Here is a 288,358-nt window from a genome sequence, read left to right as displayed (position 1 = left end):
TTATTTTTTAATTATTTTTGTGTGTTGAACCAACGTGAGATACACAGTTACAAAGTTTTTCATGATTAGGTTTCAGTCATCTGATGTTCCAACACCCATCCCTTCAACAGTGTACATTTCTCACCATCAATGTCCCAAATTTCCCTCCTCTCTCTCTCTCTCTCTCTCTCTCTCTCTCTCTCTCTCTCTCTCTTAGGTACTACCACTTTCAATTTTAATCTCTTACCCCTCTGTACCCAGACTTAGTCATTTACGTGTTTTCAGTTTTGCTTAATTTAAATTTCCTTTCATCTAGAAACACAGTCTATTCTTCATTGTTTGCTTGTTTTTACATTTTTTTAATTGAATCACTGTGAGATAGACCCTTACAAAGCTGTTCATGACTAGGTTTTAGTCATACAGTGTTCCAACACCCATCCCTCCATCAGTGTACATTTCCAAGCACCAGTGTCCCCAGTTTCCTCCCGGCACCCCTTCCCCTCACTCTCCAGCCTGCCTCTATGGTTATCAGGAATATCCCTTTACCTATTTCAGAACTCAGTTCTTGGTCCAACGTGATCATTTCCAGCTATTATTATCATACTTCTCCCTTCTGTATCTTTCCTACCCTTTCCCTCACACACACACTTGTGGTTGATTCCAACCATTGACCAATCCTCCTAGCCCATTTTCCCTGGCCATGGATATTAGTTTTCTAATATATATATATATATCACAAATGAATGCAATAATTTTATATCTGTCTCTCTCTTTCTGACTAATTTCACTCAGCATGATACTCTCCATGTTCATCCGTTTATAGGCAAATTTCATGACTTCACTTTTCCTAACAGGTGCATAGTAGTCCATTGTGTAGATGTGCCATAGTTTATTTATCCATTCATCTGTTCTTGGGCACTCAGGTTGTTTCCAGATTCTGGCTATTGTGAATAGTGCTGCAGTGAACATAGGAATGCAGATGGTGTTTCTGCTGTGTGCTTTTGGGCCACCAGGGTATATTCCCAGAGGTTGTATTGCTGGGTTAAATGGGTATTCTCCATTTCTGGATCACCTTATTTCTTTTATTTAAATGGAAATGCTCAAAATGATTTTTTTTTTGTAATTTCAGCTCTGTGTTTATAACAAGCAATCTATTTTTAATTTTGATTTTTTGTGAGGGATATAAAAGTCTTACTCTTCGTTCTGCAATCAGGAATTACTCCTGGAAGTGCTCAGAGAACAAAAGATGAAATCTAGGTCTGCTGCATGCAAGGCAAACATCCTCCCTGGTTTACTATAGCTCCCTTCCCTAATTTTGAAGTGTTTTGAAATTTGGGGGAACATTTTTTTTTGTTTTTGGGTCACACCTGGCGATGCACAGTGCTTACTCCTGGCTTTGCACTCAGCAATTACTCCTGGCGGTGCTGGGGGGTGGTGGCATATGGGATGCTGGGAATCGAACCCGGGTTGGCGGCATTCAAGGCAAACGCCCTACACACTATATCATTCTATTACCACTCCAGCCCCGGGTACATTTTAAGAATTAAAAAATACCCTGGAAGTCGGATTTTTGTATCTTAACCATAACTCATCTTATTTGAGTATAACTGCTTCGATGGAGATTAGAACTGATTGATATGTGTGCATGTATATTATATTATCAATATATGCAGAAATATCCACAAATAGAGGGGATATATTTATCTTTATTTTGGTAAAGCTGACGAAACTATCCGTTCAAATTATGCACCTGGATTTTCTAAATAATTTTTCTGCTAAAATCAGGATATGGAGAAAATACTGAAAGGGAAAAAAAAATTAACCGGTTTAAAGTCTTCTCCTATGGATACTGGGGACTTTGGTGGTGGAAAATGTACACTGGTGGAGGGATGGTGCTCTATCATTGTATGGCTGAAACTCAAACAGGAAAACTTTATAACTACATCTCATGGAGATTCCATTGAAAAAGGAAAAAAAATAATAAAGTCTTCTCCCATGATAGAAAGTGGTATGGGAAGGGCTAACCTCTTAATGGGAAACAGACGCATTGATGGCTACAGCCAGTAGGTGGCAGCAGGGGGCCATATCAGGGGAATTTTCTGACCTGGAAAGACCTTAGGAGCTTTACCCATGGGTCTTTGCATCCAGAAACCAGCATCTGCCTGGAGTTGGTAGAAGGTAGGACATGTTCCGTTGCAGAAAAACATACAAAGAGAGGGTTTTTGAAAGCCCAGGGTTAGAGTCTGATATCTAACACGAATTGCCTACATAACATGCTGCTTTATTTATTTATTTATTTTTGGTTTGAGTATTTGTTTAATGTTATATACTTTATTTTTTCTTTATTTTTAAAATTTATTTATTTTTTAATTAGTGAATCACCGTGAGGGTACAAGTACAGATTTATACATTTTTCTGCTCATGTTTCCCTCATACAAAGTTCGAGAACCCATCCCTTCACCAGTGCTCATTCTCCACCGCAAATAAACCCAGCATCCTTCCCACTCGCCCCAATCCCATCTCCCCCAACCCCACCCTGCCACTGTGGCAGGGTATTCCCTTTTGTTCTCTCTCTCTAATTAGGTGTTGTGGTTTGCAATAAAGGTGTTGAGTGGTCATTGTGTTCATTCTCTAGTCTACATTCAGCCCGCATCACCCTTCCCCCGCATGGCCTCCAACCACATTTTACATGATGTTCCCTTCTCTATCTGAGTTGCCCTCTCCCCAGAATGTGAGGCCAGCTTCCAACCCATGGAGTCAACCTCCTGGTACTAATTTCTACTATTCTTGGGTGTTTGTCTCCTACACTGTTATTCTATATTCCACAGATGAGTGCAATCTTTCTATGTCTGCCTTTCTCTTTCTGACTCATTTCACTTAGCATGATACTTTCCATGCTGATCCACTTATATTCAAAGTTCATGACCTCATTTTTTCTAACAGCTGCATAGTATTCCATTGTATAGATGTACCAAAGTTTCTTCAACCAGTCATCTGTTCTAGGGCACTCGGGTTTTTTCTAGATTCTGGCTATTGTAAACAGTGCTGCAATGAACATATAAGTGCAGATGTCATTTCGACTATACTTTTTGGCTTTTCTGGGATATATTCCCAGCAGTGGTATTGCTGGGTCAAATGGGAGCTCAATTTCTAATTTTTTGAGAATCGTCCATATTGTTTTCCAAAAGGGCTGAACCAGTTGGCATTCCCACCAGCAGTGTAGAGGGTCACTTTCTCCCCACATCCTCTCCAACAGTGGTTGCTTTTGTTCTTTTGGATGTGAGCCAGTCTCTGTGGTGTGAGGTGGTATTTCATGGTTGTTTTGATCTGCATCTCCCTGATGATTAGTGATATAGAGCACTTTTTCATGTGCCTTTTGGCCATTCGTATTTCTTCCTTGGGAAAATTTCTGTTCATTTCATTGCCCCATTTTCTGATAGGGTTGGATGTTTTCTTCTTGTAGAGTTCAACGAGTGCTTTATATACCCTTGATATCAACCCTTTATCTGATGAGTATTGGGTGAATATCCTTTCCCATTCTGTAGACTGTCTTTGTATTCTGGTCACTGTATCTTTTGCGGTGCAGAAGATTTTTAGTTTAATGTAGTCCCATTTGTTTATTTCTGTTTTCACTTGGTTGGCCAATTGCATGTCATCTTTGAAGATACCTTTATCGTCTATATCGTGGAGGGTTTTGCCGGCCTTGTCTTCAATGTACCTTATAGCATTCTGCTTTATAATCAACAATACCATATTACAAATTTCATAGTTGCTAAGGGACTAGATCTTGTTTCATCACAAAAAATTAAGTGATAATGACAGAGGTGTTGGTTAATCCTATGGTGATAATCATATTACAGTAGATACATGTATCCAGTCAACATGTTAAAGAACTAAAAGGTATGAAATGTTATATGCCCATTATGTCTCCATAAAATAAAACAGAACCACAACAACAAGGATGTGCCTTGAGCGGGGGTTAGTTGACAGGGAGCAGAGTTATCCGTGATACTAAGAGGGGAAAAGAGGCACAAGAATGAAACTTTACCCTTGTAAGCTGGAGAGCAAAGGAGAATAAGCCTTTGACAAACAGATGACAGTTTATAGAGCAGATGAAAAAGGGTGAGGGTCCTATCCTTGTGTGTGAGCTGATGTTGGCACTGATTTTCCAAGTGCCCTTTAATAGTTGAATGGATACAAGTAACAGAATGTTTTTCAGCCTTTAAAAGGAAGGTCATTTTGATGCATGACACAACAGAATGAATCTTAAGGAAAATAGACTAGTCACAAAAGACAAATACTGTATGAGTCCATTTACATAAGATACGTAGACCTGACAAGTTCATAGCAGCATGAATGTGAATGTTAGCAACCAGGGACTGAGGAAATAGGGAGCTTTTTAAAAGGTATAGGGTTACAGTTTTGCAAACTGAAAAAGGTCTTCAGGCTGGTTGCACAACAATGTGAGTATATTTAGCACTACTGAACTTCAGATGGTTAGGATGGTGAATAAGGTCTCATGTCTTCGTATGATTAAGTAGTTGCAGACCATTGCAAATGGAGTGGTAGGTCATCTTGTTATAAAAAGTAACAAAGCTGCACACTCAAATGGCACTTTTTGGGGCAGGGCGGGGGGGGTGGTGGTAGTGATACAGTCAGCAGTGTTCAGGGCTTACTCCTGTTTTTTTGCTCAGGGATAACTCCTGACAGGCCACTAGGGATTGGGGTTGATTTTGGGGATTGATTCCAGGTTGGCTGTGTGCAACCCTACCCTCTGTATTTAAAAAAATTATTTTATAAGGTAGTTCACAGTATTTGATTACATTTAATATTCAAACACCAATCACAACACCATTACACCTTTCCACCACCATAGTTTGGATGTTTCCATCCCAAGCCCCAATTCCTGTCCCAAAGAACAACTGAAATAATATATTTTGTATTGTTTGTTATGTAAATCACTGAAAATGCTACAAAAAAGTATCCCTAGAGGAAATAGTGTGAAGATTGTTCGATTTTGGTAGGGGCCATTAAGACATTCATTAGGATATCACTAACATGTTGTTAAAGGTTGAGTGATGTGAATTTTCGTATATATATTTGAATATATATATGCACATATATTTCCTTCTATGATTGATTGCTTACTATTTTAACCCCATCAAATGTGGTATGGTACACTTGGAGAATGGGTAGGGAGTGTCTTATGATGTGTCCAGGAATACATTCATTCGTGTGTGAGGCTTGGCCGAGCGTGTGGGGAACAGCCATGAGTGTGGCAGCGGTTGGGTTCTGGAGGATTCTGGCTGTGGGGGTTGAGTCCCTTGGGGCGGGGTGGACTCTCACCCGCCCTCTTCTGCGGTGCCCTGAGTGAAACAGCCTGGTGCAGAGTCCAGTGGCATGGCTATGGTGGGCATCATGTTGCTCCCTTCTGGGAAAAAATGCCATGCGACCTGGATGGTGGCTGGTGACGAGATTATCCCGCCCGCATGGCAGAGCCTGACAAACTACCCGTGTCATATTCGATATGCCAAAAACAGTAACAACAAGTCTCACAATGGAGACATTACTGGTGCCCACTCGAGAAAATTGATGAAAAATGGGATGACAGTGCTACAGTGCAGTGCTACCTCAGGAACAAATGCTGCTCAGTAAATGAAGGGATCAATAATACCTCTTTGGGGCCTTTCTTTGATCAACTTGTCTTGCAGTAGTATTGCTAAATGATTTCCAATGTCCTCAAGTAGAAAATAAATTATTTGCAACAAGATCCATATACAAACACATGACCTGAGTATAATTTTGCCTTTTCCTTAAAAATATTTTCAGGCTTTTCCTTAAATCTTGAGATATGTTTCTGTGATCTCAATGGTTTTCTTAGAGAATAGAGATGTCCTTGTTGGGATGTCATTTTGGGTAACAAGGTAGATATATTCATTAGTTTAGTTCATATTTTATTCAGACTATATATGGCAGTGCTTGGAGGCTACTCCTGGGTATCTCTTAGGGGTCACTCCTAGAAGTGTTCAAAGAACCAGATGGGGCCAGGAATAAGACCTGGAGCTCCCGCATGCAAAGAGTGCACTCCATCCCTTTGGGCCTTCTCCTTGGCTCAAGAGCATAGAATTTAAACCAGATTGAATACCAGGAAAATTCACCATAAATGCTAAGAGGAATTACTTGTTGTGTTGGGTGCAATCTGTTTGGAATGGTAATTTTCATGTCGTTACATTCAATGAGTCCTGATATTCTCAGTGAAACCTAAAGTTGAATTAAAAAAATTTTATTAGAGAATCACTGTGATGTACAGTTACAAACTTATGAACTTTTGTGTTTGCATTTCACTCATACAGTGATCGTTTACCCATCCCTCCACCAGTGCCCATTCACCTTCACCAATGATCCCAGCATCTCTCTTGACACCACCACCCCATCCCCCACCATCCCACCCTGCCTCTGCGGCAGGGCATTCCCTTTTGTTCTCTCTCCTTTTGGGTGTTGTAGTTTGCAATAGAGGTATTGAGTGGCCTTCATGTTCGGTCTATAGTCTACTCTCAGTTCGCATCTTCCAACCTGAATGGGTCCTCTCAAAATCCGCTGCTTGGTGTTCCCTTCTCTATCTGAGCTGCCTTTCCCCCCAGCATGTAAGGCCAGTTTCCAAGCTGTGGGGCAGACCTCCTGGTCCTTATCTCTACTACTCTTGAGTGTTAATCTCCCACTCTGTTATTTTATATTCCACAGATGAGTGTGATCTTTCTATGTCTGTCTCTCTCTTTCTGACTCATTTGACTTAACATGATACTTTCCATGTTGATCCACTTATATGCAAATTTCATGACTTCATCTTCTAACAGCTGCATAGTATTCCATTGTGTAAATGTATCAAAGTTTCTTTAACCAGTCATCTGTTTTGGGGCACTACATTTTTTCCCAGATTTTGGCTATTGTAAGCAGTGCTGCAATGAACATACAAATGCAGATGCCATTTCTACTATACCTTTTTGCCTCTCCGGGATATATTCCCAGGAGTGGTATTGCTGGGTCAAATGGGAGCTCAATTTCTAATTTTTTGAGAATCGTCCATATTATTTTCAAAAAAGGGCTGAACAAGTCGGCATTCCCACCAGCCGTGAATGAGAGTCCCTTTTTCCCCATATCCACGCTAACACCAACCTACTAGCACCAACTCTACTACAAAGTGGTAACAATTAAAACAGCATGGTACTGGAACAAAAGCAGAGCCACAGACCAATGGAACAGTGTTGAATATCCTGACATACATCCTCAAATATATGATCATCTAATATTTGATAAGGGAGCAAAAAAAAGTGAATTGGAGCAAGGAAAGCCTCTTCAACAAATGGTACTGGCAAAACTGGACAGCTACATGCAAAAAATGGGCTCAGATCTCTACCTAACACCATGTACAAAAGTCAGGTCAAAGTGGATTAAAGATCTCAACATCAGACCAGAATTCATAAGGTACATGGAAGACAAGGTTGGCAAAACCCCTCCATGACATTGAAGCTAAAGGTATTTTCAAAGATGACACACCACTGGCCAAGCAAGTGCAAACAGAGATAAACAAATAGGACTACGTTAAACTAAGAAGCTTTTGCACCTCAAAAGAAACAGTGACCAAAATACAAAGACAGTCTACAGAATGGGAAAGGATATTCACCCAATACTCATCTGATAAGGGGTTGATATCAAGGATATACAAGGCACTGGTTAAACTCTACAAGAAGGAAACTTTCAACCCCATCAAAAAATGGGGGATGAAAGTTAACAGAAGTTTTCTTAAAGAAGAAATCCGAATGGCTCAGAGGCACATGAGAAAATGCTCTACATCACTAATCATGAGAGAGATGCAGATCAAAACAACAATGAGATATCATTTCACACCAGAGACTAGCCCACATCCAAAAGATCAAAATAGAATTTTTTACTGCTTATGTCTTAACAACATAAAGGATCCTAGCTGCTATGAAAATAAAATAACCTAATTTATATTTCTCAATCACTGATACTATTCGGTTAAGGATATCTGAGAATCATTACATAGCGATTATATTATTATAGAGATAACATTTTCATATTTAGAAGCTATGTAAGTGCCCTAGAGATAGCTCAATGGACTGGAGTTCTTTGAGGACTGGAGTTCTACATGCTTTGCATGTAGGAGGCCTGAGTTTTTTTTAATTTATTTATTTTAATTAATGAATCACCGTGGAGGGTACAGTTACAGATTTATACATTTTTGTGCTCATGTTTCCCTCATACAAAGTTCGAGAACCCATCCCTTCACCAGTGCCCATTCTTCACCACCAGTAAACCCAGCATCCCTCCTACCCTCCCCAATCCCATCTTCCCCAACCCCACCCTGCCACTGTGGCAGGGTATTCCCTTTTGTTCTCTCTCTCTAATTAGGTGTTGTGGTTTGCAATAAAGGTGTTGAGTGGCCATTGTGTTCATTCTCTAGTCTACATTCAGCCCGCATCACCCTTCCCCCGCATGGCAGGAGGCCTGGGTTTAATAGCACTGCATGATACCATGAGCGTGGCCAGGAGATTCCTGAGCACTGAGAGTTTCTGAGCATCTTAGGTGTGGACTTGGAAAAATTATGCTTTCAGCCCAGAAATTCGCTTTTGTAATTCTTCAGAAGATAATTGATTCTCTAGTCATGTTCAGGTTCCTGCAAAGTCAAAAGATATGTGAGCACATATTCTATGGGCACAGTCTTGAGAATTTAGCACAATAATGCATGTGTTCTGATTGTCATTACCCCAAAGCTTATGATAACTCTTTTGTATGCCCACCAATTTTGGAGTCCGGAACTTAGAAAAGCACAGGGGGAGTTATTTGTATCTGTTTCACCATGTCTGGGGCATCAACTGAGAAGACTAGATGGTTGAGATAATTCAAAGGTTGGGGGCTAGAAAAATATAGGGAGATGTCTCTGGTCACATGTCTTCTATTGAGGCCAGTTATTGACTCTCATCTCTAGTGGGACTGTTGACCAAAATGTCACTATGTCCTTTCCATGTGGCCTGGGTTGCCTCACAGCATAGTATCCTCAGGGTAGTTTGGCTTTGTCCAGTATGAGTCAGGATCTTAAGGTTAGTTTTCAATGGCATAAGACAGAAACTCTATCACCTTTTCTGACTTAGCTTCAGAAAAATGACAGCATCCGTTTTGCCTCATCTGTTGGTTACAAGTCAAACACAAACCTATCTCAGGGCAATGAATGGGTCTATAAGCCATACTTCTCAATGGAAAGAGAATCTATGAATTTGTGGCTACATGTGATAGCTAGTTTTATATGTCAACTTACTGGACAATATCTTTGGCTGGACAAATATCTTTGGCTGGGGTGCTTCTGAAAAGGGGTTTCCTTATGGAATCAACATTTGAATTTGTGGACTCAGCAAAGTTGTTTGTCCTCTCCATTCTAGAAGGGCATCATCGAATTCATTGAGGACTGCAAAGAACAAAAGGGTGAAGAAGGAAAGAATTAGCATTTTTCCACTTGCTGATTGCTTGAACTGGGGCATTGATCTTTTCCACCCCTAGTGTTCTTGGTTTTAAGGTCTTTGGAGTTAGACTGAATCATACCACCTACTTCCCTGGGTCTCTAGCTGGTAGGCTGATTGTGGTATTTCGCAGCATTCACAATTGTGAGTCAATACCTTATAATACCCTTAAAGGAACACGGGTTCTGTGAGTCACTATGGTTTATTCTGTCATGTGCCTCCCAGATCTTCCCCCACCAGAGAAGGACTAATTGGCTCAATTGCCAGGTATGCTTTGGGCAGTCAACTTTCAACTGCCACTCCTCTCAATGATTGCTTCAATTGCAGGGTGCTCTTCCCAAGACCACGCCACTCCTTGTGGCTAACACTCAGTGACTGATGGATAAAAGCACATGTGGCCTGACAATTTGGTCTAGCCCAAGACAACTCTGTGGAGGCATTTTATTCTCATCTCCACCCATGGGGTAGGTTGAAGTTGTTCAGCCCGTTTCACAGCTTGACCTCGGTGTTTTAAAAAAAGTTTTTCCCCTTCTGTTTCAGATTTGCAAGGACAATCTTTAATAAATAATCTGCATGCTAAACTTTTTTAGAACTTAGGAAACTTACCATGTGACATAATCTGGACTCCTGAGCTTTAACTCCATGTTATCGCCAATCAATTTTGCCATAGTCTGGGTCCAAAGTCTGTTTTCTTGTGCTTTTCTTGCTAAGTCCTGTGTCTCTCTCTGTTTATCTAATTTCTTTTTTTATCCCTGCAAAATATCCCTGTTTATCTAATTTATGACACAACATTAATTTGTACTCAGCTTTTACTTCTTGGATTGAACTTGGAGTCCTGTTTCACCATCAAAATCTTTTTTAAAATTCATTTTACTTTAATTTAAAAAATTTATTCACTGTGGTTTATATTGCCAATGATAGGGTTTCACGCAAACAACATTCCACCACAACCCTCACCAGAGTGCTTATTTCCCTCCACCAGTGTCTTAGAATCACCTCTCATTGCCCACTCCTTCAATGACCTTCTTTCCCCATGTCTTCCTGCCATGATAAGCTGTTCTATAGACAAGTTCTTAGATTCTTTTGCTTTGGGCTATTTGATGTTTCCTTACTATGCTTCTTCATATCCTACATATGAGAGATAATTCTGTATTTGTCTTTCTTCTTCTGGCTGACTTCACTGTATCACTGTCATCCCATTGCTCATCAATTTGTTCGAGCGGGCACTAGTAACGTCTCCATTGTGAGACTTGTTACTGTTTTTGGCGCATCGAATATGCCACGGGTAGCTTGCCAGGCTTTGCCGTGCAGGCGAGATACACTCGGTAGCTTGCCGGGCTCTCTGAGAGGGGCAGAGGAATCGAACCCGGGTTGGCTGTGTGCAAGGCAAACGCCCTAACCTCTGTGCTATTGCTCCAGCCCCTGGCTGACTTCACTCAACATTATACCTTCCAATTCCATCCACACAGTTGTAAACTGAATTATTTGATATTTTCTATAGCTGAGTAGTATTCCATTGTGTACATGTATGATGGTTTCTTTATCCAGTCATTTGTTCTTGGGCAATTGGATTGTCTCCAAATTTTGGCAATTGTGAATGTTGTGCTGAAATAAATATAGGAATGCAAATGCCTTTTTTAGGATGGAATTTTTGAGTCCTTGGGGACTAAAATAATCTCAAAAAAAGGATCTCTAGGTCATATGTTGTTGGATTATAGTTCTAAGCATTTTAGGTTTAACTTCAGTTTGTCTTTGCTTCTCCAACTGGGAGCTTAGGTTTATTGAGTTACTCCCATCGCAATGCTCCCATGCACACCCAATTCCATCAGGCACTCCTAATCTTCTTTGTGTTTTTCTTGCCCTGTAAACCACTTATATCACAAAATCAGACCCTGTGACTTGTAAAGTCAAATTCTTCTGAGGGCTCTGGATTTTGCATATGTAAGTGAAATATTGATTTTCTCTTTCCTCTATACCCTTTGCATAGTTTATTTTTAGAGCATTGTCCTTTTGTTTTCTTTTTGGGTCACATCCAGCAATGCACAGGGGTTACTCCTGGCTCATGCGCTCAGGAATTCCTCCTGGTGATGCTCAGGGGACCATATGGGATGCTGGGAATCGAACCCGGGCCGGCCGCATGCAAGGCAAAAGCCCTACCCGTTGTACTATCACTCCAGCCCCGACCAATGTCCTTTTTGTATAGGCACAGGAAGACAGTTAATGCTATGCTTTTGTAACTTGGAAGTTAATGGACTCCAAATAATATTTACTTCTAGGCATCCATCATATTTACTTGACTTAAGCCTCAGTTGTCCTTACGTCCTAACACCCCAAAAGGATGGCTCCAGAGAGGGACTTGGATGGACCCAGTGCAAGCCTCAAGCTACCCTGGCATCAAAAAGGGACAGGCTAAGAGCCATAAGAAGTATAATAATTTAAGAGCAAAGTCATGAAAACAAACTCTGTCATGACCCAAAAAGAACTGACTGAATAAGGACCCTGTTGGGATTAGGAAAGACTAACCTGGCTGAGGACTGTAGTCTAGGATATGTAGTGAGATGTACCCAAGGAGAGCTACCTTTTAAGCTTAATATATCTTTTACTGTGTACATACAAAATTACTAGAAACATTATTATAAAGTAAATGTAATATTATTTTTTAAATGGATTTTCTAGCTAAGGAAAGGAGAAAGCAATATGTCCTATGCCTTTAGATGAAATCCTGCCCTTAGGCAGATCTCCTAGAAGGAATCTAGAGTGTTGAGCATCCAGATGAGATTTTTGTCCTTGAGCTAATCTCCTAGGAGAACTTCCCCTGAAGGAAGGGCTTTACATCTATTCATTATTATGACAATATTCAATCATACCTATATGTAATTACTACCTTCACCCTTAATATGTAAGCTCAATTCTCGGTATTTAGAGAAGTGCCCACATTTTTTCTCAAAAGTTGAATCAGTCAACATTCCTACCAACAGAGGAAGAGGGTTCCTTTTCTCCACATCTATGATAACACTTATTATTACTAACTCATGATATGAGTTTAGTATATACATTAGGTACTCAGATTGGAACATAATACACACAAATATTAAGTACTTAGTGAAGACTGAGCCACTGGCCTAGTGTAAATTGGCATGGAAGAAGACAACTATAGTGCCTTAGACCACTTTAGAAAATGAATAGCCATATAATTGAGTAAAGTCAATAATTTGATTTAGAGTGAAACCAAGAAAATACAGTTGACCCATATAAAGAATAAAAAAATCAGATACACAATTTATCATGATCATATACACAACTTGAAATCAGTATATTTATGACAGAAAGAAGTGTTTGGTTCTAAATCCCCAAAATGACATCAGCACACGACATACAACTGTAAATACTGTCTGGGATAATCAAGCTTATACGAGAGCTTCTGGAAGAAGCTCGGCAATATTGTGACAGAATAAGGTTGGATCAGAATACTCGGGCATATGCCTAGCTCTCAAACAAGACCAATCAAATCTGGGCCAATAGCTCCTCAGAACATAGGGATATGAGAGTGGAATGAAAGTCAGTTTCACAAACATCTCTGAGAGTCTTAGGTTATCTCTAGAGTCAATCCTGAAGGAATATGTTGGGGAGAACAGTTACATAAAATATTTATAAGGATTATGACAGAGGTAACAAATGGATTTTAGGCTAGGGTGAGTGCCAAAGATGAAAGTTTGACACTGTGGTTTTAGTAGATTGATTGTAATAATGGCCCTAATTATTCACTCCCCCTACATTTTGACATGCAATTTAGAGGTTGCTCTGTATTTGTGGGCACAAAGTGAATTTGTGTCTCTTGATTCTGAATTTAGCTATGTGACTTTTTAAAAAGCTAATAGCATGTCAGCAGATATGATGCATAAAGAGGCATTAAAAAGCCTTTCCGCATCTACTCTGACTCTTCTGTTTTTAGTATGAAAACATGCCCAGGGTGGCCTGCTAGGAGATGAAATATAAAGCAGAGTCAAATCACCCAGATACCAGCTAAGGCTCTCTGAGACAAACTGACATCTCTTCTCTCCTTAGACATAAAAGTGATGCTAGTGAGGCACAGAGTAACTCCCTCCATTCCCATCTGAGTCCAGTCTAAATTACTGAACCACACATCTGGGAAGCAAAGATATATACTATTTTAAAAACCACTAATTTTTGTTACTTTGTTATGCAGCAGTGATGTGGAAGTAGAAAACTTAAATAGCAGTCAATAGTGAAGATGTTCTGAGGGTGTGTGCAGAAACAAAGACGATGTTACAAAAGCAGAGGCAAATTTCAGAGCAATACCTATGATATACACAAGGGGGAGTGTGTTTCCTTTTGTGGAGCAGATGGCTAGGGAGAGGCAATTCTTCACTCACACCTTCTTCACTCACACATTGCTATCTTCCTTCTCCATTTTTGCTTTTCACTTGCTAGATCTCACTTTTTAGTTATCTCATTGTGTTAACTTTTTGGAATTTTCAATAGTTAACTATCATGATGCTACAAATAGGAAGGGTTGTATTTCGGTCCAATCTCTATCCATTTATATATATTTATCTTGCTTGTTATGTTGGTTGGACTTTAAGAACTGTCCCCATTTATAGAGTCTATGACCATGCACAATTTGCCCTGTAAATCCAAGTGCGATTCAATATTAAAAAAAATACCTAAATAGGGGGCTGGAGCGATAGCACAGTGGGTAGGGCGTTTGCTTTGCACGCGGCCGACCCAGGTTCTATTCCCAGCATCCCATATGGTCCCCCAGCACCGCCAGGAGTAATTCCTGAGTGCAGAGCCAGGAGTAACCCCTTACACAGCTGGGTGTGACCTAAAAAGCCAAAAAAATACCTAAACTATGTCATAATAATATAAGGAAAAAAATGGCAACATAGTTATCTCAGCTGATGTAGAACAGTATTTGACAAAATTTATCATCTGTTCATGAATAAAAATCCTCTTTGCAAACTGGGAATATAAGCAACTTTCACAATGCCAGCAAGAGTATGCTTGCATGTGTATGCCATTATTTCACTCACTCTACTACACACATACAAATTTCTGACTAACTTGACTGGTATAACACCTAATGGTGAAAAGCCTGAAAGCTTTCCTCTAGGTTTGGGAACAGAGTAAGAGCATTCACTCTTCTCACACTGTTAAGAATTTTATTTATTTATTTTTTTGCTTTTTGGGTCACACCTGACGATGCACAGGGGCCACTCCTGGCTCATGCACTCAGGAGCGGTGCTCAGGGGACCATATGGGATGCTGGGATTCGAACCCGGGTTGACCGCGTGCAAGGCAAATGCCCTACCCGCTGTGCTATCACTCCAGCCCCTCACACTGTTAAGAATATTTTTACTTAAATTTTTAAAAATTTATATTTGCGGGCTAGGCACATTAGAGAATGCTCAATGGTTACTCCTGGCTCTCTGCTCAGGAATCATTCCTGGCACTGCTTGGGGGGACAATATGGGATGTGGAGAATCAAACCTGGGCGTGTGAAAGGCAAGCAACCTATCCTCTGTACTATCTCTCCAGCCACCTGAAGTTGAGTGGATTGTCTAAAACTGGAACCTTGCATTATTTTTTTAAATAAATTTATTTATTTTTAATTAATGAATCACCATGAGGGTACAGTTACGGATTTATACACATCTGTGCTTATGCTTCCCCCATACAAAGTTCGGAACCCATCCCTTCACCAGTGCCCATATTCCACCACCAGTAAACTCAGCATCCCTCCCATCCTCCCCAATCCCATCTCCCCCCCACCCCACCCTGTCACTGTGGCAGGGCATTCCCTTCTTGGAACCTTGCATTATTTAAGGAATTTGAAATAAAACATGGTAACATAGCAGTCCCACTCCTATGTATATTTCCAAAAGAAGAGCATGCGTATGTGCACTATAATAGATGTACAAAAGCTTTTATGATGGCACTGATATCTATTAACAGTAAATGTATAAAATTGTAGCAGAGTCATATAGAATTATATTATCTAGCAATAAAAGTGGATAAAAATAAAACAATATAATGATATGATGTATAACATGTATCATTGGGCACTAAGTAAGCAAATAATAGAAAAAGACATACTATAGCATTCCATTTCTGCAATTTTTTTAACCTGCAAGGAAAAACACAGCATGTTTTCAGGTATCTATTCTTTTTTTAATGAATCACTGTGGGGTACAGTTACAGACTTACAAACTTTTGTGCTTACGTTTCAGTCATACAATGATAGAGTACCCATCCCTCCACCAGTGCCCATTCTCCACCACCAATGATCCCAGTGTCCCTCCCACCACCCCACCCCCACTCTGCCTCTGTGGCAGGGCATTCTATTTTGCTCTCTCTCTCTCTCTCTCTCTCTCTCTCTCTTCTTATGGGTGTTGTGGTTTGCAGTAGAGGTATTGAATGACCATCATTCAGTTTGTAGTCTACTCTCATCATGCATCGCCCATCCTGAGAGGGCCCTCCAAGCACCCCATACTTGGTGTTCCCTTCTCTATCTGAGCTGCCCTCTTCCCCAGCATGTGAGGCCAGCTTCCAAGCCATGGAGCAATTCTCCTGGTATTCATCTCTACTATTCTTGGGTGTAAGTCGCCCATTCTGTTACTTTATATTCCACAAATGAGTGCAATTTTTCTATGTCTGCCCCTCTTTTTCTGACTCATTTCACTAACATGGTACTCTCCATGTTGATCCACTTATATGAAAATTTCATGACTTCATCATTTCTAACAGCTGCATAGTATTCCACTGTGTAGATGTACCAACGTTTCTTTAACCAGTCATCTGTTCTAGGGCACACGAGTTTTTCCTAGATTCTGGCTATTGTAAATAGTGCTGCAAAGAACATACAAGTGCATATGTAATTTCTACTATACTTTTTAAAAAATTATTGAATCACTGTGAGATAGTTACAAGCTTTCATGTTTGGGTTACAATCTCACAATGATCAAACACCCATCCCTCCACCAGTGCACATTCCCCACCACCAATATCCCGGGTATACCCCCCATTTCCCACCCTCCCCCTGCCGCTATGGCAGACAATATTCCCCATACTCTCTCTCTACTTTTGGGCATTATAGCTTGCAACACAGACACTGAGAGGTCATCATGTTTTGTCCATTATCTACTTTCAGCATGCATCTTCCATTCCAACTGGTTCCTCCAGCCATCATTTTCTTAGTGATCCCTTCTCTATTCCACCTGCCTTCTCTTCTCCGCTAATCAAGCAGTCTTCCAGCTATGGGGCAATCCCTCAGGCCCTTGTATCTACTGTCCTTGGGTGTCAGCATCATGTGATGCTACCCTACACTCCACAAATGAGTGCATTCCCTCTATGTCTGCCCCTCTCTTTCTGACTCATTTCACTTAGCGTGATACTCTCCATGTTTATCCATTTATAAGCAAATTTCATGACTTCATTTCTCCTAACAGCTGCATAGTATTCCATTGTGTAGATGTACCAAAGTTTCTTTAACCAGTCATCAGTTTTAGGGCACTCGGGTTGTTTCCATATTTTGGCTATTGTGAACAGTGCTGCAGTGAATATATAGGTACAGATGTCATTTCTACTGTGCTCTTTTGCATCCTCCCGATATATTCCCAGAAGTGGTATTGCGGGGTCATATGGAAGCTCAATTTCTAGTTTTTGAAGGACTGTCCATATTGTTTTCCAGAAAGGCTGGACCAGTTGGAATTCCCACCAACAGTGAAGGAGCATCCCTTTTTCCCCACATCCACGCCAGCGCTGGGTGCTTTTGTTCTTTTGAATGTTCTACTATACTTTTTTGCATCTCTGGGATATATTATCAGAAGTGGTATTGCTGGGTCAAATGGGAGCTCAATTTCTAATTTTTTGAGAAGCGTCCATACTGTTTTCCAAAAGGATTAAACCAGTCGGCTTTCCCACCAGCAGTGAAGGAGAGTCCCTTTCTCCCCACATTCCTGCTAAAACCAATTGCTTTTGTTCTTTTCGATGTGGGCCAGTCTCTGTGGTGTGAGATGACATCTCATTGTTGCTTTGATCTCCCTGATGATTAATGATGATGAGCATTTTTTCATGTACCTTTTGGCCATTCGGATTTCTTCTTTGAGAAAGTCTGTTCATTTCATCGCCACATTTTCTTATGGCGTTGAGTTTTTTCTTTTTGTAGAGTTCAACCAGTACCGTGTATATTCTTGATATGAATCCCTTATTAGATGGGTATTGGGTGAATATCCTTTCCCACTCTGTAGATTGTCTTTGTATTCTGGTTGCTGTATCTTTTGAGGTGCAGAAGCTTCTTAGTTTAAGAATGTCCCATTTGTTTGTTTATTTTTGTTTCCACTTGCTTGGTCAGTGGGGTGTCATCTTTGAAGATACCTTTAGCTTCAATGTCGTGGAGGGTTTTGCCTACCTTGTCTTCAATGTACCTGATGGATTCTGGTCTGATATTGAGGTCTTTAATGCATTTTGATCTGAATCTTGTACATGATGTTAGGTATAGTTCTGAGCCCACTTTTTTGCATATAACTGTCCAGTTTTGCCAGCACCATTTGCTAAAGAGGCTTTCTTTGATCCACTTCACATTTCTTGCTCCTTTATCAAAGATTAGATGATCATATATTTGAGGGTGTGTGTCAGGATATTCAACCCTGTTCCATTGGTCTGCGGCTCTGCCTTTGTTCCAGTATCAGGTATCTATTCTTTAGTGAAGAATGAAGAAACCATGAATAACATGGTTTCTAGTGATTGACCATGAAATGCGCATCAAAAAGTCAACATAGATATTACTTCTGCGGGGGGTAAAGGGGTGTATAGGAAAAGAGTAGGGATATATGGGAATGATGACTTTTGGGGTCTAACATTGTATAGGAATTACACATTTACCTTGAATATTTAAAAATAAGATTTATTTATTAGAGCATTTTAAAGATCATAGCAAAATTGAGTGGAAGTAGAGTCCCCATATATTTCCTAACCCTACTCATGCACAGCCTCCTCCACATTCAACATTTCTAGCAGTGGTGGTATATTAATCACAATAATTCATCTCACATTTACACATCATAATCACCCAAAGTGCACAGTTTACATTAAGGATAGGTCTTGACATTTTATACTTTATATGCTTAGATAAATGCATAATGATACAAAGATATCCACCATTGCTATAAAATATAAATAATTTCATTGCACTAGAATTCTTCTCTCCTCCACTAATTCTCCCCTCCATTTCTAACTTTTGGTAACCCATGATTATTTTTTACTGCCTCTGTAATTTTACCTTTGACAGAATGTCATATAATTGGAATAATAGAATATGTAGATTTTGCACATCAGTTCTTTCCACTTAGCTACAAACACTGAGATGTTCTCTATACCTGTTCATAGCTTAGTAGCTCATTTCCTTCTAGCATCAAATAATGGTGCATTGTGTGAATGCACCATGGTTTATTTATCCATTTACCTACTAAAGGACATTTTGGTTGTCTCCAAGCTTTTATGACTGTACATGAATCTTATCTAAACATTTGTGTGAAGCTATAGCATTTACTTTTTAACAATTGAATAAAATTATCCTGTAATATATTTATGTATTTCATAGCCAACATATTTTATGTGAAATCATACATATAAAGTATAATGCTTTGTACATAGTGCTCAGTAACACTCTGTGATGATTAAATGACTTACATATATCTCTCTAAAAAGTATTTGGAAACCATTTAAAGCCAGAAACTTACCAAAGCCAACTTAGCAAATTCGGGCTTTTCTACACAACACTTTTTTTGGGGAGAAGGGGGCACACTCCATGATGCTTAGGGCTTACTTCTGGATCCTGAAGAAAATTAGGAGAACTTATATGGTACTGGAGATTGAAACTAGGTCAGCTGTGTGCAAAGCAAATGCCCTACCCACTGTGCTATAGCTCCATCCCCAACACACAAAAATTTTGTGGATAATTTGTTGGAAAAATAGAATATATTATGGCACAAAGACCTATTGTGCCTCACCAAGTATTTCCTTAAATGTCCTTCCCTTTGCATGTGCTTCTAGTCCTCTCTTCTCCTACATTGTTGACAGTGCAAACATTTTACTATAATCAAGTTTGTTGACTAACCTCTTTAGATCACTGATAAAACTTTAATACTGCTACTCTAATCAACTCTTACATTCCAGGTCTGGACTAACCTTTCTCTATCAAACATGTGCCCTCACCAAATGTGCCCTTCCTGAGTTAGAGATTGTAAGACTAAATGTGTTGGGGGTGCAGAGCAACAACTTAGAAATGAAGGTCGTCTTCTCTTGAGTAAGGTCACAGCCATTGTGGGCAGACATCTCCAACCCTGCCCTGCTACAACTTCATGATGTTCTGGTCTTGCCTGAATCCTCAATCTGCTTGTGGCATCCAGAAATCCCACCTGTATGCTGTATGCTGATGTCTACTCTTAAAACCAGTAATGGTACAGGTCTACTGAGAGTAAGTTGCTCCTTCACTTGGTCCTCCTATATTCCACTATTCTCTCATTAACCCAAGTAAATGAGTTTTCTGAGAGAAGGAGATATTTTGCATAAGAGGCCTTCCCATATAACTTAAAAGAATTATCTGCCTTCCTTTAAAGTGTGTATTGAATGTAACTTAACCTTCCTTAAGTGTCTCATAATTTCCTGGTTACCAAGATGTAAATAACAGTTTGCCCTGTGGCTTACAATAGTGTGGTTTTATATTTTTAACCAGATGCCCTTTTCCCTTATAGAAAAGTAGCACTGCACTGTAGCACTGTCCTCCCATTGTTCATCAATTTGCTCGAGCGGGCACTAGTCATGTTTCCATTGTGAGACTTGTTACTGTTTTGGGCATATCAAATACACCACGGGTAGCTTGCCAGGCTCTTTTGTATGGGCGGGATACTTTCGGTAGCTTGCTGAGCTCCCTGAGAGGGATGGAGGAATCAAACCCGGGTCAGCCATGTGCAAGGCAAATGCCCTATCCGCTTGGATATTGCTCCAGTCCTCTATCACTCTAGCCCCATCGAATTATGATTTTGATTTTTTCTTTTTTGCTTCTTGGATCACACCAGGCAATGCACAGGGGTTAATATAGAAAAGTATTATAGATAAATTTAAAAAGTGTAAAAAAGTGGAAAGAAAAGTACTGTTCTATAACCAGAAACATTTTAGTGTATTCCCTTTCAGTCTTTAAAAACTCCCTTTGGCAAAGCTACAGAATGATCTCTCTAATATGTGGAACTTAAAGATACAGCAAGGTAGCAACAAAGGGATAAAGCAACACAACTGTAGAATTGATCCACACAATTGAGTTGGGGAGTTGAAAGGGTGGGGCGTTTGGGTCCTTGCGGGAGGGAGGTGTTTACCCAACACCACATGCTGATGGGTGTGGTGTGGAATTATGTATATGAGAAACCATTATTAGCAGTAATGATAATGTTATTATTACATTAACGGTATTGTAAATTACAGAATCTCAATCAATAAAACATCTTTAAAAATCTTTTTTGAGGACCAGAGAGACAGTAGGGCAAGTAAGGCGCTTGTCTTGTATGCAGCTGACCTGGATTCGATCCTCAGCACTCCATATGTCCCAGAGCCCCACCAGGACTGACCCCTGAGGGCAGAATCAGGAGTTTACTCTAAGAACCACTGGTTATGGCCCCAAAACAGAACAAAAAAGGGGTCAGAGTGATAGTACAGTGGGTAGAGTGTTTGCCTTACACTTGGGCAACCAGGGATCGATCCCTACCACACAGCATATGGTTCTCTAAGCTCTGGCATGAATGATCCCTGAGTACAAAGCCTGGAATAAGCCCATAGTACTGCCATAGTGACCTCCAAAGCCCCCCAAAAAATTAAAACTAAACAAAATAAAAACAGAAAATAATTCTTTTGGAATAAATGAAGTTTCTTCAACAAATATTGTTTGGAAAACTGAGAGCCACATATGAAAAAGTTGGGACCATATCTTATACCATTTACAAAAGCAAATTCAAAATGAATGAAAGACCTTGAGATTATACCAGAATCCATAAATTACACTGAAGGAAACATAGGCAGAACTCTTTAGAAAATTAACCTCAGAAGTAGCCTCAGTGAGATGACCAGAGAGAGGCAAAGAAAACAAAAACAAAAATTAAAAAGAGACATCAAATTAAAAGCTTCAGAACAACAAAGGAAACTCAAACTAAAAGAAAATACATTTCAGTGAATGAGAAAAATATCTGCACACAATACATCAGATAAAAGGTTAATATTCAAGATCTATATGGCACTCACAACGCGCAACTATAAGAAAAATCCAACAAACCCATCCAAAAGAGGGGGAAGAGATGAACAGATACTTCCCCAGAGAAGACATACAGATAACTAGTAGGCATATGAATTAGTGCACCTCATCAATTATGATTAAGGAAATGCAAAATAGCACAATGGGATATCTCATTCCAGTGAGAATGGCATGTATCAATAAATCTGGAAACAGCCAGAGTTGGTGGGGTGGTGGTGAGAAAAAACCCTCCAGCTGCGGTTAGTAAGAATGTTATCTACTTCAAACTCATTGGAAAGAAATTTGGAGACCTTTTTTAAAAGTAAGAAAAGAATTCTCACATAACCATTATTACCACTTCTTGGCACCTACTGCCCAAACAAAAAAAATCTATAGATTTTCAAATTTATAAATTTGAAAATATATACATATATATAAATCATTTATACAAATATAAGTACTTATAAGTGCTTAAACAAAGCACTTAAAATAATAGTTAATATATGAAAACATCCCAAATGCCCAATTACAGATTAATGGAACAAGAAGTTGTGGTGTGAATACTCAACAGTATACTATGCTGCTCCAAAAAAGGACAAAATCATGCAATTTGCCATGACATAGCTAGAGCTAAAGGGTACTGTGCTGAGTAAAGTCAGCCAAAAGGAAAGGAAATGATACAGAATTATCTCTTTCATATGTGGTATTTATTTATTGTTTTTGATACACAGTGATGTAACATCAGAGAGCCAAAGGCAACAGAACTGGAGAGCTGGTCCACAGAACTGAGTTTGTCATGAAGAGCATTGAAACAGAGGGGCTTTTGGGTCTCTTGTAGAGGGAAGCACGTGTTCTGGTGATGGCTGTGGTGTTAGAATGATGTATGCAGGAAATCACCTCTTACAGTATTGTAAATCACAGTGCCTCAATAAACACAAAAAATCTTAAATCTCCTCTGAGGCATTTTTAAATGAGTTGCTTATTTATACAACATATTTATAATCTCTAATAGCTTCTCCAGACAGTTCTGTTTCATCTCTCTCTTCGCTTGTTAGTCGTCCCTTCTCACTGCTTCTAGGGTCTCACTGCCTACTACCTCCTCCCTTCTATCATCTAGGATTCCTAAATTGCAAGCTAGAGAAGCAGTTAACCATGATTATTAGGTAGTGATCATGATTATTACCTGCTTATAGGTCAAGGTAACAAAGGGTGGGATCTTAGAGAAAGCCTTCAGCTCATGTCACCAGAACCAGATTTTTTTTTTTTGGTTTTTGGGTCACACCCGGCGATGCACAGGGGTCACTCCTGGCTCATGAATGACTCCTGGAATCACCCCTGGCGGTGCTCAGGGGACCATATGGGATGCTGGGATTCGAACCCGGGTCGGCCGCGTGCACGGCAAACGCCCTACCCGCTGTGCTATCGCTCCAGCCCCCAGAACCAGATTTAAGATGGCTTTACCCAGGCTTTAAGAAGAAATCAGAAGATTTCTCAGTTTTTCATTCAATATTTGTGAGATTTCCAGAGAGTCGACTCCTAAAAGTGTTAATGCCATTATTCAAGCATCTCTTGCCATTGAATGAGTATGTATTTGATTCAGTTTTGCTTTTGGAGGTTGTGCTATTTTGGAGCTACACCTGGCAGAACTCAGGGTTTATTCCTGAGTCTGTGCTCAGAGATGACTTATGGCAGTGCTTTGGGGACATAATGCAGTGCTGGGGATTGAACCAAGGCTGGGCACAGGTAAGGCAAAAGCCTTACCTGCTGTACTATCTGAATTTTAAGTATCTTTAAAATAGAGATCGTTTATCTTTTAACAGAAACCTCAGATTATGCTTTATCACTGTCACTGTCATCCCGTTGCTCATCGATTTGTTCGAGTGGGCACCAGTAACATCTTTCATTGAGAGACTTATTGTTACTATTTTTGGAATATCCAATACGCATGGGTAGCTTGCCAGGCTCTGCCGTGCTGGCTCCATACTCTCGGTAGCTTGCCGGGCTCTCTGAGAGGGGCGGAGGAATCGAACTCGGGTTGGCCACATGAAAGGCGAAAGCCCAACCGCTGTGCTACTAAGGCTCCAGCCCTTATGCTTTATAAATAGTAGAAATCCAGAAAGGGTTTTGGTGAATAGAATTCAGTTAAGATATACCCAGTTTCAAACAGACTCCATCTGATTTCTATCTTTTATCTTTACCAGCGTTTAAGTTTTTACTCAGGAGTGATTATGGAGGATAGATTTGAATATCCTTTCACACAATCTCTGGCCAGCCAGATTTTATTATGGCAAATTCTTCTCTCTTATCTCAGTTTCTTCAGTAAAACATTCGACCTGAGCCTAAACTGATCAGCATCATCTCCCAGCTATGGTGATTGTTTCAGAGTTGGCACAGCTAGAAGTAATGTGAGTCTGAAGATTCCTGTGAATTCTGGGATTAAAAAAAAACAAAATGAAACATTGGTTCAGGAGTTCCTGAGAGTAAACTTCCAACACTGAAGGTTGCCTTTTTTTGGATAGATTAATAAATGAACATGAGCAGAATTGTACTGAGAGAGAAAACAGAACTTCATTCATCTTTGGGCCTCTCCATTACCATATATAGCTGTGTTTGAAGCCAAAAATACCACTGCTCAGGGTTTGGCAGAGTAAGAGTGAAAAAGGTCTGATAACCCTAGACAATCTAGTAGGAATCTCTGAGGCAGGTATTTATTATTTATGATTAAAAATGTTTAATGACCATGAATTACAGAGCTGCAAATTTATTCATTAATAAGTCCCTTCTTCCCTCCACCAATGCCCCCAATTTCCCTCCTACCCCCCAGCCTACCTCTGCGGTAGGCATTTATCCCCCCATTGTCCTAGTGTCCCCTTCCCTAATTTATCCTCCCGCCCCCACTCCCGCCCCTGTGCCAAGCTTTCTACTGAAGACCAGTTCGGCTCTTCCTTTCAAAAGCTTTTTGTTAACAAAGCCTTTGGGGCTTTGTTAATCCCTTACAAAATTTCTTTATGTCAAGGTGGACTTTAATATCTCTGCCGCACTCTGTCTTTTGAGGTGATTTTGGAAGGTTGTGACCTTGTGAAAATGACTGAGAACCAGACGCAGCCCCAGAAGGAGATGATGACTGATAATTTGCTGTCTACCTTCCCTGCAGCTGCACATTGAGTCCTTTCAGAGGAACCTGGGGAGCACATCTCCGTGGCTAGCACAGTTACATAAGTATCATCATTATTGTATTATGCTAAAGCAGTTTGAGCTGAATTTTCTGCCACATACAGCGAAGAGTTTAAATGACTACTGTGATTGTTTTTGACGGCTAAGTCTCACTGTGATTCTACAGAGACAATTCTTCCAGACCTATACAGTACTTGGATTTAAGTATCTCAGTTTGAAACGTTAGGCAGACATCAGCACTGAAGCTTGACCTGGCATTAGGACTCAGGAATTGATGAAGCTGCTTTTGTTTAAACGGTCCAAATGCATCCTTATGAAGCATGCACAGCTGGCGTAAGAATGTAAAAAGTGGAGCCCACTATTAATATTCTTCAATATTGGGAATGGAGGCTCTATCTTTCAGGAAACTACAGTTTATTTATTTTTTTGATAAAAGAATTGTGTTACTTAGAAGCATTCAGTGTGTTAACAAATCAGCTGCAACAGTTTTTCTTTTTTCTTTTTCTTTTGCAATGACAGAATTAACAGAACAATTATTTTCTATAAGCTGCATCAGAGACAACCAAAGATGAAAAAACTTCCATCCCCATAGATAACTAATTTGTTCTGTGCACCAAGAAACTGCTTTAAATTTCCATGCCAATTTACCACCTCCACACTCTACTAGACAAGATTAGTGGCTAGCAAAAATCCCGCAGGTCAGAACTATCTAAAGACACACTTGGTATTGTGTTAACTCTACAAAAAACACTGGACAGTTTAAAAAACAAGTTTTACACAGCCCGATATTTCATGTTTTTTTCTTTATAAGGAGTGAGCTGTATATAGGGAGTTTGAATGTTTCATGGAAAAGAAAAAAATAATGTGATAGTACTAACTAGCATTTTCATTAGCATTTTCCTCTCCCTCTTCTTTCTCATCTTCTTCATCTTCCTGCACTAATTCTATTCCTTATTCTTGCTTTTTTTCAGCTTCAACAACTTCCTTTTTGGACACACCAGGCTTTCCTTTAACTCAGTATGCAGCAGTACATTCTTCATATTTTCTCTTCAGCATAGCAACCTTCTTTTCATAATGCTGCTTGTCACCTGCAGCAGTGTTGATCCACATCACTTCCAATTTATTTGCGATGTCACCAATAGACTGGCCATGATGCTCTCCCTTGACTTTTGGATGATACTCAGAACAAAACAAGAAAAAAGGCTGAAGGAGTTCACTTGGGTGCATTAGAATCACTGACCTCCTTTGCTGTTGTCCCTTTAGGAAGGCTTATAGGTTTTCATTTCTCTTTCATAATGGCCCTTATTGACCTTTGCCATGTCTTCATATTTTCCTTTCTCTTTAGCAGACATGATCTTCTACTTCTTAGAGCACTCCTTAGAAAATGAAGGTGATGGAAGCCTCTGGCTTCTTCTTGTGCTCCTCCCAGAAGATTTGCACAAAGGGTGCATAGGATGACTTGGCCTGATAGATACTACAGCAGCAGGACATTTACCTTGCATGCAGCCAACACAGTTTAATCCCTGGCACTCCATATGGTCCTGTGAGCCCACCAGGAATGATGTCGGAGTTCAGAGCCAGGAGGGAGCCCTGAGTACCACTGGGTGTGGTCCAAAGACTAAAAAAGAGAGAAAAATAGGTTGCAAAGGATGACATTTTGCTTCTGGCACGCTTAGGATCCTTTTTTTGCCCACGTTGAATCACTTTTTCTCAGCAAGGCATTGAGTCTCCCAGTGTTTGTTTGGCTCTCACTTGCCCCAGCAATGTCTCCGTGAAGCTCAATATATGGCAATGCACATTTTCTTACAATGAAACAATCACTTATTCAAAGACCCAGGCATTCTTCAGGCCCTATGCTATATTAAAGATGGTCACAAACTGTTTGCCAGTCCTCTCAACAAGTGCTGGAGTTTGTCTTCCCACAAGCCCTTAAATCCACATTGGTCTGTGATTTGCTTTGATCACTGGAATAAAGTACAAGTGATACTATGGGGTATATGAGTCTGGGCGTTCAAACAGAGTGACAGCATCTGCTTTCATCTTCCTGGAATCCAACTGCCACATCATAAGAGACCCAGGCTAGCTTTTAAATTTCCATATTGTGTCATCACATTATGTCTGGCTGACTCTGTTCTTTTATCCAAACTTTCAGGATTAAGTGACATCTTTTTTAAAATTCAATTTTATTTTTTTTAATTTAATTGAATCACTGTGAGATACACAGTTATAAAGCTGTTTATAATTGAACTTCAATCATACAATGTTCTAACATCCATCTCTTTTGGTAGAAAGAATAATGAACATGGGAATGCCAAAATATTTTCAAAGCTCCCTATTTATTTTTCTTTGGATATTTACCCAGAACTGGGACTGTTGGATTATAGTGTTGTTATGTTTTTATTTTTTGAGGAATTGCCATACCATTTACTTTTCTTTTTTTTTTTTTTGCTTTTTGGGTCACACCTGGATTTGCACTCAGGAATTACTCCTGGTGGTGCTCAGTGGACCATATGGGATGCTGGAAATTGAACCTAGGTTGGCCGTGTGCAAGGCAAACAAACACCCTACCCACTGTGCTATCACTCCACCCCCCCATTTACGTTTTTTTAAAAATATACCAATTCACATTCCACTAGCAACACACAAAGGCTTTCATTCCCCCACAACTTCAACACTTATTCTTTTCACTTCTGGAAAATATTCTAGTTGATAATAAGCATCTTTATGATAATATCTAATTGTGATTTTAATTTGCATTTACTGATCATTAGTAATGTTAAAAACTTTTCATGTACCTATACTACATTTACATGTTTTCTTTGGAAGAGTGTATATTCAGGTCCTCTGCACATTCTGTGTTGGATTTTACTTTTATTTGCTGTTGAGTGGTATGTGTTACTTTTATTTATTTTGGATGTTAATCAGTTATCAGGTCAATCATTGCATTGGATCCTTCAATTTTGTTGATTTAAAAATAATTAAGAATACAATGCAAAAAGCCATCTGCACTCCTATGTTCATTTCAGCACTATTCACAATAGTAAGAATTTAGAAACAACCCCAAGTACCCAAGTACAGAGGACTGAGTAAAGAAACTATGGTACACCTACAGAACAGAATACTTTGCAGCCACCAGGAAAAATGAAGTCATGAAAATTGCTTATACATGGGCGGACATGAGACTATAATGCTGAGTGAAATGAGCTACAGAGAGACAGACTTAGAATTATTGCACTCATTTGCAGTATATTAAAAATACATAGTTTGAGAATAATATCCAAAGACAATAAAACAAGGGCCAGGTGTGGGTAGTGCAGTTAGGACGGGGATGGGGGTGTGCAGCTAGGACAGGGAAGGGATCACTCTGACAATGATAGTTGGAATTGATCATTCTGGACAAGAACTGAGTGCTGAAAGGAAGTAAAGTGATATGCATGATACCCTTTGAGTAACACTATTACAAATCACAGAGCCTAAAAGGAAACAAAAGTGAGAGAGAGAGTGAGAGAGAGAGAAAGAGAGAAAGAAGTGGAGAAGTGTCTTCAGCAGAAGTAAGCTGTGGAGGCAAGTGGAGGGGAGGAACCTGGGGTCATTGGTGGAAGGAAAAGAAGGGGTGGGTGTTGTAATGACTGAAACTCAGTCATGAAAAACTTTGTAACTGTGCATCCCACGATGATTCACTTAAAAAATTGCCTGCCAAATCTGCCAGTGCTCCAGAGCTACTCCTGCCCAGTGTTCAAGGATCACACCCCTGGTGGTACCCAGAGACCATGTGATGCCAGGGATCAGACCTGGGTCTCCAGAATGTAAAACACGTGTGCCAGTCCTTTGAGCTATTTCCCCAGCCCATCATTTTATTGATGCTGTATTGTGCTTTGCAGAGGCTTTTTAGTTTGATGTGATCTTTGCTTCCTGGACTCTGAACACTTAAGGACAAAGAGTATGCCTTTCATGTTTGTCTCTAAAACTGAACACAGTGTCTGACACCAACATGTATTTAATAAATGTCCCTTAGAATAAAAGACTGCCATTTTCTTGCTCATATTTCCAACCCTGTGTACTTATTTGCTCATGCTTGTAGTCCTAAGAGCATTTTGTCAAGTCCAAATCATATGAAAAGCAATCATTTTGGGAAAAAAATCTCTTTAATTACACCAGCCAGAAGCGATTTTTTTACTCTTTTCTTTTCAGCATTTGAATGAATAGTACTTTTAGAATATCATATTACTTTTTATGTTCCTTATTGGAGGGTTTTGGGTTGTTATGTGGCCCAATACATGTACCCCATACCTTTGTTTCTTATTCTGTACAATTTTGCATTATCATATTTCACTGCACAAATCCAAGAAGTCAGGTGCTTGCTTTGCTCGCCTTCCATGCAGCTAGAAGAGCTGGCACATAACCGTGGTTGCATCAATGAAATATATCTGCCTCATGCTTTGTATTGAAGGCTGGAAAGGTAGGCATGAACAATGATCCTGTGGCTCTGGACATGGTGGCAGCAACACCCAGTGTACAGAGCAAAGATGCCAATAAGATGCCAGGACCTCATGGTCACAATCCATATCACAACATCCAGGAGTCACAGTAATAAAGGAGTGGTTTTAAAAGAATGATTATTGGACACAATTTGTCCTATTCTTCCAGCTTCCCTGCTTCCTATGGTTTCTGTCAGTCTCTGAATGTGGTACTCTAACTCTCCCAGCAGTTGTATGAAAATCTTATTATTTGTGTCAGGATCAAAACGGCCCTAACTTGAAAAGAATAGTAAAGACTCTGAAGACAAGGCTCTCCAGAGTTTTATACACAGGAGATATTCACTAAGTTTATCATGAGTTATTGAAAAAATGGGTAGTGGTTGGTTAATCTTTTCCAAAAATTGCTTTTTGTATTTAAAAAATAATTATCAGTGTTTCTTGATATAAAGACACTTCAACACATTCCATATTTAGAGAAAATATTTTAATTACTAAAGTTGATTCCATTAAACTATAAAATATAAAATTATTTGATTGACCAGATATTTCAGTATTTGATGAAACTGAGAGCTAAGAAGTACTTTGATAACCATTCTAGGATCTTCTAAGAACTTTATGGTGAGTATAGGGAAGGAAAAAACTTTGAATAAATACAAACTTGCTATATTTCCAGGGCTAATCTGACATTCACCCGTGCATAAATAGATGTTTACATGTTATGGAGTGATGTGTATATGAATCTGTGTGCACACATTTGATTGCAAATGTAGCTTCATACCTTCTAGCAGATAGTAGAAGTGCAATTTTATTTTGGTCAATTTAAACAAAATCAAAAGATAAAGTTGTTAAAAAATTAGACTTGGATGTGACATTTTCTGTTTTGTTTCTTCTATTTATTGACTTTTATAAATTGTAGGGAAAAATACATTCAGATGACAGACACTCATAAAATACTCATAAAACACAGTGTTAATTTTGCCATCTTGGACTTATTCTGCAAAAACCCATCTGAGGCTTATAAACTTTAAAAATCTTCCAACTTGGTTTCACCTGAAATCAGGTGACTCTGCAAACCCATTAGATGCCATTCAAAGATGCTATTAGGAAATTGAATACAGATCATTTCTGCTTTGTTCTGACTTACTCTTTTCTACTTTTCCCATGCATCTCTATAGCACTATTCCCTCTGTTTCCTGGTCGAGCTATTGCTTCAAATAATTGCAAAAACCATTTTCTTTCCTGGCTTTGAGAGATAATGGAACATGATTGATTTGGGACAATTCAAAGGATTTTATTCTCCTTGCTTGTTTTTTAGCAAAAGGACAGAATAAAGCCCTCCAGCTTTAACTTTAGTCAGAAACAAATCTAGCTCCTATAAAAAAATCATGTAATTTTGCCTTTAGAAGATGATTTTTAAAATCTCTCCTCTTATTATGAGCATCTTTCAAAATACATTATATTAGTCAGGGATACTTTAGTGCAATCAAGTATAGATTTCCTTCTTTTTTGGAGCCTCCAAAGTGGTGTTCGGTGGGCATAAAGGTCACTCCTGGCTATTCTCTGTCTACTGGGCCATACAGTTCAATGCTATGACCGAAGGATGCATACTGTTCAGGCTCTGAAGTGCTGGGGACTACCAAGACCACTCCTGGTAGGTGCTTAGGGGCCTCCATAGCTATACCCAGCAATATTCTGGGAACCATATAGAGCCAGAAATCAAATAATACATGGCATGCACATTAATGCCAATATCATTTACCTGTCCCATATCTTTCTTTTATCTTTCCAAGTTTTTGATTTGGGTCTTTTGGACCACAACTGGCAGTGCTCAGGTGAGTCTCCTGGCTCTGTATTCGGGAAATAGTCTGGGCATTGCCCGTGAACTATATGTGGTACCAGGGATAGAACCTAGGTAGGCCATGTGCAAGGCAAATGCATTAGCTGCTATACTAATTGTTCTGGCCCCTCCCAGAGCTTTACAGTTTTAAAAACTAATATAGGAGTACTGCTATATGTTCAGCCATTGATTAAGTTGATTGAATTGGGCATGGACTTCACATTACTTTTTAAAAATGGTATCACTGTGAGAGACAGTTACAAAGCTTTCATGTTTGAGATTCAGCCATACAATGATGAAACACCCATCCCTCCACCAGTGCACATTTTCCACCACCAATATCCCAGTCCTCTGACTCAATGGCAGACAATTTCCCCCGTACTCTCTCTCTAATTTTGGGCATTATGTTTTGCTCGAAATTTCACACTACCATTTGAGCCTACCTGCCAGGGGCAGACACTAGACAATTTATTTTCCATTGCTCATTTTGAATATCATGAGAGCTCACACGGCCACGATTATTGTTGTAAATTTCTAGATTGTAAATGGTTGGGTTCCAGAGACATCTCTGTATGGCACGAATCCATTTGGGGATTCAATTGGAAGTCTCTGGGCCAGGGCTGTTGGTGCGGTAAGATGGCACCTGGAGGCAAACTGTGGGCATGACAGTCAGTCTACTGGGCGGGTGGGGACCCCGGGAGGAACAGCCTGGGTCATATCCCACCATGTGGCCTGGAGATTTGGTCTTGGAACCTGTGGTGGGCAGGCTTGCTTGTGGAAGCTCTTGGTTGCCGGGATTCCACCTAGAGTAGGGGGGGAGAGCGCACCTGCTCCATCTGGGGTAGCCCTATGAAACTGGCTTGGTATGGAGCCTGGAGAGATCTCTGGCACTGTGGTGTCTTCTGGGACTTGCTGCTGTGTCTCTGGGCTAGGACTGTTGGTGTGCTAAGATGACACCCGGAGGCAAATTGTGGGCATGACAGCCAATCTGCTGGGTAGGTGGGGACGTGGGGAGGGACAGCCTGGTTCCTCTGCCGCCATGGGGCCTGGAGATCCAGTCCTAGAAACAGAGCTTTCTTGATTCTTTTATTTTTATTTTGGGTCACACCCCTGGCTCATGCACTGAGGAATTACTCCTGTCTGTGCTTGGGGGACCATATGGGATGCTGGGAATTGAACCTGGGTCGGCCGCGTGCAAGGCAAATGCCCTATCTGCCCGAGCTTTCTTGATTCTAGAAATGTTCTAAAATTTTGGCTGTTTTGTTGATTAACTGTTACCTACATGTAAAGAACAATGAAATCTGGTTTATGCTATGAAGGTGCTGACATTTTTATTTCATTACTTTTAATGAATTAAATTAACATTTATAAGACTTCATTTGGATTTATTTGGGTTTATTTGAGTTTATTTATTTGGGCTTTATTTGAACTTGGGAGATAGCTCAAGTGGCAGAATATATGTGTGAGATGCTGAGTTTGATTCCTGGTATTTCATGAACCCTAAGCACCACTTCTGAAGCCCTTGACCCCACTAGGCCCAGCAAACAATGGTTAGGCCAGAGCACCACTAGGCTGATCATTACCAGGTGTGATTCCCCTCTCTCCACAAGCATCACTAGGGGTGGCTTTCATAAAATAAAATTTTATTTAAGGAATCTTCATCCCAGAAGGACAGCACCACAGTTCCACATAGAATTAGTGTGCCAAATAAGAATCTCCAATAAAATTACTAATATTAAAATTTAGGGGTAGCAGAGGAAAGGTGTGGGATGGAATGGGGGTGGCGAGGGGGATACTGGGGACATTGGTGGTGGAAAATGTACACTAGTTGAGGGATGGTTGGTCGGTCCTTGGAAGACTGAAACTCAATCATGAAAACTTTGTAACTGTATTTCACGGTGATTCAATTAAGAAAGAACTGCAATTAAAAAATAAAATTTAAGTATAGGGATATGAAAGCTTCAATTTAAAAATTTGTTTTCATTTGTATATAACTGGCTTACCATTGTATGAAATTGTAGGGCATTTAGCTTTATATCTTCTATGTGTGTAATTGTCCCCACTTAGCTTGTTTTAGTGCCTTCTCACCACCCAAAAGGCCTTGCTCCTCATTCCTCTCCTCCCCTCTTTTTAGTAAATACTATAGAGTTCACAGTCCAGGAGTTAGTTTTGTTGTTCCTTCCTAGTCTATTTGATATGGTAATTCATATTCTACATGAGTGAAATGATTTGATAATTATCTTTTACTTCCTTGCTATTTTTTTGTATTTTGGGTCACACCCTGTGATTCTCAGGGGTTACTCCTGGCTCTGCACTCAGAAATTACTCCTGGCAGTGCTCGAGGGACCATATGGGATGCCGGGGACAGAACCCAGGTCACCTGCATGCAAGACAAATGTCCTACCCACTGTATTATTGCTCCGGCCCCTTTACTTGCTTATTTCACTTGGCATAATTACCTCAATTTCTATAAGTTTTTTCCTCACAGTATAATTTAACTTTTCTTTAATTGTTGGAATAGTATTTTATTACCACAGTTTCTTTATCCACTCATCTGTTGATGGTCATTCAGGTTGATTCTATGTTTTGGATATCATGGGTTCATTATAAATGAACACAGGAGTGCAAATATAATTTCAAATGACTGTTCATATATCCCTTGAATTAGTGCCCAGAGTGGCTATTGCTGGAAAATGCGGAATTTCCATAGTCTTTAAATTTAAGCTGTCACATGTGCTGCTATATCATATAGGTAGTAGATATTCCAGGATTAAGATGTAATCCTTCCCATATTTATGCCATGATATCTTTAACATAAGGACTTTCATCTTTATGCTAATTGCTTTGTATATACAAATGCCATCATCTCTACCTCCAATCATAATATCTGCATCCCAGTGAGAAAAAAAAGGGGAGAGATAGAGACTCTCAAATGAATCTTGGAAGAGATCAACAAACTGCAGAGATGTCTCCAGACCCCATGCCAGGCTGGATCTCATCTGGGGCACTCCAGAGAGAAGCAGGTGAGCCCATCACCCACCCCAACAGAGCCCTAGCAGATGAAAACCTCCAGAACCCATTTGCCACCATGCTCACAGCTGATCTTCACAGGCTTGGGACAAGCCTCATCCATGAGTGAATCTGTTAAAAAAAAAAGCTTGGGATGAGCTTCATCCATGAGTGAATCTGTTGAAAAACTCAGGTGTGTTTTTTTTTTTTTTTGCTTTTTTTGGGTCACACCCGGCGATGCACAGGGGTCACTCCTGGCTCATGCACTCAGGAATTACTCCTGGCGGTGCTCGGGGGACCATATGGGATGCTGGGATTGGAACCCGGGTCGGCCGCGTGCAAGGCAAACGCCCTACCCGCTGTGCTATCACTCCAGCCCCAGGTGTGTGTTTTTTGTGGCCGAAATATCCAGGCTCTCGTGGAGTCAGGAATGGGCAACCTCCTTCCACCTCCCTGTTCTTCCGGGAGCCTGGCAGCCATGCCCATGAACTACCACTGGCGCCATATAAGCTCATTAATATTCATGATCCAGAGACTCACAAATAAATCTCGGAAGAGATCAACAAACTTCAGCGATACCTCTGTACCCCAAAGTCACCACCCAGTTAAAAATTTAACTCAGCTGTATTCCCAGCAATACCACTCCTGGGAATATATCCCAGAGAGGCAAAAAGGTATAGTAGAGATGGCATCTCTATTTCTATGTTCATTGCAGCACTGTTTACAATAGCCAGAATCCGGAAAAAACCAGAGTGCCCCCAAACAGATGACTGGTTAAAGAAACTCTGGTACATCTACACAATGGAATACTATGTAGCTGTCAGAAAACATGAAGTCATGAAATTTGCATATAAATGGATCAACATGGAAACTATCATGTTGAGTGAAATGAGTCAGAAAGAAAGAGACAGACATAGAAAGATTGCACTCATATGCAGAATATAATGTAACTGAGAAATACAAGTTGGCAATGATGCAACTTCTGGCAGATATCTCTCTGGACATAGTTACTAAAATACTAAAATACAGAAACCAAAAACTGTGAGGCCGCTAAGTGTGGTCACTCGACCTCATACCTCTTCATTCTCAGCAATGGAAAACAAATTATCTAATGCTTCCTTTTCAGCAGGTCCGACTTTAGGGGAGAGACTCTCCAAACAATAATAGTGAGTTTTGTTGAAATATTAAATGCAACCAAAGTGAAATTTATTAGTTACACAGGCGGGGGGGCTAAGGGTGGGGGGGCTAGGGGCGTGAGGGGGCTAGGGGTGTGGGGGTGCTGGGTGGAGCTATACTGTGATTCTTTTTTTTTTACAGTTTACATATTTTATTTTATTTTTTTAAATTTTTTATTGAGTCACCATGTGGAAAGTTACAAAGTTTTCAGGTTTAAATCTCAGTTATATAATGCTCGAATACCCATCCCTTCACCAGTGCTCATATTCCACCACCAAGAATCCCAGTATAGCTCCACCCCACCCACTCACACCCCTAACCCCCCCACACCCCTAGCCCCCCCACCCTAAGCCCTCCCGCCTGTGTAACTAATAAATTTCACTTTACTTTCACTTTGATTGCATACAATATTTCAACAAATATACTGTGATTCTTGGTGGTGGAATATGTGCACTGGTGAAGGGATGGGTGTTCAAGCATTGTATGACTGAGACTTAAACCTGAAAACTTTGTAACTTTCCACATGGTGACTCAATAAAAAAATTTTTTAAATATATTTAAAAAAAATTAAAAAATAAAATTTTAGAGTTCCTGGAGTGCATGTATGCATTTGCAGCCTTGAGACATCTCAGACTCTATTCCAGTGATGACTCTATTCCACCGATGTACCCACGTTGGATGAGGTATAAAGTAGAAGGCAGTCAATCTATCAAAAAGAATAATATTAGCACACAAGTCTCAACCTGTAACAATAGGTTAGTAATCTCTTATACAAAGGCTCCAGGGTGAGATACAATAATCTTCACACTCTTATAAGGACATTTTTGATCATTTTTAGCGGATTATTCATAACAAACAATACAAAATAAATAATTTAGGGTTTGCTATTGGGGCAGGCTTGGGTGGTGGGTGGGAAAATTTGAAATAATGATGATGGAAGGTGTAATGGTGGTGGGATTGGTGTTGGAATATTGAATGTAATAAATGTATAAATTTACTGTGAGCAAATTTATAAAAATAAAATAAAATGTATATAAATATATAGATAGAAAAAAGAGGGAGAGAAAGATTAGAAACTAGAAATTGTCTGTTCATGTCATGTGGCTAATTTTAACTGTAATGGAAATTGGGAAATGAAACTTTTGGTTTTCACAGCTTCTATAGCATAGATAGGAGGAGAGGGAAGGAGTTTGGGTGAGTCAATCTATAATGTCTGTCTCATCACCAAAATTTATTAGAACCTCATGGGTTACTGAAAAATAGACAGGTGGTGAAAGGAAAGTAACTGCTTAGGTAGTTTTCTGACAAGGTGCCCTCTATAAAATTAATATGTGAAAATTGATATGTGGTTTTATGTAAGTATGTCCAATTTCAGTTTATAAAATCCGTTAGACTTAAGTGCAGAGAGGTAGATGACATTTCTAAAATCACACAAAATAGTACTTTGAGGTGTTCTCAGCATTGTTTCATGAGTGCAATTAATCTGGGGAAGTTTTTATTTTTTCAAAATAAAATAAGACTTAAATTTACAGGGGTCTGAGTGATAGTAGGGCACTTGCCTTGCAAGTGGCCAACATGGGTTTGATCCTTGGCATCCTATATGGTCACCTGAGCCCCACCAGGAGTGATCCTTGATCTTAGAGCCAGGAGTAAGTCCTAAGCATTGTCAAGTGTGAGCTCCAAACCATTCCCCTAAAAAAAAACCCAAAACCGAAAGGATATTTACACAATACCCATCAGATAAGGGGTTGATATCAATTGTATACAAAGCACTGGTTGAACTCTACAAGAAGAAAACATCCAACCCCATCAAAAAATGGGGCAAAGAAATGAACAGAAACTTTACCAAGGAAGAAATACGAATGGCCAAAAGGCACATGAAAAAGTGCTCTACATCACGAATCATCAGAGAGATGCAGATCAAAACAACCACGAGATACCACCTCACACCACAGAGACTAGCACACATCCAAAAGTACAAAAGCAACCGCTGTTGGAGAGGATGTGGGGAGAAAGGGACCCTTCTACACTGCTGGTGGGAATGCCGACTGGTTCAGCCCTTCTGGAAAACAATATGGACGAGTCTCAAAAAATTAGAAATTGAGCTCCCATTTGACCCAGCAATACCACTGCTGGGAATATATCCCAGAGAGGCAAAAACGTATAGTCGAAATGACATCTGCACTTATATGTTCATTGCAGCACTGTTTACAATAGCCAGAATCTGGAAAAAACCCGAATGCCCTAGAACGGATGACTGGTTGAGGAAACTTTGGTACATCTATACAATGGAATACTATGCAGCTGTTAGAAAAAAGGAAATCATGAATTTTGCATATAAGTGGATCGGCATGGAAAGTTTCATGCTGAGTGAAATGAGTCAGAAAGAGAGAGACAGACATAGAAAGATTGCACTCATCTGTGGTATATAGAATAGCAGAGTGGGAGACTAACACCCAAGAATTGTAGAAATAAGTACCAGGAGGTTGACTCCATGGTTTGGAGGCTGGCCTCACATTCTGGGGAAAGAGCAACTCAGAGAAGGAATCACCAACTATAATGTAGTCGAAGGCCATGCGGGGGAAGGGAGTTGCGGGCTGAATGAGGGCTAGAGACTGAGCACAGTGGCCACTCAACACCTTTATTGCAAACCACAACAGCTAATTAGAGAGAGAGAACAGAAGGGAATGCCCTGCCACAGTGGCAGGGTGGGGTGGGGGGGAGATGGGATTGGGGAGGGTGGGAGGGATGCTGGGTTTACTGGTGGTGGAGAATGCGCACTAGTGAAGGGATGGGTTCCCGAACTTTGTATGAGGGAAGCATGAGCACAAAAGTGTATAAATCTGTAACTGTACCCTCACGGTGATTCACTAATTAAAAATAAATAAATTTAAAAAAACCCCAAACCAAACAAAGACTTAAATCTAAAGACTAGTGTTATAGCACAGCTGGTAGGGCATTTGCCTTGCATGGTCTCCCAAGCCCACCAGGAGTGATTCCTGAGCACAGAGCCAGAAATAAGCCCTCAGCATCCTGGGTGTAGCTTACAAATAAACAAAACAAAACACAAAAGACTTAAGTCTACATACCTTACCATACAAAGACATACCATGTACAGGAGAAAGATGACCTAGTACATAAAATACCGGAGGTGGTTTTAAATACCCAGGCTGCAGTTATGACCAATTAATACATTCTTCGAGGTAGGAGTGAAGTGCAGTTAATTTTGAGACTGTGTTGAAGTTACCCACTGCTGCATAACGAAGTATCCTGAGCCTTTGCTCCTTAAAACAACCAGTATTAAAACATTGTTCACAATAGTAAACATTATTCTCTTCCACATGGTGTTGATAATAATTATTCCATGATGTTCAGTAAGCATATTAGGCAGATATAACCATACACTTGGCATCTTGACAGATGTTTTTTCTTTTGAGGCTGAGTTCAGGTGGGTCTGTTGACTAGAGGTCCATGTGTAGCCTCTCTTAAACTGGAATCTTAAGAGAGATTTTACCCAATTTAGGGCAATTCAGGCATCTTGGAGTCAATATTCCAGTGAATCAGGTAGCTTATGACTTAGCCTTAGTAATCCAGTGTCACTTTTGCCATGATCTATTGATTAAATAAGTCACCACATCATTAAGTTTCAAGGGGAAGGACATATATCCTTTCTATTGCTTTTGGCTGATAAGATACTGGGTAGCTAATAAACAGTAGAAGTTGATTTTTTTTGTAGTGCTAGAGACTTTAAGTCCAAGATCAAGAAATAGCATAGTCACATTTTGGTAAGGGTTCTTCTTGGATCATATCCTATGCTTTCTTCTCCCTGTGGTGTCACATGATGGAGAGGGTAATGGAATGCCCTGGAGTTTCTTTTATAAGACACTGATACCATTCATTAGGGCTTTACCATCGTGATTTAATCATCTCCTAAGGCCTCACTACATATACCTTTGGATTAGGATTTCCACATATTAATTTTAAGGAGGGCACAAAATCCAGACCATAGTACACTCAACTCTCAATAAGAAGAAAGTCAAATATTTGTGGCGATGTCCCTCTATCGACTCCAATTTTATTGAAATATAATTTATACACAACACTGTATAAGTTGAAGGCACATAGTATAATGACATGACATACAGATTTTGCAGAATGATTACTAGTTGTGATCGGACTTTTAAATCACCACAGACATTATAGAGCAGTGGTTCTCACACTGCTCACAATGTACATTTGTAATCCCCTAGGGGTTCCTATTGAATTTCATATTGTTCTTCAGAAGGTTTGGGATAGAGCAGCGCTCTATCAATGAATACCAACATTAATAATCCTCAGACCACACATTGAATAGCAAGGGTGTAAGAGGATTTGGTCTGCAAGCAGTCAGGTGTATCTTTCTGAATGCTCTACACCAGAGTCGTCAGAGTCCTGTCTTTGTCTCTCTCTTTATGTGTGTGTGTGCTTTTGTGTGTGTATGTGTGTGTATGTATGTGTGTGCTCACGCAGGGATATACAGTATGTAATCAGACATGTTAAAATGGAATCTCTTATCCTCCTGAAAGAAAAAATATCCAAAAAAAATAATCAGGCTCAAACAGTGAACGAAGAAATAATAATCAGTTTTTCAGCAATACCTGTTGTTTTCTTAAGCAGCTTTAATTGTTTTGATGATGCTTTTCCGGAACAACCTGGGATCTGGATCCCAGTGAGAATTGGGATCTGTTTCTAGCACAGCTACTCAGTTGCTTTCAAGTATAGATATTTTATTCTTTATCCTTTAGTTTTTTTTGGGGGGGGGAGTTAGGGGAATGGGGGACTTGTGCCACACCCAGAGATTCTCAGTGCTTATTCCTGGCTCTGTGCTCAGGGATCAGTCCTAGTGGGGTTTGTAGAACTACATAGAATGCTGGGGATTGAACCCAGGTCGGATGCATGCAGGTCAAGTGCCCTACACACTCTACTATGGCCCTAGCCCCTATGCTTTAGTTTTTTTATCTATAAAATACAGACAAGTACACGTCTTCCCTAAGGTCTCTTCTAGCTGAGATTATCCACAATCCTGTTTAACAAGTGATGATACTTCTTTTACTGAAAGCATAAATTTGTCTCAAATATGTGACCAAAGATACAATACTATGAGCTCATCTGTCTGGGTTCCTCTCCTGTTCCAGGGTTGCTCATTGACTCAGTGAGAATCACCTGCTCTAACCTCAGTCATAACCAGAATTCTGCAAAGTCAGCCATAATCCTGTCCTACAAAAGCCATCATTCACCATGATACTACAGCCATGAGTCTCCCAGATATTGAATTAAAACTTGAAAATTTGAAGAAAACAACTTTTTCTCCAACCAAAACATTTATTCCTGTGACAAGGACAAATAAACTGGGTAATTAGGTTTCTGCTGTGATGGTGCTATGTAACAGGCAATGCCAAAGTTCAGCATCTTAATTAAAACAGGATTTAATTTTACTAAATGATCTCATGATTGGTTTGAGCAGCTCTTTCTCGCCTGAAGGTAAAGTTTAGGCCTGCTATTTAATTCTGATAGCAAGAGCTACACAGGTCATGTTATTTTCATAGTAATGGTGATGTCACAAAATATAAAGTTAACTCAAGCAGGCACACTTAGAGCCTTTACTCATGTTATGTACACTTTTGACCCATTGCAAGTTACAGGAATCAAAACCAAGGAAATATACTCTATCTTCTTAACTGGGAGTCCATGAAAGTCACATAGCAAAGGGTATATGGATATAACTTTAATAAATATATTTTATGTATAGTTTTCATTAAATAAGTTTCTACTACAACATAAAATCTAAAATTATATTCCCTTATTCAAATTATGAATGTGGAAAATAGCTCAACCTATCTACTACAATGGGGCAGAACTTTCTCCCAATGTTTTATCATGAAAAATTTCAAACAGAAAATCAAAAAGAATTTTACAAGGCACCCACATTCTCTATACCTATAGTGTAATTAATATTTTACTATACTTTCTTTACTAATTATTCCATCTCTTTATCCAGTTATCACATTTATTTTTGATACATTTCAAAATAACATGAATGCTTCAGTACTTTTCACAATTAGAGGATAATTTTTGAGTGTAATACTTCTATGGATAATTTTCCCATTTGAGTTAACATTCAACAAAATGTACAAATATCAAGTAGACAATTCCACAAGCTTTGATAAAATGAAAACATCCGGGTAACTGAAATTCTAAGATACATTGCATTACTGTTATTCCAGAAAGTTGCCTTGAGAAATAGCTTTCAGCAATGCTCCTAGCATCTTTCTCCATGCCAAATTATAAATAAGGGCTCCAGCAAAACTCAGCTGTCTTTTGTTTTTGTTTTTGTTTTTTTTTCTATTTTTGGTCACACCTGGCGATGCACAGGGGTTTTAATGTACTGCTCAGGGGACATACATGGTTTTGGAGTATTAAACCCAAACCTCCTGCATTCAAAGTACATATTCCATCCCCTTGAGGCTCGGCAGTGGCCGCCGTCTTCCAGAGGCCAATAGAGAGTTAGGATGGGCCAGCAGGGACGAGACACGCAAGGCCTCATGGGATGGGGGTAGAGCTGGACCTTTCCTCCCCCACCCCAACAAGACCCCAAGTTCCCACCCATGAATGACTCCTTTGGCTACTGATCAAGCTGCTTAACGGCCATGACCCCAGAGACTCAGAAACAAATCTTGGAACCCAGTGGCTTTTGGCAGAAATCCCTCCAGATTTAATTATTAAAATTTCAGAATTCCAAAATTGTGCAGCCACTACCATGGCTGTGTGACATCATATGCTATTCATAATCAGCAATAGAAAACAAATTGTCTAATTGTTGCCTTTTCGGCAGATCTGAGTGTTGGGGTAAAATCCCAAATAATAATGGTGGGTCTGGTGTCAAAATATTGAATGTAATCAAAGTAGAGGGAAAGTAATGTGTAAATCATCTGACACACAGGCAGGGGAGAGTATGGGAGGGGGGTATACTGGAGTTTTTGGTGGTGGAAAATGTGCACTGGTGAAGGGATGGGTATTTCGTCATTGTATGACCGAGACTTAAACCCTAAAGCTTTGTAACTGCTATCACAGTGATTCAATAAATAAATTTATATTAAAAGTACATATTCCAGCCCATTGATCTATCTTGCCAGATGTCCCCAGCATCACCATGCCTTTCTAAATTTTTTTTAATTTGTATTAAAACACTGCAATTTACAAAGTTGTTCATAATATAGTTGTTTCAGTCATTTAGTATTCTATACCACCAGTGTGGAGTATTAAACCCAAATTAAACCCAGTATTCCCTACACCAGTTTTCCTTCCAACTCCAACCTGCCCCTTAATCACATAACAAATTTACTTTATGTTGATTGCTACAACAAAACTTAAAGAAATGGCAAATAGAGTGCTCAGAAAATAAATAAAGCCAGTTTGTGATTGTTATATGAATTTCACCTATGTAAATAAAGAAATTAAACCATTTAATACAATATAATAAAAATGCATATTCTCATTTACAAAGGTAAGTTTTCAACTCTGGAATCTAAGCTATATTGCATTAAATTTTATTTTATACTTGGATCTCATTATGGTATTAATCATGTCTTGCCTGTCATTAATAAGCTCAAAATTTTGGAGCTTACAGGTAAGGCCAACATATGTAAATTTTTCACTCCCCCTACACTTTATTTGCAAAGTTGTTCATGATGATTTGTTATAGACATTCAATAATTTTAATTGGGAGTAATATTCCCAAATTGTTTTGCTGGGGCAGACATTAATTTAAGTACGATGTGACATTAGAAATGTACCCATCTTCAGACTAATAGATCCCCTATTTTCCTTGAAAGAGCAATGTGACCTGCTCAGATTCACAAATGTATTAAGTTCATGGTAACAAATTTGTTCCTTGTTTCGCCAGCCTTCATTATTTTTTGAGTCCGGGTGACCTCGTAAGTTCTGGGCAATGAATGAGATCTAAGCAGAAGGCTGCTGGACTCCAGGGAGATATGTCTGGAAAAGCCTGTGCCTTCAATAAAAGAAAGACTGCAGGGGCCCTTCCTCATTCTTCCTGCTCTGATGCTAGAGCTGTGGTTTGGAACTGCACTACTTATTTGTCTCTCAATCTTAAAGGTTCAGCTCCTGCGGAGATGCAGTCCTTATCCCCTCAATGCTCTAAATCTGAACAAGCAGCTTCATACAGAGGAAACTTCTGTTATATGAGGAAGATAAACTTCTCAATACATCAGAGATTGGGAGACAGGTTTTCTGCTACCTACAGCAAACCTATTTCTAACTGACCTGCTGAGTTCTTCCTAAGTGATCAGCTTCCCCCTGTATATCAATGGCAAAAATTTACAGCCACCATGGGCAGAAGGATGATGTCCGTGGAAGCACTGTAGCACTGTTGTCCATCGATTTGCTCGAGCGGGCACCAGTAATGTCTCCATTGTGAGGCTTGTTGTTACTGTCTTTGGCATATCTAATACGCCACGGGTAGCTTGCCAGGCTCTGCCATGTGGGCGGGTAGCTTGCTGGGCTCTCCGAGAGGGAAAGAGGAATCGAATCCGGGTCGGCTGCGTGCAAGGCAAATGCCCTACCTGCTGTGCTATCGCTCCAGTCCTGTGAAAGAGACTCCTAAAATATATTGTGAAGAACTTCTGATTAGAATATGAGGTGGCACATTTCTAACACAGCTATTAAATCACAAACACGTAGTTTGCATTCCTGGGATTGTACTGGTATAAAACCTACAATGCCTGGGTCTTCCTGTGTCTGCCATGATTGTGTTAATAAGAGGATCATTTGTTTATTCCTATAGTAGTAAACACATCCAACAAGATTCCCCAAGGCCTGTTTGACCTCAGCTGTCATTAATTCACAGTGTGGTGCACTGCAGTGTGAGCTCTGGATGGAAGCCCAAATCTGGAGGATGTTAAAGGAGTTTTAAAAAATGCAATACCTACATTTTGCTTAATGTAGCAAGACAGGAGCAAGCAGACAAAAGGAACAAACCTGAACTGTTAATAAAAGCTGTAGGGTATATCTGGAATGCACAGTATGATCTTCTTGATTTTAAAACAATTTTTTCTAATAAGAGAACTTTCTCCAGAATTTTCTCAAATATTTTCATATTCCTTTAAGATAATTCAAAAAGAACCTGGAGGCTTCTCAAGGCCTTGCTCAAATAACTCACATTTAGAGGAATCTTGGTATGTGTAAGGAGTACCATAAAACAAAACTATGAGAGCCTAGAAATAATATTGCTTTTGTTCTAGGGGATCTGAACTGAGAAATATTCTGAAAGCAAACTGGGAAAGAATTTTGATCTCAGGAAACAAAGAGTGAAGACATCTTATTTGGAGATACTAAAAACAGTTGAACACTAAACCTTTAATTTTATATCAAAAAGTACCATTTATTTCATTTGGAGCATCTTACAGGGGATTTATAGCATTAAATATAGGAGATATATTTAAATCCTTTCATTTTTCCAGTACTTTCCTGAATTTTGACTATTTTTTACCAGCATATATTAAGTAATGAATTTTGACAGTTCACATTCCATTGACACACAACAAAAGAAGTGGCATAAAAATACATTTAGCAAAAACAAATGTTAACTAAGAATAAATGTTAACTAAGAAGTCAGAATTCATCCAAGATTTAAAGATAAAGAATCCATATGAAGTATTATTGAAAATACATTATTCACAAAAGAAATTTTGGTTGCATTTCACTGTATGTACATAGCTAAACATTTTTAAAATCCTGTTTTATATATGTTTAACAATTTGCTTAACAATTTTATACATCCTTTATGTATCAAGCATTGTGCAATACATTTTTTAACTAGAGCAAACAAAGAAATAAAAAGCAACAATAGCAAACAAAGAAATAAAAAGCAACAATAAAAACTCAGATCTTACCCACAAAGAACCTAATGCAAATTGGGGAGAGAAGAATAATCAGAACATGCTGTACAAGGTTGAAAGAGTCAGATTACAGGCAAACAAAGGCTATTGGGGAGATAATATCTAACCTAGATGAAAGAGGTTTCTTGGGGTAGGCAGCATCTCAAGTGAGCTTTCAATATCTAGCAACCAGATGCCAGGTCAAAATTTCTGGTAAGGGAGAAAGAGTATCATAATCAAACATGCAGAAGTAAAATTTTTTGAAGCTATTGGAGAAGAGGAAGAGGGTTGTGACTAAGGGTGAATCCAGAGAAAGCTACAGGGGCTTTCTTAAATCACAACTGTAAATGTTAGTATAGGCTAGGTTTCACTTTGGTAACAACACCAAAAAGGAAAGCTACCCAGGACTGCATGTCATACGTGTAAAGTGTGTACACTGCCTTAGAGTGCTCTCATTCTCAGCCTGAGGTTTCAGAATACACCAATCACAGCAGGAAAGCCCAGTGAATCATGTACCTACTCTTAAATATTTACCCAGAATGGGAGACTCACCACCAGTGCTCTCATTTCAGTGGTCAAAGTGAGTCATTTAGCACAGCAAACTTCAGGGAGGGTCAGAAACATAGTACAGGAGTTAAAGTGCTCGCCTTGCATCCTGACAACCCTGGTTAGAATCCCCAGTACCTCATGAGCCAATAACCAGGAAACATGCCTGAGCACTGCTGCATGTAGCCCCATATCAGTCTTCCCCCATCCAAAAGAAACCCTTTAGAATGTGAAGGCTGTGATTCTCCCAGTATTCAGAGGGAAACAGACCTATTAGGACACCAACCAAGACTATATTAACTTCAAGTAGCATACTTCAGAATTTTGATTTTATATTTAAATGTAGTCACAACTTAAAAAAATTTTTTTTGCTTTTTGGGTCACACCTGGCGATGCACACGGGTTACTCCTGGCTCTGCATTCAGGAATTACCCCTGGCAGTGCTCAAGGGACCATATGGGATGCTGGGAATCAAACCCATGTCGGCCGTGTGCAAGGCAAATGCCCTACCCGCTGTGCTATTGCTCCAGCCCCTAGTCACAACTTTAAACAGAAGTAAAACAAAAACAAAGTATTAAGGGTCAGTCTTATCACTAATTGCCCTACAACTTGATACTGTGCTTTTCTAGAGACTGGAATCAGGAAACAAGAAGCACCAACTGTTTCAACAGAGGAAGTGAATATAGGGAATCAGCTACATAGGTATTGGAGAAAAGAGAAAGTAAAAAAGCAACTATAATGGCTACTTCAAGAAATAAAAGAGGAGATAAGGAAATGGAAACACATCCCCTGCTCATGGATGCTCATGTATTGAGAGAGTTAACAATATCAAAATGGCAATACTCCCCAAAGGATTATACAGATCAATGCGGTTCCTATAAGGATACCCATGACATTTTTCAAAAAAATTGATCAAATACTGCTGAAATTCATATGGAACAATAAACACCCATGAATAGCTAAAGCAATCCTTGGGAAAAAGAAGATAGGAGGCATCACACTCCCTAAACTGTACTACAAAGCGGTAGTAATTAAAACAGCATGGTACAGACCCGTAGACCAATGGAACAAAGTTGACTATCCTCGCACATATCCTCAAATATATGATCACTTAATCTTTGGTAGGGGAGTAGGAAATATAAAACGGAGCAAGGAAAGCCTCTTTAACAAATCATGCTGGGAAAACTGGAGAGCTATGTGTAAACAAATGAACTCTGACCTCTATCTAACACCATGCACAAAACTCAGATCAAAATAGATTAAAGACTTGAACATCAGACCTGAATCCATAAGGTACATGGAGGAAAACGTAGGCAAAACCCTCCATGATATTAAAACTAAAGGCATCTCAAAGATAAAATACCACTGACCAAGCAAGTGGAAGCAAAGATTAACAAATGGGACTACATTATGAAGCATCTGCACCTCAAAAGAAACAATGACCAAGATACAAAGCCACCCACGGAATGGGAAAAATTATTCACCGAATTCCCATGTCATAAGGGGTTAATATCAAAGATATACAAGACACTGGTTGAACTTTACAAGAAAAAAAAGCATCCAACCCCATCAAAAATGGGGAGAAGTCAAAAGGAAAGAGAGAGAGAGAAATAGAGAGAGAGAGTAAGAGGGAATGTGTCTGCCACAGAGGCGGAGGGTGGGAAGGAGTGGGGGTGTTGGGAGGGACACTGGAAACATTGGTGGTGGATAATGGGCACTGGTGGAAGGATGAGTACTTGAACATTGATTGAAACATAGTCACAAAAGTTTGTAAGTCTGTAACTGTATCTCCCGGTGATTCATTAAAATATTTTTTAAACTTTATTGAATCACTGTGAGATAGTTACAAGTTTTCATGTTTGGGTTACAATCACACAATGATCAAACACCCATCCCTCCACCAGTGCACATTCCCTACCACCAATAACCCCGGTATACCCCCCTTTTCTCACCCTCCCCCTAAAAAAATGGGGAGGAGAAATGAACAGAAACTTTCTCAAAGAAGAAATTCCAAATGTCCAAAAGGCACATGAAAAAATGATCTACATCACAAATCATCAGGGAGATGCAAATCAAAACAACAATGAGATATCTCACAACACATAGACTGGCACACATCCAAAAGAATAAGAAAAACCAGTGCTGGTGTGGATGCAGGAAGAAAGGGACTCTCAATCATTGATGGTAGGAAAGCTGACTGGTCCAGCGTTCTTCTTGGAAAACAATATGGACATTCCTCAAAAGACTAGAAATTGAGCTCCCATTTGACCCACCAATGCCATGTCTGGGAATATATTCTGGGGGTCCAAAAGCACAGAGCAGAAACACCATCTTCACTTTTATGTTCATTACAACAGTGTTCACAACAGCCAGAATCTGGAAACAATCTTCTGGAAACAACCTGAATGCCCAAGAACAGACAACTAGATAAAGAAACCATGGTACATCTACACAGTGGAATAATGCACAGCTGTTAGGAAAAATGAAGTCATGAAATTTGTCTACAAATGGGTGGACATGGAGAGTATCATGCTGAGTGAAATGAGTCAGAAGGAAAAGGACAGATATAGAATGATTGCACTCATTTGTGGGATATAAAAAGTTGTATGAAACTAATATCCAAGGCCAGGGAAAACAGGGCCAAGAGGACTGGTAAATGGTTGGAAATAACCATAAGTGTGAGTGTGTGTGTGCCTGTGGAGGAGGAGGAGGGTAGTTAAGATAGAGGAGTGTCCAGTACGACAACAATAGTTGGAAATGATCACTTTGGACAAGAACTGAGTGTAGGTAGTAGATAAAGGGATATACATGACAACATTTCAGTACCTATATTGCAAACCATAATGTCCAAAATGAGAAAGAGATAAGCATCTGCCATAGAGGCATATTGGGAAAGAGGGGTGCTGGGGGGGTAGGAGGGAAACTGGGGACATTGGTGCTAGGAAAAGTACAATGGTATAGGAATGGGTGTTGGAACATTGTATGACTGAAGCACAATCATGAACAGCTTTGTAGTGCTCTATCTCATGGTGATTCAAAAATAAACAAATTAACAAACAAATACATAAATAAAAATTAAACTAATATGAAATTACACAATGTTCAATGATAATAAACAGGTTTGATAAATACAGAACAAGGAAGAATTATTTAGCTGCTCTAGACTGGTGGATGATAAATTCATAGTTATTACTATTTTAAAATTTATCATGGCATAGGTCACATGTTTAAAATCATGTTAATATTTATGGTTTTTATGTATATATCACGTCCTAACTTCAGCATCATAAAAGTGCCCAAGACCCTCTACCAATGTCTTTAATGTTATATCTATTCCACCTATTTCTTCCATCCACTCCCCTTCCTACTGAATCATCTCAGTTATGTAATGCAGGGTCAAGGGTTTATAAATATTTTGTACTGTCCATTCCTTTGTTTTGTATCTCTGTATTCTACAGATCATAGAGTGAGATCATATTGCACTTGTCCTTCTCCCCCTGACTTATTTCATGTAACATGATGCCATACAGTTCCATCTATGTTTCAGTGAACTGTATGATTATTTTTTTCTTATAGCTGTGTATTATTCTGGTGTGCATATGCACTACAACTTCTTCCTAAATTCCTGTGACCTTAGTTAGACATTTTGGGTAGATTCCAGGCGCTGTCTATTGTACTTCTCACTGCAATAAACAAAGGTATGCATATATTGGAAAAATCCATAGTTGTCTGAATTGTTACTACCCTTAAAGGTAAGTTGTTACTTTTATTTTTGTTTTATTTTCTTTGACTTTTCAATAATTTGAATGTAATATGGATGAATACTGATTCTTTTGAGTTTATGCTGCTTTAAATTTTCTAAAGTTATTGAATCTGAAGGTTTAAATCATTTACTAAATTCGGAAATTTTCAGTATTATATCTTCACTTTGATATACTTTTTACTTGTATCTCACCTTTTCATTTTCTGGAATTCCAAAAGAGACAAGCATTAAACCTTTTATTATCTTATAGGCCCTCATAGCTATATTAATTATTTATCAGTTTTTTCTTTCTATAGTTCAGATTAGATAATTTTTATTACTGGTGCCTTAAATTTACTGGCTTCATCTTTATTATGCTATTGAGCTCATCTGGCCATTTTTAATACTGTAGTTACTGTATTTTTCACTTATAAAATTAAATCCTGGTTTTTCTTTTACATTTCACACCTTTCCTGAGACTATCTACCTTAAATCCATGCCAAGATTGTTTGTTTTTTACTTGTTAGAACAAGGTAATGTTACTTGTTAATGATAGCTAATCTTAAATGTTTTAAAGTTAATTCTAACAACTGTGTTATGCATGCACTCAGTACTGTGATGATTGATTGCCTTTTCCCACTTGAATTGAGATTTTCATGATTCTTCATATGTGTAAAATTTCTGGGTTATATCACCTGGATACTTTAAAAATTAAATTATCTGTCTTATATATTGTTCCAGCCCTATGAAATGATATTTATATTCTTATTATAACTTAAAGTTAAGCATGTTGCCTTCAGATCCTAAGTTCTGAACTGCTTTTTTTAGGCTATGTTCCAAAGTCAGTTTTCAAAACGTATAGTGCTATTTAGATATATCACATGTGCATTTTATTAAATGGATAGTCTAGGATTTTAGTTTAGTTATAGCCTTTAGGATCCAATCCATGTGTAGGTGGGGCTATGGTTAGGAATTTGCAAACAACTTTATAAAGCTTCTCTCAGGCTCCTCCTCCTCTACCACCTATTTGGTCCTTCGTGCATCCTTGCATCCTTAGAGTTCTCTTTCTTTTTTTTCTCTCTCTTACTGTTCTGAAAGAGGAGGCCTCGGTTTTCCCCTTGCCCACCCACTGTTACTTGTGGCTTCATTTATGACTTAAGTCTAGTTTAGACATTCCTCCAAATTCCCAGACTCTTCCTGAGACTACATAGTTTCGAGTTTCCCAAGACCATAAATTCTTTTTTAAAATACATTTAATTTTTATTAACGAGTCATGATTTACAAAGTTACTGATAGCTGAGTTTTAGGCATAAAATAATTTAATGCTTATCTTTCCATCAGTGTCAACTTGCCTCCACCAGCATTTCCAGATTCCCTCCCCACTCCACCCCAACTCCTACTCCATCCCTACCTATCAGTTTAACAGGCACATTACAAAGTGTCAGTGGTGTCTCTTAGATCCCATGTTTTCAGTTTTGTTGATTCTGTTTTTGGATGTATGGCTATACCCCTCATTCATATAACTGTTATAATTGAAGTCCTGATGTCTGGATGTCTATTCAACCATTACTTCTCATTCTCTTATTCCTCCACTGATGTTTTTCATTTTCTGTCCATCTTCTCTCTAAACACTGGGGCCAAGGGTGTTCTAGGCATCCCCCTATACTACAGTATATTTCCTCATCCAGTATTCTATATTCCACAGATAACTGAGACCATCCTATGTTTGTCTTTCTTCTTCTGACTTACTTCACTCAACATATTTATCTTCCAGTTCTAACAATGTTGGAGCAAATTGCATTGTTTCATTCATTATTTGCAGTTACACAGAGTTCCATTGTGTATATATACCACATCTTTACAATCCTTTCACTTATTGTTAGACACCTAGGTTGATTCCACATCGTAGCTATTGTACAGAGTGAAGCAATGAATAATGGGATGGATTTGTCCTTTGAAATGAGTGTTTTTAAGTCCTCTGGATAGATACCACAAAGTGGAATTTCTGGATCATATGGCAGGTCAATTCTAAGTTTACTGAGGACTCTCCACACTGTTTTCCACAGGGGTTGTACCAGACAACATTTCCAGCAGCTGTGGATGAGAGTCCCTTTTTCACCACATCCTCACTGCAACAGACTGTTCCTACTATTTTTGACATGTGAAATTCTCACTGGTGTGAGATGATATCTCATTGCCAAGATCATAAATTCTGTCCCAGACCTTGGGCTCACAGAAGACTAAGGGCAATACCTGGGCATATGGTTAAATATATAACCTAAAAGGTCTTAAATAAAAAGTCCTTACCAGTCAAAGTAGGGATGAAAGATGTTAATCTTACCCCAACCACACAAATGAGCCCTGAACTAACAAGACATCTCTGAGAAACTATAGAAATTCTTTGATACTTTGATAAGTGACACAAAGACCCAGTCTTCCTATAAAAACCTTACAAAACAATCCATACTTAGCCTTATATTTAGATCCTTCCTGTGTGGGAAGTTTCCTTCTCTTCTATTTTCCAATAAAATTTCCTGTTTTTAAACTTGGTCTGAACATATTTATTACTCAATATTTTCATTTGTGAAAATATTGAATAACCTGAGAACCGTTGAGGAATACAGGGATTTACTGTGACTGCTCCTGCAGCAGTTTTAGGGCCACGCCCGCATTGCTCAGAGCTTACTCTGGCTCTGCGCTCTGGGATCACTCCAAGCATGAATCAGCAGTATGCAAAGCAAGCACCTAAACCTCTGTATTGTCTCTCTGGCCCTAGTACTTTTTATTTATTAGCAAGAAATCCAAGTCTTATTTACTGGTTTCAGTGTGTACTTTCTGTAACTTGCACTTTTCCAAGGTCAAGTATCAAGTGTAAGCAGAGAGAAAGAGGTATATATTAATGAGGTGTTGACCTCACTGTCTTGGGACCATAGCTACCCCACACAAAGAAGATTGTCTTCTTCCTTAGATTTTTAGACACTTGACAGTACTGTTCCTTTGTCACTGTTGATCCAGCTGTCAGATGGGGTCTGCCCATTGTCTTGGGTGCTAGAATGAAGAAAAGAATGTCATATTTTCTCTTTTTTCTCCAAAATTGGGAGATCTATTTCCTGCTTTTCTTGGTGCTCACTCTGTTCATGTGGTTGCCCCTTTTGGATTTGGGGCTGCCTTGCATCTAATCTAATAGATACTGGAGGAAAATTTGTAAATTTCATTGTCAGATCAGTTTTTACTTAAAATTTTGATGTTTAGGACCCAAGTGATAGTACAGTGGATAGGTTGCTTGCCTTGCACAAGTTCGACCTGGGTTCCATCTCTGGTATCCCATATGGTCCCTGGAGCACTGCCAGGAGTAATTCCTCAGTGCAGAGTCAGGAATAACTCCTAAGCACTGCCAGGTAGGCCCAAAACACACACACACAAATTTGATGTTCTTTTTCAATTTACCTGCTACAATATTTTTTCACTTTTACTCAATGCATTCTGTTCATACTATACAGCTTCACTGAGTGGAAGTGAAAGGATTGACTGTTATTATTCTGAAAGAAGTACCTCAGTGTGGTATTCGTTATTTTATGCATAGATATGTATAGGTACATACATGGAAGATTTTCTTTGGTATAAATTTTTTAATAAATATGATAAAGACAAGAAACCCCTGTTCCCCCTAATGATGAAGGAAATAAGGCCCTGTTTCCCCTGTCCACATCATGAACAGTGGAGCAGTCAGGGAAGTAAAAGCTTCTAAGTATAGACTTTTGCACCTGGACTATGAGATGTGCCAGGACATCCTTGAGATAATTCTCTTTGCTTTGTGATCACAGAATGTGCTCAGAATGTCCTTGGGGAGGCCTAAACCTTGCTCTGAAAAATAATATGCTTAGGAATTTCTGCTTCTGTATTCTCCTGTCAACTGTCTGCAAATGCTCATCTCCCATCAGGTATTCTATAAAATGAAACCCTTGCCTTTGTTTGGCGCCCAGTCTTCCAATCAGGGGCTCTGCTGAGTCCAGTGTAATTAAATCAGACTTCTCCCAGTTCTCAGTGTGTGCCTCTTGGTTTTTCACTTGCTCTTGGTGAGGATTTCTACAAGAGTTGGACCTGGTCTTTCCCTACTCTACCAGAGGAAATAACCTACTATAGAAATAACCTACTAAATAATCTATTATAGATTACTCCTTTGGTTTTCTATCATTGTGGAAGAAATTACCTTCAAGGACCAGAGAAATAGTACAGCAGGTAGGCCACTTGCCTTGCACATGGCTGACCTGAATTTGATCCCTGGCATCCCATAAAATCCCCTGTGCTCCTGCGTGTAAACCCCCTCAAATTTAGTTGCTTAAAATAATACCGATTGAATTAGGGGAATGGCTCAAATGGCTGGAGCACATGCTTTGCATGTAGGAGGCCTAGAGTCAATTTCGTGTACTACATGACTCCCCAAACACTGTCCAGTGAAACCCTAAGCCTCCAAACAAAATGAATAGTTGGTTATTCCTTGTTAGTTCTTTAATATATGGTGGTTCAGAATGTATCAATCTTATACAAACCTGTGGCATTTGGGCTGATAATACTAAAAATATAGGAGCTGCACTGGTGTCTGTCTCTATTGTTATGTGTCCTTTCTCAACTTCAGGTAGCTATATTTCTTTTATAGATATTTCTAGATTTGTTGGGATATTATTGACATCTGCTATTGTATAAGTTTAATATTACCATCTTAATTTTAGCTGACCCCTCCATTATGTGATATAATTACCATTTCTTTGTGTGCATGGTGAAAAAACGGAAGATCTTTTCTCAGCAACTTTCAAGTATATAGTATAGTATTATCTATAAGCACAGTGTTGAGCATTAGATTTCCAGAGCCTATTTATCTTACAACTGGAAGTTTGTATCCTTTGACCAACATCTCCTCATTTTCCTTAGCCTATAGAAACCACCAATAAATCTTTGTTTCTGTGAGTTCAACTTTTTCAGTTTCCAAATATAAGTGAAGATAACAGTACTTGTCTTTCTGTCTGACTTATTTTACTTAAGACAATACCTCAAGAACCATCAAATTATTGTGAATGACAGAATTTCCTTCTTTCTCATGATGAACGAATATTATCTAGATAGGTACTTTCATATCATATCTTTTATATTTTTGGTTTTGGAGTCATACCTGGCAGTGCTCAGGGGCTACACTTAGTTCTGTGATTGGGCTTTTTCTCCTGACAGTGGCCAGGGGATCATGTGATTCTGAGAATCAATAATGGGCCTCTTGTAGGCCAAGAATGTGCTCAGCCCATTGAGCCATGTCTCAATACCAGGTGCTACCACGTGTGTCTTGTGTATCAAGCTCAAGTCTGGCAGCTTGGTCATCTCTGTTTCCCAGTATCACAATTTCCAGTGACACTACAACTAGGCATGTGTAAGCACCACAATAAAGGGTGATTTGCCCCATGAGTACAATAACTAAAATGCTATATGAACATTGTGGTCAGGAGTTTGACGTCCTGCAATTGGATGCTTGAGCAATCTCAGTGACACCTCCTGTTGAGCTCCCAAACCAGAATGTGTTTAAGCACTAGAACTGTGCAGGTGTGTAACCCTCAGAACTATGCACTGTGCACCCCTCAGTCATAGCAACAACACCATAAATAGAAGGAAAGGAATGGGGATTTTAGAAAGCAAATAGAAAGTGAGCAAGAATGAGTTAGGGAAGAACTAAAAACCTCTTATGACCTCAAGTCATAAGTCATGTGGCCTCTTTGGCATACCCCATTCTTTTTGTTTGGTGGGGGGCACACCTAACAATGCTCAGGAGTTTCTCTGTATTGAGTGGCTGTATTGAGTGTATCTGAGTGACTCTGTATTCAGGAATCACTGCCGGCAGGGCTCAGGGGGCCATAGGGGATGCCAATGATCAAACCCAGGTCAGGGCCATGCAAGCAAGTGCTCTATCCAATGTGCTATCTCTCCAACCCTCACAATCTATTCTCTTAAGCAGTCTCAAGGTTCTACTGAAGTTCAAAGGGAAGTAAACATACATGCCAGGACTTGGTGGGAAGTGGTAAGGTTCGAGAACGGCATGTGGAATTGAAAATAGGGTTGCCATCATGTTTGCAAAATATGTTGCACTGTAGCCCTGTAACACTGTCATCCTGTTGTTCATTGATTTGCTTGAGCAGGCACCAGTAACGTCTCCATTGTGAGATTTGTTGTTACTGTTTTTGGCATATCAAATATGCCACGGGTAACTTGCCAGGCTCTGCCATGCGGGCGGGATACTCTCAGTAGCTTGCCGGGCTCTCTAAGAGGGACAGAGGAATCAAACCCGGGTCAGCTGCATGCAAGGCAAACTCCCTACCCGCTGTACTGTAGGTCCAATCCAGCTGATGCAAAATATGATCAACCACAAATATTGTCTTTCCCTTTCAGGTAGCTCCTGAGTCATCCATTCTCAGTATGAACTACAGACATTTTTGTTCTTTTATTTTGGGGACCCAAGAGGGTATAATATTAAATATGACCAATATGGTCAGTTTTTTTTAAAAAATCAAGTATGGATTTTAATGAGTCTTCAGAAATTGAATCAAGTTTTCTATGCTGTCTATCTTCCTCTGTGGCCATGCAGGTTTTTATTATTTGTAGTTTTGGGAGGGAACTAACATAGAACTTCAAGGTATATGTGTTTTTGAAGGGTTGGGTGACAGTCTGGAGAAATTGAAAAAGAAACTAGCTAAAATCTAGATGAAAGATTCCCTGCTGTAAGGAAGGCAATGGTCAGCTTTGTGGAGTGATTGCCTCATCACTTAGAAGGAAATCAGGTAGACAGCCGTGCTCAAACCGTCTTTCCTCTTTAATGTTATCTCTACCCTATTTTATTTATTTATTTTTTGTTTTGGGGCCACACTAGGCTGTGCTCAGGGCTTATTTCTGGCTCTGCATCCAAAGATCACTCCTGGCAGGCTCTGGAGATTATATGGAATGCTGGGGACTGAACCCAGGTTGGTCTTCTGCAAGACAATCATTCTACTCACTGTACTATCACTCTGGCCCCTCTACCCTATTTTAAGCATAGTTCTAGGCACTAGGAATAGAGAGATTAAGAGTTAAATTTTTTTAAAGTATTAATTTTTAAAGGACCTTCAGATATACAGTTACAAAGATGTTCATGATTTATTTTCAGTCATACAATGTCCCAACACTCATCCTTCACCAGTGTACATTTCCCACCACCAATATCCCAGGTTTCCCTCCTGCCAACCCTCACCCCGGCCTGCCTCTATGGCAGACACTTTTCCTCTCTCTCCTTCTCTCTCTCACTCTATTTTTCTCTCTTTTTAAAAAAGTTTATTAGTGAATCACCGTGGGGGTACCGTTACAGACTTACAAACTTTCGTGCTTGCATTTCAGTCATACAATTGTACAGCAGGAAGAAATCACAGTCCTAAATGTGTACGTTCCTAATGAGAGACCAGCTATATACTTAAAATAACTGCTAAAAGATTTTAACAAGGACGTTGCTAACAACATAATAGTAGTTGGAGACTTTAAAACTGCCCTATCACCTCTAGATAGATTTACAAGATTAAAACTCAGCAAGGAAACACTGACTTTGAAAGAAAGAGACAGAAGAGCGAGGGCTAATACAGGACTTTGCATCTATTTCTCTCTCTTGCTCTTTCTCTTTCCTTTTGAGCATTGTGGTTTGTAATACAGGTACTGAAAAGTTACCTTGTACAGCAGTGATTAAGGACTTGATCTCAATTTTACTTCCTTGAACAACATAGGTAGAACCTTCTAGTTTCAGATTTGTTCCAAAAGGTTTTAGCCTCAGGCCCACTTAATAGTTTATTTTCAGAGCTGGGCTTGGTCCTCCGAATCATCCAAAGACTCCCTGGTTATCACAAGGTCACCCTAAAAGGGCTACCGGGCTAACCTTTCCCTCATCCCCCCTCCGTGACCTGGAAAGCCAAGTGCCTTCTGGTTCAACCCTCCTAGCGAAGCTACGTAACCAAGAATAAAAAGTCCCTCTATCTCCCAAGAAGCGATGAAGATATTGGAGCAAGTTCCCCAGCCCAGCCCCTAATAAACCTCCCTTTGGGAACAGACGTCAGGAGACATTTGCGTGAAGTCGGGGTAATGCTGGGAAGCCCCCCAAGGTGGAAGGCACTCAGAGACGCGGAAAGAGAGAAGTGGGGCGGAGCGTGGCGTTGGGCTCTTGGCTTCGCCTGGAGCCAGCCACACACCTTTCCTGGCCCCTGTCGGTCGGCCTGTGCTCCAAGGCTTTGCGGTGGCCTCGGAGCCGGCACTAATAATCTCAGAGCCGGGGCCGTCCGAGCCGCCGCGGCCGGGCACCGGCGCCCCCTGGCGTCCGTTCAGGGAGCGCAGCGGCGACTGCCCGGGGAGCCGCTGCGGGACCCCAGGCTGCCCGGCCAGGTGAGCCAGGAGCGGTGGGGCGACCCGGAGCGACGGGGCCCGGCGGCTGCGGGGGGCACGGAGGGCTCCGGCCCCGCGGGCCTAGGCGGCGCGGGCGGCTCGGCGCGGCGCGGCTGGGGGCCGAACAGGTGCGCGGGTGTGGGGCGGAGCCTGGGGATCCTGCGCACTGCGCGCGCCCCACCCCCACGCGCGGCGCCCCGCGCAGCCCCCGCCCCGACGCGAGCGGGAGGAGGAGCTGCGGCGATCCCCGCCACTCTGGCAGGTCCGCGGCGCCGCGGGAACCCGCCGACGGCGCGGGCAGCCGGTCCCCGCGCCCCAGAGGTGCGGGCGGCCGGGGGACCATGGAGCAGGGGGACGCGCCGCGCCCCGGCCCGGGGCTGGCGGCTCCGGCGCTGCCCCCGCGGCTAGCGCTGCTGCCGCTGCTGCTGCTGCTGCTGCTGGGTCGGGGGCTCCGTGCCGTGGCCTCGGCCTCCTCCTCTGGGGCGGCGGCCGAGGACAGCAGCGCCATGGAGGAGCTGGCCACCGAGAAGGAGGCGGAGGAGAGCCACCGGCAAGACAGCGTGAGCCTGCTTACCTTCATCCTGCTGCTCACGCTCACCATCCTCACCATCTGGCTCTTCAAGCACCGCCGGGTGCGCTTCCTGCACGAGACAGGGCTGGCCATGATCTACGGTGAGCACCCGCGATCCGCGCCCACCACCCCGACACCCCTCTCCGGGCGCCGGCGCTGCACTCTCCCCACCCCCGCCCCGCCGCGCTGCTCAGTGCCCCCCCTTCACTTGCCGGTGTGTTTCGTTTCTTTTCCGTTTCCCCAAGGCGACGGGGTTGGTGCCCAAGGTCAACTGCCTGCATCTGCGGGCTTGCTTTTAGCGGTGAACAGCGTTCCACCCGTGTCGACGTTTCTCCTTCTGGAGAGCAGGAAAATGAAAGGCACAGAGGTGGCCAAGTTCTGGCCACCCGGTTCTGTCTCAGTTTCGGTCGCAACCCCACCTCCCGCACTCCGCATCGCGCCCCTAATTCCCCGCCCCAGTTAGTGGAACGGGTTGTGTGGCGTGGGGTGGGTGGGGGGAAGGGTGAGAGGAGGGGCGACTTTCCATGGGGGGGTCACACCACTCTAGGAAGCACGCCACGGTGCGGGTGAGGGCTGAGGGTTTCTAGACTTAGATATGGGCTGGCGGGGCCTGGTGAATGCCGGCAGCATCCGTGGTCAGCAGGGTGGACGCCCACTTCTGAGATGGGCATTGCCAGGTCTCCTTAATAAAGTCAGAGCATGCACTGCGAACAGTAAGCACAGCTCGGGATGCAACGTGGGGGCCCTAGCAGAGCCGGCACTGTCGGGGGAGGGGCATGCCTCGGGTCCTTTTACCCTCCTGGGAAGTTTCACTCAGTCACTTGTCTTTTTTTGCAAGCCCAGAGGAGTTTTTGGAAACCTCGCTGAGACTTTGAAGCTACGTTTGCGAGTGAATCAAGAAGAGAAGTAGTGGTTTTAATTCTGGAGTCTGCCTTTTGTTATGGAGTAGGCTGAAGTCTCTAGCTCTGTGGATTTAATGGCACCCAGCCTGTTATGTGCGTGCATGCGTGCGCAGGGGGTTGCTACAAATATTGTTTGCATGCTTGTCAGCCACAACTGGAATCTTCCCCCTTCCTTGCCCAATGCTCCAGTGTCCCTCCACTCTACTAACCTGGACCCTTTGCGTTTAATTCAGCAGAGTTCAAGGTCCAAGTTGACATCTTCCTGTGAAATAGGCGAGCCCATTTCATGACTGTTCCCAGTCGGGAATATCCTGCTACATCACTTATACTAGAAGGATCTCTCCACTCCATTTCCACTTAGGATTCCCTGATAGAGAGAAAGGAAAGCAGACACCTTAATCTTTATTATGAAAATTACCTTTGACCCTGGGCCTTGCTTCGGTATCAGTCATTTACAGCCCAGGCTCATGGCCATCAACCAAGGTTTAAAAGAGGTTATGGCTTAAACAGACCTTGAATTGAAAGTGTCAGGTCTCCAACAGTTTGGTTATTGCACATTATATATGTGAACTTTGGCTTCCATGCCTGACCTCTATATCTGGCCTGTTCTGATCTTGCAGGTTCATGACAGTAGGGGACAAATGACAGATACCAGGTCAGCAGGTCAGCTAGCAGGCTTTCTGAGCAGAGAGAAGGGGAATTGAAGCCCGGTGTTGTTTTAGATTGACTCTGAGTGACAATGCAGATGAAGCTGGCCTTTATATGTATATAGATAGCTATGAACATTTTTGAAATTTTATAGCCCCTAGATACAATTCATTAAAGTACAAAGTGAATACTCATAGAAAGTGGATTTGATGGGACCATAAATACATGCTCAAGCACATGGAAAATAAATGGAGATTTATAAACCTGTCTTCCTTAGGAGTACTCCATGTTCTTAGGAACTCAGTTTTATCTCCTAAGGCTTAAATTCAACAGTGGAATTTTCCTTTGCTGACTTATATTTTTTAAACACAACTCAATGTTTCAGTCATTGGAGCCTGTTTAATTTTGTGTTAGAGAAATGTGCTTTAACTCATGACTATTAAGAAAAGGCAACATCATCTGTTGTAATTTTGTGTTATGGGGTTGCACTGTTCCCTTGAACTATTTTGAAAATTTTTTTCAGTATATATAAGTTATGCCAAATAATAGTATTTTGATGTACATTGCCTGTAACCGAGAAAACATTTCTTTCTTTGATTTGTCGTCTGTTTCAAGCCCTCTTATTTAAATTCTAATGTCATTTGCTTATCAAATTATTCATTATCTACTGAAGACTACTGGAATTGAGATTCTGATTTTAAAATTTCATCATGAAAATCTTTGAATACAAGTAAATTAATTACAATTTTTCAGGACTTTTCTTTTTTCTAATGGTAAGAAATCAGATTTCATTTTTTGATCAATAGAGGAAGTGAGTAATTGTCCTGTTGCCTCTGAGTAACAAAAGATAAAAAAAAACCCTAAGGAAACACTTGGTAAAGGTGCTGGGTGTCCAGCTTAATTTCTGGAGGTGAGCACTTTAACTTTGAAAGGTTGGCAATTAATTTTACAGTTGCAAAGGTCACTCTAGGCTGTGTTCAGAGGGGGCCATGCATTTTTGGAAATAAAACCTGGGACCTCATATATGCAAGGCATATATTTTACTTGCTTCACATTCCCAGCACTAAAGGTTGAATTTTGATGAATGAAAGGTTTCAACAGTGAAAAAAAATTAAAATGTCAGATGTTTTGCAATTTTAAAAAATATTGAAAATGTGACACTTTGATTTGAGAAAGAAGCTTTACTATTTAAAAAAATGTTGTATATGTGGTAATAGTAATGTTACACATTAAAACAAATTGTGATTGTGTATGCTTCTGTGGATATAGTCATAAAATATCTCTAGAAGGCCATGCAATGGTCTTGTGTAGTTTGTAAGTATGAGTTCCTTGTGGAGGAGGAGTCAGTGGCTGTGACTTTGGGGTGGGGGAGGGATACACTGTACCCTTTTGTGCATTTTCAGTTTTTGAATTATAGAAATGGAACCACCCAAAAGTATGTTCATGTCTCTGTTCTGTGGTATTATGATCACACTTTCAGATTCTCCTTTTTTGGGGGGTCACACCCAGCAATGCTCAGGGGTTACTCCTGGCTCTGCACTCAGGAGTTACTCCTGGCGGTATTTGGGGGACCATATGGGATGCTGGGAATCGAACCCTGGTTGGCCGCGTGCAAGGCAAATGTCCTACTATTGCTCCAGCCCTGCACTTTTAGATTCTCCTGAAAGCTTCTATAGTGTGACTCATGCCCACTTGGTCCTATTCTATTTAAATTGCACTATGTTGTCAGTTTTCTGTGACCTTTTAACTGTCAGCTCTGTGCATGAAAATTCTGGAACCTGTTCCTGGAAAGGATACAAAGTCAAGAAAGAGCCAGAGCTTTTCCTTTTTTTCCCTTGTACCTTCATTTGATCCTAGTATTCCACCTAAATTAGTTGCAGTAGAATTGGGGTTCACTCACTAAATCTTTCCCATAAGGGGCCTAAGGACAGTGAGAGACACAGTTACGTGCTTAACATTATGATTGAAAGGAACTCCCCCATCTGCCAAGGGACAGTTGTCAGCTCTCATGAAAACAGGCCATAAAACCACAAGGGGAGCAGTGACCACTTTCTCTAGGGAAGGTGAAAGCAGACCCCAAACTCCATGATGATGAGGTAGCTGCATGGCAGCCTGTGGCAAGGTGCTTGCCTGGCACCAGTCTAACCTGTTTTGTCAGGGCAGGGAGCTCCCAGCTGTCTCACTCTGTACATGATTAAATGTCATCCTAAAGCTACCAGGTCCAGCATGTCTGTGCAGCAGAAATAGCAAGTGTTTGAGGCAGGGAACAGTGATCTAAGCAGACTGTCAGTTAATTGTGGTTGTCTCTCCTGTATACTATAGTTCCACTTCCCCCATAATGTTTTTGTGACAACTGATACGGTTCTAAAATATCTAACTTTTCCATTCTAGCCCACCACCTGCTACTTACTTTCCCCCCACCCTATCAACTTTCCATGTACATTTTCATCAGTTTGCCCAGTTTTTATGGATCATGGACTCCTTATTGCTTTGTTGGAGTGGGATTGCTAAGCACTGCTGGAGAGTGGATTCATAGGCAGATTCTGAAAGGAGAAAATGTGACTCTTGGCAGTGGCATGAAATTAACAATTGAGCTGGAAAGCAAATATATCAGAACTAGTCTTCCTGGTAAATTTTGAGTCCTTTATTTTTCAAGAGCCCTTCACTTTGGAATTAGATTGGACCAGGTTCATTTGGTCTCACTTTGGAATCAGAAGCCCTGGGTTCAAATGCTAGCCTTGTTACTTCTAAAGTTGTAACATTGAGAAAACTTTCTAAACTTGACTTTACTCTTTTGAAAAATAAGAAAAAATCACCCCATAGGATTATTATATTATTGAAATAATGAAAAGTTTAAGTACAGTCTCTGGTACTTAGACACTTGGTAATTATTAGTTCTCATTATCAAGTTACTTTTGCAAGCTTCACTAATTGAAGTTCAGAAGAGGCCTTTTGTCATTTGAAAATGCATTAGAGTACAATAGTGGGGTGAGAAGAATCACAGTTTTTATGTGAGCTATTTGTTTCATAACTTGAAAAATGGACAGTATGTGTGCCATATTTCTTTTTACCCAGAGGTCCCAATTTTTAGAATTTCTCCTTCAGAAATATTTGGGCCAGCATGTTCCATTATGAAGACAGAGATAGTTACAGAGGAAACAAGTCACAGTACTCATTAAGATGGGGTTGATTAAATTTAGCACATCCTTATTAAGAAGTAATATACAGCAGGTAAAAAGGGTGTTTTGAGATGTTTACATATAGGGAAAATTGTGTGCCTCTAGTATCTCATTTATTTAAAATTGTGTAGTGTATATACATAAACATGGCATGTATGAATTTATATGTTAAGTGTGCTTTTCTGAAAGGATATACATACTTAGCAGTGGCTATTTTGGGGGGAAATGGTACCAATTATTGGGAGGGAAGGGTTTTGCCCTTTTCTGTTTCTTAATGGTCCGAAATTTATAAAGCATTTGCACATCCTTTTGCCACTAAAAAGCTATTTAAAAAACACTAAAAGCACTTGAACAGCTTTAAAAAAAAAGAAACTCAACTTCTGTGTAGCAAAAATGCATTTAAAACAGGAAATTATAGATTCTGATCATAGTTATTGGGTAACAGTTTTCTGGGATGTTAAGCTGTTCCTTCTAATGCAGTCACCAGGCATAAAAAGAATATATTTAGTTATTACTTGAAAGTTGTAAATTAAGGTAAAATGTGTCTTAAAAATGAGAAGAATAAAAGGACATTTCCTGGAAGCACTTCTCACAACTTTCAGAAGTGAACCATTTGGAATGATGTAATTAGAAAATCACCATTTCACAACCACAAATTATAATTGATTTCTACAAAGATTTTAGTGAATTCCAGAATCATGGTTAAAGCCTCCTGGGGAATAGTAACCTGCATGTTTTTCAGTATCATCCCCACATATTGCTAGCATATTGCAAAGGAAAGAAGGTCCATTTATATTGGAATGGTCTGATGGTCATCATATTATAAACATCACCAGATCTTTTCCTTGCCCATATTAGAACAGACTTCCTGATCTGATTCAGTAGGAAGCATTTAGCCTTACCTTTCTTCTGGATGTTCATCTAAATTTTCTCAAGGATTTAGGCATCAGTTTAGAGGAAAGGTGAGGGAGTGGTGGTGGTGGGGACAAGTTACAAAATTCCATGCAAACCAATGAGGCATTCAAGTTATTGGGCAATAGACAAGAGACTTTTGGGGGGAGTTTCCCAAAAGTCTATGTCAAGAGAAACAAAATGGCAAGACTACTGTTTTTATGGGATGAATTAGATCCCCAGAAAGTTGCCCATCCTGAAGTTTGTATGTTGTTATCCTGTGTGAGAGCATTTAGAGCGGGAACTCTGAGGGGTAATTAGGTATGGTGCCTCCATGGTAGGACTTGTGCCCTTTGCGGTCAAAGTTCCCATTCTCTATTATATGAGGACATATCAAAGAGCATGGCAATCTACAAACAGAAAGCTGGCCCTCACCAGGCATTGAATCTGACAGCATCTTGATCTTGGACTTATCAACCTCTATAGCTATGAGATATCAATATTGGTTGCCTAAACCCTATCTGCTTCAACTTGGGTATTGGTGTCCAATATGGGGTCACATTACTGAAAGTGGGGAACTTTAAAAAAATCAATTTCTTTATGATAAGCAAATGTTTTACCTATCTGTCCATGACCCTAATTATCCAGGGTCATGAACACATTTCTCAGGCAGAAAGGGGTCATAAGTGAAAAGTTGTTAAGAAGCCCTGGTGTAAGACATCCAGTCTTATATTTTGGTTTAGACAATCAATGCAGTTAATGGAGACCACATAACCATAGGCAAATGTAGTGTTAGAAGCCTGATTGTCGCCTACTTCATGAAAAGGGGGTAAAAAAAACGTTTTGAGGACTAAGGGGACTGCTCAAGTGGAAGAGCACAAGTTTTGCATGTGTTAGACACCGAGTTCTATCCCCAGTACTCCAAGCTCTTCGAGCACCACTGGAGGTGGCCCTGGAGGCACCTGAACACACAGTACTGGTCCAAGCACTGAGCAGTTGACATGGCATACACTGCTCGGCGGAGCAGCTCATAGAATGGTTCCCTGGTCCGTCTAGCATGGTGGGTTGTGGTCTTTATTGAAACTCAAATAATCAGGGATATTTCAATGTTGACTTAGTATTAGATTGTATTAGGTAATTAATGTTTTTCCCTAGGTGTGCCAATTGAGACTATATAGGAGCACATACTTATTCTTTGGCAATGGAGCCAGAAGTATTTAGTGGTGAAGTATATGAGTCAGAATGTATGCTATTTGCTTTCAAAAAGCACACATACAGAGAAAAGAAACATAGCCAAAGACCAGAAATTATTCTATTCTCCCACTTATTCCATCTAAGTGGTGGATGAAAGAGTGTGCTTTGTACTTTGTATAAAGCTTTTATATATGTTTTGAAATTTCCATTTGAGGAGAAGAATGAAAAAGTTATTAACATGTTCGGGAGTAGCTCACTAATCTTTCTGACTAAAAGGTTGTACAGGTGAGACTATACGTATCCTGTTTGTTACTCTCATTAAACTCTGACACTGAGTACTGCTCTTCAACATTAATTTACATGGAGTGATGTTAGATTTGCATGATGAGAAGCAGTGTCTTCTCTTTTAATTTCAATTTTTATTTGGCTGGATTTAAAAATGTCTTTGGAAAGACTACATTTGTTCCACTTAGAAGATAACACATGTTAAAAAGTTTTCTCTTTTGGCTAAGGCATTCGAACTGACTTTTAATCAATGTGAATATTTGAGTGAGTGAATGATTGCCATTCTAACAAAGAAACCTCATACTTCAGTGACTTAATATTAGAAAACTTCTTTTTTCTTACTTCATATAATGAGCCAGTGGTTCTTCATGTTGTTTCAGGGAACAATTACTTCTCTTTATGGCTTTTCCATCTTGCAGAGGATTCCCTCTCCCTCCCTCCATACAATGAATGAGGAAGGAAAATGAGGATCATATGGGGGAAAAACATGTAGTAAGCCTGGAAATATTGTCACTTTGTCCCGTTCTTTTTGGTCACCAAACCACATCTAACTGAAAGGGAGGCAGGCAGCTATAGTATATCTGGAGCACAGGATCCCAAATGTGTTTGATCTACCTTTCCCGTTTTTGGAAAAAAAATCACACAGTGCCTACCTACCCCCCCCAACCTTGAAATCTACCTTCTATAAGTGAATATAGAGAAAGTGTCCCCAAGTTAAACTGAGGACAGAATTTGCACCTTTTTGTTGTAAATATATATTTTAAGTAATCCAGTTTGAAGAGAGAATTTACCTTGAGTTTGTTTCAAAAGACCTATTGCATTATTTGGTAACTTGTTAGAAATAGCAGCACTTGCTTCAGATTGACTTATTAGAATGTGTTGGAATGGAGCCCAGAAATCATGTAATGTGTTATCAAGGGTTTCTGTTTTGCATGCTGAAGTTTGAAACTCATAATAGAATATTGAAATGTTCACTCCTTTAAATACATTTACTATGTTGCTTGCAATTGGAAAATGTCAGAAAAGTCCAACCACGTATGGTGCATTCACTGTAAAATTCAGGCATTGTGTTAAGAACTTTGTGTACTTTGTAACTTAAACTTTCTATTGAACATATGAAGATCATACATTGGTCCTATTTTGCCAGATGAAGAAATTGAAAGTTAGGTCTAGTAACCCATTTATCTAGGGCTACATGTTTGATATTGCTAAATGGGGCCTATTATATGATGAGGTCATTAGGGTTGAGGACCTGTTTTAAAGGCAGGAAAGAGCTGAATTTAGAGATTTATTGGAATGGGATAGGTATTTCCATTGGAGATTTCCTAAAACCAAGTAATTGAACATTGATGTTCTATTGTTCTAATGCCTTTGTTGAAAAGATGATTCCTTCATTGAATTATGTTTGCCATTTTGTCCAAAATCAATTGCACATATTTGTGTGGCTCTACTTCTAGACTTTCTATTATGTTTCATTGATCTATGTGTATACTTTTTGCCAGTATCACACCATCTTGCTTACTATATCCTTCTGTGGGTCTTAAAATTGGGTAATGTGAATGCTTCAACTTTAGTACTCCTTTTCAAAATGTATTTAGCTGTTCTAGATCCTTTGCCTTTAATTTATCTGAGAATGATATTTGTGATTCCAGTATACAGGTTTTATACATATCTGATGACTTTTACCTTAAACATCTCATTTGTTATGCAATTGCAAATGGTTTTATCTTTGTAATTTAAGTTTCCAGTTGTTCATTGCTAATATGTAGAAATAGAATTGATTTTTATCAAGTATTTATCAAGTATCCTGCAGCCTTGCCAAACTCAATAGTTTTAGTAGCTTTTTTGCCTTTTCCATCAGATTCTCTATATGTAATCATGTCATTTATGAGTGAAGGCAGTCCTAGATTTTTTCCTTCCAATTTGGTTGCCTTTCTTGTATTTTCTTGCCTAATTGGATTAATTTGCGTGTCATGTTCAGTGTTGAATTAGAAGTGGCATTGTGATAGTTGACATTCTTCTCTTATTCTTGATTTTAGGAGAATAACATTCAATCTTTTTCCATTAGTGTTACTGTACATTTTTCTAGATGCCCTTTTTCAGGTTGAGAAATTTTCTTTCAATTTCTTCTCAACTAAGTGTGTTTACAAGGAATGAATATTGAACATCTTTCAAATGCTTCTCCTGATTCTGTTTAGATAATCACATGGTTTTCTTTTTAATTAATTTTAATTTAGTAACTGTAAAATTACAAAGTTTTTTGTAAGAAACTTTGTGAACCCAAATCCAAAGATTGGGTTTCAACATACATTGTTTTAACACGGATGCCTTCACCATTATCCCTTCCCTCCACCAATGACCCCACACTCCTATGCCTCCCACCCACCAATCTGCATCCATGAGAGGCCCTTATTTTTTAAAATTTTTTAAATTTTATTGTTATCTTTTCTTACTGACTGACTACTATTTCATTGTGTATATGTACCATTGTTTCTTTATCCTATCATGTATTCTTGGACCATTAGGTTGTATCCTGACTGGCTATTTTTGGTAGTACTGTAATGAGCACAGAGGTGCATATATCTTTTCTTCGTTTTCTTTTGGGGCATTTGGGGTATATTTCAAGAAGTGGAGTTGCTGGGTCATATGGAAACTCAATTTCTAGTTTTTTGAGGAATTTCCATATTGTTTTGCAGAAAGCCTGGACCAGTCAACATTCCCACTAGTAGTAAGAGTGAATAAGAGCCCCTTTCATTCCACATCCAAACCAGCACTGGTTGTTCTTGTTCTTTTTCATGTGTGCCAATCTCTGTGGTGTGAGATGATATCTCCTTGCTTTTTTCATTTATATCTCCCTGAGGAATAGTGATGCAGGGCACTTTTTCATGTGACTTTTGGCCATTTGTAATTCTTTGAGGAAGTTTCTGTTCATTTCTTCTCTCATATTTTTGATAGGGTAGATTTTTTTTCTAATGTGGGCACGTCCACCTGCCCACATATCAAATACCGCAGGATGGATATGTCGTTCCAAACGTTCTCTCTTCTGAAATCCGACATGCCATTTTGTCGTAAAGACATGTACAGCACCTAGTCCAGACCAGGTCAGACCCGAACACCTGAAGAATCTGCCGCCAGTACTCGTCAATACACTGGCTTGGCTCTTCACATGCTATCTGTTCATGTGAAAGGTTCTGTCCCAATGGAAAATCAACAGGACTTTTCTGTGGTACAAGAAGGGAAACATCCACGACATCGGCAACTATTGCCCAATCTGCCCATTGTCCATCATCTATGAGTTGTTCACTCGAGTCATCCTGAATAGAATAGGCAGAACACTAGACGAACAACTATGCAAGCAAGCCAGATTCCGATAAGGATTCAGCACAATCGACCATATCCACATAGTGACTAAGCCCATTGAAGTTTTGCGAGAGTTCAAGATGCTGCTCTGTCTAACGTTCATCGATTTAAAGAAGGCCTTTGATTCTGTTCAGACTGAAGCGGTCATCAAAGCCCTAGCCAAACAGGGTGTTCAAACTTAGTACATCAAGATCCTCCGAGAGCTGTATTAGGGATTCACTACCAGGATCTCACCATTCTACATGGAAGTGATCATTGACTTACAGAGAGGGGTTCAGCAGGGTGGTACCATTTCATCGAAACTCTTCAGTGCCACCCTCGAGAACGTCATGCGACAATTGGAATGGGAAGGAATGGGAGTGAAGATATCACCACCTCCGCTTCACTGATGACATCGTTCTGATAACACCAAACATTAGCCAAGTGGCACAAATGCTGGCCAACTTCGACCAAGAGTGTGGAAAGGTCGGACTGCAGCTAAATCTCACCAAAACAATGTTCATGAAAAACGAACTACTCCCTGACCTTCCATTTGCTCTCAACGGAACAAACATGTGTACCTGGGTCGAGAACTCAACACGAGGAATGACTTGGCACCAGAACTGCGTAGGAGGAAGAGAGTAGCATGGAATGCCTTCAAAAGGGTCGAAGAAGTGGTTAAGAGGATAAAGAACCCCCGACTCCGGGCACATCTTTTCGACTCCACCGTTCTTCCTGCACTCAGAGACCTGGGCCCTATTCAAACAGGATGAGAACGCTATTCGGGTATCCCAAAGAGGAATCGAAAGAGCTATGCTTGGAGTATCATGTTCCACTCAAGTGAGAGAAGGAATCTGGAGTTCCGACATCCGTCATCGATCAAGAATCTGGGACTCTGTCTCGTTTGCCAAGGTGTCAAAAATCAGATGGGCCGGACATATAATGTGATTCAGAGATGACCGCTGGACTAGAGTTGTTATCGACTGGATTTCACAGGATATCAAAAGACTGCATGGCCACCCACCTACGAGATGGTCAGACTTCTTTGTCAAAACCCTGAATGAACAGTTTGAGGCTCTTCCTGTTCCTGGAGCGAGCAGCAGATACCATTGGGCTACTCTAGCACGTGACAGGCATGAATGGAGACGTTACTGGTGTCCACTCAAGCAAATCGAAGATCAACAGGATGACAAGTGATACAAATGATACAAGATTATTTCTTCTAATTTTCTACCAGTGTCTTATATATCTTTGATATTAACCCCTTATCAGATGAGTGCTGGCTAAATAAGTTCTCCCATTCCACGAGCTGTCTTTATATCGTATCCTGGTCGTTATTTCATTTGAGGTGATTCTTTCTTAATGTATTAATATGGTAAATTACATTTCTTTTTCTTTTTGGTCCTGAAAGCTGTTATATCATTCTAGCTTGATCGTGCATTTTTTTTCATTTTTAGGAGATTTATTTTTTTTAAATTCTTTTATTAATTCACCATGTGGAAAGTTACAAAGCGTTCAGGTTACATTTCTTTTTAAGTGGGAAGCCCATGGACTCTATTTTTGCGGGGGGGGGGGCTCACACCCCGGCGATGCACAGGGGTTTCTCCTGGCTCATGCAATCAGGAATTATTCCTGGTGGTGCTCAGGGGACCATATGGGATGCTGGGAATCAAACCCAGGTCATCTGCGTGCGAGGCAAACGCCCTACCCGCTGTGCTATCACTCCAGCCCTAGCCCATGGATTCTTGGGAAAACTCCTATATTATATAATTGTTACATTCTTCTTTTTTTTTTTTTGCTTTTTGGGTCACACCCGGCGATACTCAGGGGTTACTCCTGGCTTTGCACTCAGGAATTACTCCTGGCGCTGCTTGGGGGACCATATGGGATGCCGGGGATCGAACCCGGGTCGGTCGCGTGCAAGGCAAACGCCCTACCCGCTGTGCTATCGCTCCGGCCCCTATAATTGCTACATTCTTCTTACAGTATATTGTCAAAATTATTTGAAGTCTTGCTTAGAATTTTTACATCTGTGTTTACAAATAACACTGGTCTAGTTTTCGTTTAGTGTCTTTGTCTGGTTTACTGCCACAGAATAAGCACCCTGCCATGGCATTTGCTAAATACCTTCAAGACTTTTTAAAGTTTGTATAAGACCAAAGCAGTAGTACAGTGGGTGGGCACTTGCCTTGTATGCAACCAATCGGGATTTGATCCCCAGCACCCCATAAAGTCCCCCAAGCACCACCAGGACTGATCCCTGAGTACAGATACAGGAGTAAGCCCTGAGCACTGCAAGGTATGGCCAAAACAAAAAAAAATGAGTTTGTCACGTGGCTGCATTTGCAGCTCTACGACATCTCATACCTCACACCACTCACATTCCAAGTGTAGCATACCACATTTGATGGGGTTTAAAGTAGAAGACAACAATCCTGCCCGCCGCGGCTTGGGGCTCGCCCTGAAGCCCCCACCCCGCATGGCACTTCTGGGCTGCCGCCGTCAGTTCCTCACCAATCCCCACTCTGCAGGTAAATAGGAAATCCCTTGGAGACCCTGCCCAGCACCTTAGGGTCGTGGCCTCAAAAGTGGGCGTGGCCTCTTTCTGGACTGGCGGCCGCTTATGCGGCTGCAGTTGTTTTTTTACCATTCCATGCATTATGCTTTGGCCACAATTGATAGAACCCACTCCTCTGAAGAATTCCCTGGTCATCTTAGTCACTATATGTTAATAGTCAAGTAACTTAGCCTATCCTAATTTCACAAAAACTGTCAGTGACACATCAAGTTGCACTTAAAAGTCCTTTGAAAAAAGTGCATAGCCCCACATCTTCAGTTGATGCCCCTCCCAAGCTAAGGAGAGAACCGGATAGTAAAGCCCATAACAACATGAAGAAACAGCGAAAATCCCCACCACCAGGAGAGAGCCAAGAAAATATCTCACTAACCTCAGAAGCGACTTCCCAGAAATACAACCTCCTCTCGGATAAAGAATTCAGAGAGGAAATTGTGAGGATGGTTCATGAACTCAAAGCAACTATGGAACGAACTTCCAATAAATTAAGGGAGGATATGGATGCAGCATTGGAATGCTCCACCAAGATAATCCAAGAAGAAATGAGAGCAGAAATTTCAAAGCTATGAACAGAAGTCACACAACTAAAAGAATCAGTAGATGAAATAAAAAACTCCGTAGGAGCCCTCAATAGTAGAATGACTACAGCTGAAGACAGAATCAGTGAGCTTGAAGATGAGCTGCACAAAGCATATAGGGAACAACAAATAATGGCAAAAGACCTCAAAATGGCTCTAGAGCGAGTTAGAGTCCTAGGGCATGACCTCAGGAGAAACAACATAAGAATCATGGGAGTGCAGGAACCACATAGAACCAATCCCAATGAAAAAAAACACCATTAAAGACATCATTGCTAAAAAATTCCCAGAGCTAGAGAATGCAGACATCCAGATCCAAGGAGTCCGAAGGGTGCCAGCTAAAAGGGACCCAAATAGAAAATCCCCAAGGCATATCATAGTCAGAATGATGGATGCCGTGGATAGAGACACAATACTGCAAGCAGCAAGATCAAAGAAGGAGATCATATACAAAGGAGCACCCCTTAGATTCACAGCAGACATATCAGAAGAAACCCTCCAAGCCCGAAGACAATGGTGGGATATAGTGAAAAAACTTAATGAAATGAATGCCTCACCAAGAATACTCTACCCGGCTAAACTCTCAGTTAAACTTGAAGGAACCATACACTATTTCACAGACAAGCAACAGCTCAGGAACTTCATAGACTCAAGACCAAATTTAAAAGAAGGACTCTAAGGGCTACTACTATAAGACAAGTAAAAAACCTACAAGAACAACAAACCCTACAGAAAAATGACACAAAATCCCATGATAATAATTTCTCCTAATGTTAACGGTCTAAATGCACCAATCAAGAGGCACAGAGTGGCAAAATGGATTCGGAAACTAAACCCAACCTTCTGCTGCCTACAAGAAACACATCTGAATAGTCAGAACAAACACAGACTAAAAATCAAAGGATAGAAAACAATCCTGCAAGCAAACAGCTCCCTCAGAAAAAAAGCGGGGGTGGCCATACTAGTATCCGATAGCATAGATTTCAGGCTGAAAAAGATCAGAAGGGACAGCAAAGGTCATTTTCTATTCATCAAGGGATATGTACAACAGGAAGAAATCACACTCTTAAACGTATACGCACCTAATGAATGACCAGCTAAATACTTAAAAGAACTCCTAACAGAATTTAAGGAGGACATAACTAGCACCATGATAGTAGTTGGAGACTTCAACACTGCCTTATCGCCTCTGGATAGATCGACAAGAACAAACTCAGCAAGGAAACGATGGCTCTGAAGGAAGAAAATGGAGGAGACAGTGCTAATAGACCTATACAGGGCTATACACCCCAAAAAGAAAGAATACATTCTTCTCCAGCGCACACGGAACGTTTTCCAAAATAGACCATGTTCTGGGCCACAAATTATACCTTAATAGAATCGGGAAGATAGAAATTGTATCAACTATCTTTTCATACCATGATGCACTGAAGATTGAAGTTAACCACACACAGACGTGGAGAACCAAATCAAACACTTGGAAATTAAACAACTCACTATTGAACAACGAGTGGGTCACGAAGGAAATTAAAGAAGAAATCAAGAGATACCTAGAAACAAATGAGAATGAAGACACAAGCTACCAGAACCTATGGGACGCAGCTAAAGCTGTGTTAAGGGGAAAAATTATAGCTCTGCAAGCCTTCCTCAGAAAGGAAGAAAGGACCTATATTGATAGCTTGACTTCGCAGCTCAAGATCTTAGAAGAGGACCAGCAAAAGGAACCCAAACCAGATCGAAGGAAAGAAATAATAAAACTTAGAGCAGAAATTAACGATATGGAAACCCGAAAAACAATCCGAAAGATAAATGAAATAAAGAGCTGGTTCTTCGAGAAAATAAATAAGTTTGATAAACCGCTAGCAAGACTCACAAAGAAAGAAAGAGAGAAAACCCTAATAAAGCAAATCAGAAATGAAAAGGGGGACATCACAACAGAAACCAAGGAGATTCAAAGGATCATCAGAGACTACTTTGAAAGTCTGTATGCCATGAAACAAGAGAACCTAAAAGAAATGAACGAATTCCTTGACTCCTACAATCTCCCAAGACTGAGCCAAGAAGACGTGAAATACCTCAATAGGCCCATAAATATCAAGGAAATCAAAACTGTAATCAAAAGTCTCTCCCAAAACAAAAGCTGGTGGTGGGGAATGGGCACTGGTGAAGGGATGGGTTCTCGAACTTTGTATGGGGGAAACTTGAGCACAAAAATGTATAAATCTGTAACTGTACCCTCACGGTGATTCACTAATTAAAAATTAAATAAAAAAAATAAAGTAGAAGACAACCTATCTTAGAATAAAATATATTTTTACATATATATGTATATATATACATATGTATATATATATATGTACACAAGGCTCAACCTTTAAAATGTTAGTGATCTCTTATAGAAGGGCTTAATGGCCCCTGGGCGAAATACAACAATCTTCACACTTTCCTCTAAGGAAACTTTTTTGTAGTATTTTCAGCTGTTTATTCATAAAAAGCAATACAAAATAAATTATTTCGGTTCTGCTTTGGGATGGTGGTAGGCTTCATGATGGAAACATCCAAAATATGGTGGTGGGAAGGCATAATGGTGGTGGAATTGGTATTCAAATATTAAATATAATCAAATATTGTGAACTACTTCATAAAAATAAAATTTAAAAATAGCAAAAAATCCGAGTTTGTATAGAAATAATATGTTTCCTTCCTTTAATGTTTGGTGAAATTCACCAGCGAAGTCATATGGGTATTAAATTTTTTTTGTGTGTAAAGACTTCATTACAGTTTCAAATTCTTTAAGAGATGCAGACCTATTTGGGTTATTTATTTCTTCTCTATTGAAATTTTGTAATTTCTTTTGGTGATTATTTAATCTGTTATAGTTTTATTGGCATAATATTCATATTTTCCTATGACCCTTTTACTATTTATAAAATATGTACTTGAAAAATACTACTATTATTTTTAAATTGATTTTTTCTTATTCTTGATACTGATTAATTTTTGAGGAAGTGATCTGTATTGGTGGGTATGTGGTGAACAAGGAACTCTGATCTGCTGCTGGTGGGAATGTTGTCTGAATACCCCCCTATGAAAAACAGTATGGATATTTCTCAAAAAACTTACAATAGAGCTTCCATAAGTCATAACAATTTCACCTCTTGGTATCTACTCCCAAGACACAAAAATGTTCATTTGTAAGGACATACAAGCATCATTATTGTAGCACGTAATGCAATAGTTAGGTTATGAAATCAACCTAGGTGTCCAGTGTCATATGAAAAAAATGATGAAGGTCTGGTATTATGCACTATGCAGGGCGGGAGCAACAGTACAGTGGGTAGGGCACTTGCCTTGCATGTAGCATACCCAGGTTCTATGAGCACCACCAGGACTGAACCCTGAGTGCAGACCTAGAATTAAGTCCCAAGGATTGTTGCATGTAACCCCTGCCCTCCCCAACTCTACCCAGGCAATTAAATACTGTGCAGGTGTAAAATTCATGAAATTATGCAGTTTTCCAAAACTTGGATGGAATTGAAGAAGGCAGAAAGACAAACTAAGATGGTCTTAGTTATCTGTGGTATATAAAATAACAGGACAAGAAAATGCAAGACACCAAACAAGGAAAATCCTTGGCCCTGGATTATGGAAATGAAAAGTCTAGAGAAGGAGAGAAATGGAGGGGGAAAGTAAGAAGAGTTGGAGAGTAAGGTATCAGGGTCATGGGCTTGGAACACATTGGTGGTGTAGAAGTGTGATAGATGTATATGACTAAACCACATTGCTAACAATACTGCAAGCATGGGGCCCAAACCACAATAATGAAACTTTAAAATGTGCCTGTTAATGAGGCAGGGTGGGGGTTAGGAAAGAACCTGGAGACAATCGTAGAGAGAAGTTGACACTGGTGGTGGGATTGATGTTGGAACGCTTTGTGCCCAGATTCAGTTATAAACACCATTGAAAATCCTGTTGTCTAGATAACAAATATATTAAAGAAGAAAAGCATATTGATATTTTATAGTAGAATTAAAAATGAAATAAAACTTAGCTTCTTCCAACAAAAAGACAGTAAAAATTTAAAAGGAACAAAATATTTTTCTAACATTCCTCAAGGTAAGAAAAACTATGTAATAGTATGAACTTTGAAAACTATTTTTCCAATAAATATTTTCTTTTACTTACTTTCTTTAGTTAATTTTTACAGTTTAGGTCACATATTTGCAATTGTGTTAATGCTTATGCCAAACTGTTTTATTATAGTTTAGAATAACATACTATTTACTTATTAGAATAATATCCATATTAAAATAGTATGTTGGTTAGCATGCATTTTTTTCTCCTTAATCACATCTCTACACTTATGATCTCTTTCAAAAGTCATGATTTACAATAGTATATCGATTTCAGGAGTATAGACTCATACCTCTTTGTCTGTGTAAGCTGTACTGTACCCATCACCAAAGTTCTAGTGCCATTTTCATTTTTAACTTGACTTTTCTCTATCCTTTTCTTCCAACTCCTTTCCCTTTGGCATACTATACATTTTTCCTGTTGAGAAAACTGAAAAATAAATAATTGCTTTGATGGACAGGAGTAGGCAATGAAAGAGCCAATGATTCTATTGCAGTGGTATGAATGAGAATTGTATAATTCCAATGGCGTGTTGTAAATTGTGTATGATAGCACTGAAGAGAAATGCAGGCAATAAGTAATACTGTAGTGATTCATATATTATGAGGAAATCTTCCAAGGGGAAGACCTCTGATGTGGCATATGAGGTTCTCCCAATCTACTCAGAAAAAGAGAAGCTGGAAGTTCTGTAATGGGCAATTATTAAGCAAGGCATAGAAAGGCTGAGAAACTCAAACATAGTGTATCGAAATAATCTAGAGATAAGCTACAGAAGGAAACCACTTTAACCCCTAGGTTTGACACAGGGAGAAGGTAATTTCACTAGACCCTGAGAATGAATTTGCTTGGTAGCAACTGGAACCACAATGGGGGTTGCCTGGTGAGACATGGGACCTGGGAAAAGGGTCACCTGATGGGAACTTCAGCCAGCCATGGAGAACATAGGCACTACCTGAGTGGGGTGAGGATATTAAGGATGAGTGCAAGTGTTGGTGTATGCAGTTGCGTGGTACACCTTGCATGCACTGAGATCTTAGTTGGATCTCTGGCATAACATGTCCCCCAATCACTGGTAATGGCCCCCAACACCCATCCCTGCGCCAGTGTACATTTACTAGCACCAGTGTTCCCAGTTTACCTCTCATCATGAATTTCTGAACTTTTTGTGTAGCTGTGATTAGCAACATTTTCAGTGAATTGTTACCTACCATTGGCATTTGCTTGACACAGTCTTTCTGTGTCTTAAATATCTAGGCTTTGTGGGGAAAAGGTTGCTTACAAGATAAAAGTACATTTGAAAACTAAACAGCCTTCTCATTTTATCTTAGATGTACAGAAAACTTCTGGACAAATTACAAATTATTGACTTCTTATGTTGTTTCTGTTTTTTTTTTACTATACCTGGTGGTCTTTGTGATTGGGGACCATGCAGTGTGAAGGTTTGGGTCTTCCCATATGGCAGATGAGGCTTATAATTTGCTCAAACCATTGAGCTAGCTCTTCAGTCCTGAATTATTGACGTCTCGAACATAAGAATAAACTGGTTTCAAGGCAAACAACTGAGAAAGAGGAAAGATAAAGAGATTACTGAAAGGAGAACAGAACCTGAGGATTTAGTTGGAATACACTGCAGAATGGCACATACATCAGTCATCCCCCAAAACATATGAGCAACTGGAGAGAAAAGAGGCTGCAAGTTAAGAAACAGCTCGTATAAGTTGGGAGAAAGTCAGCTCACGTTTCAGAGAGGAAGTGGTGTCTGATTTTATAACTGCTAGAGAAAATGACTTAAATCTAGAGATATTTATTAATTTTTCAGGACACTCCTGTATATTTTATGAAGGAGAATGGTGGGCATATGCAGTTAAGGACATAGAATGGACATATATTGCATGTAGAGAAAATGGCAGAGAACTTTAATTAGGGGTGTAATTTTAGTATAGTAATTAGAAGAATGGTGACTGTATATTGATGAGGGCTGCAGTATGCTATACCACAGTACTGTGCAGTGAGGGTTCTTGGATGCTTTACAGCCCGAAGATATCCATGAGACTGTTTTGTCTAAGAAAAAGCCAAAAGAATTAAGCTACGTGGAAAGGAAAGAGAAGGCTAAAGCAGACTGGACTGGGGCATGTAGTTTGAGAGAGATTACAGTCCTCCAAAGCAAAATTATTCCTTTGGATGTGAGATGCTGCTGCTGCTTCTCACACCTACTCCCTGCTGCTCCTCCTCCTTCTCCTCCACCATCCTCCTCCTCCCTTTTGCCCTCCTCCTCCTCTTCTCCTTTTCCTCCTCCTCTTCTCCTTCTTTTCCTCCTCCTTCATTGTCATTTTCATCTCCTCCTCCTTCTCCTTCTTCATCATTGTCTTCTTCATCTTCTAATTCTCTTCCTCCTCCTTGTACTCTGTCGTAGTCTTCTTCATCATCTTATTCTCCTTCCTCCTTATTCTTCCTCCTGTTACCCTTCTAGTACTTCTCTGTCTCCCTCCTCTCTTGATCTTCCTTGTTTTCTTCTCCTCATCCTCCTCCCACAAATACAACTCTATTTTCCTTATCCTTCACCTTCTCCTTCTCCTTCTCTTTCTCCTCCTCCTCCTTTTTTCCTAGTCCTCCACCACCCCTCACTTCCTCCTCCTCCTTCTCCCCCTCCTCCTTCTTTCTTCTCCTCATACTCTTTCTCCTCCTCCTCCTGCTTTGCCCCTCCTCCTCTTTATCCTTCTTTTCCTCCTATACCCCTTCTTTTCTTTCAGCATCTTCTTCTTCTTCTCCTTCTCTTTCTCTTCTTTCTCTTCCTCCTTTTTCTCCTCCTCCTCTTTCTGCTTCTCCTCCTCTTTCATCTCCTATTCCTCATTCTCTTCCTCCTCCTTCTCCTTTTCATCCTCATCTTTCTTCTCCTCCTCAGCCCCTCCTTCTCCTCTTTTCTACTCCTCTTACTCCTCCTCTCTGTCTTTTTCTCCTCCTCCTCTTCCTCCTTTCTCCCTTCCTTTTCCTCACTCCTCCTCCTCTTCCTCCTCTCCACTCTTTTTTTCCTCCTCAACTTCTTTGTTATTTCCTTCTTCCTCCTTTGTTTTCTTCTGCTTTTTCTCCTCCTCCTTCCCTCCTCCAGTCCTTCCCTCCTCTTTCTCCTCCATCTCTTCCCCACCCACCCCACCAATGTTTATCTTTACTCCTTGTTCTGCATTCAGGAATCCTTCCTGGTGTTGCTCGGGGTACCATATGGGATGCTGAAGATTGAACCCAGTGTGAGTGCTTGCAAGGCAAGTGCCCTTCCCACTTTATTATCAATTTGTCCTTATTTTAGCTTTCTTTTTTTCAAGGTCTACACTGTAAATTTAAAAAGTTTGTATTCAATAACTTTGGGCTACAAATTTATTGAGAATTGTATTTTAGGTATATATTTCAACATAATTCTCACCACCATTGTCAGATTCCCTACACCAATGTTCTCATATTCCCTCCCCACTCCAGTCCCTGTCCCATCCCCACCTCTTAATTTTACAAGCACATCTAAGCAGCAATCACAGAAACTTTATTTTAGCTTTCTTAACCCTAGCAAACCCCTTTACATTTTGGAGGTAATGAGAAAGTGGCACAGTCTTTCACAAAGTTTTGATTATTACACCAATAAAAATAAACTAGAGAATCCTACGCACTGCTAAAAGTTTATTTAAGTTTAAATGCATTTCCACGAGCATTGGAGTTTCTCACCCACTAAAGACTTTCAAGATTCACTACCAGGTGCTTTCAGTAAAGAACTTGGCAGAACTATAGGCAGTCCCCAAATCTGCCTAGCCATGTCTCGTCTCCCTAAGGAATATAGTCTCACTCTGCAGGTAGAAGGGTGACAAAGTCCAAGAACTTTGGTAGAAACCCACTGAAATAGGGGAAAGTGAAAAGGAAAAACACAGAAGCTCTTTGGTGGTAGGTGGAAGGGAGTGAAGAAAAGGAATTTCTGCAGGGACCAGAATTACCTTTGGAGGAGGATCAGGAGTGTATCGGAAGGCCACACGACCCAGGATCACAATGCTTTTCTAAATTTTTGTATTGTTTTGTTGGGTGGCCACACTTGTTCATGCTTAGGGCTGTTCTCATTTCAGTGCTCGGTGGGGAGAGCTACTGGCAGTGCTTGGGGACCACACAGTGCTGGGGAATCAAATGCATGTACCCTTTGAGCCATCTTCATGATCCTGTATTTGTGTCCAGTATTAAATATTAGTCTGAGCACCAGAGATTGCCCCTATCTCCTGATTCTCTAATACTAGGGTAACAAGTGTCAAATAGTTATCAGAGTGATAAAATAGAATAAAAGTCTCAACAAAATCTAGTGGATCCGAGAGATAATTAAAGGGCTGGAGTAGATGCTTTGCATGTAGGAGACCTAGGTTCAATGGGCGCACTGCAGAATCCCATTGGCAATGCTAGAAGCCACTCCTGCATACCACTGGGTGTGATCCCCACTCCCATAGTTAGTGAAAGCAGAAAATGAAAAAAGAAATGTACAACAAATAAAAATTAGTTAACTAGATAGTATATATATATGTATATATATATATGTAATCATATATGAGTTTACTTCTGGAGTGAAAGAAGGTGGGAGAAAGAGTAGGGAGGAAAGAAAAAATAGGGAAGGATAAGTAAAGGAAGGAGGAAAGGTCTTTATAACATGGCATTTTAATTTCTCCCCCTACTTCCCTCTGTTGTTTTTGTAGTGGTGTGGAAGGTTTTCACACACTATTGATTATGGTGCTGAGGACCACATCAACAGAGTCTAAACTTAGGGTGTTGTGGGGCTGTATTTGTGATTGAATCCATGGTGTTATGTATGCTAGGCAGGTGCTCTGCTGTACCCAAGGCTCAAGATAGTATATTTTAATCCAAATACCAGGAATCAGTGGTAAAAATACAAGTTTTCTTTAAAGATGGAGATTATTGGGTATGTATGTGTAGATATATACACACAAAGAAGGCAGCTGTATGTTGTCTATAAGAAACCTACTTTAGGGGCTGGAGAGATAGCACAGCGGGTAGGGCGTTTGCCTTGCACGCGGCCGACCCGGGTTCAAATCCCAGCATCCCATATGGTCCCCTGAGCACCGCCAGGGGTAATTCCTGAGTGCAGAGCCAGGAGTAACCCCTGTGCATCGCCAGGTGTGACCCAAAAAAGCAAAAAAAAAAAGAAACCTACTTTATACAGAAGGAAAGATTAAAACAAAAAGTCATGATTAAAACTACACTCTGTGGGGTAAAAATCTTGCCTTGCATGTGGCCAATCTGGGTTTGATCGCTGGCACCCTGTATGTTCCCCAGAGCCTTCCAAGATTAATTCTTTTATAAGCCCAGAGAACGGTTGAGTGTCGCCCCCAAACAAAAATACAAGAAACAAAACTACACTTAACAGACACTACATTTAAAAAATCTGAGTGCTTAAATTAATTTCAGATCAAGTAAATTTCATGGCAAGGAAGATTGGTGATTTATATTTTTTAAATTGTTTCACCTCTGCCATTAATGTAGTTGCAGAAAAATGCTGATCCATTACCTTTACTATATTCTTTTGTTGAGAAACAAGTTATGGTCCCACTTTCCCCAATTACAGGTATACCTCTCTATGTTTCATTCAGATACGGATGAATTAAAATGACTATACTTGAGATTTTAAAAACACCATCCTTTAATAACATGATTTTAACTTCTAGAATCATAGTCTATTAACAATGTAATTGTACAAAGTGTAAATTTTGTTTTTAGCTATTTCAGGCATCACTGCATAAATCACAAATGCACACCAGGATGCAATTTCTTTCAGCATCTGACCTTGATTGGTCACTGTCCATCTGTTGTTCAGCTGAGACACAGACAGCAGTGCATGTTGTGGTGTTATCTTTTTACCCCTCCTTGTGCTAAACCATTTGACATTTCGCCAAATTAATAATTGAAAGAGGAAATTGACCAACAAAGATGAAAGTACAGCAAAGACATGTCCCTTCACCCCTGTACATTTCCCACCATCAGTGTCTCCAGTTTCCCTCCCATCCCCCATTTTTTATTTTAAGGAAAAGTTCTTCAGAAGCAACCCTTCAGCAAATGTCACCTTTGCCACAACCTCACATAAAGAGGCACAACAACTACAAAATAACAACTCAAGGCAAAGACACAAAATCAGCTCCTGTATTGGATGAAGAAGGCTTTGCAACACCATTGAAACTTGCGGGGGGGGGGGTCATTCACTAAGTCTTATTTCGGGTAAGAAGATGAGGGGTGTTAGTAGTGACCTCTGATTTATACTTTCAATCTATTCTTCCAAAATTATGCTGTAATAGGTCTCAGTGGCTAGTCTCTATCACTTTTCCCTTGAGCACTTGAGGGAGGAAGATGTTTAGAGGGACAGATCCCCACCAGAATGAATGCCTTGTCTTCTACATCCATCTTGATGGACCTACTCTCAATTGGCTCACACTTAGGAGAAAATCTTGCACCAGGGGTGAAAGCCCAGACTTCATCGTGGAGCAACTTTCCTATAACCTTGGAATAATCCCTGACCTGGATAAGCTGGAGGAGAAACGACAGGTGTTGGAACATCATATGACTGAAATCCAATCATTGACAGCTTTGTGCTATGTATCTCACTGTGATTCAATTAAAAAAAAGTAAATGAAAAATATTTTTAAAAAAGAAAGTACAGCAAAGAAGTGGAATGTTATAATGCTGGAAGTAAAATTTTAATTTTATTTATTTTGGCTTTGGGGCCACCTTTGTTGGTAAATTCCATACATTTCCTGTATACACAAATACAAATAGATGCACTAATTTCCATCTCTGCAAAAGCTAATATATAATGTGTCCTTTACCACACGTTGCATTTTTCATTTCAGTTGTTCCAGAGTGGGGGCTATAGTTCAACAGTCTGTAGTGCATGCATGAGAGCCCAAATTCAGTGCCTACCACTCTGTGGTCCCCCAACATTGCTGAGGAGGATGTCCCAAATTATTTTAGAGATATTATCATATTAAAGCAAGAAGATATAGTGCAGTGTGTAAGGCACTTATCTTACATGGGGTTGACTCTGGTTTGATGCCATATGGTGCCCTGAGCACTGGAGGATAAGCCCTGAGCACTGCTGAGTGAGCCCCTCCAAGAGAACAAAACAAACAAAAACTTAAATAAAACAAAAAGTTTCCCTCCTAGTTTTATTTTTTAACTGCGAGATATTCTATTGTGTGCACATACCATTATTTAGTCCTTTGATGGTGGCACTTGAGTTGTTTGGAATTTTGTGGTAATCAAACGATATATTGCACTGGGTAGTGACATGTGTGGGTGTATTTGTGGGATGAATTCCTAGAAGTACAATGTCTGTATTAAAGCATAAATATTTTTCAACTTTGAATCATATCATCTTATTATTTTTTATTAGAGGTCTACTGTTTTACCGTGTCAACAACAATGTATGAAAATTCTTTTTTCCCAGTCTTGCCAAAAGAGTGTAATGCTAAATTTTGGGTTTTGTTAGCTTTAGAGATAAGAATGGTGCTTTCATGTTATTTTAACTTGAAGTTTTATTATAAATAATTATCACTGTATCACTGTCATCCCATTGCTCATTGATTTGCTCAAGCGGGCACCAGTAATGTCTCCATTTTAAGACTTGTTACTGTTTTTGGCATATTTCAAATGTCACAGGTAGCTTGCCAGGCTCTGCCACGTAGGCGAGATACTCTCAGTAGCTTGCCAGTCTCTCCGAGAGGGGTGGAGGAATTGAACTCGGGTCGGCCGCGTGCAAGGCAAATGGCCTACTGCTATGCTATTGCTCCAGACCTCTATAGTAAAAATTTTTAAATAAAAAATATTTACTTTATAGTAAAATTAATAAAAGTAATTTTTGAGGTGGAACTAGGTTCACTTTTATTTCCAGGGCTCAGAGGATCTGATAGTATCAGGGATCATACTAAGTTTGGCTGCATGCATGGTATATGTCTCTCTGGCCTGATGATGAGTGTCACTTTAAATAGATACTTAAGGGTCATTTTTCTTCCCATGTGAATCATATGTGTGTGTCTGTGTGTGTATTCTGAATTTGCTCAGTGAACTTACCTTTTCCTTGATTCTAGATGGTTATTATATGTATATTATATATATTATATATGTATATTAGGGATTTTAGCTATTTATTTGGATAAATTGCAAAAATGTTTCCAAGTTGTTTTTTTCAAAGTTTGTCCCGCTGGGGCCCCTGGAATGATCCACAGGGTGGAAGAAACCTTGGCTACAATTGGGAGACTTTCTGTTTGTTCACTTAAAGATGGTAGATTTCTAGGTTGGGGCACTGAGTAATTTATTTTTAATGTTTTAAATTAATATCCATGATTTTAAAAGTTACTGATAGTTGTGTTTTAGACATACAATAATTCAACACCAATCTCTTCAGTGTTCCCAGATTCCCTCCCCATCCCAAACCCACTCCACCCCCACTTGTCAACTTAACAGGCACACTACAAAGTTTCAGTGATTGCTGCTTAGATCTGGTATTTTCAGTTCTGTTGAATCTTGTGTTGGGTTGTGTGGTGCCCTGATGCCTGTGAATCCATTACTTATTGTTCCCTTCTCCCGCCCTGCCCCCCGCCTTGCTTTCTTTCCTCCTCTGTCCGTCTCCTCTCTAAACACTGAGGTCAAGGATGATCTAAGCATCCCCCTTTTACTACAATACATTTTTACTACAATACATTTCCTCATCCAGTAGTCTATATTCCAGAAATAACTGAGATCATCCTGTGTTTGTCTTTCTTCTTCTGACTTACTTCACTCAACATGGTATTTTCCAGTTCCAACCATGTTGCAGCAAATCACATGATTTCATTGTTCCTTGCAGCTGCATAGTATTCCACTGTGTATATATACCACATCTTCATAATCTGTTCATCTATCATTGGATACCTAGGTTGATTCCATATCTTAGCTATTGTCCTGAGTGCAGCAATGAATAATGCTATGCATATGTTCTTTGGAATGAGTGTTTCTAAGTCCTGGGGATAGATTCCCCAAAGTGAAATTGTTGGGCCATATGGCAGTTCAATTCTAAGTTTATTGAGAACTATCCACATTGTTTTCCACAGGGCTTGTACCATACAACATTTCCACCAGCAGTGGATACTTTTTTACCATATCCCTTTCAACAGAGATTGTTCCTACCATTTTTGTCATGTGCCATTCTTACTGGTGTGAGATGGCATATCATTGTCATCTTGATTTGGATTTCTCTGATGATAAGTGATGCTGAGCATTTTTTCATGTGCCTACTGGCCATCCGTCTATCTTCCTCTGAGAAATTATTCATTTCCTCTCCCCATTTGTTGATAGGTTTTTTGAATTTCTTTCTGTTGATCTTTGTATTTTATATATCCTGGATATCAGACATATATCTGATGTGTTTTAGCCTGTGCTTTTTTTGCCATGCAGAAACTCTCTAACTTTATGTAGTCCCATTTGTTTATTTTTTATTGTGCTGCCTTTGCTAGTGGTATCAGGTCATTGAAGGTCCCTAAGAGGTCCAAATCTTGTTCTGTCTACATGTTCCTCGGTGTACTTTATAATTTCTGGTAGGATCTCAAGGTCTTTGTTCCACTTTGAGCTTACTTTTGTGTGAGGTGTAAGATATGAATCCACTTTAGTTTCTTACAGGTAGTTATCAAAGTTTTCCAGCACCATTTGTTGAAGAGGCTATCTTCACTTGATTTCATGTTCTCAGCTCCTTTATAAAAAATTAATTACCCATATATGTGGGGTTTTGTCTTGAGTATTTAATTCTGACCCATTGATTGGGGGGGGTCTATCTTTATTCCAGTATAATGCATGTTGATCACTCTAACTTTATAATAGAGGTCCAAATTAGGTATTAAAATACCTCCCAATTTCTAATTTTTCAGTATGATTCTGGCTATTTGTGGTCTTATTCCATACAAACTTCATTATTGATTTTTCTAGATCACGATAGAATTATGTCTAAATTTGGATGGGGAAGTAAGTTCTTTGATGAAAAGGAGATCACTGTCACTGTCATCCCGTTGCTCATCGATTTGTTTGCGCGGGCACCAGTAACATCTCTCATTGAGAGACTTATTGTTACTGTTTTTGGCATATCCAATACGCCACGGGTAGCTTGCCAGGCTCTGCTGTGTGGGCGCGATACTCTCGGTAGCTTGCTGGGCTCTCCGAGAGGGGCAGAGGAATGGAACTCGGGTCAGCCGTGTGAAAGGCTCCTTTTCATGGGGCTGTCAAACTCCAGCCCCATGAAAAGGAGATAGTGCACCAAATTAGTTTGTAACCTCCAGCCTAGAACATATAAACATTTACTCTTTTGTAAACCAATGTCACCTTAATAAATTTTAAGATGTCTGAATTTTATTATTATTAAGTATTCCCTAAATGTCTCTCCAGTTATAGTAACAGCAATTATTAAAAAGTTGAGGGGCTAGAGCAATAGCACAGCGGGTAGGGTGTTTTCCTTGCATGCGGCCAACCCGGCTTCAATTTCCACATCCCATATGGTCCCCCGAGCACCGCCAGGTGTATTTCCTGAATACAGAGCCAGGAGTAACCCCTATGCATTGCTGGGTATGACCCAAGAAGCAAAAGTAAAGTTGATATTGGGACTGGAGCCATAGTGCAGCAGGTAGAGTGATTGCCTTGCATGTGGCTGACTGGGTATGATCCTTGGCACCTCATGTGGTCCCCTGAACACCCCTCAAGGAGTAATTCCTGAGCACAGAGCAGGAGTAATCCCTGAGTACCACAAATTGTGGTCCCAAAACAACAACATTAAAAGGTTTGTATTCAACCTGCTGGTTTGAGATATCTTCTCTGTCACCTAGTGAATCCCTGTATTTCTGAACTTTTCTTGTCCATTGGTAAATCTTTACTTGTGAATTAATAGCCCAATTCTAATGACTGAAGTCCTTCAAACTGGGTTCCTGTTAAAAATATTTTTTTTTGGTTTTGGGATCACACTCGGCAGTGCCCAGGGCTTATTCCTTGGGGAACCATATGCGGTGCTATGGCTCAAACCTGGGTTGGCAGCATGAAAGGCAAGTGCCCTTCTACCTGTATTATTGCTCCAGCCCCCAGAGCTGGGCTTCTTAAACGGTTTTTTCTTTTTCTTTTTTGTTTTCTTTCTTTTATTTTTTTTAATTTATTTTATTGAATCACCAAGTGGAAAGTTACAAAGTTCTCAGGCTTATATTTCAGTTATACAATGCTCAAACACCCATCCCTTCACCAGTGCCCATATTCCACCACCAATAAAAACAAAAACAAAACAAAAACAAAAACAAAAACAAAAAACCAATATACATCCCACCCCTCACCCCCCAAACCCCCCCCGTGTGTGAGTGATAATTTCACTTCCTTTTCTCTTTACCTTGATTACATTCCAGATTTCAACACACACAACTCACTATTGTTGTTGGAGTTTCAAAACCGACTCACTATTTTGTTGGAAATTCTCCCCCAAGAATACAGCTCTATTAACAAGGAAATATTTGATAATAAGTTTTCCACTGATGAGAATGAAGAGATAATATGTCTTCATTAAGACATAACCGGCCGCGCGGTTTACAATTTCTGTATTATAGTAATTAAGTCCGCGGAGATTTAAGTTGGAAAATGAATCATTTCCCTTCCTGGAACAGCATGTAGCAAAAGCTTAGTTCACAGTCTCCATACATGGTTTCAAGCACTTGCTGGAACCCCAAATCCTAAAGCTGTCTCTGGTTCCTGCTCGTTCCACATCCACCGGCTAGGCAGAGGCATGGGCACTTGGGTCGAAACTCGGCCGGAGCCGAGCACCGGTCCCGGCTGGGACTGCCCCGGTATCCCGCGGCTGTTTCAAGTTCAAAGCACATTTTTTTTCCGTGCCAAAAGTTCATACCTGCTCAAAGGACCCACAAAATGTCGGACACCACGCCTTCTCCCAGAGGGGAGAGAGACCAAGAAGGAAGGATATTTCCTCCGTTAGCCAGCGTGGGGCAAAAGCTTAGTTCACAGTCTCCATACATGGTTGCAAGCACTTGCTGGAACCCCAAATCCTAAAGCTGTCTCTGGTTCCTGCTCGTTCTACATCCACTGGCTAGGCAGAGGCATGGGCACTCGGGTCGAAACTCGGCCGGAGCTGAGCACCGGCCCCGGCTAGGACTGCCTCGGTATCCTGCGGCTGTTTCACTTAAATGTTTTTTTCATGCGACCCCCTTTTACCTGAGAAAGTTTCTCGTGATCCCCGATATATAGGCATATAAGATAGGTAAGCAAATCAAATAGTAAGATCTGAAGAAATTTTAGGATACATTTAAAAGTTCTGGCCCCATATGGGGTCTTAAACTCAGTTTAAGAAACTAGGCCTTGGGGTGTGCTGAGCAGCAACAGTGAGCAGGAAGACCCTAGTATAGCCACAGGCACCCAGTTGAGTGCCTAGATGAGAAGGGACCTCTGTGATTTTAGAAGTGAACCACAAGTGAGACTCAGGGGCTGAAGTGACAGCACAGCGGGTAGGGCGTTTGCCTTGCATGCAGCCGAACCGGGTTCGATTCCCAGCATCCCATATGGTCCCTTGAGCACCGCCAGGAGTAATTCCTGAGTGCAAAGCCAGGAGTAACCCCTGTGCATTGCCGGGTGTGACCCAAAAAGAAAAAAAATAAATAAGTAAAAAAAAGAAAGAAGTGAGACTCAGAACTGTATTCTAAGATCTGTGCCAGTGCAGGGCCCCTCCCCCCACAGGCCACGGCTCACACAGCCGCCAGTTAATTTTTCTTTCATAGTGCATTGGACTCGTATCTCAGTCTTATTTACCAAACTCTTAGGAGGGTAGCCTGACTACCCCAACCATATTATGCCAATAGTCCCTAGCCTGTTCCAATCAAAATACCCCAAAGCTCAACAAAAGAACACTGAACACAAGAATCTGTAAAAACCAATCTAAAATAGCACGTCCTCTGATTCAGCTCTATGTAAGTCACACAAGAGCACCAAAGAGGATGGTAATTTCCTTGAAGGGGAATGAGGAAATCACTATTGAGTGAGATCACCCAGAGTTCTCCCTGGTAGTGAGAGAGGTCCACTGATAGTGCCCCATACTACTACATTCTTCTCCATACTGTTACAGCATCATGGGGAAACAGTGCAGATCCCCACCATGAGGAGTGGATAAAGAAAAAAATCCCTGAAGCTTCAAGAGGGAATACCCACTTACATAATATTTCTGATAAAGAATTCAGAGATGAAATGGTATGGATGTTTAGTGATCTCAAAGAAATAGTGGAACAGACATCCAATAAAATACAGGTAGTTATTAAGGGAACAGTGGAATGGTCAGCCAATAAAATATAGGAAGAAATGAGAGCAGAAATAAGAAAGCTACAAACAGAAGTGTCACTAATAAAAGTTTGGTAGACTACATTAAAAACTCAGTGGGTACCCTCAACAGTAGAATGACAACAATCGAAGACAGCATCATTGAGCTCAAAGATGAGCTGCAGAAAGCATACATGCAACAACAGAAGATGGGAAAAGACCTCAAAACAGCACAATGCTGTTTAAGAGACGTATGGGATGAATTCAAGAGGAACAACGTAAGAATCATAGGAATACCAGAAGGACAGGGAGGCAACCCCAGTGAGGTAGTAATAGTTAAAGAACTTGCTGAGAAGTTCTCAGAGCTGGAGAATGCAGGCATCCAGATGCAATAAGCCTGAAGGGTACCAGCTAAAAGAGATCATGATAAAAAGACTCCAAGACATATCATATTCAGAATGGCGAATACCATAAATAGAGACACAATACTTCAAGCAGCAAGGTCGAAGAAGGAAGTCACATACAAAAAAGCATCCCTTATATTTACAGCAGAGTTATCAGGTGAAACCATCTGGGCCCGGAGACAGTGGTGGGTTATAGTGAAAAACTTCAATGAAATGAATGTCTCACCAAAAATACTTTAATTGGATAGACTCTCACTCAGACTCAAAGGAACAATACACGATTTCATGGATAAAAACAGCTCAGGAACTTCATAGACTCAAAACCAACTTTAAAAGAAGGAATGAAGGGGATACTGTAAGACAAGACAAACCCCACAAACACAACAAACTTGTACAGAAAGATGGCACAAAACCCCATGACAATAATCTCTCTCAAAGACGGTGGTCTAAATGCACCAATTAAGAGACACAGAGTGGCAAAGTGGTTTTAAAATTCTGCTGCCTACAGGAAACATATCTAAATAGTCAGAGCAAACAGAGACTCAGAGTCAAAGGATGGAAAACAATTCTTCAAGCAAACAACTCCTTCAAAACAAAAAAAAGGGGTGGCCACACTAGTATCCGACAACATAGGTTTCAGGCTAAAAAGGGTTGGAAAGTCAGTGAAGGGCATTTTTTAATAATCAAAGGATTTGTACATCAGGAAGAAATTAAACTCCTAAAAATATATGCACCCAATGTGGGACCAGCAAAATACTTAAAACAATCGCAAATAGATTGCAGGGAAGACATTGGTAGCAACACAACAGTAATCAGAGAATACAATACTTCCTTGTCACCTCTTGATAGATCAGTAAGAGTAAAACTCAGCAAGAAAGTACTGACCTTGAAAGAAGAGATGGAAGAGAGGCTAGTAGATACATACATGGATTTTAATTCCCCAAAAGACCGATAAACATTCTCCAATACAGCATTTTCCAAGGTAGAACACATGCTGGGTCACAAAACATACCTCAATAAAATCCAGAAGATAGAAATTATATCAACTATATTTTCAGACCACAATGCACTGAAAATAGAAGTTAATCACACACAGAAACGGAGAACCAAATCAATCACCTGGAAATGAAATAGCTCATTGTCGAACAACCAGTGGGTTAGAGAAGAAATCAAAGAAGAAATCAGAATAATCCTAGAAATAAATGAGATTAAGAACACGAATTACCAGAATTTGTGGGACACAGCTAAAGCAGTGTTAAGAGGAAAGTTTATAGCTCTACAAGTGTTTATCAGGAAGGAAGAAAGGACCCACATAAATAGCTTGACGTCATAGCTTAAGATCTTAGAAAATGACCAACAAGAGGAACCCAAACCAGGCAGGAGGAAGGAAATAATAACAAGCTAGATTCCCAAAAACAATCCAAAAGATCAACGAAACAAAGAGCTAATTCTTTGAGAGAATAAACAAGATCGATAAACTACCAGCAAGTCTCACAATGAAAGAGAGAACCCTAATAAACCAAATCAGAAATGAAAAGGGGACATCACAAGAGAAACTACAGAAATTCAAAAGATCATCAGAAATTACTTTGAGAAGCTGTATGCCATGAAACAAGAAAACCTAGAAGAAATGGATAAATTCTTGAATTCCTATAATCTCCCAAGGATGAACTAAGAAGATTTGGACTACCTGAATAAACCTATCACTATCAAGGAAATTGAAATGGTAATCAAAAGTCTTCCCAGAAACAAAAGTCCAAGTATAGAAGGATTCACTAGTGAATTTTTCCAAATATTTCAAAGACCTATTGCCAGTCCTTTTCAGACTTTTCCAGGAAATTGAAGAAACAGAAACACTCCCAATTTCTATGATGCACATATCACCCTGATGCCAAAAGCAGACAGAGACACCACAAAGAAAGAAAATTACAGACTGATATCCCTGATGAACACATGCAAAGATCCTCAACAAAAATATTAGTATATAAAATCCAATGATTCCTCAAAAGGATCATACACCATGACCAAGTGGGATTCATCCCAGGGATTCAAGGATGGTTTAACATTTGCAAATCAACATATTTCATCATTTCAATAAAAGAAAAGATAATAACATTATGATCATATCAGTAGATGCAGAGAAAGAATTTGACAATATCCAATACCTGTTCACGCTGAAAACTCTCAATAAAATGGGAATTCAAGAAACTCTTCTCAATACAGTTAAAGCCATCTACCAAAAGCCCAGGGCAAGCTTTATTCTCAATGGGGAAAAACTAATGCCTTCCCTCTAAAATCAAGGGTATGACAAGGTTGCCCACTCTCACCACTTCTGTTGCATACAGTACTGGAAGTATTTGCCATAACAGTTAGTCAAGGAAAAAATATTAAGTGTATCTAGATTGGAAAGGAAGAAATCAAGCTCTCACTGTTTGCACTTGACATGATACTATACTTAGAGAATATTAAAGCATCTAGCAAAAAATTCCTAGAATAGATTTATTTGTACAGTAGTGTGGCAGGTTACAAAATCAGTACACAAATGTACATCACTTTCCTCTATGCAAGTAATGAAAGAAAAGAAACAATATTGAAATAAACAATCCCATTCACAATTGTGCCTCAAAAATTAAATACCTTGGAATCTGCTTAACTAAGGAAGTAAAGTACCTGTATAAAGAAAACGCTAAAACGCTGCCCCAAGAAGTAAAAGATGTAAGAAAAAGGGGACATATTTCCTGCTCATAGATTGAATGAATTAACATTGTCAAAATTCCAATAATTCCCAAATACAGATTCAGTGTGGTTTCTGTAATTTTTTTAAAAAAGTTTTAAAGTCTCATGACATTTAAAAACATTGATCAAACACTCCTGAAATTCATATGGAACAAAACCCCCACAAATATATAAAGGAGTCCTTGGAAAAAAAGAAGATGGGAGGCATCACCTTCCCCAACATCAAATGTACTATAAAGCAGTAGAAATTAAACAGCATGGCTTTGGAATATAAAAGACCCTCAGACCAATGGAAGAGGTTTGAATATCCTTACACACACCCTCAAATATATGATTGTTTAATCTTTGGTAAGGGAGCAAGAAATGTAAAGTGGAGCAAAAAAAGCCTTTTTAACAAATGATGCTGGCAAAACTGGACAGCTACATGCAAAAAGTGGCCTCAGACCTCTATCTAACACCATGGACAAAAATCAGAATGAAATGGATTAAAGATCTCAACATCAGATCTGAATCAATAAGGTACGTGGAAAAAAATATAGGTGAAATCTTCCATATATTGAATCTAAGGGTATCTTCAAAGATGAAACACCTCTGACCAAGCAAGTGGAAACAAAGATTAACAAATGTGACTACATTAAACTAAGAAGCTTCTGCACCTCAAAAGAAACAGTGACCAAGATACATAGACAGCCTACGGAATGGGAAAGGATATTCACCCAGAACCCTCTGAAAAGGGGTTAATATCAAAAATATACAAGGCACTGGTTGAACTTTACAAGAAAAAAAATCCATCCCCATTAAAAATGGGGAGAAGAAATAAACAGAAACTTTCTCAAGGAACAGAATTGAAAGGCCAAAAGACACATGAAAAAGTTATCTTCGTCACTAATCATAAGGGATATGCAAAACAAAACAACAATGAAAAGAAAACCATATGGACATTCCTCAAAAAACTAGAAATTGAGCTCCCATTTGACCCAGATATACCACTTTGGGGAATATATCCTGGGGGCCCAAAAACACACGGGAGAAACACCATCTACACTCCTTTGTTCATTGCAGCACTATTCTCAATAGCCAGAATTTGGAAATAACTTGAATGCCCAAGAACAGACTAATCGATAAAGAAAATATGGCACATCTATGCAGTGGAATACTATGCAGCTATTAGCAAAAATGAAGTCATGAAATTTGCCTATAAATAGATGGACTTGGAGAGTATCGTGCTGAATGAAATGAGTTAGAATACTGCGTTTATTTATGGTATATGTAAAATATCTATATAGTAGAAGACATATCCACAGCCAGGGAAAACGGGCTAGGAAGACTGGTCAATGATTGGAATCAATCACAAGTGTGTGGGGGGCGGAGGATAGTCAAGATAGAGAAGGGACCAGGATGACAGTAATAGCTGCAATAGGAACTTATTGTTAAAAGTAGGTAAAGGGATATACCAGATAACCTTTCAGTACTTGTATTGCAACCCACAGTGTTCAAAGAGAGGGAGAGGGAGAGGAGGGTGGAGAGGGAGAGGGAGGGCAGGAAGGAGAGAGAGAGGGAGGAGAGAGAGAGTAAAGAAAAGTGTCTGCCATAGAGGTGTGGAGGTGGGGGTGATAGGAGGGAAACTGGGGGCATTCGTGATGGGAAATGGACACTGATGGAGGGATGGGTATTGGAACACTGTATGACTGAAACCTAATCATAAACTGCCTTGTAATGGTCTATCTCACGATGATTTAATAATCTTAAAAAAAGAAACTAGGCCTTATAGTAGGTTTTAAACTTTGTTAGGGTTAAGGCCTCCATCTTACACAACTTCTATCCCGCTGAATTTTTCTGATTCTTCTGGTCTATTTAGTTTTGCACATGCAGAATCAGCTTGTCTGTTTCTGTGTTTATGCCTATTGGTATTTTTATTGGGCTAGTATTGAATTTATAAATCAGTATGGGAAGAATCATTTTATGATGTTGAGTTTTCTATTCAAGAACCTACTCTGCTTCTCCCACTATTTGAGGGGGAGACTTCCAGGTAGTTCTCAGGGGGACCCAAAGCGACTCCCAGAGATATTTGGCAATTGGGCCACATGGTTCAGTGCTTGGACCTGACAATGCAGTCTGCTGGTGCCTTGTGGTAGTGGGGATCACCAGGGCCATCCCTGGTTATGCTGAGTACATGGGTCCCAAACATGCATCCCTGACTCCTGGACTCTCTCCATGGCCCTTATGCCTTACCACTTTTTAAAATTTTTTTAAATTTTATTGAATCACCATGAGAGAGTTACAAGCTTTCATGTTTGGGTTACAATCTCACAATGATCAAACACCCATCCCTCCACCAGTGCACATTCCCCACCACCAATATCCTGGTTATACCCCCCCCTTTCCCACCCTCCCCCTGCCTCTATGGCAGACAATATTCCCCATATTCTCTCTCTACTTTTGGGGCATTATAGCTTGCAACACAGACACTGAGAGGCCATCATGTTTGGTTCACTATCTGCTATCGGCATGCATCTCCCATCCCAACTGGTTCTGCCAGCCATCAGTCATTGTCTTAGTGATCCCTTCTCTATTCCATCTGCTTTCTCCCCTCCGCTCATGAAGCAGTCTTCCAGCTATGGGGCAATCCCCCTGGTCCTTGTATCTACTGTAGTTGGGTGTCAGGCCTTACCACTTTTTAAAGACTTTGGTGTTCCTTAGGAATGCATTTGAGTTTTCATCTTAAATTTTGTAAGTTTCTGATGATCTTTCTTTTCTTAAAAAATATTTTTATTAAAGCACGATGATTTGGCTTCTCCCAGAAGAGAGCATAGAATGAGGCCCTCATAACCATGCCACCGCACTCTGCGCCAGGCTGTTTTCACTTTGGGCAGGTGAGAGCCCTCCCCGCCCCAAGGGACCCAGCCCCGGCAGCCAACCTCCACAACCCAACCGCCGCCACACTTCAGGCCACTTTCCACATTCTCGGGTCGAGCTTCATATATGAGTGAACATATTCCTGGACTGCGCGACACATCATAAGATACTTCCTGCTCATTTTCCATAATTATCACACCATGTTTGATGGGGTTCAGACAGTAGGGCAACAAATCATAGAGGGAAATATATATGCCAATATGCATATTTTCAGACATATATATCAAAGCTCACATCACCCAAATTTTAACAACATGTTAGTGATATCCAATAGAATGTCTTAATGGCTCCTGCCAAAATAGAGTGATCTTTACACTGTTTTCTACTTGAACACTCTTGTAAGCATGTTCAACAGCTCTTCATAACAAACAATGCAAAATATATTCTGTCGTTTGTGTTTTGGGATAGATATTGGGGCTTGGGATGGAAACATTCTGAATTTGGTGGTGGGAAGGTGGAATGGTGATGGGATTAGTGTTTGAATATTAACTATAATCAAATATTGTGAAGTAACTTATAAAATAAATAAAAATAAATAAATATCAGTACTTCAGAAAGAAAGTCTTAACACTGAAAAAAAACACTATGATTTATGAAGTTGTTCATAATGCAGTTGTTTCAGGTATTTAGTGTTCCAATATCACCAGTGTGACCTTCGCTCTACTAGGGTCCCCAGTTTCCCTCTCAACCCCAGCCTTTCCCCTTAGGCATATAAAAATATACTTTATATTTCTTGCTCCAATAAAACTTAAAGAAATAGCAAATAAAATGTTCAGTAAAGGGGCTGAAGCGATAGCACAGCGGGTAGGGCGTTTGCCTTGCACGTGGCTGACCCGGATTCGATTCCCAGCATCCCATATGGTCCCCTGAGCAGCGCCAGGAGTAACTCCTGAGTGCAGAGCCAGGAGTAACCCCTGTGCATCGCCAGGTGTGACCCAAAAAAGCAAAAAAAAAAAATGTTCAGAAAATAAAATAGTAAGAACCAGTTGGTAAATGCTATGTGATTTTAACCTATGTAAACAACGAAATTAAAACCACTTAATAAAACATAATAAGCCTATTCTCATTTACATAATTAAGTTTTCAACTCTGGAATCTAAAATATATTGCATTAACTTTATTTTGGCTTTTTGGGTCACACCCAGTGACGCTCAGGAGTTACTCCTGGCTCTGCACTCAGGAGTCACTTCTGGTGGTGCTGGGGAGTTCATATGGGATGCCAGGTATCGAACCTGGGTTGGCTTCATGCAAGCCATTGTTCTGCTCACTGTAATATCACTCTGCCCCTATCTCATGAACTTTCATTTTATCTTTGATAAACATTGAATCACATTATAGTCAAAATCATGTCTCACATGTCATTAATAAAACTTTGAAAAAATTATGTGCTAATATATTTTTGGAGTTTGCAAGAAATAGGTAAAGGCTACATATGTAACTTTTCCCCCTGTACTTTATTTAAACACTGTGGTTTACAAACCATATATTTACAAATCATGTGTTCATGATGATTCGTTACAAGCATTCAATATTCCAACACCGTTCCTACCACCACTATTGCCTTCCCTCCACCATTGTCTCCAGTTTTCCCAACCACCCCTCAAGCCTATACCTATAGCAGACCTATAGTAATTTATGTTATACTGCTCGTTATCACTAAATGGCTAACAGAATGATAAAAAAATATTTTCTTAGAAGAAAGTTAATGTAAAATGTTGTACCTCACCATGGGGATGATGAGTCCTTCTCTTAGGGATTACAGAATTGTTGATGCAAGTTAAGCATTCTGTGTTAATATTTTTGTTAGTAGAAATCATCTGGCTTCTACGTTTGGTGTGCTAATGCTGGATTATCAGTGTTATAGAGTTTGGAGATATCAAGCGGCTGCAAATGCAGCTGCATGCTCCAGAAAATAAGAATTTTTAACTGGATAGTACAGATGGAGTTAAATTTTTAATTGCGTGGTGGCTTTGGGGTGTGTGTATTACTACCAGGGCTTCAGGAAGCACAGGAAGGTGGGGGAGGTTACCCATCCCAAATCTGAGAAGGCCTGGAGTTTTCAGTCACAGGGACCTGAGTTTTTGGCTGGTTAATTTCTCTGTGAGGCTTAGTCCTGAGATAGTGTAGTCTGGCTGGAGGCATGGCGGTGAACTTGCAGTATGGGAGTGAGTGGCTGCTGGGGTTTTGTTTGCCTTGCATATGCATCCCTGGGTTCAATCACCAAACTAGAAATAATTAGCAGATTCATGCTTGTTGTTATCATATTCATACCGAAACGAGGTGGGGTTTTATGGGGGGCAGGGGAGAGGTGTGTGCTCAGGCCTTATTCCTGGCTCTGTGCTCAGGGATCATACCTGGTGGGACATGTGGCACCATCTGTAGTGGTATCAAACCCAGGTTGGCTGGCTGTGTGCTAAGCAAGTGCCCTTCCTGCTGTACCATCTCTCTGGTAAACTTGTTCTTTTGGGGGCCACACCTGGCATTGCTCATGGCTTACGCCTGGCTCTGCAACACAGGGATCATCCCTGGTAGAGCCCAGGGACCACAAGGGGTTCCAGGATCGATCCTGGGTCAGCCATGGACAAGGAAAATGCCCTACATGCTGCATTATGGTTCCAGCCCCTGGCTTGTTACCAATGTGGGGTACTAGGGATCGAATCTAGGTTGACCACATGTAAGGTAAACTCCGTACCCGCTGTACTCTGGCTTTGGCCCCTGGAACTCCTCTTAGCACTTTCTCACTCTGTTCTCTGTTGGATTGGTTTGATGTCTTTGTGTTTCATATCATGGGTTGGTACGTATATTTCGTTGTTTGTTTTGGGGCTACATCCAGTGGTGCTCAGGGTTTTCTTTGCTTTTTGGGGGGTGGTCACCCTTGGTGGTGCTTGGCTCTGCACTTAGGAATCTCCCCTTGCAGGTTTAGGGGGATTGAACTTGTGTAAGCCTTGTGTAAGAGGGTGACTTACCATACTATCTCTCCGGCGCCTTGGGGTTTACTCTTGTTTCTACACTCAGAGATCACTTGTGACTGGGCTGGAGGACCCTGTGGTATAGTGGATTGAACTTAAATTGGCTACAGGCAAGGCAGTTTCCCCCAGATTAAAATAAATAAAATAAATGTATTTTTATTAATTAATGCCAGAGATTGAACCTGGGTTGGCACATGCAATATAAGTAATCTTACCTGTTGTACTGTCTTTCCAGCCCTGATCAAACTTATTTCTAGGTAGTTTGCATGTTTGCTACTATTATAATGAAGGGTTTTAAAAAATTTTTAAATGGTTTTGTTTCCCTTGATCTATTTTCTTTCATAATTTTTCTTTTGCCAGAGGGCATTCCAAAGGGGACCCTGCTAGAAATTTTTAGCCATCCTGGTTCAATGCAAGGGCCCTGTTATGTCAGAAGTACTTGGGCCACCCTAGTGATACTTGGGAGGTACCCAGAACTGCACCACATGAGGCTTAGTTGATGATGTAGTGCCAGGGATCAAATTGGGGTTAGCTTCATACAAAGCATTCACCTTTACATTCATGCTATCTCTCTACACCCTCTTTTAAATTCTAAATTAAAAATTACATTTTCGGGGCTGGAGCGATAGCACAGCGGGTAGGGCGTTTGCCTTGCACGCGGCCAACCCGAGTTCGAATCCCAGCATCCCATATGGTCCCCTGAGCACCGCCAGGAGTAATTCCTGAGTATAGAACCAGGAGTAACCCCTGTGCATCGCCGGGTGTGACCCAAAAAGCAAAAAAAAAAAAAATTACATTTTCTTAGCCTTAATTTTCTTTACTTTCACTTTTAATAGACTGGGATACTTTCTGAAAATTGCCAAATACTTTTTATCATTCTCCTTATATTTAAGTATCCTGAAAAGTAATGTGGAAAACCAAAGTACTGACAATAGATTTGGGTTTTTATTGTAAATATTGATAAGGGAGGATTTATTTTAAGTGCTTGAGGGCAGAGAAGGCTAAAACCCCTAGGTACATTTAGACATTCGTTTGGTGGAAGCTGGCTGAATATAAACTTGAAACTGTGAAAGTTTACTAATTGATCACTTGTATAAGGGATGCACTAAATAGCTATTTTGTCTAATTGTTGAGTTATCAGTATTAAAATTGATATTTGCAGGTTAAAGTTGTATCCAACCATGCAGGTTAAAGTTGTATCCAACCATAGAGCTCATGCCTCATACTGGGTTTGATTCATTCTATCACACAGACAAAAAAGCAGAATAATACACCGTTCCCCATTCCGTACCCCCAGCCTCTGGTCACCAAAACATTTTCAGATAACATCCCAGCCTATAAAAGTGAGACTAAAGAAAACAAAAATACAATAGCAATTATCTTAGCTAGATTAAAAAAATCAGATGATATTTGTCTGAAACCAAACCAAAATGTCACTAACTTAAACTTAAATTGAGTTCAATAACTTTGAAATTTTATCAAGGAACACATTGTTACTGCAGTTTTATTAAAAATGTCAGTAGTAATACTTCTATTTGGCGTTACAAAGTGTAATTTCTCAGCACTGTCAGGGTTATATTGCATGGGAGTTAATTAAATCGTATGTATGATAGCAAAGACATAATTAAAAATTAAGTGTCACTCTAGAAATTTCTTTTATAATATTATGAATGTTAATGAACCAAAGTACTCTGAAAAATATTAGAAATATGTTTCAATCTCATATAATATATTTTTCTGTCTTGTGTTTAAAGTTTTAGCGATTTGTTAAGCAGATATTCTTTTTCTTAAGTTATTAAGTAAAAACCATTAGCTATAGTGCTCTTCATTATCTGTTCAACAAACATTTATTGTATATTTGTTTCTTGATGTATTCTTTTTAAAAAGCCAGCTTTATTGTGGTATAACTTATATGCAATAAGACTCATTCCTTTTAGGAATAAAGTTCAGTGAATTTTGCTGTATGTATACATGTGAGTAACCACCCCAAAATTAAGATATAAAAATATCCTCAAGTCCTTTTGAAGACCATCTCCAGGTCCTGTCCCAGCTCTTTAAAACACAGACCTGTTTTCTGGCCTTACAATTTTGCCTTTCTAGAACTCTATGAAGTCATATTCTGGCAGCTTTCTTGTGAGTGGATTGTTTTTAGCCACTCTTGCTTTCATCCCAGTTGTAAGGTGTATCAGTAGTTCCTTTTTGTTACTGAATAGTATTCCATAGAATAAATGTATCATAGTTTACTTACACATTCACGATTCATTGAGCATTTTTAATTTTTCAGTTTGGGGTATTATAAATAAAGCTGCTATGAACATTTGCCTACACATCTTTGTGTGGGCATGTATTTTCATTTCTTTTGGGTAAATACCCAAGAGTGAGATTTTTGGGTTGCATGGTATGTGCTTAACTTTTAAAAAACCTGGCAACCTTTTTCAAAGAGAGTAAACATTTTGCTTTCTCAGAAACAGACTACAGGATTTCCAATTGTTCCATGTTGTTACCAACTCCTGTTATTTAGGGATTTTTAATTTTAGCCAATCTAGTGTGAAGTGGTATCTTGTTGTTGCTTCAATTTGCATTTGTCTAATGATTAATGATGCTGAGCACCTTTTCTTGTGCTTATTCCTTATCCATAAATCTTTTATCCTCTGTTCAGATTTTGTGTGTATTTTAAGTCTTTTTTTTACTTCTTATTGAGTTTTGTGTTTAATATTTTCTGGGCACAGATCCTTTATCAGATAAGTGATTTGCAATATTTTTCTCTGTCTGTGATTTGTTTTTTCATTTCCTTAGCAGTAACTCTCAGAGAACCAAAGTTTTAGATTTTGATAACAGCCAGTTTATCAGCTTTTACCCCCTTGTACTTTTGTGTCCCTCTTAATACACTCTTAACAAGTCCACTGTTTTGTATGTTAAACTAACAGCTGTCATGGTCATCAATCATCCTGTTATTTCTATAATGATAAAGATTATGTTGCTTAACCACAACACCTAATCAGAGAGAGAGAACAAAAGGGAATTCCCTGCCATAGTGGCAGGGTGGGGTGGGGGGAGACGGGACTGGGGAGGGGGGGAGGGATGTTGGGTTTACGGGTGGTGGAGAATGGGCACTGGTGAAGGGATGGGTTATCGAACTTTGTATGGGGGAAGCATGAGCACAAAGATGTATGGATCTGTAACTGTACCCTCACGATGACTCTCTAATTAAAAATAAACTAATAAAATAAAAAAAAGATTATGTTGCTCAACAGACAGAATTTCCATGTGTTGAAAACATAAGCCTGATTGCTCTCCAAGTTTACAAATACATTTAATAGTAAATGAAAATTGCATGCCTTGTTTATATTATTCATATTGTTTTGCTGGTAATGTGGAGGACCACCTCTGACACAGTCATTGTTCACTAGCTATAAGGAATACCAAGAATGATAGTACAGGATATATCCAGCTACTTCTGAAGACAGAAACTGAATTTTGTCCAAATCAAAAGGTGAGTCATCCCTAATTTATTTTTTTGGAATCCTTGTGCTTTTTTAGAACTATTAATGATTTCTCTCTTTCCATGAAGAGAGGTACAAGAGACACACGGTTTTCAAAACATTCAGTCATATGTTGACGATACAAGCGTTTGTTGACTGTTCTGTAGGAGCCTAGACCCTGCTTATAAAGACCACTATGAGAAGTTTCTGTATAAAGAATTTTAAGAAATTAGTTTTATGATTCCTCTAGGGCAGCTGTTTATCTCTCTTGGAATGGATTTTGTTTTGTTTAGTGTTGTTTAGAGGCCACATCCAGAGAAGTGCTCAGGACTATTTCAGGCTCAATGCCCAGAGTTTGAACCTGGGCCTCCCACATGCAAAGCAAATGCTCTACAGCTAAGCCACATCCTAATATATAAAGCAGTGGAGAGAGTGATTTGAATGACGCTTGTTGTTCCTCTTATTTCTTGTATGTCATCACTGTTATCCAGCCATTGGGACATTTTAAGATTATATAACTTTCCTTTGTTGCAGTAGAATAATTGTGTTCCAGTTCTATTAATTACTTAAATCAGAGGTTCACAAAAGAAATGAACATCCCCTGAAATCCACCTCCTTTTAAGTCAACAAACAGAAAATGCCCCCCAATTGCACATATAGCTATTACTGTCCCCTGCCATCATTTGCCTCCCCCCCGCGGGGCAGTGGTGTAGCCCAGTTTGGGAAAACTGGCTTTAATGCAATTAACGTTTTGCTGAGTGTTTAGTATTTGAGAGACTATTCTGTGGTGTCAGGTAGTGGAACAAGGAAACCAAATGTTTCTGGCCCTGTTTGTCGACACTCTGAGTGGTGTACAACTGGGCAGTCACCAAACGAATGTCATGGATGGTTGTATAGTTCATGGTAGAACACGATACAGTGAGTGTTTTCAGGTAGCATATTGTGAAGGGGGGAGCTCTCTAAACCCTTTTGGAGCACTGAAATTCTGTTCTCTGATAGATGGGTTGGCACTCATGAGTAAAGACTTGGATTTATTTAGGCCAGCCTAAGATTGACCTTAACTTTTCATACTCTTGTTTTTGAAAACCAGAAAGTGAAGATAAGTGGGATAAGTGAAGATAAATCAGTTGAAATAAATCAGATAAGTGAAGATAAATCAATTGTCAAATGGAGTTGCACCTGGTTTGGGGTAATGGATGTGAATTAGCACAGGAACCTTTGGTATGCAGTGTATGATTGTGAGTTCATATCCTTGGGTCCCACATGTACCACGTATGATGCAGGCAGCTTTACTATTCAAGTTCGCTAGCTCTGCTCTCCATAAGCCCCAGCACAACAAGCAGTTTCTGACCATAGCACAGCCATTGTACCTGTGAGTGCTACAAAAAGGGATGAACCTGTGTTCATGGCTGCACTTAGTACAATAGAAAAGATATGGAAACTACCCAAATGCCCAACTACAGACAAAAGGATCAAGAAGTTGTGGTATATATACACAGTGGAATACTATTTAGCTCTAAAAAAAGGACAAATCATGCAATTTCCAGCAACATAAATGGAACTAGAGGATTTCATGCTGAGTGAAGTCACTCAGAATGAAAGTGACAGATGTGTAGGACTTAAAGATAGAGAGATAGCAACAAAGATCTAAAGGCAACATAAAGGGGGAACTGACTCACACAGTGGGATTGGGGGAGTGAGGGGTGAGTTTCCTTATCAGGAAGGAGATGGGTACACTGGTGATGGGTGTGATATTGGAATTGTGTCCATGAGAAACCATTATTAATAGTATTGTAGCACTGTAGCACTGTCTTCCCGTTGTTCATCTATTTGCTTGAGCGGGCACCAGTAACGTCTCCATTGTGAGACTTGTTACTGTTTTTGGCATATTGAATACGCCACAGGTAGCTTGCCAGGTTCTGCTGTGCAGGCGGGATACTCTCAGTAGCTTTCCGGGCTCTCCGAGAGGGATGGAGGAATGGAACCGTGGTCGGCTGCATGCAAGGCAAACGCCCTACCCACTGTGCTATCGCTCCAGTCCAATAGTATTATAAGCCAAAAATTTAAGGACGTAAAAAAGGGATGCAAATCCCAGTGATACCGCCATTGAAGCTCTGCAAGCTCTGCAGCCAGGGTGTGTCCTCTAGGGAGCATGTGTGTATTAACACACATAACAACCATGATTTGTGTGCTTTAACTTAGAGTACCAGCCCATGATTAAAGTGGGCAAACTTTGATGAGTATAGTTGCTGTGTGCGCCAGCCCCATAGTCTATTGGGTAATCCCTGGTAAGCACCATAGCAGGCTGTGTCTGTGCAACCTCAATCATAACCACCACCACCAACAGCCTACCAAAGAAAGGAGGAGAGGGCCAGAGCTATAGTACAGTGGGTAAGGCACTTGCCTTGCACATGGATGAACTGGGTTTGATCCCTCGCACCCCCATAAAGTCCCCCAAGCCCCACCAGGAATGATATCTGAGTTTAGAGCCATGAGTAAACCCTGAACACAGCTGGATGTGGCCCCAGAACCTAGAAAACAAACAAAAGAAAGGAGGAGAGGGAGGGCATGGATAAAAAAGAGATTGCTGGGAAAGAAACTATGTCTTCTCTGTACCTCACATACCTGGGCTTTCTAGTGGCAGTTCTTATGGCAGGAAAAGCTATACACCTGGGTTTCTCTTTGAGTTAGAGCTGCTACCCACAAGAGAATCCCTGCCGTATATTCTTCTCTATAGCTAAGTCCCAGTGCAGCACTAGTGGAAATCTGCTTGTGTCTCAGGAGTCAGGTCACCAACTTGACCCCATTACCATGGAAGATGCCTTTAGAGCAGGTGTGTTGGGATGAGGGAGACCGGGGTCATGGTTCTAGCAGCAAGAAGATAAGCATAGTGAACGTCTGCACCATGGCAAGTGCTGAGCTACCTGCTAGTGGTTCTGGTGGGTTGGCCCTCAAGAAGAAGGGGACTCCAGCTCCAGCTCCGGTAAGAGGTCTGAATGGGGGCCTAAAGCTCTTCCTCATTGTGTAACCCTTGATTATATTACTATTATTTTGGTTTGGGGACCATATCTTGATGTACTCAGGACTTATTACTGGCTCTGTGCTCAGGGAACTCTTCCAGAGGGCTCATGGGACCATATGGGGTACTTGGGATTGAACTAGGTCGGCCATGAGCCAGGCGAATGCCCTACCTACTGCTCTGACTCTGCCTTGATTTTACTTTGCATTGTTATTGAAATTGAGTATTGTAAAAACATTCATTAAAATAAAATATAACCAGACTTGGTCTGTGTTGAGGACTATTCCAGGCACATTATAAGTATTAATTCATTACATTCTTTACAACTCAGCAGTTCTGCTTTACTGATGAAAAAATTGAGGAATAAGCAAATGACTTAACCAAGGTCAACTGGCTCTGTCAGGGGTGAAGGTGAGATTGAGACTTGGGCACTCACCCTATACTCAGTGCTTGGATCCCTTACACTTCCTCTAGCTTCTCTTCCTTGTTCTTCCCCAGAGGAAAGAAGAGGAATTCATAGTTCTCATGTTATTTTTGATGACTAAGATATGCAGGCACTGCAGAGTGTGCTCCCCCACCCCAAATAACATTAAGCAGGTGGTTTGAGAATTCTAAAACTTTTTTTTAATGACAGTTACTTGTTTTGGGTGCCTGCAGGTTGTTGTAAAAATAGGAGAGTGATTTCCTATCCTAAATGGCATTCACAAGTTCTGTTGTGAGCTCAAAGCAGGCATGGGGAAAAACATCCAGAAGTTCTTCTTTAGTAAGCAGGGAACTATCTGTCATTTTAGGCCACCTCTGGAACCAATTGCCACTCATAGCGTCAGTCGCAGAGTGGGACTTGTCATGTCTTATTTGGTGCAAAATGTGATAATGAAAAATCCAACCACTTCATCAGCGTATTTCAGCAGCCTTTGCTCAGCCTGAGGAAGCTGGAGTGCTGTAACAAAGCATCCAGATGCTGACAGCATTTCATCTAGCAGCCCAGTCACAGCTTTGAAGCAGAGAATAAAAATCATAATGAAAAAGCTACATTCAACATATCAAGTTAGCAAAATAGACTATAAGCCATAAAGCTGGGCTGGAGAGATAGTACAATGGGTACGGCATTTGTCTTGCATGTGGCAGACCTGGGGTCAGTCCCTGATAGCACATATGGTCCCCGATTACCAACAAGAGTGATCTCTGAGCAGAGCCAGGAGCACCTTTGAGCACTACTGGGTGTGGCCCCAAAACCAATAGGAGAAATAAAGAGAAAAGTCATTACCACACATAACTGGGGGACCAATAAAAGGGGTAATAGAGTAAATCCAGTATTAAAAGGTTCATCTTGGAAAGGGAAGGTTCCTCTTTTGGCTTTTTTTTTCTCTTTAGGTAACTAAAGGGCCAGAAGGTCGAGCAGCCAGTGTGTTAATAATGCAATTTCTTCCAAAAGGCAAAAAATCCAACAAAACAATGTTCTTATCCCCTGAGCAAGCCCCTAGTGCTCAGACCTTCTCTAAGTATCCTCCCAAAGCAAATTCTCTTGCTCCTTTTGGCAAAAACAAAGCAGGACACTGGAGGGGCAGCATCCCTTGCAAGCCGCCAGCAGGAAGAAGTGTGAAAACTCCTTCATATCCCAAATATTATGAGGATCAGTTGTCTTAGTGGCAAAGAAGAGCCACAGGTGTGATCTGTGGCCCTTCAACTTGGTGTAGGCCTTGTCTTGTGAGAAGATCAGGACAGTAGCTAATGGGTAGGTGCTTGTCTTCCCCTGCGTGCAGACCAAGGAATTCCTGCAAATAGCCCAGTGACAGAATCCTTTGGGTATATCCCTGGCTCTGTGCTGAGGGTTCACTCCTGGCAATGATTGGGGGACTGTGTATGGTGCTGAGGATTAAACCAGGCAGTGCCTTAACCCCTGGCACACTTAATGTTATGGAATATGCCTGTGACTGTGAAAATAATTTATGTGAAGTATCCATCTCTTCTTTAGTTACTTTCTTTAGTATTTCAGTTCTTACATATTTTATTCCCCCCCTTGTTATTGATTCACCGTGATATACAGCTATGAAGTTTTCATATTTGAGTTTTGGTTATGCAATGATCAATAACCCATCTCTTCACCAGTGCATATTTTCCACCCCAAAATCCTCAGTATCCCCCCCATTCCAACCCTTCCCCTGCCTGTGTGACAGACAATTTCCACAATACTCTCTCTCAACTATGATTACATTCAGTATTTCTACAACAGTCCCAGCACCACTCAAACCTGACAAAAAGACAATGCTAGACATTTGTTTTGTATTGCTTGTTATGGATAGTATATAATGTTGTGCAGCCGCAAGAGCAGCCACACACTCTAGGAATTCTAAAATTTTAATAATTAGGGTCTGGAGAGATCTTTGCAGTGAGCTGCTCAGTTCCGAGATTCGCACTCATGATTCTCTGGATCATGGCCATGTACGAGCTTAATAAGTAGATGGGGGCAGTTTGTGGGCGTCATCTCAGAGTCCCATAGGGTGGAGGGAAGGGGGGAAAGAGAAGGGCTGGCTCCTCCCCTGTCCCATGAGGCCTGGGGTTTGATGCATATGCTTCTGCATTCCTGGACAGTTTTTGGGTTCTAGAAGATGGCGACCACTGGGATTCCTAAGGGGCAGGCAGTGGGTCAGCACATGCTCCCATCGGGAGTGGCCCGGCAAAAGTGGCCTATTGCAAAGTTCAGAGGCATTGCTGCAGTGAGCTGCTTGGTTCTGAGATTTGTGTGTGTGTCTTAAATATTTGAATATTTTAAAATATTTTATTGAAGCATAACATGCATTAATAATATTATATAGGTTTTGGGTATATAGCATTATAATTTGACCCCTATATATTATATATTAGTATCACCATAAAAAGTCTAGTTTCTGTCCTAAGACTTTGTGTTTTGTTTGTACATTTATTTTATTTTATTTTATTAATGAGTCACTGTGATGGTACAGTTACAGAGTTTTTTTGCTTGTGTTACAGTCATACATTACTCCAGGACCCATTCCTCCACAGTGTCCATTCTCCTCCGCCGATGGCCCCAGGGTCCCTCCCCCCCATCCTGTCCCCCCCACCCCACCAAGGAATTCCTTTATGTTCTCTCTTTCCTTTTAGGTGTTGTGATTTGAAATGGAGGTAGTGGGTGGCTATCGTGTTCAATCTATAGTCTGTTTTCAACCCGCCTCTCCCATCCCAAGTGGATCCTCCACCAAACTTTAGTTGGTGTTCCCTTCTCTATCTGAGCTGCCTTTTCTCCCAGCATGTGAGGCTGGCTTTCAAGCCGTGGAGCAAATCTCCTGGTATTTATTGCTACTATTCTTGGGTGTTAGTCTCCCATTCTGTTATTTTGTATTCCACAGATGAGCGCAATCTTTCTATGTCTTTCTCTTTCTTTCTGACTCATTTCACTTAGCATGGTACTTTCCATGTTGATCCATTTATATGTAAAGTTCATGACTTCATCCTTTCTGACAGTTGCATAGTATTTCATTGTGTAGATATACCAAAGGTTTTTTTAACCAGTCATCTGTTCTCGGGCATTTGGTTTTTTTCCAGATTCTAGCGGTTGTGAACAGTGCTGTGATGAACATACAGGTGCAGATGTCATTTCGACTGTACTTTTTTGCCTCTCTGGGATATATTCCCAGAAGTGGTATTGCTGGATCAAATGGGAGCTCAATTTCTAATTTTTTAGAAGCGTCCATATTGTTTTCCAGAAGGGCTGAACCAGTCGGCATTCCCACCAGCAGTGTCGGAGGGTCCCTTTCTCCCCACATCCATGCCAACACCGGTTGCTTTTGTTCTTTTGGATGTGTTCCAGTATCTGTGGTGTGAGGTGGTATCTCATAGTTGTTTTGATCTGCATCTCCCTCATGATTAGTGATGTAGAGCATTTTCTCATGTGCCTCTGAGCCATTCGGATTTCTTCTTTAAGAAAATTTCTGTTCACTTCCATCCCCCATTTTTTGATGGGGTTGGAAGTTTCCTTCTTGTAGAGTTTAACCAGTGCCTTGTATATCCTTGATATCAACCCCTTATCGGATGGGTATTGGGTGTATATCCTTTCCCATTCTGTAGATTGTCTTTGTATTCTGGTCACTGTATCTTTTGCGGTGCAGAAGGTTCTTAGTTTAATATAGTCCCATTTGTTTATCTCTGTTTCCATTTGGTTGATCAGTTGCGTGTTATCTTTGTTTTTTGCTATTTTTTTTTTTGCTTTTTGGGTCACACCCAGTGATTCACAGGGGTCACTCCTGGCTCTGCACTCAGGAATTAATCCTGGCGGTGCTCAGCGGACCATATGGGATGCTGGGAATCAAACCCGGGTTGGCTGTGTGCAAGGCAAACGCCCTACCCACTGTACTATTGCTCCAGCCCCAGCATGTTATCTTTGAAGATACCATAGCTTCAATATCGTGGAGGGTTTTGCCAACCTTGTCTTCAATGTACCTTATGGATTGTGGTCTGATGTTGAGGTCTTTAATTCATTTTGATCTGACTTTTGTACATGATGTCAGGTTGATATCTAAGCCCATTCTTTTGCATGTGGTTGTCCAGTTGTGCCAGCACAATATGTTGAAGAGGCCTTCCTTGCTCCACTTCACATTTCTTGCTCCCTTATCAAAGATTAGATGATCATACATTTGGCGTTGTGTGTAGGAATATTCCACCCTGTTCCATTGGTCTGCAGCCCTGCCTTTATTCCAGTGCCATGCTGTTTTAATTGTTACCACCTTGTAGTAAAGTTTAAGGTTGGGGAGGGTGATGCCTCCTATCATCTTTTTCCCGAGAATTGTTTTAGCTATCTGGGCGTTTGTTGTTCCATATGAATTTCAGGATAGCTTGATCCATTTCTTTGAAGAATTTCATGGTTATCTTTATAGGGATCACATTGAACCTGTATAATGCTTTGGGGAATATTGCCATTTTGGCAATGTTGATTCTCCCTATCCATGAGCAGGGGATATGTTTCCATTTCCTCATATCCTCTTTTATTTCATGGAGTAGCATTTTATAGTTTTCTTTGTAGAGTTCCTTTACTTCCTTGGTTAAGCTGATCCCGAGGTACTTGATTTTCTGGGGCACGATTGTGAATAGGATTGCTTTTTTCATGTCCCTTTCCTCTGACTCATTGTTTGCATATAGGAAGGCCATTGATTTTTGGGTATTGATTTTATAGCCTGAGACTTTACTGTACAAGCCTATTGTTTCTAAGAGTTTCTTAGTAGAGGTTTTAGGCTTCTCTAGATATATTATCATATCGTCTGCAAATAGTGAGTTTGATTTTTTTCCTTTCCTATCTGAATACCCCTAATGTCTTTTTCTTGCCTAACAGCTATTGCAAGTACTTCCAGTACTATGTTGAATAGAAGTGGTGAGAGTGGGCATCCTTGTCTTGTCCCTGATGTTAGAGGAACGGCCCTTAGTCTTTTCCCATTGAGGATAATACTTGCCATGGGTTTGTGGTAGATGGCTTTGACTATCTTGAGGAAAGTTCCTCCAAAACCTATTTTGGTGAGAGTTTTCATCATGAATGGATGTTGGATCTTGTCAAATGCTTTCTCTGCATCTATTGATATGATCATATGGTTTTTATCTTTACTTTTGTTGATATGATGGATTATGTTGATAGATTTCCGAATGTTAAACCATCCTTGCATCCCCGGTATGAATCCCACTTGATCGTGGTGTATGATCTTTTGATGAGTTGTTGTATTCTGTTTGCTAATATTTTGTTGAGGATCTTCACATCGGTGTTCATCAGGGATATTGGTCTGTAATTTTCTTTGTTAGTGGTGTCTTTGTTTGCTTTTGGTATTAGGGAGATGTTTGCCTCCTAGAAACTGGGAGAGTTCCTGTTTTTTTCAATTTCCTGGAAAAGCTTGAGGAGAACTGGTAAAAGGTCCTCTTTAAATGTTTGGAAGAATTCACCAGTGGATTCATCTGGACCTGGGCTTTTGTTTTTGGGGAGACTTTTGATTACAGTTTCAATTTCCTTGATATTAATGGGACTATTCAAGTATTCCAGGTCTTCTTGGTTCAGTCTTGGGAGATTGTAGGAATCAAGGAATTCACCCATTTCTTTTAGTTCTCTTGTTTCGTGGAGTACAGACCTTCAAAGTAATCTCTGATAATCTTTTGCATCTCGTTGGTTTCTGTTGTGATGGCTCCCTTTTTGTTTCTGATTTGGTTTATTAGGGTTCTCTCTCTCTGTTTCTTTGTGAGTCTTGCTAGCGGTTTATCAATCTTGTTTATTTTCTCAAAGAACCAGCTCTTGGTTTCATTGACCTTTCAGATTGTTTTCTGAGTTTCCATGTCGTTAATTTCTGCTCTAATTTTTATTATTTCTTTCCTTCGGTCTGGTTTGGGTTCCTTTTTCAGTGCTTTTCTAAGATCTTGAGCTGTGAAGTCAAGCTGTCTATGTAGGCCCTTTCTTCCTTCCTGAAGAATGCTTGCAGAGCTATAAATTTCCCCTTAACATGGCTTTAGCTGCATCCCATATGTTTTGGTAGCTCATGTCTTCATTCTCATTTGTTTTGAGGTATCTTTTGATTTCTTTCTTGATTTCCTTCCTGACCCACTTATTGTTCACCATTGAGTTGATTAATTTCCAGGTATTTGACTTGGTTTTCCGTGTCTGTGTGGTTAGATTCGAACTTCAGCGCATCGTATTCTGAACAGATGGTTGATACAATTTCTATTTTTCAGATTCTATTGAGGTATGTTTTGTGGCCGAGTACACAGTCTATTTTGGAAAATGTTCCGTGTGCACTGGGAAAGAATGTGTATTCTTTCTTTTTGGGGTGCATAGCCCTATATAAGTCTATTAGGCCTCTCTCTTCCATTTCTTCTTTCAGAATCAGTGTTTCCTTGCTGAGTTTTGTTCTTTTTGATCTATCCAGAGGTGATAAGGAGGTGTTGAAGTGTCCAACTACTATTGTGTTGTTAGTGATATCCTCTTTGAAGTCTGTTAGGAGTTGTTTTAAGTATTTAGCGGGTCGTTCATTAGGTTTGTATACGTTTTAGAGTGTGATTTCCTCCTGTTGTACATATCCCTTGATAAATAGAAAATGACCTTCACTGTCCCTTCTAATCTTTTTCAACCTGAAATCTATGTTGTTGGATACTAGTATGGCCACTCCAGCTTTTTTGAGGGAATTGTTTGCCTGAAGGATTGTTTTCCATCCTTTGACTTTGAGTCTGTGTTTGCTCTGATTGTTCAGGTATGTTTCTTGCAGGCAGCAGAATGTTGTGTTTAATTTCCAGATCTCTTGATAGGTGCATTTATGCCATTGACATTGAGAGAGATTATTGTGATGGGGTTTGGGTCATCTTTCTGTGGGGTTTGTTGTTCTTATGGGGTTCCTCCTTGCTTTACAATAGCCCCTTTAGACCTTCTTTTAAGTTTGGCTTTGAGTCTATGAAGTTCTTGAGCTGTTGTTTATCCGAGAAATAGTGTATGGTTCCTTTGAGTTTGAGTGAGAGTTTGGCCAGATAAAGTATTCTTTGTGAGGCATTTAATTCATTGAGTTTTTTCACTATGTCCTACCATTGTCTTCGGGCTCAGAGTGTTTCCTCTGACAGGTCTGCTGTAAATCTGAGGGGTGCTCCTTTGTATGTGATTTCCTTCTTTGACCTTGCTGCTTGCAGAATTGTGTCTCTATCCACAGCATCCATCATTGACTTTGATATGACTTGGAGTCTTTTTATTCGGGTCTCTTTTTGCTGGTACTCTTCGGACTCCTTGGGTCTGGATGCCTGCCTTTTCCAGCTCTGGGAATTTCTTAGCAATGATGTCTTTCACTGTGTTTTTTTCATTGGGGTTACTTCCCTGTGGTTCTGGTACTCCAATGATTCTTATGTTGTTCCTCTTGAAGTCATCCCCAAGGACTCTGATTCGCTCTATAGCCATTTTGATGTCTTTTGCCATAGTTGTTGTCTGTAAGCTTTATGCAGCTCATCTTCAAGTTCACTGATTCTGTCTTCGGCTGTAGTCATTCTACTGGTGAGGGCATTTACTGAGAGTTTTATTTCATCTACCGATTACTTTATTTGTGTGAATTCTGTTCGTAGCTTTGAAATTTCTGGTCTCATTTATTCCTGCATTTTTTGGTAGACCATTCCAATGCTTCATTCATATCCTCCCTTAATTTATTGGATGTCTGTTCCATGCTTGCTTGGAGTATGTCGAATCTCCTCCAGATTTCCTCTCTGCATTCTTTATCTGAGAGGTCGTAGATGTGAGTAGCCCCTGTTGATGTTTCTGGAATCTTTTTTTCTCCCTCTCTTCGTGGAGGCGATTTTCGCTGTTTCTTCATATTGTTATGGAAGTATAGAATTGGAAACTTGTAGTTGTCTGTTCCTATTCCCTCTTGCTGTGGGAGGGGGGCCTCTGGTTGTGCTATTGCTGATGATAGCCTAGTTCCTATTCTGTGTTCTTCCTTACTCTCAGGCGTTCTTCCTGATTGATGTGGGGCCTCTAGTGAAGGCTTAAGGCTATGTTCTCTTTGCGAAGGTTTTGTCCAGCTATTATTATTCACTGATAATTTTTGTGAAGTTATAATTAGCTAATGGGCTATTTTGCATAGAGTGATTGAGATGGCTAGGGTGATTTTCAAAGAAACAGACTATGCCTATTATGCTGAAGCAAAAAATAATAACTGTGGCCAGAGCCGCTTCTCAGGCAGGAGGCCATGCTCCCTTTGAGATCACGCCCTCTGAGATACAGGTCACGCCCCCAGTATCCTCTTGGGATTACCTAGAGACAGGGGCAGTATTAGGGAGCCAGGTGGGGAGGCGGGGTGCGGGGAGGCGGGGCTGGGTGACTGCTGGACGACTCCGGCCTGATGGCCATGGGAATTGGTGGGGATCTGGGAGTGTATGGGAATCTTATTCCTATTTTTGGAGAGATCTCCGTCTCGCTTTCTATGGATACTGAACCAGATGACATTCCTGTCAGTAGTGGATGAAAGTTCCTTTCTCACCAAATCCCTCACCATACTGGTTGTTTTCAGACTTTTTGACCTATGCCATTCTAACTGATGTGAGATGATCACTCAATACTTTTTTTTGCTTAAAATTTTTTTTATTAGTGAATCACCGTGAGATATGGTTACATACTTATGAACTTTCATGTTTGCATTTCAGTCATTCAGTGATCGTTTACCCATCCCTCCACCAGTGCCCATTCTCCTCCACCAATGTAGTAGTGATAAGGACCAGGAGGTTTGCCCTACAGCTTGGAAACTGATCTCTCAATATTTTTTTCTTGTCTTTTTGACAATAGCCATTCTTATAGGTATGAGACTCATGTGGTTTTGAATTGTATTTTTCTAATAATACAAGATGATGAACATATTTTCTTTTATCTGTTGACTATCTTCATGCCACCTTTGGAGATGTGTCTGTTTAAGTCCCCTTCCTATTTTCAATCAGATTATTTTTGTTGTTGCTGAAAATTGGAGTTCTTTATCCATGATACTTAAATATCATAATTCAGTTGATAACCCCTTTTATTCCTTCATTAAATTTTAGTTTTTACAAATAATCTTAGAATAACTAAGGTTGCTAAAGTTAGGAAGGAAGGAGTTTTCTTCCCTTTTGTGTTCCTCTTTTTGTGGCAAATAGCCCTAGGAGCTTAATTAACAAACAATGACTTAGAAACAAAGTGTTTTAAGCTACATATCACTGATTATTTTCATAAAAACCATGGGCGGATTTTTTTTCATTACTAGGAGGACTTAAACAGATGCTTAAGCATTATCGGAGTGATGACTCAAAACACAATGAACATAGGCATGTGTGTATCTTTTCAAATGAATGTTGTGTTTTGGGGAAGATGCCAAGAATTGGAATAGCTGGGTCATATGGGAGTTCTATTTTTACTTTTCTTGGGTAATCTTCATGTTGTTTTGCATAGAGGCTGGATCAGACTGGACTAGACAACAGTCATACCAACAATGAGTAAGGGTTTTTTCCACCATGTACCTGTCCACAGTGGTTGCTTCCAGTGTATTTTTTCCTTACTTTGTGAGATACCTAATTGTCATTTTGATTTGTATTTCCCTGATAATAAGTTATGATGAAAAGAACTTTCCCATATACTTCAGTCTTACGCAGGTCCTCTCTGTAGAACTACCCAAATGTTCAACAACAGATTAATGGATAAAATTGTTGTATATACCCAATGAAATACTCTGTAGCCACAGGAATAAAAAAGAAGTCATAAAGTTTGTAACAACTTGAATGGAGCTGAATGGTATCATGTTGAGTGCAATAAGCCAGAAGGAAAAGGACAAGTACCAGACAATCTCTTTCATCTGTGATGTATACAGAAATAAATCAGGTATCGAAAAAAATATCAGTTGATAACAAGCCCTGGGCACTGGATTACAGAACTGAAAATACTGTCCTAACAGGGAGGCGATGGAGGACTGAAGTGGACTAGAAGTAACCACAAGGGCACTGGTGGGGTCTTTGGGCACTGTGGTAGTGGTAAAGTGAGTTAACTGTGTACATCAAAAGAATAATAGTAAATACTAGCATAAGCTATACTAATAATTTTTTTAAAAGAGTGGTAGAGGGCTATGGGCACTTTGGTGGTGATTCAGTAACTATGTAAACGAGAACTAAAAACATGAATATTATTGTAGCCATGACTAAACTATAATAATAATAATACAGCAATATAAAAATGAAACCTGATGCAACTCTTAAGGCCTTAGTGTTAGCTTTAATGTTATATATTTAGGCCACTTATATGTAGAAAACTTAGCATTTTATGACAAAGGGCTCTTAAGGCTCTTAAGGCACCCTCCTTATACCCCAAGTCCCCCCAAAAGAGGTAAAATTTTCTTAGACCACAAGATCACAAAAGTAGATTTTTTAATTTATCGATGCTTAGGCTAGAGTTGGAAACCCATGCTTGTGCTACTGTTCGTGGAGTCAGTCGTTTAAAATCGATGAATCTATCTGTTGATTGATGATGTTTGAAGTAAATGGGAAAAAATGTCTCTTCCTCACCTTGAACAAAGGAAGTGCACGCAGACGCTGCCTGAGCCCATGTGCTGCTTGTGCCCACGTGGCCGAGCACATGCGGTGCCCGAGCACATGTAATGCCCGCATCTCCCCTCTTGAGATGTGTACTTTCATGCTTTCATGTCTAGTGCTAGGATGTGTGTAGGGGCTCTCTCCATCCTCGAAGAAGCCCGCGTTCTCTCTTGAGCGCGTTACTCCTACTATTTTTCTTTTTTTTTTTTTTTTTGCTTTTTGGGTCACACCTGGCGATGCACAGGGGTTACTCCTGGCTCTGCACTCAGGAATTACCCCTGGCCATGCTCAGGGGACCATATGGGATGCTGGGATTTGAACCTGGGTCGGCCGGGTGCAAGGCAAACGCCCTACCCGCTGTGCTATCTCTCCAGCCCCACTCCTACTATTTTTCTTTTCCGCTTATCCCTTCCTTCTTCCCTCAAAACCCTCTAAATAAAATCTGTTACTTCACTGCTTGTCTACCCTGAAATTCTTTTCTGCGAGCGAGACCTGGGTCCAGGTGGAAGAGGCCGTTGGGGAGAAACTGACCATCTTTCTCCTCCCCACTTCACGTAAGTCACCCATGGGGCCCACCGACATCATTTGGACCACACACAGCAGTGTTTAGGTGCTGTTCCTTCTTTGCTCAGAGGTATTTCCCCTTGGTGGTCCATGTGCTGGGCAGGGGATAAAACTGGCCACATGCAATGCAAATGCCTCAAACCTTGAATAGTCTCTCAGGGATCTGTCTTTTGTTTTCTTTTTAAATTTAAAATTGCATTATAATGTAGTTTTAAGGAGGAGAATCAACAAAGGTAAACACTGCATTAAGTAGTATTCTGATTCTGAGTCTATCTTGCAATGTACATGTCCCAGTTTTTCCACACTCCTATTCTTCCCTTTTTTGACTCCTAAGTTGTCTTTAGTCCAAAGGTTTGTTTTCAACTACGTGTGAATATTGGTCAACAAAAAATGTTGTGTGAAAAAAAATGTCTCTTTCTGGTAATATCACCAACTAACTGCCTTCAATTCACTGTACTCTGAAATACATAAGTATCTTGTCTCTTTATTCATTGCCCCCTCCTCCTTCTTACTGGCCTTAATGACTACTGGTTCATTAAGGAAAGTCCTTAATAATCTTACTCGTGGCTGCTCCAATATCAGTTGCATGAGAGTCTTCATAGCCTGATGCATTAGTGGTTATACCTAAAGAGAAAGAGTTTTTCCTCAGTGCTGGGCTTTCACTTTGGAAATAAAGTTATATTGTAAAAGTAAAACTAAGAACTTTGTAGGTTCTGAAGATTACTTTCTGAGAAATTGATTTTTGAAGCAAATTATTTTCCTTTCTTGGAAAGGAATAGAAATAAAACTGAATAGGTGAAATTTTATAAAAGAAATAATTTGCTTCTAGCTTTGCAGGACAGAGTAATCAGTTGCTGAGCAGTGTGCCCTGTTCTCTGAGTTCTCTATTATTCTGCAGCTCTCATTTCCATTCGGGGTAACTTGACCGGGGAAACTATTTGCAACTAGGAAATTTCTAGTTTTCCACTTTTCTACTTGCTATTTGTAATAGCAAAGCAGAAACACATTTTGTGTGTTCTCTATCATTTGGGAGGATTTTTAATTGTTTCTTTTGGCCAATTTTTAATTTATTTATAGATTTGGGGTCCACACTCAGCAGTGTTCAGGGGGCTATTTCAGAGTCCAGGCTCTGAGATCACTCCTGGCTGTGCTTAATGACCTTGAGATGCCAGATATCAAAATTGAGCCTCCTGTATGCAAAATATACACTCCAACTTGTGGAGCCATCTCATCAGCCCAAATGATCTAATTTTAGAAAGAACCTTACACATTGGAGTATTTTACTCTAAGCAGGTTATTAAACTCTATGGAGAATAAAATTTTTTCCCTGTAATTTTGTAAGACCAGCTCAGAAGTTTAAATATTTCTACAAATAGGATCACAAAGAAAATCAATGGTAAAAACATTTTGAGATTGTTTATTATATCTTTATATGTATTTGGATGAGGCAATCAATTGAAATTTATTTAAATATGGGGATTTTTTGGTGCAGGGCTTTCACCCCCACATGGTGGTGCACCAGGGCTATTTCTAACTCTACTCAGAAGTGACCCTTGGCTGATCTGACCCACACAACTGAAGTGTTGAAGGGGGGGGGGGCTTTGAGGTCCATGGGCAAGGAAAGTGGATATACAGGTGATGGGTGTGTTAAAGTTATGTAGTTGGGAAGCCACCATTAACAGGATTGTCATAGAACCTAAATCAATAAAAAATGGGCCAGAATGATAATACAGGGGATAGCGTTTGCTGAAGATATTCAATCAACTCAATGTAAAGATTGACCAGGTATCCATTAAATTAAAGGAGGACCTGACAGAAGCAATGAAAGGACAGCCCAGAAAATACAGGAAGAAATGAGAGCAGAAATAGCATTTTGCCTAGGTTTGATCCCTGGCACCCCATATGGTTCCTCGAAACTGCCCAGAGAGATCTCTGAATGCAGAGCCAGGAGTAAGCCCTGAGCACTGCTGGGTGTGGGCTCTGAATCAAAACAAATAAAAATGAGGTGACCATAGGCAGTGTTCAGGAGACCATATGTGGCACCGGGAATTGGAACCAGAGTCACAGCTCATATGGCTGCTTGCAAGGCAAGTGCCCTATCTCCTGTACACTCTCTTCCCACTCCAAGAGACAGTGAACCTTATGGCAATGTTGCTCTTGAGTTTGAATTTCCTTAGACTGTGATAGCTCACCTTAAACATATACTCATATATTTATCACTTATTTATTTTTTTGTTTTTTTTGTTTTTGGTCACACCCAGCAATGCTCAGGGGTTTTTCCTGGCTCTGCACTCAGAAATTACTCCTGGTGGTACTGGGGGACCATATGGGATGCCAGGGATAGAACCTGGGTCGGGAGTGTGCAAGGCAAAAGCCTTACCTGCTGTACTATCGCTCCAGCCCCTGTTCATCACTTTTGTGATAGTTTTGTTCTGGAAATTCAGGGTATGTTCTTGTTTTGTTAGTTTGGGGTCTACACCCAGCAGTGCTTAGGGCTTATCTCTGGCTCTGGGCTCAACAATCACTCCTGGTGTACGGTATCATGGGACACTTTGGAGTGCCAGGAATCCAAGTGTGGTCAGCCATGTTCAAGGCAAGTGCCACACTCATGTACTATTTCTCTATCCCCCAAGATATTCTCTTGGCAATCTAAATATATAAGTGGTTTTTCTTTGATATATCACCTCAGAGAACCCTAGGGTCTATTTCTATAATAGGCCCCATTTGCTGAAATCTCCTTTTATTCTTGTCTTTCCTCCTTTACCTTCTCATTTCCTCTTCTCTCTTATTTCTTTTCTTCCTTCTCCATTCCTCTTCTTTTGTAATATTTCCCCCTGCAGTTGCTGAGAGAAGCCTTGGAGGACAATATTTTCAGGAAAATAGAAAGTGTGTGCAGCAAACTAAGGTGTTGAATATGGCAAGTGTTTATAATTGAGAGACAGATGGTGGTAGAAAGTGAAATTAGAGAAGTGGCAAGTGCCAGGTCGCTCTGGATCTTGAATGCCATGATAAGGAGCTTAAATTTCTTTTTCCATGGGCTATAAGGTAGTTAAGTAATTTTATTCAGGGTAATGGCATGATTAGAGTTACACTACTTGTGATCATTCAGGGGAAAAGTCAAGTGGTTGTTTGAGAGTAGATAATTAAGGAACCATGAGAGAAACAGAGTGGATAAGTAAGAAATTATTTCAGAAAGTTCAGGCCAAGGACTTAAACCAGAATAATAAATATAAGACAAATTGGGGATGAACAGGAAAGATGTTTCAGAGCCGACTTGGGAAGACTTGAAAAGAGCAGAATATGGGAACAGTGAAGTACTGCTCATTGGTACCAAGTTCTGCTTAAAATAATTTTTCACGTGATTGAGTCAGAGCTCATTTTAAAACACTGTCATGGGACTGGAGAGATAGTATAGCAGAAAGTCTCTTCTTGCCTGGTATGCAGCTGTAGCTGTCCTGGGTTCGATCCCTGACACCCCATGTGGTCCCTTGATTCCCACCAGAAGTGAGCACAGAACTAGGAGTAAAATTTTTACACTTTCAGGTGTACCCTCCTAAAAAAAGCCCCCAAATTAAATGACCAGCTCTAAGTTTCTCCAGTGTTAGTTGTTGTGCTTATAATTCATCCTACGTTTGTTCAGCCTGGCTGAACATTGTGAAATTTGAGTAAACTTACTGCCTTTTTTGAGTTTAAATTTCATTGTATTGTTTTGTCTTTTAAAATTAAATTTTCATTAACATGGTTACAATAGTGTTAATGTTTATGATATTACACGTTTATTCATCAAACATTTTACTGTACTCTCCCCCCCCCCACTGAAGTGGCCATGATACTCCACTACTGCTCCTATGTCACCTCTGTTTAGATCCTCATTCCCTCCACCCATCCTTTCCACTTTTTGATAATCTGTTGTGTAATCCAAGGCCAAGATTTTGCCACTGTTTGATATTGTCTATCCCTTGTCATTCTCTATGCCAAGATGAGTGAGACTGGTATTTGTTCTTCTCTTTTTGACTTAATTTTCTCAACATTATTGTTTATTCTTAAAAATTATGTAAACCAAAAACATTATGCAATGGCATATTGCACTATTTTATTTTGCCCTCCAATGGCCCATCCTAACAATAATACTAATGTGATTAGTTTTAATTGATGGCTACTTATATGCAATATGTTTTCATTTTGGACAAAAATGTTATTATGGCTTATTGTTGACCTTACTGGACCTCCAATCCCTAATTTCCACAAAACCCAGTTTCCACAAAAAGGCAGTTTAGGTTGTTGTTGGCCCAAGCCCAATAAAACGATTATTTTGTTTGATGAACCCTTTTTTTAAATGTAGGAGTACTGCTATTTATTCAGCCATTGATTAAGCTGATTGAATTTGGCATCAACTCCACATTACTTTTTTTTCTTTCTTCTTTACATTTTAAAAATTTTATTGAATCACCGTGAGATAGTTACAAGCTTTCCTGTTTTGGTTACAATCACACAATGATCAAACACCCATCCCTCCACCAGTGCACATTCCCCATCACCAATATCCCGGTATAACCCCCCTTTCCCACCCTCCCCTTGCCTCCATGACAGACAATATTCCCCATACTCTCTCTCTACTTTTGGGCATTATGGCTTGCAACACAGACACTGAGAGGTCATCATGTTTGTTCCATTGTCTAATTTCGGCACGCATCTCCCATCCCGACTGATTCTGCCAGCCATCATTTTCTTAGTGATCCCTTCTCTATTCCATCTGCCTTCTCCCCTCCGCTCATGAAGCAACCTTCCAGCTATGGGGCAGTCCTCCTGGCCCTTGTATCTACTGTAATTGGGTGTCAGCCTCATGTGATGTTCTTCTATACTCCACAAATGAGTGCAGTCCCTCTATGTCCCTCTCTTTCTGACTCATTTCACTTAGCATGATATTCTTTATGTCTATCCACATTACTTTTAAAAAAAATTTAATTGAATATCTGTTAGATAGACCATTACAAAGCTGTTCATAATTAGGTTTCAGTCATACAATGATTCAGCACCCATCCCTCCACCAGTGCACATTTTCCAACACCAATGTCCCCTGTTTCCTACCACCATCTCCCAACACCTCACCCCCTCCAGCCTCCCTCTATGGGAGGCACTTTCCTTCTTGCTCTCTCTCTCTCTCCTTTTCCTTTTGTGCATTATGGTTTGCAATATAGATGATAAGAGGGCATGGTGTTTGTTCAGGGCATTCAGTAATTTTACCAGGATGGTAAGGCTGGAGTAGCTTTTCAGTTGGGTGGCCACTTTGGGGTGTGGATGTGACTGCCGAGGCTTCTGGAAGTACAGGGAGATTGGGGGCAGTAACCCATCTCGACCCCGAGAAAGCCTGAAGATTTCAGTCACAAAACCCGCATACCAGAATTTTCAGCAGATAGTGTCTCCGTGAGAATGGTCCTGAGATGGTGTAGTCAGGCCAGGAGTATGGCGGCGAATTTGGATTGTGGAAGCAAGCAGCTGCCGGAACCTCTGCTTGGGTAGGCACCAGGCCAACCTACCCCCCTCCAATTTACCCCAGTCTGTTCAGCCATGTGTGGATCTGAGATTAACTGCAACTTTTGATCTTTTTCAAGATTTCTTTATGGGTGTCTGAAGCAAGGCCGGTAGTAGAGTTTACATGGTGGGCGCTGGAGTTGGTTCATGGGGGTGACTGCCAGTGCTTCCAGGAATATTGGGAAGTGGGGGGAGGTAGTCCATCCCAACTCCAAGAAAGCTTGGAGACTTCAGTCACAAAACCTGCATATCTAAGTTTTCAGCAGATTATATATTGATGAGGTCCATCCTGAGACGGTGGACCAGGCCTGAGGTATGGAGGCGATTTTGGATTGTGGAAGCGAGTGGCTCCTGGGGGCTCTGCTCGGGCAGGCACAGGCCAACCTGCCTCCCTCCGATTTACCCCAGTCTGTTCATCCATGCACAGGTGTCCGAGATTAACTGAAGCTTTGATCTCTTTCGAGATTTATTTGTGGGTCTCTGAAATAAGGCCAGTAAATGGGCTGTATAGCTGAGCTGGAGGTGGTTTGTGGGCATGGATGGTTCCCACACATCTAACTTTTGGCCGTTTAATTTCTTGGTAAACTTGGTCCCAAGTTGTTGGGGTCCAGCCAAAGGCACAACGGCAATTTTGGGTTATCAGGAAGCCTGAAGGCACCATCACACTGCTGATGCACTCGCCCCACAGGTATAGGTTGACCTGCTGGCGGCACCATAGCCCCGTGTTTGATGAACCCTTAGGTGAGCACAGGGAAATAATGTTTGATCTCATGTTTTATTTTTTGCTCTTGTCAGTGAAAGTGAGAAACTTTGAAATGAGTTTTCACTGGATTTACGTAGGTAGCTATTTTAAAATTATCACTTTTCTTTTTTAAAAATTATTTATTTATTTTTGTAATGGATCCCCGTGAGGTACAGTTACAGTTACAAACTTTCACGGTTATGTTTCAGAAATTATTACATATATGTATATATATATATATATATATATATATATATATATATATGTTTTTTTCAATAGGGACTACTTGGCTCAGGGCCTTGACCACGCCAAGCCTGTTCTCAACCCCTGAAGATAGCTCCTCTTTACCGGGTTTAGGTTTTCCTGTTAACCCCTTTTAGTCAGTTGGATACATATCTCAAGTATGTTTCCAGGGGGAATAAAGATTTTTCCATGCCTCCCAAATTTGTGTCTATCAGGATTTAGGAGAGGACTACTTAGACTTCCCCAAGGCGTTTTTTTCCCCTTACTGAATTTAAAGCACTTTGTCACCAAAACAATCACCGAAACAATAGAAGTTAACAACGAATTGGTGGGATTTCCAGTCACTGGACCCCTTACAATTCATGTCTGCAACATATGTATCCATTTGAGAGGAAGTGGAACACAATGGGAATATTTTGTAAGGACTACAGTTTTGTTTTTTATTGCATAGCATCTGTATGCAATACTCAGGAATGTGACGCTGCCATTTCCAATGATTGCATTCTTTCTTTGGGAAATGCAATTAAGTTATTCTGGGGAATGCATTTTGGCATAACTCGTGGCACTGGATGTACTGAACGGACTGCGTTTTGTTCTGGGTTTGTCCTGGGAAACTTTTTATTTTTTGGTCTGATTTCTGAATTTATCTGGAGGCCAATTTACTTCTAGACAGGTTTCCCCCTCTAACCAAACAGTAAGGAACTGAAATGAGATAAAAGAAAAAAATAAATTAAGAACTGAAATTTGATCAACATAGCTTCAAATAGGATTTTAAAGCCATTCAAGCTTTTATTTGCCAATTGATGGGAAAGTCAACCCTTCCTGTTTGGGCGTAAATCAGTTAACCCTCCAGTTTGCTGCTGTTGGCTATTTTGAGTCACAAGAGTTAGTGCCCTTGTATTTATATTTTTCACAGTTCTGTACTTCAGGTGCTTTGTTGTAAGTGTGTGAGTTAGTGGGGGAGTTTGAGAGCAGATTTAGACAAAAATTGCTTCCTGTCTTTTCTGCTTCTGTTGACTCTCAGCCCATCCCTCTCTGCCACCTTTCCTGCTGTGTGCTAGAGTTTCTTGTCCTGCTGAGTAGGATCCTGTCTTAATCATCTCAGGGATCTCAGCATTTAGTGTCTGAGTAATGCAGCCAACATGGAGCCTATTCTTGGTTTATTTCTATCTTGCGTAAGCTAGGTATTCTAAAAATAAGGCATATCTTTGCCAGATGCTCCTGCAAGGCAGAGCCCAATAAAGTCCTGGAAACCTCCAGTTTATTAGTTAGATACTTTAAAGGTGTATTGCGCATCTAGGTCTCTGCCCATGAGCACTGGCTTAGGAGTCAGAAGACTCAGATCTAGATCATGCTCCACTCTTCAAGCATTCCCAACATATCTAAACAGACTACTTATAAACTCTATATTTCAGTACCTTGATTCCCAAATACAACAAAATGTGCATTGCCTACTTGCGAGGAATGAAATTCAATAATGTGTTCAAAGACTTCTCAAGACTGAAAAACACTATGTGACAGTTGATATTCTTATGGATTTTTTATTTTTGGGCCACACTTGGTGATGCTTTGGGAACTATGCAGTAGTGGGGATTATACCCGTGTTCTCACATGCAAATATGTGATCCTACCTTTGAATTGTTTTGTCAGCCTGACATTTGTCATTCTTAACTAACCGAAGGTCATGGCACCTTCACTAAAATAGGTTTAGATCCAGAACTTAACCTGATATCGCTGTGCTCATTTTAAGTTTGAGATTACTTAAGCATAATATAGTTATTGGCAACATTGTTACCATTTCTAGGAGTTAACTGAACTTCAGTGTTGTATGTTGTTCACCAGTAGATATACCAAACCAATGAATTAATTCTTTTCCCTTTTTTGCTTTCTGGACCACACTTGTTTCTGCCCAAGACCTTACTCCTGGCTCTGTTCTCAGGGATCATCCTGGCACTGCTTGGGAGACCATATGTTGTGCTAGGGATCAAACTAGGAGTCAGCTGTGTGCAAGGCAAGAGATTTCTCCCCAGTACTATCTCTCCAGTCCTATCAATTGAGGGTTTTTAGCTTATAAACAGCAGAAATGTATCTCTTACAATTCTTGAGCCTAGAAGTCTGAGATCAGGGGGCTAATATGGTTAGGGTTGTGGGGTCTCTTCTGGGTTGCAGACTTTCTATTCAATCCTTACATAACAGGATGGGGTCATTGGACTCTCTGGAGCTATTTTATTGAGTGCTAATTCAATTCATGAGACCCTGCACTCAAGATCTAAGCACCTTCATAAAACCCATGTTTTCTGTCATCCACTTTGGGTTATAATGTAATGTTATAGATACATTACATTTGGGGTTATTAATGAATGAATTGGGAGTATACACACATTCAGAATGTAGCAATCAGTATTTTAAAATCTCATTTACTAATCTTCTTAAAGCTCTTTTCCACTGACTGTATTAGTCTATCCTTTTCTTCCTTCCTTGGAACCAGCTTTACCCTTTTGTTTGTTCTCTAGTTAGGCAGTGAAATATCATTCACATTTGCTCACTGTTTTTATTAGAATCCTGTTTTTAGCTCTCTGATATTTGTACCTTGACAAAAACAAAAACCTGTAAGTAATATATTCCATGGGTAAACCCTAGCCACCCCCAAGTCGATGTTGGAGCTGATATACAATTAAAGCTGAGGAGTTTAGATTGTTATAACTAAACTGATTTAAAGAATATATAAAGAATGTTATGTTAACTTTCTTCCCCCCTTTTTTGATTTAATAACCATGAATTGCAAATCTACAAAATTATTCATGATTTGGTGTAAGGTATACAATGTTCCAACATCAATTCTCTCACCGGTGTCAATATTCCTCCACTAATGTCACCACTTAACTGACTTTCATGACAGGTGGATTTGATTAAGGATTAGAAGAAAGTTTATAGTGGGAAGTATTTATGATGATCTATTTTGATTGGCTATTTTACATATGCACAGTAATTTTAGACATTTGATGCCGTTGGTTCTTTATTATCCTCTCATATCTCAGAGTTTCTGGCATATGTTCCCGTGATGTGAGTGCATTCCAAGCATTGTTCTTACATTTTTGGTTCATAGGTCATGAGCTTGGATACAGTATGAGGCAGTTACGCTTATGAACACACCTGCTTTCCATATGAGGAAACACAAGTATGATAAGTTTAGTAGTCACCCACAGCCACTAAATTAGTCATTGAGAAGCAGAGACTTGAATCCAGTCATGCTGAGGTCAAAATTCACCTTCTTAATCTCATACAGACCTGATTTTCAATTCTGGATTTTCAAATAGATCTCACTTAAATTTGGCTGTCAGGAGGGAAAGCTAAGATGCAGGGTGGGAACATTTTGGCCAAATTAGTGTGCTAATTAGTATTGATTGGAATTGTTAAGTGTTTCTTGGTGTATATCTGGTACTATGTTGTTCCATGTAGGAAATATGAAACAAATCTTACTATTTGCTTAATAAGGACCTAATTATCAAGACATTAATTTTCTAATTAAGGACATGGAATGATTTAAGAATTGGCCTAATCTGTGATATAAATAATTATTGGCTTAAAATTATATCTAGAGCAGTCATTTAGAGAAATAAGATACTATATAAGCTAGGAGCTTGGCTAGGTTTTAGAGAGTTGAGATTAAGCCTAGGAAAATATTTAAGTGAAAATAAATCTTGTGATGGTACAACGGTGAAATAATTGCATCTAGCACAATATCTGATAAACAGTGGATTCTTAGTATATATAGATTCTCTTGATGAATGAATCTTTTTCAACAAATTTATCTTCTAGTGTGCCATCATTTCCTCTACTCTGTCTAGTCTACCATTAAACCTGAATATGCGGTATAATGCTCAAATGTATTTTTCTCTTCTAGAATTTTTATTGTGTCTTTCTTAAATGGCAACCTTCTTCCCCGTGCTAATCTCCTTAAATTATTTTTCTAAGTTAGTACGATCTGTCATATTGTGCAATTTTATTTGTTTCTACCCATTCATAATGTAAATAATTCCCATGACAACAGGAATTTGTATTTGTTTTGTATATATATAAAGCACACAGATTTATATATTTATATATGAAGCACACAAATTTATATTTATGTGTATATATGTGCATATATGCACAAAAAGACTGGTGCAGTGCCTGACACATCAAAATATTTTAAAATTGTGTGTTCCACATGGTATAGAAAAATAACAAATTTTATCAGACCATATGGGGGGGTTCCTGTCAATCATAGTAGAAAGTAGAATTGTAAGGAGCTTATTTTCTAGTTGATATTATAGACAAGCCTATGTTGAGATGAAGTTTAGGAATTCAGTAAAATAGGAACATATATTACTTATAAAGCTGAGAAAAATTTTAGTTCTAATTCACTTGTCGTCTGGAGGCATTAGGAAAGAAAATGTCTGGCTTTTCAATTGAACTATAGAAGTTATGCTTACATGCTGTTTCGAATGCCCTTTATGGAATCCCTGTTTGTAATGCCCTTTCTACAATCTTAATAACAGTCTAAACGGAAAGTAACAGAAACTAATACTTGTTAATATAATTATAATTAGACTTTATTAAAATATTAAAGACCTTTTATAATGAAAGACATTAAAAATAAATCGAAATATATGTTTGAAACTTAGTTCTGCAGTTGCTGTGACCAGACCAGCTATATCATCCTCTAAAGCTTTCTCTTTTTTTTTTGGTTTTTGGGTCACACTCGGCGATGCACAGGGTTACTCTTGGCCCTTCATTCAGAAATTACTCCTAGCGGTGCTCGGGAGACCATCTGGGATGCTGGGAATCGAACTCAGGTCGGCCTCGTGCAAGGCAAACACCCTACCTGCTGTGCTATGGCTCCAGCCCCTAAAGCTTTCTTAAATATAAAGCAGTGTTGATAATTCCCTGTTAAAGTAATTAAGAAATGATATGTTAATACAACCTTTAGTACAAAGTGGGCAGTCAATGTCTTTTTGTTTGTTTATTTGTTTGGGTTTGGGACCACATCTCATGCTCCTCAAGGGTTAGTCCTGGCTCTGCACTCAGGAATTACTCCTGGTATTGCTCGGGGCACCATTTGGCATGTTGAAGACCGAACCTAGGTTGACTTCATGCGAAGCAAGTGCCTTACCTGTTGTAGTATCTCCACAGCCCTCAATGTGTTTCTTATCCTGAACTGATTGAATTGAGGCTATTAGTTCTTAACCTGCTAAAATGTGCTTTTTATATTTGGAGCAGATTGCTTAGAATAATAGAAAAACATCAGGGATAGTGTAACTGTAGATTAGAAAAATATTAGAATATTTTTCTGATGAATTAGGGAAAAATTGTGTATTAGAAAATGTCAGGAATAAATCAGAATATTGTAACTGTTAATTAGAAAATATAACACTGAGCTATGAGTAAAAAAGAAAAGGAAGATACTCTATTTGGGTATTTCAGGTTGTGAAGAATAGTCTACAGAGTTAACTTATGTTTTTTCACTTCTCCAAAATTGTTTGAAACCTTGAGCTAATTACAGAATGGAGGAAAAGCCCCTAATAACATCAGCATCATTAATAGCATGACCTCCAGAAGTAGTGAACCATAGGGGTGTACCAGGCTCTGGGGAGAATTGGCCTTTTCTTGACCAGTGCCTTTACCCTGCCTGTACTACCTCGCTAGTCCAAGGGAATTGGTCTCTCCAAAGTGGTCAGATCCTCATCGATATCTCCGTGTAGGCAAGAGTCTTACATTAACATGAACCTGGAAAACAAATTTGACCTCTGCAAAAAAAAATGTTGAATTATTTGTTTTTTAAGAGTCAGTCATGGAAACATTCTCCCAGCTAAACCACACACTTCCTTTTATTATTATTATTATTATTATTATTATTATTATTTTTTTTAAATTAGTCACCAAGAAAGTATAAGGTTATTTGTGATTGGGTTTTAGGCATACAATGTTTCAACACTGACCCCTTCACCCATGTCCATTTCCCTCCATCAGTGCCCCCGGCCCCAACCACCTATTTTCTGTGATGCTGGTTGCTAAAGGACACTACCCTTACTTGCCAGTTGAGTCTTAGATGAGGCTCATGTGATGATTTGTTTTTGAGTTAGTATTATTTGTATTCAACAAACAGTTATTTCTCTTAACTGGTTTATTTCCTTTTACAAGGTCATGTAAATTACAGGAACATGGGTTCCCTTTCCTTTACAGTTGTCAAGAAACCCAGAACAACATGAAACACATGACTGTAATAAGTGAAAAACCAGGTGCACCATATATTTAATTCCTCCTTCTGCTTAGTTCAGTATTATTAGTTTCAGTTTTAATTGGCTTGAGACAGCATACTGTACTTAAAGGCTTTACAAAGCAACCAGACTGAACCTGAGACTGATACATACAATTTAGTGTTCAACTCTTTAACCAACTCTTTAAACCACTATGAGATATTAATACTTTGTAAATATAATGGGCTTAAAAGATCCAGGTAGCTTTTAAACAGGGAAATACTTGAGTAAATATGATCTCTTCATATGCCACACTTAAAATTAGATCCTTGGGGCTGGAGCCATAGTACAGCAAAAAGGGTGTTCACTGTACTCTCATGCAGCTGACCTGGGTTCAATCCCTGGCTTTCCATATGCCCCACCCCAAATTCCACAAGGAGTAATTTCTGAGTGCAGAGCCAGGAGTAACCCCTGAACATTGCTGTGTGTGCCGTCCCCCCAATAAACAAAATCAAACCAAAAAAGAAGTAAAATGAAATCCTAAGCTCTAAAGCAAATTGGTCACATGAGCAGTGAACTTGCAAGAAGTTACATATTTTAAACAGGGGTAAACTCTTAAAAATAGAGTATTGAGATGGGCACAGGTGGTTCCATTAGATTCCCTCCAGTAAACATGACAAGCCATGCTACTTTCCCCCATTATCGGCTTTCATTCTTCTTTATTCCTTTTAGATTTTTCTTTGATGGGATGGGGCACACTAGGTGGTACTTGGGGCTTATCTTAAGCCCTTGGCTATGCTTGGAAAACAGATGTGATCAAACCAGGATTAGCCATATGCAAAGCAAACACCTGAAGGCCAGTTTTATCTCTCCTGCTCTGCACCTGCTTTTTATTTCTTCCCGAGTAGTAGTAACATTTTAGAAAAAGAACTGGGTTCTGAGAAAGAAGATGTTGCTAACCTGCCTTGAACCTAATGGGGTGTGAGTGGATGTAGTGTGCACAGATCAGAGGCTGTCCTCATAAAAGGAATAAAGAGCCCTTCCTAGTATTGGTCCCTGTTCTTCTTCCTGTGATATGTGTGGCTGGGGAAGGTGGCCACCTTGCACAATAGAACAGATCTGAGGCCTCCATTTCATCCTAGGAGTGTTTATGCTCTGACTTGTGTGTGTTTTTTTTTGTTTTGTTCTTTTTTTTTGCTTTTTGCTTTTTGGGTCACACTCGGCGATGCTCAGGGGTTATTCCTGGTTCATGAACTCAGGAATTACTCCTGGAAGTGCTCAGGGGACGATATGGGATGCTGGGAATGGAACCCGGGTTGGCCGCGTGCAAGGCAAACGCCCTACCCGCTGTACTATCGCTCCAGCCCCAATGCTCAGACTTTTACATGAGAGGAATTCCTATTTTGTTTATTGTCACCGGTATTTTATTCTTTGTTCCAGCAGCTGCGTCAAATGAATGATTTTTATATCATACTAGTTAAAAGAAGAAAGAGTATTATGTATTTATGGCATTTATATTTAGTAAGCCTTGGATTAGATCTAAGGCTGAAATGAGTATTGATTGATTCCTACATATTTGATGTTTGGGGGAGCTATTTTGAAAGGGATATATTTTTTCAATTCTTTTTCTTCTAGTTCGTTATTTGTGTACAGGAAATTTATAGATTTTTAAAATATTGATTTTGTAGCCTGCTATGTTACTGTATTGGTTTATTATTTTGAGTGGAATCTTTAGGGTTTTCTATCACGCCTGAAAATTAGGGGTAGTTTGACTGCTTCGTTTTCAATTTGGATCTTATTGGCTCACCTTTAAAACACATGTGGAAGACACACCATAGTGGCCGTTACAGGAGCAAGCTGTGAAACTGAGCTGTGAAAACAGATGCTGTTTCAGTTTGAGGCTGAACCCTCTGGCATGGATGTTGTCAGAAGCTGCAGGGGGCTACACAGCATATACCGTGATCCACACTCCGAGGCTGCTGGCTCAAAAATTGAAATAATTCACAGCTGGTCAGAGCTTGGCACAGGTTAATCAGGCTCAGAGAGCCTAACGCAGACTATCAATTATTTTTTTACTGTAAAAAATGAGTGTTCCACGTAGCAAAATGTTAAGGCAGACAGTATTTTTTCTGTATAGACAAGCACGAAGGTGTGGTGGTGTTGATATCCCATGTTTGCTTAGAAAACACAGAACATAAATCAATTATTAGTTAGGCTCATCTACAGACTGTAAAAGATTGATGGTCACATCTCCTTGATGGGGAGAGACTTGTCCTGTCCCTTCAAGCTTGGTCAGCTAGTGGCAGCTAGTGGGTGCATAGATGCTCTCACCATCTGACTTCTCGCCTTACCTGTTATCTGTTTTTCTTGATAGGTAAAGGGTAAATTTAAGGTGTACAGTGTGTTACTTGGATACATTTCTATATTGTAATTTGGTTGTTGTAGCGCATATGGTTTAAATTCAATGTACTGTGTATTTAATCTATGATTATTTGGATATTCATTACAAGATTTTGCCCTTACATAACTCTAGTCTTATCCCTTTAACACCCAGCTCCTGGTAAACACCATATTATTCTCTGGGTGTTTTGATTTTGGTTTGAGAGGTTAGATATCTTTCCTTTTTTACATTTCACATTTAAGTGATATCATAGATCTTGTATAAACTTGTCTTTTTCTTTGTGACTTAAGTTGTTTGATACAAAGTCACTGCCACTGTCATTGTCACAGCTCATTGATTTGCTCAAGTGGGCACCAGCAACGTCTCCATTGTGAGACTTGTTACTGTTTTTGGCATATTGAATATGCCACGGGTAGCTTGCCAGGCTCTGCCATGTGGGCGAAATACTCTCAGGAGCTTGCCAGGCTCTCCAAGAGGTGTGGAGGAATTGAACCCGTGTTGGCAGCATGCAAGGCAAATGCCCTGCCGCTGTGCTATTGCTATTGCTATTGCTCCAGCCCGATACAAAGTATTCAGTGTTAATCCATGTTGGCACAGATGGCAGGTTTTCCTCTTTTATGCTGACTATTATTCCATGGTTTTCTGATAGAAACCACATTTTTCTAAAAATCTTCTTAAACATTGATGAACATTTGGGTTATTTCTATATCTTGCCTGTTGTGAATAGTACAATAATAAGTGCATATTTTTAGTTGATTTACTTTTTCTTGTATATTCCCAGAAGTAAAATTGCCAAACAGCATTGTAATAATGAAGAACAGTATAGTTCTGGCACAAAAATGGACAGACACCAATGGGCCAGAATAGAGAGTGCAGAATCAAATCACAGCATATAGGGTCAACTACATTTTGATATGAGGCCAAGAATACCCAATGGGAAAAAGAGAGTCTCTGCAATTAGTGGTGTGGGGAAACTGAAGAAACACATGTAGAACAATTAAATTGGTCCACTGTCTTACACCATGCACAAAAATTACCCCCAAATGGACCAAATACTTAAACATAAGTCCTGAAACCATAAGAATTCTTATCCTAGATGAAAATGGCGGGAAGAAGTTCATTGATACAGGCATTGGAAATGTCTTTTCAGACATGACACTAAAAACACAGTGAACACAAATTAAGTATCAACAAATATGACTTCATCAAACCTAAGAGCTCCTGCACAACAAAATAGCATAATTGTAAATTATTAACAGAAGGAAAAAGAATTTTTCAGATCAGATATTACATAAGGAGTTAATATTCAAAGTACTTACATAAGTAACACCCCCAAACAACGGCAAATCCTTAGTACTGGATAACAGATCATTGGAAAACCACAGGGGTGGGGCAGGAGCAATAGCACAGTGGGTAGGGCATTTGCCTTGCATGCCACCAACCCGGGTTCGATCCCAGCATCCCAGATGGTCCCCTGAGCACCACCAGGAGTAATTCCTGAGTGCAGAGCCAGGAGTAACCCCTATGCATTGCCAGGTGTGACCCAAAAAGAAAACACTGGGGGCACCAGTTCCAAGAGGTTGGGGTGGAACAGAAAACCAGGCTGGAGGAGATACATATGTACATTGGTGGAGGGTGGTGGATGCTTTGTTGATGATGGGATATAGCAATTTTGTATATCAATACATTTAATAGTATTGTAACTGTCTAAAATGATTAAAAAGATAGAGCATCCCTTAAGACCCCACCTAAATTTAAGTAAAAAATGGGCAGAAGAGCCAAATAAAGATTTCCTCAAAAAGAATATCTGACAAACAGATGGGGGCTGGAAATATTATAGGGGTCGGGTGCTTGCTATGCAAACAGCTGACTTGGGGTCAGTCCCCAGCATCCCAGTGATCTCCTGAGCCCCGCTAGGCATGAACTCTGAGTGCTGAGACAGGAGTAAGCCCTGAGCACTGCTGGGTGTGCCCCTCCCACCAAAAAGGGCCAATACCAATACCTATATGAGATGCTTAACTTAGCTAATCATAAGGAACATGGAAATTAAAAGCATGTTAATACCTCACACCTGTTAGAATGACTCTCCTCAAGGGAACAAGAGGCAACAGGTGCTGGAAATGAGATGATGGAAAGACTGTGGACACTGTTGATGGGAACACAGATTAGCCCAACTATCATGGAAAGCATTTTTCTCAAAAAGTGAAAAATATTGAGCTTTTCCATTCTTCCATGTTTTTCTGCGTTTTCTCACACAGTGAACTGGATTTTTCCTCAAAATGACTGTCAGGTACATTCCTGGTGGGTCACCTTGTATTATGGTGATCCCTAGGCTCTGCAGGGTAAGTGAATACTTAATTTCCTGGTTAACTCCCACGATTTGCCAATCACATCTCATGTAGGGCAATGTTGCTGGCTGACGGAGAAAAACCATCATCCTCTTTCATTCTATGAGGCCTTCATGTCCACTCCTTATCCCAGGAGTACTCATTCCAAAAGACTTCTGAGTTCCATGATCTCTCCACCATTTGGGGGACACATCTGTCGGTGCATAGGGGTTACTACTGGTTCTGCACTTAAGAATCACTTGTTGTGATGCTCAGGGGACCATATGGGATGCTGGGGATCTTACCCCATCACCTGCAAGCAAGGCTAGTTCCTAACCTGCTGTACTATCACTGACCCCGATCCTCCACCATTATCCCAAGTTCCTGATTCTCCCAGGCATGCTGAGCTCCATTCACCTTGACTCAAGTTTGTTTCCATTCTATTTCTTTTTGTAAATGAGTTTCTATTTTTCTTAGACTATTTTTAATTGTCATTAGGTAAAACAGTTACAATGTTACATGTTAATTCCCATGATTTTGATGAACAAAGCTACTGGACCTTTAACCACCAAAGTGTCCAAGACCTTCCATGGCTGCCATCCTCCCTCCCTTCTCTTCTTCATTCCTCCCTTCCTATTTCTTTCTGTCTTTCTCTCTTTTTTCCTGTTTTTGGTACACACCTAGCTATTCTCAGGACATACTTCTGGCTCTGCCCACAGATATCACTTCTGGCAGGACTCAGGGTACCATATGGGGTCCTGGGGATTGAACTCAAGTTGACACATGCAATGCATTCTCTTTCTTGGAGACAAATACTCTCAGTGTCTGGCCATTTCCCCCTGAATGTGTCATGTTCTGGGAATCAGTATGTGATGACTTAGTAATTTCCATTTTTAAAACTTGCTTTCCCACTGGACAGTCTCACTTCTGTAAAGGATACCTGCATCTTATCAGTCACTTTAAGTATAAATCCTTAGTATTTCCTTTTATTTCTTTGCCCTATTCTCTCATCCATGTCTTCTGCAATCCCATATACATTAACTTCTTCATGGGGGCATTTTACAGCAGTTCTCTTTCTTTTTACTCTTCTATGTTTAAATAAGTGTGGGCACACATGGCACATGTGTTTGTTGGTCATGAGCCACTTCCCCACCCCCAGTGGCCACAACCAACAAACACATGAAGGAGGGAACAGGGCCACCTAGCTGGTTGGTGATCAGTTGCCGTTAATTCCAATCTCCGTCCCCATTCTAGGCTCACACTCCTCTAATCCTAGTCTCGCACTCCCCATCCAGTTTCACTCTGCTCATCCCTTCTCACTCTGCGCATCCATTTTCACTCTGTCCCATTCCTGTCTTACTCTGTTCCCACATGCTCTTCTCTCCATTCCCAGTCTCACAGCCTTAGTCTAGAGTGCAACCTCCAATGTTCAGGGTAGTAACGACACATAAGTCAGATAACACAATCAACATATACAAAGCCTTCCTTCCAGGGAAGCTCTTCTGAGACAAAGATCTACTCCTGCTATGAGATCCACTCAAGGGTGGGATTTCATCTAAGGCCATGTTTCTCCTTTCCTTAGTCCATATCTATTTAAACAATCATCTTAAGTTTACTTCTTAATAATCTTTCTAGTCATTTTGTATGGATACAGTAAGAGATATGTTAAGTTTGTAGGGTGGCTCTCCTGGGGACATTTCGCTATATATCCCAAACTACAGACAGTCCTCAAGCCAGATTAGTCCTTCCTAACCCCAGCAGAGTCCTTGTCCAGTCACTTCTTATAGGGTCATGACAGAATTTGTCCATGACCATGCTCTTAACTTATAAGTTTTATGGCGCTTGGCCTGCTGTTTCAGTGCTGCGGTAGGTTAGAGCTTGCCCTGAGTCTATCCAGTCTCTTTGTTGGGACCCTCCATTTGGGATGCTGGGAACTAAGGGCAGCTGAGGCTTAAGGCAAGTAAATATGACAGATGCCCAGGAGTCAATATTATTAGGAGTCATTTAACCCCCAATTTACAAAAGCATAGCCTTTGTGTCTCTACAAAAGGACATTGCTCTAAAGTAAACTATGCAAAGGATGTAAGGGAAAGAGAAAAGCAATATTTCACTTACAAATACGAAATCTAGAGTCCTTAGAAAAATCTGACTTTACAAGTCACAGGGTCTGATTTGGGAATATAAAGTGATTAACAGATAGGGGAAGCAAAGCACAGAGGGGAGGTTAAAGATAAACACAGATGAATGGGAGTGCCTTGGGAGTACTGTGATGGGTATAACTCAATAAACCTAAGATCCCTGTGGCAAGGGAGAAAGGACCTATGAGAAAGGATGAATCAAAGTTATCCTACACTCTCCCCTTCCTTTTTTTGTTTAGGGACATAATTGGTGATGCTCCTGGCTCTATGCTTAGGGATCACTCTTCGCAGGGCTTGGAGCATCATCATATAGTGTGCTGGGGATTGAACCTAATTGGCCACATACAAGCACCTTACTTATTGTTCTATTGCTCCAGACCCGTGATTTTTCTTTTTATTACACTTGATTGCTGTCAGTACCCAGCTTAATAGTGAGGTGACCTCTATTTACACCACATTCAACTACCTGATGAGTCCCCTGAGAACCACGAGGCCTCCCTGATATAATATAGTTAGAGGGATGGTCGATGGAGTCTCTAATGCTCATCCCCCCCATTTTCTGTAATTCAGTTACAATTGGATTGTGGTCTCTTAGAGGACAGGAATCATTGTTTATTGTTTCTAGTATATCTCCTTAAGCACCTTACACAGTCTTGCTTGTACATAGTGTTATCTAAAAATATTTTTTAACCCATGAGATGAACATGGCTGAGCTTCCTTTCATTCCTTTTTTTAGTTTAAGTAATTGAGATGTGAACATTTTGCTTTTAGGAACATGGAAAAATTACTGCCAGAGAATATAAGCAAGAAACCTGCTGTACCATGGTTTTGACTCCTTTTGTTGCACTCCAAGCTTCTCTTTCATTTCTCTGTAATGTGCCAGTGTCCTATTGCAGGCACTCCCATACCTGTGATTCCTTCCTTTACTTTCCTCCTTTGTACTAACACTGTTGAACTTATTTATCTTGTTTTGGGAATATTCTTTCTCCTTCTGCATATGTAGCTCCCAGAAAGACAGGAATTTTTGTCACTTTGTTGACTGTTATCTTTTCTGTATCTGGCCTGTTATAAGCTTCTCAGCAAATATTTATTGAAAGTATTAGGTCCTAATTGGTGTGTTGTCACTCCACTAATTACAGTCACTAATCCGAGATTTCTCTTGGTTCTGTTCAGTGATACTTAGTATCGTTGCCAGGGAGACAATTTTTTTTTTTCACCTCTGCAAACAAAAACCGTAGTTTGAAAGCAAGTGACAGAGGCACATAGATGAAAGAAATAGACAACATAGTTCATGGTTCTAGAAAAATTACATTTTTTCTAGACACACCCAGTGGTTCTGGGGGGGGGTGGTCACTCCTTGCTGTGCATTCATTCAGGCATCACTTCTAGTGGGTTTGGGACACCATATGGGAGGCTCGGGATCAAACCTGGGTTGTACTATTGTTCCCCCACATTAAGGATTCCTTGGGCTCTATTCTCCTGGGTCTGCTATTTTCTCCAAATACTCCCAACTTATATTTTGCTAACCTGTTTGGAGTGCCTTTAGTAGAGTGACTCAAGTCTGTGTTACTCTTTCCACAGTATATGTTTCTTTGCTCCTGGCGTAATCTCGCCTTTGTTGTGGTTAATATCTAGATGCCTTTGCTGAGGTGTTGTCACTCTGATTAAGGAAAAGGTTTGTGCCTTGGATAGCTTATTTAGTCTTGCTGGGGGGAAACACTCTGTTCTGTGACAACTTTGTGCCCATTTTGTCATTCAGCTTCCATGAATGTACGAGCCTTGGACCTCATCTCCTATGATGGTGGTCAGGTGGGCCTGGACATGACTATAGAACTGAGAGCATGTCATCTGACTGGTTACCCTGCCTTTCTGCTAAGTGCTGCCTGCCCACTCTCCTCTCAGGAGATTGACTGTTTATGTCACATGTGGACTGACTGTGCCACTCGCTACTCAGATAGTTTCATGGCCTCTCTGAGAGCAGGCTTCGGTAGATGGTGTCAGGGAAGCCACAGGACTATAAACACAGTGAGATCAGCAGATTGTGTTCTGCTAAGGTGTGGAGGCTGTTGTTTAATGGCTGGTGAGGAGCCATTGGAATACTTTTAGTGCAGCAGAGATTCTTATTTTAGAATGACTGTTTTTGGTGGTGGTGGGGGTGGTGGAGAGACAGTACGGTGAGTAGGGTGCTCACCTTGCATGCAGCTGACCTGGGTTCAATTCCCATCATCCCATGTAGTCCCAGAAGCCCCATCAGTAATTATTTCTGAGTAAAGAGCAAGGAGTAAGACCTGAGAACACAGCTGTGCTGTCGGTCTCATTTACTCCAATCTACTTCATGGGCTGGATAACAGCACATGATGATAAACGGCCTAAGTGTCTCCTCCAAGAGGAGACAGCTCATTAACTTGCGAGTCCCTGACAGAAAAGAGTCCATAATCATTATTTTAAAAGGAATGCAGCATAGCCGGCTGTGACCCCCCACCTCACCAAAAAGAATGTCCTTGTGGTGGTTTTAAGGGAGACAGTTGAGGGGGGTTGAGATCGAAGCAGGGAGACTAGGAGGCTGATTAAAAAACAAATTCAGTGAGAATGGTTGCCACAGTGCTGAATTCAAGAACCGGAGGACAGCCTTGAGGGGTAAATGAGATGAGGATGACTCATAAGAACAGACTCAGGGAAGAGAAGCAGTGTTTACCGGAAGAAAGGTTAATCGCCTCTAGGAGCCATTGCGTTCAAGGTTTCAGTGAGAAGTCAAGCAGAAATTAGGGGAAAGTCTGGAATCGGTCACAGTTGCTAGAATTACACTACTTTGTTGTTTTTTTAAAATTGATTTTTATCATAAACACTGTGATTTACAAAGCTGTTCATTATACAGTTGTTTCAAGCATTAAGTGTTCCAACACCATCAGTGTTACCTTCCTTCCACCAATATCCCTAGCTTCCCCCATCCCAACCTGCCCCCTTTGACACATAACAAATTTACTTTATATTGCTTTAGAATCACTACTTCGAAGTTTCACAGTGCTTGACTAACTTGCTCAGTTATAGAAAATTGCGACCACATGAAAATGGACACGATGGTGTTGTAGTGTTGTGGTTTATAATAAATATGGTCTTTGTTCTGGCACGGAGCTCCTGGAAGTTTTGGAACTTCTTTAGAATGGAAAAGGTGTTTTGTTACTTAGAGCAAACCCCTTTCTCTCACATCTATGTTGAAATTAATATGGTGACTTGTGGAAAGTACCTAAGAAGGAGTGGGGGGTTGATTGGTTACCAGGGAAACCAGCCGTGTTATTAGCAGGGTGGCACTTTCAGTTCTACCTCCCTAACCTCTGGGGAAGGGAAAGGGATTAGAGCCTGTGTTAGATGATCAGAATGACCGATAGCTTCACCAGCCACAGTTCTGTGATGAAGCCTTCATGAGAGCTCCAAAGTGTGAGGTAGTACAGCATTGCAGCTGGTGCACAGGTAGACCGGCCTGGAGTGCAGCAGTTACAAGGGCCCTGGCCCCCGTATGTTGCCTTATGTATCTCTGCCATCTTGCTGTCTCTAAGTAATATTCTTTTGTAATTAACTAGTAAGCTAGTCAGTAAGGTATTTCTCTTAGGTCTCTGAGTTGCCATGGCAACATAAGTGAACCAAGGGAGAATGTTGTGAGGACCTCTGATCCAGATAGCTGATTTAAAAGCACAGTAACACCTGGACTTGTGATTGGTGTCTGCATGGTAACACCACTCGACAAAAGAAAGAGGCAGGGGAGTAAAGGAGTGATCCTTGGGCTTTTTTCTTATGGAAATTTTGAAGCATATAAAAGTTGAGACAGTTCTATTAGGAGGCTGTGATTTATAATAAGAAATATACTAATGATTTTCTCCTCCTAGGCATGTTTTTCAGGAAAGCTTTCTAAAATCATTGTATTTGCAGCTGGTCTGTCCTGTGGCTAATTCTCTGCACTGCAGCTGTGAAATTTTCTAAAAGTCAGACCTCTTTGTGCCCTTTATTAGCCGCATAAATCTCTGTAAGTTGGCTTAGAGTCAATTCTTTAGCACTCGAGGAATAGTACAATGGGTAAGGTGCTTGTCTTTCACCCACTAACCCAGGTGTGATCCCTGGAACCCCCATATGCTCTTCCCAGGGTGCCAGGAGTGATCCCTTAGTGCAGAACCAGAAATAAACCCTGAGCAGAGCTGAGAGTAGCCCAACAGTCAAACCAAACAAATGATAAAAGTGGCCTTAGCTTGTGCCAGCTTCATTCCTTGACACCTGGTTTCTACCCTTCCCTTTACTCCCAGTACTGGGGATGCCCCGGCCATGCTGCTCTCTCTCATGTTTACTTTCCTACTTCATGCTCATGTACTTTCTCAGAAATAGAGTTCCAACCCCTTCTTCCTTCATGCATAGAAGTCCACTTCATCTTGAAGGACTCAGCTGAAAAGTCACCTTTCCAAAGAAGTAGTCCTCAGTTCTGTTCCCTAGTATGCCACTTTTTCAAACCTGTTTCTTAGTGCTTATTGCAGTTTGACTGGCTTTATCATTAGCCCTGTATTCCTAGGAACGTGGGTTGACAGGTGGGCATATGTATGCTGCTGGGTGGGGACTCAGCAGGAAAGATTCTGAGTTCTGGTCAGCTCTCTGTCCCCACAGCACCCACAATCTATAATCTATCCCCTCCTGGAGTGCAGAGTCCACCTAATTGGCACCAATTCTTAGACGAACAATACCCTTGAAAAACAGATTTTAAAAATAACTTGTACAACATGTATTTTTCTGTAAAATAATTTTGTTAAACACTACCATTTTGAACTGTACTGAATTGCAATCAGTTCCATTTTGTTCTGTCCTCATAAACACATAAATGATTTGGCTGGGTATAAGTGTTTATTACTGTGCTCTTAATGTCACCTCTCATTGACTTTGGATACCTCCCAGACCCCAGTTTCATGAGACTGTGACAAAACAACACTTTAATCTTTCCCAGGTGCACATTGGAGGCGGAGGAGAACAGGCACTTATGCTCGTAGTTTAAGAAATGTGCATATAATTCTTAAATATGCATATAATTGATCAACTTTTTAGTCAAATTCTGTTTTATTATTTTCATTCTTTTTGTTGTTGGGGTCATGCTTGGTGGTGTCTGGGGCCACCTCTGGTGTTGCCCATGTAGTAGCATGGATTGAACCCAGGTTTTCACACTTGGTAGGCATGTGTCGTACCTCTTGAGCCATATACTGGCCTTGATTTTAATTATTTTAGCCAGTGTTTACTGTGTGATGACCACAGTCCTGATACTGAGCCAGGCATGGTGGAAGACAGACAAGCAATAACAGTTGTGTGGTCTCTAAAGACTAAGGACAGAAGGTAAATTTGCGAAAAATGGTGCTGTTTCAGTTGCCCTGGAGGTGACCAGGAACTGATGACAAGGTGTGGAGGGTGGAAACTGGGGCACAGATATGGAGCATGACCAGCTTGTGTCGAGAGCAAAGAGGTAAAAAATGGCTACAAACCCTTCATAGGTAGCTTCTGCTTTCATGTTTAACAATACATACACACATACATAATATATATGGACATATATATGTATACACACATACACACATACATATATATATATATAAAAGCTGTGGGTGATACCAATTTCTCATGGGGATCAGCAGTTGCTGTAGGAATAATTGGGTGGTGCTTTCCATTTGTTCACTTAAAGAAGATAGATTTCCAGGGGATGCTGAGTAATGTCTTTTTTGAAAAGGGGGCAGTAGGCCAAATAACTTTGGGACTCTGGGGAGATATATATTGCCCATGGTATAAAATTCAGGTGGCTCAGCAGTGAAAAAGGTCCATCCGTGATCAATCCCCAACTATTTCAGTTCCCTTCTTATAGAGAGCTGTTTGTTATACTTGTTTGTGTAAATCTTTATAGAGAGTTTACAAACCAAAGGTAGATTTCCTTATCACTTTAAAAATTTTTCTGCACTTGGCTTTGTTTTCCCCATTTAATGGATTGGACTTAACTTTGCTGCATTCCTTTTAATGTGATGGTTATGGACTCTTTTCTGTCAGGGACCCACAATTTAATGAGCTGGTACCTTTGGAGAAGACACTTAGGCCGTTTATAATCATATGTTGTTATCTAGCCCATGAAGTAGATTGGTGTAAATGAGACAGACTGCATAGCCAAAGGCTGTAAATTTACTCAACTCTTAGTTCAGATTCTGTTAACAAAAAGACAGGCATATGTACTTGGAAAAGAAGCAAATAGAATGTTAAAAAGTGAAAAGTAGCCATTGAAAGTACAGACTCACTGGATAGATGAAAAGTACGAAAGAGAGAATTGGTAAGCCAGATGATGGGTCATCCAGGAACTGTCATCCAGGAACTGGCACTGAGAGCAGAGGAAAATATATCCACATTCTGAAATTCTACATTGCTGTAAGACCATATAAACTAGAGTAGCATGTCAATATAGATGACACAGCACATTGTGGGGTGACAAGAAAGCAAATTGCAGAGTAATTAATATTATATGCAGTTCAATGATATGCAAAATTAAATGATAGACCTGCAATCAAATTCCAGGGTACAGCAAACACCAAATTCAGTGTAGTGGTTTCCAAGTGGGGGAGAGTGGATGTCTTGATTGAGACGGATACAAGGGGTTCTTAACTTTCTTGGTAATGTGTGCTATTGATTAAGCTGAATCATAGTTACATAGATGTCTGGTAGACCATTCTTATCCTGATTAGTTCTTCTGAAAAAGATAATATACATTATAGTTAGTACATGTTATAGGTCAATAATGCTTTGTTGTGGAATTTCTGGGTTCACAGTCCCCTAAACTCCAAATTGGGGGTAGCCTGCAAGCACCATCAGGTGTATCCCCATCAAAAACCCCACAAAAACCACCCACACCAAAATAAAACAATTGTACTATTTACTGTTCAACATATATAGTATGTCTATCTATTCTTTTGTGTGTCTAATATGCTACTTATAATTCATATAATAATCAGTTTAAATCTCTGTCTCCATATTTTAGAGTTGTTATATTAATCATCTAAGGAAAATATATATTTGTTATGTTCCTGCAATTACAATTTTAAATATAACACACTGTCAACATCTTCCAAAGTGCATGATACTTTCAAAGCATTAATGAAAATTAGTCTTCTGTCTATTCCCATCAGTGTTGTCCAGGGAGAATAGAAGTATGGTCATGTCTTGCATAGTATCTTAGGGTAATACTTTACAAAAGTAATTCAAATCAGGAGGGCAATGTGGTAAGCATCTCTCTTAGAAGATTAAGAGACCTCACTGTGATGGTGGTTGGGAAAAGCCAAAGCACACAATAAAAGCATCCCTGGAGTGAGGGTTGGACCCAGGACCCTGTGTTAGAATGGAGTATCTTAATTTCTCACATATGAAAGAAATGCTTCCCACACAGAGAAGCAGAGCACAAAGAAGAGCCATCCCGATCTGGTCCATACATAGCGGCTCGAGAGCACTGAACGAGAGCGGAGAGAGCACCACCCCGAGAGCCCACGAACAACACACGCACATCACATCACCCACTTCTGTGCGCATGCCTTTGTTATTTCTTACAGTGAAGTAAATTTTTTCTAATAAAGTACAGGAGACTATGTTCTGAAGATGCATGATAGGGAGGGCTGCCATAAGTGGTTGCATAGGTTGTGTCCTGAAACAGTCAGGGAACATCTTTCATGTTGAATTCTCTGAGGATGGCTTTGATTGTCAAGAATTCAATCCAGTCCTCAAGGCATCAGAAGAGGCTTCCCTGTATGACAGAATTGATATCTCCATTGTGACTTGAAGACTGAGTAGGAGTTAATCAAGTAATGTTGGTTTGGAAGGAGAGAGTGGGAAGAGAATTCTAGGAAGACTTAGTTAAAAAAAATTGATTCCAAAGGGTAGCTGTTGTTTGGCAGAAAGACTTAGCCTGGACTTTTAAAGAATAGCAAAGAGGTTAGGAAAGTGCATAAAAATCTATTGTAGTACCCTGTGTAGCCGAGCCCTTTAGCAATTTGTTAGAAACATTTGATTAAAGGAGAATCTACCAAACAGCAGTTATAATATGTTGAGTGTTTACTTGCGTACAGGTCCTTGAATTCGGCAGAAACACATAAATATTCATATACTTGGTGTAAAACCAAAACCCGATACTATAATTAGAAAGGTAGTTATGTGTAATCTAGGAATCTTCTGGCATTTCATTATCTTCTGTTCAAGCATATCTGTGATTATTATTTTAAAAGAATTTAATAGAAAATATAAGCATATTTTAATTTTTTGGGAAGGGCCACACCTGGAGATGTTCAGTGCTTACTCTTGGGTATGCACTCAAGGATCACTTTTGGAGGTGCTCAGGGAACCGTAGGTGGTGCTGGGGATCAAACCTGGGTCAGCCACATGCAAGACAAGTGCCCTACCCAAAATATTATTACTCCAGCCCCAAGCATATTTTCCTTAAAATGCTTCTATTGTCAAATGAGAATATAGGTGGTAAACCATATTTTGGGGGTTTGAGGGGTTGAATTAATGATACTCAGTTCCCTACCCAAATTAGAAACAAACTGGGAGATAATGGAATAAGGTGAATGGAAGCCAAAAAATGTCATTTGTTTTAGTGGTAAAACTTGGAGACTGCGTAGCATTAATAGCTTTCCTGAAACACTATAGCTACGAGTTAGGCAGAAATAATACTTCCAGGTCCTGAAGAGACATTGAAACAGCATTTTAGCATTGTTAAAATGAAGCCAATGTCAATACTCCCCAAAGCATTATATAGATTTAACGCGATCCCTATAGGGATACCCATGGCATTGTTCAAAGAAACGGAGCAAGCAATCCTGAAATTTATATGGAACAATAAACGCCCACGGATAGCTAAAACAATTCTTGGGAAAAAGATGATGGGAGGCATCACCCTCCCCAACCTTAAACTCTACTACAAAGCGGTAACAATTAAAACAGCATGGTACTGGAACAAAGGCAGAGCTGTAGACCAATGGAACAGGGTGGAATATTCCTACACACAACCCCAAATGTATGATCATCTAATCTTTGATAAGGGAGCAAGAGATGTGAAGTGGAGCAAGGAAAGCCTCTTTAACAAATGGTGCTGGCACAACTGGACAACCACATGCAAAAAATGGGCTTAGAACTCGATCTGACACCATGCACAAAAGTCAGATCAAAATGGATTAAAGACCTCAACATCAGACCACAAACCATAAGGTACATTGAAGACAAGGTAGGCAAAACCCTCCAGGATATTGAAGATAAAGGTATCTTCAAAGATGACACGGAACTAAGCAATCTAGTAAAAACAGAGATCAACAAATGGGACTACATTAAACTAAAAAGCTTCTGCACCACAAAAGATACAGCGACCAGAATACAAAGACTATCTACAGAATGGGAAAGGATATTTACACAATACCCATCAGATAAGGGGTTGATATCAAGGGTATATAAAGCACTGGTTGAACTCTACAAGAAGAAAACATCCAACCCCATTAAAAATGGGGCGAAGAAATGAACAGAAACTTTACCAAGGAAGAGATACGAATGGCCAAAAGGCACATGAAAAAGTGCTCTACATCACTAATCATCAGAGAGATGCAGATCAAAACAACCATGAGATACCACTTCACACCACAGAGACTAGCACACATCCAAAAGAACAAAAGCAACCGTTGTTGGAGAGGATGTGGGGAGAAAGGGACCCTTCTACAATGCTGGTGGGAATGTCGGCTAGTTCAGCCCTTTTGGAAAACAATATGGACGATTCTCAAAAAACTAGAGGTTGAGCTCCCATTTGACCCAGCAATACCATTGCTGGGAATATATCCCAGAAAAGCCAAAAAGTATAGTCGAAATGACATCTGCACTTATATGTTCATCGCAGCACTGTTTACAATAGCCAGAATCTGGAAAAAACCCGAGTGCCCTAGAACAGATGACTGGTTGAAGAAACTCTGGTACATCTATACAATGGAATACTATGCAGCTGTTAGAAAGAATGAGGTCATAAAGTTTGCATATAAGTGGATCAGCATGGAAAGTATTATGCTAAGTGAAATGAGCCAGAAAGAGAGAGACAGACATAGGAAGATTGCACTCATCTGTGGACTATAGAATAACAGACTATAAGACTAACACCCAAGAATAGTAGAAATAAGTACCAGGAGGTTGTCTCCATGGCTTGGAGGCTGGTCTCTCATTTTGGGCAACTCAGAGAAGGGAACACCAAGTAAAATGTGATTGGAGGTCATGTGGGGGAAAGATGATGCGGGCCCAATATAGACTAGAGACTGAACACAATGGCCACTCAACACCTTTATTGCAAACCACAACACCTAATCAGAAAGAGAGAACAAAAGGGAATACCCTGCCATAGTGGCAGTGTGGGGTGGGGGGAGATGGGACTGGGGAGGGGGGAGAGGGATGTTGGGTTTACTTTTGGTAGAGAATGGGCACTGGTGAAGGGATGGGTTATCAAACTTTGTAAGGGAGAAACATGAGCACAAAAATGTATAAATCTGTAACTGTACCCTCACGTTGACTCACTAATTAAAAATAAAATATTAAATTAAAAAAAATAAAAAAAATAAAATGAAGCCAATGTAATCAACTAGCAGTTGAGTATTATCTTGGAATCTTGTTAAATGTTCAATCATCAAGCCTACATATACCTCCATTCTGCTAGGTTTCAGTGAAAGACACTTCCACTCGTTTTACAATAAAATGCATATCTCCATTTTGTAAAGGCTGTCAGAATATAGGTGGCATGCAAGTGTTGTGCAGTGATGATAGCAATGATGGGAAGATTCCTAGGATCTCACTCAAGACCTTCATGGGCTAGTACACTAATTGTTTCTATGCCTACTTTTCCCAGATATATATCTAAGACCTAAACTCATATCATTTTTTGAGAGTGATAAACCCTATAATCAAACTATAAATAACTTATATCTGGAGTGTGTTGGAAAATATAACACAGTTTTCTAAATGGAAAACCGTTTAGCAGTAGTTCCACTTCCTAGTTAGCCTAGAGAAGTGAAAACATATATCCATACAGACTCATATGTTAATTTTCATAGTAGCATTATTCATAATAGCATAAAAGTGGAAACAACCTAATGCTCATCAAAAATGAGCAAACAAGATATGGTGTATCTGTAAAATGGAATCACATTTGGGAGGTGAGGTAACTGTATCAAAACCATAAACATGTGACCTAAATTACAATTATGACATTTAAAAAAATTTAAAATATTGAAAATAGTATTTTATACTTTATTCTGCTAGTAGATGGAGAGTATCCATTTTTAGAATTATTAAATGTGTGACACAGTTTGCTCATTACTTGCATGATAAATGGAAATTTGATTAAAATTCTTTAAGTAAGACCAAAATGAGTATCATTTGGCAATAAAATGCAATGAAGAAAGTACTGATACCATCCTTCAATGTGGATGAACATTTGAAACATTAGACAAAGTGAAAGAAGCCAAACAGGAAAGGCTACATACTGTTCTAGTTCATTTATATGAAATGTCCACCAAAGGCAAATCTGTAGAAACTAAAAGTAGATCAGTAGTTGCCCAGGGAAGAGGAAACAAAGAATAACTGCAGATGGAAGTGTTCCAAAATTGAATTGTGATGAATTGCACAACTCCGTGAATATACTAAAAATTACAATATATAGACACAAAATGGAATATAGAATTATATTTCATGTAGTTTTATGTGATATAATTTAAACCTCCCCAATAAGATGATTTTAATAGATATTTCCCTGCATAACCTCAACAATAGTAAAGTATTGTGAATGATAGTGTGAAACTAATATATCAATGCTTAGCTGAGTAGTATGCTTAGATTATATGCTTATATGTATTATATGCTTATAATCTGCTGTAAAACTGTTTTCAGAGGGGATTGACAGGCCCGCCACATTCATTCTCAAGTAGAGTCACATAAAGGACCCCCAGCCCTAGAAAGTCACTGTCACTGCAGGATTCATTACATGCTCTTTATTTGCTGACTTTGAAATAGTTGTTGCTGTCTTTAAACACTGAAGAACTGGATGAGAAATAGGCTGCTTTATTTTCTCTGTATTTCAAATGAAGTTTCAGAACTCAGAACGGCCCCTACAGTGTTGTAAACAACCTCACAGTGGTGGCCATATCTAACTGGTGATCATCTACTTTCCTTGTAGTAGGGGAAGTGAGGTCTCATTACAGAACAGTACATATATGCACCTGTTCCCCAACTCCTTAACAAAGGATTAATAATAGAGACAAATAAATATTGTAGCAGATGGGTGGTTGACTAGAATTACCGTGTCCACTTGTTCAACTTTCTTCCCGACAGTCTCATTCACAAAAGTAGAAACTGGCACCAGACCAGTGGGGACTTTATATTTGGAAAAAAAACTTTGTCCATAAATCAATTACCTCTTCATATCACCATTTTTTGTAAGCACGCAGATAAACTGTATATGGTTTTTTTTCTTCCTTTTAAATATAAGGTTGGCAGTTGTATTCTATCAACACAATGTGCTAATAAAGTTATAAAGTGAACCTTTTTCATGCCACCAAATAGTCTTAAATTTTTAAAATTCAATTCTTTTGAGGTTGTCATGTTATTTTAAGCAGTTTGCTCCTCTGTAAAAGTTCAAAGTGACTGGTCAATAGTCATTTATTTGTGGAACCAATGATTCTTTGTCAGCTGACTGTTTTCTATCCCACATGTGTAGTAAGTTATTTTTCTTTGTAATTTGGAGCACTGTTGTGTTGATCCAGTAAAATAATTAATGCTTTTGTTAATCTCCATTGTTTTTTTATGAATACCAAACTTTCTGAGCTTAAAAGAAGTGTTATGTTTTAATTCCTTGTAGCTATGTTATACTTTCTGTTCCCTATCAGAATTTTTATTTCAGAACTAGCAGATGAAACTATGTCATTCATGTTTTATTCAAGTCTTTATTTTCTCACTGAAGGGAAGTTCTACACTCCTAAGACGTTATTTGTTCTCAAAGTGGATGACACCAAACATGAATCTAATATCATGGCAGTGATCCAGTCCCTTTGTGCCATGGACTATACATAATACTAATTGAAATGTTGGGGGAGGGCTGGAGTGATAGCACAGCGGGTAGGGCGTTTGCCTTGCATGCAGCCAACCCGGGTTCAATTCCCAGCATCCTATATGGTCCCCCAGCACCGCCAGGAGTAATTCCTGAGTGCAGAGCCAGGAGTAACCCCTGAGCATTGCCGAGTGTGACTCAAAAAGAAAAAAAAATGTTTGGGGACTGCTCAAACTCCACCTAGAATTAATCCAGTTTTTGGTATATTTTTGACCATCGTATCTTTTTGGTAGTATTTATATTGTCATCTTTTGCCATAAAGAGTGTAGCATCATCATTTTCACTGTTTACCATCTTTAATATGGGTGGGCATATTGGGCCCAAGTAGAGAACAACTTTATAAGTATATAAAATAATACTTACAACACTTCTAGATATGCTGCTAATGACTACTTTGACAGCACTAAAGAATTTTATCTATTGATGAATTGTTCTGTGAATGTTAACTTTATAGGGAAATACTTATTTCCCTTATACTCTCAATACTCACAACAGACACTGTGGTCAGATATGTTGGGGTTTTTCTACACCAAACAATTCTCTAACAGTGTCCCAGTGCCCATCCAACAGTATTTTTAGGAATGGTAACTGGGTGTCCTACAATGTGGGACAATAATGACACTGCGCCCCTGCAGATAGCATCAGATAAGCACAGGTTAAAGGGCTCGGTCCCATAGGATGCACCCTTCTCCCACATTAGAGGATAGTCCTAACTTTAGGTTGCATCTTTGCTTTTAACTAACTGGCTATAAGTCAGATTCCTATGACTCCCTCCTCAAGACTGACCATTTGCTAGAAGGGCTCAAAAAGCTCAAGGAAAAGAGTTATTTGCATCACTAGCTACTCTAAGAAACAGCCAGATGGAAGGAGTGCATAGGGCAAAGTGTGTGGAAAGGGGTGTAGAGCCTCCTTGCCACTCTCCACATGTTTACCAACTCAGAAGCTCCCTGAATCCTCATTTGGGGATTTTTATAAAGAGACTCTGTTGTGTAGGCAGGATTAATTCACTCACTGTCCATTAGCAACAAACTAAACCTCTAGTATTTCCCTCCCCTGGAGGCGGAGTGGAATTGAAGTTCCAACTCTAACCTGGCACCCAGTCCCTTTCTGAGGCCAATCCACGAGCCCCAGCCATCTCTCAACTTATTAAAAACATAAAGACACGTATTACTTAAGAGAATCCAAGGGTTTTAGGAGCTGTATACCAAGAAACTGGGATGGGCAGTGGCGTGATAGTACCACAGGTAGGGCATTTGCCTTGCATGTGGCCAACCTGGGTTCAATCTCTGGCATCCCATCTGGTCCCTGAGGACCTACAGGAGTGCAGAGCCAGGAATAACCCCTGAGTATTACTGGGTGTGCCCCCCAAGCTCCCAGAAAGACCATAAAATTACAGCAGGATAATCTTAACAAAAGATTGGCACTGAAGACTAAATGTTTTGCTCCTTACCCATTGGCTTAACAACTAGAATGATCTGTGTTATGGGATTTTTGTTATTTTTCTCCTTTAGGAATCTATTTTTGGTACCAGTGCCCATGTTTATGTTTATGTCTACTTTTATTCATGCATCTGTAAATGCTTGAAAATGTTTTCATATCAGGTCCAGCTGAGATAACTGAGAACCCCAGTTTTAATTTGTAAGATTTATAATTTTTTTGGTGTGTGTTGGGCCACACCTGGTGATCAGGGTTTACTCCTGGCAATGCTTATGGTACCAAATATGGTGCTGGAAATTGAATCTAGGTTAGCTGTATGGAAGGCTATGGCCTTATTTCCTGTACTATCTCTTGGACCATTTTTCTTTTTTGTTGTAATACAGGTTATTTTGGAGGGGGTGTTGGAAGGCACACTCAATGGTGCATAGGGCTTACACCTACCTCTGTGCTTATAGATCACTTCTGGCAGAAGTAGGAGGACCATATGGGTGCCAGGGATTGAGTTCAGGTCTGCTGTGTGCAAATCAAGAGCTCTACAATTCTATTATATTTCTAATCCTGTGATGTAATTATTAACTTGATTTTCCTGCAAGAGTCAGAAAATTCAAATATCTATTATTATAGTGACCAAAGCAATAATTGAAAAATATTTTTAAAAAATTATTTTCAGGGCTAGAAGGATAGTACAGTAAATAATTTGCTTCCCTTGCAATAATTGATCCAAGTTCAACCCCAAGCACCCCATATGGTCCCCTGAGCCCACCTGGAGTAATACCTGAGCACAGAGCCAAAAGTAAGTCCTGAGCACCCCTGGATGTAGCCCAACACTCCCAAGACAAAATATCTTATTATTATAGTTGACAACAATGATAACGCATACAAATAGATTATCCCTTAAAGAGTTAACATTTTTCTAGCTTTTTACATATTTTCTGTTATTCAGCACTGTCTTGTGAGTTCTCTCTCATATGTCTTGGTAATAAGGGATATGGAACTTTACACATAAAATATAATAAACTCTGTTTCTTTTTGCTGTTTTCTGTTATCCCCCTTCCCTTTCCTTTATTGCTGTTGTCATCCTCATTGTTGCAATGCCCAGGAGTCATGCACTTAATTATGATGCTCACTTACTCTTGGCTGCATTGCACCAGAGAACACCCACAATGATTTTTGGAAAGTGCTTGGCCATGTGGGGTGGTATTGGGGATTTAACGTGCAAGTGCTTTACCTCCCAACCATCCTGTCTTGTAATATTGCTAACAAAAAGCTGAATTGAGAGAGAAGTCTGAAATTGTTCTTTTAACAGAATTATAAGAAGCATCTATTGGTTCATTATGGATTTTTTCTTTCATATTTCTCTCATTTTACTTAAGCATATATCTAGAATCAGGGAGTCATACTCTCTGATCACACAATCAAAAATGTTTACATGTCATGTAGCTGTTTTTTTCCTAATGGGAAAATCCTACTAACAGCGGTGAGAATAAAAAACTTGTGTCTAATTATCTTTGCTGTGTCATAGCCCTAGCGCCAAGGAGCCAGGACTACAATCCCTGAATCATGATTACAAAAAATTGCACTGCGGTGCTTCACTCCCAATGGGACATAATAGCTTTCTCCCAGAGGTTGAAATGACCTAGCAAAAGCAAGTCATTCTCCAATATTCCTTTCTCTGCTGTGTAGCAACTAGAAATTCCCACAGCCTGGTCTTTGTTGGTAGATGACAGCAAGGGACGCTTGAGAGCTGTGCCTGATGCAAAAGTTAAAGAGCGCAGTGGTTTCCTTGGTGCAGCCTTTGACAGAAAAGGCTTTTGAAAAGAAACCTCATCTTCTGCCAACAAATGTCTGAGAAATGTGGTATGATTGGCTGTTAAAAGTACTGAGTTCCCTAATAACCACTCTAGGTAAAAACTGCCCTCCTTTTGTCTGAAAATTACACGAGAATAGCTATTTTTTACATTTTTCCCCCGTTTTTTTTTTTTTGGTGAGTGGGGAGTGGGGGTGTCACACCCAGTGCTGCTGCAGGCTTCCTCCTGGGTCTGAGTTAAGGGATTGTTCCTGTAGGGTCTTGGGGGAACTGTATGGGATGCCATGAAATGAATCCAGGTTCGGTGCATGCAAAACAAGTGCCTTACCCACTGTACTATCTCTCTGGCCCTGTGCTTAACCCTTTGGAAGGACTATGTAGTGGACATACTCTTCATAGCCTGTACCAATTGCTGGTGAATTTCAGAATTGTTGCAAATTGACCATACCATTGTTTCCATTTTCTCTCTGACCTTTCACTGTCCTGATGGTTTTTTTCCACTCTTTTTCCAGGACTCATCGTTGGGGTGATCCTGAGATATGGCACCCCGGCCACCAGCGGCCACGACAAGGCACTCAGCTGCAGTCAGGAAGACAGGGCTTTCAGTACCTTGCTAGTTAACGTCAGTGGGAAATTCTTTGAATACACCTTGAAAGGAGAAATCAGCCCTGGCAAGATCAACAGTGTAGAACAGAATGACATGCTGAGAAAGGTGAGCAGAGCATAATTGTCATCTTGACATGGTTGGTGACTTTCTGATTCAATCTTGACCCTGTGGAGAGAAATGTTTGCAAATTCCTGGAACATCAGGGGTAAAAGCTTCCTAAAGGAGGAGTTTTAACCAGTTTTAAACTTGAGCCTTTCCGCTGTGTTTGCATCAGTAGCTGGTGTGGGTCACTGATTATGCAGTAGGTTTGTACATCCCTACTCTGCTCATATTTCTAACACTCAGAGTTTCCCTACTATGACTCTTGTTATGGATTAGAGATATAGTTGTTCCTTTCTTAAAATAATATGGATTTTCATTTTCAGATGATTTATTCAGTGTTTAGAAGTATAATTCTTAGTTCTACTGCTAAGGTCTGCAAATATTTATAGACTGCCCACTGTTATTGATGATTTATGGCCAAAGGCTTAATGAATCTTTCAAGAGAGAATGCTCTGTTGTCTTAGAATCCTAGCCCAAACACTTTCTCATTTGTCATAGCAGGTAGTTGACACTCCATCACCTCGCTAAGGTGATTCCCAGGATAAGCAAAAGATCTGTATTTGTCTACGTATAATCTATAACCTTATAGAACCAGACTTATTGGCAGGAAAGCTTCTCTATAAGGTCTCACAGATGCAGGTTCTAGGGATTCCATCTTAATATACTATAAAACTTGCAGTCAAGCAGAGTATAGACCAAATTAAATGACCAGTGTTCTGAGACTATACCCTAGTCCTTAAAGAAAAGTGTCAGATGACATTAAACATGACCATCTCTTTATATACCTAATGGAAGACCTAGTAAACTCTTTGCTCTCCCTTCTTCATAAGAATGCATGGGATTTCCATAAACATTTCTGAAATTAAATGCAACTGGAAATGTGCCCAGTGTAAGTATCATGCTAATGGGTACTTTGAGTGACCCCTTTAGTCCTTTTATATTCAAGAGGATAAGGGTGAAAAAGAAATGAGATCTCTTTTCAATTTTTTAAAAAAATTATATTTTAAAATAAGGAACCATGATTTACAAAATTATTGAATTTAAGGCATTGAATTCAACACCAATCCCACCACCAGTGTTGATTTCCTTCTGCCAGTGTTCCCCCACCAAACCCCCAGCCTCTTGCCACCTTGACAGACACAGCACAAAGTTTGGTAGTAGCAGCTTAGGTCTCCTGTTTTCAATGTCAAGTGCTTTGGATATATAAGTGTACCAATCAGCAACGGTGTCTTAACCCACCTTTATCCTGTAAATAACAGATGAAACTGGCTTTTTCTCTATTACTGTCACTGTCACTGTCATCCTGTTGCTCATCAATTTGCAGCAGGCACCAGTAACATCTCCGTCGTGAGACTTGTTTTAGAAAAATGCTTATTTAAATCCCTTTTTGAAATTGGGCCACGCGAAGCCAAGGCAGGAGAGCAGACAAGAGCAAAATGATTTTTGTTGAAGTAAGCTACATGTTGAGGCAACGTGGTTGATGCTAACAGTATATTGGTATGGGGATCAGGAAACTCTTGTTTAGACAGTACTGGGTAGTCTTTCATATTAAGCCGGTATTTCCCAATGCCCCCTTCTCATTCTGACATACTCTGCTTTATAGAATACACTTATTCTATTTAAAATAAAGACTATAAGAATAAAACATAGCTTGAGAGAACTGTTTTACTTTTAATTAGGATGATTGAGCTCTCTGGTTTTGAAAGAGAAGCACTAACTTTTAGTAATTAGAACAAAGAGTTATAAATAATTCACAAAAGCCAATTAATCCACTAAAACATTCTTTAGAAAGGTTAGAAGGTTTATAGAATGCTTAATTCTTTTATGGATGTGATAAAGCTTTCTCTGATAGCTATCTAATAAGCTGACTAATAGCTTCACACTGATTTTTCTATATTAAACTTGGAGGTAATTTCAGTCCCCTTAGAGTTATTGAATTTATGTTGATTCTGAAGAAATCCCTTGCATCCTTTAGAATCCTTGTAAGGCTCTGATCTAGACCACATAACATATCACAGAAGAGATTTAAATTCAGAAGTAAGTTTATAGTGGTTCTGTAAAAGGATCCAGAAAACTAATAAAGAATCATGATTGCATTTTTAAAATTGAAGTTGAGCCTTAATTTTGATCATACTCAAGATGCTTTTGTTTCTTGATTAAAAACAGAATACTTCTCTAAGATCTAAAATTTGCTCTGAAAGGGTGGATTTTTAATATTTTAACATATATTAAACAACACACCAAGAGCAAAAGTCAGAAGTGCCTTGAGTGAAACATACCAGTTCAGAGGAACCATGGTTCCTTTCTGATGATGAGTTCATGATTTTTCATGCTTATTTTTTCTGCCGTTTGCTTTTAATATTTAAACTATTGTCAGTGACTTAAATATTTAGCAAATATTATAAGACCAATTGTCATTACACTAAAACTTGTTTTTTTTTGCCCTTTTGGAAACTTTCAGGTAACATTTGATCCAGAGGTATTTTTCAATATTCTGTTGCCTCCAATTATTTTCCATGCTGGATACAGTTTAAAGAAGGTAAGATTTTTTTGCCAATATTTATTTTTAAATTTAATTTAATTTTAGGCACCATTGTTTGCAATACTGTTAATGATAGGGTTTCTTGCACAAATCATGCCAGCACCACAGCCTCCACCAGAATGTCCACTTCCCTTGTTCCAGTGTCATCCCCCATCCTCATACCCCCTGTGGTAACATTCCTACTAATAACAGTTCTCAGTTTCTTTTGCCTTTGAGCATTTGTTATTCCCCCTACTGTGATTCTTTATATCCTACATATGGTATATGAGAGATCATTCTGTGTCTGTCCCTCTCATTCTGATTAATTTTATGCAGTATGATACTCTCCAGATCCTTCCATGTGGCAGCAACTTGCCTGACTTCATCTTTTCTTTTAGTTGAGCACTAGTACACTCTGTATGTGTGTGTGTGCATGTGTACATGTGCGTGTATCATAGTTTCTTTATCCAGTTATCTGGTCCTAGACATTTTGGTTGTTTCCAGATTTTGGCTATTGTGAATAGAGCTGAAATGAGTGCAGATGTCTTTTATTTAATAGAAGTTTTGAACTCTTAAGGTAGATGCCAAAAAATGGGATTTCTGGGTCATATGGAAGCTCAATCCCTAATTTCTTTTGAGAAGCATCCATATTGCTTTACAAAAAAGGCTTGATCGGTTGACGTTCCCACAGCGGAGAATGAGGATCTATTTCCCCCACATTCTCTTCAGTACTGGTTGTTTTTGTTCTTCCTGATGTGTGTCAGTCTTACTAGTGTGAGATAATATCTCATTGTTGTTTTGATTTACACTTCCCTAATGATAAGAAATACAGAACATCTTTTGACCATCTGTATGTATTCTTTGAAGTTTCTGTTTTTCACTCCCCCCCATTTTTGAGTGTGGCCTTTGTGCCCCCCTTAAGCACTACAAACACTTGAGTGCTGAACCAGTAGGCTCACTCTGCTGGATTTAGCATCACTGGAAATGCCCCCCCCCAGTGCCTCTGTTAAGACAAACTGAAGTCGAAATGACTGCATGATTCACGGATATTCTTTCCTGAGTATTTGTCCCATGAAAATGGACAGCACAATTCACATAAAATCCTGTACATATTTGCTCAGAATGACTTTGTAGTAATGTCAGTGTATAAACAGCCAAATTGTCCTATAGTAGGTGAATGGTTAAACAAACTTCTGTACCATGGAATTCTACTCAGTAATGAAATGGGGTACAAACTATCGATAAATGAAAAAAAAGTCTGTATTTCATAGGTGTTATGCCAAGTGAAAAAGATCCAGTACCAAATGGTTAAGCACGGTATTATTTTATTTATATAGCATTCTAGAAATGGAAAAAAATTAAGGATAGAGAACAAGTTAGTGGTAACTAGGGATTACGAATTGTAGAGGTAAGAAAGGAGTGGGTGTGACTATAAAGGAATACCATAAGAAAGATCATCATGACAGTGGAATAGTTGCATTTATTTTTTGCATGAATCTACAACTATGATGAAATTATCTGGAAATGTGCATATACATTATACCAACATCAGTTTTTCTATATTCAATATTGTATTATAGTTACACAAGATATAACTAATGAGGGAAATTTCGTGAAGTTAAATGGGACAACTCATACTATCATTGAAACTTCTATAAATCTATAATTGCTGTAAAACTAAAGCTAAATTTTATTTTAAGACCTTTGCAGATGGTGTGAGTGGATTGAATAGCATTGGTTATTATGAGGGACAACTTTTGGCGGTCTCTATATTTTGCCTTTTCAATTATAGTTTGGATAACATAGTTACAATAGCATTAACATTTAGTTGCATTTTTGGGGAGCAAAGGGGGTGTTATAAGGCATACTCAGCCATGCTCAAGGGTGCCTACCAGCACTGCAGGAGTCAAGCAGCATCTTGTCCTCAGGTCCTTGCACTGAATTGAAAACCAGTTGGCTGATAATCACTGAAGGAGGCCCTGGATTTCCTCAGCATCCCTTGGGATCCTCTCCGTCCAAAAATCTGTCAGTGCAACAAGGCCTAGTAGGATCTTTGGAGGATTTCTTCAGAGAAGATGGCTTAGGGGCAGTAGGCATTCTTGGGCTCAGACAAATGCCTTGAGCCACTGAGCCATCCCTGGATGGTTTATCTGTTTTTGTTTAATAGGTCTGATTGTCAAATGACAATTTATATCTCGGAGAGTCATGACTTAGAACCCCAAGAGCAGTTATTTTTGGATTTTTTTGTCTGTTTGTTTTCTCAATGTCAGAAATAGAACTCAGGACTTCATGCAAGCACAAGCATAATTCATTCAAGGCAAAATACGCCTAAGCTACAGGCCCAATAAGATGAGGGTTTTTTTTTCAAATATCCCACAGACCTAATGACTTTAGAGAACTGTGTGTATGTGTGTGTGTGTGTGCACGCATGTGTGCACTCAAATATACTTTAATGACATCACTGAATAAAAAGAAGTATTGAAAGTATTGCTGTTTTTCTACCTCCTTCTAAGGATTTTACTGATACATATCAGTATATATACTGTAGCACTGTAGCACTAGCATCCCATTGTTCATCAATTTGCTCGAGTGGGTACCAGTAATGTCTCCATTGTGAGATTAATTGTTACTGTTTTTGACATATCGAACATGCCACAGGTAGCTTGCCAGGCTCTCTCAGGTAGCTTGTATCTTGGGCTCTTCGAGAGGGACAGAGGAATCGAACTCGGGTCAGCCTTGTGCAAGGCAAACACCCTACCCACTGTGCTATTGCTCCAGTCCCAGTATATATACATATATATGTATATATATATAAACACAGTATTAAGTTGAACAGTTTCCCATTTCTCCACATCTATATCTATTGTCCCTCTTTTCCATCTTGCAAAGATCAGTCCATGTGAATGTCAAGAGATCCCTCAGAACATGGAGAGATACATAGGATGCTGTTTTCTGATAAAGAATTAAGAAAAAATTTTCTTTGATAGCACTCTCACACCTTACTAGTTTCAAAGTTCTATCTGTAATAATCTTTCAAATCTCAAATTGCCACCAACACTTAAAATGTATACCTGAACCATCAGAGTAAAATGGTTCGGGTGAAATATGAAAATGATTGTCCAATGTATGTATTCGTATTCTTTTTCCCCTTTCTGTCTCATTTTTCTCCCTCCTCACTCTTTCTTGCCCTTTCTTCAATTTAATGTGATCTGCTTTTTTTAGTTAATTATAATCAGAGTACATTCTTCTGAAACTTAGGGATTGGTAGAACAAGCAATGTTTTAGAAAAAAATGTTTAAAACTGAACATTATTCAATCATAATATCATTATTTGATCCACTAAGAAGCAGTAAATATAGTTTCACATTTCATTTTATTTTTCTGACTTTATTTAAACAATGTGGTTTGCAGAGTTGTTAATGATGATTTGTTATAGGCATTCAATATCCAACCCTAATCCCACTACCACTGTCACCTTCCCCCCACCTTTGTCTTCATTTTCCCAATCACCCCTCAAGCCTGCCCTCGTAGCAGGCCCACAGTCATTTATTGTGTATTGCTTGTTACCACTAAATAGCTAATGGAATGATCAAAAAATATTTAAGTAAAAGAAAATTTGTGGAAATTTTTGTATCTCACTATGAGGACAGTAAGTCCTAGTCTGAGGGTTTACTAAGCTGTTGGTGCAAATCAAGGCTTCTGTGTTAATGTTTTTATTAGTCAAGTTTAATCTGGTGTAATCCTACTGGGATGTTAGTATTCTAGAATTTGGAGATGTTACTCCAGAAAATTCATAATATTTGACTGGGCAGTCAGGCCGGAAGCATGGCAGCAGCTGTTGGGGTGTGTGTGTGGCTTCGGGGTTTTGGTACGGCTGGAATTTGACCTAATCCCTTCCCAAGATCACCCTGGAGGCCTCAGCCAGGACTGGGTATCTGAGAAACTTCTGTGGCTCATTAATATCTTTCAGATTTATTTATGAGTCTCTGGAACAGGTCCCGTAGATGAGCTTAAACAGCAGTGCCGGTGGGACGTGGCTAATTTCACATTATAAAAATTGTTAATGTGGGGGATGGAGTGATAGTACAGTGGGCAGGGCATTTGCCTTTGCACACGGCCAACCCGGCATCCCATATGCTCCCCCAGGCACCACCAGGAATAATTCCTGAGCGCAGAGCCAGGAATAACTCCTGAGCATCGTTGGGTTTGACCCCCCAAAAAATTGTCAATGTGTGTCTTAGGTTCACTCTCAAATATCAAAATATGATTCCTGCTTTTTTGCTTTGTTCAGAGACACTTTTTCCGAAATCTTGGATCTATTCTGGCCTATGCCTTCTTGGGGACGGCTGTTTCCTGCTTTATTATTGGGTAAGTAACTGTTGGTCACTGTGTAAACTCCTTTAGCTCGGGTGACGCTAGTAGTCTCGCATTAACGGATGTTCGCGGCTCTGAGGGCGACTCTCTCTCCGGGCCTGCATTCGGTGCTTTTGAACCACTTCCTTACCCTGGACAGCTGTTGGTATGGGTGGATGCAGGAGGAATGAAGGCCAAGCTGGTTGGTGATCAGTTGCCATTGATTCCATCTCTTGTCTCTCCCAAGCTCTCTCCACAGTTCTCACAACTCTCTCCCCAAATATCCCCCAACTCTCTCCAACTCTCTGCCAGCTCTCTCCAGTCCTCTAAATTCGCTCCACAGTGCTCTCTCACTCTCTCCCATCTCTCTCCAACCCTCTCTGTCTCACCAACTCTGTCCCCCACTCTCACTCTGCCTCTCTAGCCTCCCCAACTCCCCACAGCCACCACTTTAACTACCTCTTCTCTAACCATGCCTCCCAAATCACACCTCCCCACCCCACAGGCGCAACCAACATGTTTTTCAAGCCTTCCTGACCACCTGCAGCCCACAGGGCAAAACAGCACTTAAGGTGTGTTTCTCCTCTCCTTAGACCCGTAACTTAATTAGCATCTTATTTCTACTTCCTAATATTTGCCATCCTGTATGGACACAGTAATAGATACATTTAGGCTTTTACAGTGACTCTCCTGGGGACATCTCACTACCGACTCAGACAACAGTGCTCAGGCCAAATTAATCATTCCTAACCCTAGCAGGGTCCAAATCTAGTTATTACTTTTTTGATCTTGACAGAATTTGTCCATAGCCATGGGCTTAACTTATAGTTAAGGATTATGGCACTTTGACCTGGCCCATTTCCATGCCAGGATAACTCACAGCTTGCCCTTGGTCCATCCAGTCCCTCATTGGGACCCTTCTTTTGAGGATGTAGGAAGTAAGGGCAACTGAGGCTTAGGTCAAGAGAGCAAATGTCTAGGAGGTAATATTATCTGGAGTCAAATAACTCCCAAGTTACAGGCTTGTCTTTTTAGCTGTCTTCCTGTGTCCATACAAAAAGTAATTACTCTGAAGTAACTAACCATGCAAAGTACATTAAGGAGAGGAGAAAAAAACAGTATTTACAAGTCAGCAGAGTCTGATCAGGAGACAAAGGTAATTGACAGGTTGGGGGAGCAATCAACAAACCCAAGCTCCCTGCGGCCTGGGAGGAAGGGCAAACCAATGTTTTCCTACAGGTCACAAAACTATATTAATGCCCTGTATAAAGATGTGAGATCCACACGAATGCAGAGTCCAATACTCCCTTTTTAAAACTTCAGAATTTGTTTCCAAGTTTTATTGAGCTATAAATTGACATCTAACAAATACTGTGTGAGTTTAAGGTGTACATGTTCATTAATATATTTACAAATTATAAAATTATTACAGCTATAGTTTTAGCTACCATCTTCATCCCATCACATAGTTACCATTTAATTTTTGTGTCCAGAATCTTTAAGGTCTACTCAATTACAAATATTCAAATATATGATGCATTATTATTAGCTCTTATCAACATGTACATGTTGTACAAACTATAAATAATTTCACTGGAATGTTGTACCCTTTGACTGTTTCACCATCCTTCAACCCCTGGAAGCCATTAGAATAAAGTATGTTGGTATTTGTGAATATGACAGTTAAAATTTTGAACTGCTTGGTGCAATATGGTAGCTATTGCCACTTAAGTCTATTTAAATTAAGCACTCTAGCACTGTCATCCCGCTGTTCATTGATTTGCTCGAGCGGGCACCAGTTCAGTCTCCATTGTGAGACTTGTTATTTAAATTAAGATGAAACAAAATTGCATCTGACCCCCAGATCATGGTTTCTAATATAATTTTTTTTATAAGAAAAACTTGGATCCCTTGCAGAAATGGCTGATTTTAGGAAGCAAATACATAAGTTGAGGATAGAGCACCTTGTGTAATGATTCAAAGTCAGTGCTCAGGAAAGAAACAGACAGATTTAAAAAATAAGAGGTATATCAAAGAATGCCAAACTAAATGCCCCTCAGTCGCCAAATGACAAAAAACTAACGTTATATGGGATCATGACTCAAAGTATAAAATAAGTATCTGAATCTATATAAAGAAATGATTGGGTGGCTAACTAAATGAGGGAGAAGTAACAAGCCTCTTGTGCAGAAAAATTCTAACTAATTTGTGCATATCCATTCCTCCAAAAGGAAATGGAGTAGACCCTCTCAGATTTCGGGCTATGCCTAACAAGAGGAAGAAAGAGAATTGTTATAAGAGAGAACTCAGGCAGCTGATCAATATTTGCACCAATCCTGGGCGACCATGTTCTACCCTGTGCCCTTTGTGTTTGGTTGTGAGGATGGCACTTTGCCTCTATCATCCTTCCCAAACACATTACTTCAGTCTAATCATGAGGGGGAAAACTAGACAAGTCCCTATTGAGGGACGTTTTACAAAATACCTGACATAAGTTTCAACAAGTGCCAAGGACATTGGGGGTGAGGGCGAGAAATCTTAGTCACTGAAACTATCAGAGTGAAGAGATCAAAGAGATGTAATGATGAACTGTGATGTGTTATCCTGGATGTGATCCTGGGGCAGAAAAGGGACTTTAGGAAATGACTAAGCAAGTCTGAATAAAGAACAAACTGCAGTTAATTTGAAATGAAAGGGCATGGACTTTGCCTGTAAGAGACAAGTCATCAAATAGTGAAAGATTAGATAACTGTCATCGGCAAGGTGAGGAAGTCTGTTGCCCAGGTCTAAGCTTGTGGGAGAAGGAAATGGAGAGGAAGGTGTTACTATAGGTGATATTTAAAAGAGATACCTATGATGAGCAAAAAAAAGGGCAAGTAAAATATGTGTCTAGGTTTGTTGTAACTTGGAATAGGACTGTATAAATTGCTGAAATAATTTATGGTGCACAGTAAGTAAGCATTTTTACTGTCTTTTTTTTTCTTAAAATGACTCAATTCTACAAGTAGCAAGTAGTTCTTGAGCCTTAGCTCAGTCAGTTAACTGTTCAAGGCTTCCAGGTATTAAAGGATTGGCTGTAGAGTATGTGTCTATGTTGTGTTTTTTTAAATTTTGCTCTTCTGCAACCCTCCTTCCCTGCACACACACATGAACTATGTCTTACCATTCCACACTTTTCCCACTTATAAGCTGTGAAATATATTTGGGGCAAGATGAAGTATTTAACTTGGTGTTCCATCTGGGATCACTATGCATTCTGTACAACAATAAGGAATAATAACGAAGGGCTGCTGCTGGCCTGCAAAACCCGTGCAAAGATTGAGCAGCCAGCTGTGCCGATGAGTGCACGGAGATTTTAATAGGATGTTTGTAGCGGCAGTTTACACTCTCCAGTCTGTGCACCTGTGCAGATCCACGGTGGTAAAAAAGGCTGAGAATTGCTGCTTTAAGATTTTTGTCTCTCTTCTATTCTTTGGAATAATTTGTGGCAGAGAAGCTTAATCACCCGGATCTTGATGACCAATAAATTTTTTAAAATAATATTTTATTCTGTTTAGCACTTTCAGCTGTGATGCAACGTGTAGGCACCGTGAAATGTGCTAGATTTTATTGTTGTTTGTAGCTATTTCCTCCTTCCCTTCTTTTGTGGTGGTGGTTCTGATTAATGGGGGTCACACACACTTGGTGGCAGTGCATCAGCTCACATATGTTGTGGAGCTGGGGTTCACAAATGGCACTGCTCCCAGGATGGCACTCAGTATGTGGGGTAGGTGATGGTGCTTGAGTTCTCAATCTTATACCAATAAGAAGTACATGCCTGGATCCTAATCAATCCATTTTTTTCTATCCAACTTTATCCAGTCTACTCTTTTCTATGACTTCAATTTTTTAGTATCTGTAGCACTGTAGCACTGTCGTCCCGTTGTTTATTGATTTGCTTGAGAGGGCACCGGTAACGTCTCCATTGTGAGACTTGTTACTGTTTTTGGCATACCAAATACACCATGGGTAGCTTGCCAGGCTCTGCCGTGCGGGCAGGATACTCTCGGTAACTTGCTGGGCTCTCCGAGAGGGACAGAGGAATTGAACCCGGGTTGGCCGCACGCAAGGCAAACACCCTATCCGCTGTGCTATCACTATTTTACTGTCTAAATATTTAATTTATTTTGGGTGGTTTGGGGCTACACCAAGCATTTCTCAGGGCTTATTCCTGACTCTTCTCAAAGATCACTCCTGGCAGTATTCTAGGAACTTATGCAGTACTGGGGATAGAACTGGGGCCAACATGCATGGCAAACACTTATGCCTTGTACTATCTCCTTGGTCCCATCATTTCCATAACTTCAAATGTATTTTCATAGACTCCTGTGAGGTTTGTAGCAATTTATCACATATTATTCAGGGTTATTTTTATTCCTTTCTTCTCTAAGACTAGTTGCTTAAGATGCTTCGCCTTTCTTGTTAATTGAGGATCATACTTGATTTCAATTTTATACATTTAAAAAATGAATGTCCAAGGGCTAGAGCAAAAGAACAGTGGGTAGGGTGTTTGTCTTCCTTGCATACGTCCTACCTGGGTTCAATTCCAGGAACACCATATGGTCCATTAAGCTTGCCAGAAATAAGCCCTGAGCCAGGTATGACCGAAAAACTAATCCCCCAAAGTAATAAAGTCCATATTCTATGGATGTGGTTCAGTTAGAGAGCACCTACTGGCATGAGGTTATAAGTTCAGTTCCCACCACTGCTCGATGCATTGAGTGTGATTGTCGTGTCACAGTAAAGTGTGTGACCTACAGAGCATTGCAATCAAGTGTGTGTGTGACCTAAGATCATCACAAAAGTAATAGTAAAGCAGGAGGGAAGGGGGTAAACGATATATTCAAATGTTTCAGCAAGATGACATTAATTGTAAATCAGTCCACCACAGTGCCAGAGGCCTAATTGTACATGTTACCGGTAAGTGTCCATGCATAGCAGCTGTGTAATTGTTTTCACAAATCTCCCTTAAATGACAATATTCTAATATTATGTTGCTTATTTTCTTAGTCACTGAATTAGGAGAGTTTTCTATTTTCTTTCTTATTTCTGACACAGTTTACCTTCCCTTCTTTTAGAAATCTCATGTATGGTGTAGTAAAGCTTATGAAAATTGTGGGACAGCTCTCAGATAAATTTTACTACACGGACTGCCTCTTTTTTGGAGCGATCATCTCTGCCACTGACCCAGGTATGTGCATTTAGCTGTATGTTGTGGCATTATGTTATTTGAATGTTCAAGAGTTTATGGTGCACAGTGACTAAATTTTCCTGCAGTAGGGAGACTAATATTAACATGGAATGATGGAGGAAGAGAACAATAAAAGGTCTCACAGACTTAGATGGCTTTTCTAAGACAGGCATGAATTTCCTCTTCCTATTATTATTGATGCTATTATTATTGTTGGTGAATTAATATGTAGTAAAACATGTAACAAAATTTACATTCGTAACTACTCTTAAGTAAATAGTTTGGTAATATTAAGTATTTTGCATTGTGCAGCCAGTTAATAAAACTTTTTCACCTTGCAATACTGAAACCATATACTCATTAAAAGCAAAAACTCTTCAATCTCTCTTTTTCCCTGGTTTTGCTTTTCCAAGTTTTTGCTTCCTATTTCCATAAGCGTGCTACTACAGATACCTTATCTAAGTAGAATCAAGTAGTATTTGTCCTTCTTTGTCTTGCTCATCCCACTTAGAATAATGTCCTCTGTTGTAGCACATGTCTGAGTTTTCTTTCTTTTTAAGCTTGAATAATATTCTTTATACATGGAGACATTACTGGTGCCTGCTCAAGCAAATTGATGAGCAACAGGATGACAAGTGATACAAGTCATAATTTTGTTTATTTTTCTATTCACCATTGGGAATTTGGATTTCTTTTAGCTGTGTGCCCCTCTTCTCTTTTCCTTTTCAGCATTTAGTTTAGTCATAATTTTTGGATTCAGACTGTATTCCTTCTCATTATTTGCCTTCTTTTAGGAAATATTTGGCTAAATCATATTGTTTCCTTAGTATAAATGGATACTGGTGCCTGTAGTCAAGGTAATATAACCTGTAAGCCCATTTGGTGCAATGTTCCTGCATAACTGTACACTGTGGCTTCATTTCTTATTTATAAATGTCTTATCTTGTGTTTTTCCCAAGTTTTAATTGAACCAGTTCTTAAAAGTAAAGTTATTATATATACCTCCTCCCCTGCAGCTTAAAATGAAAAGAGTTCTTTTCTTCAAGTTAAAACTCATAATTACATCTGTTCTAATAAAGTAGTTACAGCTATTACTTCCTTTAAAGCCAACTATTAAGAGTACATGCTAGGAAAGAGCTAAAGTAATAGTACAGTTGGTAGGGCATTTGCCTTGCACTTGGCCACTGACCCAGGTATGTGCATTTAGCCGTATGTTGGGTTTAGCTGAACCCGACGTGGGTTCGATCCCTGGCACACCACATAGTCCCCTGAACCCATGAAGAGCCCACCATATGCACTGCTGAGTATGGCCCCAAAACAAAAAAAAGAGTATATACACTAGTTAAAAAATGAATTTATGGAGTAAGTACTGCTGTTCCTAAAGATGGAACAGTCTTTTCAGTGTCTATGATATCCCCCTAATTTTATGTATGGTAATGACCTTAAAGATATTAAGGTACCCATCCATTTCACCATATGCCTCTTAAGGGTCCACTAGTTCAACATTTCTTAACCTGGGGCTGTATGGTCCCCCATGAGCTTCCATAATATCCTAAGGGGCACAGGTAAAAATCGCATAAATGGGACCAGACAGATAATAAAGTGGGTAAGGTGTTTCCTTGCACTGCTAACCTGGGTTTGATATATAATATGGGGGGTGTCAATCGACCCCATTTGGAAAAATATTGAAAAACCCTAGATCAGTGCCTTTTCATAGACCTTCTATTCAGTGGTGGAAATGTTCTAGAATCTTTCCAGCTCCTTATGGTAGCCTGTAGACACATGTGGCCCTTGACTACTTGAAATGTGGACTACTTCATCTGAAGACTGAAACTTTTTTCTGGAGGTGCACACACCCAGCAGTGCTTGAGACTTACTCCTGACTCAATGTTCAGGGATCATTCCTGGCAGGGATTTGGGAAACAGATGTGATGCTGGGATTGAACCCAGATCGCCTTTGCGCATGGCAAGCACCCTACTTATTGCAGTATCATTCCAGTCCCAGAAGACTGGAATTTTACACTTACTTTATGTTAAATAACTGAGAGTTAAATAGCCATTTGTGGCAGCTGACTACCCCATAATGTAGCTTTAGAGAAGAGAGCTGTGTGGTTCCAAAGTATCTTGATGTTTCCCAAACCACTGACCTCTCTCATGACTACAGGTTTTTTCACAAATACTCTTTTTTTCCACATCAGATGGGCAATGTGCCAAATGTGTAACAATATTTGAGAAAGCACATATAACACAAGCATGTAAACACAATCATCATGCTTATGAACCAGAAAAGGATCTGCCAAATATTCTAAGTAAATTGAAGTTGAAGATTTGACTGAAACATGCTGGTCTGTGAAAAGAATGGGATAATATGTTATAGGCTGAGGTTTGAGTTTTGGCACCACCAAGGAACTGAGAGTGGCTTGGTCATATTTTGTCTTCTCTGCACCTGTTTCCTCTTGTGTAATGTGGAAATAATGGTACCTCTTGCCTAGGGCTATTGTGAAGATTAAATGAAATAGCCCATGTGAAGTATTGAACACATCGTCTGTTAATTATGTTAGACTTTATCTATATCTGACTCGGGCTGAGAATTCTTTTCCCTGTGGCTTTAATATATATATATATATATATATATAAATAATAGGTCATCACTTAACACAAGCCTATTTGTGAAGACCACTCTGAAAAATGACTATTGTTTTAATACTATTTTGTCTCTCACTATCACAAATGTGTTTATTGAGAAATAGATTCTAAGAAAGGTGTCTTGAAAATTACTCAATATATTAATCTGCCAACTAGTACAAGCAAAGGGAAGTTAGGATATATAGCATTAAGATTTCTGTTTTTGTTTTGGGGCCACAACTGACAATGTTCCGGGATTACTCCTGGCTCTGCACTAAGGAATCACTCCTGGCCGGCTCAGGGGAACCATATAGGATGCTGGGGATCAAACCTGGTTCAGTTGCATGCAAAGCAAGCAACTTATGTGCTGTACTATCTCTCCAGCCCCATGACATTAAGGCTATTTATATTATATTCTTAACTGTTAGTGTTACTTCATTTAATGTACTAGGCTGCCCATTTCTTTAGATTATGTTCACAATCATCTATTTATCTTTAATGTGTTCCTAATAGAAAATAATGGAAGTAATTGCCATAACACAGCATTTTCTGATTTGACCTATGAAGACTGATGCACTAAGAGTCTTAATACAAATGAAATTTCTAGGAAATTGAAAGCTTGTACTTATTAAATATCGGGACATCAATTTATTTTAATGGGATCTTTTTGAAATATGACCAGTTTTATAAATTAAAAATGTTTTACCAGTGCTCTAAAAATTCTGTTGCCTTGAAGCAGGTCGTCAAAGACACAACTTAAAAGCAGAGTTAGACAAAATCTCGTCCTTGGTACAGCAAATTAAAATGCTCGTATTGGGATACACAGAACTGTTGATGCATATGAAGGAAAAAGATTCATTTTCTCTGATTTCACAGTATTTGATTCCTTTCTTTGATCTTCACATCGGCACTTGACCATGACACCATAAATATGGGATGGTATAGTCTGCTCTGTGGCCAGAAGCCCTCCCCATTCGGTAATGATGTGTCGTGGGCACCATGTCTTATTGTTGTGGACCATTACTTTAAATGGACCTACCATTCAGGAATGAAAATGTACATTTCCCACTGGTATTGAACTCCTAGGAAGCTACTGAGGAAATGATGAGTGCAACTTCCTTTCTGTGAATCATTTTAAATTAATTCCTCTAAATGTTGTCACTTTTATATCCTTTGAGTCAGTGTGGCCGACTCACAGGTTTCTAAAGATATAATGTATGCTGTCAAAGAGAAATTCTCTAGTTACCTCAGACAGGTTGGTCAGTCTTTGGCTTAGCCTTTGAGACTGAGTTAAAATCAGCCACCTGCCTAGTTATTCTTCTCCTCCTCTTGTGGTGCTCTGATTTTTCCTGAGCAGAGTCCATTTTGTTCATAATATTTACTGTTTTGTACCAAGTCCAAGGGCTTATTATTCTTTAGTACAGACCCACCTATGCGATATTAAAGGTTTGGTTCCAAAACCACAGCGATAAGGTGAACACTGGAAGTCACCTGAGATTGTTTTTTGAGTTCCCATTGCATATGAAGGATACATATCATTGTACTATGATATAATAAGTGCACAGCAGCATTGTCTAAAATATATACAGACCATAATTTAAAACACTTGACTACAAAGAAAATATATCATCTGAGCCGTCAGTGAGTCACAGTGTATTTTTTCAATTTTTATATATTTTATTTTCATAAAGTAGTTCACAATAATTCATTAGAGATAATATTCAAACACCAATCCCACCACTAAGCACCTTCTCACCAAAATAAGAGGGAAGTGTTTACAAGGTTGTTGTCTTTCACTGTGGAGCCATTTAAGCCCACATATAAGAGAATACAAGTAAGTATGTTAAAACTGAACAAATATGTGCTACTTTTTGTAAGTGAACTAGAGTATAAGAGGTCATGCAGCCGTGAATGCAGCCACACTCCAGGAAAGTCTGCATCGCTCTCTTCTAGGAGCTTTGGTTTAAAGTCTCTGAGTCTTGGATGTTGATGAGATTACATGACTCTGGGGACAGTTTGTGAGTGTGACTGCCAAGCTGCTGGAAAACTGGGGAGCTGGAGGGAGGAGGCCAATCCCTGTCGAGCGGGCTTGGAGGTCTCAGTCATGGGTCCCACATTACCTCAGTTTTTCTGCTGGTTCCCTCTTGGGTGAGGCTCCTCCAAGCATGCAGAGAGTGGCCTTGCACATGGTGGTGGTTGGTTCTGGATGTTTTTGGCTGTCGGGGTTCTGCTTGGGGTGGGGAGGGAAACTCAACCTGCCCCCCTCCAAGGTTCCCCGTTGAAGACAGCCTGGAGCATGTCAGGAAATTCTGCCCACAATGTATTTTTTGTTGGTTTATTTTTTCAGCCACACCTGGTGATGCTTCCTCCTGGCTCTGCACTCAGGGATCACTCCTGGAGAAATTGGGAGACAATTTGTGGTGCCAGGAATCAAACCCAGATCAGCTGAGTGCAAGGCAAACACCTTATCCACTATACTATCTCTCCAGCCCGAGTCACAGTATTTTTGTTAGTGGAGAGAGTCACAGTAGCAACATCAAAGACCACTAATAACAGATCACAATAACAGATATAATAATGACAGTTTTGAATATTAGAAGAATTATTTGACATGAAGTGAGCACATGTTGGAAAAATGGCATCTATAGACTTGCTTGATACAGAGTTGTCAGAAAACTTTCATTTGTAAAAAAAATGCATTATTTGATGTACAGTAAAGTGAAGCACCTTAAAATATATGCAGGTGCATATATAAGGAGTCCATTCCCATCCATCAGCCCCCATAGTGATCAGTACCCATATTCCTCATCTTGCTTGGGCACAGACTTGCTCATGAAGGACACGGACGGAAGTCCCTGCCACTTTTGTTTGTTTTGGGGCCACACCTCGAAATGCTCAGGGGTTATTCCTGGCTGTGCTCAGGGGTTATTCCTGGCTGTGCTCAGGGATCACACTTGGAAATGTGCTCTGGGAGCCATATGGGAAACTAGGAATTGAACCTGGTTGGCTGCATACAAGGCAAGCACCTTACCCGCTATACTATCTCTTCGGCTCCATTCCTGCCTCTTTTATGTGATTGTGGGCCTGGATAATGGGAAGTTGGAATTCAGGCCAGCCAAAATCAGACCAGTATTTTTTAAGTGTTATTTTCTGTTATTATTAATAGATGCATACTAGCCTTTATGTCACAGATAAGTGAGTGAAATCAATCTTTTAAAAATATTTTACTATATATAATTGTTATTTTTGAAAAAGTGTTTAAAAGTGAGAAGGGCTTTCAGAAATTATATAGACCAATCACTCAATTTACTAAATATTTGGGACTTGCTATGTGCTAAGTTCTCTCTCTTTCTCTTTCTTCCTCTGTGTGTTAGTGCACACATGCATTCTTAAGTTCTTATACCCAGTTGGCAGCTGTGATTGCTTCACCGGTTTTGTTCACTGCTGTTCTTCACCCGCCTCTCTGCTCCAGAAGGCAGAATTGTAGGAACAATAAAAGGTTCCTTTGTATTTTTGGTTTCCTGGAGGAGGAGTTGTCCATCAGGGGAAAACTGGAAGGAGAATGGAGCTATATGGCTCCTGCAGGTTGGCTGTATTCCTTGGTCTAAGGTCATAGCTCTTGTCAGGAGCTCCCTGTTTTGAAAATCACCCCATCTTCAGACTATTTAGACATATGGATGACATGAAAGCTCCCTCTTTTCTTTTCTTTTTTGTGGGTGGTGTGGAGGGCACACCTGGCAGTGCTCAGGGCTTACTCTTGGCTCTGTGCTCAGGATTCACTCCTGGTGGGGCTTAGGGGACCATATGAGTTTCCAGGAATCGAACCGAGAGATAGCAAGTGCCTTACCCACTGTACTATCCCTCCAACCCCATAAACTTCCTGTTTTCATCCTCAAGTACTTCTCACATTCTACTCACACTTCGATAAATAATACCTTTATTAATCATTGCTCAGATTGCTTGATTTGTGGGTAACTTCTGTCTTCTGCCAGGATACTGACTGGTAGAGTCCTGGACTTAATCTCCTCGGCAGTTAGCCCTGTGCTCAGTTGACTAAGATTAGCCTTCACCAGTCTGGAATCTCCAAGTGACCATTGTGCCCAGAGGCCTCCAATGCCAGTCCCCTGTGGACATGTTTACAGTACAGTTGTGTTTAAAACTTCTCTTGGGCTCACCACTGAGATTTGAGGAATACTGATGTTTTAGTATAAAGCAGTCCCTTATATCACTATCACTGTATCACTGTCATCCCATTGTTTGTCAATTTACTTGAGTGGGCACCAGTAGCATCTCTATTCCTCCCAGCCCTGAGATTTTAGCAACCTCTCCCTACTTGTCTTTCCCAATGGTTGGAGGCTCTTTCAGGGTCAGGGGAATAAGAGCTATCGTTACTGTTTTTGGCATATCGTATATGCCATGGGTAGCTTGCCAGGCTCTTTCTGTGAGGGTGGGATACTCTTGATAGCTTGCCGGGCTTTCCAAGATACATATATATATATATATGCATATATACATGTAGATATATGTTACTCTCTATATAAGGGACTATGAAGTCCCTTACATAAGGCCCATTTTTCATCTTTAAAGGGAGGGCATGTGATAGTACTGTCCACCTTATAGGATTTGATAAGGGCTAAATGAGATTGTAAAATGTTTACCAAAGTATCTATTTGTGTAACTTTTACTATTTTGGGGTTTTGGTCACAGCTAGTGGTACTCAGGGCCTACTCCTGTGTACCTGGTGGTACACCGGGATACTCTGTGCTTAGGGATCACTCCTGGTGGGCTCAGGGGATTATAAAAGATGCTGGGGATTGAACCCAGCTTGCTTATGTGCAAGGCAAACGCCCTACCCACTGTACTATTATCACTCTTATTTTTTTCATCATTGAGTTAATAGAAGATAATTCGTGTATAATGATAAACTAATAAGAGTTAATATTTTGTGTTAATCAAATTTATTCAGAGAAATAGTCTATAGGCTACATATTATATGTAAATTCAATAGGATATATCCTATTATTATATAATTTCATAGAGATAAGGGAGTGGAAGAAGGGAGATTGAGGTTGTAAATTGTTGGTGACAAAGTCCCAAAATGATAGATAGATTTGAGAACCTGAAGCCAAACCGGAGAACCAAGAGACCTTATGTGTGAGCTTCAGTGCAGGTCCAAAGGCAGTAAATTGATGAAACAGCTTAAAGACAGACTGGGAAAATGAATTTCCCAATTTTTTGCCTTTTTATTCTGATCAAGTCTTAGTAAATTGAATGAGGCCCACTATCTTGGGAAGGGCTGCTTTTATTCAGTCTACTGATTTGAATGTTATCCTCCTCCCCAAAGTCGCTGATAGATTCACCCAGAATAGTGTTGAGCCAAATATCTGGGCATACCATTATGCATTCAGGTTCACACATAAAACCAACCATCATAGATCTGACATAAAGAATTGCAAATGTTTTTCATGTACTCAATAACACAGAGAATCCAGGGCTGGACAGAGAGTAGAGAGAATTAGGTGCTTGCAGTGCATGTGGTTGACCTAGATCAGTCACAGCCAGGGTCACTTTCGAGCACAGAGCTAGGAATAGCCTCTGAGTACCACAGGCTATGGCTCTAATCCAGAAAATAAGAAAATTAATTCAGATGGAATTTTACTTTATATGTATCCTCCTCCCTCATTCTTTTTGTTGTTTCCTTGACCTGAAGTCCCACCAATTGATTTTGGTGTGCTTGCCCACTTGCTTGTAGCACCCTCTGTGCACGGGGCGGTGTTGAGGAGGTCACATGTGATAGCCATACTCACATAGCTGCTTTGCTCACCAGCTGTTGCACACTTTAGTTTTGATGCTCGCACACATTCTGCTTACAGTGCTTATTAGAGGTCACTGGGGTTGTTACTTGTGCTCTCTGGAATCATATTCCTGGCCCTGGTACGTGTATATCTTCAGTTTCAGTCTTCACTGGGTTTTGTACATGCAGTTGTGATGCCAGGAATCCCAACGACAGCAGAGGTCTAGGGACCAAGCATGTGTGCAGCACTAGTAATTAAATGTGGCCTCATACTTACAAGGATGACATTTTAGCTGCTGAGCCATCCCTGGACCCCCAGATAAGAATTTTTTTTAGTCAAATCCCTTGTGTTATAAAGATGGCTTATCTTTTAGGAACTGTAGCTTCTGAGCTGTCTCCTGTTCATGCCTAGTTAGAATCTGAATAGTGGCTTCAGCTCCTAGAAATTACTTGCAACCGCCTCATGATGTAATCAGTATTTTTTTCAGATCCAATTATTTTCTTATTCTCAAAAAAATTGATAGCACAATGGATAGCATGTGGCTGACCCAGCTTTAATCCCTAGCACCTCATATGTCCCCTGAACCCCACAGGAGTGATCCTGAGAGCAAGCCAACAGTAACTTCTGAGCACCAATGGGTATGATCCTAAAACAAACAGACAAAAAGAATGGAAGTTGTACAGGAGGAAGTGGAGGGGAGGAAAGGAGAGTGATACTGATTCTTTTGACTACCAGGGAATTTAGAAATTTCCCACGAGCATTCATATTCAAATAGAGGGATCCCCACTGGGAGTAAAGATCTTTGTGGGGGCAAGTGGAGAGATAGCTCAATGAGCTGTGCATATGTTTTGCATGCAGGAGGTCTGGGTTCCATTCCCAGAAATGCGTGACCCATGAAATACTCCCAGAAGCCATCCCTGTACACTGTTTTTGGAGTAGCCCCCATGCATCACTGTGTGTGTCCCCAAACCAAAAGCCATGAAAAACAAGAAATTTGGGTGCACATCTTACAACAACAACTGGGAGGCAGCTTATTACAACAGTTAAAACTAGGGTGAAGCTTTATAGGGTGCAATTTGTGTGTGAGTACAAGGCAACTAGAGAAGGTTCTAGGCTAGAATGACCCAAGGATTTCTGAAAAGACTTACTAAGATCTTTCTGGAAGGCTGGAAGTGCTCTCTAAAAATAAGCAGGTAGGACCAGGACCTTATTTGACAGGGAGTTAAAGGAGAGAGAAAGCTGATATAAATGGAGATGAGACTAGTTGAAATAAATCTTCTACAGTATTGGGAGGGGCTACTCCTAGTAACCATATTTTTTACTTATTTAAAACCAGAAGGGGGAGCCCTAGAGTCACAAAAGGAGGAAGGTGATTTGGGTCTTTTACCCAACTCCACATCTCATTTAATCTGAGCATCAAAAATGGATTGATGTAATTGAACATCCTCACCGCTTCATCTCCGGAAAACTGTATAACTGAAACCTAATCGTGAACAGTTTTGTAAGAGTCTATCTCACAGTTATTCAATAAAAAAGTTTAAATGAATTCAAGTAGAACTTTAGGCAAACATTGTTAAAAAAAATGAGGATTACATGGCTGAAAAATAAAAGTTAACAGAAAATAAAGTTTAAAAATTGAGTCCCAAAGCAGATGAATTTGTTAATATTCTAGAAGTTAATGGAAATTGAGAAAATTATAGGCATTTTTTAAATGAATGATCTATATTACTGTATCACTTTATCACTATCATCCTGTTGTTCATCGATTTGCTCAAGTGGGCACCAGTAGCGTCTCCATTCGTCCCAGCCCTGAGATTTTAGCAGCATCTCCTTTCTCATCTTTCCTGATGATTGGAGGCTCTTTCAGCGTCAGGGAAATGAGACCTGTTATTGTTACTGTATTTGACATATTGAATACGACATGGGGAGCTTGCCAGGCTCTTCTGTGCAAAGAATGTGGCCAAGAGCACCACGAATGTGGTGAAGCCCAAGGCTGCCAAGCCAAAAAATCTATATCAGTATTGAAAAATTAAAAAACAAAAGAACCAAATGATAGGTTTTAAAAAGAGATTGGAACAAAGAGGAGACCTAGACAGAACAGAAAATGTGAGAAGTTAAAAATTATTTAAAATAAATTTTAAAGTGGACCAAACCACACAAAGTATCAGGGACAAAATACATTAGGTGATGAAATTATGAGTGGGCAAGCTACATACATTGCATGCCACTGACCCTGATTTGATCCCCTGCACCGTGTATGGTGCCCTGAGCCTTGCCCAGTATGGGATAAATACAAAGCAAAAAAGAAGTAAATTATGAGGAAATGCTGTGGACTATTTCCATAACATTTGGTTAAGCGTATACTTTTGAGCAGAATAAAATTGAGTAACTTCAGGGACAGGATGACAAAGTCCCATTTATTTATCTAGATGATGGTTACAATAATGGTCTAGTCATAGTAACTCTCTAAATGTTTTTATTTTGTTGGTGTTATTTTGTCAGTAATGGGGCTGCAAATGATAGAAATGGATGGCTAGTTAATGCTTAAACAAACAGCTGTTTGGGATAGAAACAGAGGCTTCTGGGGACAGCAAGAAGGCAGCAACAAGAGGAACGGATTTCAGAACAAGATTTCAGAACAAAGGCTAGAAGCAGAGTTTTAGTAAAACCTTTGGTTAGTCTAACCCAGGGGATCTATATGGCACAAAGAGAACTGTGCTTGGCAACTGAACATTAATTTTCATACAGTTAAAAACACATTGTGTTTTCTTCCTAACCTCTTCCATCCCTATTCCCCATTTCTTTGACACAAGCTTAGTCTAAATTATTTCATCTTGCTATTTTTCATAATGCTATTTCTACTTCTCTGTCAGGTTTTCCTTTAACAAGGTATATGAAATCAAAAAACAAAAAACCAAGCAGCTGTTTTTCTTGGTTAATGATCCTGTGCTGGTACCACATCTGCCACTCTAATCAGGCTTCCAGATACACTGATTTTCTCCTGCACAACCTTTGATTTCAAATACATATTATTTATCCTGGAGGGGCAAGATTAACGCTCTTTTCCAGCCTCTCCCTTCTTGCGGACAAGAAGAGGTTGTACTTGCTGTGACAGAGGCTAGGAAAATGAGGTTTCGGTTTTTATTTTTAACACTTCTCTTTATTGACAAGCTTGGCGTGCCAGGACCAATGATCACCAGCTGCCCAACTGCCAGAAAATTATGACTCTGAAATTTCTATTCATTGTGTAGAGCAAGCGAGCTGCCCTTCCTGTGCCACTCATGGCAGACACCCTTATTTTTGAGGTTGCAATTTTTCAGATCTGTTGATAGAAAGTAAACAAAATAGAAGGTAGTTTAATAAGTGTTGAGAGAGAACCCTGCTGCATGGATATATTGAAAGACCTGGTTATTAAAGACTGGGAGACATTTCAGAATGTCTAAAGACATAGGGGAGTATGTATGATACTATTGGCTTGGGGAGGGGGAGTATAAGCCAGAGCTGCTGCCAGTTATCCTGCAGTGTGGGAGAGACTCCCACAGCAAACAATTACCTAGCTCCAAAATGCCAATAGATCACAGACTGAGAAACTCTTAAACCCTTTCCAGAGGTCTGCGTTGTCACAGTTGGTTGAATAGTAAAAGTCATTCAGGATCTGTCTTTTTTACTTTCGTTTTCTCACAAGGATATGAGGTAATGGAGTCTTCTAGAGGCTCTGTTACTTGAAATATTGACAGTTGATAAAAAAGAGAAGTGAATGAGAACCTCATATTCATCTTACATTAGTCATAATTTAATCCAGAGGTTAAAGCGATCTGAACAAAACACTGGCTACTTCTCACTAAAAATTATTTTTGTTTTGGAAAATGTATTTTTCACCAGGAGAATGTTTATATATTGGGCTTATAATTTATTTCAAATGAATATTTAAGCCTTTCCTACATTTTAAAACAGTAACTATTGATAGCTACAGGCTACAAGGATGAAACTCTTTGGGGGCATCAATCATTTTTTTTAATATAAAGGAGTACTGAAACTAAGAGTGTAAGAACCGGTGTTAAAAGCCTAAGAAATGTGAAGATTGTGAGAAGTATAATTATGTATAGGCTATCATAAGTAAAGAAGTGACTATTTTACACATTTATTCTATTTTCTCTCTCTCTCTCTCTCTCTCTCTTTTTTGTGTGAAAATCAAACCTAGGGCCTTACTGATTGATGCAAGGCATGTGCATTGTCATTGAGTCACTTCCCCAGCAACACCCCCATCTTTTTTTTTAATTAAAGACCATGATTGACAAAGTTATTCATAGTTGGTATTTAGACATATAATGTTCCATCACCAGTTTCACCACCAGTATCTCCGTATCTCCCTTCCACCAGGGTTCTCATGTTCTCTCCCACCCGACTCAGCCACCCTCCACTTCCAGTCTGCCGCCTTGACAGGCACCTTTCTAAGTTTGATTGTTGAAGTTTGGATCTCTTGTTTTCAGTGTTGTTGACTCTGTGATTTGGATATTTAGGCTATATCACTCCTTTACACCACTGATGCACTTGGATCCCCTTGACCCTGCCCCTCATTGCTCTCCATTTCTTCTTCCTCTTGATTTCTTTCCTTCCCTTTCCTTCTCCTCCCTATAATCTGGGGTTAAGGGTGATCTTGGTGTTCCTCCATTCAAACATTGCATTCCCTTGCCTATATAATTCTGCATACCACATATAAGCGAGATCATCTTGTATTTCTCCTTCTTTTGGCTTACTTCATGTAACACGATGTCTTCCAGTTCCATCAGTGAATTTCATGATTTCATTATTACCTACAGCTGCATAGTATTCCATTGTGTATATATGCCAAATCTTCAGGAGCCACTTATTTGTCTTTGGACACATATTTTAGTTATTTTACTAAATACAGCAATGAATAATGGTGTATATAAGTCTTCTTGAGTGAATGTTTTTGTGTCCTGGGGGGTAGATAGCCAGAATTGGAATTGCTGGGTTATGTGGGAGTTCAATTCTTAGTTTACTGAGATATCTTCATACTGTTTTCCATAAAGGTTTAACCAAGCAACATTCCTACTAGCAGTATATGAGAGTTCATTTTTCATTACACCCATACCAACACAGATTGTTCACAGCATTTTTGTTATGTGCCAGTCTCTCTGGTGTGAGAAGGTATAGCATTCTTGTCTTGATTTAGATTTCTCTAATAATAAGAGATGAGAAACTGTTTTTATGTGCCTGTTGGTCATCTGTTGGTTTTCCTCAACAAAGTCTCTATTTATTTCCTCTTACCAATTTTGGATGGGGTTTGTGGATTTTTTTGGTTGGTCTTTGTGAGTACTTTATAGATTATGGATATTGAACCTTTATATGATGTGTTAGATGCAAATATTTTCTCCCAGTTAGCTGTCTTTTAGTTTTAGCTCATGTTTCTTTTGCCATGCAGAAACTCCTTCACTTGATGTATTACCTTTTGTTTATTTCTTATCCTGTTGTCTTTGCCAGTGGCATTGTATCATTAAAGACACCTTTGAGGTCCAGATCTTCGAGCATTCTGCCTATGTTTTCCTCATTGTACTTGATAGATTCTGGTCTGATCTCACAGTCTTTGATCAAAAACTTGGAATTGACTTTTGTGTGAGGCATAAGCTATGGATCCAGCTTTAATTTTTTACACATGGTTATCCAGTTTTGCCAGCACCACTTGTAGAGGAGTCTGTCTTTCTATACTTCATTTCACATTCTCAGCTCCTTTGTCAAAAATTAGCTGACCATATATGTGAGAATTTGTCTTTGGATATTCTCTTCTAACCCATTGCTCAGAGTATTCGTCCTTTCTCCAATCCCATGATCTTTAAAGCCTTCTGTATGCCCTCACTCTTTGCTGGGTCCTCAGGAGCACAGTGGGTTTTTGCCTTCAAAGATATTTCAGTTAACTAGTGGGGCCAAATAACTTTGGCTGTAGCTCTGTTATAAGTTCTGTAGTGGAAATATTTTCAAAGACTGCTTGGATCACAATGGAAAACAGAAAGCTTGACCACAGTACTGTTAAAATCAGCTTCACGGCTTATTCATAACAAACAATACAAAATAAATTATTTTGATTCTGCTTTGGGGCAGGAGTTGGGGTTTGGGATGGAGACATCCAAAATACGGTTGTGGGAGGTGTAATGCTGGTGGGATTGGTGTTCAAATAGTAAATGTAATCAAATATTGTGAAAAAAGATAGGATCAGCTTCACATTGTGCCCCATTGAGATGAACATGATTGCTCTTTGTATTTCGGCCACAGACAATCCCTGTCATAGACATTTGATTCATTTTCTGTCTCTCAAAGTATTGGGCCCCACCAAAGATGGGACTTGCCTCATCAGTTGTCGCCAATGACTTAGGGACAGAAATTCAAACAACTTTCTGTACTTTTGGTCCACTTTGCAGTGACAGTGCTGGCGATATTTAATGAATTGCACGCAGATGTGGACCTGTATGCCCTTCTGTTTGGAGAAAGCGTCCTCAATGATGCAGTGGCCATTGTACTGTCCTCGTAAGTACTGACATGTCTGTTCCAATAGCAATCTTTAAAATGGTGGATATTTAATTGGGTGTTTTGCAAAATGAGGTTCTTCAACTTGGTGAATAACATTTGTTTTGTTGGACAGGCAGCGACCATTATATATGGTCACTGCTGAGTGTTTTGAATGAAGAAGGCCTGGGAGGGCTCCACAGAGTGCAGATAGATGTGTAGATCAGTATTTTTATGCCATGTTGGAAAACAAATGCAGTCTTTTGAAATCCTTCCTTTCCTCTTTCAATTCCAGGTCTATTGTTGCGTATCAGCCAGCAGGACTAAACACACATGCCTTTGATGCCGCTGCCTTCTTTAAGTCAGTTGGCATCTTTCTAGGCATATTTAGTGGCTCTTTTACCATGGGAGCTGTGACTGGTGTCGTGACCGCTCTAATATCCTTTTGCTAATTTCTGCCCATGCCTGGATACAATTGGGTGTCTTTCCACTTACACAAGAGAAGTTTATGCAAGATTTTTTCAGTTTGCCTTTCAGACTAGGAACTTAAAAAAATCAGTCATCATGTTTTCCTTAATTTTTGAAAGTGATATAATACCTACAGGTGACTTTTCTTAGATCTAGAAAACATATAGAAAGGATGCAATTGAAATGTGTAAGATGCAACCTTTAACTTTTTTAAAAGATTTCTTTTTTTGTTTTTATGGGGCCACAGCCAGTAGTGCTTGGGGCTTATTTCTGGCTTTGCCCTCAGGGATCACTCCTAGCTGGTTCAGGAGACCATATGGGGTGCTAAGGATAGAACCCAGGTTGGCCGTGTGCAGGCAAGCATCCTACCCTCTATACTATCGCTCCAGCATAAGATCAGAATCTTAACCCAAGAGCTTCAGTGGGGAATGGGAGTTCCTGAAATGTATCCTGTTGGTGGAACATAACTATTATTGAGTGTCTAGCTAAGAGAATGAGAATTTGGGGGGAATGTGACTTGAGGTTCTCTTGTCACCTTCTTAGGTTCTCTTCCCACTTATAAACCAGATGGAGATGGGACCTTGGGGACCTTGGAGATAAGCTGGGCGGAGGGCGGTGCATCCATTTTAGGGAGCTAAAAATTGCTGAAGAGCCAGAAGGCCAGGGACCTGGAAGGGCTGGAGTGAGTACACTGGGTATAAGGTGCTTGCCTTGCTTGTGGCCACCAGGGTTTAATCCTTGTCATCCCATATGATCCCCCAAGTCCATCAGGACTAATCCCTGAGTGCATTGCTAGGAGTACGCCCTGAGTACCACCAAGTGTGGCCCTAAAATAAAAATCAAATGAAAAAAAACCAAAATTAAGTGTGGGAGCCACAGTGCAAGCCACATGATCCTAGCCAGCAATCAGTATTAAGTGCAAGCCACATGATCCTAGCCAGCAATCAGTATTATTAACAACCAAATTATTAACAACATGACACAATACAACAGAAATTATAAATACCATTACTACTGTAAATACAACAAAAATTATTAATAGCATAATTAATGACAATAAAATAACACAAAATATACAGATTATTAATGAGAACTTATGTTTCATATATACTAAATCTTTGAAATGTATGTATTTGGTTCTATAGGAAATCTCAGTTTAGACTAACAAAGGGACTAAAGAGATAGTACCGTGGGTGGGAACTTGCCTTGCATGCAATCAAAGCCAGATTTGATTCCCAGCACCCCATATGGTCCCCCCAAGTCCTGCCACAAGTGATACCTAAGCACAGAGCCAAGAGCAAGCCCTAAACTTAGCTGGGTGTAGCCCCAAAGCCAAAGCAAGAGTAGACCAACACTGGTAGCTAGTGGTTTTCAGATTGGGTGGAACAGATCTAGATTGCTTTCTTTAAAAGGTCCCTTTTGTTGTCCTGGGAATTTGTTTTGCTTAGTGAAAACCTCTCATGGGATAGTTTCCTGGTAGCTTATTTGGAATGGGGATGCTTAGAAGAGAATCTTTGGTTTCAAAATGTGACATTGATCCCTTATTGCTTATTTGTTTTTTATCTTATTCCCTTATTTTTATTCATATTAGTAATAAGAATATTAATTGAGCATATTAAATAAGTATATTATTATTTTTATTTTGTTTCCCTGAATATCCACTGTCACTCATCATCCCAAGTGACCGTGTACACATTAAACCATGCTCCTTTTCTCCCATTCTCTAGCCCCCAGTACCTCCAGTCTGCTGGACAGCCTTGTTTTTATTATTTAAAACAACACCAAGAAGCTAGTTTGTGGCCCCCAAAGAAAAGTGCAAGGGAAAGAATTACCCTTAGAGAGATGGTCTTGGTAGTGTGTGGTTTGGGGGCACCCAATACTTGGTTGAAACAGTTCCTTGACAGTTGGACGTGACCAAGTTCACCAAGCTGCACTGCTTCCCTCTGCTGGAGACCGCGCTCTTCTTCCTGATGTCTTGGAGCACATTCCTCTTGGCAGAAGCCTGTGGCTTTACAGGTGGGTGCCCATCACTGCTCCAGTTGCGGCAACTTCCGGTCACTGTGGCAGGAGCCATGGGAGCTTGGGGAGAGGGAGGAATTCTTAAAATCCATGGTATTTGACCCCAGCTTTTAGAGAGAAGGACAGAGAAGGAAATAAATCAGGGGTGGGGTGCATAAGAAGAGAACAGGCAGTAATGGGTGAGCAGGCATCAGGGCTTCAGTTATCCTGGTGAGTGGTATAGCCCGTATGTCCAAAATACAGATTCAATAACACTGAAAATATGAGATTTGAGTTGCAAGTCCTGGAACTTTGTATTGTGCCTGTCAAATTGACAGGCGAGGATTGGGTAGGGGTTGGGATGGGTTGGGAGTATGAGAACGCTGGTGAAGGGAAGTTGACACTGATGGTGGGATTGGTGTTGAAATACTGTATGCCTAAAATGTAGCTGTCAATGACTTTGTACATCACAGTTAATTTTTCAAAAAGGTGCAAAAAATCCCAAAAGTAGAGAGAGTATGGAGAATATTGTCTGTCATGGAGGCAGGGGGAGGGTGGGAAAGGGGAGTATACCGGAGAGATTGGGGGTGTGGAATGTGCACTGGTAGAGGGATGGGTGTTTGATCATTGTGAGATTGTAACCCAAACATGAAAGCTTGTAACTCTCTCACGGTAATTCAATAAAATTGAATATTTTTAAAATTTTTAAATCAAAAAATTAAAAAGTGAGCAAGACTTCTTTGAAGAAAGAGACGCTGTGGCGTGGACTTGATGAACTGCTCACAGAGGAGTTTTGTGGAAGACTCTGAGCAGGGGTGATGTTCTGCCATAGGCATAATTGACCTTCCCAACACTGAACTCTCACTTTGGTTTTTTTGTTCGCTTGTTTTGGGAGACCTCTCAAGCAGTGGCCTGGGGATTCAGGGGCCACTCCTAGGGATATTCAGTCCAGATATACAGGCTTGACACTTGAGTCCTTGGACTCAGTGGTGCTAGGGGGACCCAAGGGCTTCCCACAGTAGTGCTTAGGAGGCTATAAGGTACCAAGGATTGAAGTGGTGGTGTGGTGTGTGCCAGACATGCCCTTCGAGCCTTTCTCTGACTTCCAAAGCTGAATATTTTAAATCTTTATTTATTTTTATTGAATCACCATGAATTACAGAGTTACAAAGCTATTCATGATTGAGTTCTGGGCATATAATGTTCCATCGCCAGTCCCTTCACCAGTGCTCATGTGCCTCCACCAGTGTTCCCAGTTTCCCTCCCATCCCCCAGCCTGCCTCTGTGACAAGCACTTTTTACCTCCTTTCAGTACTCTTTCTCCACAGTGACCTCTTCCCTCCACCATTTATCTAATATTCCCTCCCCTCACCCCAGTGGCAAGCTTCTTATTGAAGACAGGTTCTCATTTCAAAGCCGAATATTTCTAAGGCTTATTTCATTTCAAACTCAGTTATGTCTTTGAGTACTTATTCTCATCTTAAGTGGGTATTTAACTTCAAAGGTTACTGAATATATTAGCAGCTTATCCATTTCTTCTCTGAAATTGCTATCTTATTTTACTATCAGCAGTAATAATAAGCAAAGCCTCCCCTTTTAAAAGTAATTTTTGAATCTACTTAGATGAGAGTGAACAGTTTTTCCTTCATTTGTCTCACTCTGTATGATCATTGTTTTTCAGTATCAGGTTTTGATTGAGCCAGTTTTAAATATTCTTAGCGTTTGCCCAGGGATATAGGTCAATGGTAGAACTGAGTATGTGGTAGCCTTGAATATGTTAAGCCCTGGGTTTGATCCCTAGTACTTCAAACAAACAAACTAAAAAACATAAATAATTAGTGTAGGCAGCGACATGGTTTTAGTTCCTCCCATTCCCTGATTTTAAAAAAATAAGTCACTGAATTTTCGAATGCAGTTATGATACACAATATAGGTACTGATAGTCATTTATATCAGAATGTTGTGACATATCTTTACATGCAGCATTGTAAAGTGTCCCGTTTCCTTACAACTTGATAGTTATCTGTAAATAGCACTGTAGCACTGTCATCCAGTTTTTCATCATTTGCTCAAGCGGGCAGCAGTAACGTGTCCATTGTGAGACTTGTTGTTACTGTTTTTGGCATATTGAATACGCCATGGGTAGCTTGCCAGGCTCTGCCGTGTGGGCGGGATACTCTCGGTAGCTTGCTGGCCTCTCCAAGAGGGGCGGAGGAATCGAACCCAGGCCAGCATATATGATAATATTCCAAATGTGTCAGTAACAGGAAATTTTAAAAAAGCTCAGGAAATTGAACACTATGGGCTTGCTTGCAAGCCAGCTTTTTATTGTAGTGGGACCTTTTTCTACTTTGCTCTTCCATTAATTTTGAAAAATCTCTTGCCAGGCGTTGTAGCTGTTCTTTTCTGTGGAATCACACAAGCTCATTACACCTACAACAATCTGTCCGTGGAATCGAGAAGCCGAACCAAGCAGGTGAGAAAAAGCCCCTGGTCCCTGCCAATACCAAGGAGGGACTTGCAGGCTTCACAGCTTCCTTTCCCTTTTCACACAGCTCTTTGAGGTGTTACACTTTCTGGCCGAGAACTTCATCTTCTCCTACATGGGCTTGGCACTCTTTACCTTCCAGAAGCACGTGTTCAGCCCAGTTTTCATCATTGGAGCTTTCGTATCCTTTTTCTCTTTCATCATTTCTATATGAGAAGTGACTACTTCTGGGAAAACGAGATTAATATTATTAATAATGTTTCTATTGTGGATGGGAACCAGTTAGTACTAGCTCCTGGAGTTTTATTTGAGTTGAATCACTGTGAGCTAGAATTACAAAGCTTTCATGTTTGAGTTTCAGTCATGTAATGATCGAACACCCAGCCCTCCACCAGTATACATTTTCCACCACGAATGCCCCCAGTATCCCCGCAATCCCAGCCCTTACCTGCCTCTATGGCAGACAATTTTCCTCTTATTCTCTCTCTCTGCTTTTAGGCATTATGATTTACAGTACAGATACTGAGAGACCATCATGTTTGGTCCTTTATCTACTTTCAGCACACAAATCCCATCCCACGTGATCCCTTCAATCATCATTGACTTAGTGATCCCTTCTCTATCCCAGCTACCTTCTCCCCCAGCTCGTGAGCCAGGCTTCCAACCATGGAGTGATCTTCCTGGCTATTGTCTATACTGTCCTTGGCTGTTAGTCTCATATTATGTTATTTTATATTGCTCCTGGAGTTTTTAGGATGAGAAAAAGAAGGGTTAAGTGCTTCATAAAGGTAATCTGTAACATATATCTAATATAAAGGATTGATATTGAATTGATATTGATTCTAAGATGGTGCTTTGTGATCCTGTGTGAAATGACCTTTCTGTTACACTGGTACCTGGTAGGTTTGCTTTCTAAAGCATCCTTCTTAGCAGATTGAAAAGTTGCAGCCATGTCAGTCCCTAAGATTATTTTTATTTTTGTAAGTTGCAGCCATGTCCCCAGACTTTTTTTCTTGATATGTTTCTTCCCCAAGAGCCCAGACACTGTCTGCTTCTCTTATCTCAGGATTATTTTATGAATTCCAATCTAGGAGGTTCCCATATGGGAGATCTATAGTTATTCTTTCTTATAGGAAGACCTGTAGTTGCTCTTTCTCGCTTTGACCAGAGAAGCATTTGGACAGTGCAGAGAGTAAGCCCATATTCATGTTACTCAATTATTACATATCCCAATGGAAAAAATCTCTCTGTGGATTTCTGTTTCTCTCTCTCTCTACGAAGGTCAAAATGGAAAAAGCACATTCAGTTTGTGAACACAGATTTTAAAAGAGAAACGCTAGTTTGGTGGCATTCTTCTCTCAGAAAAAGGTTGTAAATTCCAAGTGGATTGACAGCTGAAGGTTTTGTTTACTTGGCTCACTCTTTTAATTAAAGTGAATTTTTGTGGGGCTGTGGCTGTCGCAGTGTTGCTACACTGAACCTGGATTTCAAAATACTGAGCATGTGTCCCCTGTTGATTGCGTACTCACCTTTTTTTTGGTTTGGGGACCATTATGCCCAAGGGTCACTCCTGGCACAAATTGGGGAGCCAGTTCTGTACTGGGACTCAAACCCAGCTTGGCTATATGCAAGGTAAGTACAGCTTTACGTGCTGTACTATCCCTCTGGTCCCTGAGCATTCACTCTTCCCCTTTCTGTGGCCACCTGAGTATTCCTGAGCCTTAGACTGCTGACAAAAAGGACTGCTTCTCTTTTGGACTTTTCCGTTATTGTGCAGGAATAACTTATTCACCAGGCACTAGAGAATGAAGGCCACCTGATGCCGTGTCAGAATTCATCCAGTCAGTGGATTTTGGCTTCATCAAGGGCTCATTTTTGACTTTGCACACTTCACAGTCTACCAGTGAGAAATCTATGGCTTCACTGTTTTTATTCTTGATTAAGGATGCACGTCACTTTGATTTGCATTCCTAGCACAGCGTCCTGTGGAGATAGTGAGAGCCCAGCCTTTGTTTATAGATAAGAGCCTTTCCCTCTCAGAGGGATGACTGGTCCTCTGGGAATCCTCAGGGAAGGACCTGTACATGGCTTCTTGAACAGAAATTGCTTTAAAAGCATTACCTGTACCCTCCTGTTCAAAACAAAACCAGAAAAAGGAAGAAACGGAGTCTGTACTTGACTGGAGAAAGCAGAAGATAGTTCCGCCCTTGCTCTGCCCCGAAGCAGCTGCAGCTCAGGCAGCTGGTGCTCGGCCGAAACGGAAGTGCCCAGTTCCTCTGGCTCCCACGGTGGTTTCCTCCTGTGACCAGCTCAGTGTTGGGCTCTCTGTTGGGCTCTGTTCTAAAATCAGCAAGTGACGAATGACTGGTTTCCCTGAATTCTTTGGTTTTCGCAGTGGAGTTCCTCTTCCATGGTCCTTTTCCAATCCTTCTTATATCTCCCAAAGACATCTTAAGCCACGTAGGTTGAAAAATCTCCTCAAGTTGATTCTTGGGAAAAGAATATGAATGTGGCTCAGCATTCAGTTTGCCTAACTGTTGTGTTCAGGCTCTTTTTGGTCATTTGGGCTTCTGATTGTTACTTTCAGCTGAAGCTTCTTTATAAATGTATAGTTTAACTCGGGGGTTAGTGATATTTCCCTTGTGACTTTTCTTCCCCTAGAGCCCAACCATGGGCTTACAATATTTAGGCTATCCCTGGTAACCCTATAATATATATTAGAGATATGATGAAACCCCTCTAGTTTTATCAAGAAGTTAAAACAATGCATTTAACAGACAAGAAATTCTCACAAGGGACAGGACAGTGTCAACTGGGTTCATTGAATCCTGCATGCTACTGAGACTTGTTTAGAGGGAAACTAGACAGCCTGGCTTTCTTTGTACAGCTCTGCAGATCATAGTGAGGCCTCACTGCATTTCTAAAAGTCTATGCCCATCTAGAGGCTGTGTGAAAGTGCCGTTATGAAAATTGTTATGCCCTTAACCTCCCGCCTGGTGGTCAGGTTGCCATCTTCCTGGGCAGAGCTGCGCATATCTACCCACTCTCCTTCTTCCTCAACCTGGGCCGAAGGCATAAGATTGGCTGGAATTTTCAACACATGATGATGTTTTCAGGTAAAAAAATTAAGATGTGAGGTTTATTCAGCAGGCGATGTTAGTCTGATTAAAATATAATCAGTAAGGTTCATGAAAAGAGAGAAATTCAAGTATCTGTTTCATTTGTTTTTCCTGGTGTGCTGAGTACACAGACGTGCATGTTAGGCTGAGTTAATATGTATTTTGCAAGCCGCATTACCAAATATGAACATTCTCCTCCAAAAAATTTGCCATCTTTTTTCAGCTCTATCACTCAGAGATCTGGAGTGCTGTAAGTATTTAATGTGTGTTTCTTCGTAAATGTTCATAGCTTTTAATTTTGCAGACTTAAATTAAATTAGAAGGAAAATAGGTCTTGTGCTAAAAGAACGTGAGCCAAGTCATTCAATGCCCCTGGGCTGTGGTAAGTCTCTCTTTTAAAATAATGATATTGAACTCTTTAATTGCGATCCTTCCCAACATGAACTCATAGCAAAAGGAAATACAGTTACACTCACATTAGCAGAAAGAACCCCAAACTGGACAATGATAGCTGTTCCAGATAGGAAGATGACCACTGTGATTGTTCTGCTTGATCTACAGCTGATTGACACTGTGTCCCTGATTGAGGAAGCCATAGGGGTACAAGCACTGGAAAGAAACATGTGGTAGATAAAGGAGACAGCAATTGACCTTAGTAGATATGCAGTGAACATGACAGGCTTTGTAAGGGAGAGTCAGGCAAGAACACCACTGTGGTGCAGAGGGAGGATATGGTGTGGGTAAAAGGCCCCTGTCCCCCTTAAAAGTATCTCTGTCCTATGGGTGGGGGATAGGATTAAGTCAGTTCAAGAGGCTATGTGATCCGCTGCTTCTTATGCAGTGATTCTTGGGGGGCTGAGAGAGTCATACTGAAATCATATACAGGTATGACTCTTTGTCTAGTACTTGCTTGCATGTGCATTTAAGTATACAGCCTACCATACTGGTTTTTCCATTCTGACAAATATCTGTTTTGCACCCTCTTTTTAAAATGTCAGCTCTAGGATGTGGAAAAGACAGAGATCAGCCCCCTTTCAAGGAGCTCAGAGTCTACTGGGGAGACTCGGGTGTGCATAGATCACACTTTTTCTGAAGAGAGGGTGGCCCATTGCACCAAAGAGGTGTGGAATAAATGTTGGGGAAACAAGAGGACCCGGGGCCTTCCTCACAAAGGTGGAGAGAAGTGGAATCCCAGGAGGTGGTTGGGTTGAAAGGCAGCAAGGCATGGCTTTTTCGGGGAAGGAAAGCAGTCTTGGGTTTTTGTTTTTTTTTTCAGTCTTGGGTTTTAAATGTGAGACACAGGGCATAATGCAGAAAAAGCATTATGGAAAGAGCAAGTGCGTCTAAACAGGTGGGAACATGCGTGTTGTATTAGATTCATCTGTAACCAACTTCTGGGTCCCACTGCCATAGATCATGATTCTGAGGGGTCGAGGTGGGCCCTGAATTTTTATTTCTAAAATGTTATCAGCTGCTGCTTTAATCCCCCCTGCTGGGAACCACTGCTTTGTTATCAGTGTTTCCCAAAGTGGGCAATACTGCCCCCTTGAGGAGAGCATAAAAATGATGGGGGGCAGGGAGCAGTAGTAACCTTGGATGCAAGTGGGAGTGATTTTGTTTGTTCAGTTAAAAGAAGGTAGATTTTTTGAGGTGGAGGGTGATGCTGCGTAATTTTTTTTCTGAAAAGAGGGCAGTAGAGTCAATCATGGAACATCTCTAGACCAGTGTTTCTCAACTGGGCACATATGGCTCCTATGAACCCTAGGATTTTTCACTGGGACCACAATTGAAAATCCCATAAATTGGGGGTGGGGGGGAGTCACAAGACTAGGGAACAAACTGGTAGGATGGAAGGCAAAGGAAGGAAAAATTATTGGAAGTGGTCCAAGGTCAGAATAAAGTTTGAGAAACACCAGTTTACGTCATGGAGACCTTCCAGTGCTGTACCATAGACTTTGAATTTTCCTTAAGAGCAGCTAGGAAACATTAGGCATTTTCTAGAAAGGCAGTGATGAAATCCTCCTTACATATTAAGAATATGCTTCAGAAAAGAGAAAGATGAATGAGGACAATTCTATCATATATGGAAACAATCCACATGCCCAATGACAGATGAGTGGATAGAGATGTGGCGTATTGACACTATGGAAATGCTACTCAGCTATAAGAAAAGATGAAATACTGCAGTTTGCTGCAACACGGATGGGAATGGAGGGCACGGCGTTAAGTGAAATAAGTCAGGGAGAAGGACAAATACCAGATGATCTCACGCATCTCTAATCTATGAAGGAACAAAACAGGGAATAGACAGTATTGTATGATAACAAACACTTGGTCTTATATTATAAAACCAAGATTACCACCAAGTAGTAAAAGCATTGACAGGAGACAGAGAAGGAAGAAGCAGACTAGCCATCACCTAAGGACAGTGGTAAAGTATCTTGGGCACTTTGATGATGCTGAAAGTGCAGTGATTGTACATCAAAGTCATAAACATGAACACTATTGTTGCCATGTAACTTATACTACGTTTAAAAACCAAAACCAAAAACACTTGAGACATGTTCATTATTTTCTGTACTCAAAGACTGAGAGTACTGATGCTCTCCAGAGATAACATAAATGATTTGGGGGCCGGAGAGAAAGTACAGCAGATAAGGTGCTTGACCACCAGTTTCTTAGCCCTGGCACTGCACATGGTCCCCTGAAACCTGCCAGGAATGACCCCTACAGCATCGAGCCAGGAGTAAGCCCTGACCATCGCCAGGTGTCGTTGCCCCCCCACACACACACCAAAAAAAAAATTTTCTCATGTAAGACTTTTGAATGTTGAAAGAAATTCATTCATCAAGGCTATGAAATACCCGAGCCTTCATTCTTATATTGCTCACAACAATCACCTCATGAAATTTTTTAAAAGATACTTGTAGCCCACATTGTCTTTCTCTGGTTCCTAGGCTCTCTCCACTGAGACAACATCCCTTTTTAGAGGCTCAAATAGTGATTAAAGGCAGAATCAGCTGTAGGGACAGCTAGTTGCCTATAAATATTTCTCCATGGTAGATTAATAGAAAGCATCACCTTTGCCCTATTTTTGTATAGCTTTCATTGGGTCACTTCTCTAGAGAATTGTAATAAAGCTCTCAGGTGAATGAACTTGCAAAAGTATTGGGAAAGAGGAGAAAAAGCATAAGCAGATGTGGATAGTAACTTTTCATTCTCTCCTGTAACACCAAAGCCATGCCCAAGGTTTAAACTTTATGGAGTACACTTAATAAAGGAATTTATACTGTAATGAGTTAGGGAACATGGTTTCTCTCTTTACTATAGAATAACCTATGAGCATGGTTTGGGGAGAGGAACAAAGGAAGCTAGAGAGAGAAACTTCACAACATTAAGACCTGGATGGTTAATCATCCATTATTGTAGATCAGGGGTCAACAAACTACAGCCCTTAGGTCAAATATGGCTATAATCCGCTTTCCAATACTCTTGAGGGCTAAGAGTGATTATTACAGATGAATATTTACAATCTCTGTGATGGTAGATAACAGTAAGTTTGAAATTCATGTATGCAAAATAAACAATTAAGTTATTTTCAATAGTAGACCTGTATTGTGACAAATTTTACTATTATTCATTTAGTCAATACAATTTTATGGGAATTTGTATTTTCTCTTTTTGAAATTCTCTTTTGTTTTTGCTATTTTATCTCTTTTTCTCTAAGTATCCCCAATTTTGCTTCAAAATATAAAATATTTAATATATGGTCTTCTGAAAAATTTTGCCAGTCTCATTTATATCAGATTATATCTTTCCTTCTCATTGTGGCTTCCCCCTTTGCTAAGGAAATGCTAAGCAATTTTGTGGTTCCTGCTCTATTAACCACAAATACGTGTTTGACATTCATACTGGGGCTGTTTAAATCTTTATTATGACAATGTAATCTTTGGATCATATGCGAAGAGAGCTTGTGATATTTCTTTTCTATTTTTTTACCACATGTCACTACCAGAATTTTTTCAGAAAGAGTGTTATTTTTCTAAAATGCATTTAGTGCAGTGATTTTTATCATCACATTTGGGCATTTTGCAAAAGCAAGATTCAAAAAGGATCAAATTATATTCCTTTAGGGTTCTTTCTGAAAGAAACCATTTGATTGCTGAAAGCCAAGTGGACACACTGTTATTAGTCCCGACTGACACTAAGAGATTGGCTGATGCAATACAATTTTAACTGGAAGATCTTCCTTTTGGTCACTGCAGGCCTCAGGGGAGCAATGGCGTTTGCGCTGGCCATCCGGGACACAGCATCCTACGCTCGCCAGATGATGTTCACGACCACACTCCTCATCGTATTCTTCACTGTGTGGGTCATTGGTGGAGGCACAACACCCATGTTGTCATGGCTAAATATCAGGTCAGTTTGAAACCAGGCTAGTTTTGTGTTTGACTGTGCCACATGCCCATGTAGTATATGCTCTAACTTAGTGTATGGAATATCTTTACAGTTCTGTTTTGTAATGGAGAAGGTGTTGAAATAAGAAGTGGAGAATTTTTGGGTTTTCTGGGAGGGAAAAATAACACTGTTATTAACATTTTGGTTGGCACAGAACAACAGGAATTAAAAACACACCTGGACCTTTTGAATTAAAAATCATTTCAAAAGCACTAAAGCTGACAAAGAGCTAATAGACAGAGGTGGCGACAGTGTGTGGGATTTCCTGTTCCTTTGAAATCATACCGAAGGCCTTAAAAATATAAATTCATCAGTAAGAAGGTAAAAAAGAGGCAATTCAGGTTTGGTTCTTGGAGAAATGTGTATGCCGGGTTTCTTTTTGCTTGCATGCACAAAAGAGATGATATTTCCTGTGTAACCCTCATTTTTTGCGGCCTCGTGGCCACCCCCCTGTCTCTGGTTTTACATCTGTGTCTGTCAGGATGGAGAGACACAGGCCTAAGTGTTTTTAAAAGAGAATTTGAATTTCAAAGTGTGCTTTTGAATATCTCGTGGTAAAAGGAATATTGAAACGAGGGTCAAGGGACCAACTCTAGCTTTCAGTTCAGACAAGCTCATTGGGGGTAGGGGGGTGAGGGGCGCGCCTCAGTTTCTCTCAGTAAGAGAGCTCTGTTGGATATTCTCCAAATTTCTTCTACTTTGATTGCTTTTGCCTCTGCCTCGGTTTCAACTAGGCAGAAAGTGAATCTGATTGGAGAGAGAAGACACGTGGGTAGTGCCCGAGGAAGAATTCTTCAGGAAGCCACAAGGTGGCGATGGTTTTTTCTCTTTCTCTGCTGGATTTCTGTTCGTATTCCTTTCTTCAGAAGATTGAAGGTACTAGAATGATGGCCAGCGGTTGCAGCACAAAATGAACTTGGAGGTGGCAAACCCAAGGGTATCAAGGTCATCCTTGGAGTCAGGGAGAATATGGGAATTTGAAAAAATAGTCTGTCCCTTCTGGGATTTTGCATAAATGGTGGGCAGGAATTGATGGGCTTGGCCCCCGCCAGAGCTAGATGAGTCCATATTACTCATGGAAACTTCCAAGTAAGAACCCTATTATAGCGTGCACTTGAGCTACAGTTCTTGGTCCAGGTGCCCTGTATATAGAAAAACAAGCCTCATAACATATAAGAGGGCAGCAGCTGCTGCTGCCGCTGTTGTTGCTGCTATTGCTACTGCTACTACTACTTACTACTGGGCTGGAGTGATAGCACAGTGGGTAGGGCGTTTGCCTTGCACACAGCCAACCCGGGTTCGATTCCTCCGCCCCTCTCGGAGAGCCCGGCAAGCTACTGAGAGTATCGCGCCCGAATGGCAGAGCCTGGCAAGCTACCCGTGGCATATTTGATATACCAAAAAAAAAACAGTAACAAGTCTCACATTGGAGATGTTACTGGTGCCCGCTTGAGCAAACCGATGAACAATGGGATGACAGTAACTACTACTACTACCACTGCCTTCATTTTAGAGTTTGGGAAGTTGAAGCACTAAGGAATAACTTGCTTAAGGTAAAACAGTTTCAAGTGGACAAACTGGGACGTGAGCCTGGATGGTCTTATCACAGACTTCACATTCTCAAATACTATGCTATGGCACTTGTAAGGAGATTTGTGTCAGAGAGTTGTCTTATGATGTCAGATTTGGGGTGATCAGAATGTCAGAGTCCTGGCATGAATCTCAGTTAAGGAAAAGAATTCATCCATGGGAAAATAGCTAAAGAAGCAAGTTTAAGGATTTATTTATTTACTTATTTATTCCAGTGTCCAACTTTAAACATAAGATGGTACCATCTTTGTTCTATGTGACAGAATGAGAGCACGAAAGGGAGTTTTCCCTGCATGCATGTAGACTACCTTTCTCTTCAGTGACTTCTGAAATTACATCCTATTCTTATTTGCCTGTCATCAGTTGGTACCCTAAACGTTGTTTTTTCCATGTTATTTCCTGAGAGCCCCCTCAACATATATAATAAAAAATAATTTTCTACTGAGTAGACTTATGGTACAATGTACTCTCTTTTCATTTTACTTTTATCTTTTTGGGTTTTTTGGTGTATTTTTATTTACATTTTTGCTTTTAGATTCTATATACAAATTAGATCATACAGGGTTTATCTTCTCAATTTATTTCATGTAACATGGTGCTCTCAAATTCTATGTTGTTAGAAATGTCAAAATTTCATTCTCTTTATGACTGAATGAAATATTCTATTGCATTTATGTATGGATAGCTTGATGACTAGAGTATATTTTTTTGGTTGAGGGCCAACTCTATGTGGACATGCTCAAAGAACATATGGGTTCCAGGAATTGAACCCAGGTCAGCCATGTGTAAGTCAAGTGCTCTACTTGTCATACTTCTTCTCTGACCCATGACTGGAATACATTCTGAAAAACACATCATTAGATGATTTTACCATTCTGTGAACATTGAAGGGTAATCACACAAATCTCAGTTAATGGATATGTTGTATAATCTGTTGATTTCAGTCATATGTGTGGTTCATTATTATCCTAAACATTTTTTAAAGTAGGAGTACTGCTTTTACTCAGCCATTGATTAAGGTGATTGAATTGGGCATGAACTCCACATTATTTTTTTAAATTGAATCACCATGAGATACAGTTACAAAGCTTTCATGTTCTAGATTCAGCCATACAGTGATCAAATACCCATCCCTCCACCATTGCACACTTTAAACCACCACTGTGCCCAATATATACTCCCCCCATCCCAGTCCTCACCCTGCCTCCATGGCAGGCAACTTCCCCAGTACACTCTCTCTACTTTTGAGCATTATGTTTTGCTTGAATGTCCCACCATCATTCAAGCCTGCCTGCCAGGGGCAGATGCTAGATCATTTATTGTCCATTGCTCATTTTGAATATCTTGGGTGCTGTGTCTGCGTGCTTCTGGAATCCTATATTGTAAATGGTTGATTCCAGAGACATTTCTGTAGGGCACAAACCCATTTTGGCACAGATTCAGTTGGGTGTCTCTGAACCAGGACTGTTGGTACGCAAAAGTGGTGCCCAGAGGCACATTGTGGGCTGGCAGCCAGGCCAAGCAGGCAAGGAGCCAGGGAGGGACAGCCCGGAGCCTCTCCACCATGCTGAATGGAGATTTAATCCTGGAACCCACATACCTGGGCCTTGTTTGTGGAAGCTCTTGGTCACTGGGATTCCATCTGGAGTAGGCAGGGAGATTGTACCTGCTTCATCTGGCGTGCCCCGGTGAAATTGGCTCCATAGTGGGCCCAGAGAGATCTCCGGTTCTGTGGTGTCTTCCAGGACTCACTGCTGTGTTTCTGGCTTTTAACTTCTTTCAAGGTTTATTTATGGGACTCTGAAGCAAGCCAGTGAAAGCCTGGAGATTTCAGTCACAAAACCTGCATACCCAAATTTTCAGCAGATTATATCCTGGTGAGGTACATCTCCAGGCTTTCATGGAGTTGGGATGGGCTACCTCCCCCAACTTCCCAATACACATGGAAGCACTGGCAGTCACCCCCATGAATGACCTCCAGCGCCATATTGTAATCTCTATTACTGGCCTTGCTTCAAGTTGTTGAGGTCCAGCCATAGGCACAGTGGCAATTTTGGTGTGTCAGGAAGCCTGAAGGCACCATCAGGCTGCTGATGCACTCACTCCGCAGGTACAGGTTGACCTGTTGGCACCCCCCTTTTTGTTTGCTTTTGTTTTATGGACCACACCTGGCAGTGCTTGGGGCATACTTTTGGCTCTGCACTCAGGGATCCCTCCTGGAAGCACTTGGGGTACTCTGTTGGGTTCTATCACCCAGTCCAGACTCATGCAAAACAAGGACCCTGCCCACAGTTCTGTCTCTTCAGCCCAATGTACTCTTTTTCAAACCCCTTGACCCAGAGCTATGACTGTGAATGATATTTCCTGGGGAATACAAGCTATATATGAACAAAATATACTGGGCCCTGATAGAGTCTCTTGCCCGCACACCTGGCTGTCTTCCCCGGGGCCCCTCGGAGGGGATGGGCTCCAGCTTCCCTCCCCACCCCGAGCAGAGCTCCCAGTGGCTGAAGACCACCAGAACCTAGCCACAGCCATGCTCAAGGCCCCTCTCCACACGTTCAGACAAGCCTCATGCATGAAGGTACTGGCAGAGGAACCCAGGTGTGTGTAATCCCATCAATGGCCAACATCCAGAGACTTAAAAGCAAGCTCCCAGAGCGATATCTTATAGCCTACTTCTCCCTCTGGGAGAAACTAGCAAGCTACTGAGTTTCCTGCCCACATGGGACAGCCTTGCAAGCTTCCCATGGCGTATCCATATGCCAAAGCCAGTAACCAGCTGGATCTCATTCCCCTGATCCTGAAAGAGCCTCCAATGTGGCATCGTTGGGAAGGCCGAGTAGAGAGAGGCTTCTAAAATCTCAGGGATAGGACGAATGGAGAGGTTACTGAGACCACTCGAGGAATTCAACGATCAACGAGATTTCATGATTTGTGATTCGTGATACTGGACCCTTATGAAAATATTAATACATAGACAGCACTGCACCATTGCACCAGGCATGTGGCAAGGGACTTTATGCTTGAGAGATCAAGTTTCTCCATGTCCTGGACAGCATTTGGTGGTGTCACCATTTCTCAATTCAGCTATTCTAATAGATGTCTGGCTATTCCTCATGGTAATCTTAATTTGCAGTTCTCACATAGTTAAATATATTAACACTTCATGTGCTTATCTGCCATTCATATAAAGCAACCATTCAAGTCTTTGGCAATTTCCTAATTGGATTTTTAATTGAGTTTTTACAGTTCTTTATACTAATCCTGTCAGAAACATGGTTTATAAAGCTGCCTCCCATCTTTGGATAGCTTGTCTTTTTTTTTTTCGGTTTTTGGTTTTTGGGTCACGGCAGCGATGCTCAAGGGTTACTCCTGGCTCTGCACTTAGGAATTACTCCTGAGGAGGTGCTTGAGGGGACGGAGGGACCATATGGGATGCCGGGATTCAAACCTGGGTCATCCGCATGCAAGGCAAACACCCTCCCCACTGTACTCCACCCCCCACAGGTTGCATGTCTCTTAATCCTTTCGCAGAGTATGTCACAAAACAGAAGTTTTCATTTTGATGGTGTGCAGTTTATCTTGTTTTTGTCTTTCATTGAGTGAGCTTTTAATATCGTATCTAAGGACCAGAAGATTTCCTCCTCTGTAATCTAAAAGTTTTTGCCTGTAATCCTCTTCGGGTTAATGTTTACAAAAGATAGACATCAGGTTATGCTGGAGATTGTATTTTATTATATTTGCTTCTGGCTTTCTCATTGTTCCAGTGTGTTTTGTTTAAAGGTTTATCCTTACTCTTTTGAATTACTTTTGCTTCTTTTCTCCAGTGGAGCTATCTGGTCCTACTAAAGTTGGCGGTAGATATGTGGACCTCTTTCTATTATGCTCCATTGATTGATATCATTTCACTAGTACCGCCCTATCTTCATAACTCTTACAAGAAGCCTCTGTGTCAGCAAAAGCAAGTCCTTCAATTTATTCTTCTTTTTTGAAAATTGTCATGACTTTTATAGTTTCATGTACATTTTATGTGTTTATCTCTGTTTAAAAACAACCTTGATTGTTTTGCAAGTTTTTGGAAGACATGAAGCAGTCACATCTTCCAGTCCATGAGCACGACATATTTTCTGCATTTATTTAGTACTTCTTTGATTTCTTTTATCAGTATTTTATAGTTTTCAGTATATAGTATTTATATATGTTTTGTTGGACCTACACCTATGTACTTCTTCTCTATTTTGAACAATTATAAATGTTATTCTATCTTAAATTTCAGAATTTATCTGTTCATTTCCAGGATATAGAAATGCAGTTGAATTTTACATAGTAATCTGATATCCTGTGACTTGGCTAGTCTATCTCACTCATTCTAGGAGGATTTTTGGTTTGTAGATTCTTTAGGATTTTCTTTTATTTTTTTTCCTTTACTTTTTTGGTTTGTGGACCACACCTAACGGTGCTCAGGGCTATCTTGTGACTCTGCTATCAGGAATCACTCCTGGCAAGCTCAACGAACTATATTAGGTACTGAGAATAGAACCCAGGTGGCCTGCATGCAAGAAAATTGCGCTACCTACTATACTGTTGCTCTGGCCCAATCTTTGGGATTATCTGTATAGACCATTATATCCATTTGTAAACAGATGATATTTTTTCTTTCTTTCCAACCACTGCCTTCTCCCATCCCCTCCTTTTTGGCTTATTACTCTGGGTAGGACTTTCAATACTCTGTTGAATAAGAGTGATGCAAGTGGAAATCCTTGTCTTGTTTCCCATTGTAAGAGGTAAATATTCCATTTTTATCCAGTAAATACTGATGTTAGCTATAGGATTTTTGTAGAGGTTTGTCAAACTGAAGAACTTTCCAGCTATTGCTGGTGTTCTGACGGTTTTTATGAGTAGATGTCAAATTTTATCAGATGCGTTCCCTGGATCTAATAATATGATCAAATGATTTTGTTTTTGATTACATATTTCATATATAGGCTTACACTGATTAATTTCTGAACCAGCTTTTCTAAAACAAGCCCACTTAATTATGGTGTGCATTTTTAACTTATTGCTAAATTCTATTAACTTATATGTTGTGTTAAGGAGTTTGGTGACTATATTCAAGAGGGATATTGGTATGTGGTTTTCTTTTTTTCATATTGCCTTTATGATTTTAATTTTTAATTTTTATTGAATCACCATGGGTTGGAGTGATAGCAGAGCAGGTGGGGCGTTTGCCTTGCATGCAGCCGACCTGGGTTCGATTCTTCCATCCCTCTCAGAGAGCCTGGCAAGCTACCGAGAGTATCTCGCCCACATGGCAGAGCCTGGCAAGCTCCCCGTAGCGTATTCGATATGCCCAAAACAGTAACAACAAGTCTCACAATGGAGACGTTACTGGTGCCTGCTTGAGCAAATCGATGAACAATGGGACGACAGTGCTACAGTGCTACCATGAGATACCAGTTACAGAGTTGTTTATGATTGGATTTCATCGTACGATGTTATAACACCTGTTCCTTCACCAGTGTCCCTTAGCCCACCTCCAATGTCCTCAGTTTCCTTCTGCCCCCCAACCAGCCTGCCTCTATGACAGGCACTTTATTCTCTCTCACTCTCTCTTTCCTTTTGGGCATTATGGTATGCAGTACAGGTTCTGAAAGATTACCAGGTATCTACTTTTAGTACTCAGTTCTCATTTAGAGTGGTCATTTCCAACTATTATTGTCATAGTGATCCCTTCTCTATGCTAACTTCCCTGCCCATCCCCATCCCCCCATACACACATTTGTGGCAAGCTTCCAATTCTGAACCCTCCATTTCAACTGTCCTTGGGTATTAGTCTCATACTATATTTTTTCATATTCCACAAATGAATGCAGTCATTCTATGTCTGTCCCTCTTTTTCTGACTCATTTCTCTCAGCACGATACTCTCTGTGCCTACTCATTTATAAGTGACTTTCATGACTTCATTTTCCCTGATGGCTGTGTAGTATTCCATTGTGTAGATGTGCCATCATTTCTTTACCTGGTCATCTGTTCTCGGACTCACAAGTTGTTTCCTGATTCTGCCTATTGTGAATAATACTGCAATAAACATAGAAGTGCAGATGTTTTTTCTGCTGTTTGTAATCATTTTCTTATCTGAGTACTCTGCCCTCATAAAAGGAGTTGTATTATATTTTATACTTTTCTGTTTTCTGGAAGAGATTGTTATAGAGCTGGTATTCTTGTAAGTTGTGTGCATTTCTCGAGTAGCACTGTCAGGTCCTCTACAACACTAATTTCTTTGATAGATGTAGAGCTATTCAGGTGAACTCTTTGACCTTGGGTGAATTGTGGTAGTTATTGGAATTGATCAATTTCCTCTTGTCTTTGATATTGTTCATAGCATTAACTTACAAACCCTTGTGATGTCTGTAAACTCTAGAGTGATAGCCCTAGTCTCATTACTTATATTGGTAAATTGTATCTTCTTTTATTTAACTCTTGCTAGATTGTCAGTTTTTATAGGTTTTTATAAAAAAAACTAAATTTTTATTTCATTGATTTTCTGTTATTTTTCACTCCTATCTTTATTTCCTTCTTTCTGTTCATCTCTACCCAGATAATATATGAAGTAAAATGTACTGTTGATGAGAATGGGAGACTTACACCCAAGAATAGTAGAGATGAATACCAGGAGTATTGCTCCACGGCTTGGAAGCCAGCCTCATATGCTGGGGGGGAAAGCAGCTCAGATAAAGAAGGGACCACCAAGTATGGGGTGCTTGGAGGGCCTACTCAGGATGGGAGATGCGTGCTGAAAATAGACTACAGACCGAATGATGGCCACTCAATATGTCTGTTGCAAACCACAGCTTCCATAAAGAGAGAAAGAGCAAAAGGGAATGCCCTGCTACAGAGGCGGGGTGGGGTGGGGGGAGGATGGGGTGGAGGTGGTGGGAGGGATGCTGGGGCCATTGGTGGTGGAAAATGGGCACTGGTGGAGGAATGGGCACTCGACCATTGTATGACTGAAATGTAAGCACGAAAGTTTTTAAGTCTGTAACTATACCCCACAGTGATTCATTAATATATATACATATACAAATTAAAAAATAAAAATGACCTGAAAGATTTAAAAAACGTACTGTTGATGAAAAATACATGTTATCAGCCCATTGCAGTTTTCCAAATGCATATAAATAGTGACTAAGTAAATGTAGAAACTGACATTTACAGAGATGATATCAAAAGAAACTCCCTCTGAAATTAGGTAATGAAATTAACTGGTCTTTCTAGCTTGTGGTTTTTGGTGTTACTCAGTTATCATGAATTATTTCTTTAAACCAGGTTTTGATTTGAAGTTAATTTAGAACATCTCACTAACCCCTGGCCAAAGCTCAGTATTGTCATTCTGTGTGTTTGTTTTTGTTATTACCTTTGTGACTTCAGTAAGATAAATGCCTACTTGTTCATTCTCTAGATGCTGACAGTGGCTCTGATGAGCTTGGAGATAAGTAGCTCTTCAGAAGGCAAGCCCAAGCCCAGGATTGAGAGTTCCATCATCAATGACTAGGAGTTAGCTATCACTTTTTCCATGGCTAATTTCAAGTCTGACTATGAAATTAAAAGCCAGGCCACTGTTTTACAGAAATCCAACTTAGCTTTATTAATTGGTATTTTGTGATTGATATTTTAAAAGTAGTACCAAAATGCTCAACTTGTTTTCTCTTAATGAACAAATGATATTGTATTATCCTTATTTCTCCTGAGCAAACATTGCTGTTCACAAAGGCCATAATTTTGGTAGCTCAAAAATAAAGGACTGTGGGATTATATCAGCAGATGAGCTTCATATGAATCTTGAGCTAATTTTGGCAGCTTAGACCTCTTGGAAACCTCATCTTCTAATGAACTATGCATATATATACACATATGAAATGGTGGTGATAGTACTGGGTAGAATGCCATGTACCGTGGTTATCCTTATGCCCCAGAATGCAGTAATACGATAACCCAAGGACAAATAAGGGCACTAATCAGTATAATTTGGTTAGAATTTGTGATAAAGTTCTTTGAAAGATAAAGAGTAAAGACAAGAGAAACTCTGAAATTTTTATGTAACTGCATTTGTAACCAGATCTTTTGAAAGAATTTAAGGACAGTACGTTATAATAAAAGACTCTCCTGTGCAATGAAAAGACTCTCCTGTGCAATGGAGAGCTAAGACTCAGTTCTAAGAGCCATAGCTTCAATCTTGCTCTACTATTTTCTTCCTTTTTAATGCTAGTCAACTTGTTTAACCTTTTGACTCAGTTTTCATCACTTAAATGTGTGGCTATACTAGTATGAAAGAAAATGTGGTAACACACAGAGACTGGCATACGTCAAAAAGAACAAGAACAACCAGTGCTGACACGGATGTGGGGAGAAAGGAACTCTTTCATTGTTGGTAGGAATGCCAACTGGTCCAGCCTTTTTGGAAAACAATATGGGCATTCCTTCAAAAACTAGAAATTGAGCTTCCATATGATCCTGCAATAGCACTTCTGGGAAATATCCTGAGGGTGCAAAAAAGCACAGTAGAAATGACATCTGCACCTCTATGTTCATTGCAGCACTGTTCACAATAGCCAGAATCTGGAAACAGCCTAAGTGCCTGGGAACAGATAACTGGTTAAAGAAACTTTGGTATATCTACACAGTGGAATACTATGCAGCTGTTAGGAAAGATGAAGTTATGAAATTTGCTTATAAGTGAATGGTCATGGAGAATATCATGCTAAGTGAAATGAGTCATAAAGAGAGGGACAGACATAGATGACTGTACTCATGTGGAATATAAAATAACATAATATGATTCTGACACCCAAGGACATTAGACACAAGGGCCAGGAATATTGCCTCATAGTTGGAAACCTGCCTCATGAGCTGGGGGAGAAGGCAGCTGGAATAGAGAAGAGATCACAAAGTCAACAATGGTTGGAGAAAACATTTGGGATGGGAGATGTGTGCTCAAAGTAGATAAAGGACCAAATGTGATAGCCTCTCAGTATCTATATTGCACACCATAATGCCCGAAAGTCAAGAGAAAGTATGGGGAAATTGTCTGCCATAGAGGCAGGGGGACAGTTGGGAAGGGGGATGGGATACTGGGGATATTGGTGGTAGAAAATGTGCACTAGTGGGGGGTTGGATGTTCGATCATTTTGTGACTGATACGCGAACATGAAAGCTTTTAACTATAGTTCACGGGGATTCAATTGAAATGTATTCATATACAAAAAAAGAAAATGTGCTAACAAATAAATCTGGTAAAAAATTTCTCGTATCAAATGTGCTATTTGTCACACTTGGTCTAGTTTAGCTATTATGTAATTGTCCTATTCAAAGCATTTGTACTACTACCATTACTATTATCACGAGTGAATCTTACATTAATAGAATCTAGCTTGCTTTTCTATAATTTGTTATAATCTTGTCAATACAGTAATATTAGAGTCCTATTCAGTACAAAGAACTAAAAATGGCCATAAGAAGCATCACGTTATCACTTGCACATTTCTGAGGATGTGAGAATTTGAGGATTGTTTACTAGAGTGTTTCTCCGACTTTCTTTTACTTTTACCTCCATAAGGGAGTCTTTTAAATATTTTTCCTGAAATTTTATGTATTTCAATGCTCTAGAGGAAGGGACACAAACCATTTAATATATTTTTGTTCAACTCACCCAAATTTTCATACCTGTAGACGAAATATCACTCTTCCCTCATTGAGAACATGTGGTTTGGGCCAGAAACACAGATGAATTGGATGAGCACATGCTTACCATGTGGGAGTTTTCCACTCTCCAGCATCCATGGTTCCTGAAGGAGCAGCCCCCAAACATTGAGCTGGGAATGATCCCTGAGCACCTCCAGCCATGGCCCCATAACGTAAAGAAAAAAAAGACTATGTAACTCTGTGGTGTAGTTCTCAAATGAAGGCAATTTTGTACCCCCACAAGGGGCACTTGGCATTGTTTAGAGATACATTTTGTTGCTTAACTGGGTGAAGGGGAATAACTGGCATGCTGTTACAGAGACATGGGGCCCAAATAATGTCAATAGTGCTATCGTTATGAAACTGTCCTCTTGATATGATGGTGAAGTTAATATATACTCTGAATAACATAGCAATTATTAGCGAAGGTGAAAATGAATCCCCATCAACTACAAGGCCACAAGGTAAAGAGAATAGCAGAACTTGGATTCTTTACCTTTGGGTTGAACCTGTGGACAGTGTGTTTACTTGCCAAAGACTAAAAGACCATCTTTGTTTTCCTAAGCACTGTTGCTATTTTCAGTAATATGGTGCTTTTTGCTTTTTCTGTCAAATACGTATAAAAAATGTTTATGAACACTGCAAAGCCTGTTTAGTGACGATTTTCTGTTTTCTGGTGTTTGACTTTTTTACTACTTTTTCTTTCTTTAACCTGAAGCAGCTGAGTTCCTGAAAGCTGGTATAAATTTATTTTTCACCAAGTTGCATGTATTCCTTGAATTTCATTATAATACATTTTGAGGAGATAATTTTCACTCCTAATTTCTCCTCATTTGACCTGGACTCCTAGGTTGCTTTAAATTTAAATCTAATAGCCTGTTTCCCTCTCTGGATTTCAGAGAATGATTAGCATTTCAGCGAAGGTATTGATTGATGGTAAAAATAAGACAGTTTATTCTTTGATGGCCCTGGTTCAGGTTGTGTGCCCAGAATGCCTGGCACCCCTGCTGTCCCTGTCACACTTACATTCCCTTCTTCTGCTCAGAGTTGGCGTTGAGGAGCCCTCCGAAGAGGACCAGAGCGGACACCGATGGCAGTACTTCAGGTGACAGAAGGGCATTCTAGAAACAAATTAACCAGGCCTGGCTTTTCTCTTCCTAACTTGAAGTGTTTCTCTTTATGTTTGATTTTTCCCCCTCTCTGTGTGTGCCAACCTCCTGCCCCTTTTAACAAAATGACAGGAGGTTAGGTCAATCTAATCATTTTTTCCTTCCTTTTGACTGAGTTGATTTTTTTGTGTGTCAGTGTTCCTGAGATTCTGTCTTCTTTGCTCAAATTTTTGAAAATAGATTTTCCACCAGAGTCAGAGCTGACAAGTGTCTCCTCCTTGTACAACAGAGCTTAATGTTAAGAACAGCCCATTTTGGGGCTGGAGCGATAGCACAGTGGGTAGGGCGTTTGCCTTGCACGCGGCCGACCCGGGTTTGAATCCCAGCATCCCATATGGTCCCCTGAGCACTGCCAGGAGTGATTCCTGAGTGTAGAGCCAGGAGTAACCCCTGCACATCGCCAGGTGTGACCCAAAAAGCAAAAAAAAAAAAAAAAAAAAAGAACAGCCCATTTCCCAAGCACCAACATGTTCTCCATAAAATCCAGATTACAATCTGCTGCGGCCCCCGCAGCCAACTTGAACCTCGGCTGGAGAGAGGGAATGAGAGTTGAGTGGGTTAGGGAGGACTGTATGCAGTATGCAGCATACAGCAAGTTTATTGAAATCCAAGCGGGTTGATATAGTCTTTTTTTAGCAACGATCAGCAGGTTACATAAGTGGCATAAACATTATTAATCAAGCGGTGCAGGCACCTTTATTTTTGCCAATATTACTTGTTTTTCGGTTCCTTCTCTCAGCCTTGAGAAACATGGGAAAGCAGATGTGGCCTTGAGCATGGCCATGGCAGATGCAAGCTAATCCTCCCTTCAGCCTCCTCTTGAGTCCAGCTGCCAGAGCATGGTGGCCCTTCGACCCCCTTTCCAGGCTGGCCGCCAGAGCATGGTGGCCCTTCAGCCTCCTGTCAAGGCCAGCTGTCAGGGGATGACTCGCCCTCATGCCACGTTTCTCCATACTCATTCCCGTTTACAGGAACTAAGGTAGGGGGTGCCTAGGCCCCCTCCTCACCCAGTCCTTGTTTACAGGGACAGAGCAGGGGTGCCTAGGCCCGTCCCCAACAACAATCATCTAGAAAACAGAGATTTAAAGTGGACTAGAATTTCATATTTCAGCCATGACTGGAGTATGGCTTACATCATCTTCATCAGTCACTAATGTTGTCATTGTTTTTAAATTATGTATACATGGATATAGCATGTGCAGTATGTATAGTATGCAGTATATTTGTAGGTATGTATAGTTGCTAGTGTCTTATCATGGTGAATCAGAACATACAATGAAAACAGTATTTTAGAAATCAAAGGATTACTAATGACTCCCCTAATATGTTTTGTTTCTCAGTGCCAATCCAAGTTTGTGATTTGTTTATGCTTAACAGCCTTGATGCTAGGCAATCAGAGTAAACACTTTTTTATTTCTGTATCTTTGTTAGGATGCTTTCCTGCTGATTCTGGGTGCTGATAGAAAAATCAGATGCAAAATGGGCTTGAATTCTATCTTGTCATTTTGTTTCAAGTTATGATAGAGATTATAGCATTATAGGATATAATCTTTATATATATCACTTTGAAATCAGTGGTGAAAGCAGTGATACATTTCATAGGGTATGTATTTTGTGGCTGTCCCCAGACCCTGAATTGATACTAACATATATAGCCATAGATGAATAATTTACAGGCACAGATTCATAATGCATATAGATATGCATTATTTAATGCGTAAAATTAATTGAAGGACTTAAGCTTTCTAGATACAACCTTTCCCCCATTGCCTTCCACACAGTGGATCTGGGTTAGATCCCGGGCATCCTATATGGTCCTCCAAGCCTGCCAGGAGTGATTCTTCAGTGCAAAGCCAAGATGAAGCTCTGAGCACTGCTGGGTGTTATCCCCAAACCAAAAAATCAAATACCACATATATCTGTGATTGTTAGGAGACCAATCTTTAGGTGCCAAACAAGCTGCAAAGAAATAGCCTTTCAGAGGAAGGTGCTTTAGGCCAAGCAGTTATTTGACGTGGTACATGAGAGACTTCAGAGTGTGATCTGGTGGTTTGGGTTTCATATGATATGATGGCATACATCTCATGCTCCTCAAATTATTCAGTGTCATTTACATTTTTGAAAGATAATGTTCAAACTATAATTTCTAAAATTTTTGAGATTTCCTGGCATTTTATATAGTGGGTAATCAGAATGTACATAAGTGATTCATTCCCTAAAGGGGAAATGATTCATCTTCTGTACTTTTTTCAGCCCAGTGTGAGCACATCTGTTTGACTGATTTACATTATTTTACTTCTAGAGCATTTCCCCACCACCACCCTTTTGTGTTTATTAGCACATTGAAGTTTTATTTTCAAAAATATGCAAGATAGTGGTCTCACAGAGTATCCTATAATCTAGATTTTTGTAATATATTTTTATCATAACTTGAAAAAGATCATCATTATTTTCAAAGTGATTTTTCACATTTCTTTTTGGATCATATCACGTGGTGTATTGTCAGGTTGTATCTTCTTTGTGATGTCACTTTTGATTACTTTAGACTCATTGTCTCTAATGTAAGGGTATAGATTTTCCCTTTCCAGATGTTCCCAGATTTATTTGGTCTGCCCCCAATAAGTTTGGTCTACCTCCAAGTAAATTTGGGTTAGACCAAATAAAATCTAAAAAAAAGTCACTGAGTCCCCTGAAAATCTACCTTCTTTGAGGAAGCAAACAGAGAGTATTCCCTGATTGCACCACTACTACAAGTCCTCTCAACTGTTCCAGAGGCCCCCAGGAAGGTGTCCACATTGTGGGAAGCATTGCTGCAGAGAGACCCCATCACATCATGAGTATCCTCATTCTCAGAAGCCGATTTTACTGGTACCTTATGTACCAATAAAATAATGCATTGATGAGCCTTGTTTGAAACAATTGTTATGCTAGGAGTGGGAAGTAGTTTTCTAATTCTGTGATTTGTCTTGTGTTTAAAGGGTGTTATTTATTTGTAAGAAGGGTTTTATGGTGGTTTTAAAACTTATTTTATGTATCGATAAAGCAAGCCTCTCTACTATGTAAGTAATCAGTTTAAGACATGCTGTACTTACGGGCCAGAGTGGTTAGGGCATTTGCCTTGCACACTGCTGACCTGTGTTCGATCCTTGGAATCCCAAATGATTCCCTGAGCACTGCCAGGAGTGATTCCTGAGTGCAGAGCCAGAAGTAATCCTTGAGCATCACCAGGTATGCCCCAACCTCCCATAAAATAAAAATTATACTCAATATTTATGGGGCTTGGAGTTGTATCTCTACAAGATCATGGAGAGAATCATGAATAGAATAATGGAGAAAGCAAAAGGTTGCAAATATTGTCCCTCTTTTCAATGAAAAAAGTGATGCTTACAGAGAGACATGTGGCTAGAATTAGTGTGGCATAGCATACTCACTGTCTAATTGGGTAGCCTCTAGCCAAATGTAGCTATTGCATAATTAAAAGCAAATAAAATATCAAGTTCAGATCCTGAATTGTACAAGTCACATTTCAAGTACTCAGTGGCCACACTAGGTGGTAGCTACCACAGAGGCCACTAGGCCATTATAGATCCAGAACACTTCCATCAGTACAGAAAGTTCTGGCATTGCAGAGGTAGAATCATTCTTGTTTCACACACACAAACACACACATACACAGACACACACATGGGCACACAAAGCATCAAGTATTATGAATTTGGGATGAGGTTAGGGTGGCCCTAATTTTCTGAATGCATCAAGTTATTCCAATGTTTTGTGCTTTTATAGTTTTGCATTCTGGACTCTTTCTGGCCTTAGGTGAAAAAACTCTGGCTCCATAGTTCCGCAAAGAGTGCAGTGACTTAAATGGAAATAGTAAAATTCCAGTCTTTTTAAAGCAGGTATTATTATAAGGAGAATTTATTTGCATTCTTGTTAAACAAAATTTTTCCTCAGTAGAGATCCATCTTAAGAGTAGTTGGGCATATGGACTGGAGCAATAACACAGAACAGGGGGCGGGGGGTGCCATTTGCTTCGCATGGGCCAACCCAGACCCAGAACCATGAGCCTACTAGGAGTAATCCCTGAATGCAGACCTGAGCACTTCTGAGTGTGAGCCAAAAACAAAAACAGGGAAAAAAATCAGTAGCTGGGTTCTAAATTTCTTTTATTTATTTGCCATGAAGTGGTTGCATGAAGTGGAGTGCATTCAGACTGCTCTTGAATCCCCAGAAGGATTCCAGCTGATTCCTAGCAACTAGAATTTGTCACATCTTCATATTTGGATTCCTAATCTTATAAATACTGACAAAAACCACTGAATAGAGCACTTCCCTATACATATAATGTACATGAGAGATTCTAAAAGTAGTTACAGGTTCAAGGTCAACAGCTCAGAATTCTATAGGTGACCCTCTCCTTTACCGCTTTGGTTAGCTACTTTGATGTTCAAGGCTGTTGAGTGACAATTGTGAGTAGCCCTGAGGTCTTCTTGAATTGGATAGGTTTCATGTCAGAAAATCTCTGAGATTTGTTGTCCAAAGATCCCTGACTGATGTCCAGCTGTGAGAACCAACCTCCATCCACCTCAGAGACCCCTGCAGGGAAGCAGTCTTCAAACTCAGTAGTTTGCCTAATTTACTGCACCAGTACCATCAAACTTCAGGCCCATGAGGAAGAAATTTCGCACTAGGTATATTATAGATTTTACCTAGGTGCTTAGAACTGTGAATAGCAGAAAAGGCCTTCCGTAACATACTTGTGGGATATGTGAATTTATCTTGTGAATTTAAATTATTTTTTTCTTCAGCAAAATTTGGGGTAACTGTTACCTTTCTTTCATAACCCCCTTTTCCAGGGGGATACAAACCATGATGTTGAGAGAGGCTTATCTTCTGTCATGTGTGCTTTCTTCTAGTCTACTTTTACATTAGCTTCTTTTCCTGAGAAACATCTCAGGCATCAGAGGTGGCCAAGAGGGAGGAGGGAAGGAAAAGTAAGGCACAGGTGGGGCTCTCTACAGTCACTATCTGCTTATTGAAATCAGTGCCCTCGTACTGGACTGCAAATAACACCTTGGTTGAGGCCATTAGAAGCCTTTCTTCAAGCTCAAATCAGACCTGATGAAAAGCTGTGTTTTAGTTTTACCGTTTTTTGGGGGAGATGGCAGGATTTGTGCCACACTTAGAAGTGCTCAGAACTTACACCTGGTTCTGTACTCAGTGATCAAACTCCAGTGAGCCCTGGGGTGCTGGGGATTGAACCCGGGTAAGCCACATACCAGACAAGTGCCCTACCCACTGTACTATCTTTCCAGCCCCTTCAGTTTCACCTTTTATGGTATCATCCATTCTTGGCAACACAGAATGATGAAGGAAAATAGAGAATTTTAAAGGCATTTTTGTTTTCTCCTGTGTTGCCTCATGTTATCCATGTCATCAAGTGTCACAATTTTCTGCCTCAGAATGAGGAAGGTATCAAGATTAAAAAATATTATCTGGTACATAGAGCAACAGTATGTATATTACTAAGTCAAAATGACTACCTAGTACTTTTATGGTATGTTTCGTAAGTGGATGTGCCATTTTACTTTCCTTTCTGCCTTCAGTTGATGACTCAAATGTGCCAGTTCTCAGATTGTCTATAGGAATATGTGTGTACACTAGAATGAAAAGTTACTGAAATGCATGCTAAAGCCTTGCAACTTTATTTGAATTTATTTTAAAATAAAGTATATGATAGATAAATGGATAGACAAATAAAAAGAAAACAGCAGGGGTTAGATAGACAGTACAGTGGGTAGGGTGTTTGCCTTGCACACAGCCACCCAGGATCATCCCCAGTACCTCATGTGGTCCCCCAAGCACTTGCAGCAGTGATCCCTGAGCACAGAGTCAGGAGTAAGCCCTGAACACAACTGGGTGTTGCCCTCAAACAAACAAAGTATATCAAAATGATGACATATAGTCATGTCTGTGGGTACACAAGCTTTCAAGCTATAAATTCTATCGACATTTCCTTGCACATAGAAAAACTTTTTTAATTAGGAGGTAGAAAGATAGAGTACAGCAGGTAGGGTGCTTGCCTTGCTTACAGCTATCCCAGGTTCCATTTATGGCTCCCCATATGGTTCCCCCTCCATATGGGAGAGCCTTGCAAACTTCCCATGGTGTACTCATATGCCAGAACCTGTAACAATGATGGGTCTCATTCCCCTGACTCTGAAAGAGCCTCCAATGTGGCATCGTTGAGAAGGACAAGTAAAGAGAGGCTTCTGACATCTCAGGAATAGGACGAATGGAAACGTTACTGAGACCGCTTGAGAAATTCGACAATCAACGGGATGATGATGATCATCATCATCATATGGTTCCCCAGGCCTACCAGTAGTGATTCCTGAGCACAGAGCCAGGAATGAGCCCTGAGCACTACTGGGTGTGGCCTAAAAGCAAAGCAAAAAATTTTAGGCAGAAGTTTAGGAAAGTAAAACCAGGTGAAGGCAAATGTTAAGCAGCAGCAGAGAGGGCCTATGGCACAGGAAGGCAGATGGACAGTTGCCAGCTGGTGTGGTCCCAAGAAACCCTGCTTAGGGTGTAATCATATAGGATTGATTTATTCTCCTAACCCTGATATCAGCTGTGGAATATAACTTATTTCTCACAACTTATGCATGACATCCTTCCTCTTCTTTTAGCTAACCACTCCTTCTGCTTCTGGAAGATGGTCTCTGGCTACCTTTAGCAGCATGGCTGCCATATTCTAAGCTAATTCTCTCCATTTTTCTCCTTTTGCTTTGGTGACTTACAGAGTTGGTGTTGACCCTGATCAAGACCCACCACCTAACAATGACAGCTTTCAAGTCTTACAAGGGGTAAGTCATAAAAGATGCTTCTTGCCATTATTAGAGTCATTATTAAAAGTAACTGAAATGTATTGAGCATTTACTTTGCACAAAGGCAGTTTACATAGATTCCTTTGTTTTGATCTTAAGAACCTTGTATGGTAAGTACTGAAATCCCCATTTCACAGATTAGAAGCTGAAGGTTTAGAGTTTGAATCATCCAAGATAGAGTTTGGATCATCAAAGAATTAGAGTAATGGAGGGAAGGTTGAACCCAGAGTCTGAGTACCTAAATGATAAGAGAGTGAATTACCCCAAAAGAGTATTTTTTAAAAGGTCTCTGGCTATCTACCTTCAAAGAATTTATGTATTGGATACATTGGTAATTGCCTTGCTATAATTCATTCTGAATCCTTCCATGGATGTCATCCATCTTTGTAATTCTGAGGATGAAAGAAAAGAACCTTGGATGATTACAGAATCTCCATATTTCCTGAATCTGGGATCGTCTACACCTGCTGAGCCTTGCCCCCCCTCCACCAGTCTAGTAACTAGGAGTCCTCACCCACGTAGGTACTGAACATCAGAGCAAGGCTAACCATCTAAGGTGTGGGCAGGTTGGTGGCATTGGTAACAGCCTAGGAAGGGAAGCTATAGAGCCAGTGAAGAGAAGAACCCTAAGGTCACATATAATATGGGGATGGGAAAGAGCTCCCAGAGCAGAGAGAATCCTGGTAGAGACCAAGTTTTTGTTTTAAAGTTGTTATTGCATGTCAGATTGACCCCAAATATAGAGAAGAACACATTAATTTCTGGGGACCAGAGTGTTGGGCATTTGCCTTGCTGTAGCCAATGGTGTTTGATTCCCAGCACCCCATACAGCCCTCCATGCCTGGCAGGAATGATCCCTAAGCACAGGGCCAGAAGTAAGCCCTGAATACTGCTGGGTGTGACCTCCAAACCAAAAGAAAAAAAACAGAAATTTCATTTTTTAAAGTATTTTAGTTAGCAGTATTTTACAGGAATGTCAATGTTTATATGATACATGGTACAGTGTTACCACACCACACCTACCACCAAAGAGCAGCAATTTCAATTGTTCGTGGATTCCCTTGATATGTTTGGATTTTCTTAGAAAGGGCATTGTAGGATTGACAGTGCTCCAAGAACACTGAAGGTAAATCAGCCTGGGAGCTGGAATTCTCCCAAGTCTCGTTGGCATGCAGGCCTGGAACCTGGGCTAGGAAGATGCAAGAGTATATAAATCAGGCTGGGGCTGGAATTATTCCCAAGTCTCATTGGCATGCAGGCCTAGCACCTGGGCTGGGAGGACACAAATATGGGATTGCTGACCAGAATACCTATGCATGGCTAGGTGTTACTGCACTTCTTACATGATGGTTCAACATCCAAAAGCCAGTACCCCAACAAGTAGTATAGAAGCTTCATTGCTTTTTCAGATGTAGGCTTAAAAATCTCACAACATCTCTTATTACTTAGGATGAGGTGCTAGTGCCAGGTCAGATTCAATGAGTAGAGATCTCATAAGTGTTGGACATAAAGAGTGTTAACAAAACAGCAGACAGGTATTTTAGCTGTTATGTAATTCCTATTTAGTGGCCAGTAGATGAATTTGTCTCTAGATTTTGCTCATTTACCAGGCTGTCATTAGGAAAAAGGAGAGCTATGGTAGGAGCCAGTATTTTTTGCCCAAATTTTATTTGGCCTTCAGAATCAATGAACTGCCCCATTCATCATTCAGCACTGAGTGCTGGCGAAATACACAGGGATTTGATGAGTAGAAGAGGAGCAATTCAAGAGGTACTGGTGGAAGCTTTGCTTATACATGCATGTGTTGTCCCTGAAATCATGTCATGTTTCTTTTTCTTCAAGTCAGGTTTTAATTATACTCACCATTGCATCTGATACTATATCTAGTGTACATAAATCAGATTCCATAAGATCTAAATCTGCCAAATTGTATTTAACAAGTCTTATACAAGACGGTGCTATGCAGAGCTTGGGGGTGTTAGAGCCACAATAGCTTTTTTGATTTTTTTTCCCTTCGGGGGAGGTTACAACATGATAAAGCATTCTGTGTGTTGGTGGGATGCAAAGATGTGACCTCTAAAAGTTATGTGTAGGATAACATTGGTTTGCCCTTCCTCTCTGGCCTCAGGGAGCTTGGGTTTGTTGATTGCTCCCCGAACCTGTCAATTACCTTTGTCTCCTAATCAGACTCTACTGACTTATAAATATTGTTTTTCTCTTCACCATAGTGTCCTTTCCATGGTTAGTTATTTCAGAGAAATTGCTTTTTGTGTGGATACAGGAAGACAGTTAAAAAGATATGCCTGTAACTTGGTAGTTAATTGACTCCAGATAATACTACCTCCTGGACATCTGCTCTCTCAACTTAAGCCTCAGTTGCCCTTTCTTCCTACATCCCCCAAATGAGAGTCCTGAGGAGGGACTGGATGGACCCAGGGCAAGCGGTGAGCTACCCTGGCATGGAAATGGGCCTGGCCAACGTGCCATAATGCTTAACTATAAGTTAAGAACGTAGTCATGGGCAAATTCTGTCATGATCCAAAAAGTAATAACTAGATTCGGACCTTGCTAGGGTTTGGAATGATTAATCCGGCCTGAGCACTGTAGTCTGAGTCTGTGGTGAGATGTCTGCCAGAGAGTCACCCTACAAGCCTAATTGTGTTGACTACTGTATCCATACAGAATGGCAAATATTCAGAAATAAAATTAAGTTCTTAATTAAGTTACGGGTCTAAGGAGAGGAGAAACACACCTTAAGTGCTTTTTTGCCCTGTGGGCTGCAGGTGGTCAGGAAGGCTTGAAAAACCTGTTGATTGCGTTTGGGGGGTGGGGAGGTGTGGATTGGAAAGCATGGTTAGAGAAGAGGTGGTAAAAGTGGTGGCTTAGAAGAGTTAAAAAAGAGGTAGAGAGTTAGAGGCGGAATGGGAGCTTCAGGCAGAGATACAGTTGGAGAGTGAGGGACAGAGTTGCGAGCAGAGTGGGAGAGAGCATGTGGAGTTGGTGGCAGAGTTGGAGAGAGCTGGAGCGATAGGTGGAGAGATCTGCAGAGAGAGGTAGAGAGATCTGCAGAGAGAGGTAGAGAGATCTGCAGAGAGAGGTAGAGAGATCTGCAGAGAGAGGTAGAGAGATCTGCAGAGAGAGGTAGAGAGGTAGAGAGAGAGGAGTAGGGCAGAGTTGGAGAGAGTTGTGGAGCAAGTTGGGGAGAAAGTCGAGCAGAGAGTTTGGGAGAGATGAGAGATGGAATAAACGGCAACTGATCACCAACCAGCTGGCCCTTGTTCATCCTTCATCTGCCGAAGGCAACGGCCATCCTGGGTGGGGAAGCAATTCGAGAGCACCGTACATGGGCATCGAGAGAGAGCCACCTGGAGAGCCATCTAGTGTGTGAGCACCACTAGAGTCACCCAGGCAAAAGGTGTTTACACAGCCCAGGAAAGGAGTTTACACAGTTCTGCGTAAGGGGTTTACACAGTTAAGGACATCTGTGGAAGAGTTTTTAATGAGCTTCATGGGAATTTTGATACCTACTTTAATGAGGTTCCTGAATACCTTTGAGGTCAGATAGAATTGGCCGTTGAAGCAACTGAGGGGTTCTTTCTGTAAAGCTACTATTTCAGCTTTGATCAAGAGCTTCAATCAACAGGGGATATAGAATTCTGCACCCAGAATCAAATTTAAACTATAGCAGCTTGGAAAAAGTTGAAACTTGCCTGAGACAACCTGGGTGTGGAGCACGATGGACACTTTTTTTTTATTTCATCGATAGGAAAACAAGGGTTCTGGTAAAGTATCACTGTCCTGTTCCAGAGCATCTTTCACAGTACTTCAGTCAGTCAAGAGAAACTTTGTAAAAAAAATGGGCCAATTCCAAGAGTGTTGGTCAAGATTTTTAAATGTAGTACTGCTGCTTATTTAGCCACTGGTTAATGTAACTGAAGCAGGCATGTGATGGTCAAGATTTTTCAGAGACTTGATCTTGACTATTCCCAGACCGACCATCCAAGGCCTTATGTTGGTTGCCACTGCTCTGCCCCAGTCAAAGGAAATGTCAGTAATATGCAAAGGAAATGTTATGGTGGGTTTTGTGAAGTTGTGCTTGCTCCACATCTCCTCAGATGGAGATACTGGGTACATTAATAGATCCAGTAGCAAAACTTGCTGTCACTTTTCCCTGGAAATGTTTGAAAAAGCAGTGAGTCTCATGTGCTAAGGATTCTGGCAGCTCATTTCATCCCTGCAGTGACAACTAAGTGAGGGCACCCTGCCCCAGGTTCGGTGAGTCATTATTGCTGATGCTTCCTCTCTTGGTCCTTCCTTGCTTAGCCAGCTCTAGTTGGGGGCTGTGCCCTGATTTCCCATTGACCTCCTTCCAGGCCTGACACAGTCATTCAGGGGGCCCTCAGAGTAATTTCCCCTGGCATTTGGAAGTCTTTCAAGATTGCTGTTAGACTGGAGAGGGAAAAAGGTCACCTTAATCTTAGTTCCCTAAAACAACTTCTTGAAAAATGACTTAAGCCCTTGTGCAGAAGGGGCCCTTTTCCTCTAACTCTTCTTGGTCTGATTTTCCAAGGCCAGGGAGTAGCATTCTGTGGTCATAAGAAATATGACTTAAGCCCTTGTGCAGAAGGGGCCCTTTTCCTCTAACTCTTCTTGGTCTTATTTTCCAAGGCCAGGGAGTAGCATTCTGTGGTCATGAGAAATAGGAAAACAGAAATAAATGGACCTTTTCATTTTTGGGTGAAACCCTGGGTTCTTGCAGTTTCCCCCTGAAGTGGATCCAGGTCACACGCTCTCACTGTTGTCATGCAACTGAAATCAGAGGTTTGGAAAGTCCAGATGTTTGTTCCCCGTTAGGAAAGAGAGGGCAGTTCTCTTAATCTCGTTTTTTTTCCCTCTTCTGTGAGTGAATTTACTAAAACAAACAAAACTGTGATCTTGAATGGGAAAACATCAAGTGCGATTTTCCTGCTGGCTTCTAGAAACCCACAGTTAACAAAGGTACGGCTGCAGTGCCGCAGCATGTCAGCTCGTGGGCCAAGAAAGGAGCTGTTGGCTAGCATGTTTGCCATAATGTGAGGATATTATCTGCAGACTTCAGCTTCATGTTCCTGGCAAACTTGACTCATTCAAACAAAACAAAACAAAAAAACTGCTTTGTTTCTCTGGATGGCTTGGTGACTTTGCAACCAAAACAAAAACAGGTCCAGCTGGAAGGAAGCAAGCTGCCTGGGGGTTGGGGGTGGCCTCACACCCCATTCAAGGGAGGACCTTCCTTGCCTTACCCAGATGAGGTTTCTCTTGGCCGGACATGCAGGCACCTCATTCACTTCCTTCCCCAAGCGCACAGGCCCACACTCATGGATGAGGCTGCTTTGGGGCAGCTAAGAGCGTGAATCAGAATTCATCTAGGCTCAATTGTCTCAGCAGGAAAAGGTCACGGGCAGGATATTGGCGAGATGTCGAAAAAGGCAAACCACTGTGAGCAAGGAGTGCATGCGCACAGGCACGCATGCAAATATCCATGGAAACGGCAGAAAATCAGCTCTTTATAATTGCGATGACCTGCCGCTTTCTGAGCAAGCCAGATCTGTTTGTGTCTGAATGTCTGAATCCTCCTCCTCCCGTTTTTTTTGTTTGTTTGTTTGTTTGTGTGTATGTGTGTGTTTTCTTTGTCACTCTGAAATTTGATTCCCAGTCACTTTAATCTGATTTTGCCCCTGGCCGAAGTCAGTATCTTTCCGCAGATTGTTAATATCCTCTGCTCCTCCCCCTCTCCCTCTGCAGATTTTCTTTTTGTTCTTCTGATTCCCCTCCCCCTCTACACCCCGCCCCCATTTCCCTTTCTGCTAATTCCTTTTCTTCTCTTCCAAGTTCAAAAGGAACACTGTTGTACTCCTTCCTGTGACAAATATTTATTGAACACCTGAAACGTTTCAGTCATTCTTTCAGGCTCTGGGAATCCTGTAAACAGACATGAATTTCCTCCTTATGGGCTTGGTGATAAAATGATGAGGGTTAAGGTTATTGAGGGTAGAGCCTTCAGAAGTGATATGGTGTCAGACCTTGGCTCCTTTTCCTTTGGGGATCCTTGACCTCTTCGTGACACTGTCAGTTTCCCCTTGGACCCATAGTTTGGCAATAGCTGGAGACATGAAACCCAAACTAGACTCACCAACAATTTCCCCTTAGAAGGGTCTGCGAGAAGGGTTCCATGTACTTGACAATCTAGGCAGCCCTGCAAGAGACTGTGGATCTCTCATTCGCTGTGTAAATGTTCTGGGTTTGTTGAGGGTCCACACCCAGTGGTGTTCAGAGGCTACTCCCAGCTTCTGCTTTCAGCAGTGCTGGGGATTATGCAGTGCCTGAAGCACTCCAGCCCACTGAGCTTTCTTCCAAGCCCAGTTTCCTCTTTTTGAATCTGGTGATTACCCTCTTCTCAGAAATCTTGGCCCTATCATCCCAGCCAAAAGACCAAATTGGATTGCATCATTGATTTTACTCTTGCTCGTTCTTTATTTTCTTTGGCTGCTCTAAAAAAAAATCCCAAATTTAGTGCCTTAAAGCACCACAGTTTTATGGCTAGTGGGCACAGCAGGTTTCTCTGGTTCAAATTTCTCAAGGCTGAAATCCAGATGGTGGCCAGATTGGCCTTTGAGGGAAAAGCCACGTCTAGGCTCTTTCAGGTTTTTGGTAGAATTCATTTCCTTTTGGTTGTAGGACTGACCCATTTCCTTACTGGCCCTTGGCCCTGTGTCAGCCTCAGCTCCTAGAAGCCATCTGCATTTCCTGGCTCTTCAAAGCTAGCAACAACTGGGCGAGTCCCTAAAATTCTTCAAATCATTGCTATCTCTGCCTGACTCTTGTCCTCCAGTTTTAAGAGCTCATATGTCACATCAGGCCAAAGCTGGAAAACTTGTTCATCTACAAAGCCCTTTTTGCCAGAATAATGTGACATATTCACAGACTGCAGGGATTGGTATCTAGAAGTATCTGGTGGGTAAGGAGTGCAGTATTCTGCCTATGCATGTTCTATTTCTGGAAAAACAAACCTATTAGCTATTCTTATTATTGTACTGGCCATAACTTAAAATGTATGTGTATCACTATCACTATCATCCCGTTGTTCATAGATTCCTCAAGCGGGCACCAGTAATGTTGTCATTAGTTCCTGTCATGTGCCAGTCCAGCCCAACAGTGTCTGCTCGCTCCAGGAACATGGAGAGCACGTTATTGTTGTTACTGTTACTGTTTTTGGCATATTAAGTAAGTCATGGGTAGCTTGCCAGGCTCTGCCATGCAGGTGGGATATCCTCAGTAGCTTGCCAGGCTCTCAGGGACAGAGGCTTTTGGGGGGACCTCTAATCGTCCTTACAGGTGTTCCCAGTCTACCGAAGGCAAGCTTTTGGTTGGCTGGATGTTGTAATGATCCACACGCTGACAACACAAACATGCACTGCCTGCATCTCTGGGAACCACCTGGGACATCTGTGCCTTCAGGTTGATCTCCTTGAGATTGATGAAATGCACCCGCAGGTTTGCTGGGCAGCTGGCAGAGCAGGACCCCGTCGCTGAAAGTCTGTGCCAGGTTGAACACCCATGCTGAGACCCAGGTCACCCGGTGACTGGCGGGCAGCACCCTGTAGTGGATGAGCCACTGTGCCCACTGCTGCCGTGGTGCCATGCCCAGCAGCGCTGCGACTGGGTCCAGCTGCGGTCCCTCTGTGTCCCGCTGACGCCACTCCATCCGAATCTTACAAAATAGCCAGCGATGTCCGGCAGGGGTCACACGCAGAGTTCCCTGCCTAGCGTATTGAGCCGCACGCTGTCTAAGCGTGACTGTGAGCTGGGTTCAGGAGAGTGCAAGGGGTTTGAGCGGCATTGGAGCCACCTTCAAAACGTATGTGTATAATTTTTATGATAGAAATAAAATTAAATAGAACTCTACCCAGAAATCAGTATTCATTTGTTCTAGTGGGGGAAAACATCAAAAATAGAATCTCTGCATATCTTAGTTCTTTCGTCTGCTTCCCTTTTCTTCATCACATTTGTGACTTACATGCATCTGTGTGCCTTCCCCTCAAGAGACACGTTTTCCAAGGTGCAGGGCAGAGACTTGTGCTGTTGTGTGTTGCAGCATGGTGCCCAGCACACTGTTGGCACTCAATAAATGCAGAAGAAATAGTTATTAAGTGTTCAAAAATAGCAAGAAACAGAGTTGGTGCTTATTTTCTTAAAGGGAATTTCTATTAATATCGTCAGTAAAACAGTTAAAAAGTCTGTGGTGAGGACTAGAGAGATAGTACAGTAAGTAAGGTGCTTGCTTTGCACATGCCCAACCCAGGTTTGATTCCTGGCATCCTATATGGACCACAGAACACCAACAGGAGGAATTTCTGAGTGCGGAGCCAGTAGTAAATCCTGAAAGTCACCAGGTGTGATCCAAAAATGAAAAATATATCTTTGGTGTAACCCAGAAAAATAGAGTAGAGTGGGGATTACCAGAGATGTGGGAATTGAAAAGATGGTGTTTAGAGATAAAAATTGTAACTCGTTAACAAGTTCTGGACAGCACTACATAGTGAATCTAGTCAACAGTGTTGTGTTATAAGCTATACAGTTGCTAAGAGACTAGACCTGAATTGTTTTCACCACATACACACACCCCTTTAGGGTGTTAGGCAGCATAATCAAGTTGTTAGCTAGCATAACAGTGGTAATAATATTGCATTACATATATAAAGGGAACAGATTCACACCTTGTATACCATATATGTCATTTTATCTTGACAGAAACCTTTTTCTTTTGTTTTCGGATCACACACAGCAGTGCTCAGGACTTTCTACTGGCTCTGCACTCGGGGATCACTCCTGGTGGGCGTTGGGCACCATATAGGTGCTGGAAATCGAATGTGGGTTGGCCATGTGCAAGGAAAATGCCCTGCCCACTGTACTAGCACTCTGGCACCATTGACCAAAAAATATTTTTTGAAGTGAAAACAGATTTTATTTAAAAGTTTTGAGGAAAGGGGATGGCAGGAGAGAGAGAATAACTTAAGAGAGAACACAGACTTCACTAGAGTGGAGAAAGAGGCCCAGTACACATTTCAGTGTTAAAGTGTGAAAGTATGAAAGTACACCTCAAGAGAGGGGATGTGGGTGACGTGCTTGGCAGCAACACATGGGCACAGACAGCACACGGGCTCTGGCAGCATATGTGTGCACTTCCTTTGTTTGATCTTTACCTGGCTCCAGTGCAGACTGACCCTCACTTTGAGAGAAGCTCCAGCAAACATTTTTTAAATGAATAATTTTAAAAAATTTATTGAATCACTATGAAATAAAAAGTTACAAAGTTGTTCATGATTGAGTTTCAGTTGTACACTGAACACCCATCCCTTCCTTCACCAGTGTCCACTTCCACCAGTGGCCCTTGTTTGTTTTCCTCTTACCCTCATCCTGCCTCTATGGCAGGCACTTTTCTTTTTTAGTTTTATTCCTTTTAGGGACTGTGGTTTGCAATACTGTTATTGGAAATCAAACCCGGGTCAGCCACGTGCAAGGCAAATGCCCTACCCGCTGTGCTATCGCTCCAGCCCCTGTGCTAAATATTTCAAAAACATTTAATCATTAAAGCATTACCATGGCTAATAATAATGGGACAGTAATTTTGTGCTTCCCGAATAGCAGATATTGTCCTAAGTGCTTTAAATATAAAAATTCTTTATGCCTCCTAATGCTCTCACAAGAAAGGTAATTACTAACAGCTCTGTTTTATAGATGAAGACCCCAAAGCACATAAAGTTTAGGGAACTTACCTAAAGTCACACAGCAAGGCAGTGGCACGGTCAGGTGTGGGACTAGAATTTGGACCTGTGTGGTCTGTGAGGAGCACCTGGAGTGTTTACACCTATACCTCCTAGAAGACTCTTTGCATTGAAGCAGTTCCCAGAGAAGCTGGCCTTGTGCTAAGCCTTGAAACATGAATATAGGTATTCATGCAGTATATGTACATGGAAATAGATGAGCAGAAGAAATGGTGTTCCAGGCTTTCCGCCAAGATGTGACCCAAGTGGCCACACGTACACATGTGCGGCCTCTCTGTTGCTAGATGACCATGATCCTGGAGACCAGCTAAACTACTTTTGGTACCAGCAGCTTCTTGCAGAAATGTATCTAGACTGTGAACCAAGCCACGGCCTTATTCTGCCCCAGGAGGGGAAAGGTTTTTCTCTCTCCACTTTTCCTTTCCGAGGGCGGGGAGGGGGGTTGAAGGCGTGGCGACCGCCATCTTATAAGGACCACTAACGAGAGGTACGAGCTTGCAATGATGCAATTTCTGGCAGAAACCCAAAACCCCATATGTCTTCATTCTCAGCAATGAAAAACAAATTATCAAATGCTTCCTTTTCAGCAGGCCTGATTTTTTTTTGGGGGGGGGAACTCCAAACAATAATAGTGAGTTTTTTGTGGAAATATTGAATGTAATCAAAGTAAAGAGAAAGTAAAGTGAAAATTATCAGCTACACAGACGGAGGGGTAGGGGTGGGACGGAAGGTATACTGGGGTTCTTGATGGTGGAATATGTGCACTGGTGAAGGGATGGGTGTTCGACCATTGTATTACTGAGACTTAAGCCTGAATGCTTTGTAACTTTCCACATAGTGATTCAATAAAAAAATAAAATTAAAAAAGAAATGGTGTTCCAGACTCTAGAAGCAATCTGAATTAAGGATATGGGGGTGTGACTCCTACTAGGAAGGTAGACGGGCTTTGAGAGTTTAAGTCTCCACTTCTTCTGTGAGCAACACTAGAATGAGTTGATCTACCTACAGATAGCACCAAGCTCTTTCACTTTGAGGACTGAGTCAACTGCTTTTTGGAGTGAACTCAATTTTTCCAAAATATGACCTCCTTTGAAACTGACAGAAGATGTGATTTAAAATGAATCTGCTTCCTTGGTCTTTCATGCCCCTTGCCTATATCTACACCTTTTCTTCTTCTACTCAGAATCGACTCTCTTTTTTGTTTCTAGGATGGTCCAGAGTCTGCCAGAGGGAACCGTACAAAACAGGAGAGTGCGTGGCTATTCAGGCTGTGGTACAGCTTTGACCATAAGTATCCTTTTAATTGGCTTCCTAGCAGTTGTAAAGCATCGATGATGAATTCCTTTGTTATCAATGAATGGCTTCTGAGGAGTAAGGAAAGAGAAATGTTTTATATACAAATTTAGTCAGTCTCTGGTGGGACATATGCAATAACTATTCAGCCATAGAATGCCCTGGTGAGCATCTCTCTGGTCAAGAAGAATATTTGTACATCATTTCTGCTTGTTAGACCCATAAATCATGCTTGTTAGATTCATGTATGCTAGACTTCAGAGCTATTCATTCAAAGTGTACAATGAATCCTGCTGGCCAGGCAGGAATGTAGGTGGATATTTGTGAGATCTTCCATGTAGCAAGGAAAGTTTCCATTGGCTGACTTCAAGACTTGTGGGAATTTACCCTGGCACAACTGAGACATACGCAGAGATAACTTTGTTCTTGGTAGGTTTAGGTGAAATGTTCAAACCCAAAAGTTAGAACTTCATGGTTTCTTAAACTGAAAAATTAAGAAAGAGGGTGGGTAGTTTATATATATATGTATATATATATATCTGTAAAGAATTTGAAAATGTTGACTTTTTAAAAATTGAAATAAGAGTTAAATATTTAGGGGCTGGAGCAATAGCACAGCGGGTAGGGCGATTGCCTTGACCCAGGTTCAATTCCCAGCATCCCATATGGTCCCCTGAGCACCGCCAGGGGTAATTCCTGAGTGAAGAGCCAGGAGTAGCCCCTGTGCATCGCTGGGTGTGACCCAAAAAGCAAAAAAAAAGAGTTAAATATTTAAAGGTAGAAAAATATGGGCTGGAGTGATAGTACAGTGAGTAGGGTTCTTGCCTTGCACATTGCTCACCTGGGTTCTACCCCCGGCATTTCATATGGTTCTCTGAGCCCACCAGGAGTGGTCCCTGAGGGTGGAGCCAGGAAAAATCCCTGAGTACTGCCAGGTGTGAACAAAAAAATGGTACAAAAACAAGGGCCAGAGAGATTGTACAGGCCTGGAGAGGATTGTTCAGGGGCTAAAGCTCTTATGTGCAGCCTACCCCCGTCCAGTCTCAGGCACTGCATAGACCCCACCCAAGCATCACTGGGAGCAGTCGACTAAGCACAGAGTCAGTAGTAGCCCTTAAGAATCAGTGGGTGTTGCCCCAACCCTCAGAAAGTTTATAAAAATGTAAGTGGCCATGGGGATGGAGTGATAGTACAGTGGGTAAAGCACTTGCCTTTCACTCAGCTGACTCAGGTTTGATCCCCACACATTTCATAGGGTCCCTGAACCTACCAGGAGTGACCTTTGAGTACAGGCCCCAAAGATAACCATGGGCATTATTAGGAGTGGCCCCAAAACTATATAAGGAAGATCTTGTATGGTTCCCCAAGCCTGCCTGGAGTGATCCTTTAATGCAGATCCAAGAGTGAGCCTTGAGCACAGCTGGGTGTGGCCCAAAAACAAACCCAGAAAATCCCAAATAACTGAATAAAAAAGAAAATTTTTATATATTCAGTGGAGTAATATTTTTCAACATGTATGAATCAGAGAACATTATGCTGAGCGAAATAAGGCAGGCAGAGAAGACAAAAAATCATCTTACTTCTATATACAATTTTTAAGTTCTGGATACCTGATATACAGCATGATGGCAATACTGTAATGTATTGTACTGACAATAGCTAATGTAAATTTGCTGAGAGTTCTTAAGCGTTTTCACATAGATACAAAAAGGTGAGTATGTGAGGCAATGGATATACTAATTAACTTGATTGTGGTAATCATTTCACAATAAGTATGCATATTAAAACATCTCATTGTTTGCCTTAAATATATTCAATGTATGAATTGTTAATTGTACTATAATAGGGCTAGGCAAAAGAGAGATTCTTTGAAGAGGAAAGAATAATTTCTAAAATCTAGTCTGAATACAAATTTTAGTGACTTTAGGGTTCCTACTTTTCAGTTTGGAGGAAACAAAGGACAGAATATGATACTAATGATACTGTGTCTGAATAGATGAGGAAGATGCCCATCATTCTTTCTGTAATTCCATAAATGATCAAACACAAAAAAGTTGGCTTTCGTTCTATCAGAGAAGAGTTCATTTAGACAAGGTCAGCAGGAGCAAGGATGGTAATTCCTTCTATGAATAAACCTGGAAAAATATGATAGATGGACTTCTAGATTCAGTCGAGAGTCTCAGCATACATATACTTACCTTATCTGCCCAGTGTTTATGAAAATCACACAAGAAATATTTTTAACTCATTGGAAAACCACAGATAGAAAGAATTTTGGCAGAGGAAATTATAGTCCAAGAGCAGAGTGAGTCTTGAGACACTATTTTTTGGTTACTTATTAAAGGATGTTGTTAGAAACAGGTATAACAGGTACTTTTGTGTCAACAGATCAATTGATAGCTATTGATTTTCTCTTCATGTCATAGATCTCTATAGAAAGTAGAAACCCTGCCTTGCAGAAGGCTTGGTGGAGAAACTGATCTTGAGGTCACCAAGAATTTTATCCCCACAGTAAACCTTGCCCTCATTTTGGTATGGTAAAAATGCTCCCGCTTGGGGCTGGAGCGATAGCACAGTGGGTAGGGCATTTGCCTTGCACACCGCCAACCCGGGTTCGATTCCCAGCATCCATATGGTCCCCCGAGCACTGCCAGGAGTAATTCCTGAGTGCAGAACCAGGAATAACTCCTGATCATCGCTGGGTGTGACCCAAAAAGCTAAAAACAAAAACAACAACAAAAAAGAATGCTCCCGCTTGCTTGCAGAAGTGAGAAATTAAGTAAAGACATGGGGCAGGGGGGTTATTTGCTGACATTATTAAATAATTTAGGACATTAAATACTAAAATCCTTATATTTGAGAAACAGGGTCTCCTATTGGTCATAGAGTATAAACTTTTAGTTATAACATAGATAAGTTCTGGAGAACTAAATAACGTGATAACTTGTAGCCAATAAAATGTAACATGTACTGGAAATTTGCTGAGAGTTCTGAAGTGCTCCCAGGCATACACACAAGAAAAGGTGAATATGTAAGGCAATGGGTATGTTAATTAGCTTGAATGTGAGACTCATCATAAATATGAAACATACATTATCTGGCTATAATACAATAGCAGGTTGTTGGAAAAGGGAGCAAAAGAGAAGAAACTCTTAGAAATCAATGGTTCAGAGAATTATGAATAGTATAATGGTAGTTTAGTTGCATGGTAAAGGCCAAATTTTTGATCTGGAATATAAAGCTGCAGGGGGGCAAAAGTCTCTAAAAATTAGAGCAAATTTCAGAGCCATACATGAGAGGAGTTTGAAGATGTAGAAGTTAGATCCAGATGGTCCTCAGTTACTTTAACAGAATCTGAGAGGGAAGACTGTGAAAGAAAAGAAATATCAAAGAAGTAATAGGAGAAGGGAAATCCCTTAACTAAAGGAAGATACTTGGTTCCAGAGTACACGACTCTCTTAGTGTGACAAATATGAATGGACACATGTCAATTACATATCTATAGTATAAAATTAGTTCTAATAAAAATTGGAAAGTAAAAAGTATTGGAAAACAGAGGCAAGGTTGTAAAATTAAATTTACCATCCTTCATAGGAGGAAACTAAAAGTCTCTGACTAAAGTTTATAAACTAAGAAATAGGGGAAAGATGTATTCTCTAATGGAGTAATGATAATTACCATAACTGGGTGGAGGAGAGAATTGAGATTCCATTGCTTGCCTTTCCAACAATTTGAATATTCCAAAACCTCTATGTGTATATTTTCTCCTTTTAAGAAAATGAATTTGGGGAGAAAGTTACTTTTCTTTGAATGGTGGTACAGGAAAAGGGAAGGTCACCTCTAGGCTCCTCCTGTGATTCTTAGATTAATCAGTCTTCAAAGCAAGTGCTGTCAGCTTCTGAGCTAAAGACACAGGAGAACTGAGAGGCTTATGAGGATTGTTCCCAGATTTGTGATTAGAGACCAGTGGCCAAAGAAAGCTTGTTCTGTTTATACAGAGGTCTGGCAGAGACTGCACAACCTTCTTTGTTGAGTAAATTGCAACTAGAAGTATCTTCTGGCTTGTCTTTAATTTTGTCTATAGCTTGTCTTCTGTGCTGCTCTAAGAGAAGTTGTTGAGGTGCTCAGAGCAGTCCTCTCTTGAGCATGAACAGCTGTGACACCCTTCCTTCCTTCCTTCCTTCCTTCCTTCCTTCCTTCCTTCCTTCCTTCCTTCCTTCCTTCCTTCCTTCCTTCCTTCCTTCCTTCCTTCCTTCCTTCCATCCTTCCTTCTTTCCTTCCTTTTTTCTTTTATCTTTCATCTCCTTTCCTTCCTTCCTTCTGTCCTCCTTTCCTTTCTTCGTTTTTTTCATTTTCTATCATCTCCTCCCTTCCTTCCTCCTTTCCTTCCTTTCTTTTTTCTTTCATCTCCTTTCTCTCTTTCTTTCTTTCTTTCTTTCTTTCTTTCTTTCTTTCTTTCTTTCTTTCTTTCTTTCTTTCTTTCTTTCTTTCTTTCTTTCTTTCTTTCTTTCTTTCTCTCTTTCTCTCTTTCTCTCTTTTTCTTTCTTTCTTCCTCTCTTTCGCTCTTTTTCTTTTCCTTTTTCTTTCCTCTCTTCTCTTTAATTTTCTTCCTTCTCTTTTTCTTTCATCTCTCCTTTCTTTCCTTCCTCTGGTTTTTCTTTTTCTTTCATTTCCCCTTCCCTCCCTCTCTCCTTCCTTTTCTTTGCTTCTTTCTTTCTCTTTCTTTCTTTCTTTCTTTCTTTCTTTCTTTCTTTCTTTCTTTCTTTCTTTCTTTCTTTCTTTCTTTCTTTCTTTTTTCCTTTCTTTCTTCTTTTTCTTTTCCTTCCTTTTTCTTTCATCTCTCCTTCCTTCCTCTCCTTTCTTTCTCTTTCTCTTTCTCCTCCCTCCTTCCATCCCTCCCTCATTCCATCCCTCCCTCCCTCCCTTCCTTCCCTCTTCCCTCCCTCCCTCCCTCCCTTCCTTCCTTCCCTCTTCCCTCCCTCCCTCCTTTCTCCCTTCCTTCCTTCCTTCCCTCTTCCCTCCCTCCCTCCTTTCTCCCTTCCTTCCTTCCTTCCTTCCTTCCTTCTTTCCTTCCTTCCTTCCTTCCTTCCTTCCTTCCTTCCTTCCTTCCTTCCTTCCTTCCTTCCCTCCCTCTCTCCCTCCCTCCCTTCCCTCCTTCCTCCCTCCCTTCCTTCCTTTCTTCCTTCCTTCCTTCCTTCGTTCCTTCCTTCCTTCTTTCCTTCCTTCCTTCCTTCCTTCTTTCCTTCCTTTTTTCTTTATTTTTTATCTCCTTTCCTTCCTTCTTTCTGCCCTCCTTTTCTTCCTTCTTTTTTCTTTTTCTATCATCTCCTCCCTTCCTTCCTGCTTTCCTTCCTTCCTTTTTTCTTTCATCTCCTTTCTCTCTTTCTTTCTTTCATTCTTTCTTTCTTTCTTTCCTTCTCTCTTTCGCTCTTTCTCTTTTCCTTTTTCTTTCCTCTCTTTAATTTTCTTCCTTCTCTTTTTCTTTCATCTTTCATCTCTCCTTTCTTTCCTTCCTCTGGTTTTTCTTTTTCTTTCATTTCCCCTTCCCTCACTCTCTCTTTCCTTCCTTTCTCTTCCTTCCTTCCTTCCTTCCTTCCTTCCTTCCTTCCTTCCTTCCTTCCTTCCTTCCTTCCTTCCTTCCTTCCTTCCTTCCTTCCTTCCTTCCTTCCTTTTGTGGCCAAAACCACTTGTACTCAGGAGTTGCTTCTAGCTCTATGCTCAGGGGTACTTCCTGGTGGTGTTCAGGGGATCATACTTGTGGTGCCAAGGATTCAAACCAAGATTGGCCACATGTAAGGAAAGAGACTTAGCCCCTGTACTATTTCTCCAGATCCCATCCCACTTTCCTTTAATATCCCTTGCTCAGTGTATCAAACGAGATATACCAAGATTACCCTGGACCCTAGATGACAGAAATGAAAAGGACATGGAAAGAATGAAATATATGGGACATGAGTAAGAAGAGTTGGGCAGGAGACAACAGGGGCAGGGACCCCTAGCAAATCTGTGGTAAAGAGATTATATATATACAACAGAGCGAGCATCACTGCAATAGGAGACCCAAACTACAGTAACTAAATTCAAAAACATGCCTGCCAAGGAAGCAGAGGAGGAGGGCATTGAAAGGGAACCTGGGAACATTGGTGGAGGGAAGGTGACACTGGTGGGCTTAATGTTGGAACACTGGATGCCTAAAACCCTGTTATGAACAACTTTGTAAATAACGGTGTCTTCATTATAGATAGATAGATAATTTTATAGAAAGTATGCAACCCCCCCAAATAAAGTCCCTTGCTTATTTCTGCATTTGAGGTGGTTGTATGAGTACTCACATTTTTCTACATTTTCCACATTTTTCTACATTACTTAAGACTGGGGGTATCAGAAAATGGTCTTGGTTCCTTCATAATGTCGCCCATGTTTCATGGTGCTTCCAGCATTCATTTGACAACACAAATGCTCTGCCTAGTAGTGTAGAGAACTGTCTTAATCAAGGAAAGTTTGCCTCCTGAGGACCATGTGACAATGTTTGGAGACATTTAGGTTATCACATCTGAGAGAGGTGTTAGGAGTGCTACTACTGACATCCAGTGGGGTGAGACCAGGGATGTTGCTGGATATCCTATAATGCACATGACACACCTCATACTCCCATACCATTGTGTACTACAAAGATTGATCTGACCCCAAATGTCAGTTGTGCTAAAGTTGAAGAACTGTATTGGAGAGTTGAATTGTGTCTAGGAGAGGGGCAGCATGAGAGAATGGCCTGAGTGTCAAGTGTCAGTCTCTTCCTTTGCAGTAGTCCAGGGTGTCTATGATCCTATCCATCTTAGACATTTCTACCACGTGGTCTCTGGGTCTTCTTCTATAAGAAGAATATGGGGAAGAACTGCTGAATGCAATTCTTCAGTCCAAGTGCACTCACTTCTGCTTTCAAAATCTAAGTGATGACGTATGAAAATCTGTGTTGCTGATCGGCACCAAGCTTCTCATCCAGCTCAACAAAGAAGGGAGAAGGGTGTTCTAATTTATCAGCACGAACTCTGTTTTAACCTAAAATTGAGCATCTCCAACTTGAGAGTGAATGGTTAAAAATTAAGTTTCATGGAACATAGTTGAATCTTTGATTCAGATAGTTGCCGACTTCAAGTGGGATAAAGAGCCTGTTTTGTGTTTAGAATGTTGGGGGATTTACTCCTGTGGATTTCTAAACATTGTACTGTGTGTGTGTTTTCTTTATTGACATTTTTTCCTTAATTCTCACTCTAAAGTTACTTGAAGCCTATCCTTACACACAGTGGCCCACCACTAACCACCACTCTTCCAGCCTGGTGTGGCTTGCTGGCCCGATGCCTGACCAGCCCCCAAGTATATGATGTAAGTATGACAAATCAGTTTTGCATCCCTGCTCACAAGACCAGGGATAGTCTCTTTCCAAGAAAGAAGAGGTTTTTTGCACTGGTCTCCGAATTCACAGATTTACCACTCAACTATCAGAAATGGCAACTTCCATAACAGAGAAAACTTTGATCAGGGTAATGGTTTCTCTGAAACACCAGCAGCTCTCAAAGAACACTGAATCTGGAATGGGAACAGCTGGATTCAAATTCAAACCCTGACAGACTATGTACATGCTCTGTGCTTCCATTTTCCTATCTCTAAAACAGGCATAGTATCACCAATTGGCTATGAGAATTAAATACTAAGGTACCAATATGTATACTATGAGACTCAAGGAATTTCTCCCACATATGAATTCTTGGCACAAGTATTTTACGGTGAGATGTTTCGCTTGTCATTTTCCAATTCTACCATGGGATGAAAAGCATGCATTCTGTATTGGATATCTTAGATGTAGGGCCCTGAGTTCCAGCTCCTTGTATAGGTTGCTAGGCATAAAAGTAGAGAGAGCAAACAACCGTGAAAAGGTTAGACTGGAGAGTAGGAAAAGGCTTTTCTTCTTCCTTTTCCATGTCTTCTCTACCATCCCAGTCATGTCCTGCATACAACCCTTACAACCCTGGAGAAAATACCCCCTTCCCATTTGTGTTGAGTGTCACAACACGCAAAGGACAAGTTTAATCTCTTGGACATATCTGTGACTCAGCAGACTCTGTAGTGTTTCAAATGAGAAAAGTCCCAGGATTTTGTAATTGACAGAGCTGAGGGCCTAATGCAGGTTTACAATTATTTGCATAGAACCTGTGTTCTATTTGATGCTTGGTGACCACACCAAACACCAAGCCCAGAGCTGAAAGAGAAGGGCCCTAACCAGTTGCAGTCAAACTGGCTTGGGAGAGGTGGTGAGCATTCAGGTGATGTAGAGAGTAAATGGGAATAGACACCAGCTAGGTTTGGGTCCCAGAGTAGAGTGGAGTAAGCACTTTCAATGCTAAAGGGCAGCCAAATCAGAGCCCCCATAATATGAGGGAATATATATCTCCTCAATTAGCAGGACTTTGATCTGAGAATCAATATTTAGTCATCCTGTGGCCTGAACCTGCCACTGCTATGCCAAGAGCGGACTCTGTTCCAGGTCACCCGGGCCACTGGGCTGCTCCTTTGCTCTCGCAGGGGGAAGGCAAGAGTCGAAAAGCCCTGGTGAGCAGGTACAGAACTTGACACTTTCACATCCACCGGAGCACCAGGGCTTACCTCCCCAAGCAAGCTGCTTGTGCCTGGTGAAATATTTTAGTTCCACGGTGGCCTTGTCTTTGATTTTTTTCCGACCAAACATGACAGTGAAGCATCAGTGGAAGCTTTGCAAACTTATTTTGGTGTGGCATTTTTTTGTTATTGTTGTTTGTGTTTGGACCACACCTCATGCTCCTCAGGCATCATATATTCCTGGCTCTGCACTCAGAAATTTCTCCTGCCAGTGCTTGGGAACCATATGGGATGGCAGCGTGCAAACCCAGTTTGGCCATGTGCAGGGCAAGTGCCCTACCTGCCGTTCTCTCTCTCCAGCCCAGAAGCTTTGCAAACCTAAGGAATCTTGCGAACCCAGTGGTAATTCCCGTGGAGGGGCTCTCTTATGGAGTTAGATGCTCACGAGGGTCTCCATTCTTCGGACTGCAGTCACTGCATGACTGTCACCCAACACCTGTGAAGCATTTTATACTCTGCCAAGTTTCTCTGGGAGAGAGCTAAAAGTGGCCATGAATCATTAGCTCACTAGCTCTGAACCACTTTGGTTTGGAGTCCACCTAGAAAACAGTGTTCTTCCAGTTAATGAAAATGACCTAGAATGATTTAGAATGTGAACATTCCCACAGCACTCCAGTTACTTATATAGGTTTTCATCTCTGTCTTCACCAGCTAGCTAGACAGACTTGCAGCTTGATAAAACTTGTTGGTGCTGTTGTGTACAATTCAAGACTGAGGAGATTGCTTTCCTCACCTGCCTGTTGCTGTCATTGAACTTAGACTGGGGAAGTCCTTCCTCCACCAAGCTTTCCATCACCCTGATTCTGAATGACCCTTTATTTGTGTGCTCTTGTTCTGGACCGTGGGAGTTTTGTAATGGAAGAGGTCAATAGAAAGTCTTGTATTCTTCTGTCTTGCTTCCCACTGTAAAGCGTCAGAGTGAAAAGGTTCATGCTTGTGGGGGGAGGACTTTTGCTGTGTTGCTGGGGAGGTGCTTGGCTCCATTTGCTGAATTATCCTCACCTACCATCAGTTCATATTCCTTTCTATCCTTCCATGGCTCCAAACCTTGAAACAGTAAAATACGTGCTTGGAGAGTTTCCCTTTGAAAATTGGGAGTTCAGAGCCCTGGCAAAGGTATTTTGAGAGACAGGAACAAAAAAGTTATTGCTTAACGCATATCTGATCAGAAGAAATGGGACATGCTGAAACGGGGAACATGATGCCATTTGTTGGTCAGAAAATGATCACAGAGCAAATTGAATTTCAGAACTTTCTAGAACATTAATTGAAAAGGAGGAAATTTGGAAGTTCGGAGTGCATTTGAGAACAATGATCTGCCTGAGTAGAGGAGTTTGCTTTCTTTGCAGCCTGCCCCATTCCAGTCAGGGTTTGAGGTAGCAGACAAGAGGAACTGTGTTTTTAAAAAGTGGGAGCATGACTTAAGTGGCATCACATTGTAACACGGGGAGAAGTGAACATCACTGAGAAACCATCTAGAAAACAAGTAGAGGCTTCTCACCAATGAGTACAGAGGGACAAGCTGGGGCTGGAGAGGCTTACAAGCAACGGCCAGTCACCCTGAAGTTAGTGCATTTAACAGGCCTTCATGGAAGCTAAGCCCCTAAAGGAGGGTGCTAGCAAGAGGAGATCATTGGCCTGGGATGGTGTCAGATCTAGATGGAGCACAGAAGGAGAATCTGCCGATGACATTGGGCAGTGTGGGTGAGCAGTGGCTGGGAGGGAGTCAGAGGCAGATTCTTTGTCATGAATAGAGGAGTTTCCATCATAGAGAGAACGCGGGCTGCACATGAGCTTGGGAGGGCAGCAGTTTACCCAGAGGGATTTGAAATCATACATCTACAACTGAAACAAGAAGCTCCCCACATTGGGTGCTGGGTCCAGGGCAGGGTGAAGAGCCGGGGAATACACACAGTCTCTTGCTTTGCTCATTAAACTCCCCGGAGAGTGCAGGTTATAAATGACTCATCTTGCTTCAAGATCGCCTCCCAGCTCTCTGATCATTTTAAATAGCTGCATCTTGGCCATGGCTGCCCCGCCCCCTCCCCAACCTTATTTGTTTTACTACAATTCCTATTTCGTATAAAATACCCTAACACAGTGATTTTTTACTTCAGGTCTCTGGGTAGAACCAGTCTAGAGGCAGCACACAGCCGATTTTAGCTTCCTCCCAGCTGGGCAACCAGCCTCCTTCACGGTTCCCAGGTTCTCTTCTTACAGATGTTCTTCACTGTGACTTACTATTTGTTCCCTTTCACAGGGGAGAAGTATGGATCAAATGAGAGTCCTGCTGGCCTTCTTGACAGGCACATAGTAGATGCTCAATGCAGTGTACTTTTCCCCCTCACTGGCCGCATCTTTCTGAGTGTTTCCTATTCTGAGTGTTTCCTATTAGGGTTTTCCGGTGTTAACAGGAAGGACTTTCAAAATATTGTTGAACAAACAATGATGAGAACATCATCCCCAATGACTGACCAAGGCAGAATAATTCAGATGTAAGCCAGACATGTTAAAATAGTTTATGTGGCCAGGAAGTTCACCCAGAAGACCTAACTAGAGAGGAGAAACCCTGAAACTTATTTGCAGGTTTGCTCAGTGACCCCATCTCTTCCAGTGGGCTGGGAAACAAATCAAATTGCTCTCCCCTCTTCCCTTTTGACACTAATCCCAAGTTATCGGGCTTTTAAAATCAGATCTACTTTCTGCCATCTTTGCTCAGGAAAGAGCGCTTTCCATTAAATCCATACGTATATTGTTCATCCAGTTTTCATGCTAGAAGCAAAAGGCAGACAAGTTTCCTAACCCTGCTTCACAGATAAAGGAGGTGAGTTTGGGTAGAGTTGACACTGACCCCAGGCCCCTCCCTGCGAAGATAGCAACATCCCACTTTGCAAAGGGGGGTTGTTTGTTTGGGGGCCACTCCTGTCTCTGCACTCAGGAATCACTCATAACACGCTCAGGGGACCAAATTCGATGCCAGGGCTTGAAACCACATTGGCACGCAAAGCAAGCACCCTCCCCAAGTGTACTCCAGCCCCTTCCACTATGCTCCAGCCCCTCCCCGCTGTGCTCCAGCCTCTCCCACTTTTTATTGGTGATGTTGCTACTTTTCAGAACCAAGAGCCTCTGAGGGAGGAAGACTCGGATTTCATCCTGACTGAGGGTGACCTCACCCTGACCTACGGGGACAGCACCGTGACTGCAAATGGCTCCTCAGGCTCTCATGCAGCCTCCATGAATCTCGAGGACAGTCGGAGAACCAAGAACGGCTCCGAGGAGGTGCTGGAACAAGACCTGGGAATGGGAGACCAGAAGGTTTCAAACCGGGGCACCCGCCTAGTATTTCCCCTAGAGGATAATGCATGACTTTGCCCCACCCCAATCCCTGAAGCAGTAGGGGGTGGGCCCACCAGTGGGGTGAGGATGGCTGCAAGTCCAGTGCTATTTGAGGTGGGGCGTTAATTGAATGGAACTATCTGTTCGATTTTGGGGGACCTGAAAATATCTTTTCCTATTTAAACTGCAATCCAGGCTGCAGGTGTTGAGGCGGAAGTATCTCTGAATCAAGACAAATGCAGATCTATTCCCATTTTCCACATAGTAGCACACCGTTCAGAGTTAAACAAAGCCAAACCAAAATAGCATGCTTTCCTGTTCTCTTAATTCAGTCACCTGCTGTAACCGACCCAAGTGTAGCGGGTGTGGGGTCTTCCTTCCAGGAGAGGCTCCCTTGCCATATGCAGCTGTGCAAGGCTAGCCAGCTGCCTGTCAGAATATCAAGTTAGGTGAGAACAGGCCAGATCATGAAGGCAGGCAATTGAGATTGAACCTCCAAGGATTATAGGAAGTTGGTGTGAAAATGGGTCATGAAACAGGAAAAAGCAAATTGAATGGCCTCATGGCTGCAACCTCATGTCAGGATTCCTGACTCTTGTTTTTGCTACCTGTGTTTTCTCTAGACTGACGAATTGGAAAATAGATCCATGAATGTTTCACCATGGGGGAAAGAATTATAAATTCCTTCTCTGGAAAGCTCCATAAAGAAGAAGTTACTGAAATGTTTAAAACCAAAGGCAAAATAGTGTTGTGCTGTTGTTTTTGAATTAACATGAGGACCAGAGAAACGCTTTTCGAAACTGATCATGATGACATGGCCAAAAAAAAAAAAATTCGATCAACTATTGAGGGCTGCCTTATGAGCTAACTGCCTGAGAAATGATTCCTAGGACTGACATATCTACTGTGGGTTTAGAAATAACAGCCACCTTTGTGCTATGCTTTTATTTGGGGAAGAAAAGACACCAAGAAGCCTAAGGGGGAAATAGACTAGTATCCAGAGGTCCAGAGGGAAGAATCTTGCTGTGAAAAAGTTTACTGCAAAAAAAAAACTATACAAGATATTGTTCTAATAAATATATGAGATGTCATTGCCACCTGAGGAATCAGAGGCAAGTTAATTGAAAATGAAACTTGACTAAACCCCTTGAGAATTCCTATCTCAAATCAGATTAAAAATCCAGCTATTTCAGCGCTGGTGTTGAGAAGAGTCATTTTCTGAGTTTTTGGGAAATCTTCTATCAGCTTTATGCATGAATGTGGTTCAAAACTTATGGTTTAGGTTCTTTGTGGGTGAACTATTCTATCTGACCAGACCTATAATAGGTGACAATACTTAAAGAACTCTTGTAAATGAGACTCTTGTGTGTCTCCACATATCTCTCTGCTTTCATGCTAGTATATTTGAAAACTCGATTTCTAATAATTGCTTTTGTGAAATGTGGGCATTTTTCTCATTGTGGCAGACAAAAGAGGCATTCAGTCTAGTCTGTCCATAATGAAATTAACCATTTAATCTGCTCAGCTCACATTTTTCAGGATTCATTCTTAAATATGGCATTGCTTCACACTATGTTTTTAAATGAACATTTTGAGCAAGCCACTAAAAAAAAATCATTCTTGTATTGAGCCATAGGAAATTGCTGTATCGGCCATTATAAATGGAAGGAATGGCAATTTCATAAGGTTCAATGCAATAAACAGGGTGATTTTTATTCTTCTCTATCTATACAAAAAGTCTACTTTGATTTTTACCTGGTCATTCATGACTTTACAGGTTTGAAAAAATGCTGAATAACACATTAACTCACAAGGCCTCAGGTTATCTAGGCCTGTGAAGGACTAAATAGAACTTACAACTCACAGATACAGAAACAACTTTCTTAGACAACCCCTGAATGGGAGGTCATATGTCATGGGCTGCAGATAGCAGCTACCAGGCTTAGCAGAAGACCAGAGATGTGTCTATGTGCTTGCACATGGAGCCAGCACCAGGGGGTTTATTCAATAGTGTTATCTCAGTTATCACCAACCAGGACATGTCAACATAAAAGGGGAGACTTTGAAGTGTGCTTCCTTTGTGCAGAGATAGAAAGGCTGATTGGCTCTTTGGCCAGGTCTTGATAAAGCCTTGCTCTCTTAACTAGTAAGGTTCCGAAACTCTTGGAATCTCAATCTGGCTCCGTGGAAGGAGCCAGCAAGATAGACCACAGCCTCTCTTCATTAACCTCTTGCTTTTGTTGTTTGGTTGGTTTTCTAGAGAGTTCTTAGCATCTCATGAAAATTGTTCTCATAGGACATAAAAGTAACTAACTAGTCTCCCTTTCTACATGTAGATCCCCTGTAAATGTTTATGTTCCCCAACACTCCCACACTAGAGGAGTTTGTAGTCTGAAGTATATACATTTTATTCTGACCTACCTAAACAGAAGCCCATGGAGATTTACCAAGAACAGAATTTAGCTAGGACCATGGTTATTTGTTTGGGTCTTTTACTCGGTGCAGCAGCAGAGTGAGTCACTGATGTGTATAGTTCTCATTTTCGTTTGCAAAATGAAGAGCATAATCCTGACCTTATCTCTCAGCAAGTGAGTCTGTTTGTGAAAATTATTTCACCTTAGAAGCTCTGTGCCTATGCCAAGGGAGAAAGTGGGGTGCCATGAAGCTTTTAATCATTTAACTCCAGGCCAAGGATCTTCCACCAGTCTGACATATTTGGATTGAAACTGCTGAGTAATGGTACAGCCAGAATTCCTCTGAGAGGGTAACCCCAACATATCTTCTGACCATATTTGTTCAAGGATGAGGGCTGACTATTCAGCAGAGTCATATTCTCTAGAACAGAGGTTACAAGTGTTGGCTACACATTAGAATGACCTAACCAGTTGTTTTTAATATAACCCCAATGTATGGACCCCGCCCTCAGAGATTTCCATTCCCTAGGCTTGGAAGGGAGCCTGGCTTCCATGCTTTGTTTCAGACCCTAGGGAGTTCTAGTTTATAGTGAGGGTTAAACCTTTATTCTAGAAAGTACAGTGACCCGTATTTGGAACCTTCTTTTAAACAATGATTTAGCAAATGAGGTTTTATTTTAAAAAAAATATTAATCATGTGAAACAAATGAATTGAGTGTTAATGAATAATACAGACTAGACAGCTGTGAAAATATTTCTTGCTAATGATCTTTGCAGAAATCAGGCACCTACTTCATGAAGTACGGGTGTAGGTCACACTTGACAACCTTCGAGCAGGAAAGGGAAAGAAGGGTGACTTGAAGTGTCTGACAATTTTAGAACGAAGAGTATGAGAATTTTAGACCTTTCATCTTTACCCTGTGGAAAACAGGGTTTTTTGTCCAAGCTAAAAGCTGACCAAGCAAACATGGTATTTGAGAAACTATCTTTTCTATTTAACCTAGGGTTAAATCTCCTTAGATTACTCAGAATAAAGTACTCAGAATAAAGGTGAGAGAGTTTACTGTCAAAGCTAATACCCAAGTAGAAAGTTATATAATCACTTTGCTGTTACGAAGTGTTAGTGGTGACCTGTAATTAAGATGAAAAAAATTGTATAGCATTGACGGGGGGGGGGGAAATAAACCCGTGATTTTTCTTTTAATCATTTTGTTGGGGACTACAAGGATATTAGAACTTTCTGTCCTAAAGAAATACGCTTGGAATTATGCAAGGCTGCATCTCTTCTTGAGAAACAAGTATAAGAGAGGCATATGTGACTAAATCAACTCTGACAGTCCAAGGGACTTACTGAGATGACCAAATGAGCATTATAACTTGTAGCCAAAATTCACACTGCAGTAGCAAATATTTCACCTAACAGCAAGGAACACTCACTGGGCCGTGTTCTCAAGAACTAAAAATGACCTCTTTGGGTTTGATTAAGTAATGGAAATCTTTTTAGGAAACATGCAGAAAGATTATGTCAGCTCTCCAAGAATATTTCTGCATAGGTGGCAAAGAATTATCAGTTCTTGCCTAAATATTGGTGTATTTCATGCCTCATCCACCACCCCTACCCTCAATCATATTGCTTCTTTACTTTGTCCACAGTAGGAGTTAATGCAATTTTGTCATGTATTTTATGTGAACATCATGATTTCTAAATGCAGAAACCTGACTGGTGTACTCCAGGGAGATTGGTAGCAGGATAATTGGGTCATTTGAAGTAAAAATCACCTAGTTAGAAACCTACCTATTGTAAGTTCTAAGAGGTATACCAGAGAACTGATTTTACTGTTGTAAAATGTCATTTGGAATGAGAGTTGTTGGAAAGTCAGATGATTCAATACATACATGGGCCTTAGTTTACTCTGAAAATGGAGATCTTGGCAAGTATCATGCCTACCTTTTGGTACTGATTTTTAGATGAGTTACTGGAGGAGATAATCTGTCAAATACATCAGACTGGCATTATTGAGTTCTTATGTTGTTTTTGTGAGACTGGTTTGCCAGTGTCAGTTGCTGCACTCTCATACAGTAAGTTGAAGGAATCTAGTGGCCAAGAGTTTAGAAATAACCCTTCTGAATGCTTCACCACTCTTATATCTAAAACTACCTTCCCCTATCCTAAACCTAGTGAGAACAATAGACAAAGAAATACTATAGAATCCCAATGCTAGTGTCAATGATAAAAAGCATGTAGGCTCTTTGACAGTCCTTTCGAAACAAGATCAAGAAATAAATCATTTTTCATAAGTAGAGTGTTTTAAAATTCACAAATGCATCTTTGTCTTGTCACCCAGTGCTAGCAGAAATGTAAAGAGGAAAACCAAAGTTTTTGATGTTAGTTTTATTTTTATAAGCAGGGTATATACTTCAACCATTGCCCCCATAAGCAGCCGTTTTTCTGCTACATGGGCCTTGGTAATGAAAGACGGTTTTGCCTGTTCTGCCTTTTGAAAGGGTCTGAAACAAATAGGAGAGCACTTGGAGAGGTCACTCTCTTATGCTGACAACCCACCCCCCTTTTTAAAAAAAGCTCAATAGAATTGCCAAATGTCATGGTTAACTAACCTTGGCCTCTGGAAAATTATCAGCATCTGTATGTGTTGGAGAAACTGTAAACATCATGAAGATCTCTACATTTGCTGTCTAAAGCCTTTTTTAAATGGTTAAGGTCCAGTGTCAGCCCCTGGGTGGCTAACTGCATGGGTAATTTTGGGGACTGACTTGTTGTGATCATTCTGGTTGTGGGCTTTGGGAAAGCAAAGCCATGGTTTTCACTTGGGTGTTAAATTAATGAATTTGGGATTTATCACTGAAATAACTTACTCAAAGTGTGACTTCATAGTAGGGTTCATCTCCTAGGTTTTTGTTTTCATTTTGTACAAAAATACACCTGGTACTTCTTACTTAGGAAGTTTTACTGTGCCTACTAAAATGATTAAATGGGAGGCCACCAAGACTCAATGAATTGCTAAAAAGAAAATTTTAAAAGTAGAGGAATAGGGTGAATTTAACACAGGATAATGTGACCCGGGGAATTTTTTATAGAGAGCTTTCACGTGTAATTGGGGAGAATTTTGTCTTCTACATCCATTCAACAGTAGCAAACTGGTGGTTTTATAAAATTAACATTATACTATGTTGTATAAATAAACATGTTCTATAAAATAATATTAAAGTATGTTTAACTGTGAAAAAGTGAAGACTTGGAGTATCAGCAACTTTTATGTGCAATAAGGAAAACTGCTGTTAGACCCCCCAAAGTGCTACCTTTCCCTAGCATTTGACTTAATGTTTGCCTTTGTGTGTATGTTTAGATTATATTGTAAAGCTAGTCACATGTTTCCCTGCCCTTTACTGATATTTAACACATTTTTTTCTCAAGGCTTTCTTTTTTTTTTTTTACAAAATCCAAAATAAAAATGTTTACTGGCTAAGTTAATCTTGCTTTGTGTTTTATAGTATCATCTCTGGATTGGGGAGATAATTCAGGGTTCAGGAGCATATGCTCAATATGTTCAAAACCTAAGACTGCGTGGCTCTCTGGGTACCACTTGGTGTAATTCTGAGGTTCCTGAGCAATACAGGGTATCACTCTGGTAGCCCACAGAACTAATAGCCCCTAACATTCAACTGACAGGCCCTGTTGGCTAAGTATCACTGGGAGTGACTGCTTGGGATCTCAAAAGCAAAACCAATTATTTATATAATGTTAATAGAATGCAGTATGGTCCTATTCTTCATCTGTTCCTTTCCCTCACAGAGTGGTTATTTCTACAAGTTTTTCTCCTCTGTAGGATAATATAGCCTCAGGTAGTTTAGGTTTATTGGGTTACTCCAGTTACAGTGCTCCCATTCCTCTTTGTTTATTTGTAGCTTCTTTCTTAGTGTTCTTTTGACTTGTAAATACTGTTTTTTTCTTCTCCTTGAGTCCTTTGCACAGTTTATTCAGAGCAATGTCCTTTTTGTATGGACACAGGAAGACTTAGCAAATGTTATGCTTTTGTAACCTGGGAGTCATTTGACTCTACATGATATTTTCCTCCTGGGCATCTGTTCTCTCAACCTAAGCCTCAGCTGCCCTTACTTCCTAGCACCCCCAAAAGCAGGGTCCCAGGGCAAGTCGGACCCAGGGCAAGCGGTGAGTTGTGTGCTACCCTAGCATGGAGATGGGCCTGGCCAAAGCGCCTAATGCTTAACTATAAGTTAAGAGCTTGATCATGGACAAATGTTGTCATGATCCAAACAGTGATAACTAGATTTGGACCCTGCTAGGGTGAGGAATGATTAATCTGGCCTGAGTGCTGTGCTCTGAGTCTGTGGCAAGATGTTGCCAGGAGAGCTGCCTTGCAAGCCTCAAGTATCTCTTGCTATGTCCATACAAAAATAACTAGTATTAAGATGTTAATAAGTGTTTGGACTAAGGAAAGGGAAAAAAAACCTTAAGAGTCAGGAAGGGCTTTGGAATGCCCCTAGGTTGTGTTCCCTTTAAACCAGACAGCCCTCAGGAAGGGCTTTATTATGTTGATTTTGCTACCTGGCAGGGTGTAACCTAGGGGCAAGGGTGAGAGAGGAAAAAGGGAGGAGAGAGATGGAGAGAGGCTGCAGTAGATCGAGAGAGGATGGAGCTGGGAGTGAGGGAGATGAGAAAGATGGAAGATTGAATAAATGGTAACTAATCAGCAACCAGCTTGGTCCTCGTTCTTCCCTCACCGGTCCTTGGCCAATGGCCGTCCCGATCCAGCCCATGCACAGTGGTTCCAGAGCACCAAATGTGGGCCGTGAGACAGAGCCGCCCGGAGAGCCCGTGAATGTACACACCCCTCTACGAGCTTTAGTTTATTACACTCCTCAAGCTTCATTTATTTCACTTGATTCATTGAAACCATGGGCAGACAAATTACCTTGGGCCCCTGGACCAAATCTGTCATCTTTCCACCACCATTTTGTAAATATATTTTTACTGGCATATGCTTAGCTCATTCATTTGCATATTGTCTGGGTGCTTCTGAAGTGAGCAACTATTTGCTTGTAAAGGCTGAACTATTTACTTTCTGGCTCTTTACAGAGAAGTTTGTTGCTGCCTTCTGGTTTAGATAATGGAAAATGGTTTTTCAACTAGATTACAGAAATAATAACCACAGTGATTTGTTTCAGGTTTGTTTTTTTTTTTGATTCGGTGGGGGGGATGGCAGATAGGCACACCTAGTATTGCTTAGGGCTTACTCCAGGCTTTGAAGTCAGGGATCACTCCTGGCAGGACTCTAGGGACATTATAGGGTGGGTTGAATGTGGGTCAGCCACGTGCAAGGCAGGTGCCCTGCCCACTGTACTACTGCCCTGGACCCATGGCCACAAACTTCTGAAATTTTCTAAATAAAATGGTTTCAAAGAAACACTTTTAATCTGGGCTCTGCTTCTGACATCCCCCATTCTGCAGCAATTTTAAAGAGGCTTTTAGTGTTAGATGATTGCTAATAGCCCTAAACTGAATATGTAGTTTCCTTTATAGTCTTCATATACTCTTTCTATACAGGCTTGATTTTCTTTGAATCACGAAATTGAACTACATCATAAAATATGTGTCTTAACCAAACAAAGTAAATACTGTAATTTAAAACCATAATTACAAAAACACCAGGAAGAACAATTTAGAAACAAAGAAATGTTTGGCTTATTAGTGTTCTTTTATCTCAGGAAACTAGTTTTTTAAAAATCAATTCAGGTGAGCAGGTTGGGTGTTACTGAAAAGCTGGATGAGTCAGATTTCAAACAATACCATTTATACATTTTATTTAATACTATGTAATTTAGTCAAGGTACAAAGGACTACAGTTTTGCCTTTTCACATTGATGTTTTTGTCCATGCACCAGCTGATGGAAATTGGTACCAAATCACATATCTTCTTTGTTCAGAGGATGTCTTCTTGAAATGACTCCTGCAGAAGCAGATTCAGGCTGGGAGCTATTTTGTGACCTAAATTATCCACATTGCACTGTTACTTTCTTACTGGACACTTGATTTCAACCAACATATCAGTCATTATTTAACCATTTCTAGTATTCCTGCTCTGTATAATTACTCTATAGTTGGTACCAAGTTGAGCCCCAGTCTCTGATAATGTGATACATTGTCTCCACAGTATAACTCCTCCATGGCTTGGGTGACAAGTTAAGTGTCCTCTTCGTGGTACTGACCTAGAAGAGACAAAGGATGTTTAAATGTCAGGGCACAGAAATCTACTGTCAGAAATCCCCACCTCAAGATGTATGGGCCCTAAAAGATGACATCTGTATTTTGCTTTATTCAGTGCTTGAAAGTGACACCAAATCAGTGTCTACCATTTCTGCTTTGTGAAGATAGGCCAGGAGATATGATCCAAGAGGTGTATGGTGAAGATAAAGATGGAAAAAATATGGGGCAGTCATGAAAATAAGCATATGTATGACTACTTTCTGCAGCTGCTGAAAAAAGAAAACTTGAGTCTTGCTAGATAGAGTTGGGAAAAGAGCTGGAACTGAAACTTGACCTTTAAGCACTAACCATGTAACCACACGTTCTTTGCATGTGTACTGGTCCATCTGTGTAAATACAGCACATCACCAGCAAATTTCTCTTTAAAGTGGGCCCATGGATAAGTAAAGAGTCTAGTTTGTTACCTTTGTAACATATCAACTTTTTAATTCTGTCCTTAAAACATACTGTTTGTGAGCCACAGAGGATGGATTGACTCTGGGTAAATTTGAGTTTTACCATACCACCATACAACCAACTTCTTGCTTTCTTGTGATCCTCTCATCATGGATATGTACCAAATTTGATATTTTTTAAAGTGGCAAACTGTGAATAGAACTATTGATGCTGAGTTTTGGAATGAAGCACTTTCAAGGTGATTAAAAATTGCAATATGAGGTCGGAGCCATAGTACGAATGGGTATGATGCTTGCTTTGCATGAGGCCGACTTGGGTTCAATCACCAACACTCCATGGTCCCTCAAGCCTTCCAGGAGTGATACTTGTGCACAGAGCCCGGAGTAAGCCCTGCACACCACCAGATGTGGCCCAAATTCCCCACCAAAATGTGCAATAAATTGCAAATTTATTGCGGTGCAATAAACAGCAAATTTATTGCTGTGCAATAAACAGCAAATCTACACCAATACCTGGAGTAATCTAACAGTATCCGGGGCCACTGAGATAGTACAATGAGTAAGGTGCTTGCCTTGAACACAGGTGACTTGGGTTTGATCCCTGGAACCCCATATGGTGCCCTGCCAGGAGTGGTCCCTGAGTGCAGAGCCAGGAGTAAGCCCTGAGCACAACCAAGTATGACCCCCATATAAAATTAAACAAAATCTAGCAGAAACTGACAATAACCCCCCATGAACAAAGTTCTCATAGCAAGGGGAAAGGACAGCACCTAAATATATTGGCAACGAGACACCTCACCAAGAAAGAAACCCCATTGTGGGACAACAAGCCTACAAGAACTTGACCTTCATGAGTAGGAAACAGAGTGGGGTTTGCTGCATAAAACACTAGAGTTGTTCAATCTTACACTTATAGCACTGGAATGAAAGACAAGAAGCTGTGCGGTTTAAATAGGCCAGAACCACTGACTGGTGGCAGCTTGGTGATGACCTGTAGCAATATTGCACATAACAGTGATGGTGGACACAATATTGGGTCTCAATCTCCATACTAATAAACCCTGAAGGTAAACTCCTGAGGAGAACTCCACCCACCACTGTCATTAGGGGTCCAAAGACAATTATCAAGGTCCTTTTTCTAGGCAGAGAAACTAACCCAGCTCCTGCCAGTAGATATTGGACTCCTAGGAAGCAAGCCACATCTCTACAGACAAGAACTCCTGGGCCAGAGAGATAGATCAATGGATCTCCCATATCACATGATCCCCCAGCAAAGGAAGGAGTGACCTCTGAACACTATCAGATACAACCCCCAAACAATAAAAGAACTCCTGCAGAACACTCAAAGTATAATTATTTATCAAGGGACCCAAACTGTTTGCTATGCTCCCTTGTCAGCCTTTGGCTAAGCAGACTTTTCTTTGCCACTATAGAATGCATACCCTGTCACCAGCTGGGACTGAGACCCCAGCCTCCTCTTAAACCAGTCCCTACACAAGTTCCCCAGCCTCTGAGCAGACTTTGATGACCATAGTAGCCTAGTGGCTACCAGGTACTGATGACCTTAAACCCTTGGTTGCTACCTATACCTGCTTAAGCCAGCAAAAGCCACCCACTCATAACTGAAAACTCATAGTAATCATCCAGGCCCAGTCTATCTCACAGTTACAGCCATGACCAGGCATCTATTACTATGAATTTCTGGTCATCATTCAGGCCTGCTCAAACACACGTCCCCAGTACCCACCTAGGTCCTCACAAAACACAGTATAATCAGCAGATAAAGGATCTGGTGGATCAAGACAATAGCCTGGAAAAAGCTATGGATATAGTAAAGCTATGCAGGCTATTTGAAGACTATTTCAAAGAAATAGTCCTATTCATGCTCACTGAAAAGAGAAAATCAATGCAAAAGAACTTCAGTCCTGACGATGATCATTGAAATGAGATCGATGGAGGAGAATTTTGACAAATAATGAGAAATAATTAGAGAAAGTCTGAGAAAAGAACAATCTTTTCTAATCATACAGCTAAATAACACAGTAGCTTAGCTAAAAGGTACAATAGAATGGTATGGAAAAAGCCAAAAATCAAATCAATGAGTTTGAAGATAAAGTAGTGGAAACCATCCAAAAAAGACCAGCAAAAACAAGAACTAAAAACAATGAACATAACATACAGGAAATATGGAGCAGCATCAAGAAGAACAACATTCCAATCACAGGGCATCCAGAAAGAGAAGATAATTTTTAAAAGGCAGGTTTTTTTCTTTTTTTAAATTGTAGTTTAGGTAGCATGGTTACAATAGTGTTGACTTTTATGGTTTTGGTGTACAAAATTAATTGTTTTGTTTTGGTTCTTGGGACATACCTGATGGTACACAGGGGTTACTCTTGGCTGTGCTCGATCGGAGACCATGTGGTGTCAGGAACTGATCCCAGGCCTCCATCATGCAAATTGTGTACTGAAGTCCACTGAGTTAAATTTATACAGCCCCAGAATTCTTATTTAAAGTAATAACAGGTGGAGCTGGAGCGATAGCACAGTGGGTAGGGCGTTTGCCTTGCATGCGGCCGACCTAGGTTCGATTCCCAGCATCCCATATGGTCCCCTGAGCACCGCCAGGAGTAATTCCTGCACATTGCCGGGTGTGACCCAAAAAGCCAAAAAAAAAAAGAATTTAAAAAAAAGTCATAACAGGCAAGAATTTCCCCATAGGGGCTGGAGCAATAGCACAGCGGGTAAGGTGTTTGCCTTGCAGACGGCCAACCCAGATTCGATTCCCAGCATCCCATATGGTTCTCTGAGCACCGCCAGGAGTTATTCCTGAGTTCATGAGCCAGGAGTAACCCCTGTGCATCGCCAGGTGTGACCCAAAAAGCAAAAAAAAAAAAAGAATTTCCCCATACTTAAAGGGAATATATATACTCAAAACCAGAAAGCTCAAAGAGTTCCAAACAAAAGAAAGCAAAAGAGACACACACATTAAAACACATTATAATTAAAACAACAAATATCAGAGAAGCCTAAAAGCAATACAAGAAAATCAAGAGTCACACGAGGGAACCCCCATAAGAGCTTTTAACTGATTTCTCAACAGAAACTAAATGGATAAGACCTCCAGCCAAGAATACTCTTTTTAATTTTATTTTAATGAATCACCATGAGATACAGTTACAGACTTAACAAACATTCACGATTATGTTTCAGTCATACAATAAGAATTCTCTATTTTATGTTTTGTTTATTTAGAGGGGCATGCCCTATAGTGCTTAGGGGTTACTCCTGACTCTGCACTCAGGAATCACAGCTGGCAATCTTGGGGACCATATGGGATGCTGGAGGTAGAACTTGGTTCTGACAGGATTAAGGGAGGCACCCTACCCACTGTACTATCTCTCTGATCCCCATCAGTGAAGAATACTTAGCTAGGTTATCACTCAGTTTGAAGGAGAAATAAGAGTTTCTCAGACAAACGAAGGAATTATCACAACTAAGACAACCCTCCAAAAAATACTTATGAGACGTCTAGAAAAGCAAAGGAATTTTCACTTAGAACTTGAGAGATACCTAAAACACATAAGATGTGAGAGAGAAGGGGAGTAATAATGGGATCTCTTTTTTGTTGTTTTCCTTGGACCACATCCTGCAGTTCTCAGGGGTTTCTCCTGGTTCTGCACTCAGGAATCCCTCCTTGGTATGTGGGGTGCCAGGAACCGAACCCAGGTTGGCTGCATACAAAGCAAGTGCCCTACGATAGTGCTCTGGCCCCAATAATGGGAACTATTTAATTTCAAGTTTACTAATTATTTTTATCTCTATTTTGTTAAATTTTGAAAATTTTACATTTCAGATAATTATACTTTTAAGTACTAAAATTTATATTTGGTTCTTTAAAATAGACATTACTACTCTGTTAAAAACATATAAGGGCTCATCAAGTTACCTATTTTATGTTTGATAAGTTTTGTATCTTGTAGTTTTGAAAGAGTGGGCTCTTTGCATCTACATTTTTTTATTGAGTCACCGTGAGATAGTTACAAGCTTTCATGTTTGGGTTATAATCTCAATATTTTAAGTTATGTTCATAAAAGCTCCATATGATTTTTCTGATATTTGGGGGGGTCTACCCATGGAACTTACAGTTTCATTTTTGAGGATGATATCTTCTCTCATTTGTTTTTTCTCCTTTTTCAGTCTTGTCAGAGATTTCTCAACTACATTTATCTTTCGTAAGAACCTATTGGTTTCACTGATTTTCTCTATTATTTAATGTTTTCAATTTTGTTGGTGTCTGCTCTTAAATTTTCTATTTTATGTTTAAATGTGATTAAGTATGTTCTTCCTTCCCTAAATTCTTTTTGTTGTTATTTTTTGGGCCACACCTGGAAGTGTGCAGAGACCACTCCTGGCACGGCTCAGAAGACCAGATGTGGTGATGGGGACCATACCTGAGTCAGCAGGATGCAAGGCAAATGCTTATCTGCTGTACTATCTCTCCAGAGGTTTTTTTCTAAATTCTTGAGGTGGAAGATTGTTAATTTGTGAATGTTTCTTTCAAGTAATATTAGCATTTACTATTATGATTCTTTAAAATTTTTCAAACTCTTCTTGGGAAAGATTTTCTTATTTTTCCCCATGGGATAAAAATATGTTGTTTAATTTATAAATATTCAGGAAATTTTGTGATACTATTCTGTTATTATATTGCTATTCAATTTTATGGCTGGAGAATATGCTTTGCATGAATTAAAATCTTTAAAAAATAAAATGTGATATCTTGAAATGTACATTTAAAATTCATAATAAGCATTAATAAAAAGCTAATGCAGGGGCTGAGCAATAGCACAGTGGGTAGGGCATTTGCCTTGCACGGGTTCGAATCTCAGCATCCCATATGGTCCAAGCACCGCCAGGAGTAATTCCTGAATGCATGAGCCAGAAATAACCCCTGTGCATCACCGGTGTGACCCAAAAAATAAAAAAAAGAAAATTAATGCAAAAACTGCCTTGAGACCTTTCTATGCCTCTTTAGTATTCTCTTAGCACAATTAATTTGCATAAAGAAAGAGCCACTGTGTCAACTTTCAGCATAATACAATTTAATTAAAAAAATTCCAGATAGGCTGACTTTTGCACTAGATAAGATGGGATAGATACATTCTCTTTATTTCTTCTACAGAGTGTAACTAAACTCCCTAAACATGATCTATTAAACAAAGGTAAGATTCTGGAGGGTGAAAAAAAGAGGTGCACAAACTAAGCATCTTGGGAATTGAAGAACAACATAGCCATGAGTTCTCTGGGTCTTCTTGTCTCCTCTATATTCTGGAATGATGATGCTGAGGATATCAACAGGCCAGAGATACCAATGATCACAGACCAAAAGAGCTCCAAGAAAAGCCTGTTATTAAAACATGATTGGAACTCAAGGCTATCATGCTGAGTGAAGTCATTCAGAAGGAAAGGGATAAATACAGAAGACTCTCTCTCATGCTCGGTACTTAAAGATACATACTAAGGTAGCAACAAAGGGATAAGGGCAACACAATGGGGGAACTGATGCATAAAACTAAATGGGGTGGGTTGGGATGGAGGGGTGTTGGGAGTCCTTGGGAGAGAGAGAAGGTACACTGGTGATGAGTGTGGGGTTGGAATTATGTGTATGAATAAACCATTATTAATAGCATTTTAAAGCACATAATCTCAATAAAAATAATTTTTAAAAGAAAGCCTCTTGTCTTTCGTCAAGGGACAGGGCCTGCCTAGAAAGACAAATCAAATACCACAGAAAAAAACAATTTCTGTCAGCAATGGCCTAGTGGGAAGCAAGAACTTCTCTAGTACCACTTTCTACAGTATCAGGTGTTGCTTACCTTCCTTCATCAGTGTGTATAAGTATATGGATGCCTGCTAAAATGGAAGTTTGGAAATGCACAAGAGAATATCCCAAATGTCCAGAATGCAACCAAAACAATAACTTGTCAAAGAAAGGACCACAGAAATATGAAATTATGAGAAAACACAAATGACAGATGACAACACTAAAAGAACAAAGCTACTAAAATTAGCCAAAAAGTATTTTACGGTGCTCTCATTAAAATGTGACAATTAGCAAAAAGGCTTAAAAATGTCATAAAAACGTGACAATTCGCAAACACTCTTGAAACAAAAATGAGAATATGCTGGCTGATAAATATAACAAAAATATTCAAATAGTAATTTTAGAATTATTAAGTCCAATAAATCACCAAAATTTGTTTTGTTTTGTTTGGAGGCCACAACAGCAGTACTTGAGGGATCATATGGTGCAGGAGATAGAACCTAAGGTTTCTACATGCAAAACATACCCTCCAGCTTGTTGAACTCCCCAGACCTAAATAACCAAAACAATTTAAAGCTCACTGGATGGACATAATAGCAGAATAGAGGTAGTAAAGTATTTGATGAATCTGAAAATAGAGCTACAGAAAGTATCCAATTTGAAGAACTGTGAAAGATAATGAAAAAGATAAACAGAACCTCTGGGATTTGTGATACTGCAATAAATGTAATAAATATAATATAATAAATAACAACTGTGTTGGCAGAGAGGCAGAATCTCAGAAATAGAGGGTAAGGAAGGTGAAAAAATAACTGCATAAATATGGCTGAAATTTTCCAAATCTGGAAAGAGACTTATCTACAGGTTTAAGAAACTAAACCAATCCAGAATTTCCAGGGAAATCTACACCAATATTCAGCTTATAGCAAGATACAGCAAGAGTTAGGAACATAAAGACAAAGAGTAAAAACCCTTAAAACAATAGAGAGTGCACTCCTCATGGGATCAATGATTTAAATGTCCTGGAATCATATCTGAAACCATGGAGGCTCAATGTAAATAGCACAAGGATTTTCTAGTGCTGAAATGCAATAGTTGCCAACACAGATTTTTATTCTTCACAACATCTAGACTTCAGAAATTAAGTAAAATATATTCTCAAATGAAGGAAAACAAAGAGATAATTGTTAAGAACTGCTGTAAATGAAATGATTTGGGAAGTTCTCCCAACAGAAACAAAATGAATAAAGACGGGAATTTAAATAATCATAAATGAAAAAGAAACAATATAAGATATAAAATAAATATTATAAACTATTCTGTTGTAGTTTTAAAATTATTTATGTTTTAGAGTTGAGGCAAAATTATAACACCAGTTTATATGAACCTTAATATATAGAGAGAAAGTATATAAAGGTGACAGAAAAATAAGCCTAAATGAAGATAACATCCCAATTCTTCACTTGAAGTAGAAAAATGTTAAGGCAGTAGTTTGTGTTCGTATACATATGTATAAGTTAAAGAAACTACTAAAATAAGCATATGAACATACACACCCCAAAGTAATGAAAATAAACTAAAGTGAAATTGTCAATAATGTCCAAGACCCACAGGAAAGTAAGGTTAGGGAAACAGGAACAAAATATGAAGTACGAAGAAATCAAGTTTACAAATGGCAAACTTAGCCTAATATTAATAATTACATTAGATATGCATGTCCTAAATATAGAAATACAGAAAAAGATATTAGCAGATTGGATTCTAAAGTACGATCCAGTTGTATACTGTCTATAAGAAATATATTTCAATTACAATGAAATAGGTAGGTTCAAACTAAAAGCATAAAAATATATATCACAGATGGGCCAGAGTCATAGTACAAAGGGTAGGGCACTTGCCTTGCACATGACCAACCCAAGTTCGCTCCCTGATATATGATAGGGTCAGTTCTCTGAGCCAACCATGACTGATACCTTAGCCAGATCCAAGAGTAAACCCTTAGCACCGCTGGTGTGTTCCCCCTACCCCACCAACCAAAACAAAACAAAAATATATATATGCCACATAATCAAAATAAAGGAAGAGTAGTTATTAATATCAGATAAAGCAGACCTTAGAAACTAGAAAATTATCATAGAATTATTAAAAAGCCAATAATGATATCAAAAAATGAACAATTTCATCAGCCAAACAAGATTTAATTTATGTATGAAACATTCTATCTGACAACAGAACACCTTTTTTTTTGGCTTTTTGAGTCAAACCCAATGATGCTCAGGGGTTACTCCTGGCTCTGCACTCAGGAATTACTCCTGGCGTTGCTGGGGGACCATATGGGATTCAGGGATCAACCCGGATCAGCTGCATGGAAGGCAAACGCCCTCCTCGCTGAACTATCATCACCCTGCCCCAGAACACCTTTTTTAAGTGTAGAGAGAATAGTGACAATATAGACCATATAGTAATTCATAAAAAAAGAATAAACAGGCACAGCAGGTAGGGCATTTGCCTTGAACGCAGCCGACCAAAATTCAATTCTCAACATCCCATATGGTCTCCTGAGCACCGCCAGGAGTAATTCCTGAGTGTATGAGCCAGTAATAACTCCTGTGCATCACCAGGTGTGGCCCAAAAAGCAATAAATAAATAAATAAATAAACAAATTAAAAGAATTTAAAAAAATCTAAAGTGCATTCTCTAATCATGATGGAATCAAACAAGAAATCAGTAATAGAATTTTACAGACTTTTGGACATTAAAGAATGTACTTCTAACTTCATGAAAAATCAGAACAATAACAATTTATTGAATAGAAATTAAAATACTACATAGAAAATTTCCTGAGACAGCTAGATCAGCAATTAGAAGAAATTATAGGGCTATGGATATAGATCAGAGTGCTTAAGCGCATGCTTTGCTCACAGAAACCCCAAGTTTGATCTCTATTACCAGGAGTGCCACTAGGAAAGTAAAATCACGTATTTGTGTAAGGATATACCCATAGATCAAAGGAACAGAAAAGGTTAAAAATTAGGCCTGCATATGTGTAATGCAAACTGATTTTTGACAAAAACTAAAAAAAAAATTGGAGTAAGGATAGTCTTTTCAGAAATCGTTAGTCATCATAGGAAAAAAAATATACCTTACCTTAAACTAACCTTAACATTTTATACAAAGCTAGCCTAAAATCACCAAGTTTCATATATATATATATATGTATATATACATAAACACATTCTTAAATGTATAAGAAAAGGCAAAACTAAGAATATAAAACTTTTTCAAGAAAACGGGATCCAGAGTTAGGCTGAGTCCTTAGACATGGTATCAAATGCATATTCCAAAGAGGAAAACGTGAAAAATTAGACTTCAACACAATTGTAAAACATTTTCTTTAGGAAAGATCTTGCAAAATGAGTACAGGCTTAAAGAAGTACAAAGGGAAAATATATGCAGTCATATATCTAGCAAAGGACTTTTTTTTTAATCTGGAACATATAAACTTTCAAATCCAGTAACTCAATTAGGAGGTGGTTAAAACACCTAAATTAACATTTCCCCAAAGAGGAGTGGCCAATAAGCCTAATAAAAAGATGTTCAGCATCACTAGGTATTAAAATTACAAGTGAGGCTGCGGAGCGAGCATGATGGAAGAGCCCAAGGAAGCGCTCTTGGACTCCAAACAGCCCACTGAACTAATTCCGGCATGGGACCAGAGACCCCACGGTGCGCTGAAACAGTGGGAGCCGGGCATCCCCCAATTCTTTTAACCTCTCTCTCTCTCCACACCTCCCCCCTGAGCACAGCGCAGGATCCGCGGTTTTCCTGAGCGCAAAATGGAGACGCCGAGCCTCTCTCTAGGCTTCTCCATCTTATGAGCACCATAAAAGGGTAAAAGTTTGTAGTGATGTTATTTCTGGTTGTACTTTCCCTGGACTCTATACAGAAACCCAAAACCGCGCGGCCGCTGTTGCGGCCGCGCGACCTAATGTCATCTTAGCATCAGCAATATGTAATATGTCCCTTTTTAATGGGTCGGACTTTTGTGGGAGATCCTAACAAGAATAGTAAGTCTGTTGCTGAAATATTGAAGGCAATCAAAGTGGTAGCCATCTCTCTAGACTGAACTAAGCTATATCCCCATGCCGGCTGAGAAGAAATATCCTTCTTTCTCGGGAAGAAACGCGGCGTGGTGTCAAACATAGTGTGATGTCCATTAAGCAAACAGACCTGGTGGCGTGGGAATGGGATATAAGGGGAAAAATTATGTACATGGAACAGTGGGACGTTGGTGGAATCTCGAGCCGGAGCCGATACCAGCGCAAGCCCTTCGGTTCCAGAAACTGCTTGCAGAAACTCTACTAGTCTATCAACTAAGCCAGAGCCCCACGCCTGCTGATGACGGGAAATAACCATCCTTTTCGGTTTTTTTTCCCCTTGTCAGGCAGCGTGGCGATTACCAAACAGGCGTGAACTCGGTGGCGCGGGGCAAGGGGGAAAAAGAAAAGTTATGTAACAAACAGCGGGACTTAATATCTCTATATTCTTAGCAGTGGAGAACTATCAAATGCCTCCTTGGCAATAGGACTGCTTTCCTTTTTTGGGGGAAACCCCAACAACGGTAGTGAGTTGTGTGTTGAAACATGGAATGTAATCGAGATAAGGCATAAACGAAGTGGAACTTATCATGTACAAGGGTGGGGACTGGGGAGGTGGGAGGGGGTGGCAGGTATACTGGGGGGGTTGGTGATGGGAGATGGGCACTGGTGAAGGGAAGGGTGTTTGAGAATTGTATAACCGACATAATCCTGAGAACTATGTAACCCTCCACATGGTGATTCAATAAAATTATTTAAAAAAAATAAATAAATAAAATAAAATTACAAGTGAAGGCTAGAGCCATATTACAGGACTTAAAGCTTCTACATGGGCTTGCATAACTCACATGTAGCTGCCCAGTATCCCATATGGTCTCCTGAACACAGAGCCAGGAATAGCCTCTGAGCAGGACTCACCAATGAATTTAATTCACTCCAGAGCCCATTGTTTTATTATTATGGGGGTCCCATGCACTTGGGACTATGAAGTACTGAACTTTGGATGAGAAGTACTTAAAAAACCACTCAGTTTGTCAGTCAGTGACTAAGTAGTAATCTTGCTCTTCTCCCTGACTGCTAGATATCTGACAGTGAAGAGCTAAGATTTTTTTTAGTTTTTAGTTGTTTTTTTTTTTGCTTTTTGGGTCACACCTGACGATTCACAGGGGTTACTCCTGGCTCTGCACTCAGGAATTACTCCTGGTGGTTCTCAGGGGACCATATGGGATGCTGGGAATCGAACCCGGGTCGGCCGCGTACAAGGCAAACGCCCTACCTGCTGTGCTGTTGCTCCAGCCCCTGAAGAGCTAAGTTTTAAGCTACTAAACTTCTTGGTTAAAACTAATTGAGATTGAGCCTGGGGATGTGGCTCCATGGCAAAGTACAAATTGTGCAAGCAAGAGACCTGGGTTCTATCCACAGCATCATGAAAAAAGAAGAAAAAAAATCAAACAAATTCTAATATATTAGTCAAAATGACATCTGCACTTATATGTTCATCGCACACTGTTTACAATAGCCAGAATCTGGAAAAAACCCAAGTGCCCGAGAACAGATGACTGGTTAAAGAAACTTTGGTATATCTATACAATGGAATACTATGCAGCTGTTAGAAAAGATGAAGTCATGAACTTTGCATATAAGTGGATGAACATGGAAAGTATCATGCTAAGTGAAATGAGGCAGAAAGAGAGGGACAGACATAGAAAGATTGCACTCATCTGTGAAATATAAAATGGCAGAGTAGGAGAATAATACCCAAGAATAGTAGTATATAATACCAGGAGGTTGGCTCCATGGCTTGGAAGCTAGCCTCACATGCTGGGGGAAAGTCATCCCAGATAGAGAAGGGAACACCAAGTAAAATGTGATTGAAAATCCCGAGCGGGGAGGGAGATGCAAGCTGAAAGTAGACTAGAGACTGAACGTGATGGCCACTCAACACCCCTATTGCAAACCACAACATCCAAAAGGAAAGAAAGAGAACAAATTGGAATGCTCTGCCACAGAGGCGGAGCGGGGTGGGGGGATGGGATAGGGGGGTGGGAGGGATACTGGGTTCATAAGTGGTAGAGAATGGACACTGGTGGAGAGATGGGCTCTTGAACGTTGCATGAGGGAAAAACAAGAACGAAAATGTGTGAATCTGTAACTGTACCCTCACTGTGACTCACCAATTAAAAAATAAATAAATTATAAAAAAATAAATAAATAAAAATAAAAAATAAAGAAAACCAAAATCTAATATACTTACCCAGAGTCAGAGAATAAAATGTTCATTAATGCTTGTGCTACCCTTCCCCTAACCCTAAAATGAAGACAAATCCTTCTAGTCCTTCTTATGAAAGAAATATTTAAATATCTATCTTTTAAACATTATAATAGAAAATAGACAACACAAAACCATTTCAGTGCAACCTACTTCCAGAATTATAAGAGATTTCGGTGAATCATTGTTTGTGAGGCATGTATTAGTGTATTTTAAAATTTATGTGGCACTGAGATCTGAAGGTATTCCTTAGTACTCAAATAATTTGTAATTTTGCTTGCACTTTTTACAAACAATTGTAAAAAATTTTGGTCAGACTCTGGAGAGTTAAATGCATTATCTCGCCTTTGCCATAGTTCTCCTGAGTATTTAAATGACCAGGCCGACCTGATTGCAGCTGATTGACTTACTAATAGCCTCCTTGGCATCAAAGTGAAACTTCATTCCTCTTGGGAGCCAGGACTGAAATTGGCTGCATTTGGCTGGGCAGAGACGCCCAAGGCTATAGTGGAACAACTCAGGAAGACCCGCTTAGCATTTTAATCATACATTTTCAACCTTTGGAGCTTGGATAGTGGAGGAGGAAAAACCAATTTCCTGCTGGCTTTAAAGTTTGAGAACAGATTTAGCCAAATGAACTAGCAGCTGTCTCCCTTCTTCTCTCTCTTTTGCTTTCCTGCCTGTTGCAAATCAGGTGCCCAGCCCTGGGCCTCCCAAATGGCTCTAGGAAATTGCACAGATGGAATTTTCTCTGCCCCCTCTTCCCTTCAACGTTTTCTTGCCTTTGTCCCCCAGAAGTCTGTGTCTGTCCCTTGCCCACAGTCTTGTGCTCCATGAAGAGCTTTGTGGTTACCACCAAAAGCTACTTCACAGATGCTAAAAAGTGGTCTTACCACTTGGACCGAGGGAGCTGAGATTTCCGGGTATTCAGTCGGTCAATTATCACAGGCTGAATTACTTTCCAGTCCATTGTAACAGCCTTCCTCCTGGACCAATTCCAGACCAAAAGGGAGGATAGAAGCTTTAAACTGACTTTTCAATGGTGATATTTCTTGTAGGGTCTTCTCCCAACCTTCTGAAACTACCCTCTGGGGATGACATTACTGTCTAAGCTTATCTGTTAGCCCAGGTTAAACTTTCATAACCTTCCTGTTTTCCAGCTCAAATCAGCAAATCAGTGAAGTGCAATTCCAAGGAAAAGGGAAATGACTGACAGTGTTTATGACAATAGAGCTATTGGTTTTTTTTTTTAAAAGGAGCTGCTTTGGGATAAAGTTAAGATAATACTTGCAGTGCTGTAAGTGGCTGCTTTCTTTCTTTTTCTTACTTGCAGTCATGGGGGTTCAAACCTAGGATCTCATACATGCAAGGCAAGTGTTCTATGGCTGAGCTACCAGCTGTAACTCTAAAGCAAAATTTGATCAGAAACAAGTACGTTGCTAATATAACCACATCCTTCAATTCCTAGAAGTGTACTTGAAGCAGAATAAAAATAAATGACAAATCATTTCCAGATCGTCCAACTGCAAAAAGCAAGTGGTAGTGGCAGGAGGTACAGTGTAATTGCAATAGTCAACAATAGTTTCAGTTGTATTTAATATTCGAAACCACTCTTGTCTTAGGTGCAAACAGGAAGTAAACACACACACAGTCTCTCACCCTTCTGCTAGGCAGAAAGAAGAGAACCAAAGGAAGAAATAAGGGGCCTGAACCTTAGATTTAGAGCTGAGTTGCCTCCTTCTCCACCTCCATAACCTTCAGTGACAGCTAAGGACTGGCAGAATTCTAAGAAAATCCCCAATCTATGTGTGTTTATAGTCAGTTCTCAGAGTGACCCAATGCAAACACCAAATATCCATAGATATCCAAAGAGTAGACTAATTTCAATTTTATCATGCTCATTCCCAGGTCAAACGTTCCTAGGTTCTTATGCTTACTTGAGAACAAAATGAGCATGCTCTAAAACAGTATTTATAAAACATGGAAACAGCTGGATTTGCATAAGTGGACTTTTGGTTTGTTTCCTTTCATTGAACTGCACTGATGTATATTTTTTCTCGAATCACAGTAAGATTCCATTTTTTATTGAATCACAGTTATAAAGCTGTTCATAGTCAGGGTTCAGTCTTACAATATTACAACAACCATCCCTCCCAGTGCACATTTCCCACCACCAATGTCCCCAGTTTCCCTCCCACCGCCCTCAGCCTATCGCTTTGGCAGGCACTTCCTCTCTCTCTCTCTCTCTCTCTCTCTCTCTCTGGCTGTCTCTCTGTCTGTCTCTCTCTGTCTCTCTCCTTTTGGGGTTTACAATACAGATACAAACATGATAAGATTATAATGTTTGTTTCTTACCTATTTTCAGCACATAGTTCTTATCCAAAGTGATTGGCATACATAATTGCTTTTGTGAGTAAAACCATTCCCAAGGAACTAGTCAGTCCTTAATAATACATATTTGATCACCCACCTACAGATATTTGTCAACTACCAAGTCTGGACAAGAGTTAGCAAGGGCCCAGAGCTGGGAAGCGATTAGACCCGCAATTTTGGCAGACTGTTGGCTTTCACAAGGGCCATGGGTCGACTGAGTGACAGACTTGAGCTTTGGCAGGCACTAAGGCTTTAGGGTTCACTGAATACAACAGCCAGTCAACTTTAGTTTGTGCAACAGCCCATGGAATTCAATCCTTGGCACTGCATGATCCCATTATGGCTGAGGGTGGCTCCAATTTTTTTTAAGGGTCAAGAAATAAAAACTACCCTAGCCAAGGGTAGATTCACTTTAGCATTGGACATGTGATGGCACCTCCCCATACATACATACATACATACATACATACATACATATACACCATACATACACACCTGCCCTCCCCCACCTGCATACCTCTGCTTGTGGAATTCACAGGGACTGCCATAATTAAGATATCTACCTTTTCAGGGTTTTTTTTATTGCTTAATTTTTTTTATCACAGTGAAATAGCCCACTACAAGGCTGTTCATGATTGGGTTTCAGTCATGCAGTATTTCAATGGGGGCAGAGGGTAGTTAAGATAGAGAAGGGACCAATATGACAATAATAGTTGGAAATGACCATGCTGGATAAGAACTGAGTGTGGACAGAGACTGGCTCACATCCAAAAGAACAAAAGCAACCGCTGTTGGTGTGGATGTGGGGAGAAAGGGACCCTCCTACACTGCTGGTGGGAATGTCGACTGGTTTAGCCCTATTAGAAAACAATAAGGTTGCTTCTCAAAAAATTAGAAATTGAGCTCCCATTTGACCCAGCAATACCACTCCTGGGAATATATCCCAGAGAGGCAAAAAAGTACAGTCGAAATGACATCTGCACCTCTATGTTCATCGAAGCACTGTTTACAGTAGCCAGAATCTTGAAAAACCCTGAATGCTCAAGAACAGATGACTGGTTAAAGAAACTTTGGTACATCTACACAATTGAATACTATGCAGCTGTCAGAAAGGATAAAGTCATGAACTTTGCATATAAGTGGATCAACATGGAAAGTATCATGCTAAGTGAAATGAGCCAGAAAAAAAAGAGACAGACATAGAAAAGTTGCACTCATATGCTGAATATAAAACAACAGAATGGGAGACTAGCACCCAAGAATAGTAGCAATAAGTACCAGGAGATTTGCTCCATGGTTTGGAAGCTAGCCTCACATGCTGGGGGAAAAGGCAGCTCAGATAGAGAAGGGAATACCAACTAAAGTGTGGTGGAGGATCTGCTCGGGATGGGAGAGGCGGGTTAAAAGCAGACTATATATTGAACACGATAGCCACCCAGTACCTCCATTGCAAACCACAACACCCAAAACGAGAGAGAGAACAAAAAGGAATTCCCTGTCATAGGGGCAGGGGGGGGACAGGATAGGGGGATGGAAGGGACCCTGGGGCCATCTGTAGAGGAGAATGGGCACTAGTGGAGGGATGGGTACTTACTCGAGTAATATATGACTATAACATAAGCATGAAACTCTGTCTGTAACTGTATTCTCACAGTGACTCATTAATAAAAACAATTTTTTAAAAGAATTGAGTGTTGAAAGTAGGTAAAATGATATATACTATAACCTTTCAGGATCTGTATTGCAAATCACAGTGCCCAAAAGGAGAGAGAAAGGTGGGGGAGAAGGAGAGGGGGAGAGAAAAAGAGAGAAAAAAGTGCCTTCCCTAAAGGCAGTGTACATTTAAATATATATATATATATATATATATATATATATATATATTTCCTTGAAACACTCAGGTACAGAGTTACAAAGATGATCATTGTCGGGTTTCACTCATACAGTGTTCCAACACCCATGCTTCCATCAGTGTTCATTTTCCACCACCACCAACGTCCCCAGTTTCCCTCCCCCCCCCGCTGAGAAATAAAATTAAAATAAAAGTCATGTGATAGCTCTCATGGTTCTGTTATTCTTTGGGAATGTGTTTGTCTATTTAGTTTTAGCCAACCATCTCCTTTTTCAAAATAACCCCCTTAGCCGGGGTTCGGGGAAGGGCATAGGCACCAAAGTGTAACCTGAAAAAAATTTGCTGAACCTGAAAAAAATATTGTCTTTTCTTATTATATCCATGTTGGGGATAGCCTTTATTAGGGCCAAATACAACTTTACTGCTCCCACAATCTGTAGTGTCTGAAAGGAATGTCTATTTTTTTTTTTTTTTTAAAGAAATATTTTATTGAACCACCGTGAAAACAAAAAAAATACAAAGCTTTCAGGTTTAAGTCACAGTCAAATACTGATTAAACCACCATCCCTTCACCAGTGCACCCGTTCCACCACCAAAAACCCCAATACACCCCCCTCCCACCCCACCCCCCATCTAAGTAGCTGATGATATTCCCATTATTCTCTCTATATATTGAGTACATTTCATATTTCCATACAGAACTCACTATTGTTGATTGGAAATTTTCCCCAACAATCAGGCCTGCTGAATAAGCATCATCTAATAATTTCTCTTCCTTGGTAAAGGTGAAGATTTTGAGTCCGCGCGGCCGCTATCGCGGCCGCGCGGTTTTGGGTTTCTAATATTTTAGCTCAGTTCACAGTCAAAATGGATGGCTCCAAGAATCTGCTCTGGTGCCAAAATGGGTTAGGAGACCTCAGGATCACAGTCAGTAGGCGGGAGGCTCTGCTTCTCGTGCCGCGGCTCTTGGTTCATCTCTGGGCGGAAGGCGCGCCGGGAACACCTCCCCTCCCAGGATCACCTACAGGCTACGTCACTAAAGAAAGTCCTACCTCCTGGTGTAGGGGTCTTAGAGGGTGGCTCTCACCGCGTGGCTGCTGCCGCTGCCGCCATTTTCGCTCAGAAAAATGGGGTGGAGAGGGAAAAAAATCCCTCCCCGGGCTGCACGAGGTTGTAGTTCAGTTCGCAGTCAAAATGCATGGCTCCAAGAATCTGCTCTGGTGCCAAAATGGGTTAGGAGACCTCAGGATCACAGTCAGTAGGCGGGAGGCTCTGCTTCTCGTGCCGCGGCTCTTGGTTCATCTCTGGGCGGAAGGCGCGCCGGGAACACCTCCCCTCCCAGGATCACCTACAGGCTACGTCACTAAAGAAAGTCCTACCTCCTGGTGTAGGGGTCTTAGAGGGTGGCTCTCACCGCGTGGCTGCTGCCGCTGCCGCCATTTTCGCTCAGAAAAATGGGGTGGAGAGGGAAAAAAAATCCCTCCCCGGGCTGCACGAGGTTGTAGTTCAGTTCGCAGTCAAAATGCATGGCTCCAAGAATCTGCTCTGGTGCCAAAATGGGTTAGGAGACCTCAGGATCACAGTCAGTGGAATGTCTATTTTTAAGACATTATCTTTAGTATTTTTGCCTGACTGTTCCCATAATTGGGTTGAAGCAGGAATGAGCCCTTTTGGCTGACGTCTAGTCTCACTCATGGGAAAAGTGATCTCAAAACTAGAGATATTTCCCCCTAATACACATATCCTCTAGATATATAAGAACTTATCAGTCTCCCAGTTCACAGTGGGGTAGGGGTGTTCCTGCTCATAAATTTACTCAGTTCTCCAGTCTTCACAAAGGAAACAGCCTCGAATTCTTACCCAGACTTTACAAATGTTTCTGTGACGCTCTCTTTCAGACCTTCATGGAGGCAGTTTTCTCTGCTTGTAGCCTACCAAGAGTAATGTCTGCTGATCAGGCACTATCAATCTCTTCAAATGTGTTCCTGCCTGAGCATTTAGAGTTGGGGGTTCTTGCTGGCAGGACCTGAACAACAGTCTGTACTTTCACATCTCTGCTCATTTCTAAGGCTCCTTTTAAAACTCATGTCTGAAGGTAACACAACACAGAGGGCTTCAATACCCTGAATAAAAAGCATGTTTATGGGGGCTGGAGAGATAGCACAGCGGGTAGGGCGTTTGCCTTGCACGCGGCCGACCCGGGTTCAAATCCCAGCATCCCATATGGTTCCCTGAGCACGGCCAGGGGTAATTCCTGAGTGCAGAGCCAGGAGTAACCCCTGTGCATCGCCAGGTGTGACCCAAAAAGCAAAAAAAAAAAGCATGTTTATCTCAGGGGGCTATTTTGAGGCTGTGGCTTAACCTAAGTTCCTGCTCACCAACATTTTGGGGGGAGGGGAGTCTGCTGTCTTTGAACATGGTCTTCATGGAAGTCAAATCCTTGTGGTTGTCATTCACAACCTCTTAACATCTTAACTTAAAAACATTTGCTACCAGTTGACAATTCAGCTTCTCAACTTCCGGCATGCACAATATAAACTTGTTTAATATGAACAAGGCCAGCTGCAGAAAATGTCCCACCCACACTGGTTTAGTAGCTGTGGGCCTGGTGGGTGGGAGGGGGTGGGTAAGGTGGAGCCAAGCTGAAGGCTTTTATATCTCATGAAGTTATCACTGTGTACTCTGCAACGTTTCTCTAATTGAAACTGCTTCCTGTCCAGCTACCAAACAGTTCTCCACATCCCTGTAATCTTGAACTGAGGCCAGAGCTATCTCTTAGTCCCCTCTGCATCTATTCCTCTGCAGCAGGAATATCTCTTTTAAGAGTGCACATTCCTTGGGTTTAACAAAGAGACAGGAGGATGACAAACCCGGAGATGTCACAGAGACAAGAAGGTTTGTTTATTCCTCACCTTGTTTGACTAAAACATCAGACATAAAAAGGCAAAACCATCTTTGCTATTTTTAGTTTCACTCTTGTTTATGCTGCTCATGCTGAGAACAGGGTGAATAAAAGCATACTGAGGAATTTTAAATCAGCTACTCATATTTTTATGTCCATCATTCTCAATTAGTTCTATTACATTTATATCCTTGAGAAGAAAATCTCTATGCAGACTAACAAACCTCTTGAAAAACCTTTGGAATTTCATCTCAAAACCCGGCAAATGCCCCTGCATTTCCCACTGGGCTACAAAGAGGGCTCTCAGGAGCACAGAAAAAAGAGATGAAGGGTTAAACCTTATTTAAAACCAATGTCACTTTATATTCCACAAATGAGTGCAGTCATTCTATGTCTGTCCCTCTCACTCTGACTCATTTCACTTAGCATGAACTCTCCATGTTAATCCGCTTGCATGCAAATTTCAACGTAATCACGAAACTTTGTAAGTCTGCAACTATATCTCACAGTGATTCATCAAAAAATTAAAATTAAAAATTGAAAAAAAAACAAGGTCATTTTCAGGGCCAGAGTGATAGCACAAAGGGGAGGGTCCTTGCTTTGCATATAGCCAAGCAGATTTAGATGTCCGCTATCCCATTTGGACCCCCAAGCCACGCCAGGAGTGGTATCTTAGTGTAGAGCCAGGAGTAAACCCAGAATACCATTAGGTATGGTCCAAAAACCAAAAAAAAATTCAATGTAATTTCCCCTGTGATAGTATCCTCAGATAGTCGCAGTTTGAGTCAGCAGGTACAAGTCACTGTCACAGTTGCAGAAGAAAGGCATCAGAATAAGCAGCTAGTTAAAAACCACCAATGGTCATGTTAAGTGTAATTTTATAAAGGGATCATGCTTATTCCCAAATATATCTAGTTCTCCCAAAGAATGACCAGGGTGAAACTTCAAACCCATGCAGACTGCTAAGAAGTTAATTTCATCTCTATAGCCTCCTTGCCATACACTGAGGTGTGAATCAACCATTCATGGTTTGAGATGAACTCTAAAGTCGAAGAAAGCCCAGGAGCCCTCATCCTCACCTTTGCACCAGGCTAGTCAGGATTTTTTAAAAAACTGGACCAGGGCCAGAACAATAGTACATTAGGCAGGGTGTTTGCCTTGTACATGGCCAACCCAGGTTCAGGCCCTGACATACCATATGGTCCCCCGAGCACTGCCAGGAGTGATTCCTGAGTGCAGAGCCAGGAATAACCACTGAGCATCTCCGGAGTGACCCAAAAAGCCAAATAACTAACTAAATAAAATTTGTTAAAAACTGGATTAACTCTATTATTTGAAATAATGGCATCAGACACTCCAAGAAACAGGTGATAATAATGAAAGTTGATGCAAGTTTACCTTTCCAAGAGTAAAAATGTACATACCCTTTGCTATATAAAGTCACCCTACCATTAGAATTTTTGTTAAAATTTACTGCTCACTTACAGATAAAAAGCATAAGTAAGCAGATATATGCCAGCAAAGGATCCTATTTAAAAGCGAATTAGTGATATCACTTATATGTGGTATTTAGAGTAGTTAGTTGGATGAGGAAATGCAATGGTTTAAAAGGGAGATGCCTAGCTCACCCTTTGTCCCAAAGTATAAGGAGGAGAAGGAAAAACGAGGGAGTGGTTGTCATGGGAGAGAAGAGACAGATGAAAAGCAACAGGCACAACAGGCACAAGGGTCAAGGTGTATGAGTGGTATCAAGGAATGATAGAGCTAAATATCCAATCCACAGAGTGAACAACACTGAAATCATGGGACTCAAATGTTAATAACCAAACTCAAGACAGCAGGGGGCTGGGGGTAGGAGAGGAACCTGGGAACACTGGTGGAGGGAAATTGACATTGGTGGTAGGATTGGTGATGGAACATTATATGTCAAAAACCCAACTATGAATAACTTTGAAGCTCATGGTACTTTAATAAAATAAAATTTGGAGGAAAATGTGTAGCAACGAAATGTTGGTGCTGGGAACTGGTTAAATATATTATAATTCATTTTTGCCAGGAAATACTATATAGTCTTTAAAAGAATATGTGAGATGTTATTGTATATATGATTCATGAATCATATTTCTGTCATCTTTAAATCATGCCTTACAAATCTGATTCCATCACAAATGGATTGAGTGGAAGCAGAGAAATCAAATTCAATTACTGTTTTCTGAAACGCCATCACACAAAAGGAAACACAAAACTTACTTTAAAACGATTATCACACTGTTGGAGAGGATGTGGGACCCTTCTACACTGCTGGTGGGAATGCCGACTGGGTCAACCCTTTTGGAAAACAATATGGACGCTTCTCAAAAAGTTAGAAATTGAGCTCCCATTTGACCCAGCAATACCACTACTGGGAATATACCCTGGAGCAGCAAAAAAGTATTGTCGAAATGACATCTGCACTTATATGTTCACCACAGTACTGTTTACAGTAGCCAGGATCTGGAAAAAACCTGAGTGCCCAAGAAAAGATGACTGGTTAAAGAAACTGGTACATCTATACAATGGAATACTATGCAGCTGTTAGAAAAAATGAAGTCATGAACTTTGCATATAAGTGGATCAACAAGGAAAGTATCATGCTAAGTGAAATGAGTCAGAAAGAGAGAGACAGGGGCTGGAGTGATAGCACAGCGGGTAGGGCATTTGCTTTGCACGCGGCCGACCCGGGTTCAATTCCCAGGATCCCATATGGTCCCCTGCGCACTGCCAGGGGTAATTCCTGAGTGCAGAGCCAGGAGTGACCCCTGTGCATCGCCAGGTGTGACCGAAATAAAGCAAAAAAAAAGAGAGAGACAGACATAGAAAGATTGCACTCATCTGCGGAATATAAAATAACAGTGTAGGAGACTAATATCCAAGAATAGTAGAAATAAGTACCAGGAGGTTGGCTCCATGGCTTGGAAGCTGGTCTCACATGCTGGGGAAAAAGGATGCTCAGATAGAGAAGGGAGGGAACACCAAGTAAAATGTGGTTGGAGATCCCACGCGGGAAGGGAGATGCGTGCTGAAAGTAGACTAGAGACTGAACACAATGGCCACTCAATACCCCTATTGCAAACCACAACACCCAATTGGAGAGAGAGATCAAAAGGGAATACCCTGCCACAGAGGCAGGGTGGGGTGGGGGGGAGATGGGATTGGGGGGTAGGAGGGATACTGGGTTTACTGGTGGTGGAGAATGGGCACTGGTGAAGGGATGTGTTTGCGAACATTGTATGAGGGAAAAACAAGCTCAAAAATGTGTAAATATGTATCTGTACCCTCATGGTGACTCACTAATTAATGAATTAAAAAAAAGATATGTAAACATATCATTAAAATAGGAAGCTTACAGACTCAGTAATGTTTATCTGTGTGTGAATGTTTTCTTTTAATGTGTCCTATCAAGTGTGCATTATTTTTCTCTTCTATATTTTTATTTTATTTGTAAATGATTTTAATACACAATTAAATTCATAAATAATTTTTCTTTAAGATTTTAATGTACTCTATTATTTTTCTTAATATATATCAGGAAAATCATCACCGTTGGTTGTACAGCAAATTATTTTGGCTCATGTTGGAAACTATTATTCTAAATAACATAACTTTAAAGTTGTAATATAGAGAAATAATTTTCTTTAATTTATGCTTGAAACTCAATAAAATAAGAGGTATCCCACAAAAAAAAGATTATCACAGAGCTAGAGAAATTGTCACATGGGTGAAAATGGAGCTCCTTGAGCCTTACTAGGAGTGGTCTCTGAGTGCAACGCCAGAAGTAAGCCCTGAGCACTGCCAGGTGTGTCCCCAAACAAAAACAAAAACCAAATTATCATAAAAGGCCACTTGGAAAAAGTCCTAAATGCTAATAAATTATTTAATTCAAATTGGAAAAGGATTTTTTAAGCTTTATTTTCATTTTATTACTTTTTACTACATAGGAACTATTAGTTTCATTAAGTTTATAAATCATCCACTAAACATTACCAAACCCTGCTAAGGAAAATATGGATCAATAAGCAGTATTTTATGATGAATAGCTGTTGGAATATTCCATTTAAAAAGGAAAATAGTTTTGAAAGAACATGATGGAAAAAATCAGCAGTAGATATTCTAAGATTTTATAATTACCAAAATCATATACAATTTTATTTGCGAGAAATAAGTCATTTTTATAATATGAAGCTTTTAGATTGAAAACACCCCCATTAACGGGCACAGAAATAGTGAAAAATAGTACCTAAATGTCTTACTAGTGTATCAGAAGAAAGCATATCCTTATAGCTATTAAACGGGATTCTTCAAAAACTAGTGATATATAAAACAACTACTGGCCAGGGAATGGTGTATAAGTGACAAAAAAAGCAGTGAACACACTGCTATGGGTCTGCTTCCTCCATGTCCCAACTTTAGTATTTGTCCAGGAGAGTGATTACATTATGATTTAGACTCTGCAACTTTCAAATTGTCTCCATCATCTTCTACAAAGGCAAATTTTGATCATTTAATCTTTGTCATCATGTTTCTAGACTTTATAGAGATTGTAACAAAATTCACTGCAACAAAATACTGGGCTTGTTCCAGGATTGTAGAAATGTAAATTAATGCAACCAGTATACAGAACAGTACGAAGGGTCCTCAAAAAGTTAAAAATGAATTATCAGATATCAGCAATTCACTTTCATACTTAGCTAAAGGAAATAAAAAGCACTAATTCAAAAACATACAGCCATTTCCATGTTCATTGAAGCATTATTTGCAGTAACCAAGACACAGGAGCAAGTGCCCGAGTAATAGATAAATAAAGAAAATATGGTGTCTGTGTGTTTGTGCATGTATATGTATGTTTATGTGTACAATGGAGCAGTATTCTTGATTTAAAAAGAAAGAAATTCTGTCATTTACAACATGAATGGACCTTGAGGACATTATGCTAAGTGGAATAAATCAAAGAGATCTATTCCATAGAATCTAAAAACAACAAAACAAAACAGTTCATAGAGAGAACAGAATAGTGATTGCCAGCGGCAGGAGTTGTAGGTTTTTGAAACAGTGAAATGAGTCAAAAGTTATAAAGTTCCAGTAATAGAATAAATAATCCATGGAAATGAAATGTAGTACCTGGTGACTACAATCAATAATACTGTACAACATATCTGAAAGTTGCTGAGAGAACAGATCTTAAAAATTTTCACACAAGAAAAATCTTGTGTAACTATGTGAAGTGATGAACATTAACTAGGCTATTTGGGTAATCACTTCAATATAGAAAAATATTAAATCATTTCATTACATACCATAAATACATATAATAGATATAATTATACTTCAACATTTTTAAAGAACTGAAAAAATAACCACAAAAAGTTCTTTATACCTATTTGAATTTGCATAAAATATTGCTAGATATTTTAAAATGATATCAAAAAATGAAGTTGTTGCTTCAGGGAAGTCAAATTAGCAGGTATTTTGTATCATCCTTATATAACTGAACTCTTTCTCACCACCCATATTTATTATTTCTAAAAAATCTCAAACACTATTTTCAAAATAGAGAGTATCTGATTTTAATTCTCTGGCTGTTATCCTTGATAATTCCCCAACTTCTCAGAGTATGTTTCACCATCCACAAAATGAGGATGTTATCTATTGAAAAAAGTTAAGAGGAGGACTAACTCAGACAACATACACTAAGCAAGTAACACAGTGCACAAAGTCGGCCCTTCATTAATGTTATTTCCTCTTTGTGCTATGAAATCTTAATCCAGCTTCCTCATCATTACTAAGAACAGGAAAGCCAAAATGGTTTAGGGACTGCCCGAGGTCAATGAAGTAACTGGGAAAGTTAAGCCCTAAAGCCTGGGTCCTGTGATTGATATTAAAAACCGTGAGTCAAGGCAAGATTTTTGATACTACCTTATGACCACACTTCTCTTTATAAGCCCAGCATCCCTTGTTTTACTCGCCAGATGAGTCTTGATTTTTCTAAAATACCAAATTCTTCATTGGCTGAAGGGTTTCTGCTTGGAAAAGCAGCTCCAAGTGGGAGCTCCAAGAATGTCCTGGTCTTAAAAACCAAGGAGGTAATTAGGATTTGCATATGGATATCTTTTAAAAACTCTTCCTCCTTACCACAGCCTAGACACTCAGGTACCTACCTACACACACTGAAGCCCCCTACAAAATCCTAACTTCCAGTCCTCAGACTTAAACAGCACACCTACATTGATTTATAATTAGAAGTTGAAACAAATTTTGTTGAATGAGAAATTCTATATAGAAACAGATTCCTCATCTTCTAGCAGTTTGTGTTTAAATTAAGCTAGGGATTCTCCTTTCAACGAGCTATCTAACTGTTAGGGGCATACTATTTAAAGTACTTTTAAAGTACCAGGTTGAAAGGTACTTAGGGGCATACTATTTAAAGTACTTTTAAAGTACCAGGTTGAAAGGTCTGGGATGTGGCTCAGCAGTAGAGAACCTGCCTTGCAGGTGGGACGATGAGAGTTTGATGCTCTGTTCTGCCCCATGTTACAATGTGTGATCCCAGCTGCACTGTTGCCGAGAACACTGGAGGCACCACTGTGAGATCTCCCACAAGCTATGCAACCAAGTGTGTGAACCTTGGACATTGCAACAATAAGAAGAAGGTGAGGGAAAACCAGAACATATTTAGTTAGGGATTTGGTGAAGGCTAATCATTTCTTTTTCTGATTTCTTTAAGAAAGAAAGTTTTATGATTGATGAGGGCTTAGGTTATGGATGCACTACCTACTTTTCAAATGTAATTTAAAGGGTCTGGTCTATCTTGTTAAGAATAAAGACTGGTGTCTTAAATGTCTAAGGGAATGAAATGGTACCGGGGCCAGGTCAAAGGGAGACCTACTGAAAAGACTAGGAAAGAACATCAAAACAACTGGAAACAGTCGTGGGACTATACAATGATTAGCTAAAGAGCCACAGACAACAAAGTATGAAAAAATGCAAGATGGTGATGTCTGGAAATGTGAATAATTTAAGACATTTCTCTATTTCCATCATAGTGTCCTTCATCTATTTGAAATGTCATAGCTCAGTTTCTAAGCTTAATTTACTGTGTGTGGGCGGGGCGGGGCAGTGTACCTCAGAGACACAGCACTTACCCTGCATAAGGGAAGCACTGGGCTTGATCTCAGTACTGAAATAAATCAATGGATAAGAAATAATAAATTACTACAGTGAATATTTCCTTGTTCACTGATATCTTATTAGACCCCATCCTGATTTTATTCAGGTGTCAATGACTGGGCCCAGAGGATCAGTCATGACAAACAGATGTTTCTCAACTTTGTACAGTACAGCCTGAGCAACATTAAAGACATTCCAATATTTGGGGCATGGAGCGGGGGGTTGGACCACACCAGGCAAGCTCAGGGGTTGCTCTTGTCTCTGCATTCAGGATTCACTCCTTGCGGTGCTCAGGGGACAAAATGGGATATTGGGGGTGGAACCCGGGTTGGTTACATGCAAAGCAAGCACATTATCCAATGTACTATCTCTCCAGGCCAATGAAAATATTCTAATACTTGGACCCCACCCCAGACCAACTAAATCAAGGATCTTTGGAGGTGGGGCTCTTTAAAAACATTAAACACTGGCACTAAAATAAACATGAGTACTAAAAATAACACACATTCATCCAGCACCCAGAACGACTGCTCTAAGCCAGTTACAATGATCCCATTTCCTTTTGTAAGGTATTGTCACTTGACCCACGTCTAGCCAATGAGACATACAGGGATGTCAGGCTGGGGAGTCTCAGAAGAGCTTTATGTCCAAATTGAAGGAAAGAGAGTCATAGAAGGTAAAACTGCACCCATTACTTGCTGACTACCTTCCTGGCTTTGTGCATTTTTAATAGCCTTTTGTAGTTGTGTGAAGATAGGATGCAGATTGTGAAAGTGAACAGATAAGTTGGTGAATGAAAGCCCAGAATATATAAAACATGGGAAAGACCTGAATCATTGGAGACTTAACTGAGGCTAATGACTGTGAAAAAAATTAAGGGTCTGGAGAGAGTGTATATTTGCCTCACATGTGGCCCACCTAGGTTCAATCCCCAGCATCCCATGTGGTCCCCAAGAACTTCCAGGAATGGTTCCTAAATGCAGAGTCAGGAATAATCCCTGAGCACTGGTAGGCGCGGCCCCCAAACCAAAAACCAAAACCAAAACCAAAACCCCACCAAATCACCTATTCTGCATCCTGAATGTAATATAGGACCCACTAGAAATTACTTATTCTGTAATGGAAATACACCAGCTTTGACCAGTCAGGATTGCTGCTGCCAGAATAAAAGCACAGTGTAGACTAAAAGAATATTGATGGGCAATGAACTGCTTACCATAGTAATTTATATCATGATTGTGGAGAGCTACAGTTCTTATGTAGCCTCTCGTTGCTGTTAAGCCTGGGGCATGCTTAGATGCCTCATGTGAATACAACTGAAATGTCATTAGATTCTCAGTGTAGGTGCCACTTGTAGCTCAGGGATATTTAATCTATTTGTTCAGTGGTTCAAACATATTAGTAGTAATGCTAACGGTTGTTTCACATCCCAGCCTAGCCTCTAAGTCTGGTAAAGTACTGAAGGTGACATGAAGGGAGGGCAGGCAAATGAGTGTTATATTAACTATGGTTTAGCACCCATGATTCCACCCACCCCCACACACACACACCAGCCCAATGTGATTTGGGGAAAGTTACATGATGTGCCTCAGTCTCACTCAGACTCTCCATATGTAAAAAGGATGTTAAGATCCAGCACCCATTTATGATGAAAACTCTCAGCAAAATGGGCATCAAAGAAACTTTCCTCAATATAGTCAAACCCATATACCACAAGCCCACGGCAAGTATTCTCAATGGGGAAAAACTACAAGCCTTCCCTCTAATGTGAGGCACAAGACAAGGTTGCCCGCTTTTGCCATTCCTATTCAATATAGTACTGGAAGTCCTGACCATAGCAGTTAGACAAGAAAAAGATATCAAGGGTATACAGATAGGAAAGGAAGAGGTCAAGTTATCACTATTTGCAGACGATATGATACTATACTTAGAAAACCCTAAAGACTCAACAGAAAAGCTCCTAGGAATAATAGGCTGGTATAGTAAAGTGGCAGGGTACAAAATCAACACCCAAAAGTCCATGGCATTCTTATATACAAATAATGAAAGAGAAGAAAGAGACATTTAAAAAAAAACCCCTTCGGGGGCTGGAGCGATAGCACAGTGGGTAGGGCGTTTGCCTTGCACGCGGCCGACCCGGGTTCTAATCCCAGCATCCCATATGGTCCCCTGAGCACCGCCAGGGGTAATTCCTGAGTGAAGAGCCAGGAGTAACCCCTGTGCATCGCCGGGTGTGACCCAAAAACCAAAAAAAAAAATCCCCTTCATAATAGTACCTCAGAAAATCAAGTACCTTGGAATCAGCTTAACCAAAGAGGTGAAGGACCTATACAAAAAAAGTTACAAAACACTACTTCAAGAAATAAAAGAGGACACTCGGAAATGGAGATACATCACCTGCTCATGGATAGTGAGAATTAACATTATCAAAATGGCAATACTGCCCAAAGCACTATACAAATTTAATGCGGTCCCTATCAGGATACCCATGACATTTTTCAAAGAAATAGACAAAACACTCCTGAAATTCATATGGAACAACAAACCCCCATGAATAGCTAAAGCAATCCTTGAAAAAAAGAAGATGGGTGGCATTACATCCCCCAACTTCAAACTCTACTACAAAGCAGTAGTAATTAAAACAGCATGTATTGGGCTAGAAACAGACCTGCAGACCAACGTAACAGAGTAGAATATCCTGTCACAGACCCCCAAATATATGGCCATTTAATCTTTGACAAAGAAGCAAGAAATGCAAAGTGGAACAAGGAAAGCCTCTTCAACAAGTGGTGCTGGGAAAACTGGATAGCTATCTGCAAAAAAGTAAACTCTGACCTCTGTCTAATGCCAGGCACAAAAGTCAGATCAAAGTGGATTAAAGACCTCAATATCAAACATGAATCTATAAGGTACATAGAGGAAAATGTAGGCAGAACTCTCCATGACATTGAAGCTAAAAGCATCTTTAAGGATGAAATAGCACTGACCATGCAAGTGGAAGCAAACATAAACAAATGGGACTACATCAAACTAAGAAGCTTCTGCACTTCAAAAGAAACAGTGACCAAAATACAGAAAGAGCCCACAGAATGGGAAAGAATATTTATCCAATACCCACCTCATAAGGGATTAATATCTAGGATATTCAAGACACTAGTAGAATTGTATAAGATAAAAACCTCCAACCCCATCAAAAATGGGGAGAAGAAATGAACAGAAGTGTCCTCAAAAAAGAAATACAAATGGCCAAGGCACATGAAAAAATGCTCCACATCACTAGTCATCAGGGAGATGCAAATCAAAACAACAATGAGATATCATCTCACACCACAGAGACTGGGACACATTCAAAAGAACAGCAGCAACCAGTGCTGGTGTGGATGTGGGGGAAAAGGGGGCGAGGATGTGGGGAAAAACGGACGCTCTTTCACTGTTCGTGGGAATGCCGACTGGTCCAGCCTTTCTGGAAAACAATATGGACAATCCTTCAAATACTAGAAATTGAGCTTCCATATGACCCCACAATACCACTTCTGGGAATATATCCCGAGGATGCAAAAAAGCACAGTAGAAATGACATCTGTACCTATATGTTCATTGCAGAACTGTTCACAATAGCCAAAATCTGGAAACAACCCAAGTGCCCTTGAACAGATGACTGGTTAAAGAAACTTTGGTACATCTACACAATGGAATACTATGCAGCTGTTAGAAAAGATAAAGTCATGAAATTTTCTTATAAATGGATAGACATGGAGAGTATCATGCTAAGTGAAATGAGTCAGAAAGAGAGGGACAGACATAGAAGGATTGCACTCTCTTGTGGATTATCTACATCACATGAAGCTGACACCCAAGGACAGTAGATACAAGGGCCAGGAGGATTGCCTCATAGCGGGAAGCCTGCTTCATGAGCAGAGGGGAGAAGGCAGATGGAATAGAGAAGGGATCACTAAGAAAATGATGGCTGGACGAATCAGTCGGGATGGGAGATGTGTGCCGAACATAGATAATGGACCAAACATGATGACCTCTCAGTGTCTGTGTTGCAAACTACAATGTCCAAAAGTACAGAGAGGGTATGGGGAATACTGTCTGCCATGGGAAAAGGGGGAGGGTGGGAAACAGGGTGGTATGCCGAGGATATTGGTGGTGGGGAATGTGCACTGGTGGAGAGATGGGTGCTTGACCATTGTGTTATTGTAACCCAAACATGAAAGCTTGTAACTATCTCACAGTGATTCAGTAATTTTTTTTAAAAAAGGATATTAATGACATAATGACAATATGTCAATAATGTCAAATTCAATGTGTGGCATATGAGGATAGATCCCCTTCCTATTCCTAGAGTACAGCATTATTGCCTTGGAAAACTGATCAGTGGGTTAGTCACTTATTTTCTAATAACCAGGAATATAACCATTTTCCTGAAATTACTGGTTGGTAATGTCATGGAAAGCACCCAAAAAGTTTGAGCAGAAATGTGGAAGAAGAACTTAGTCACTGAGAAAAATAGCCTAAAGCTGGCCCCATCCTCCACAGGAAGCCAACTGACCTTATACAGAACCTCAGCCCTCCAAAGGAATCCCACTGACCTTCTAAAGATCTTCACTGCACCCCAGTCACTGTCATCCTGACAGACTAACTTCCTAAAGGATGTTTCCCTAACCCTTCACCCAAGTCAGCACTCAATACATGTTAGTAAACAGTTAAAAAGTGGAAGTTTCTGGGAAAGCCACAAATGCCACAGCCTTTGCTCTAAAGAAGCCTTCTGTCAAACCTGTAAAGGAGGTTATGAGAACATGATGTTACTAACCTCTGTAAATACATGATTAGCAAATTAGAGGATGTTTTTATTAAAATCTCGCCAACCACTGTGTTTCGTACCCTTCCTTCACTCTTGGAAGTCAGAAAAGAACACAGACTTCCTAGCAATTACAGAAACTGAATGAAAAAGTCACTTGATTAACTGGGAAGGAAGACAAGCAGCCAGCTTCTGAAGTCACTCAGACCCTCTGGCTCTATTAACAAGAAAATCCATCTTCATTAACAGCTTCAACTTTGTCTTCAGAGGGCATGCCAAGGGAATGCCAGATTACAGTATAAACTAATGAATGGAAACTGAAGTCACTTCCGTCCCCACCCCCACCATCCAGCCTTGCCTCATCTTCTGTACCTTGCAAAGCAGAAGGCTGCACTGCCCACTTCACAGTTTGTAAGAACTCATTCCCAAGTCAATAACCGGACTTCTCAGCTCTCCTTCCTACAGAACCATCCTCCCCTGGTCCATTGTCTCACTTAAACACTAGAGAGACCGGCCTCTCACTTAGGCACTGAACACACTTGGGGGTTATTTATGCCCATTTTTCAAATATATATTTTGTAGAGAAAGAACAAAACTAGAAGGAGGAGTCTTTGTACAAAGAGATTATTTTGCAGTCACAGCAAAAGCTGCCCCAGCTAATCTGAGATTCCATCTCTCAAACGGATGTGGAGGAGTCTTGGGGGAAGCCTATTCCTGAGATCTTGTGGGAATTTGAGGAAACTGACCAGGCAGCTTTTGTGACCTGACTTGAACGGGATATAGTCAAATATCCTGCAAACTCCAGCCATTCGGGGGTGGTGTGGGAGGAGGTGGGTGGAAGTTGGCCAGGCAGAACCCTGAGTTGCCACAGGTTCCTGGAGAAACATTAGTGTAAAAAGTGGCCATGAGCATTCTGACTGTCATCAGGTTTTGTAACTAAGGAGGAAAGCCTGGTAGCTTGCCCATCAGACAGAAAACATTGGGAGTAGGCAGAATAAGAGCTCATAACTTTCTCTCAAGGCCTGCTTTGGCTTTGTCTGTGCCTATAAAAACCAATACCAAGTTCTCCACAGGTCAAACTGATATAACATGGTCCCCGAAATCCTATCTTTCCATCTTGATTCCTGGATTCTAGTTCTGTATGACTTTCGACCTGCCTCTACTCTTCTCAGACCTGATACTCCAGTCTCTTTCGTCCTGTCCCTTCTCCATCCTCAACAGATGACCTTGCCCCTTTAGAAAGGACTGACAGGCCGGAGACCTGGGTTCCACCTCTACTATGCTTGTCATTTCTCCTCTCTTCGGTCCTACTAGGAAGAGGCAGGTGATTAAACTGGAGATCCCCATGAATCAGGTCCCAGAGCTTTCCCTCCTGTCCAGATCTGCCCCAACAGGCTGAGATAAGAGAAGCTTGCTGTCCAGGTCCCGCCCCCCTACTGCGATCCAAGCTCTTGAGCACTCTTCTCTGCTTCAACCCCGCCCTGGGCCACCTTACCCGGATCTGCCCCCAGGAGCGCGTGGTTTGGCGACGGGGAGGTGACAGCGCTATGTTGCGCCTTTAGCGTCAGTCTCCCACGGAGTCTCTTTGTCACTGGGTACCTGGCCGTCTCCCTCCTCTCCGCTGCGAGGGTAGGCCAGCAGACGCATGGCCGGAGCACAGGCCATCTCCACCTGGCGCACCTGCTCCCGGCTCAGGCGCTCACGCCAGGCGTGTACAGCCTCGCGGGCGTCTCGCGCCGACAGCTGGAAGGGGCGGTCGGCCCCATAAGCTGTGCCGCGCGTCATGTTGAACGCGAAGGCATCGAGGGCCGCGACCGCACGCAGCCCGGCAAAGCCCAGCAGGCGACTCAACTGGGCGCTCGGCTGCCGCACCAGGTCCTCATAGCGCAGCCTCAGATAGCGCCGCCGCAGCCAGGCAGGCGCGCCGCGCGTGAAGAGTAGGTCTCGCAGCCAAGCTTCGCAGATCACCTCGAGCGCGCCTGTTAGGAAGAAATCGGCGCGTGGCGCCGCAGGCAGTGACCGCGAAGGCGCACCCGGGCGAGCTCCCACGCCCTGTGCCAGCAGCAAGCGGTGGAAGCGGTCGCCCCTTTGGCGGGAGCGCAGCACTTGGATGCTCTCGCGCAGCAGCCCCTGCCTGGACTTGAGGCGCGAGTTGTGCACCGCTCGGGGGTCGCGGAAAAGCTGCACGACCTTCAGGTTGAGCCCGGGGTCACGAAGCAGGGGCACCAGCACACCCAGGTCAAGGAGGCGAACATCTTTGATGACCACCACCGGGTACTTGCGGCACTCGGCCTCCAGGGCGCGGAGCGCCACGGGTGGGCAGCTGCGCTCACAAGTGGTATCGTCGATTAGACCCACTTCGGTGCGGGCATGGGGAGCTTTGGGACACAGTGGCGGTGAGCAGATGACCTTGTTGGTCCGCCAGCGAAAGAGAGTGGCCGTGGTGAGATTGCCTGCAGCTGGGTCCCCCGGCGGCACGTACAGTCGCAGCACCGAGAAGTCACAGCGGAAGAGCGAACGTAGCATATCACGCAGCGCGCCCTGCAGGCTCTCGGCGTCGCCCGGATACAGTGCCTGCCAGAGATGCCACATGGGTTCGTACAAGTAGAAAACGTCCGGGTGCTGATTAAAAAGCTCACCCAGAAAAGACGAGCCAGTGCGCCAAGTGGCGTGCACGTAGATGTGCTGTTTTTCTCGAGACACCGTCTGCCCGACGGCACCGCTGAAGTTGCCTGGGGACCCTGGGGAATGGCCCCACTCTGCAGCGGGGCGCGCCTCACGGCCCTGCTCGCGCTCACCCGCTGCCGCCGCCTCCAGGCTCCACACTCCAAGACTACGCTGCAGGCCCGGGCAGTGCCCAGCGCCCTTGTCCGAATCTCGGCCTCCGTCCAGCACGGAGGGAACAAGCAGCAGCACCAGCGTGTAGATCACCAGCAGGAGCGCGAACTTGCAGTACTCTCGGCGCCGCCGCCGCCGGCTCTTCATCGTTCACCGAATCCCCACCCACCCCCAGTGCGGGTCAGGCTTCCGTTTTCTCCTTCCTCAGAAATCAAGACCCAAGTCCGCTCCGCTAGCCTCTTTGAGCCGGGTTGCGCTGGGAGCAGCTGAGCCACTTCGCCGCGCATCCACAAGGGAAACTTGGAAGGCTTTGGTGCTAGAGGCGGCAACCCTGCCCTCTCTTGGCTCCGCCGCCGTCTAACAGCCTATTGGCCAACTTGTCCGCTGTCCGTCCCGCCCCGTCCCGCCCCGTCCCGCCCCGTCCCGCCTTCCTACCCCGCAGCTTCTCTCCGCCTCTCTACCGGCCTGGGTAGCCCACAGCATTGCAATATTTGGGCGGGATTGCTGCAGGCTGGGGAGGGGGGTCGCTGAACCAGAACCTATGTTTCCCACAGTTCCTCCAGAATGAAGTCAAGGCCACATGAAACGACTTCCGGAAAGGGATGTGCCCCGTGATGAAACGTGAATCTTACTCAGGTCTCTACTGCCTCCCCTGTTTAACTCCCCTCCTGTTTCTGTCACAGGCTCACTGGCTTCCACAAGGACCAAGGTCCCTGGTCACTCACTATTTATGTGCAGCCTTCCCATCATTTCCAGCATGGGTGTCACTAAATTCAGCATTGAAAACTCCTCCACTTAGACACATACAGTTGCACACAATAGGAGGATCTGGGGAGTTTGAGCCACACTTGCACTGTTCAGGTGTAGCCTTTAGGAATTTTTAAGTGCTGTTTTCTTTAGGGCTGTGCATATTTTTACAACTCCAGGATTATCCGTTTATTCACTCTCAAAATGCAGTAATTTTTAGTGCCTCTGTATCTCTAGTGTAATGAGATTTGTGTGTGTATGTGTGTGTGTGTGTGTGTGTGCGCGCGTGCGCGTGGGGGTCATGTGTTAACCACAGGATAACCTGTTCTTACACATATGAGCAAAAGACATTTACATATCTCATGGTACAGTGTTGCCACTTCTCAAGAACACAAAAGCAGGGATCTGCGCACAAAGGTGGAAGAAAAAGTGATAAGAATCCCAAGCACTTAGAGTTCCTGAAATCCAAAAGAGAACTAATAGGAATACTTGGCTTGTTGCAGCAGTATAAGGAAAAAGGAAAGGAGAGCTTCCTCCCACTCCCTTGAAGAAGGTGTTGTAAGATTAACAAAAGACAGAAAACAAATCTCACCTCCACCAGGGGGATGTGTATCAGCTATAAAAGTGAGAACTTGTCTTTGAACTAAGGTCTTCTCCTTTGATCTTTTTCATTACAGAAAGTATACCACCTCTGAAAATCACTCTCTCATACTTCTGCTTTCTGTGCATACTTCTCTCTCCTTCACCTACTTGTTCAAATCCTGTTCTCCAACCTCACTGACCACTACTCTCACTTTCTTCTGAATGTATAGTATTCAGCTGAGACCTCAGGCCAGTACTGTAATAATTCTGCTACTAACCTAAACTTCCTGCCCAGCATTCTTTGCTTTACTCATTTGACAAAATGATGCTCTCCCCACCCTATTTGGCTTTCTTTGAGTCTGCAATGCAAATACTGTTGCAAAACATCTCCCCTTAGTAGAGATGTCACTTTCCAGTTTCAAGTTCAACTATGACTATTGCACATCTTCTCAGTTCTCTTTAGATCTCAGATACTACTCTTCCATTTCTTCTGCACAGAAAAAATTAAACTGTTAGACAATCTCATAACTTTTCCATCACCAGACTCATTTATTCTTTTTTTAATAAAAATTTTATTTTATTAAATCACCATGTGGAAGATTACAATGCTTTCAGGCTTAAGTCTCAGTTATACAATGCTGAAACAACCATCCCTTCACCAGTGCCCATATACCACCACCAAAAAAAAAAAAAACCCACACAGTACACCTCCCATTCCCCCCCTCTTTGTAACTGATAAGTTTCACTTTACTTTCTGTTTACTTTGGTTACATTCAATATTTCAACACAATCCTCACTATTATTGTTTAGGAGTATCCCACTAGAGTCAGACCTATTGTGAAGAAAAATGAACCGCAGCCGCGCGGTTATGGACTTCTGTACTTTAACAACTAAGTCCAGGGATATTTCTTCCAGATATTGGATCAATGCAAGCTTGAAACCCCCATCTGTGGTCATCATAAAATGGCGGACACCGTGCCCTTCATCCCTGGAGAGAAAGAGGCGAGAGAGAGAGAAATACCTTTCCCCTCCTGGGCAGGCACGGGGTCGCGGCTTAGTTCTCAGGCTGGAGACATTCTGCGAGGAGAGACCCATTTATTCTTTTACATCTGTGTACATATTCTCTTAGGCAAGAACAGTATTTTGAAATATTCATTTATGTCTTCTTCCTTTACTAATTGGTGGTGGGGGTGAGTCACACCCATCTATACGAGGGGATTACCCCTGGCAGTGCTCAGAGGACTATATGCAGTGCTGGGGATTGAACTGTGTCAGTCACATGAAAAGCAAGAGCCTTACTTCTCTACTCTCTCTCTGCCCTCCCCTATTTTAAAAGTTTGTTTAAACTCCATGGTTTACAAAGTTGTTCAAAATACAGTTGTTATGGGAATTTAATACTCCAACACCAATCCCACCACTAGAGTGACTTTCCCTCCACAACTGTTTCCATTTCCCAACCACTCCCCAAACCTGTCCCCTTAACAGCCACAAAATAACTTATTTTATATTGCTTGTTACAACTAAATGGCTAATGGAATTATAAAAAATAATTCAGTGAAAGAAAATTTGTGAAAACTGTTATATTTCACCATGGGGGTCATTAAGTTTGTGTCTGAGGGTTTACTAAGTTGTTTATTGCTAGCTGAGCCATCTGTGTTACTGTTTTTGTTGGCTCTCTGGCCACAAATGATTAAATGGGTCTGGTAATGGAAAAGTAAGAGATTGTCTAGCACAGTTTCATTTTCTCTGTGAAGTAGAAGGCAAGATATTATTTTCTCATCTAAATTGGTGTGCTCCCCAAGAGTAGTAGAGATAAGGACCAGGTCTGCTCCACGGCTTGGAAACCAGCCTCACATGCTGAGTGAAAAGGCAGCTGAGATAGAGAAGAGAACACCAAGTAAAGGATGTTGAGAGGACCCATTTGGGTTGAAAGATGGGTGCCAAAAGTAGACTATAGACTGAATATGATGGCGGTTCCATACCTCTATTGCAAACCACAACACCCAAAAGGAGAAAGGGAGCAAAAGGGAATACCCCGCCACAGAGGTGAGTTGGGGTGGAGAGGATGGGGTGGGGGTGGTGGGAGGGATGCTGGGACCATTGGTGGTGGAAAATGGGCACTGGTGGAAGGATGGGTACTCAATCATTGTATGACTGAAACGTAAGCACGAAAGTTTGTAAACCTGTAACTGTACCTCACAGTGATTCAATAATAATAATAATAATAATAATAATAATAATAATAATAATAAATTGATGTGCTCTTACTGGAATGTCCATATTGTGGAATTTAGTGTGGCAGTTGTACATTCCCCAAACTCCAGGATCTGTATAACTGGGCTAATGACTTTATACATCAGTGACTATGGGGTGTGGTTGTGGTTGTGGCTGCTCCGGTTTCTGGAAGTATGGGATCAGGGTAGGCTGCTCACCCACAATCTGAGAAGACCCCAGAAAATGGTGTACCTGGAGTTTTCATTGCTTTGGTGTCTCTGCAGAGATTAGATGTACAGCAGCGAGTTGGTGGTATGGTGGCAGCTGTGGGGTATGGGTGCTACTTCCAGGCTTCAGCAAGGAAAGGACTCAGCCCACTTCCCTCCCAAGGGTGCCCCAGAGTTTTCAGCTGGGCTACCAGTGTATCTGTGAATTTTAGCAGCTTTGCTTGCATCTCCTCAGAGATTATTCATGAATCTATAAAGCTGGTCTAATGGATAAATTTACATGGTGGATTCTGTGGGATGTTTGGAGCCTCTCCCCTAATGTTTAACTTTCACTCCTTTACTCTTCAGCAAATAAGTGGTTCTTCCCTTATTTGACTGGAACAATGTGGCTGAGCAGAATACAAAAAGTCCTTGTTTCTTTCCAAAAGCTTCAACTCTAGTATTAGGAAGTATAGTCAGCTTAGAAAAATAAACATAGCAGTCACTGGAGAGACAATATAGGGGTAAGGTGCTTGCATTGCATATAGCTGCCCCACATTCAATCCTTGGCATTCCAAAGTCACCCCAAAGCACATAGCCATGAGTAGCCCTCAAGCACCATTAGATGTGCCAAAAAAGAGAATGGTTCTAAAACAACATAGTTTTCTCCTCTTCTCTCCATGCTAATTGGCAATGCCTGCCTACACTAACTGGAATGACCCTGTGATATGCATTGGTCAATAGGATAGTAACAAGCATGACACACGCAGGGGCTTAAAAGATGCTTCAACTTTGGGGATTTCTCTCCTGTTGCTCTTGGAACCCTGGGATAATCAGATGAAGAAGCCTTGGCTAGCCACCTGAATCAGAGAATATATTGTCTCAGCTGAGGCTTCCAGGCCAATGAGCCTGCCCCTCCATGGAGATATTTCTCCTAGCCTGAGATGGAGGAAGGAAGAGTGGGTATAATGGAAGAGGTAAAGAAAGAGAGAGAGGCAAGAAGAGGAGAGAAACAGAGAGATAACTTCTTGGATACTGTATCAGTGGTACCAGAGTACTTCTTCTTGGCAATGAGTCAGGAAAAAACAGAGCTCATGGAAGAATGGTTATATGGTTCATCTTGACTGACATGGCCAGAGGCACTGTCCCAAGCATTGGTGGATCCCAGGTAGAGTTGGAGGTAGCAGAAGTATCACTGAGGCGGTGAGTACAACATTTTTTTATAGTTGTTAGAATTGTTTCTAGGCCAAGTAACAAGTTTAGGTTATGGTTAGATTTATGCTTATTATAATTGAGGAAATATGGTTACAATAGTGATAACAACATTTATGCTTTTAATGTAAAATTATTGTGCATTTACCATAACCTAAATGCCAAAAAAGTGTTATCACTGTCCTTTTATCACTTCTGCTGTGCCTCTTCCTTCCTCACTCTCTTTTTCAAGTTCCCCCCAACTAGGTAACCTCAGGTTTGTAGTTGAAGTTGAAAGTTTTATTGTCATTAGATACATTCCATTGCCTTGATTTGTTTCTTTATGTAAAAAGGATGATTGAGATCATCCAATATTTGTACTTCTCACTTTGACATATTTCACTTAGTACGGCCATTCAAGTTTTAGCAAAAGAAAAGATTTCATCTTTTCTTGTTGCTGCATGGTATTCCATTGTGTCCACACACCAAAACTTATTTATTCACTTATCTTTCATTGGATATTTGGGTTTTCATATCCTGTCTACTGTACTTAGCACTGCCGTTAACATAGGTATGTGCCGCAGCCTGCACGGCCAACTTGAACCTCGGCGGAGAGAGGGAATGAGAGTTGAGTGGGCTAGGAAGGACTGCATGCAATATGCGGCATACAGCAAGTTTATTGAAATCCAAGCGGGTTTATGTAGTCTTATTTTAGCAATGATCAGCAGGTTACATAAGTGGCATAAATATTATTAATCAAGTGGTGCAAGCAACTTTATTTTTGCCAATATTACTTGTTTTTTGGTTTATTCTCTCAGCCTTGAGAAACATGGGAAAGCAGATGTGGCCTTGAGCATGGCCATGGCAGGCGCGAGCCAATCCTCCCTTCAGCCTCCTCTCGAGTCCAGCTGCCAGAGCATGGTGGCCCTTCAACTTTTCTCACGAGGCAGGTTGCCAGAACATGGTGGCCCTTGGACCCCCTTTCCAGGCTGGCCGCCAGAGCATGGTGGCCCTTCAGCCGCCTGTCAAGGTCAGCTGTAAGGGGATGACTCACCCTCATGCCACATTTCTCCATACTCATTCCCGTTTATAGGAACTAAGGTAGGGGGTGCCTAGGCCCCCTCTTCACCCAATCCCTGTTTACAGGGACAGAGGCAGGGAGTGCCCAGGCCCATCCTCAACATCTCCCCCTTCCCTTTCTCAAAGTTGGACAGACTGTCCAGTTCTAATTTGCAGAGTATGTACATGGAACCACAATCTTTGAATATTAAAAACAATTTTTTTAAGCAAGCAAGGTACAATAATAAAAGTTATATATAAACCTGCAATGCCAAGACCTAAACCCACTAACGCCTGCATCATCCAAGCGGGATCCAAAACTTTATCAAGAGCCTGTAAGAAATCTGTTGTTAAATCTCCTTCAGCTAGAAGAGGGGAATTTTTGGAGATCCAATATCTCCTGATGCAACTGCATCACGTCCAGACTAGCATTAGCATGATGCCAAATCCCCAATACATGATTTTTAACTCTCTCCCAAGGGTATTGGGTATCATTATATTTCTTATGGGTCACACATATCCACTGATATTGCTTGTGACAGCGGAGGCTAGTCTTCATCCTCAATGCAAGTACCTCATTTCCAAGAACTTGCACAGTGTCCCATAATGCATTCAATCGCTCTTCCATCTTTCTGTCTATGTCTTCCTGAATATTGAGAGCCTTACTAACATTCCTACCCATCATGTTCACTGTATGAGCGGTCTGAACTTCTCTGGCTAAAGCAACTCCAGCAGTGGTTGCTGAAGCAATCATAGCTATGAGAGCAAGAACCAGCAATCATTATTCCAACAAATCTCTTTTTTATAGCCAATGCATTAGTGATTTTTCTCCAGATATCTACCCCGCTCTCATCTACCCATTCCCCAGAAATATCGGTGGGAACAAGCAAAAATGCAGGTTGGTGCACAATCAAGAGCTGCTTATCATCCCCTATTCCCATCACACTGTTAGACAATGTACAATTCTAACATGTAATATTCCACCCAGATTTTGCCTTACTTATATTCACATTTCCTATCATAAGACCCCAAGGGAATGGTACACATGCCTTAAGCGATCCTCCATAACGCTGATTTCTCCCATCAACAGACACTTGTACATTAACATCTTCCTCCCGCTCTGGTTAAAAGTTCTCTTGATTATCAGGTCGAGAATAATTGTCCTTAGTCATGGCCAATGCCAATTTCCAACTACTGTGTTGTTAGTCCTTCACCAAGCACCCCCCAAGGTGAATCAGTCATCCAAAATTGACCAACACCAAGTACAGTCTCATCTCCCCGAGAATGCCAGGAGACCCAGGTGATGTTTCCAGCAGTGTAGATAGGAGCCTTTTCAGCATGACACTGAGGCCATACAGGATGTCGAGAGTCCTGTGTAGGGGATTCACACACTGGGAGCGGGGGTGCAGGAACATCACGCTGCGTGGGAGAGTTTGGGAAGGCCAGTTCAGTGACCAGGATCTACGTGGTATTGTAGCAAAGGCGGCATGGATCACCCAGGCAGCTTTCTTGTCGTGGACGGTAATACATCAATGTCTTCAATGGGAGGTATCCATAGGCTGCTCTTTTTGTCCTGTTATTATGTAAGCAAATGGGTATTAAGTGACTCATCCCAGAAAAGTTAAAAGATCCCCTTTCCCAGCTCAAATGAGAAGCTGAGTATCCTCCCACCAGAGGTGTGCAGTTGGTATAAATTGGAACCTTTGGCCCTCCCCAAGCAGCCGCTTGTAGAACGGGAGGGTTCGGTGTATAGGTCCAATACTGCTCCCCATCAGCAGTGTTCACCCCTATGGCCAGGAAGGCCACAAATAGCAAAACTGGATTGGTGCCAATCTTTTGGAGCAGTTGTAATGCTCCCTGTACTATAGCCATGACTGTTGTCGCTGGCTTAAGCAAACCTCTGGGAATATTATCCCTGACATGGAGAGTCATCTGACTCATCCTTTTGACTGTTTTCCTCAAGGGTCTCTTTCTTCTTCATCTCCACCATCCGGACGAATCTCTTCAGTATCCATCTTGGCTCCTGTTGGACTCTGGAAAATATACAAACATGTCCTCTGCCCCAAGTTAGTAACAGGTCTGAACCATTCCAGTTGTTGGTAACGGGGTCCTTCCAAAGGACCTCAGGTATAGGTTGTTGCCCAGGGGAACTTTTCCAAAATTCATCCAATGTTGAAAGTCAATCCTGGTCCAAATTAAAAATATTCAAAATTAAAAGAGCATGATTTAACAAATTATGTGGTGTAGGCTTGTAATTCACCACCATTTCCTCCTTTTTTCTTTTTAATTTTTGTAACATAATTTTTAGAGAACGATTAGCACGCTCAACAATTGCTTGTCCTTGAGGATTGTAAGGAATAGCAGTAACATGTTTCACACCAAAAACGTCACAAAATTTTGTAAATGCTTTATTAAGATAATCAGGACCATTATCTGTTTTAATTGGTGTGGTATTCCATAAAGGGCAAATTGAGTTAAACAATGACTTGCAATATCTTTAAATGCTTCTTCTGTTTGTAGGGTAGCAAAAATAAGTCCTGAATAAGTATCAACAGACACATGAATATACTTAAGATTGCCAAAAGAGCTCTCATGCATAACGTCCATAGTTCATTTGGCAAAAGTCCTCTAGGATTTATTCCGGGATGAGGAATGGGAAGGTGAGGTGCACAAGCTGGACATGTTTTAACAATTTGTCTAGCAGCCTTAGGGATGATAACAAACTGTCGTTGAAGGGCTCTAGAAATTTGATGATGAATAGCATGAGAGGAAGCAGGAGTTAAAACTGGGTGAAGCCGGATTGCTTGATCTGTTTTTTCATTTCCCAATGCTAGAGGGCCAGGTAATTTAAAATGTGACTGCAAATGGCCAATAAAAATAGGATGTTGTCTAGCTTAGATGTATAACTGTAGCCTTAATAATAATCTCCCTATAATAATCTCCCTATAGGAGAAGGAAAACCATGATTTAGAATGGCAGTCTCCAAAGGACCTAAGGCTTTGGCTACGTACTATCAGTATAGATGTTAAGTTTTTTATTATATTTCTTAATAACTTCTAAAACAGCATGCAGTTCAGCAACTTGTGCAGCTCCTTGTTTTGTTGGAAAGACATGAGTGTCACCAGCATAGCAATTAGAGGAGCCAGCAGTAAAAACAGTTAAAGCTTGAGGCAAAGGATTGTGAACAAATACCTTTGGAAAAATATAAGAGGTTCGTAATGAGAATTGAAGCAACTTATCAGCAGGATAGTGATTATCAATAACTCCAGCAAAAGACAAAAATGCTAGCGCCCATGTCTCCGATGTTTGAAATAGCCAATCAACTTCCTGTTT

General features: G+C 40.6%; 2 protein-coding genes, 1 non-coding gene and 2 pseudogenes across 5 annotated transcripts; 1 reads left to right on the top strand and 4 right to left on the bottom strand.

Moving 5' to 3' along the window:
* Nucleotides 1–25,857: 25,857 nt before the first annotated feature.
* LOC129399727 (high mobility group protein B1-like) lies at nt 25,858–26,475 on the bottom strand (annotated as a pseudogene).
* Nucleotides 26,476–58,325: 31,850 nt separating this feature from the next.
* Nucleotides 58,326–241,655, top strand: SLC9A7 (solute carrier family 9 member A7). Of its 3 annotated transcripts, XM_055120491.1 has the most exons (18): nt 58,326–58,809; nt 153,463–153,662; nt 156,121–156,198; nt 160,472–160,548; nt 165,651–165,763; nt 180,621–180,726; nt 181,001–181,142; nt 183,084–183,189; nt 185,559–185,647; nt 185,727–185,840; nt 188,664–188,775; nt 193,044–193,197; nt 205,615–205,674; nt 212,544–212,607; nt 223,661–223,743; nt 231,020–231,125; nt 235,530–235,694; nt 236,375–241,655. In XM_055120491.1, the coding sequence occupies exons 1-18, from the start codon at nt 58,479–58,481 to the stop codon at nt 236,429–236,431; spliced, it is 2,157 nt and encodes a 718-aa protein (XP_054976466.1). In that variant the 5' UTR covers nt 58,326–58,478; the 3' UTR covers nt 236,432–241,655. The 3 variants fall into 3 exon arrangements, with proteins under 3 accessions (XP_054976466.1, XP_004612955.2, XP_054976467.1); XM_004612898.2 differs by having other exon boundaries at nt 58,330–58,809; nt 235,530–241,655; XM_055120492.1 differs by lacking the exon at nt 205,615–205,674 and having other exon boundaries at nt 58,334–58,809; nt 235,530–241,655.
* LOC129400231 (small nucleolar RNA U13) lies at nt 167,956–168,056 on the bottom strand. Its single transcript, XR_008627546.1, has one exon. It is a non-coding gene; the product is annotated as a small nucleolar RNA U13 (small nucleolar RNA).
* Nucleotides 177,357–177,482, bottom strand: LOC129400166 (U11 spliceosomal RNA; annotated as a pseudogene).
* A 2,334-nt stretch (nt 241,656–243,989) lies between the features above and the next one.
* Nucleotides 243,990–279,351, bottom strand: CHST7 (carbohydrate sulfotransferase 7). Its single transcript, XM_004612899.2, has 2 exons — nt 277,684–279,351; nt 243,990–244,411 (listed from the first exon to the last, which is right to left on the bottom strand). The coding sequence occupies exon 1, from the start codon at nt 279,171–279,173 to the stop codon at nt 277,734–277,736; it is 1,440 nt and encodes a 479-aa protein (XP_004612956.1). The 5' UTR covers nt 279,174–279,351; the 3' UTR covers nt 243,990–244,411; nt 277,684–277,733.
* Between the last annotated feature and the right edge of the window lie 9,007 nt (nt 279,352–288,358).

This window comes from Sorex araneus, chromosome X (assembly GCF_027595985.1).
Source record: "Sorex araneus isolate mSorAra2 chromosome X, mSorAra2.pri, whole genome shotgun sequence".
Classification (NCBI taxonomy): Eukaryota; Metazoa; Chordata; class Mammalia; order Eulipotyphla; family Soricidae; genus Sorex; species Sorex araneus.
The sequence above is the reverse complement of the archived record's forward strand: the minus strand, read 5'-3'. Positions and strand labels throughout refer to the sequence as shown.

What these genes read in the sequence shown, in the direction of transcription:
- CHST7 (XM_004612899.2), bottom strand. Translation starts at nt 279,173, where the DNA reads ATGAAGAGCCGGCGGCGGCGGCGCCGAGAGTACTGCAAGTTCGCGCTC.
- SLC9A7 (XM_004612898.2), top strand. Translation starts at nt 58,479, where the DNA reads ATGGAGCAGGGGGACGCGCCGCGCCCCGGCCCGGGGCTGGCGGCTCCG. An exon ending in TTTTCATCATTGGAGCTTTC is followed by an intron (nt 185,841 to 188,663) that starts GTATCCTTTTTC and finishes CCTGGTGGTCAG; the next exon opens with GTTGCCATCTTCCTGGGCAG. An exon ending in CCAGCCCCCAAGTATATGAT is followed by an intron (nt 231,126 to 235,529) that starts GTAAGTATGACA and finishes GCTACTTTTCAG; the next exon opens with AACCAAGAGCCTCTGAGGGA.